The 237,097-nt window shown below is 38.2% G+C and overlaps 9 protein-coding genes across 10 annotated transcripts; 7 read left to right on the top strand and 2 right to left on the bottom strand.

The window, feature by feature from the left end:
* Window positions 1-33,070: 33,070 nt before the first annotated feature.
* On the top strand, window positions 33,071-35,445 carry LOC115628734 (P protein-like). The gene is made up of 2 exons (XM_030524937.1): window positions 33,071-33,226; window positions 33,282-35,445. The coding sequence occupies exons 1-2, from the start codon at window positions 33,116-33,118 to the stop codon at window positions 35,379-35,381; spliced, it is 2,211 nt and encodes a 736-aa protein (XP_030380797.1). The 5' UTR covers window positions 33,071-33,115; the 3' UTR covers window positions 35,382-35,445.
* Window positions 35,446-38,931: 3,486 nt separating this feature from the next.
* Window positions 38,932-59,316, top strand: LOC115628763 (putative cyclin-dependent serine/threonine-protein kinase DDB_G0272797/DDB_G0274007). The gene is made up of 6 exons (XM_030524979.1): window positions 38,932-38,989; window positions 42,580-42,660; window positions 56,407-56,504; window positions 56,921-57,400; window positions 59,127-59,263; window positions 59,310-59,316. The coding sequence occupies exons 1-6, from the start codon at window positions 38,932-38,934 to the stop codon at window positions 59,314-59,316; spliced, it is 861 nt and encodes a 286-aa protein (XP_030380839.1).
* LOC115628770 (voltage-gated potassium channel subunit beta-2) lies at window positions 59,301-138,686 on the top strand. Its single transcript, XM_030524985.1, has 7 exons — window positions 59,301-59,356; window positions 134,226-134,296; window positions 136,652-136,970; window positions 137,029-137,156; window positions 137,841-138,181; window positions 138,295-138,513; window positions 138,585-138,686. Coding segments are annotated over exons 1-7 (1,182 nt in total). The 5' UTR covers window positions 59,301-59,354.
* Window positions 138,687-138,773: 87 nt separating this feature from the next.
* On the top strand, window positions 138,774-141,103 carry LOC115628762 (putative lysozyme-like protein). The gene is made up of 2 exons (XM_030524978.1): window positions 138,774-138,810; window positions 139,081-141,103. Exons 1-2 carry the CDS (start codon window positions 138,774-138,776, stop codon window positions 140,043-140,045), a joined length of 1,002 nt encoding a protein of 333 aa, XP_030380838.1. The 3' UTR covers window positions 140,046-141,103.
* A 4,014-nt stretch (window positions 141,104-145,117) lies between these two features.
* On the top strand, window positions 145,118-148,518 carry LOC115628718. Its single transcript, XM_030524915.1, has 5 exons — window positions 145,118-146,357; window positions 146,427-146,562; window positions 147,289-147,479; window positions 147,549-147,730; window positions 147,809-148,518. The coding sequence occupies exons 1-5, from the start codon at window positions 145,389-145,391 to the stop codon at window positions 147,948-147,950; spliced, it is 1,620 nt and encodes a 539-aa protein (XP_030380775.1). The 5' UTR covers window positions 145,118-145,388; the 3' UTR covers window positions 147,951-148,518.
* A 3,257-nt stretch (window positions 148,519-151,775) lies between these two features.
* On the bottom strand, window positions 151,776-160,682 carry LOC115628725 (dynein regulatory complex subunit 4). The gene is made up of 5 exons (XM_030524925.1): window positions 160,396-160,682; window positions 157,219-157,261; window positions 154,625-154,789; window positions 153,982-154,285; window positions 151,776-153,158 (listed from the first exon to the last, which is right to left on the bottom strand). The coding sequence occupies exons 1-5, from the start codon at window positions 160,396-160,398 to the stop codon at window positions 152,234-152,236; spliced, it is 1,440 nt and encodes a 479-aa protein (XP_030380785.1). The 5' UTR covers window positions 160,399-160,682; the 3' UTR covers window positions 151,776-152,233.
* A 3,567-nt stretch (window positions 160,683-164,249) lies between these two features.
* Window positions 164,250-230,429, bottom strand: LOC115628761 (lachesin). The gene is made up of 10 exons (XM_030524977.1): window positions 230,364-230,429; window positions 210,412-210,521; window positions 209,808-209,993; window positions 205,595-205,695; window positions 201,097-201,188; window positions 200,889-201,017; window positions 184,786-184,905; window positions 181,224-181,394; window positions 180,348-180,980; window positions 164,250-164,572 (listed from the first exon to the last, which is right to left on the bottom strand). The coding sequence occupies exons 1-10, from the start codon at window positions 230,401-230,403 to the stop codon at window positions 164,250-164,252; spliced, it is 1,905 nt and encodes a 634-aa protein (XP_030380837.1). The 5' UTR covers window positions 230,404-230,429.
* Window positions 170,363-186,251, top strand: LOC115628701. 2 transcript variants are annotated; one of them, XM_030524882.1, is made up of 6 exons: window positions 170,363-170,923; window positions 172,010-172,179; window positions 181,850-182,026; window positions 182,094-182,173; window positions 185,152-185,595; window positions 185,650-186,251. In XM_030524882.1, exons 5-6 carry the CDS (start codon window positions 185,193-185,195, stop codon window positions 185,703-185,705), a joined length of 459 nt encoding a protein of 152 aa, XP_030380742.1. In that variant the 5' UTR covers window positions 170,363-170,923; window positions 172,010-172,179; window positions 181,850-182,026; window positions 182,094-182,173; window positions 185,152-185,192; the 3' UTR covers window positions 185,706-186,251. The 2 variants fall into 2 exon arrangements, with proteins under 2 accessions (XP_030380742.1, XP_030380740.1); XM_030524880.1 differs by having other exon boundaries at window positions 170,373-170,923; window positions 185,146-185,595; window positions 185,650-186,095.
* Window positions 187,089-188,576, top strand: LOC115628700 (nucleosomal histone kinase 1-like). Its single transcript, XM_030524879.1, has 3 exons — window positions 187,089-187,100; window positions 187,222-187,385; window positions 187,450-188,576. Exon 3 carries the CDS (start codon window positions 187,450-187,452, stop codon window positions 188,449-188,451), a length of 1,002 nt encoding a protein of 333 aa, XP_030380739.1. The 5' UTR covers window positions 187,089-187,100; window positions 187,222-187,385; the 3' UTR covers window positions 188,452-188,576.
* Window positions 230,430-237,097: the final 6,668 nt, after the last annotated feature.

Raw genomic sequence — 237,097 nt, 5'->3', positions numbered from 1 at the left:
GAAATTCAAACAATTCTCTAGAAATAATTTAAATATTATTGCGATTTTCTGCTCTAACCGATACATTTAAATAAGCGTGGAACAAACTAGCTAAAAAGTTAGCTTCGCCTGAGCTTCACATTCGTATGTACATATGTATATACAGCCTTAACTGTGTTTTAGAAACAGAACTATTTTTCTCCATCATCATTGCCAGAAAACTACAACAACTACTAAGAAAATAGGTGGCTTTAAAAGCTTGAAGAGCGGTGTAGGCTGCTTCAAACAGTCGTTTAAGATAGATTATTATCTTTGCAAATCAGCCTCTACGTTTCACTTCATTATATTTTAAAGATCGTGTTTTTTTTAATTGCTGCTCATTCAGCGACTAAATGAAATAAATAAGATATAGGTAGATATTTTTTATAAGAACAAATTGTGTAATAAAAAGAAATCATAACGAAAGCTTTTAAGATAACAAAATGTCCTCCTTCTAAACGCAACACGAGTTTAAAAAAACACATACATATATGCGCATAAATATATATAATATGTATGTATGGACATGGCACAGGTTTCTTAAAAATCTGTGTTGGCCTTGCAAGTGTTTGTTACTCTCCGCTAGCAACGGTAAATTGTTGCACTTGCTTTTTGAATGCAACGCTTATTTAACGGTTAAAGCTCTCAAGAGTTTCTCACGCAGCCGCTCTCAGCAGCCGGCGCTCTCTGCTGCTCGCATCGCATCGCATTGTTGTTTTTCCTGCTGTTGTAGGCGTCGACGTCGGCGTTAGCGGATTGTCATCGCGCTTCCTTGCGTCCTCTCCTCGTTCTCTTTTACTGCTCTTCTTATTGTTGTTGCTGCTCGTTGGCATTTCAGCCGCCCGCATATCCTCGTTGCCGAAGTCAAGCTATGACAGCGGCTGCGGCCATGGTACAAACAATCCAGAAGGTAACATATTGCGCAGGTCCGTTCTTCGATGGCTCGTGTGACGTCACAAACTGCTACGTGCCGTTGTCATAGGGGGTCCTCGTTGTGCCAACACTTTATAAAAATAATCCGCAAAGGTTTTAAAATACACATGAAGGCGAAAATATTGAATTTATCTATTGATTATATATTTCTTATTAATTCTTTTTTATTTTTTTTAGTATTTATTTTTATTTATTAATATTTATTATAATTTATTTTTATTTATTATAATTTATTTTTATTTTTTATAATTTTTTTTAATTTATTATAATTTATTTTTATTTGTTATTATTTATTGTCGAGAGCTAAACAATTTAATTTGCTGAGAAACCTACAAAGATGTGCAGAGAATGATGGTCTGTTCGTGTGACGTCACAAACTGCTACGTGCCGTTGTCATAGGGGGGTCCTCCTTGTGCCCAAACTTTATAAAAATAATCCGCAAAAGTTTTCAAAATGTATAACAAGGCGAAAATACTTGTATTGAATTATTTATTATTATTTTTGTCGAGAGCTATGAAATTAAATTTTCCGAGTTCAAATGCTGTGCTAGCTTTAGCGCCAGTTCAAAGTCAGGCTTATGTTCTTTTCTGGCTACTTGCAAAACGCTAACACAGTATGTCCTTTTACCCTTTGGGTACAGGAATAGAAATATGTAAACTCGTTTCATATACCAGCAGCGTAACACATTTGTATTTTTCAGATAAAAAGTAGAAGCTCTGAAAGGCTGTTTGTAGTTTTTATACTCTGTACCCGTAGGATAAAAAGGATATATTAGATTTGTGCAAAGTGTGTAAAGTTTATTTTATTTTATTTTTTGGTGTCCTGTTTCCCATATAAGATGTGGTCTGTTTAAATCTGAACAGTTTCTATTAATGTTTATTTATGTATTAATTTATTTAATTATTTATTATCAGTTCGACTGCAGTGTAAAATGTACAGGGCCTTAAACTAGTATTCAATAAAAATAAATAATATTTAAATTCTAAACTTTATTATTCATTATTCATTAACTCATAACTAGGTACAAATTATGTTATAAGGTGTTGAGGGTATTGCTATTATTCAGGTATTGGATTATCATTTCTATATTAGAGGGGTTGAACGGGGCTTATTGTGGGGAATAGAGAAGTTCCTATACGAGTAGGTTGTTTTTAAGGTTTTTAAGTTTGAGGATGTCTGTAATAAATGTGAGTGGGAGGAAAAAAGCATCTTTGATATTTATGCATCATCTATAACTTGCAATTAATATCTGCCGTGTTTTTCAGCCTTCATTTGTTGCTTTACTTTAACAAAATGGAGCTTGAAACAATAATCCTCCTTATTTATTTATTTAATTATGGCAACAAACATTGACTGTCGATATAGGAGGAAAATATATACAAATTTAAAAAATTATTTTTTAAGCTAGAAAAATTTTAGAAGGAGAAATCTAATCAAATTACAATAATATCTAATTAACGCCTCCGAACCGATGGGGGAATATTTTTTGCCACAGCCAAGTGTGGTCAGAGGCGTCAATAGACCTACCGGTATAAAAAAAAAAAGAAAAACTTAACAGAGAGAATAAGCTTAGAATTACTTAAAAGCTAATTTTAAAAAGAACAAAAAATGAAAACAAAATATGTGCCAGTCCGGCAAGCTATGCCCCAGCTCGCAGCCGATCCTGGTCAGAGATTCCGGAGATGGCTGAAAAGAGAGGCTTTTATTAGAGGAAGACGTACCTGCGCAGTGAGCGTAGAAGTGTGGCTGCCATTAATGCGATACCTTCTCTCTTTTAACCGTGGGGCAGTGGCAGCGGCAGCATAAGCAGCAATGAAGAGATAATGCTTGGCTCCAGCTCGCAGGTCAGGCAGCAGCAGCAGCAGAAGCAGAAAAAATTGCAAGTCCTCGGCCGCCGACAGCCTCGCAGACCGAGCATTACGAGAATTGTGAACATTGCGGACAGACAGAGTGCTTTACGCTTTAAACGTGTCTGGTTCTCGTTCTCGTTCTCGATTTCGTTCTCGTACGCGTACGCGTTCTCGTTTCCGGTTCTGCTTTTGGGCACTGGGGCCACTTGCCGCTGCTTCCACACGCGCGTGCCACCACAGCTCCCAAGTGGATATAATGCGGTAACGGGTACGGGTACGTCGGATAACGGTAACGCGGTAGCGCTGCCGCGCCAAATATTTAAACAAATCTCCAGCCAACTCCAATTGCTATGTTTTTTTTTTTTTGTTTTTTTTTTTTTGAAACAAATGTTTTTGTGTTGAATATGTTGTTTTTTTTTTGCTGTTGATAAAAAGTGCACATTAAATCGAACAAATGTGATGTGCTGTGCTGTGCTGTGATGGGGCAAGCTAATTAGTTCAAATGCCAGCTCCGAGCACCGAGCACGGAGCACCGAGTCGATGCTGCCACCATCGCCTCCTCGCGAGACTGCGTGACTCTGTTTTATAAATGAGTGTGCCTCTGTCTGAGTGTGAGTGTGTGTGTGTGTGTGTGTGTGTCGAAGTGGGCGTGTGTGTTAGTTAGTGGGGGCGTTTGGTGGTCGCTTGTCTATTGATAGTATTAGTGTGGGTGTGTTTCTGTGAGTGTCCCTCCCCTCCCTCCCTCCCTCTAGTCAAATTAGTGCGGCCAACCCAGTCCACTATCTATAGTATGTATGTACGAGTAGCTGTGCAAATTTTGATGGCCGGGAGTGCTGCGATACTGTGGCTCGACAGAATTGCAAATCCTTCAATAAATATGCAAATAAATTACAGTTGATCGAATCCCATGGCTGTGCATCCTATTTATGTAGAAAGCGGGTGGCACCTGGCCTGGCCTGGCCTGGCTCCTAAAAGAAATGTGTATTTGGCTTACTACACGACTCTAATCCGCTCCATTAGTTGCCTCAATATTTGCAGAGCATTTCAATAAATGTACTCTCTTGCAGCTTATTAACTCGGGGATTACGATTGCACTCAATTCCATATCTGTTCCAGATGTGGTACGAGTTTCGGAATTTTAAATGTTCATCTCAAAAGCTCTTGCCCTGCACTGACTCAAAGTCAGCAGAGGGGGCACACATTTATAGTCAAGGCATTACAATCAATCATTATTCTGTACCAGCACCAAATGTGGAGTCCTTAGCACTCTCCTCTGCGCTTCTCACTGTCAGCAGCTAAGCAATCCGAAGATACATTTTGAGAGTCTAGATGGGTTTCAAACTATGAGTTCTAATATTTTTAGTGTTCTTTAAAGGTTCTCATAATTTGGTTAGAAGATATAGTATGTTCTTAAGTATGAGATCTAATACTTCTTACTGTTCTTAAAAGGTTCTCATCATTGGTTCTGAGATATAGTATGTTGACATATGTTCTCATCATTGGGAAATATGTTACTTAAGATATTTTGTATGAGTTCCAAAGTATGAGTTCTAAAATTCCTTAGTGTTCTTAAAAGGTTTTCATAATTTGGTTGGGAGATATAGTATGTTGAGATATGTTCTATGAGTTTAACAGTATGAGTTATCATATTTCTTAGTGTTCTTAAAAGGTTCTCATAATTTGGTTAGAAGATATAGTATGTTCTTAAGTATGAGATCTAATACTTCTTACTGTTCTTAAAAGGTTCTCATCATTGGTTGTGAGATGTAGTATGTTGAGATATGTTCTCATCATTGGCAAATATGTTAAGATATTTTGTATGAGTTCCAAAGTATGAGTTCTAAAATTCCTTAGTGTTCTTAAAAGGTTCTCATAATTTGGTTGGGAGATATAGTATAGTATAGTATAGTATAGTATAGTATAGTATAGTATAGAGATATGTTCTATGTATGAGATCCAAGGTATCAGTTCTTATACTTCTTATTATTCTCAATAGGTTCTCATCTTTGGGAGATATGTTAAGCTATGTTCTATACATACGTTCCACAGTAAGACTTCTAATATTTGTGAGATATATTGCCAGCTGGTAGCCCAATTCCAATAGTTATATGAAAGGTGAACTTTTTCATATAATTTTTCTGCAATAACTTCCTTCCAATAATGCTTAAAAGTTCCTAAAAATGTATAATCTTAGGAGTTTTCTCTGCTGGACACCAGCATGTCATTCTTCTTTTTTGTTTTTGCATAAGTTCCGCCTTTTCGAGACATAGACAAATTTTCAAAAGGAACATAATTTATTTTTATTGATTAACTTATTTAATTAAATCTGAAAAGTTCTTCTTTTTCTTATGGAATGCATTAGTAATCTTAATTTGTCGAAGTTTCGTTTCATCTTGTTTTTGTTTCCAAATCTGAATTCTACAAAATATTTTTTTGTTTTTTTTTTGGTTTGCAAAGCTATTTTCGTTTTTATCTAAACGAAATATTTTACGCTCCTCTACATGCTTCTCAAAACATAAGCAGCTGAAATCCCAGATATTTCTTTTGCATTTAGAAATGGCACTTATCCCTGGCTTAATGATAAATAATAGAAATGGCTTTTTAGCTCTCCTCTCCGCTTCTCATAAAAAGTAATTATGTGTTGGAAATTAAATAATTTCCTTGTTAAATCTAAAAGGAGTTTTCAATTTATTAAATGAGGTTTAATGTCTACGATATTGAAATATCATTATTGCTGAATATCTTACTTCAAATTAAAAGATGTTTCGTCTTTCTACAAATGCTTCTAGTTTTCAGGACTGTACCGAACATGTAACATTTTAAACTTGTTTTAGCATTTGAGCTAAATTTTTCGTTCTTAGATTCAAAGCGAGCTTTGACTGTTTGGAAAAGTTCTTCTCCCGTTCATAAGTTATACAAGTAGTATTTGAAATTAAGTATATTTCATCCTGTATCCTATATGATATATTCTTGCATTTGTTTAATATTGCAGAGGTCCTCTTGAGGATATTTTCGGAAGAGTGAATAGAATAATTGTATTATACTTGTATAATGCAAAAAACTATTCTCTTGATTCATACAAATTTTGTTATTCTTCAACTTTGCCTCTTTCTTAGGTTTTAGTTATAGATAAAGGTAGTTTTGTAAAGTTGCTTGTCCTTCGTCGAGCTCATCAAAGTCATAAGCAAAGCACAAGAAGGGAGAATCTTGTGCATGTTGCTTGTTTTTCCACTCTCCTCTAGCAGCTCATCTCTGTTCTAAAACTAAAATTAAAATTTAAATCTGTTGTTAGCCGGATAATCGAGTAATAGGTGTAATAGCTGCAATTACATTTAATATTCCAAGTTAACAAGTTTTTATCATATTTTATTATAAAACTCAGTGGAAATTAACTCATGCAACTTCGAAAGTAAGGTCCTTATCACAGCTTTTCCACTTATGTTTTCCACTCCATTTTATGCATAGTTTAGTTTCAATAAATTTTCTTGTTAAAACAGTATTATGAAGCAGAAAATTTGTTCTGATTTCTATTGAAATTATATATAATTGAGCTGATCATATCAGTATGCATTCAAGGGTCATTTTATCAAAGTTCAGGGACTTCTAATTAAATAAAGAAGCCAATTTTGCCTTTGATTCAGGCTTAAAATATTGGATTAGATTATAATTTACCACAATTTGGGTATAAATGTCTCATCACGTTTTCAAAACATAGTTAATTCAATGTCAGATTGCATATTAAGGGTAAATAATAGTAATGGGGGACATATTTAGGAATTTAAACTAAAAACACAAGTACGAGCATATCGGAATAGAAATATGATTTTCGACATTTGATCAGATCAATTATTTCGTTCGGAAAAATTTGCATTTAATTTTCAAATATTTTCTTAATATTTCGTTAATTATTTGTAAACTGAATTTAAACTGTCATTGAAAAAAGTGTAATAAAAAAGTACTAACATTTCAAAATATCGAAGACCTTATATTTTAAGTTTTAAATCAGATAATGATTTTTTTTTTAGGAAATATACCAATATCCTTCTTTTAGGATTATCTATTCACCATGACCATAAAATTTAAATTTTTATTCGTTCTCACAATATAATGATTCATTTTGAGTTATAGTTTTGATTAATTTTAAGTTACTCAACCAAAATTAATATTTTTTGAAGCAAAAAACTTCAATTTTTAAAATAGATTATTTTTCAAGTTGTAATTTTTGCCTGAAAATATTAAGAATAAAATGTTAGAATAATCCTTATTTTGTATTTTTTTTAAAATAATTCTGAGTTAATTTAATTTTGAGTTATAATTCTGATTACTTTTGAGTTACTCAACCAAAATTAATATTTTTTGGAAGCCAACAAATGCAATTCTTAAAATAATGATTATTTTGCAAGTTTTTTCTTTTTTGTTAAAAAAGTTGAAATTTTGACTGAAAATATTAAGGAAATGAATAAAATGTTGAAATAATAATTATTTTTAAATTTTTTAATAACACTTGCAATGATTATAGTCCCTGTTTAAAAGTGTGCTTCTTTTGTAGAGGCTGCTTGGCATACTCGTGACTTAATTTTAAGTTCGTCTTAAACGCTGATCTAATTGACTTTTGACGATTGAATGTTGCGACTAAACTAAACGGCTTTTGAGCCCAGCAGGCTTATCTCTCCATGAAGCGTTGGCTTTAGGCGATAAGACTGTGTAATCTGTGGGTTAGGACCGACACGCTCCATCTGGTGGGCTAGCCTTTAATTTCGTTACTCGTCTCCTTTTTGGGTCATCTGCATGCGTTATGCCAGAGCTTAGTCCTCTGCCTTCCTGCCTGCCTGCCTGCCTGCCTGCCTGGCTGCGTGGCTGACAAGGTGAAGGATTTTGAATGTTGCAAGAACGCATGCAGAAGGCGCCCGGGCACGTGCGTGTGTGTCGACGTCAGCAGCTGCAACCAGCAACGAGCAGCAACGAGCAGCAACAGCAACAGCAACTGCAGGCGCAATCCGCCAGAGCCGCATGGCATTGACATGGCTCCGTAGGCCACCCCTACCCAGGCCAGCTCTGCTCCCACGCCTTAGCCGAGATGAAGCACAGCAAGCGGTGCGGCTTGCAACCGTTTTGAGTGGCGCCTCTGGCGTTTGCGTTTACGGCTGACAGGTTGGCTCGTTTTTGTCATTTTGTGTCTACAATTTGTTGCGCCTTTGCAATTGACTGACTGCCACATGCACGCGACTATGTAGTATGTGTGTGTGTGTGTGTATAGCTGGGTGTGTGTGTTGCGCTGCATTTTGCATGTAGCCAGCGGCTCTGTGTTTGGCTAACAATGACAACAGAAGCAGCAGTTGTGACAGTAACAGTAACACATAGGCAGTACCTGCCTCCTTGCCATCTGCCACCTGCCCCCTCTCCCCTCCACCAAGCGCCTCACCGAGCCGTGCAGCTCAATTTGTCGTGCAATTTGTTGACACTTTTGCAAATGTGCGTGTGTTGCTGCTTTTAGTGAGCTGCTGACAACGGCTTCCGCTTTGTAGCAGTCGCCTGCCGGTCCCGTTCCCGCTCCCGCTCACGACCCGTCCCGCTCACGCCAGCTGCGTCATCGACGCCCTTGTAGCTTAACTTAAAATGCAGTCGCCGCTCAAGGGGAAAACCGCAGCGCGCTTCATGCTGTCGCTGTTGATTTTTCACATTTACATTCGCTTCAACTTTCCTTTTATTTTCATTGGACTCTTCCTGTATTGTTTGTTGTTGTTGAAATTGCAGTTACACTGATTGTTGTCGCTCTTGTTGTTGCTTTTGCTTTTGTTGTTGCTGTTGCTGTTGTTGCACACTTTTGCAGCCCAACGCAAGTTTTTCATCGCAGATGTGGAGCAAACAAACAAGCAACAAAAGAACGAAACAAGAACAACAAAAAATTGGGGAAAAATAAAATAACAAGCAACCAAAGCACGCAAAATAACAGCACAGTGAGAGCAAAAACAACAATCACGACAACGGCGACGATGACTACAGAGAGAGAGAGGGAGAGAGAGAGAGAGATAGAGATAGAAAGCAAATGAGAGCGTGGAGAGAGAAATAAAAAAATAACGAGCGACAACAGCGGGAGAGCGCCAACACAGTCGTTGGCACTAGAAAATTTATTTGGTGCCAAAACACCAACCGAGGGCCCAACTGCTGCCCAAAACTATCCACAACTACTAACTAAATGGTGGAATTACGCAAAAAGGACTCCCCTAGGTTTCCCTGGAAGCCACCTATTCGACATTCTACTTAAAGAACCTTAAGCAGGCACCTTCAGTTTTATCACAATATTGCGTATACGTCACACATAGTGTAGGTAAATATTTTTATTGGACGGTACAATGGCTAAAAAAAGAGTATTCATAATTAATCTCGGAAGCCAACATTTCAGCCTAGTTAGAAGTTTCCTTAGAAGCCACCTATTCGACATTCTACTTGAAGAACAGACAGACATCTTCAGTTTTATCTCAATATTGCGTATACGTCCCAGCTACTTAGTATAGGCAAATTTTTGTTGGAGTGGGGGACAATTGTTAAATAAAAGAGTCCCCTTAACTAAAATGTGGAATCTCGGAAGCATACATTTCAGCCTAGTTAGAAGTTTCCTTGAAGAACAGGCATTTTTAGTTTTAACACAATATTGCGTATACGTCACACCTACTGTAGGTAAATATTTTTATTGGACGGTACAATGGCTGAACAAAATAGTATCCATAACTAAAAAGTGTATTCGCGGAAGAAAATATCTCAGACTAGTTAGTAGGACCTCTAGTTATCCTTTGGGATATCATACATATATATTTTGTTTTCTTAGAAGCTACTCTTTTACTTCCGATTTTATTTATTTATTTATTTTAGAGTTAACTTAAAAATAATTAAATTATAGGCTAACTTATTTTTTGTTCTAAGCTATGGCGGCCTTTAGCTCAGCTTCCGATTTAATCAACACTAAATAATTATAGTATTTAGGATAGGTGAAAGCTAAAATTTACTCACATTTGCTTAAGAGCTTCAAGAGATCCATAGGAAGTGTGTTTTGCTTGGCATTAGTTATTATTACACATGTTGAAGACATTAAAATATCATATGAATTGTTATATTTTCTCAAAAAACCCTCATTTTAACAAACTTGTTTTTACTGAAATTAAAGCTTCACTTATTTGTTCCTGTGTAAGCTATATGATATGGCCAGTTCGATTGCAGTACACACCTCAATGGTGTTAAAGTTTTGTGTCGAACATTTGACAGGCATAGTTTAACCTTTTCAAACCTGACGTTGCCTTTGGCTTTGGCATCATATTTCATTTCAAAGTATTGTTTATGTGTTTACCAGGCGGTTGGCAGATTTATTTGACTCTCCAGAATTGAAACGTCATACAAATAATACAAATAATCACAATGCAGGACTTTCAACTTAATTTTAATATTTTTAAAAGTTCAATTGTTTATCTAGAAAACCAAAAGTTATAGAACAAATGCCTATAATAAGCAGTTGAAGTATAATCTTTGATGCTTCACTTATTTACCATAAAAAGGGAATTACGAGCCGAAACGCAAGGTTGTAGCGTTGCAGAATTCCTTTAGTACCCAATTCATTCAATATGTATATGGACAAAAGATTTTTAGATACATGATTTGGTGGACATAGATTCAGAAATTGAATTTCGTGAAACGATGTTATGCCAAAACGTTTCAAATTTGAGGACAATTTTGCTTAGAGAGCGATCGCTCCTATTGATCGTCCATTCCTTATGACTGAATCTGATTTTATATGCTCGTATATATACAATATTTCGTATTCTGGCGTGTGTCTAAATCCGCTTTAAGGAAATTATAACAATATCGCATAGCTCGTGAGCCCGTCGTGAGCGCAGGCTTCAGTGACAAGGCGAGCATAGTCGGCGAATGGTTGGAATGGTGACCGGAAAGCGTGGGGCGAGGAGTGGTGAGCGCTGCGTTCTTTCAGGTGCAAGTGCAGCGCAAAAACTGAAGCAATGGCAAAGTTTCGAGTTTGTTTGAGCGAGCCAGCGAGCGGGCGACGATGACAACGACGTCGGCGACAACAACAACTGCGGCTTGCACCGAGCCTCGTTCGGCAATTGCACGAAGATGGCGAGATGCGAGCACGAGTCAAATTGTCGGGATGCTGCCGACCAGAGACGTCAACGTCGGCGGCGACGACAACGACGACGACGACAGCGGAACGCACGGCATGGCGCAAACGGCAGTTGAACTCGACGCGCGATTAACGGCAGCCCTTCTTTGCGCACAATTTGAATTCGAATCAAACCAAACTGTAAACCAAAATTAAAACGAACTTCGAACAAGTTGCAAGTTTAGCCACATTTTCGTTCCCACGCGTCGCATGTGGTCTTTGGGTTTTATTTTGTTCTATTTATTTATTTATTTGCAGTTCTTTTTTTGTTTTTTTTTTTTTTTGTGGAGGTGAAGGCATTTTCACAAATAGATGACGCTGTTTTTCATTCTCCTATATTGTTGTTCTTGTTTATTTTTCTTCCTCTTTTTTTCCGTTTTGTGTGGCCAAGTTTTGTGCTGTGCGTGGTTTGTTGTGTGGCGGAATTTGTGTGTGCTTAGGTGTGTGTGTGTGTGTGTGTGTGTGTGTGTGTGGCGAGCCTGCAAGCCATGTTTCGTTTTTTCGTTGCTATTTGTGTGTGCGTGTGTGTGGTTGAGTGTGTGAGGTTGTGTGTGTGTGTGTGTTCTTTTTAATTTGGAGCCTGCACATGCCAGACGGAAACGGCTGCCGAAAGTTGGCAGTTGTTGGGTTTGGCGAGCGCAAAAAATTGATTAAAAATAAAGTTAGGTGCGGCAAAGTGAAGTCCAAGAACTAGGCCAGCAGCAATCAGCGGCGCCAGGATCTCGACCACAACACACAATATAATACAACACCAGAGACAGAAGACACAGAAAGACGGCGAGAGCGCCAGCAAGAAAACAAAGAAATTGCCAAACAACGAAAATTGCCTGCAGAGATTGCTGCCTATTTTCAAATAAATATGCATACATACATACATGCATACATAGTATATGTATAGTGACTAGAACAATACAAATAATTAAAGAATGCGACGCTAATGCCACACAAGGACGAGACAACGCAATAATACTTGTAAACAACAATTCCAAAAACAATACCAACAAAGTAAATGCAAATTAAGTAATAATTTAATAATAAAATCGTACGAAATCGATTCAAACAATTTTCAACAATTTCCACTTGCAGGCAAATTTCATTAACTGCCCCAACTAAGAACAAAAACAAAAAAGCATCCATCCGCTTCATACACTCTCCGTATATTTATTTACCCCAAATAAATTGATATTCCTATTGAATATTCCAAATGGAAATTGCATTTGCGATTCTAAAGTCCAAATAATTTCTGTTCTTCCGCTAACTTTCTGTTTACACTCCCATTTATTTATGAACAGTATTTAATCCCCCTTTCTGCGAATTACTCAAAACAATATAAAACAATACAAAACACAACTAAACAAATGAATAAGTCCCACAATTCAATCGCATGTACATTCTTCATTCGATAAGAGGCAGCCATAGAGTTGGCCAATTATGCATTTGGGCTGGTTCGGGCGAGGCAAGTGTGTAAAATGTTAGCATATTTAAGCATTAATAGCATAATACGCATACGCCATGTGGTGCCATAAGAAAGAGCAGCAGCAGCAGCAGCAGTAGCAAGAGAAAGAGGCTGTGCAGCAGCAAATCAACAAACCGAAAACCTTTTCAGCTGTAAAACATAAAAAGCTAAGTAAGGCACGACAACAACAACAACACAATAGCAACAGCAGCAACAAGAGCAACATCAGTAGCAACGGCGACAACAACAACAACAACAACAACAGCAGCAGCAGCATAAGCAACAACAACAACGACAAAACAATACTAAACGCATACACGAAACTCGTTTGCTGGTAAGTACTAGATGGCACATATTCGTATCAGCGTGCTTACACACCTAGTTACACACACACACACACACACACATTCACACACATTCACACACACACACAAATAAGTATACGTATAAACATATCGTTACGTAGCAAGTGAAATGCGTGCGACATTCCACAGTGAATGAGAATGTGAATGTGAATCTGAATGCGAAAGCGTGCAGCCTCACGCTGTACACAAAACTGAAGTGTGAACTAGAGATGGGCGCGTGACAACCATTTTTCTGCATACTACTCTCTCGTGCCCATTGAACAAAAAATTTCAACTGAAGCCTCTTACTATGTATAGGGGTCTGGCCTAGCTGAACGAGCCAACAGGAATTCCACAATGTGAGTTCGTTCCTGATTATATGACTCGGTTCAAATCACGGCGCATCGCTTACAGCATGCTTTATAAAATTGCTTGCAGTTTTCAAATCAATTCTGAAATAAAGGTCGCCTATACCTATAAAACTGTCAAACTGTCGTGTTATGGCCAAATGTGCGGGCAGATTCCGCAGAATTATAACAATAATAAAAAAAGTGTCTTATATTATTCAGTTTCCTTGAATAAACGTTCAAAAGCCTATAGTTAAGGCCCAATCGGGTCATAAAAGTTAACCACATAACTTGTTAGCCATCTATTGTTTTTTTTCAATCCATTGCTCTTGTTCTTTACTTTTTCTTCATATTTTAATTCATCGTTTCATCTCATAATTTGATCCCTAAATTAATAGTCATAGGATAGGATAGTCATACAGATACATACCGATTTTTGTAAGAATTTTTGCTACACTCTCTCATAACTTATTTATTGAAATTACAAAGCTACTGCCAAACAACATTTTGTTGAAACTTAGTGGTTATATTGGATTAATTTAAATTGAGTTAATTTTTTTTTTTTAGATTGGTAAGGGCAGCCTTTATAATTACTCGACAATCATTTGATAGTTTATGTAAATTTGGTTGGAAAAGAACGGCTAGAAAATGGTTATCGCTGTCTGTTATCGAAGGAAATGGCTAGAAACACAACTATAATATGTTGGAAAAATTACCTACAACTGACTAAAAACCTAGCTAGAAAATCTGATATAATAGCAAGAAAGTTCACTAAAAAAGGTTAGAAAACTCACTATAAATGGTTCGAAATCGAGCTAAAAATGGAGAAAATATGCTAGAAAATGGAAAGAAACCCACTATAAATAAATAGAAAGGGGCTAGAAATATAGCTAGAAAAACATGTTGAAAATGGCTAAAAAACCGCTATAAATACTTAAAAATCCCGTTAAAACAAGTAGTTGCCAATCCAGATTTCAAGAGCCTCAGAAAACGCAGTTCTATTTCAATTTAAAATATTTCTGGCTAATGGCTAGAAAATCCACTACAAATGAATAGAAAAACCACTCGAAACACTGCTTTAAATACTTATAAAACCCGCTAAAAAGAGGATAAATAACCCGCCATCACCGATAGGTGCCAACTCAGATTTCAAGAGCCTCAGAAAACGCAGTTATATTTCCATTAAAAGTTTCCAAATACCATAAGAAACGGCCTAGAAATAAAGACCTACCAGTCGGGCATAAGTAAGCAGAAGGCGACCTATATATTGGGTATTTTTAAAAAACTCCTGAATGCTTTTAATGCAACCGATTGTGTTCAAGGTTTATGTAGAACAAGATTCTGAACATCTCTTGAGTGAATCCATTAATGCTGGAATTGGGTTAGAGATGCAGATTTGCTTTCCATATCACGATCATGTGGAACGCCCATCTCTGACATGGCCGGGATGTGATTTGCCAGCAGTGGACAAAAGAGCGGGCGTGTGGCGACGAGTCGGGGAGCCCTGGCACGAGTACCAGAGGCATTACCTGCGATACCAGGCCATCATTCCATTCCCATTGTGGGTTGGGCGAGCGTTTGGCATTAAGTATACACATGTGTCTGTTTTAGCGCGTAATGATGCAGAGAGCGGACCGCCAGACAGACAGAGGGACGGACGGACGGGCAGACGGACAGGCGTCGAGAGTACACCTGGAGCTTGTTGCAGGTGCCACAAAGCGAATGGGGGGTGGAGGGTGGAGGTGGGGGCTGGTCGGGTCTGAGTGTAGACGGGAAATAGAAATAAAAACCGCCATGTTGTTATCCCTTTATTGGTGAATGGCTCGCCCCACCTTTGCTTTCACACTCCCTTTATTCGCTGCCAGCCGCATGCATACATTTACAAGTATATTTATATACTGTGTGTGTGTGTGTGTGTGTATGTGTGTGTGTATTTGCATGTCCTGTGCATGTTCTTTATTCCAATGAGACACATTTCGTTTGCGGCTTACATTTTCAGAGCGCTTTTAGAGCGGGCGGGCAAACAGTTTTTTCTTTTCTTCAGTTCTCTTGAATACGGCGTGGATTTTCAGACCTCGTGTCAGGTAAATGCATTAAAATATACGTTTGCTGAATGTGTGTGTGTGTGTGTGTGTGTAACAGCTTAAAAGCTGAACTGACGCTGAGCCGATCGGAGTCGGTGTTGGCCACTAATTGGCAGCAACAGTTGGGCGTGGTAATAAAATTGGGAGTGGAATCGAGATTGAAAACGACGTCTATTAGTGTTAAAGGCGGTCCCTATATGAGAGTGTTAAGTGGGGGGTGGGGGGCATGTCCCCGCATGAATGTGACTCTCATGCATATTTCATTTTATTCATTCACTTGTGGCTCCCACACTTTTATCTTTCAGCACCCCACAATCGATTAAAAATATTCAAATCTCTTTGAATCGCTTTGCATATTTGAATTCACGTTTTGAATCCTTTTTGTTATGCTCTTTGAACAAGTAAGCACAATTTTTGTTTATACGCGAAAATAATCAGCATGTCCTGTTCTAATGACTTCTGCCATTCACTGTTTTGGTGAGTGAAATTTTTACAAAACGCTGATCCGACCATTCATATGGAAAAAAACTAGCAATGTATTCCAAAATTATTAACAGGTTGTGAGTAGGGGGGAGGGGGGGGAGGGGGTATAGCTTGCCAGACTGGCTTATAAACCTTCCTCCATCGGGTCAGTGATTCTCCAGCTTATAGCTTTTAATTACATTTTATCTTTACTATTTACGCATTTTAATTTAGTATTACTTTAATGTTATATTTTTTTGATTCAATATTTTTCTAATTTAATATTATTTCAATTAAATTTAACTAGTTTCATTCCTTTTTTGTTAGATCTAATAACTACTCCGGCTAGCAATTAGATATTTTTGTAATTTATGCAGGCTTTTTTATTCTTTAGTTTTATTTAGTTGAAGTTCTCTTATAGTGTTGATTTTTTTTATATTTTGTTTAAAAAAATTTAAATTTTTTTTATTTTTATTTTATTTTTTTTTTGGTGAGAAGAAGTAGATGAGTGCATAAATAATAGTACAAGTTGCATTGCTTTTTATCAGTCAAATCAAATTTTCATTTAACACACTACTAGACTGGATTCCTGGGCATTGCTTTATCAAAGAAAATTCCAAAATTCCCTCTCACCTATTATTGTAATGTTGTGAACATTAGACTATTTATTTTCTAAAAAAAAAACAATATAATTTATTATTATTATAAATATGCATATATACAAGTATTTACTTCATTGGGTTGGATGTACTTCACACAAACCTAATATACAGGGTTTCAAAATTTTTACAAATGCTAAGTCTGTCAAAATAGAGGATAGATGATAGATAGGGGATGGAATTTGAAAATTTAATTTTTTCAGGCTGCAGCAATATAAAAAAAAAAAACAGATCTATCCGAAAAAGGGCTAAAATGGCAAGACTCCTGTGCATCCACCTTTTAACAACATTTTTTAAAAAAAACATTCCTATAGAAGCTAATGTAGATAGTGAACTGATTTTGATGAAACTTCAGTTTTGTTTCGGAAATTCGTTTTGTTCATTTGCACAGTCAGCGTGGCTTAACCTTTTCTATTTCTCCATTTTGTTCAACTAAGTAGAGAAGGCTAAGCTGCCTGTACTCTTCACTTTAAGAAATTTTTAACTCACTTCTAGATATGTAATGTAATGTTTTGAGAAAAGTTAATAAATTGAAATTGAAAATAGTTTGTTCAGTTGAACAACAACTATGAATGTCTGATGTGCTTTGCATCGTTGTGTTGGGTTCGAATAGATTTTCATCACCACAGTAGCGTCGTGAATATTTCAAGTCAATCATACCGCCCTTGATTTATCCTGCCTAGCTGCGTTTCATTTCTACATCAGAAATTCATGCAAAGTTCCTTTTGGGCTTTTAAACAGCATTTGTTTACTTCATTGCTACTGTTGCTGTTGTTGTTGTTGTTGATTTTGCAATTTTGCGCAATGTCGCTGGAGAAAACGCGAAACAAATGCGCAATTAATGCAGCACATTTCAGTGCAGAATTAATTGCATAAATTAACAAAAGTATAAAGCAAACAAATGGCAAGCATGTTGCTGCCCCGTAGCTGTTATTGTTGCTGCCGCTGTCATGCTCTTTGTGGTCGGTCTCTCTCTCTCTCTATGTGTGTGTGTGTGTGTGTGTGTGTGGGTGTGTGTGGACCGCAATGAACCCGCACATACATAGTTTCCCCACATGATTTGCATACGCTTCCCACCCATACATACATACATAAGTATATGGGGAGCAGAGACTCCATAAACTAGAGCAGCATCCAAAATTGCGTGAAATTCAATTACGTGCGACATTTGTGAAAATGATTTACGTCACACAACTGACGGAGAAGGGGGTGTGTGGAGGGTGTGGGGGGAGGGGGGGGGGTTGGGGATAAAAGGCTGACCAGCGACCAAATGAGAGACGACAAGAGGTCACGAACGAGTGACAGCAACACGTACGACCACGACCGCAACTTTGGCTACGACTAGTTGCGGTCTGGCAACGCCCGCTCACGCCCCTGCCAATGCCCATACTCCAGCCTCCTGCCTCCTGCCTCCAGCCTCCAGCCTCCGTTGCCGCCTCTGCCTCTGCCTCATCAGAGCCACAGTCAAGCCATTTGAAGCCATGCCAAGCCATTCGAAGCCATGCCGCGCCGTGCTCGTTTATTTTGGTTCGCAATAATTTCTGGTTTCCTGGTCAGCTTTTCTTGTTACGCTTTTCATTTTCCTTTTCATTTCCATGCCACGCAGCGTTCTCTCCTTATTCTTGTTTTTTTTTTTTCGGCTTTTATTTTGGTTCCATGCTTGATCAGAGCAGAGACTTGACCTCTTTTTTTTTTTTTTTCTTCAATTAGTGAGCGACTTCTACACTCAGCAAAATTTGTGGCTTGAATTCATGGCGCTTTTTACCTTGGGCTTTTAGTATTTGTCTTTTAAATCTTAATTTTAATGGTGCTAACTGTAAATTTTGTAAATTAAATAGGAAATAGTAAATATATGTGAATTGTGAATATATGTGAATTCATTTCACCCTCAGTTTTTTTTGACTTTAAGATTGTTTTAATAATTTAATTGTTTAATAGTTTATATGCTCTTGATGGGCTGTTTCTGTTCCATTCTGCAATTAAAACACCTCTAAACTGTTTATTGCATCAAACATCTAAACAGGATTCCCCAGAGCTCTTCAATCAAGTTTAAATAAAAACATTTAAATTGGAAAGATAGTTTTAATCTTAATGCAAAAAAAAAATATATTTAGCATACTTATTTTTTAAACTTATTGAAAAACGAAAAAAATATATCTTGAAATCCGTTACAAACAAATTGAAGTGAGACGTTCCTATTTGGAGGACAGGTCTGTACTTGCTAGAATCTCTTCACATAGAGTTCTGGACCCACTCTGTTCACATTTTATTAGACAGACTTTCCGATTCCAGATGTCGATGAGTTTTATGCGCATACTTGCTAAAATGTTAGGGGGTACCTATATAGTTGTTGTACTTCGCAGAATTTCAGCTCAGACGACGCACCCAGAGGTCGACTTTAACTTTTCGATGACATATCGATGGTGTTGCTCACAATTGCCAAGCCGAGTAGAGTATTCTTAAGCAAGTGGTCGGAAGAGCATGCAGGCGATATCTCTTCTAACTCTGTTCAATATCAATTTCCTTAAGTTCCAGTAGCTAGAATTTACGATTTAGTCTTTAAAATAAAATACTGATACCGCAACTAGTTGACCCAATTGTGCCAAAACAATCAATATACTTAATAAACATAAACTTTTAGACAGTAAAGCGATTGCCAATAGATCTGACTAATGATCGCTTTCCTTAATAAATGCATTGTTCCAATAAGCTGCAAATAATTGCTATTAAATGGTACGTTTCTAGAAATAAAATGTAGATTAAATCTTACTCAAAACTGAACAAAGAAGTCTTGATATTCTGCTGGCATTTGTAGCCATGTTTTTTTTAATTTTTTTATTTTAGATCAGATAGACAATTCCTTTGTACTAGAGTTGGTATAATTTTTAAAGAAGAAGAGGAAGTTTTGTTTCCACAGAGCTCTCTGCGATAAACAAGATGAAGCTCTAAATCAAATTTGCCCCGAGTGTTTATACCCTGCACCTAAAAGGTATCAAGAGTACACAGGCAGTAGGACCCCATAAGGCTTACTATATATGTTCTTGATCAGCATTAGCATGTCTGTCTAAAAAAAACAACTTTTTTGTCTCCTTCGATATGGTTAGAGGGGAAGGGGGGAGAGACTGGCGCGAACATAACGCTTTACTCATTTTTGCTGGCTCGTCGCTTGTGGCTGATGGGAAAACCAAACCAAACCAAAGCAGAGGAAAGGAAAGCAAAAAAAAATGGAAGAGGAGGAAAGCAGAAAAAAAAACATATAAAAATGTAAACAAGTTGAACTTTTGCGCTGCCCTTTTGCGGAATGGCAGGCAGTCTGTTGGCCTGTCCGTCTGTCCCTCAGACATGAGGCTGGGCACACACACACACACATGTCCCTTGTGGCATTCACTGCGTATACGCAATGCGCGTATACGCACTCCTTGTTGTTGTTGTTGTTGTTGTTTTGTCATGTTTGTTTTGGCATAAAGCGAAACGAGCCACGGACACGGACACGGCCAGGAGCAGGAGCAGGAGCTGGGGTCGGGGTTGTTGTTGGGGTCTGCAGAGGCTTGACTTTAGTTAAATGTGACACGCATGCAGTGCCTGGCAGTGCAGGGCAGCACGAGCAGCAGCAGACAAAACATAAAATTACGCATACGCCATGGTGCGTGAGCATCGATAGCGCTATGGCTATGGGGGTCGCAAATGGAAAATGGCATTTTGTGTGTGAATTCATTAGGAAGCGCATAATTGTGTATTATCTGTTGGCCAGTGATTAAATGGCCTTGGCATTCTTCACACACACACACAAACAGAGAGAAACACACAGAAATATGTGGCTGCCCCTGAAAGTATGCAACCAAATATTGCAGCTCATTGAATTCTTTGTTGTTGCTTCTAATGCTTCCTTGCCTTGCACCAAATATTTCATGTTCTTTTTTTTTTTTTTTTTTTTTTTTTTGACATGAAATTGTGAAGCGCATAAAGCTGAGAAAAGTTTTAAGAGGGAAAGAGCGAGAGAGTGTGAGAGATAAACAGAGGCAGAGAGAGAGGGAGCGAGAAGTGGACTAAAAGGTGGGGAAGAGCTCACACGAAGCAGCTTGTAGCGCGGCGCTATGTAAGCCGATTTGGCGAGCTAAGTCAACACAAAAAACATACAGAAACACACACACACACACACATACAGACTTTAAACATGTGGAGCGGGAAGAGGCGGAATCTAAGACGAAGGCCCCCCTCCCCTAAACAGTCTCTATCTATAATTTCTTTTCTCTCCCTCGCTGTCCTTTTCACATCATTACAAGTATGCGTGCCTGGGCCTTTGCACAACAGAGTTATGTGCGTGTGTGTGTGTTTCACATTTTTCCCATGAATTTGCTGGGTTTGCTGGCCTTGCATCTGACATCTTGTATCCTGCATCCTGTATCTTGTCTCAGCTAATATATAACACAAGCTATAGATGCTTCATTCCAAGCTACGAGTATATTGTAAAATATTTATGAATGCGAATGCGAATAAGCTGCCGCCCGGGTGGCATGTGGCAGCATGTGAGGCAATTCAATAACTGATATCACTAGAAGCTGAAACTGAAGCTGAATCTGAGACTCAAGCAGTGCATTAACTAGAAACTGATTTTATTAAAACAACAAGCGACTTCTCACATTTTAAACAAACTGCGAATTTCACTTTAGCTGCTTTGCTTAAATGCTCAATTTTTGCTTTCATTAACATCTCTTAATAATTTGTTTGCATTTTAGAAATGTCTTTCTTTGCCTTTCAATATAATTTCCTAATATAATTAGAGTTTGTTCGCGTGATTGGTTTCCTCTTTAAAAATTATAAATTAAATCAAATTAAAGTCGCAGGAAAACTAAATTTAAAATCAATTTGCTTGCATACTTTATTCTAAAATACATTTGTATGTATAAATTAGAGCGAATTTTACATTTTTGACTAATTATTTTTTTATTTATTTGTTTGTTTATTTATTTACTTATTTATTTATAAACTTATCCTAGCTTGGCAAGTACTTGATTACTTTTAAGCTATTGCGCTAGCCAATACATATTACTTCTAATTTAATTCAGTTTCATTTAATTTAATTACAAACTTAGTTTAGTTTTATTTGACGCTGAACATTACGATTATAATTTTTTTGTCTCAATAAGAGTTTTAAATGTAATGCGAGTAGAAATGTGTTTTGTAAAGGCAGCAAAGAAACGTGCCTATTTCCATTCGAGAGGCTGGTTTCAAGCTACATGACCTTTTTTCAAATAATGTGCTGCATTTAAAATTGCTATTGAATCGTCGAATTTAGCTTTAATTATTTTTAGATGTTATTTTTATACGTCTTCCTAATGATTAACCACTTGAAGAACAAAAAGCTTATACAACAAAATATGGAGAGTTAAATTTTACTTAAATTTAATTACTGGCTGTAAAGGTGTAAAGTTTCCAAAATTTGTTTAACTTTATTTTGTGTCGGAAATAGGCGGAAAATAATGGAGAGAGGAATATTGACATATTGTTGACACTATAAACTGAAATTGATGCCTTTTCGTATAGTGTGGGGATTTTATTTGATAAAAAATTTAAAAACCACAAACTTTTTGGCGGAAATATTTGTTGCTTTTGAATGAAAATAATTTATTCATTTCCCCACATTGTTGATGAATTGTTTTCCACTCAAGAAACTGGGGCTATTTCATTTCGTTTGGTTTTCGACTTTATATCTCGGATTGTTTTTGCCTTTTTGATAAGCCTGCTGGATTGGTCCTTCAAGGAAGGACCTTCATTATGGATTTCTTTGAAGTGCGCAGCTAAGTGGAACTTTTGTTTGGTGGCCAAAATCCTTGCAATCCTTCATGGCCTGCCATTTATTTTTTGCAAAGTTTGAGTTTTTTGCTTTTTGCAGCCTTCGCGCCCTGTATAGTCGCATTCAGTATAGAATGGCTATTCGCCGCAATGAAATAATTATGTTGTCTGCACTCGACATGCACTTCTCGCACAATATTCGCCGGCGAAAAGAAAAGTGCCAGAGCCCGAGCCAGAGCCAGAGGCAGGGACGTGCTGCCAAATTCCCGGCCACTGACAGCACGCACGAGCAGCAACGACCTCTGACCTCAGAGCGCACCCTTGTCCCCTGTCCCATGTCCCCTGTCCCATGTCGCTTGTCCCGTGCCGTGCCAGTCGCTGAGCAATGTGAAAATAAATAAAATATAAATGCGCATATAAATAAAACACAAAATTTTCACATTTACGCAAGTGTCATAAAAAAACGATATTTTGTATGTCAGCTGGCAAGGAGCGCGAGGTCCTCGGGTTTGACAGCGAAAGGGTTGGGGGCGCAAGGGTTGGGGGCATGCTTTTGGTTTTGTATTCGGGCTCGTGTTCGTGGCGCGGCAAGTGTGAAATTTTATGACAAGTTGCTGCAACAAAAAACAAAAAAAAAACAAAAAAAAAACAAAAACAAAAAAAAAACAGTGCACAGGATGCAGGCAACGGAAGCGGAAAGAGTCGCAAACACAAACAAACAAACACACACACACACATTTAAGTGTATATGTTGTGCGGTGAGTGGGGGCGGCTTGGTGTGGCATGTGGCATGTGGTGGTGTCATCCCTGAAGCGTAAATTGTTTTCATTGCATTGTGTGTCGCCAACCTTAATGTCATTTATCGATAAGCACTTATCGTTATGCATTTATCGTGTGTGCAAGGCAAGCACCATTTAACAACAACAACAACAACAACAACAACAAGTACAACAACAATAGCTTCCACAAAGGGCAAACAACAAAATGGAAAAGTTTGAAACGAGAACAACGGCAGCTGTTGAAACAACAAAACATTCTAGCGACTGCCCTTTAAATAAAAGCCAAAAACTTTATGACTGCAGTTGCATTGAGTTTTTGCGTTTTTTCGTTTTTCAACCGTGCCCGAGCTCTTTTTAGAGGGGGGTTCGGGCTGCAATTGGTATTGGATGGGCGAGGGGGATGGGGGGAGGGCTGGTTGCCAAGAGACATCATCGCTAGCAGCTCGCTCGCTAAAGCTGTATGGAAAGTTGTTTGGCTTGCGAATCACAAAGCGCTTTACGAAAGTTCTAAGCCGGAGAGCTGGTTGCTTAGCAGCCTGTTGAAATGCATCTTTCTTGTAACAATGAGGCAAACGAATGCTCTGAAATAAAACGAATGCACTATACACTACTTAAAGAATTGCAAAGACAAGTCATATGATAACTGATTGCATATAATTCGTTAATAAATGCAAGGGCTTTTGTTATTGTTTACAGGTTAAAAAAAAAAAAAAACCTCTACTATTTCTAACATAAGTTCTGTTTCTTAATCTCCCAATAATGTAAATAGTAAAGGAATCCCCAGGAACTACATTTCATTTATGCAAAAAAATGTGTTAATATATTTTTGTTTGTATGCCCCGGAATCTGCCTTTACAAAAAATTGTTTGAAGGCCTTTACTGCCCTTACTAGTCTGACACTGAGAGGGGTGAATATTTTATTGAAAAGCAACAATTTATATTTATTTATTTATTTATAAAAAACATACCTTTATTGGGGACGACAGTCTCCATTAATAGCTATCAGAATCGGGTAGCTCCTGAAAAGCAAGTAGCCAACAATTGTGCAAAATAGTTAGAGTACTCTATAAACGATTGTGGTGCGGACAAACTTGCATAAAGCGAAAGTTTTCCCCAGAATTGACCCTGGAGATGTGCTCAGCTCGTGATCGTGATCACTCGTGACAGGCCAGAGAACCTACATTTCAGAGATAATTCTCCAACTTGTTTTCTTTCCCCAAATACCACATTTTCTGCCCATCGAAGCAAGAAACACTTCTTCTCGAAAAATAGATGCACATTGCTTTGCTGGATTTTTACATACATACATGGTGATTGCAGATATACTTATTACTCGCGTGACAGGCCAGAGAATCTAAAACTCTCGAAGATTACGAGTGTTATCCCAGTTATTTTATTTTCCAAGAATGAAGTGTAAAATAGTTGCACATTGCTTTGCTGGATTTTTGCATAAATTTTTGTTTGTCACGCCACCTCATATGTTAGATATTCAAAGCTTGTCACGCACCCATCCCCAATTGCAACACGCTCCTGCACTCGCCGCGTGTGCCTTAAACATGACAATAGTCGGGGTCTTAATTGAAAGCAGAAACTGTTGTAAGCTAAAATTCAAACGGAAAGCGGCTTGTGGACGGGTGGACGAAGGGGGTGGGGGAGGATGATGAGGAGGGGTGGGGGGGGGGGGGTGGGGCAGGGATTGGGCGGCATGGCCAAGAAATATTATGACGCACTCAATTTACACAAGTGGCCATTATTTACCACGAAGGCAGCAGCGACAGCTGAGACTGAGACTGAGACTGCAACCAAGCACCGAACACGGAACACCGTACAGTCGATGCGAGGCGTGGGAGGCTTCGAAGGCGTGGGAGGCGTGGGAGGCCCTGGAAATTTTTGCATAGTCTGCTTAGAGGCGCGTCGGCCATGAATGAAGCATATTTGATTTGCTAGCTAGGCAATGGAGGCAGCGAGTTTTTATTGAAATTGCCAGCAGGCGGCGCGCCTAGCTTTATGCAACACACACAAACACACACACATGCACACCCAATCACACTCATTCACACACACACACACACACACACACACATGCAGGCGAATCTGCGCCTAACACGTTGCCAGTGCAGGCAGCGACGTCGACAGCGGCCCCATAAAAGGCAAACAAACGGAAAGAAAAACGAGGCATGCATACGTGATTTACATATAAAGCGGAACGATCCCCCTCTCCCCCCCCCTCCCCCTCACCACATAGAGGCACAAAAAAAGCACACTTAGAAAAAAAGAAAAACAAAACAAAAAACAGAAATCATCGTTAAACCTGATTCTGAGGCAGCTGGCGTGACAATTTGTATTGCCTTTTGAATTGCGTTCAATGTGTTCTCCCGCTGCATAATTCGCTTACAATTATTCCTATTCAATATATATATCTATATCTATATATCTATGACCTAAGTGGGGCAGAGAGACCGGCAGAAAATTAAATTTTAATTACTTCTACAAGTAATTAAAAGCCATTCTAGCGATGGCTTTAAGTGTTTATTTAGGCTTTGTTTTTGCTTATACTCTGCGCCTTCAAAAATAAATAGTAAAATTATTAATTTTATAATTAATATTGCCATTTAAAATGGATAGAGATACATATTAACTAGGCTATTAGCCAGTGATTGGGACACCACAAATTAGTAGCGTATGCAGCGACATAAAGACTGGATTTTGTCCAATATTTTTGGCGCCTGCAAAAGTTAATACAACAATCCAATCGGTTTTCAAAAAAAATACTACTTTACTATGTTAACGATGGAAAATGAAAACCTATTGAGTGCTTTACAACGAAAATCTTTGTAATAGTTGGTAGTCTATGCTTCCAACCATTACGCAATTATCTGTAGCAAAAAAAAAAAATAATAATAAATAAATAAAATAAAAATAAAAAGGGCTTTTCACTTAATTCTCTGCTTTTTTTCTATGCCTTGATCCTAGTCATAAAACCATAACTTTTTTTGATCACTTATCCTTCGAATAATCCATTTCAGACTATTTCAATTTTCTAGAATCTTTTAAATTTTTTGTATGTTTATTTTTTTTGCGAAGGAAGCAGTTTCTTTGTTAACTATAAATAAATAAATCAAGAAATAAATAAATCAAGAAATAAATAATCAAGTAAGTAAATAAGTGAATAAATAGAGCGTAGATGTCTGATTATATTCATCAGCTACTTAGCTATTACGTAAGATGGAATCGATTTATGGCAAATAAACAGAGTCAGCAATTGAAGAGGGGATTGCTAAGTAAGTTGCTTACAAATTTGAATCATTATCTTTACTGATCGAAGCCAAACAGATAGATCGCTTGAGTTATGAGATAAGCTTACATTTCACATAGAATCAACAGAGGCGGTTAAAACCTTTGACTAGCATATCAGGCAGTGGCTATTAAATCGAATGAATGGGCTATCGAGCTAGCTAGCTATAGAATGTCAAAAAACGGTTTTAGGTGGAATGCACATCTTTGTCAGCTATTGAGCCGACAAAATGGATTTAAACAGGCGGGATAGAATTGAAATTGAATTTCATTGAAAAATTCTTCCAGTTAGTGATTCGAAAAATCCCTCCAGTTACTGATTATGAGTCCGAATGCGAAGTTTCATAATAATAGGCCGACTTAACAGGAAGTTATAGCCATATATGCCCAAGCACGGCCCGCAGTTGTTGTTGTTGTTGTTGCTGCTTTGCACAGGCACACGAGACATAGACAGACAAACATAAACAAGCATAGACATGCATAGACACGCATAGACACGCATAATGTACAGAGTATTTCAAAAAGGGGAGACCCGACTTTAGCTTCTCTACTTATTTTTTTTTGGCTTGGTGTGGGGATATACATAATTATAATTATTCATCGATGAATGTTGGATAATGTAAATTTGGATTGAAAAAAGAAATGGATAGAATATGGTTTTTGTTTTTGGTTATCAGGCTTGAAACCCGTAAGAAGATGATTTTCAATAACCGCTATGAATAGCTACAAAATACGCTAGAAAAGCAATTATAGCTAGCTGGGGAAAGACTAGAATAACCTCTAAAAATTCTACAGAAAATGTGTAGAGAAAACCGCAAACCAAAATCGCTAGAAAGAAGTGCTATTGGTTTCGTCACAGAAAACGTTGCCGACCCAGCATTCACAACCCTTACATAAAAAGTTTCACTTCAAAAACTGATGCCTGACACCTTTTCTAGAGCGAGGTGATGTTTCATTTGAGTCGGCCAGTTCCTGTCCGGCCGCCCATGCTTTCTCTGAGTGCAGACTGTGAAGGCGGGTGTTGGCAACAAATACATATGACTAAATGCACAAAAAATTAAGCGCTAAACAGTGGCGGGTGGAGAGCAAGAGAGCATAAAATATGAATATAGCTTTGTATACAGACAGCGCTGTCGGCGTCGCTGCCACAGTCAGCGTCGGCGTCGACGTGAACGTCAACATCGCCATACTTATAATGCCAATTGACATGCAAAACGAAACTTTTGCCGTCGGCCATTTTTGCAATGGCTGCCGCTCAAGGCCATTGTGCAGCAAAAGGCACAAAAGGCGCAAGAGCCGCGGGCGTCCTCCAAAGTCCACAGCTGTAGGCTTTCCGTTTTCCACAATACCGCACTTTTACGCTAGCTTGATTCATTTTTTACGCCACTTACCTTTCTATTATTATTATTATTTTTATTATTATTTCTCAAAACCGATATTTCACAATGCGACATTATGTCGAACTTTGTTGTGAAGTTGGGAAATGCACGGCGAGGCGGGCTCACAGTCCCATTTGAAACTACAGCGTGTACTTTCCTGTGAGCCGATGGCTCACGGCTTCTATCTCGTCGGCCAGTGGGAGGGGACTGTACTTATGGGTACTACTATACTGAAACACACTAGAGTTTGTATTGAAGGGAAGCCCATCCACTAGAGATCGATGCGAGGATATATATTTTCTTGTTGTTCATGAAAAAATTATAATTGAAAAAAAAAAAAGTTGATGAAGTGGTAATAATTGTTATTTTTCTCGATAGCGCTGCCATTATTTAATTATTATAGTGTTATTATAGGGTGTTAAAAAGAAACTGCTAACTTGGCAAAAAAAACTTAATAAATAAAAAATAAGAAAAAACAAAAAAAAAACTGATTTATTATAAAATGTAGTCAGTAAGTTATCGAAAATACGACTAGTCGATATAAGAGATGAAATAAGTCGATAAAAATTCAAAAGAGGTTGATTGTAAAAGAAGAAAGATGTTAAATATCGGGAATAAAGCCCATTTTTACATAATATAGAAAAGATTTAAAACATTACATGTAATTTAAAAAAAAAAATTTAAATATGAAATAATGAAAAGAGGGGATAGTATTGTAGAGTTAAGTTAGATCTACAATCGAAGGGTACGAAATGCACAAGTTAATCTCAAGGGAACTGTCTGTGAAGGAGGGTGATTCCCGAAAAAACAATAGTTATGTAGTGAAGGTAAGTCTCCCTTCGATTAGCAAACCCAATTTTTGCAAAAAAGGAAAAGTCGCCCGCTGCCAATCTAGTAGTGGTTAATGATTAAAATTGTTTCTTTTTTTTTGTTAAAAAAAATCAATTACAAGCCATGACCCAATAGTATTTGGTTATCAGTCAACTTGTGCGGAACAAAGCAGCAGCAAGAAGCAGACTCCATTATTCAATTAAAATGCAACGAATCGTTGATTTTGAGATATTACTTTTCAATTAATTTCATCAAGGTTTTGGCTGTTTTTATATATATTTTTTTTTAGAAAAAAAAAGTTGCATTTTATAACAAAAAAAAACTATTTTTTTTATTTTTTTTTTATATTTTTATATATTTTTTAAAATATTTGTTATATATTTATTTTAGATATTTTTGTATGTATTTTATTTTTTTATAAACTTTTTATATATTTTTTTAAATATTTTTTTTATATATATTTTTTTTTATATTTTTATATATATTTTTATACATATTTTTATTTTTTCATATTTATTTTATATTTTTTTAATATTATTTTAATATTTTAAAAAAAAAAATATGTTTTTATAATTTTTTATGTATATTTTTTTTATATATTTTTTTATTTTTAAATATTTTTATATATATATATATATGTTTTTTTATAGTTTTGCTCCTTGTTCGATGCTCATAACTCCGCTTCCAGTCGAAATCAAATCTATAGCAAAAGTCGGTACATCCTGTACGAACTATAGATTCCAAAGGTCCTGCTCACCATGTTCTACCCCTTGCATGTAATCGCACGAAGGCACGAAATAGGTAGATAACCGTGTTCCTTCAGTAAAATATTTGTATTTTGAGAGCTTCAGAAAATATTTAGGGACATTACTTGCTGCATTTGTGTTGTTGCCTGCTATCAGGAAAAAACAATTGTAAAGACGTCAAAACATTCCTTTAGTCGATGTAGGGAAGGACGCGTAGAGAGTAGCAGTTGCAAGTCCTTTCGTGCTGGCTGGCGCTTTTAAAAGTGCTGCCGCTGCTCCTTGGTGGCAGTGACAACGAAAATAAATCAAGTGCCCAGTGCTCAGGGCTTCAAGCAAGATAATGGGCGAAATGGTATATCAAGTGTGCGGGTCTGTGTGTGTGAGTGTGTGTGTGAGTCTGATAAACGATTTAGCTGCCAACTTGCCACACACAGACACAGAGACACACACACATTTCTTTTGATTGTCCTTTTCCGTTGCTTTCTTTGTGCTGCCCCGTTCACCCAAAAAGCGTGCTACAGTGTCAACATTGCGACGCTGATAAATGCACAATGTGCTGGAGACTGGAGGTTGCAGCAGCAGCAGTGGAAGTGGCACTGGCAGTGGCAGCAACAGCAGTGGCAACAGCTAATTAAAACGCTCGCCAGCCAACGCCACAGAATGCCACAAAGTGCAGCAGAAAGCAGCGGGTCTAGAGTGGAGAGCAGAGATGGGCCTGGCTCGTGTTTTTGATCGTGGCTTATCGCGTCTGAAGCGCAAAACACACGAGAAAACAGGTAGCCTTGCTACCATTTCCATAAACACAGAACTTTTCCGTAAAATTCTTGCTTCCGCAAACAATTTCCGTTTTCGAAACGCTCAATAATTTGCACCTAAACCTAAAAGTAAATGACTTTTTTCGTGCAAACAGTCAACCCTTTTGAAGTGAAACTTCTTTTGTGGCAGGTTTTGAATGCTGGATCGGCAACCTTTTCTGTGACGAAACCAATAGCACGGTAGTAGATCAGATGGCTGGTTTTTCTAGATATTTTTTGCGGTGCTTCTGGTCATTTTGAAATGATTTTTCTACCAATTTTTAGCGGGTTTCCTAGACATTTTCTGGTGGATTTTCTACTTGTTTTCTACCTACATATAATTGTTTTTCTGGCACTTTGAACCGTTTTTTTTTTTAAAGCTATTTATAGTGAATTTGTAAGCAATTTTCTAGCGGTTTTCTAAGTTGATAGCCGAAAGCGATAACCATTTTCGTTCTTTTCAAGCCGTACATTAGCGATCATTGTTGAATAATTATCATTATAAAAAAAATGTGTATCTTCTATCAATCTTTAATTCTTCTATTGCGTATTGCCCCGACTCACAATTTGTTTTCCTTTTAAACCCAGTGCCGTGGCAGCCTTAAGTGTTTTAAGATACTTGCTATGGTAGAAACGATTTATAATTATAACTGCTTCTAACAACAAATTGCGGTCTTAAATAATATGTAGCTCCTTAGTCGACAATTCTTTGTATCCCTTCACATCTGTAGAATGTTTATGTGCAGAAGTGTGCTTTTAAAGAATCAACAATCGAGTTGAAATTAAAATTGAGATAGAAATTTCTATTAGTTAAATGGGCGAAGAATGGGGGGGGGGGGGGGGGGGGGGGGGGATTGGTGGAATCAAAATAAACTTGTGTTGTGTAAGGATATGAAGAGTCTATAGAGCAAGCGTGGCTAGTGTGGGCTAAGCAGTGTTCACAATCCAGGCGTTCATCCAGACAGACGGACAAACAAGTCTACATCGATTTATCTTGACGTGCTGATTAAGAATATTTGCGAGTAGTATGTACGAGTACATACAGATATACTTCCTTTTGCCCTTTGTTACATAGTTTCTAGAGACGTAATAGTATACCCTTTTTGCTATTTGGGCGGACAATTGTTAGATGCTGGAATTCTGGGAGTGTGTGTGTGTTAGGTTGCTTGTTCGAGTGTTTGTACATTCGTTTGTTTGACTGTCTGTCCGAGGGTCTGTTTGATTTGCTGCTAGTGGCAGCCCCCATAAACACAATTAAATAACTGCAAATAGAAATGCACTACATAAGTTGATTATATCAGAACCAGCACGAACAGAAGCAGTAGAAGAACACAGAGTGGCACAGAAGTGAGTCGGAAAGGTGTGTGCCACACAAACATATTTAGTGCTCGTATATGTATGCACTTACTTGCAACGTTGCTGGCTGGGTGGTTGGCTGGGTGGCTGGGTGGCTGTCTGACTTACTTAGTTGCGAGCCACCGCTACTTATGCGCCATTACAGTGCTTCTAGCCACTCAAAGGACAAGCGTGCCATCGCTGTAATAGCCGCATTGTTGTTGCTGTTGTTGCCGCTAAAAGTCGTGGGAAACGTTTGCGCATGGCTGGGCTACACACACACACACACATAGATACACCTGAGTGGCAGCAACAAAAACTAAAAGAAAAGTATAATGTGAAAAAAAAAAAAATGAAAAAATGTAATCATTCAATTTTGTTGCTTTAAGTTGCATGAAATTGAACTTTATATTCATTATTTTCCTTGCCTTATATTATAAACAAAATACAATTTTTATTGCGATTTAAGGATAACGAAGGACACACTAGAATAGCCAAGGCTATACCAGACTGGAGGGAAATAAATGCGAATGGCAACTTGTAGAAGGGCTCTAAAGAAAAGATTCGAGCCTTTTAGAGGATTGCTTCACATGCATTGTCCTGCCATTGTCACTAAACTAAATTTAATAAATCAAACAAATGAAGTAAAGGCGAAATAAATATATGTACGATATAGCATATCTGTTGTACCCTTAAAGCAATAATCTTACCAATGTTCGGACATTGTTTCCAACAACTTCACAAGCAAAAAAAAAGTCTTTTTTGTTTGTTCTTGAAGTGAAACTTCTTTTGTGGGGGTCTTGAATGCTGAATCGGCAACCTTTTTTGTGACGAAACCAATCGACCAGCTGGTGAAATTGAAATAATAAATGTTAACAAAAATCAGCTGTAATTTATAGTCGTTTTGTATCCATTTTCTAGCATATTCTACACATTTCTAGTGAGTTTTCTAGCCACTTTTGTAAGGGATTTTATAACGGGATTTCTAGCTATTTTGAGCAGTTCTTTTGGCCATTTTCAGGCTAATTTTAGCGATGTTTCTAGCCATTTTTAATGGGTATTTTTATATATTTTTTATATTCCAACAGCGATAACGATTTTGTAGCCATTTTTTTTCTTTTCTTTTTTCTAAAAAATTAACTCAAACTAAATTATTTCAATACTCCCTGACACACAGTTTTTATTTCTGAGCTTTATTTAAAATCTCTTAATATTAAGGTTTTTAATAATACGTTTTAAATATTTATGTTACATTTTTTCTATATAGTTTTTTAAATTATATGAAATAATGGGCTTATTGATGGAAAGAAGGCTCTAATGGGTGAAGTCTCTTTGGTCTTCTGCGTGGCTGTTTGGGAGGTTGAAGAGCCGCTTTGTGTGGGACATCCAGGTGAATTTCCTGTCAAGAGTGGATCTCAGATATTTGGTAACTTCCCCCACTGGAATGGGAGCGGAATTTAAGCTGACTGGGGGATAAAAGACCTTTTTGAAACCGAACCGTTCCCACTACAGCTATTCATTTTAATCCCAACTCAAGTATATAGTATGTTATACGTTAGGTTGAGATATGTTTAGATAGCTGCTTTGAAAACTATTGGTCTGATTCTGCTGGCTTTCTCAAATTCTGCGCTTGAATAGATCTCTTTTCGCTGATTACTTATACAACTCTGTAAAGGGCGCTACAAACACCAGACCCAAATGGAAGAACTTTTTACATGTGTGTGTTGATTTTGAAATCACTGTCAGGTTAGTTGAACGTTCGAACGTTGTTGCTTTTGAAATCACTGTCAGGTTAGTTGAACGTTCAAACGTTGAAACGTTTTCAATTCACTCAAATTTGAGGCATGAAAAGCAGCAATCCCGCATTGCTGGAGCGGTTTGATCGGTCAACCCTAAAACCAGGATCTAATCAACATCGCAATTCTCAAGAACTAGAGAGACAAGGTGACAAACAGGTTAGTTAGTTTTGATTAAAAATTTCGAGTGTCTCCGTCGTATCTTCCTCGTCAGTTAACAGCGAGAAGAGCAATGGACGATTCTCCGGAAGATGGAAAAGAGAGAAGCCACTGGCGACTTGCTTATAATATCGCAAAGATTTGTTTGCTGCTATTGGTTTGGATATACTTTACAGTAAATCTAATTATAAGGCCACCCGAAGAGCTGCAATCCACACTGCTCTCATTGGCTCCGAATGTTCAGATGGAGTGGTCGCCAAAGGAGACGGAATCGCAGCGCGTAGCTATATCGTTGCTGGGTCACATAAACGAGGATTTGACACTTACTACCCGCAAAAGGTCGGAAGCTGGCGATGCGCCGCGTATTGTGGTGTTCATAAATCGTGTCGATAAAGATAGCCGTAAGGTAATCAGCAAAACCGATGATTGGCTTGTGATATTGAAACCGCGCCCCGCGGGCGATCTGAAGAAAGTGAAATCGCATTTCGATGTAAGTGAAGATGAGGAGACACTTAAAAGCAGCGAACTGGTTGTAGATTTGCGTCTACTGCAGTCTCCGGACACTAGAGCCGTAGAAATATCATTCAACTCTCATCCCGTCGACACGCAAAAGGGCACCATCTATGGAGCGATATTGCTGGTGGGCATGTACGTTCTGATTATCTGGGAAGTCACGGACCGCACATTTGCCGCCCTGTTGGCCAGCAGCACCGGCGTCGCGATCCTGACCATGATGGGTGCTCGTCCCACATTGGAGGAAATTGTCGCCTGGATCGATATCGAGACGATGATGCTGCTCTTTGGCATGATGATCCTGGTGGCTGTGCTCTCCGAGACCGGCATCTTCGACTATCTGGCCGTGTTCGCCTATCGCATGGCAAAGGGACATGCCTGGCCCTTGATCTTCTTCCTCTGCATGTTCACGGGCACTCTGTCCGCCTTCCTTGACAACGTGACCATGATGCTGCTCATGACACCGGTCACGATTCGTCTCTGCGAGGTCATGCTGCTGCGCACCAACATGGTCCTCATCTGCGTGGTCATCTACTCGAACATCGGCGGCACCATGACGCCGGTGGGCGATCCGCCCAATGTTATCATAGCGACCAACGAATACGTGCAACGCGCCAACATCGACTTCGTCAACTTCACGTTGCACATGTTCTGGGGAGTGGCGGGCAGCATGGGAATGGTCTTCGTATTCCTCTACTTTACGCTGCGCAAGCGCGTCTACATGACCGAGGAGAGGGCGCTGCGTCAGTCGATAAGAACTTTGGAGAAGCATGCAAACAAATTGCAGCCCCAGACGAAGAATGAGGAGCATCTGAAGGAGGATATATTGATCCGGGTGGATGAGATGAAGAACAAGTATAAGCAGCGGAAGGGGACTACAACCGGAGCGTTCACATTACATCCGGTCAGCAACTACGAGGAGACGCTGGCCGATCTTCAATCCAAGTACAAGATAAGGAATAAGCCGCTGCTTGTCAAGTCCGTGATCGCTTTGATCTTTGCGATGGCCCTCTTCTTCCTCCACTCGTTGCCCTTCATGAAGGGCGTCTCCCTGGCCTGGGCCGCCGTGCTGGCCGCCCTCCTGCTGCTCGTTCTCGCCAATCTGGAGGATATGCAAGTGGTGCTCGCCCAGGTCGAATGGTCCACATTGCTCTTCTTTGCCGCTCTGTTCGTCCTAATGGAGGCCCTGGCCGAGCTCGGCCTAATCGACTGGGTGGGCGATCAGGCCATAGCTGTCATCATGAGTGTGAAGAAGAAGCACCAGCTGGCAGTTGGCATATTGATCATACTTTGGGTGAGCGGAATGACATCAGCCTTTGTGGATAACATACCCATTACGACCATGATGCTGAAGCTGGTAATTAAGCTGGCCAAGAACGAGGAGCTCAATTTGCCGCTCTCCCCCTTGATCTGGGCCCTGGCCTATGGGGCTTGCTTTGGCGGCAATGGGACACTGATTGGGGCCTCGGCCAACGTTGTGACGGCTGGTATGGCCAACCAGCACGGCTATAAAATCACATTCCTGGCCTTCTTCCTCATCGGCTTCCCCGTAATGCTTATCACCATCATCATCGCCTCCATATATCTACTCATCGCACATACTGTATTCACCTGGCACAGTGATTGGATAACTAATACCTAATGTGTACTGCAAATTCTTTTGTGCTCTATCGATATTTTGTAGAATAAATCTGGCACCATTTCAAGTGCACAGTTTTCTGAGGGTTTTTGTAAAAGTTGCTCCTATGTTTGAGCAGCTCTTTAAATGCATAAGCAAGGGCGTAGGCAGGGGGGAAAAAATTTTGCCATATAAAGTCGACCACACGTTCATTATTATGACTATTTCGCCTTAAAATGGTTCTAAGCTGGATTTGTTGAAGTTTTTTCATTATTCCTATGCATAAGATATTTTTTAAATGCATCTTGCATTATTTGATCAAAATATTAATTTTTTGGCCCCCCACCCCCTTTGGTAAAAGCTGCCTACACCCTTGTGCATAAGTTAGAGGAGACTTATGCACTCTACACTCACAAAAAAATGCACGTCTCTTTAAATATTTTCATCCATCGTTTTTTCGAGTTTAATATGAAATTATTAATTTTAAAATGTGGCGATATCAAATCACAAGTGATGATGGGTTTTATTTAAAGGTTACTTTTTTATAATTATAAAATATTTTCCCACTTCTTGTGTCTACTGTCTTACAACAGTATTATTTGTTATATATATTTATTTTATAGAACATTTTTATTAGAAAGTTATTTTTAAATCTAGTTTGTTTTTATCAAAATATTGACGTTTTTATTGATATTTAAAGTGAAGAATAGCTGATATGGCAGGGAGTTAAACTTTCTATTTATGCCACACAGCCGCTGAAAACCGAATTGGGATTCTAGTCAACGTTTGGCTCTATTTTGCATTTGCAAATATTCGAATGAACTTTTAAAAATATGAAAGTGTTCGAATATATGTAAATCAACTACAACAGAACTTCAAATGAAAGTTGAGAAACATATTAAAATTCACTATGAAATATAGTTAATTAAGCTATTTGTTATTTGAAATAATTTAAAACACTTTCATGATAAAGGTTTACACTTTGTCTTGAATATTATTCATATTTAAAACAGTAATTGAATATGTTTCTAGTTAAATTCATGTTGTTTATATTTGATTTAAATGCGAAATATGTTGTCACTATCATTTAATGGAAGAACACTGATTCTATACTTAGCTTCTCAATAGCTTCATATCTACAGTGGAAACTCTCTTGGTCCGAAACTTAATCACCGCCGGCCAACTTTTGTCCGCTTAAGTGAATAATTAGAAATTGTTTTCATTTTTTTGCTGTTGCCTGTTTAATTGTTTTACGGATTTAAATCAAACTGACTTGTATATTATTATATACACATAACAATCAGAGATAAAATTAAAAGAACATCCAAATTTATTGCTTCAAGTTTACCTTTAAAATCAGAGCGCCGTTCAAAAATGTTCTCCAACTATTGTAAATTATTATAAAAGTTTGATTTTTTGGGGGTGAATATTGTTATTTACATTTAATGGTTTTTTTGCGATATTTCGCCAAGCACTATTCAAAATATAGCATAATTGTTAAATAATTAAATAATAACAACAATAATAACACAATTTATAGTCCTCTTGTAGTCAAGAAAGAAATATTTCAAAATAAAAGGAATCTGAAAATAATAATAGTAACTCGCAACTGTACGTTGGTGAATTGACATGTCTATGCATGTCAGCGTCTGTTTCAAAGAGGTTCGCGTCCAGCCAAGAGAAGGCTTATTTGGATTTTTCGAAAAGTAGTGTCCATGTGAGGACAAGAGCCTGTCCACACAAGAGAGGCGAAATTGCTCTTAAAACTAAATTAAAACGAACGTTCTAGACAAAGCGTCCGCCTAAGAAGCCCTCTTTTGATAAAAGAGGTGTCCATTTAGAGAGTTTTCACTGTACAAGTATATACGAGTTCTTTGCATAGAATAGTGGCTAATCGCTTGCAACTCCAGCAGCCGTGTGTTTTTTCCAATGTCTTTATTCAGTCTTGCTTCGACAATTTTCACTAAAAACACAAAAAAAAAGGGAAAAGAAAGGAAAAGAGGAGAAGAAAGGATGCAAATCTGGGCTAGGGAATGTAAAGTGCATTGCAAAGAAAATTTGTGTGCGGGAGCGGAAATGGAATAAAAGAAAATCAATTTTCACAAATTGCGCTTGCAAGAATAACAAAATTTGTGCACAATTTATGTTTATGCTCTGTTGTCAGCAAACGCTATGAGAGGGGGGAGTAGGGGGTTAAGGGGTTGTTTGGTATGTCAGGTGCATATTCCAACTTGCAACACAGAGTTTGCGATTCAACTAGTTCAAGTGAAAATATTTACATTTTAAGCACCAATCCCTACCTACCTCCCTCCCGACCTGTCTTGAGGCTATTTTTTCTGAGCTCTTTAAAATGAACTTTTTCAAATTAAATAACACTGCTGTGGGGTCAGCGATCGTTAAATTGGGCAAACTTTTGCATTATAATGCAGCTGCTTTCTATATATTATTTGCACTTCAATATATAAATTCCTATTGTGCGCTGAAATTGCTGCCAAAATATTGATAGAAAGACAAGAATAGTTGAATTAGGAGGATTCGTATACCCAAATGTTTTGTCAATAATCGAATACGCAGAAAGTAAAGAGATATTGAAAGTTATATTCGATTCGGATGCAATTTATTTCTATTCTCAGCTGTCATACTTTTGGAAAAGTTCGGACTTCATGTCCAATTCAAGCAGTCTACTGATGTAGCTGTGCTGAAATTTATTTCACATGTCGGATGAATAAAATAGATATACTCTTAATCTAGGTAGAGCTCTCAAACAATCGGTGGCACCAACGGGTGGAGTAAAATCCCCATTATCGGGGAATTAGTGGGGGTGCATCAAGAAAATAAAACAAACTCGTAGTGCATACACACATAAGGCATCTGTGTACAACATTTAGTGTCTCTAGGCCTTACAGTCTCTGAGATCCAAGGGTTCATACGGACAGACGGATAAACAGACAGACGAACATGGTCGTCTAAATAAAAAATAAAAATAAAAATAAATAAATAAATAAAAATAAAAAAAACAAAGAATACGTGAACACATTTCTCCGTATTCCAGAATTTGGTGTCTCTAGCTCTTATAGTCTGCGAGATATAGGCGTTACGGAAAATCCTCATTATCGGGGAAATGTGATGCGTAACAAAGACATAAAATAAACTCGTAATGCATACACACATATGGCATCTGTGTACAAAAATGTGTGTTTCTAGGTCCTATAGTCTCTGAGGTCCAGGGGTTCATACAGACGAACAGATAGACAGACACGGTTTCATCGACTCATCTTGTCATTCTTCCTTCTCCTTCTGTGCATTCTAGCATTTTTCACATTCCGCAAACCTTATACCTTTTAGGTACATTGGTATAACCTCTTGTATTTATTTTTTATTTTATTTTTTTAAATTTAATTTCTAAGGACTTTACTACTTCAATCTGCAATTTTCTTACCAATGTAAGTCTCTTTTGGGCTATAGTTCTTGAGTTTCAATTTCGAGAAAGGAATGATATAATGTCAGAATTTATTTGGCGTAAGCTTTCAATAAATAGTTTTCGCTCGCTTTTGGGGGTCTCTCGTTCCGGAAGATGAAGCAACAATCGCGAAAACAACAGGAGGTACTAAATCGGCAACAATGCCCGCCAGGTGAGTGGCAATTTATGTGCCTTATCTGGTGGGGCCTCTCGGAAATTCGCCTGCGGTGGCAAACTTAACTGCCTTATCAGTTGCACAAATCGTCGAAATTTAAGGTCCGGACAATTGCAGCGCTATAATTATCTTTAATCGGCCTGTTGGTGCATGAAAATGCAAACGGGACTGCAAAATTTGAATGGAAATGTGAAAATGTGGAAGTGGATGATGGCCACAGAATTGATGCTACAAGCTGACTGCCCCATATGTGCCCATGCATGTCTGTGCGTGTGTGTGTGTGGGAGTGTGTGTGTGTGTGTGTGTGGGAGTATGTGTGTGTGTTCTACAAGTGCGGAAAATGTAATTCATCAATTCGCGTGCAAATAGCAAATTTTTCGTGGCGTTCAATGCCAACAGCAACCGACAGCGACCGCAGCGCCAATCTGCCACGCCTCCCCTCCCTCCCCCGCCATTGCCCCATCGTCACGCCCCACCTGTCTGATGGCCGGGCGTTGTTTTGTTTTAGCACGCTGCCTGTGTGCCACTGCCACTGCCACAGACGCTGCTTTAATTTTTGGCAACTGGCCAAATATGTTCTATAATAATAATAATGTTGATGTTGGCCACGGGGCGAGAACTTTTGGTTTGCTGTAATGCCAGCTGAATAGCTTAAATACACTACAATGCGATTAAATGTTGCCAACAATATTACAAGAGTTTTCGGTTAAAATTTGAGTTTTTATTATATTTTTATTGCTTTTATTATTTTCACAAAACATTTGAAATTCAAATAATAATGTTGAGAGAACTTTTAGTTTGCTGTAATGCCAGCTGAATAGCTTAACTACACTACAATGGGATTAAATGTTGCTAACAAAAGTATAAGAGTTTTAGTTAATTGTTGAATTTTTATTATATTCTTATTGTTTATATTATTACAATAAATTTGAAGTGGAAATGTGTTCTGTAATAATAATGTTGAGAGAACTTTTGGTTTGCTGTAATGCCAGGTGAATAGCTTAAATACACTACAATGCGATTAAATGTAGCCAACAATATTACAAGAGTTTTCGGTTAAAATTTGAATTTTTATTATATTCTTATTGTTTATATTATTATAATAAATTTGAAATGTAAATACTTGTATGTTCTATAACAATAATGTTGAGAGAACTTTTGGTTTGCTGTAATGCCAGCTGAAGAGCTTAACTACACTACAATGGGATTAAATGTTGCTAACAAAAGTATAAGAGTTTTAGTTAATTGTTGAATTTATATTATATTCTTATTGTTTATATTATTACAATAAATTTGAAGTGGAAATGTGTCCTGAAATAATAATGTTGAGAGAACTTTAGGTTTGCTGTAGTGCCAGGTGAATAGCTTAAATACACTACGATGCGATTAAATGTTGCCAACATTATAAGAGTTTTAGTTAATTGTTGAAATTTTATTATATTCTTATTGCTTATATTATTTTCACAAAATATTTGAAATGCAAATATGTTCTATAACAATAATGTTGAGAGAACTTTTGGTTTGATGTAATGCCCGCTGAATAGCTTAAATACACTACAATGCGATTAAATGTTGCCAACAATATTACAAGAGTTTTCGGTTAAAATTTGAATTTTTATTATATTTTTATTGCTTTTATTATTTTCACAAAACATTTGAAATTCAAATAATAATGTTGAGAGAACTTTTGGTTTGCTGTAATGCCAGCTGAATAGCTTAACTACACTACAATGGGATTAAATGTTGCTAACAAAAGTATAAGAGTTTTAGTTAATTGTTGAATTTATATTATATTCTTATTGTTTATATTATTACAATAAATTTGAAGTGGAAATGTGTTCTGTAATAATAATGTTGAGAGAACTTTTGGTTTGCTGTAATGCCAGCTGAATAGCTTAAATACACTACAATGCGATTAAATGTTGCCAACAATATTACAAGAGTTTTCGGTTAAAATTTGAATTTTTATTATATTTTTATTGCTTTTATTATTTTCACAAAACATTTGAAATTCAAATAATAATGTTGAGAGAACTTTTGGTTTGCTGTAATGCCAGCTGAATAGCTTAACTACACTACAATGGGATTAAATGTTGCTAACAAAAGTATAAGAGTTTTAGTTAATTGTTGAATTTTTATTATATTCTTATTGTTTATATTATTACAATAAATTTGAAGTGGAAATGTGTCCTGAAATAATAATGTTGAGAGAACTTTAGGTTTGCTGTAGTGCCAGGTGAATAGCTTAAATACACTACGATGCGATTAAATGTTGCCAACATTATAAGAGTTTTAGTTAATTGTTGAAATTTTATTATATTCTTATTGCTTATATTATTTTCACAAAATATTTGAAATGCAAATGTGTTCTGTAATAATAATGTTGAGAGAACTATTGGTTTGATGTAATGCCCGCTGAATAGCCTAAATACACTATTAAATGTTGCTAAGAAGATTTTAAGGGTTAGTTCAGTTAATTTTGTTATGTTATTTTCAACAAATTTGAAAAAGAGATATTGACGCCTGAATTTGCCCGCAACTGGGCTGATGGTCACTGATGTCAAGGTATAATTAATTAAAAATTACATGAATTAGGAATTCTTTTGAAAGAAGACTCCTTTCGTGGCACGTGCAAGTGTGTTTTACTTTTGATTACCTCTGTGTGTATATTAAAAAGATTGTTCTAAACCACTTAACTGAGTCAAGATTAGTTCACTCTCTAAGTTTCTATGTTGTTATAAATTTGTTAAATTAATTCAATAATTATTATAAATGCACAGAAAAAAGTCAGCTGCAGAGCGAAAATACTTGTACAAGTATGTCGTTGGTTGACTTGAATCATTTGACAAGAACAGCAACTGTTAACCAGTGCTGCAAATCGTATTTATAATTTATGCTTCTCACACAACAAGCACTTGAGGGGATTCGTTGGCGTCGTTGGCCGACCCATTTGGCATATGGTCGGACTATTTGTTGTCTGTATGATTTTATTTAAAATGAAATAAAATAAAATAAAATTCAAACTGAAAATCAAATTGTTTTGGCTGCAATTTTCATTGTTCTCATCGCTGTTGGCCAACGCTCGACTTTTTGACGCTCCAATAAACGAACACACAGAGGCAGAAAAAAAAAAAAAAAATAGAAAAAAGAAAGCAGAAAACAGAAAATAGAAAACAAAAACTGAAACCGAAACTGAAACGAGGAACCACTTGAGTTCGCCTGTCATGTTCGACGGTGGCAGACATATGGCTGATATTCTCTGCATTGTTTATGCCGTGGCATAACAACAAACGTACTCACATGTACATACATACATATGTGTATTTAGTTTATATACTTGTATATATATAAGTGTTGGTATGTATATGGCGCGCGTTTACATCTATTTTGTGGTGTTTAGGGTGTACAGTTATTCGACTGCGCTCAGGCACGTTGGGTGCGCTCGGCTCGAGATTCGCGTGCATTCCGTGCACCTCATCATCATCGAAAATCACCATAGAAATAATATTAATAATAATAATAACAATCTAGCAATCTAGCTGCAATTCGTACTAATGTGTGTTACTCTATTTCTGCTTTCCAGTAAGCCCAACAATTGGGCCACTCCAAACTGGCACATCAATTCTGGTTCTCCTATCCGCCACCGGGCGCTGGCGGCGGCTCTTCAAGTGAGTTGCGTGCTTGAGATTTGCAGAGCAGTTCTGTTTTTCCGTTTTCCGTTTTTCCTTTTTATAAGTTTTTCTTTTTTTGAATCGCATCGTTTTCGAGTGTGTTTCGAACTTTTCGTTTGTCTCATTTGTTTACGTTTTTTGTTTGTGTTTCTCTCTAACACTCTCTAACTCTTTCTCTCTCTCTCTCTCTCTCACTCTCAATATATTACATCTCTATTACATACATATATATGTATATATATATATACGTATATATATATATATATATATATATATATATATATATATATATATATATATATATATATATATATATATATATATATAACTATATATAACTACATATATATATATATATATATATATATATATATATATATATATATATATATACAAGTATATATTTATGAATATGTATATCTCTGTCTCTCCTTCTACTTAAATATGAAAGACTCTAAGTGTACCCATTCTTCTCGCTCTGTTTGAACTTACGTTTGATTTTTAATGTGTTTCCCCCCTCTTCTTTATTGTGTACTACTCGTATCGTATGACTAAGTAGTCTAAGTAACTGAACCTAAACTCTCGTGAGCTACATACATAATATATAACTACATACTTATATATATATATATATATATCTACATACAATATATAGATCGTATCAATGTGTACTCATACTAAATACTAACTGTTAATATTGTATCTAACTCTTGGTGCGTGTATTAAAGTGTAACTTTGAACGTGTGTACGTAACTACAACAAATTAAATTAGCCTTAGGTCGATGATGATGATGATTATTATTAGTTTTATTTTTATTTTTTTATTTTAGTTTCTCTCCCATCTTTGTCTTCTTCTTATTCTTGTGCTTTAACTTTCGGTTTCTCATCGTTTTGTTGGAATTCGTGTAACTAAAGTTTAGCATTTATCAGGCATAGTTTTAACTTAATTTATGTTATGATTTCAACGACAACAACAACAATAACAACAATAACGGCAACAGCAACAACAACAATAACTAAGCCAGTCGCGCAATATTTGCCTCACGAAGAAGTTTTCGGCAAAGTTTTTATTTTTTGCCTTCTCCGCAATCCCAGGCGCCACTGCAGCAATGGCGAGCGTATTTGACAAAGATAAAGTGAGAGGGGGAGAGAGAGAAAGAGCGGGTGAGCGTGTTGGAGAGAGGGAAAAATTGCGAACGAATGAAGGATGTGTTGCGGTTACTCTTGCTGTTGTTGCTGTTATTACTGTTATAGGTGGCTGGCTGTCTGGCTGGATTGTTGTTGTTGCTGTTGTAGCTTTTTGTAGTTTTAATAGAATTTACCGTTGCCATTGTTCATGGCAAGCAAGTAGTCTAAAGTTTGTTTAGAAAAGTACTACTAAGTATGTATGTATGTATGTACTCCGTATGTATGTATGTATGTATGTAGGTGGGTCTGCAGAGCAGCAGCCATCCATTCATCATGGGACCACACTCGTAACTAGATTAAAGAGCGGCAAACACACTTAAAAGGTAATGCACAGCACAGCACATCACAGATCTAGAGAGCATTAAGTTGAGATAAAAGCAATTGTTTAATTTTTAGTTGCCTAACCTCCATGCCGAAATCTAGGCCATGTACTCGTAGAGACAGCCAGCAGCGAACCACAACACGTTTATTTGTTGCAATCGCTTATTTTCAGTTTCTCAATTAAATATTGAAATTTTTAATGCCATTTTCAGAAAATCAAAAGAAACTTTAAGCATTGAATTGAAGAAAATAATAAACCAAAAAAGTTAGAAAAGATGAGTTTTGATAAGCAAGACAAAATCACTTTTTTTTTATTTAATATAATTTGTACGTTAAGTGTTGTTTCTTTTATGAGAGAACGAATCACAAGACTTTTCGTTGCAATCGTTTATTTTTTGGTTCAATTAAATATTAAATTATTAATTAATGCAATTTTTAGTAAATCAAAATTTAACTTAAAGCATTAAATTGAAGAACATAATAAAAAAAAAAAAAATAGAAAAGCAATTCCCTAATAAAATTTTCAGAACATCAAAAAAATTGTAAGCATTGCAATAAAATAAGAAAAGATAAGTAATTTGCTGTGTTTCACCTTCGTTTTGATTATCAAGACCAAATCACATTAAAAAGTAACTTTCTTTTTTTGTTTAATCAACTATAATTTGTACATAAAATGTTGTTTCTTTTAAGAAATAATGTTCACTTCTTGTTCTGCTCTTTTCATTATCACGTGCTCAACAAAGCAAAAAAATTACATTAGATTTTGAATGAAGAAAATAATTAAAGAAAAAAAGAATTAAATAAAACTATGCAAATTATGAAACAAACGAATCCCATAAAGGTGCATCTCAAAGCAAACAGGACCTTTTTCATGTCGCCACATATTTATGTTTGGTTGCGTTAGTTGGCTACAGAATGTTGGCTCTAGAATGATTCTAGAAGATTTAAATGTCGAAAAAGTGCCCACATTTTTGTTCAAATTAAGGGAAATGGAAGAAAAGCTCCAAATCAACGATTCATGACAATTTAATCGAACAATTTGCTCTGTAGAGTATTCGACAACAACTCCCAATATTCGCCTGAATTGGCTCAAACGGTATTTTCGTTTCGGGAAATTGCATTTAACCATGAAAATACAACGCAACAAGGACATTCAGAAGGCCAAAACAAACCTTCCGAAGGACATGCCTAACACATTCGTTTGAAATGCTCCTTGGCGTTCAAGGCAATTCAATGTATTAAGTCGAAATGAGATTATTTTGAATAAAATAAACTCATTTTGTGTGTTTCTAGTTTGAAAGGATCCTGTTTCGGTATGCATCTCGTATAACTAAACAAAAACATGTTCAAAAGTAGTTTGGTTTCTATTCAATTCATTATAATTTGTTCATTATTAAAAATATTGTTAGCAGCCATACAAATGACTACAAAACTTTTGTCCGTCTTCTTAGAAGATCAAACGAAAATGTAAAATTGAGGAAATACAAGGAAATTATACAAAAACCTTATTAGTTATTAGGTAACACTTTTTTGTGTTTTAAACACTATTACTTTTTAATGACTTTCTCCAGCGTTGGCAGTTGCAGTAGCGAAAACGATTTCTTTGATTCCACACCGCAGGACAGTAATGTATAGCTTTGGCATTCTTATGGCATTTTTATTTATTAAAGGATATTAGTAGTATTGTCTAACTGACATTTAACAACACTCAATTCATACAATGTATTAGATTTTTTCATTTACAACACTCATTTGATTTGGTCGAGATTGTAGCTATTGTAACAAATTCTTTATAATTGTCGTCCAATTCTGTTTGTCGCTGTTATTTAAATGAATTTATTTATTTAATTTGAACATTTACAAAATACTTGTAATTATATATCTGTCATTGTTCATTCTTTTCCCGTCTCTTGAACAAATTCTTTATAACTGTCGTCCAATTCTGTTTGTTTCTGTGATTTTAATGAATACTTAAGACATCAAATTTTTTAAATTTAATTTGAAAATTTACATAAGTTCCTATACTATTGTAGCTATTAGTCTTTCCTTTCTCTTTAACAAATTCTTTATCCTTTTTATCCAATTCTGTTTGCTTCTGTTATTTAAATGAAAACTTAAAACATCCAAAATTGTCAATAATATTTATATCTGCCATTGTAGTTATTCGTCTCTTTCCGTCTCTTTAACAAATTCTTTATAATTTTAGTCCAATTCTGTTTGTTTCTGTTATTTAAATGAATACTCAAGACATTCGATTTCTTAAAATTTAATTTGAAAATTTACAAAAATACTTATATGTATCTACTTGTATATCTAAAAAAATTATGATTTTCTTGGCAATAAGTAACACATTTAATGAAGCTAAACAAATTCAATTTAATCAGATGTATACTTCATTTCTCTAAAACAGCTAACGGCGCCTGATCAAAGATATTTGATATTTTTTGATTTGTATCGGACACGCACTTCCAACACACTTTGTCAGCCACATAAATGCTTTGTTCCCCCAATCATCCGCCAATAATTCGGCCATTAAGGGCTGTTTGTGCAATCTCTGGTATTATTTTTTTAATGTTTATTTTTTCAATTGAACCGCACGCAATAAGCAGCAGGAATAAAACAAATAAACAAACAAACAAACGAACAAACAACAATAAGTGGAATCATAATAAATACATGCCATGAGTTTTCATTGGCATTTTCCCATAAAAATCAAAGCGTAAATAAACAAGAGTTCAAACGGCGCGCAGGCAGAAAAAAAAGAATATTTTCTCACTCAAAGATGATGTGGCAGCCACTCAATTGTGTTTTATTTGCATTTTTCTTGTTTATTTTGTGTGCTTTAATTATCCCAACTATGTACGTGTATATGTGTGTGCGTGTATGTGTGTGTGTGTGTGAGAGTGTGTTTGTGTGTACTGATGATTTGATGTGACCGCTGGGAAAAAGTGTTTCATTTAAATTTTCATGCGAAAAGGCAATGAGAATTTTCAACTAATGTACTAATCATTTACTTTGTGTTCTTTTCTTCTTTTCTTTAATTGTCTCTCGTTTTGCCACCTATTGCTACCCATACACACATCCATATCCACGCCCACTTCCACGTCCACGCCATGCCACGCCCTCGCCCACCATCAGACGTAGCCCTAGCGAGCATTTGTCGTAGCTGTTAACTGTTAACCTCATTGTACGCATCTCAACATAAGAAAGAAGCGGCTTACCACCTAGAGAAACATTTGGCTTAAGAGAGAACGCGACTCGTGCTCGTGCCTCGTGCTTCTCGTGCTCCTCGTGTCCAGCGTCGGTCGACGTTCGTTTATCGTTCGTACGCTTATCTTGTTCGTTCCGTCCACACACACACGTACGCACGCACGCTCGCACACACGCACACACACACGAACGCACGCACGCACACACACGCAACCACCCACTCTCTCTGTCTCTGTCTCTCTCTTTCTCTGTCTGTCTCTCGCTCTCTCTCGCTCTTTGTGCCCTGCACACTATAACTAACACACGAATAATCAATCACACACCTTCTCAAGAAACTATTTGCTGCGATCCTTGCGCGCGTCTTCGTCGTCTTCGTTTTGTCTGCTTCTCGCACGCCAAGTGAAACAAAAAAGAAAAAAACAAACCAAAACAAATTATAATATAATATTCGCACAATTACAACAAGAAAAACAACAACAACAACAACAAAAGCAATAACAATTAATTATTATAACACACAAACGACACAACATCACCGACAACTACAACTACAACAACAACAGACACACTTAGAGGTAAGGAGTAAGTCTCTCACTATAATTCTCTGTCTCTCTCTCTCTCTCTCTCTCTCTCTCACTCTGGTCTCGTAGTGTTGGCTAAAACCAAAATTTTTGTGTTTTTATTTTATTTGAAATTTTTGATTTGAACATTTTGTCGCTTAGTTGGTTGGTTTCTTGTCATTAAGTAATTAATTAATTCGTTCGTTCGTTTGTACGTTCGTTGGTTCGTTTTTTGTGTGTGTGTTATCCGCTTAGTTTTTTTTTTTTTGTTGTTTCAAAATTCCTTTAGTTTAGTATTTTTATTTGTTGTTTATTAGTATGTTCGGTATGACATTTTATTATTTCTTTTGGTTTTGCCTCCGCCTCGGTTTTAGTTTCTGCCTATTATTCTTAGTTTCTTTCTTTCTTTGCACTCGCCTTGTTAGTTCGTTGCCTGTGTCAAGTACTCGTAGTTGTATGTAGTACTTGTTGTTGTACTTGTAGTGCTTTATTCTCGAGTCGCGCTTTGTCTGTAGTTTCTTCTTCTTCGACATACATACACACAGTCGTAGTATTAGCTCATAGCTCATGCATAAGTAGGTTGTCAGCTGATGTCAACAACAACAACAACAACAACAATAACAACAATAACAACAACAGCAACAACAAACAATAACAACAACAAAGTAGCGGGTGTCTGTTCTAGAATTGCTGTAGAATGTAAAATAAGTTCGCATCAAAGGCCACCCCCCTCTAAATGCCCCCAAATAATAGATGTTCTCTTTAGAAATTCATTATTGAATATAATCTTAACTACACACACTACTATTAACTAGAATATCACATGTATTAGAGACGGTCGACAATTTCATTTCAAAACTAACTCAGTAACCCGGTAGTAATACTAATATTTAGAAACTGTATTAGTTCTTTGGTGGAGAAACACATTAAATATACTCGTATACTCGTACGTACTATATGTTTTAAGCTATGGAATGTAGTGGTGTCTGATCGGACCAGTTCCGATATTTAATCTGCTCGTGTAGAAAGAACTTCTTCTGTTTGATATGTATGTATGTATGTAAAGTGGCATCCTTGTGCCATTATCATCAGTTGGCACCCCCGATCAGGCGAAGGTGTAATTAAGAAGAAGTCGTGGGATAGTCGTTTTTCAACAGTCGTAAGCAGCAGTCGTGGCATTCAGTCGTCAGTAGTAAAGTTGTACAGCAGTCACTAAAGTTGGTCAGAAGTTGCAAAAGTCGGCGTCTAAACATATTTTTAAGTCTTATGTTATTATATAATACTATTCTTATTGTTTGTCAAATACTCGATATACTTTATTAAACGATTTATAAACCTAATAAATCTTACATGGGGGCTCAACCGTGTCGAGCAGCCGGACAAATATTCAGAACAGTTCAAAGTTTTTAAGTGAAGCATTCATAAAAAATGATTCTTACATAAGGGCTCAGCCGCATAAATTTTCATACGCAGTCAGTTGAAATAATACATCTAAAAGTTGCAGTGCTTAAAAATGATACGCTCAAGCAGAAAAAATAAAAATGGCGCACCAAGCAAGAAAAATCTGTTGCCGGTGGCGCGCATGGAAAATGGAAAGACATCACAAAGTGTAGACGATCTCGATCTAACGTTTGAAATGGTAGAGGAAAGCAGAGCAGTGGTAAATGATGAACAAAGTGTAAATCATACGTGCGAAAAAGAGATAAATATATACAAGTGCGAACAAGGCACAACGGCAGGAATAAAAGAAAAAGGTGCGAACGTCGAACTACATGATAATTGCGCAGTTGAAAATACCGAGAAAAGAATGTATTCTGAGGAGACACACACATGTATACAAAACCACGATTTGTCAATTTTAATTAAAATGCTGAGTGAAAAGAACGATTCTAACCCAAACAAGAACAGTGTGTCGGTGGAAAGCTTTGCAAAAGTAGTCCCTGATTTCGATGGCATAGCTATACCAGTTAAGCAGTGGGTAAATAATTTCGACGAAAACGCCGAGGCATACGAATTAAGTGAAAAACAAAAGTATGTGAATGCAAGAAATAAAATGGTTGGCACGGCCAAATTATTTGTGGAAACTATTACTGTATCAAATTATGAAATGTTATGTGCAGCCTTAATAGAAGAATTTGATAAACAGCTGAGCAGTGCCGAAGTACATAAAATGTTGCAAAAGCGGAAAAAGCGTGTGTCGGAAAATTTTCATGATTATGTGCTCCAGATGCGAAAAATAGCATCACTTGGACAAGTTGAAGATCAGTCGGTTATAAATTATATAGTTGATGGCTTAGACGTGCGTGACGATCTAAAATTTCCGTTGTACAGTGCGCCCACGTACAAAGAACTTCGAAGTCGGTATGAGCTTACTGAATTAGTGGCAAAGAGCAGTTCGTATAACAAACGTCGCGAAAACGTTGATAAAGTAGGAGACAAACAACAACAACAGCAGCATTGCTACAATTGCGGTTCAACAGAACATAAGCGGGCAGAATGTAAACGAGAAACAAAATGTTTTAAGTGTAACGGTGTCGGTCACATAGCGAAGCAGTGCGTGGCAAGCAAACAAAGCGTTAACATTGTATTAAAGGAAAATCGCGTTAAAGAAATAAAAATCGGGAAAGCAGTTGTATCGTGTTTGATTGACACTGGCGCGGATGTTTCACTTATGCGAAAACAAAAATATGAAAACATTTTCGGTGACCAAAAGTTGCAAAAGAATTTTACTAAACTGTTTGGCTTAGGCAATATTGCCACTGTCGTGTTGGGTGAATTTACAGAAACAGTTGAGGTCGATGGTTTTGTGACAAATCATACATTTCTTGTTGTACCAGATGCAAGTCTAAAAGTTGAAATAATTGTTGGCTATGACTTTTTACAGAAGTTTACTGTCACACTAAATTCCAATGGTTACACGTTCGTACAGGCGCAAACAAAAGCTGATGATGAGCAGTCTGAGTTGAATGTTTTTAACGTGGTAAGTCCAGCAAGCGAGATCGATTTAAATGTTGAATCCCAGTATGCCGAACCAGTCAAACAAATGATCGCCAATTACAAGCCGGTGGACAATGCAGTAGAATGCCCAATAAAAATGACCATCATACCGAATGTTCCAAGCATCGCTTTTCGCGAAAGTCCAAGCCGATTGTCTACAACAGAACGTGAATTTGTACGAAAACAGGTGGATGAATGGCTTCACTGTGGCATTATCAGAGAGTCGTCGTCAAACGTTGCAAGCAAGGTGGTGTTGGCCAAAAAGAAAGATAGGACCTACCGATTATGTGTGGACTATCGTAAGCTGAATACCCTCGTACTTAAGGATAGGTTCCCAGTACCAGTTGTCGAAGAAGTACTCGAGAAGATGCAAAATGCGAAATATTTTACTGTTATGGATTTGCGAAATGGCTTTTTTCATGTGCAGGTAGAGGAGCAAAGTCGAAAGTATACAGCGTTTGTTACCAAGGAAGGGTTGTATGAATTTAATAGGGCACCCTTTGGATTTTGCAACTCCCCAGCAGTGTTCGTACGATACGTTAATTACATATTTCAAACATTGATTAACAAAGGCATAATGGAGATGTATGTTGACGACATAGTTATTTTCGGAGATTCAGCTGGTCAATGTTTGGAAAATATGCGAATTGTACTGAAGCAGGCAGAAATGTATGGGCTTGATATAAAATGGGCCAAGTGTCAGTTCTTAAAGAAGAAAATAAATTTTCTGGGTCATGAAGTAGAAAACGGACGTGTTTGGCCAGGTCAAGAAAAGGTAAAAGCTGTGAAGAATTTTCCTCTTCCCAAAAACATACGGGGAGTACAGGCCTTTCTTGGACTAACGGGGTATTTTCGAAAGTTCGTTAAAGATTATGCATTACTAGCCAGACCGTTGACACAATTGTTGAGAAAAGAAGCCGAATTCAAAATTGAAGGGTTACATGTACAGGCGATAGAACAATTAAAGAATGCTTTGACGAATGAACCAGTATTGAAGATATTTATGCAGAATGCGGCAACACAGTTACATGTTGATGCGTCAAAAGATGGGTTTGGTGCTACTCTTCTCCAGCAGCATGATGGCAAGTGGCATCCTATTCTGTACTGGAGTAAAAAAACGACACCTCAAGAAGAAAAGTTGCATAGCTATTTTTTGGAAGTGAAAGCAGCATATTTAGCAACAAAAAAGCTACGACATTATTTAATGGGCAGTGAATTTGTTCTCGTTACTGATTGCGCAGCGTTTAAGATGACATCAACGAAAAAAGAAATTCCCAGAGAAGTAGTGCAGTGGTTAATGTATCTGCAAGATTTTACGTATACCATAGAACATCGCGCTGGTATAAGGATGAAGCATGTCGACAGCCTCAGTCGATTCCCAGTCATGATCGTAAGCACAGAAGTTCAGGCACAATTTTTAAAGGCCCAACGCAAAGATGAAACCTTAGTTGCAGTTGCAGAAATTTTAAAACTGAAACCATACGCAAACTACAAGGTCAGAAATCAGCTGATTTATAAACAAGTAGATGGTATTGATTTGCTAGCCGTACCGAAATGCATGGAAAAAGAAGTTATCAGGAATGCTCATAACTTTGGTCATATGGGTGTGAAGAAAACCATGCATCACATTCAGCAGGACTATTTTATAGCACACTTAGAGAAAAAAGTTGTGGAATTTATCGCGAATTGCATTGAGTGTATAACACATAACAGAAAGCTGGGTAAACAAGATGATTTTTTGCATTGTATCGACAAAGAAGATCAGCCGCTGAGTACACTCCATGTAGATCATTTGGGATCATTGGACCTGACTGCAAAGAAGTACAAATACATATTCGCTGCTGTTGACGGGTTTTCAAAATACACATGGTTGTATCCAACAAAGTCTACCGATGCGCAAGAAGTTGTTAAACATATCAGCTCGTGGGTAGCTATCTTTGGGAATCCACGGCGTATTATCAGCGACAAAGGAGCAGCATTTATATCGAAGCAGTTTAAAGATTTTTGTGAGGAACACAAAATAGAGCACATCGAGACTACTACAGGGATCCCAAGAGGAAATGGGCAGATAGAGAGAGTCAACCGAGTTATTCTGTCTGTTTTGTCAAAAATGTCTGCAGCCGAGCCGTCAAAATGGTATAAATATACATCACAGGTGCAACGATCTATTAATACACATGTCCACTCATCTACGAAGTACACTCCGTTTGAAATTATGTTCGGCGTCAAAATGCGTAATGAATCTGATCTGGAAGTGGTGAAAATTCTTCAGGACGAGCTACTGGAAGGCTTGCAGGATGAACGCAACCAAATCAGAGCTGATGCCAGAGTACAGATTGAAAAAGCTCAAAGTTGCTACAAGAAGAATTTTGACAAAAAGCGACGTAAGCATAGTGGTTACCAATTAGCAGACTTAGTAGCCATTAAAGTAACACAGTTTGTAAATGGTAAAAAGCTGGCTCCGAAATATATCGGGCCATACGAGGTTACCAAAATAAAACGTAATGGAAGGTTCGACGTGAAGAAAGTTGCAGAGTTCCAGGGTCCGAATCAGACTTCAACTTGTACTGATTCTATGAAACTGTGGCGTTACATGGGTCAAGACGAAGACGATGAAGCTGGAGAATCATCTGAGACAGATGATGAGCAGGATGGCCGAGTGTAAAGTGGCATCCTTGTGCCATTATCATCAGTTGGCACCCCCGATCAGGCGAAGGTGTAATTAAGAAGAAGTCGTGGGATAGTCGTTTTTCAACAGTCGTAAGCAGCAGTCGTGGCATTCAGTCGTCAGTAGTAAAGTTGTACAGCAGTCACTAAAGTTGGTCAGAAGTTGCAAAAGTCGGCGTCTAAACATATTTTTAAGTCTTATGTTATTATATAATACTATTCTTATTGTTTGTCAAATACTCGATATACTTTATTAAACGATTTATAAACCTAATAAATCTTACATGTATGTATACCTACTATATACCTCTTTTCGATTGCTTGAAAAACGAGAGACCCGTACGAATAGATACATATTAGACCGACAGACAGAAGCTATGAACAACGAAATATAAACTATCAAGACAACTCTATAACAATTTTAAAAGAAAAGTATTTAAAAATATAATTCTAAATATAATTCCAAATTAAAAACAAATTACTTTTCTAAAGAGTTTTCATTTTGAGATTCAGAAAGAATATCAAGAGATCTCAGTAACTATTAACAAAAATTCCAATAAATCAAAAAAACAAAAAAAAAATAACGACTGAGAAAAATTATAATTAAAAATAATTCGAAACTAAAATAGTAGTTGGTGAAGGTTTTTTGCTTCTACCCGCAATTCTCCAAGAGCTCACTTGGCCTGTACTACAAACTGTAGTTTTGGGCACATCTCCTGTTATCGATGTACTCGTAGCTAAAAATTGAGAGAAAGTGCGCAAAGAAAATAGTGAACTTTGCTGTTGCCTAATTATGCAAATCAATCATACGACATGTTGTCAAAAGTCAAATGTCAAGGACAGAAAGAAGTAGTACTCGTAGTGGTAGAGAAGAAGCTGCTCGACTAACTGCTGCTCGACGTTGTGTGATAATTGCCTGTAAAAATATTTGAACACGTAATTGACGCGAGTGGCAAGCACGGCGTATCAGAAAACCAACAACCAACCACTGAACCACCCAACAAATCCCCCCCCCCCCCCCACTCCTCCAGAAAACCCAAAACCTACGCCCCTGCTGTCCATGCCACCTGTGCACTTTTCCAAACGCAATTTGTGGCCATTATTGCACTTTGCTTTTCATTTGGCCAGCAACGTCGGCACAGTGTCGATTTGGCTGCTGACTGTGGACATGTCAACGCCCAGGCTGACGAAATATTTGATGGCGGTGCGCGGACGCCGCCAAGCTCCGCAGGAGTGTGAGCGTAAGTAGCGAGTAGTGCGGCTCTTTAATTCTCCACCTATATCTCAACCTAAACTCACCCCACCACCGCCACCACCACCACCACCACCAACAAAAACAACAACACCACCCACAAGAAACCCCCCAAACGCCCGTCCGCCCCACAACCAGCGTTTCGATTCGTTTCGTTTCGATTCAATTCAATTGGATTCGATTCGATCCGATTCGAAGCGTCTCTGACAATGCAGAAGTTAGCGGAAGTTGGCCATTTCCGTTCAATAGACACACAAAGTGTTCTTCACACATAAGGTGTGTATTAGATACAGAAGAAGAAACAGAACTAAACTAAGATAAACAAAAACAAAAGTAAAGTCTGTCGCCAAAGTAAACAGAAGAGATGTTTGTATTTATGGCAAGTTGAAAATTATATTGAAATGTGTGCAGTGCATCGAGTATACTATAGTATATACGTAGTAGCTAGTCAGTCGACTTATGGACACACACCTTATATTGTTTACTGTGACACGGAAATTGAGCATATGGCGGTCTCAAACGGGCGCACATGGCGTATGAGCAATATGTAATAAGGTTGCCGCCTATCAATGCATTTTGCATGCCGGACATCGCGATAATTGCAAGAGCCGTATACACACACACACACACACACGCACACAGACACGCTCGATAAAAGGGCCATACAGTGAAGCAGGGGTATGACGAAGTAAGGCACAGATAGGCAGGTCTCTATAGTACGAATATGTTCGATAGTATGATCCCTCAGATCTTTTGAACGACAAGCGCTAATGCAATGCATGAGCAGTTCGAGCTTAGAGCAGACCTCACTATATGTGTTATAAGACTTTAAAACTTTATTACTAGTACTGTTATTAAATTGTAAGTACTGTTATAAAAAGTAGGCGGGTAATGGTTTGGCATTCGTTACGCAGAGGCTCAACTGCAAAGTAGCTGTAAAGCGCGCATGTTGGCGCATATTTTATGCGAAAATTATGATGCGAACATGCGTCTGTCCAGTTGTTCCAGTTGTTCCATTTGTCCAACTAGATGGCCGCATGGTAATCAATAAATTAGACGAAGGAGGGGGTGGGTGTGGGGCTTGGGGGTGTTTGCTTAAGTCGCGCAGCTAAAGCGGCAGCACGAACCCAGCTGTTTGTTACCAATTGAGGAGGAGGAGGAGGAGGGGGAGGGTGGGGGTTACGGATAGGTGATAGGTGGTAGGTGGGTGAAGGGGATAAACTGAGTTAAGGCAAATGGCATGTTCTTTTTGTCTATGCATTGTTTGTTCTTCCTTAGTGCGTTCCACTTCTTCCAGACATGCATGGATTTTGTTTAATATTCTCATTTATTGATTCCTTGGCATGTTTTCAAATGCTCAGAAGATAAGAAGGAAATGCAAGCGAAAGAGCTCCAATCAAACTAATCAAATGCAAACTACATTCTCTCCCCTCTCTCTCTCTCTCGTTCTTTCTTTCTTTGTATCTCTCTCTCTCTCTCTTTCTGTTTCTCCCAACGTCTCTCTGCCCCCCGCTTTCTTTTGTTTTTTTGTTGACGCTCTCTTTGCAGACAGCAAAACATCGCAAACCGACGAAGAGAAGCAACGCGATCGGCAGCGCAACGAGCGCGAGGCCAAAAAGGAGGAGCAGGACGCCATCAACTATAAGGTGAGTGTGTCAGTGTCCGCGATTGTGTCTGTGTCTGTGTGTCGGTGTGTGCACGAGACAAACGCGTCGGTAGTTTAGTGTCGCGCTCTCTCTCTCTCTCTCTCTCTCTCTGTCTCTGTCTCTCCTATCTCTCTGCCTCTCTTCATCTCTCTGTCTCTTTGTCTTGTACTCTCTGTACTTTATCTCTCACTCTTGATAAATGTGCATCGCGAGTGTCGCGTTTGAAAAAAAAAAAATTAAATTAAATAAAAGAGAACCCATCGCATCTAAAATCGAAATCCAAATCCAAATCTAAATCGAAATCCAATCGAATCCAAATCAAATTACTCGTTTCGCAACTAAGCAAATTAAAAAATGGCAGCCACGCCCACAACCTTATAGTAAAAATGCATTTTGCAACAATTGCATGCAAACAGCGCGACAAGGAGCAACGCGAGGCACGCCTGCTGGACTTTGAGATACGACGCCAGCAGAAGCGCGAGGAGCAGAATCAGCAGCGACAGCAGCAGCAGCAAATACAACAACATCAGCAGCAGCACCAACAACAGCAGCAACAACAACAACAGCAGCAACAGCAACAACAGCAGCAACAACAACAGCAGCAGCAGCAACAAAGCGAAAAAAGTCCACCCACCACTTCGGCTCACTCGCAGCAACAACAGCAGCAGCGGCAACAGTTGCAACTGCAACAACAACAATCCCTGCAGCAGCAGCAGCAACAACAACAACAACTGCCAAGCAGCAGCGGCAGCGGAAGCGGCAACACACCGGCCACGCCCAAGCTACAGACGCCGCCGGATCGCTCTCTACCGCCAGCCTTTCGCAGCCACTCAATCGAGCGTGAGATTCTCTACGAGCGGAAACGTTTCTCGGCGTCCCAAACAGCCGAATTCAAGGTAAGTCGATCCGATGATTTCCGGGCCCCTATGCTTCGACCCAACAGTCAAATAATTTGCACACAAACTCATCTATTTAGGCATCATTCAAGCGACGAGAAAAACTTCCTTATTGCTTTTCCTTCAAAATACCTTAACTTGTAAAAGGGAGCGTGTTTTTGCGCCAATTATTTGCCTGTCTGATCGCAGGCCTTTACCCTTGATAAATTAAACTGGGACTATTTTGACTAAAAGTACTGTTGCATCACTAAATAGTGGAAGATCTTGGCTGGGCAAAGCATAAACTTAGGCCCACCGTAAGGAACTAAGCTTAGCCATGTGACTCAAAGGTAGTGAGAAAACAATTACAGTCAAACCAGAGAATGAGTTTGTCACCTTTTTAGTCGTAACATTCTGTCAGAAAGTAAACAGAAATGCAAAGTAAATTGAACAATCACACTCTGTACATGAAATTTATAAGAGTAGTAGACACGTATCAGGATTGCGGGAAGTGTGAAGTGAAAATGTAATAGGGAGACGGAGGCGACAATTTTCCCAACCCCCACAGAGTATTATATGTATCAGCATCTGGTTATCCGTCTGTCTGTATGAACCCAAGTATCTCCTAACGTATAAAGCTAGGGTCAAAAGAATTGGTATATTCAACATATTGATGTATTTTTAGAATGTGAATTTTGTAAAGTTTAGAAAATAATATTATTTTATAATAAATAATATTATTTTACTAAGAGAGAGGGACTGGTTACAAAACGATATTAATACGCCCATAGAAAACTACAATAGATTTGTACTTTATGCAATAATAAATCAGACAAATTATTTATAATTTATAATTTTTGATTTTTAGATCAAGCTTCATCGTGATAGACCGATTTTAATGTCGAGCCATCCTCTTGTTTCGATCTAATTGAGAGCTCCTACTACTATAACCCAAGCCAACTTATCTACTATTCTTACGCTCTATTTGCAATCTCTATCTTAACTGGCCTCAACTGGCACTGTTTAATGGAAACAAGTTTTACTTAAGCTAGCTAAGCTGTTTACACAAAGTCCAATCCAATCTACCATTATGTAACGAGCGGGATCAATTCTCCTGTGCATATTATATGTGCCCGAAACTATTGTGCCCTTTGGTTACCGGTTATAAAAAGAAGCTAGGAGCATATCCTTGCATTAATCTTAAAATTTTTAATTCAAAAATATGTGTTATATTAATAAGTCTAATATTTAGGAATGTCCATAACATCGATATTTTTATAAAAATCTATCGAAACATCGAATCTAAAAAGATCGAGTTAAAATCGAAAACAATCGCTTACGTTAAAATCGATACATCGATATATCGATGCATATTTACAGCACTACCCTTAACTTAATTCTACCCTGCTGCCATATTTCTTATTCAACCCTCACTTTATATGCATAATCCAGCCGAGCCTTAACTTAGCCCAGTCTTACATAAACGTATCCAAGTCTTACATTACCTAACCCGGCCCATCCCCACTTGACCCCAATTACCCTCACCTAACCTATTGTAGAGCTATGTGCCGAAAAAGGTGGCTGAAAAATGAGTTCTATCTGTCGTTAGCCAACCTCATTTAGGGCGTTGTGCCGAAAAGGGTAACTGAAAACCGAACTTAAGGATCTGTAATGAATCGAAAGGATATGAACATTTTTAATTAATTGTTGATTGCATTTTTTGTTTTTTGTTTTTTTTGTTTTTCAGTTGCCTTGCGGGCTAACCGCGACACCATCGCCTCAAACCCTTGCTGGAGCGCCGGCGCCTGCAGCGCATACGGCGGCATTGGCGGGCCCGCCGGCAACAGCCGCGGCTGCCACAGCTGCGATAATCCCGATATTACCGCTCGGCGTTGCCACGCTGCGCGATGATTCCACGGAATCGGAGCAGTCCGTGACGTGCGCACAGGCCCAGCCAGATGCCTACCATCGCATCATGTGAGTACCAAGCCAATTTTTGTTGACCACTTTTAAGTCATTTGTAAGTGGTGGGGTGGGGGAGGGGATAAAAGGGGAGGGGTTGGGGGATGGGTTTTCAGTCGCTCATTTAAAATGCAATTAGTGTGCTGTGCGCAGAGACATGTGCATTAACTGCCGTCCGGCAATTGCAGTTGCACTCAAGCCAGGAGCTGCCAGGAGCCTCCGGTCGGTCCGCCGAGGCACACACACACACACACACACAGCTGCCGTTTGTCATTCACGCTTCAAGGCTCTGCCCAAATTAACTTTCGGCTGCTGGCGAGCTACATGGCCGAGAGCAAGCGAGCAACAAAGACGAAATACAAGCCTCGAAAGTGCAAGACCGCAGGAAGCTAATTGCGAAGCGACGAAGCTGGAATACTCTACAAGAGTATGTGCAAGGAAGAGATGCAAGGGTCCGCTTTCTACAAATTACAAATAAGAAGCTGTTGCTTCATAAATTTCTTGATAACCGGGTCGATATTATATATAGACATGGAATTATTTTATTGGAGATAAAGATGAAATACTCTATGTGCAAGGAAGAGATGCAAGTGTCCGCTTTCTACAAATTACAAATAAGAAGCTGTTGCTTCATAAATTTCTTGATAACCGGGTCGATATTATATATAGACATGGAATTATTTTATTGGAGATAAAGATGGAATACTCTATGTGCAAGGAAGAGATGCAAGGGTCCGCTTTCTACAAATTACAAATAAGAAGCTGTTGCTTCATAAATTTCTTGATAACCGGGTCGATATTATTTGGTTAGGCCTCACCTATATAGACATGGAATTATTTTATTGGAGATAAAGATGGAATACTCTACTATGTGTGAGCAAAAGATGCGAGCGTCCGCTTTCTGCAAATTACACATAAGACGAACTAGCTTCATAGATCGCTCGATAACCGGAAACTTGGTTGATAATGTTTGGTTAACCCTCACCTATGTACAAGTATATTGATAGAGAATTATTTTATTGGTGGTACAAATTCGGGTTAACCTTTTAGCCAATTTCTCACTCTAGATAACTTGGAGAGAATTGTTTTGCGGACAATTTTTCTGCCTTTATAAATATTTATGTTTATTGTTGCTGATATATAGATGTGAACTATATCTGTGTTTGGAAATCGAGTGCGCGTTTTTATCAGTGCCTCAGATTTTGATCGAACTTTTTCCAATTCCGACTAGTGTCACATTATATTAAAGTTTTTCTTAAAATAATGGCCTGAATTTCTGATATATGAATATTTATTGAATATTTGCAGTATTTTGTACTTGCAGTTCAAAGTTCAGTTGATTTGTTTGTACAATAGATACCAGATGAGATATACGCATATAGCAATAACTTCTTTTAATCACTTTAATTTGGATGTAAAGCTTAGTATTGAAATCATTTTCTTAGGCAGTAGAATATGGTATAGATTGTGTATATCTGTTTGCTTTGAAGCCCCTTTCGTTGTACGATAGATTAGATAGTTTTTTTTTTCATAGAGAGCTATAGAAATCAGTTCTTTGAATCATTTTAGTATGGGTCTATTTTTGAATGCGCTACAAAATATTAATGGAATGTCCTGGAATTCCCTACCCATACAATTATTGTGAATATTTTTTCCCAATATGAATAATATGCTGTATCAGGCAAATTGTCATTGAATTGTGGGTAAACTTTAATAGGCATTGAGTTCGGCAGTAAACATAGTTAATTGTACACAAGGTATACAAACATATCTCAAACTGTCGTGTTATGGCCAAATCTGCCGGCCGATTCCGCAACACAAAATCAAAATCAACATTAAAAAATAAAAAAATGTAGCGTATAGACATGCACACATGTGTTATCGATTTCAATTTCAATAACTTGCCAAACACGAATGCAAAGTCTAATGCTAGCAAGCATATAAAAGCTTGTTAAGTTGAAAAATATGAAAAATATGCGTTGTTAAGCAAATTGTCATGAAATTGTGAGTAAACAGTGAGTTTGTCTGAAAACACAATCAACAAACAAATATTTAGAGTGTAGGCGTGCAAATATGTGTTATCGATTTCAATTTCGATTGCAATGCATGAGCTGGTCGCGGAAAAAGCCAAATAACATGAATATTGCTTTCATTCCCCTTTGAATAATCAAATACCTAATGCTAGCAATTATATATAAGCTTGTCACAGGGCCTACAATCAAAATAATTGCCACTTGTGGCAGCAATTGTGTTGATGGGCGTACTATTGACCATTAATCAAAATTAAGGCCCATTAATAAGCTTCAGCGGTGAGGGGTGAGTGGTGAGGGGGAGGAGTCCAATACCAGTTCTCTAATTGAAATGATTATGTTCACAAGCGTGCGGGTGGTTGGCTTAAAGCTTTAAAGCTGTAACGCAGGGAGGAGGCTTGACCTCTTTCCATAACATTCGTGGCTAACCCTTTTGATTGACTAGCAGGAGTGGCCTTTCGATAGGGTATGGCAAAGGGGCAAATGCGGTCAACAAATGGCTTTGCCTTTCGAGTTGGCCACGGCATGGAGCTCTGGCCAAATTATAATTGTAAACGCCACACACACACACACACACACACACACACAAAAGCAGTCGCCCGCAAGTTGTGAAAAGAAAGCAAATTAAAAATGTAATAGGCACAAAGTGGGGCAATGCAAGCCAAAGCCAAAACTAAAGCTAAAGCCAAAGCTGAAACTAAAGCCGCTGTGGATGGCTGGGTAGATGGCTGGGGATGGATGGTGGGTGGGCGGTGGGGGCGTGGCTCTGCTGGACTTGTTCGCATTATGATGCAGCCACGCTCGTTGCTTGTCGCCTTAGAATGGAAAAAAATAAAATTGTTTTTTAAATAAAAAAAAAAATAAAAAATGAAAAAAAGTTGTTGCAGTGGAAGAAAAAGGTTAATGCGTGTCAAGCATTAAGGTCGCATTGAGATGATGTTGCAGCTGCAGCATCAAATGCAGGCCAAAACTTTTCGCTTCTCGCTTGCCATAAGCTGGAAATTAAAAGAAGTGTCGCCGCCTGTCACGTGGCATTGTCGATGTCTCAGCGGGCGGCCAACACACGGCTTGTTGTCGAGGTCATGCGCCGTGCCCCCCCACCGTTCCTTCACACCCACATCCACATTCACATTCACACTCGCCTTTCAATTTCATGCTGCGAAAATCAGCCCAAGTGCCGTCGTTAACGATTTAAGTGCCACAGTGCAGTCCACAGACACACCAGCTTTTCCTTTTCACTACGATGCGAGCATTTCTTTCGCTCTCCACTCGCTCAGCTTTCCCTCAGCTGTGGCTCTGGCGCAGACGCTGGCTTTCGAGCTTTCGCTGCTGATGACTGATGAGTGCAGCGAGCGCGGCATTCGAAGCATTCGGAGCTTTTGCAGCTGCAGCTTTCCATTTTTGGTGGTGGCGGCCACTGTTGCTGTTGCTGCGGTCGCCACGTGGCGTATACGTAACGTGCTACTTGCCAGAGCTCGGAGATGCGTTCAGACAACGAAACTTATTTCAGAAACTATTTAAACATTTGTGCAACAAATTTAAATATTAATAGACAAATTTCAAAGTTTTTCTTTCAATTTTCCTATCAATTTTTTAGCGGGTTTTATAACTTTTTAGCCATTTTCTAGTGGTTTCTCTACCAATTATTTGTTTGCGGTTTTTAGCCATTTTGTAGGGGTTCCTTTAGCCATTAGCGGATTTTCTGTCATTTTCTAGCATATTCTACCCATTTTTCTCTGGGCTTATAAACATTTGCAGTGAGATTTCCAGTCTTTTTTTTTTTTTAGAGGACTTTCTTGCCATTTCTAACGAATTTTCTAACGAGGTTTCTAGTCATTTTTAGAGGATTTTCTAGCCATTTTCTGCGATAACCGTCAGCTTTAACCATTTTCTAGCCAAATGTACATTAGCCATCAATTAAAAAATTAATTTTAATTAAATTACTCCAATATAACCACTAAGTTTTTTTAAATAAAAGAATGTGGGGATTTGATTAAAGAACAGATTTTTGTTTTATTTCGTATTGCCTCTCTTCTATAGTATTCGATATCGTAGCTAGCATTAATAAAGTTCGCGCTATTGTAAAAGTTTCCTTAATCTATAGTTTTACATCAGCTGATTCACAACATTTCCGGATTATTTCACTTTCACTGTTTCAATAATTGTTGCCACAAGATGTGCCTTAAATATCTAGTCAAAGTTGTAGAAGTATTTGCAAAGCAGTTTAAAGCTAACAATTTTTGTTATTTTATTATTTTATTTATTTGATTGTTTTCACGTAAATTTTGAGCTCGTTTTCACCCACTTTTGAGCTGAATTTCCAAAAAGCACTTAGCACTCTATAAAAGAAGGAGAATTCCATCGAAGTTTGTAAAATATGTTTCATCGTCTGAACAGCGGCCTAAACTGCACTTAGCCGGGACAGGCACCAAACGACACTGCATTTTATTTTAATTGCATTTGAGCTTTCGAAACTCATGCGGTTTTCTCACTATATAGACAAAGTGTGTGAGTTTGCACACACACACACATGTGTGTCCATATAATGTTGTTTGTTAGTTGTTGTGGTTATAGCCAACCAAGTGCCTTCCTCGCTCCAAATCAGAGCAGCTCAGCTGACGAACTGTGAGTTGTTGGCCAACATTTGTGCCATTAGATGTCGTTGGGCCGCAGGGCATGTCGAAAGCCAACATCTGTTGCTCATTAGGCCGCATAACTGTAGTGTGCCAAGACCGCACCACAAATTTTCTAGAAATTGAGTAAATGAGGCAGCGCGCACAAAAAGCAGAAACAAAGACTTCCAATTAGTGAAAATTATCAAGGCAAGCAACTCATAGATCAGACAATGTTGTTGAACTACGAATTTCATAATGACTGCCATTTAAGCTGATTGCTGCATTCAATTATGTTCAAGAGTATTTCAATTATGAACAAATTGAGATTCAGACATGTACATAGGTAGATAGATTTTTAAATGAATTTATTTCATCCAGACATATCGTACAAACACTGTCGTTGGTGAGATGGTTAATTAGTTGATGTCTGATAACAGCAACTGTTTGCAAAAATTATTTTCTATTTAAGAATTTATTTAAAATTGGCAAACCCATTGATTGTAATAAGTCTACCGAAATGTATCTACAAAGTAAATAAATCGTTATGTTGTTAGTGCCTTCAGGTCTTTTCCAAAATAACTATAAAATGCAAATTGAAACTAAATTGCACACAGTACTTAGCTAAACAAATAATGTACTTGTACCTTTAGTCGTCGTTCTCATTACATTTGATATTAAATTTAATAATGTTTATGCTTCTTAATATGCATAGAAGTCTGCACAAGTATGCAAAATAATTCGACAAAAGTGTCCAATACTTGGTTCGGTTATACAAGGCTCCTAACCTATGGCTGTGGTGATTGTTTATTGTTTTAAAATACTTAGGGCTGTTATATAGATAGATGGACAGCGAATTGGCCGGAATTCCCGATCCTGCTCCGAAAGTAGTTTTCATGAACTGAATATTTTTGATACATTTTTGAAAAATTGAAAGTTTGTTGATTTATTTATTTTATTTTCATTATCTTTTTATTTTATTTTGATTTTATTTGTATTTTGTTTTATATGTATTTTATTTTGATTTTATTTTTATGTTATTTTAATTTAATTTTTTATTTGTATTTTAATTTAATTTTATTTTTTTTAATTTTTCTTTTCATTTTATTTTTATTTTGTTTTATTTGTATTTTGTTTTATTTGTATTTTATTTTATTTTGATTTTAATTTAATTTAATGTTTTTTTAATTTTTTATTTGTATTTTAATTTAATTTTTTTTTATATTTATTTTAATATTTTCTTTATTTTATTTTGTTTTATTTTTATTTTATTTTTATTTTATTTTATTTTTATTATACTTTTTTATTTTAATTTTATTTTTATTCAAAGCAATTGAAAGTTAGTTGATTTTTACTTATTATTGTTATTTTTTTAATATTATTTTTATTTTGTTTTTTTATTTATCTTTGATTGTTTCTTAATCGGATAATTGCAGGTATTAAGTTCCTTGAAAGATAAATTTGCAGGCATTTTAAAGGGAATATTATTTTCTTTTCTAGAATGAACAAGCTCCAGCTAGGGTTTGGTGGTTTTAATACATTCTTAGAGAAAAGTGCACTAAAAAATACAAGTATGTGAACTTCACTTAAGGATATTGGGGAAAGCAATTACTTGTGAGTAGCGCATCGTTGTTTCGATGTTGTCCATATTATTGTTAATAATTAATATCAAGAGGAGTCTCTTATGTACAGATACCTGGATACAGATATCTGGGCAGTTATGTAAATCTGAAGGATGGATGGCAAAAAATCACGGACATTATCTTTGTGAGCCATCCTGGGGCTCAGACTGTTTTACTTTCTTGCTGGCCGTTAACTTCGCTGAGTTTTGTGGCTGTGTGTGTGTGTGTGTGTGTGTGTGTGTGTGTGTGTGTGTGTGCGTTTCGGTTTTTATTATTTGCTAATAATGTTGCAAATGTGGTCAAAATGTGGCCATAAACATGACGGACGCCAGCATGAATCGAAGTGTGAAAAATGCAGCGACAGCGTAACAAGCGCCCACAAACACACACACACACACACACACACATACGCACACTCATAAATCTGTTGAACCTTTACGTGGGTAATCAAGAGCAGGCAGGGGCAGGGGCTGAGGCAGAGCAGTGGAGCGAGTAAGTGACTTGGGGCTGTTAGGGGTAGCTACTGGGGGGCTCAATGGGGCAGTCAATAAAAGTGCGCGAGTCGCGCGCCCTGCAGGCGGCAATGTCCTTTCCGGGCACCATTGTCTATTGTCCTGTTCTCCATCTTCTGTTCTGACCATAACGCATTGAGTTGTGAGTTGGCTTGCCTGCATTTGTGTGCGTGTGTGTGCGTGTGTGTGTGTGTGTGTGTGTGTGTGTGTGTGTGTGTGTTTCTGTGGGCACGTGAGTATCACACGAGTCGGTGTACGCTCATGTGTTCATGTGTCCGGGTGTCTGTTTGATTGTCCATTTCACTGTACTCGTGTCCTATGACTGAGCGCCTTGTAGTTGCCCAAGTACCGTGTAGTTATACACGTTCCCACTATTCGACACCGATGCGCACAGTGGGACGAATTGTTATTGTACACGACACTTTTATAGATGCAGCATCTATACGGGCTGTTTTATTTCGAATCTAATATTAATTGTTGCGAAGTTAATTATTCTCTTGAATTCAACAACAAATAAGTACACTTAGAGAAAAAAATCATAAAGTTTGAATCAAGACAGTGTGAAAAGCGACTGCCAGCTTGGAAATATCGAGTTACAAAAATATTGTTTGGGGCCATATCTTTTTGGAAAAATATTCTATTTTACGATCTCATTGCTAAGCTCAGTTTACTTAATACACTATTACACTTGCATTCCTGCAAGAAAATAGTTAACCTGTTCTTATTTGTAATAGAAATATACCCCATTTAGCCACTTCAGTGACAATGGCAAATATCCTGTAGTCGTTTTTGATTCCAAATTGAACTTCGCAATTTTTCTCAGTGGAATTTTGTGCTCAAATGTATATATAAATTGTAAAAAGCTGAGTCAGTTCGCAAGTTCTTATGCCTAAGTCAAACGAGCTCATTTAATTTTCCCCCACTACAGAATTTCGTCAATACTGTAAAGCTACTTAAACCAAACTTTTTATACGCAATTAATACTTATATAATTATTTGCCTGTTTCAAATTCCATTGTCTCTTGTTTTTATTCTTAAAATTCACTTCATTTTATTGAGCCAAAGCCGATCATAGAAGTTACAGATCTTGAGATTTCCTATCATGATTTCTTTCCTTATATTTAACTCTTGGCATTCATTCAAGAAGAATTTTTGTTGTTGAAATGAAGATTTGTTGATTTCGCATTTCAAAATTCCAGTAAGAGTTAAATAAATAAAGCACTTGTAGTCTTGTACCGATATTATTATAAAGTGTAATATTAATATAGTTAATAAAGTGTTCACCAAGATGATCAAAATTTCACAATTCTTAGTCACATGAACTAATACTTTTAGGACAGATTTTAAATTTGTTTTTCTTAAAATTTGTTGTAGAATGAAATGTGTTTTTTTACGTTAAAGTTGGCAACACTAAACAAAATACACCTAACTCTGTTTTTACACGGTAGAGTGGTTCCAGAAGCAACCGTGTAAAGAAAGACATTTTTCATATGAAAAAATAGGTGATTGGTTCCTTCTTTAGAGAAGAATATACTTGTATATAAAATTTTTAAATTTCAAACCGTGTTATATCAGAATCGTGTAAAGAGCAGAATTAGGTGTACTTAAATTACCTCAAATATGTGCAGTGAATGAACAATTTGTACCACTGTGCGGCGTCATCAACGTCGTTCTCATCGTTCCTGTTGTTGCTTGTCTGTTTGCTGCTAGGTCGTCTGCGTCGTCGTCGTTGTCGTTGGCGTCGTTGTCGTTGGCGTCGTCGTGTTATATATACATATGTATATCTGTGTGCGCCCGTGTGTGTGTGTGTGTTATTATCCTTGCAAAACGACACAACGTCGGCATTTGATGTTGGCACGCGCGTCGCAGCAGTTCGGCTACGAATTACAATTTTCCGGGCGAGACTGAAGAACGCTTGTCCGCGTTGTGTCCACAAAAGCGCAATTTTTCGAAAGAGCCGGCCCCCAAATCTCTGGAATTGCGAGTGCGGTGCAAGTGAGTTCCCAAATAGTGCGTAGTGTGTAGTTGTTGCTATTATTATTATTATTGTTACTATTGTTGTTTGTTGCTGGTGCACGCATTTGTCGTTGCTGGTTGGTTGGTTGGTTGGTTGGCATTTGATTGATTTCTTGAAGCGTAAAACATTTTACGCGCCCATTTCCCAAATTCTGTTCCCCTTCAACTTCAAGTTCTATGTACTTCTATTCCTTTACTTTTTTATTTATTTATTTTTTTTTTTGGTGCCTTGGTCGCATAAAAAGAATGCGAAAGCGGCAAAGTGTGTGTTAACATAAAAAGGCAAAAGCTGCTGGCCGAAGCATAAAAATGAAAGTAATGGCCGGCATGTGTGTGTGTGTGTGTGTGTGTGTGTGTGTGTTTGAAAGGATCTTGATATGCAGTAGTAGTTGTTGGCCATTGCTGCTGCTTCTTCTTCTCACATTTTTACAACAGCGCACGCACTTTTCACATCGTAAAAGGACAAAGGAGCAGCAGCTCACGTTTTCAATGACCAGTCTTGGCCACCGACACCAGCACTAGCACCAGCTCGTCCTGCAATTTGTCCTTATTGCGGCAATTTTTTAAGCCTTCATCTGCATCTTGGTGTTGTGCGCCCTTCTCCCCCAACCCCCTCTACATACGGGCATGTACTATTTGCCTTTGTTGTCTTGCTTTATTGCTTTCGCCCTATTTGTTTCCCTTTTCTTTTTAATATTTTTTATTATTGCCTCTTCCTTGCGCTTGTCATTTAATCTACTCTCGCTGCTGTTGTTGCTGTTGTTGTTGTTGTCTCTGCATTCATGTATTTATGACTCTGGCCATCGATTGCACTTTTATTGCCATACTTTGTGTAATTGTATTTGCAGTCATTTCTTGTTGTTGCTGTTGTTGTTGTTGTTGCTACTTGCTGCTGCGGGTCATGTAGCTTGCTGGCGGCATTGCGGTCGGCCAACACACACACACACACACACACACACACACATATATATATGCACAAATAAATCGACATACATATGCCAGCATTTCTATTATTATTAATATTAATATTTGAAATGGCTTTCAGCCATTTGCAGCTGCAAAAGCAAACAAATATATTATTTATACGCGATTTACATGCCGACGACCACCAAACGCAGTCGCTGGCGCAGTCGGCGTCGACGTCGCCGTCGGCGTCGCAACCAGATGGCGTCTATAGATGCGTCAGCTGCGCCAATTCCCAGTCAGCTGACTCTTTGGCTTTGCACTTGATTTCGATGTTGATCACAATCTGCTCTCAGCATGCGAGCGGGGGCGTTACGGTTAGGGCTCGGGATATAGACAATTAGTCCATGAACTTGAGGGAACGTTGATCATCAGAGAGCTCAGGGCTTTAATCAGCTTTCAATGAAACAGTATATTAAAATATGTGCACATAAATAATAATCAAATTATCTCTCGAATACAATCTAGAAAGCAGTACAGAACTGTGATGTATTTTATTTTATTTTCTTTTTTTTTCCATCGACAAACAATGCAGTCGATGTACATAAAAATAAAAATCAATACAATAGAGAACTTAAACTAATTAAAATTAAAGAAACAAAAAAGCCTATACAAATGACAAAAATAAGTACGGGTTATGTACAATATTTTATTCCTTTCTAAGCATATTAATTTTCATTAATGTGTTCACAAAGAAGAAATACAATCAACTTTTAAAAATAATTAGGTAACTATTCATTATCACATTCAAAATCTGTATTTATATAGTAATAATCATTATTTTATGAGTTTTATTTTATTGCTCAAAAATAATGACAACAAATTAAGTTGTAAAGTAAAACTCAATATTATTCATTAAATTTTGAGAGAATGAATAAAAATTAAAATTGTTAAATGATGATCTAAGTGCATAGATTATCCTAAAAAAAGGGCTATTGGAAAATTCCTAGCATCTTCAAAGTTACCTTAAGTGAATGATTTTTTCGTTAAAAATCAAATCATTATTTACGATCTCTTCGCCAACGCTTTTTCCAATACTTTTCATTCCAGGTACTGGACAAGTCTTCAGTACCTTTAATCAGACGGCCTGAATCTGCTCAATCGTGTCCAAACGGTGTCCCTGGGTTAGTCTTTTCAATTTATTTAATAACCGGAAGCGAACGATATGGGATCACAAAGAATGGGTGCAGTGTTGTTGCAACCAATCGGGATCTGACTCTTGACATTGTGTTGATCCATTAGCAGCAGAAGCAATGTGTCTAGTTTTGAATTGATTGATGGATGGGCTTCGCCTGCAGCGCCTTCTCAACTCTGCTTAAACAGCTCATGTCAATCATACGGTAGTGTTTCCTGATTTTAAAAAAATTCCATTCAAAGTTTAAACGAATTTCCTTGTTGAATAATCGGAATCTGAATAGTATGCAAGCAATCAAGAAAATGGAACATTGCTAACGATTTGGTCTCAGCTTGTAGACTCGATTGCATTCTAATATCAATCGTATAAACGATTTGAGGAGCAAAAAGTCGGACATGTTTTATTTATTATTTGAATTATCTGCTATTAGTTTTAATGATGATTGTGCATGGGAACTAAACTGTGAAAGCTAGACTTCAACCCAATGCTATATACGTGGTCTTTAATTGCGAAAATTTAAATATTTGATTAGTTGGTAACTAAAGGGAAACCTTCAGTCGTCGGCTTTCTAAGACTGGACAGCAATTATCTGGCATTTCCTTTGGTGCAATGTTTCAAGGTTTGTTGTGCCGGACTGCATTGTGTGGAATGGTGGTGGGTTTCATCAGCTACTATATACCCATTATCTGGGCTGATTCGTTCATTGCTAATGAAAGGCCAGCTTGCATGATGCAAAGGTATTCCGGAAACTATAGACTGCGAACGAAGCAAATTTAGCACCAAAAGCAGACAAATTTCGTTGTATTTTCACTTTCGATTCAGATAAGGTCAAGAGCTATATAGCAAAGACTTATCAGCTGATTGGAGGATTTGTTCGATTAGTCGCTTGCCAATGCAATAAATTCAATAAATACTTGTATTGTCAATCAATCAAAGCCTCTGGTTCTTCATAAACATATTACGTTGATTTCGCCCCATTTGTATTTTTATACTCTGCAATTATATTAGGTTTGCGGGAGCTGAAAATGTAACAGGCAGAAGGAGGCGTGGCAGACCTCACAAAGTATATATATTCTTGATCAGCATGACGAGACGAGGCGATCTAGCCCTGTCTGTCCGTCTGTCCGACTGTCCGTCTGTCTGTCCGTATGATCACCTAGATCTCAGAGACTATAAGAGCTAGAGACACCAAATTTTGCACAAAGATGCCTTATGTGTGTACGCTATACGAGTTTGTTTTATTTTTTTGATTTCCCCCCCCCCCCCCCCCCACTTCCCCCCGTATGGGGGTTTTCCCGATTTTCCATTCGTATAATCGCCTATATCTCGGAGACTATAAGACCTACGGACACCAAATTTTAGTCCCAGATGCCTTATGTGAATACGCAGAAAATGTGTATTTTGGAATTTCCCTCCCTCCCCCCTCTCCCATGCAAGTCGCGATTTTCTCTAACTCCCGTAATTCTTGGAATTTCGAACTAAATATACCCTCAGTTAGTAATTGTGTCCGTATGCCAAGCTTCACTATGATAGACCGATTTAAGAAGAACTTATAGCCATAAATATATTTGCTGCTGCAGCGCTGCTCAAGCGCTGCCCGCGGCTGTTGTTGATGCTGGTGCTTCGGTTGACTGCGAACATGCTTACACAGACACGAATAGACGCGCATAAACATACATACACTCACATAGACGCAATTGCTTTGTATATGTGCAATTATACACCCTTTACGTGAGTTCGAATACCAAAAGAGGTAAAATCGATCCAAAATTTTTTTGTAATTCTCTTATTTTTTTTTTTATACCCTGTACCCGTAGGGTAAAAAGGGTATATTAGGTTTGTGCAAAGTATGTAACATACAGAAGGAAGCATCTCCGACCCCATAAAGTATATATATTCTTGATCAGCATGACGAGAGAAATCGATCTAGACATGTCCGTCCGTCTGTCCGTCCGTCTGTCCGTCTGTCCGTCCGTCTGTCCGTCTGGATGAACGCGAGGATCTCAGAAACTATAAAAGCTAGAATAACCAAAGTTGGCATCCAGATTCTCCTAGGTCCGAGTAAGGACGAGTTTATTTTTTTTTTTTAATTTTCCCCCCCTTCCCCCGCTGCAGAATTTTGTCAATAGCGTCCACATTTCGAATGCTACCTAAACCAAACTTTGCACACATAATTTATATATAATTGTCTACTGTTGTTCAAAATTTTAATTTTTTTCAATTCGGTCAATTCTGAGAAAGGTTATTAGCAAAACAAATTCTCGCCAGTACAACCTCCCCAAACTGCAGCAACAAGTTCGCTCTTCTTCTTCCTCTTTTTGCTGCTGCTATGGGCGCATATAACTCAGTGACGGAAGTTTACCTGGGTACAGGGTATTACACTGTCGGGCTTGCTCGACTGTAGCGTTCTCACTTGTTAATTTCTATAATTGCTCTAAACATAATAATAATTTTATTTGCCATTTGGCCAGCTATGCCCCGAATCAAGGCCATATGTGGTCGGAGAACATTACAGACCTAACAGGCTAAAAAAAAATAATAAGAAAAGTAATTCTACTTAACAGCTAATTAAGCATAAAGAGAAAGAGTCAAAGGGAAATCTCCAGCCCGGTGGGGGAAAATTTAAATTTGAAACAAACTCTCCCTGCAATCTGCCAACTTAATAATTTCTTTTAATTTAATTTTTCTTTTGTTAAATTTTTGTTTAAATTTGTTATATATTTTATTTTATATATATATTTTTATATTTTTTTTTAAATATCTTTTTATAAATATTTTTTATTATTTAAAATAAATTTTTTTTTATTCTTTTAATATATTTTTTTTTTCAGATACAAAATTTTTTTTTTTTGTTATTATGCTTCGGAATTGGTCTTCAGATTTGGCCATAACATAACAATTTTATTTTTATATATGAGACCAGCGCCCTGATTCGAACCGAAACATATACTCCGGAACGAACTCACTCTGTGGGATTCCCGTTAGCTCTGTATGTTGAGCTATGTAAGCCAGGCCTCTATACTGTTATTGAAGTTTAAATAGAACTGGCACGAGTTGATATATTTTTAAATTTTTTGACTTTAGAATCATGATTAGATATGAGCCATGAGGCGCTGAAAAATAATAGAAGATGCGGTTATAGTTTTGTAATACTTGCCGCAGCTAGCCTGTTTGTTGCTGGCCAGCAATCGATCGTAGCGGAGTCTCAAAATTGAAGACTCATTTGATGTGGAAATTCAACTTTTAAAAAATGTCTTAGGATCGAACGCGAAATAAAGTCGATCAAGTCTATGGAACACAGACTTAACTCTATGAAGTAGAGATTTTACATTCGCAATATCTTTTTCATGCAGTCATTCATACAGGTTGTCATAATTCTAGATCACTTACTACTTATACCACTATATCTATCTACTATATTTATCTACTATATTTATCTACTATATCTATCTACTATATCTATCTACTATATCTATTCAACTTTTGAAAAATGTCTTAAGATCGAACGCGAAATAAAGTCGATCAAGTCTATCTACAAAGTAGAGATTCAACATTCGTAATATCCTTTTCATACAGTTTTTCATAATTCTCGATCACTTACTACTATATATTCTCAAGACTTTTTAAAAAACGCTTTCGTAAGCCAGCATTTTTGCTGTTCTTGTTGTTATTGTTGTTGTATTAATTGCTTCATTAAAGCTCAGCCCGCAATGTCGGGCAGTTTTGTTCATTTGTGCCAGACGACTAATTTCTGTACATGTTGCTTATCAACTGAACCTCACCCCCAACCACCCTCAACCACCCTCAACCACTCGTAACCACTCGCAATCACACACACGCTGACGCACTCTGTTTGCAAAGTTTAGGGCCACGTGTCTCGTGTCTATTTGGTTGGTTCGTTCATTTCAAAATTTGCATAATCATAAAAATCATTAAGCACTTGACAATCGGCTGCCTTGACGCTGCTGCTGGGGGCTGCTAAATCTGGGCGATAGGCCTTAAAGGCTGTGGGCAGGACTGCCTCGTTGCCTGTCAGTCAGTCAGTCCGTCAGTCAGTCCGTCAGTCAGTCAGTAAGTGACACATAAACTCAAAATTGTGTGTTGTTGGCTGCGCAAAAATATAAATTTTGCTCTGCTGAAGTTTTTGCCAAATAAGCACAAAGCCTGGACGGCTAGATGGGGGGTGTGGAGGTGGAGGTGGAGGTGGGGGGGGAGAGGGGGGTGAGGGTATATTTGTTGAGTGCAACGTTTTGTGCATAAAACGAAATTCTATTAGATTAAGTACTCAAATCATTTACGCTCCAATAAATAGCCAACATTGCTTTCAGTGCCTTTTAAGTGCGCAGCAGTTAGGGGCCAAGAGAGTGCCGAGAGTGTACGAGTATCAGGTTACATGGCTTGAATGGCGTCTAGCAGAATGTATCTGACTGCAGTCTAGTGGCAAGAAGTCAAGTGTACTGGCCAAAGATATAATGAACAACGCCTACACTTGGCTGCTGTTGGTATTGCTGTTGCTGTTGTTGTTGGTGTGTGTTTGCAATTCCCGCAAGAATTTTCAATTTTTCTCCTATACTCGCATAGAATATGAATGGCACTTAAGCGGCTTGTTTATTCTTATCAAGTGTAAATAAAAATGTGTGGCCAGAAGCCAAAACCAAAACCAGAAAAAAGCAAAAAAAAAGAAGAGAAAAACGGCAACAGCTGAGCAATGCTCAGTGCTGAGAGCAGAAGGACATTTGTTGGGTTCAGTTTTAGAAAGAGTCGCTGGACTGCTGTTCAACCATTTGGCAAAATGCCTACGAAATTGTTTACAAAGGACATTTTTATCCAGATTTAATTTCACATCCACAAACAAACAAACGAACTAACAAACAAACATGCAACTAAAACATTGAAGCCAGACGAGAAAAGGCGGAAATTTGTGGGCTGTGTCGCCTCGCGCCTCTTGGCGAGGCAATCAAAAAACCCAGCAAAAACAACAAAGCTAATAAATCGTAGAACTTACATTTTTCACTGCACACACACACAAACACACACACAGAGAGAGAGAGAGATCTAAAGCGGAATCAAAACGTTGTGGCCAAAGCAAACGGAAATCGAGAAAGCAGACGCAAGTCGGAAAATTAAACTGAAATATTTAAGCATGCGGCTTCTTGCCTCCTTTTCCATTTGCAAATATTAAACATCGATATTAAAACCAGAATGCAAATACTCGTAGAATATTATCCTGTTCGCTTTACAAACATGAAATACCGATTTCAAAATAAGAGAGTTTAAAACAGTCCAGCAAGGCCGACAGTCAAATACTCTGCAACCAAACTAAAAACTTCCGCCGCAAAATTAAGAAGAAAAGGGGGCGTAATATTTCTTAGCATAAACTGATTTAAATTAGAAAGAAAGGTGGATTTAGGTATAAACTATGTACTTTTTGTTTAGCTCTTGTGGACATGGTAGGCCGTTACTATCGGAAGAGGACGAGGGGAGTAATAAAAAAATAAAATAAACTCGTAACGCCTAGTAACTAGCAAAGCTTTAATACCAAGTCTTGTCTATGCGCGCTTAGCCGTTTCCGAAATCGAGGCGTTCATACAGACAGACGGACATGTCTAAATCGTTTTGTCTCGTTTTGCTGATTATGAATAAATGCATTGTATTTACGTTATAAGAACGTAAATGCTACCGTTTTAGCCTTCGGGTCTAGGGTATAATAAAACAAATACTCGTAAAATAAATGCTATTTCAATACATGAAATATATGCACATTTTGGGTGATTTTGCGAATGGCTTCTCCTGGACGACTTAATTATTTATAGCCATTATTTGCTTCAAATCTAGTGTGGAAACTCTTCACGATTTATTTACTTAAAATAAATGAAGTTCAATTTTCCTCGAATTTTGTTATGGTTTTAGAGGGATACAGGTAGTTCAAATAAACAGAATTATTCTTCATGTTTTCCCCCATAAAATACAATCATTGCAATATTGCTTTTTTGATGGCATCTTTTAAGTTTTAAAGCCCACCAGTAAGTCTCAACGAATCCATTCGATGATCCGTTCCAAATAAGTTTCAAATGTTAAGTGTGAAAAAATAACTTTTCATCCAGATTTCCCTCAGTACGAGAAAAGACAAGCTTCTTCCTTCGCTATTAGTGATTTTCCACTACTCCTAACTATTAGTTAAAATTTGTTGTTGTTTGGCTTTCAGCCATTCATGTGTTAAGCAACAAAATCCCATATTTCTTAAAATTCTATTTTCTAGTCACAAATTATGAGCCTAAAAAAGCTGTTTAATGATTAATTAATTGTTTTCTTCTTGGAAATGAACGAATAATCATCTTTAAGCCGTCAAGTAGTTAGAAAACAAGAAAACAGCTTCGATTCGTTTTATTTTTTTTTATAAATCTTTCAATCTTTATTTTATTATTATTATTCACTTTAATGATAAAGTTATCATTTTTTTATGATCATGCCCCAACAAGGCTCCAGTTTGTTAAATGATTGTTTTACAAAAAGCTCAAGAATGTTAATATTTTGTAATGCTATGTACCTCTGAAAATAATTTGCAAATATTTATTTTCTAAGACCATGTCTTGCTAGCAAATTCTTCGGCTAGGTAGAACAGGACGGTGGCAGGAAAAGAAGCATACTTATAAAATGAGAAAATAATTAAAAGTATAATAATAATAATTATAATGTCGCGCTTGCTGGAAATTTCATTTCTGCCGGGAAAGCTGGCTGGGGGGATGTGAGAAAGGACCTTCTTTGATTAAAGTTCGCACTCGTCTCAGCTGCACGGTCATTCGTTAAGATTCTGTGAAAGAACAAATGAAATTTAGTTTGCAAAAAGGTGGATGGCTGGATGGAGGTGAGGGATGGAGGGATGGAGGGACGAAGGGATGTGGGGAGCTGTCGATGGTACTCCTGTGTGCTGAGCCGAGGGCATTTGCACAAACAAAACCGGGCTAGGTTTTCCTTTGCTATTGCAGCTGCAAACCAATGCAAAGCGGGCTGCGGCATCGCTTTTATTTTTATAACATCTTTTATTTTTATTTTTTTTTGCCTCCACACAGAATGTACATAGATAGATAGATGTATGGTTGGCAACATCTCCAGAAATGAGGAAACTGTGTCTTGTCTCGCTGTTGGCGCCTTTGGGCGCACTCAGAAATATTATAAGAGCGCACAGCGACTGAAAACGGAATGAAGAACACGCGCTACGAACAACAACAACAACAACAACAATACATATATAGACAACAACAAAAAACAGCAATAAGAAACAGACATATAGCTGCTGTCTCAACTTTTCCTCAGTTGGTTGAAAGAAATGCGGAAAAAAGTTTTCGTTTAATGCCATAAAATTATGATTACCCCAAAATTATTTGTAATTTGTTGGGCATACGTCCACTGCCGTCCACTTCGCATATACTAGAGATTATATAGACATTTGAAAGGAGCTATAATCAGATAACAACTTGCCGGCCCACACAAGTCCATATAAGTATTATATATATACATATGTACATATATGTCGTTGGCGGAATTGAGCGAACGTATGAGTAATGCATAAATTAAAAGTTGTTATTACGCATACGCCATGGTGGCCAGCTTATTGTTTGCATTCTAAACAGAGCGCCATAAACATACACACATACAAACAAAACAAATGGCTAATATTTGATTTTTGTTTTTCAACTTTATTGCACATACGTCGTGTTGACATAATTGGATTTTCCGAATGCCACAAATAACTATTTATTCCAACAGCTTTCCAACTGAGTGCACAAAAGTGTGTAAGAGAAAATGTCAACTAATACGAACTGACTTCTCTTTTTTTTTTTTAAATTAATTAATTAATTAATAATTTATTTAATATGTTGACTGAGCATTGCAAAAATGCATTACAGGTGAAGGCTATCATTGAACTTAATTATAGTCCCATTAAGGATATAAGTATCTTAAATATGGGTACAGTGATAAATTATATTGATACTCCTTTCGCCTGCCACGTCCTTCAGCCGTCGAAGTCATTCGTATTTTTAGTTCATTGTGTGGCTTTGAGTATTTTATTTCAATCTCGTTACACAGATACTCAATTACTCACACACACACACACACCGAATCACACATTGTGCGCTATTTTCCAGACATTTGTGGTACGCCCTCTAATTAGCAGTCGTTGCATTGCTTGTGGAAATCAATACAGAGGGCCATAGCCACAGTTTTACACTTTTCCCTCCTCCCTCCATCTCTGTCTCCGTTTTTGTGTCTCTCCCTCGCGCTGTGCTCGTGTGTGTGTGTGTGTGTGTGTGTGTGTGTGTGTGTGTGTGTGTGTGTGTGTGTGTGTGTGTGGCGCGTGTCTCTAGTCTTGTGAATGCACTTCCGGCTACGTGACAGCACCACAGAAATAAGCCAGTGTCAAATGTGGGTGGAGTGGAGGCACTCGCAAGCACTCAAGTGGACTCAAGATTGACAAATATCCGTGTACGGAATGAATATGCGATATGTACTTTGTAGTTTTTCACAAATTTTCCGAGCACTGCGACTCAGCACATGGGCTATTAGAAGAGATAACATTCAGAAATCAAAATTTGTCCAGCAGGGCGACACGCAAAGGAGGATTTTAATTAATTTTGTTTAGTTTGATGAGGGAAAACTTTATAATAATTCATCAATAATTGTCGGCTAATGTAAATTTGGCTTGGACAGAGTGGCTGGAAAATTGTTATCGCTTTCGGTTATCGAGCTAGAAAATGCCTTTAAAACCCGCTTTGAATAGCAAGAAAACCAGCTAGCAAATGGCAAGAAAAGCAATTATAAGTATCTAGAGAAGGGTAGAAAATTTGCTAAAAATTCTCTTGAACACGTCTAGCAAACCCTCTAAAAATGGATAGATAACCGCCAGAAAAGAGCTATAAATAACTCAAGAAACCTGCGAAAAATAGATAGAAAACTTTCCAGCTTTTAAGAGCTTCAGACAACGTTCTATTTCGCATTAAAAATATTTTTCGAAAACCACAAGAAACAGCAGCTCTGAAAAAAAGGTCTATCAGGTAGTCGTAAATAAGCAGAAGGTAAATCAAGTGCTGACGAATTCGTGGTGCTATTGCTTACGTTACGGAAAAGGTTGCCGATCCAGCATTCAAAAACCTCACTTCAATATTGCAATCCATCAGAATGGTTTTAAGTTTCCTATAACGCGTAACTTATCCTTAATACCCACAAAAATTAGAGATTTATTCATCAAATAGTTGAATTAATTAATTTTTATAATTTAATTATTTAAGACACTCTATGAGTGCAAACTTTTTATTTCACAAATTGTGATATTATTATTAAGAAAATGTATTATTATTTTATTTAGTATGCTACTTCATAATGGATAATCAGGTTTGGGAGTGTAAATTGGATTCTTTTAGGTTAATTAATTTATATTATTATTTTTATTGAGAAAATGTATTTTATATGTAATTGACCCTGCTACTTTATAATGGATAATCAGATTTGGGAGTATAAATTGGATTCTTTGAAGTTAATTAAAAAGCAGACAGGAAATATTTATGCGTATTTTATTTAAACTGATTTATTATTATTTATATGCGATTTTTTTAGGGAATATTTTCAGATTAAATGCCAGAATCTTTTAACGTGCATTGAAATGATAGATAGATAGATATATAATTAGATAGATAGATATATATGTATATAGATATATAATTAGATAGATAGATAGACAGTGATGGAGTGTGTGGCTTGTTGGGCCTTCAAAGGTATGATGTAAGTGTACGAGTATGTTAAGTGGCTCTCGAAAATTGACAAGTTTTCTGCTCAAGAGTCTTCCACAAATATTTTTGTATGCAAATTTAAATAAATATGCTTTTCATTGACATGATTTTCTTTTCATGCTTCAACTAAGACAGCAATTAGTGGTGTTGTTGTGCAGGAAATTAAATTAAGTATACGCATGGGTGTACTTGAATTCATTTTGAAAGAATGCATGTGCCGTTGGCGCTGAATGCAGTTGAACAAGTTTTCAAATGCCGGCACACACATTAATTTGAATTTTCGACTTTCGGGTAAGTTTCCAATTGTGGTCAGCTTTTTGCCAACTAGAGGCATAGGCTCGTACGTTTAAAGCCGCCTGTCCGTTATGCAGTTGCGGATGTTGCAGGGTTCGTGTCCACACTAGTGGCACATGCAGCAAAGCTTCCAATTTTGTGCCACAGTTGCATGCAATTCGCAAAAGCTTTCTGAGAGCTGGCTTGTCGATCGCATGCAATGTGGAAGCCATACATACGACGCCGTTTCAATCCTAATCCCCAGCCCCATCCCCACCCATATTCTCGTAGCCAGCCATCCTCATCCTCATCTCGTGCTGTCATGTACAACAATGTGCCATAAATTAACGCAAGAAATGTGTCTTAAATTTCAAATTACATGCCATTATATCAGAAGAGCAAGAGCTATGGTGCCAGTGAAGGCAACGGGACGTATGAGCAATAAATTTTGCGCGCACTTCTTTTGTGTTTGCAGCAGCAGCGTGGCGGCGCCGAGTGGCGCGACTCGGTAAAAGTTCAATAAGGTGGAAAACGGTAGTGGGCGTGGGGCGGGAAATTTTGATGCACAAGAAAAAGTTATGAGTGGCATTCATTTTTCACTTGCGCCTCTTGTGTGAAAAAATCAGGCAACTGACGTTGAGTTGAGTGCAAGAAAAATGACATGTTGGTGTGTATGGGGACGTGTATGTGTGTGTGTGTGCTTATATTGCATATGTGTGCGTGCATATCTCTGCATCTATAACGTTTGCCAATTTGCGCCTGTCATCGTATCGTTGGGCCAAAAAATATCATAGCAATAGATTAAGTCAGTCGTAGTTGCTATCTCTGCTTAAGCAAACATTTACTGTAGGTTCTTCTCCCCGCACAACCTTCTAAGAAAGACAATAACGAACACATTTTTAGCAATATTTGGTTACAGAAAGAACTACACGGTTTTCTATTTCCTTCAAGTTAAAAAATTCTTTATTTATTGATAAAGTAGTAATTGCTCATTCGTTTAGTTGTCTATTTATTATTTTAGTACAAGCGTAAAATATAAACAAGTCAGTCGTAGTTGCTATCTCTGCATAGCAAATCTTTATTATAGATTCTTTTCCCCCCTCAATCTTCTAAGCAAGACAAAAACATACAAACTTTAATTAAATTTCATTAAAAAAGCATTTAATTACACGGTTTTTTATTTCCTTAAAATTTCAAAAACTTTAATTTATTCATAATGGAAAAACACACACTTTCCATTCACTTCATTGCAATAGTTTTTATTTATTAAACATCAAATAAATAATTACAAATATCGGAAGCATTTTAGTTCGTGTTCTAGTCACTATTAGGATGAACTCTTTTCCAAAAGCGATATGTCAGAAATTCTATTAAGTATTATTTTTGAAAACGAAGAATTATTTGCGCACTTTGGCACTCCAAAAAGGATGTGATGGCGATTTTTGATCGGAGCTTGTCGGACTGGCTAATAAATCTCTCCCCATTATTTCACAGACTGTCCAAATTCAATATCTTAACTAGCCTATTTAACTAATTTCTGTATTTATTTACAAATCCAAAAAAATGTTTTAAGTCAGCATTTATTTGTCTGATTTGAAAGCTGAGAACCGCATATAGGACTTGGCTTCTTTTGAATAAAAAACGCAATATTTTATTTGAAATATTTCTACAAGTTCTTTAAACTTTCGTAGTGTCAATTTATTTATATTTATTCAATATTTTTATATTTTTTATTGGCATTTATTTCAACTCAGATGTGAGTGATTTTTATGAGAATAAAAAGTATTATCAGTAAACAAGCTTAGATGCTATTAGAAAATATGTATTTTATTTGAAATAGTTTTGAATAAGTTTTGGAAACTTTTGTTACCCATTTAGTAATGATATTAAATTTTACGCAGACATGAATATTACAAAAAAATGTTGTTCAAATAATAAAAAGCATTGCCATTAAAGAATATGATGATGGAGATTGTCGCAACACATTTACGCCTGGCACTATGCAAAAAAAAAAAGCGCACACACACACAGAGAGACATTTACAAATTTCAGTATTGTCGTATTTGCAATGCAGCCTTACACACACACACACACACCGACACATACATACATATAAATATATATATATATATATATATATATATATATATATATATGTAGGCTGGTAGACGCCAGACACGTGGCTAACAGGCAGGCAGTTTTGGGGCAAACCGCAAGCAGCCAACAGTCAGTTAGCCAATTTTCTGCCATTGCATCAGACGGCAGGAGAAGGCATGGCAGGTGTGGTGTAAAGGGAGGGCTGGACAGAGGGAGTGGTGGGGAGTCTATCTGGCCTATGGTGTGTGGTGTATGGTGTATGGTGTGGCATGCGACAACATTTACTTCGTAAGTGGGACACGTGTGTGATGCCCGAAATTCACCACAAAACATAGTTAGTGCCGAAAAAGCTCTCTCTCTTGCGCGCGCTCTCTGATAGAGTTGCCTTTCCTCAAACTCTCTCTCTCTCTCTCTCTCTCTCTGTTACTCTGCCTTTCTCTTGCTGAGGCTCTCTCAGTCGCATTGAAAGCATGCTGTGTTGATTTGCCTGCGAGCCAAGTGGTCGTGGACGTTGTATCGCTTTTTGTTATTTTTTTTCGATTTTTTTTTGGCAAACACGTGCATTTGACTCAGTTGTTGTTGTTGTTGTCTCTGTTTCGCCTCGTCTTGCCGCGCCTCGCCTGCCTCACCATTTCGCACTTACACTTTGCACTACTGTGTGTGTTTTCGCAAAAACGTTCGTTCGTCGTTTGCCGCTGTCTCTGTCGCTGTCGATGTTGGCGTCGGCGTTGGCGTTTGCGTCGGCATTGGCGTCGGCATCGCTGCCCGCTAACATTCCTCGAGCCAAACGGCCAAGTCAGCCTGCCAGCCAAGTCAGCAGCATTCGCCATTTTCGCTTTGCTGTTTTCGGTTACGGTTTCGGGGCCAACAAAATACAAAAAAAACAAAAAAAAAAAAACAAAAATTATATATAAAATAAAAAAAGAAAACAGAAAATATTGCTTTCGACTTCCACTGCGGTGTTACGTGTTTCGCGTGTCAGACGCCACGACGAGCGATTCGAGCGATACGAGATACTCGAGCGGGTCGAGCGAGGCGCCCGGGCGGCCAGCGAAGCGGGCGAACGACAACAAAACCAGCAGCAGCAACAACAACAAACACCCAAATAAACAAAAAGAATAATAATAATGTAAAGAAGCACATTTACAGTAAAAAGTCACCAATAAAATACGTAATGAACTACAAATAAATAAATGTAAATATATATGTATGTACATATGTCTATAGTACGTACATACATATATATGTTAATGTACATATATGTATGCACAGTTAACAAACACACACACACACGCGACATGTGCAGCGAATTATAGCCACGCATATGGCGGCTATATATCGTCCAGGTTCACGTCGCTAATCAAACGAAATCGCTTCGTGGCTTTAAGTGTTGTCGGCCAATATATATATCACCGAACATTCGATTTGATCTCTTTCTCATCTTCTTCTTCCTCCTTTTTTTAAATGTGTAATTTGCATAAATGTGTGTGATTCAGATACATATAGTTTATATACATAGTTGGTGGTTTTTTTGTCAAACTTTTTTTTCAAGTGCTGCAGCTAATTGAAAATATATTGATGTGTAAATAGTGAGAGCATACTATATGTTGCACCGATTAAGTGTGATAAGTTTTTCCCTAAGTTTTAACTGTGTCTTTAAAGGCGATCGCTTAGATATGTACATTATTGATTGATCAGCTTAATTGCTCCTCATTTGTCCTTAAAATGCTGACCAGATCAGAGTTTTTTCGCCAGCTTGTATACTCGAAGTGGTGTCTGATAAAACTAATTATAATTATATACTTTAAGGGCTAATCAATACTATTCTGTGGTTTCTTAAATCTTACTTATCTTACTTATCTTACTAACTCTTTGATCAATACTCTATATATATTTCATCAAATAGGAGGAGGAATAACATATTGTTATCCTGCCTATCTTCAGTTTAGTTGCTGGCTTTTTCGATTACAGATAATGTTTTTATACCAGAATATCAAGTACTGGATTTATTTTTGGATCTAAGTACTTGGCTTCAAATGATTTCATACATTTTTTAACTCTTTCCATATGCTTAGCCAGCAAATTGTAATTAAAATTTATCAAGGATCGCAAATAGTGAATATATACATAAATATTTTTTTTAGAGTAAAACTTTGAGAAAACGAGGATCATACATATCCTTCATTTGTGATTATTTATGCATATTCACATTCACATTTAATTTTTATACATTCTCTCACAATATAATAATTAATTTTATTATACTTTACAACCAAAACAATAATCACTACTTTTGAGTAACAAATAAAACTCATAAAATAATGATTATTCTTCAATTATTTGTTTTGTTGATCAAAAATAAAATTTAAGATATAATTTTGTCATTTTCGTAGGAAATAAGTATAAAAAAATTAATAAAAATTAAAGCTTAAAATATATATACGTAGATACGTAGTATTTAGTTATTTACTTACGATTTAGCGAGTTGCATTATCAGGCTCTGGTTTTGCCAAAAACATAGCCGTAATTAATTATTCAAGGATGTTTTTTTAGCCCAAAATTATGTTAACGAAAACGCCGCTTTGTTCGTTAAATTTAAAGTTTTAAATTGATTTAATTCCTCAAAACTGTAGCCTTCCATTCGATTCTTATTAACTAAAATGTACAAGTCACTTTTTTTCTAGTGCCTACTTTTGGTCAAGAGGTGGAAGCAGTCGTCCAATGTTTTGAATACTATATATTCTGCTTGACATTATCGTTTGGTTACAATTCAACATGTTTATTAAAATATTTAAACCATGCTGAGATTGAGGCAAGAAGTTGTTAATTTAAGTAAAGTTTTAACGTATTGCGAGCTCTTTCTTTTGTTTTCGTTTACGGTAAAGGGTATTCATAAGCAGGCAAGACAGGCCTCATTTGTTTGTCCGTCTCTTTTTCAGTAAGTAATTAAGGCACAGGACTTAATTTTGTTCGACTCTGTACAGCACACAAAAGCATAGCAACATCGGCAAACCTGCAAGATTATTCCAATGACATATATTGATAACTGTGTGTATAAAAATGGAAGTATATTCAATATAGTCCTGTGGATAATCCTGGCGATTCGTCAAAGCGATCAACCACCGTTTTCTGGCTTTTTTCTGCTCATTTTTTACAGTCAGTCAGTGTCAGTATTTCATTCGTAAATAAATAAAATTGTAAAAAGGAATGCAGAAAAATGCCACTAAAAAGCATCCATTGGTAAAAACACTAGTATATGTGTAAAATGTATAATTCAGTATTTATTTACATATTTGTTTCTTTGTTTTGTTTAAGAATAAATTAAAAATTGTTGTGGATATAGGGTTTTAATTTCTCCCCCTTTCTCTCCCTCTCTATTTCTCTGTTAAGCATTACAATACGAATTTCTGATTCATTTCAAAACTCTAAAAATGCGCACAAAATAAATCTAGAGCCATTCTTAGGCGCCTTAATTTTTGTCTACATGAAAAGAATAGGAACAGAAAAATGTATTTATTTATATTTTATTTGAAAATCGATAAAAAATAGAACAATTACAAACCCCTTTTGTTGCACATAATTTAGAAGTTATAAAAATAGTTTGTAGTGCATTGAAAATTAGCCAATAAAAACCAATAAAAATTTAATTTATTTCATCGACAAACAAAAAGAATGAACCTATACTTTAAAAATCTTAAAGAAATTGCAAAAATAACGAATCCGACTAGGTGGAGGGATGTTGTTTATATCTTGATTTCTGAAGAGAAGAAGAATTGCGATGATTGAATTGTTTGCCCGTCTGATAGATATTTTATGGGTATATATTGGTTGTTCATTATTTCTGTGAGTTTTGTGAATTGCATTCCGTTGTAAAGCATCAGTTTTTGTTGGATGCCCCTACCTAGCTTCTTATTATAGGTATTTCTGTATTTCTGGGCATCATCTCTAAATTGTTGGGAAAATGGAATAAATATTTATTACTGCTGCGGCTTTAATGACTGCAGTCCCTGAAAAATAGTTCATAGTGCATTGAAGATTTGCAATTGATGCCAGTTACTTACATCTAGATCTGTAAAAAGAAGAAGATGCACTTTCATGATTTATTTGTTTGCAAATTATTTGCCTATTTTCAGAGTTCTGTGAATTGCATTCAGTTTGAACGCATCAGTCCACACCTAGATAGCTTCTTAATAAATTTCTAAATTCCTGGACGTCTTTAAATTGTTCAGCTTCCGAAAAGTGACTTCCATCGTTAGTCGCCTCTGTTCTCCATGATGAGGATATACTTAGTGCTCTGCAGCCAAGTCAGCCTCCTCAATAAGCTGGCAACTATCGCAATTATTTACTATAAACTGGCACTTACTATTCAGTCGAACTAAGTGCGGATTAGCATATGGCGCCATTGCAGCTAATTGGCTGCGTTTCCAGGCAACATCCACAACTGCAAGTAGCACGAACATCATTTGCTTTGATGGCTCGGCGAGTGTGCGAATAAGTAGTTGAATCGATTCTGCTTAAGTATTTATAATAAATCGATTAATAAGCCACCCCTCTACCCTGGTTCTTTTCTCGCACTATACTTGTAAATATTCATTTCTGTTTGCCTAACCACTTTTCTCTGCCGACATACATACTTGCCTGCTATTGCAACGCACACATGTGGCAAGTTAATGTGGCATTTTAAAAATGCATTACCATGCACTTACGCACATGCAACACACACGCACACAGATACACTCACATACATATACACAAGCGAGTGCCGCATTCGAAGACCGCAAAAATGTGCGTCGAACGGCTCGACGCGACGCGACGCTACTCGACTCGATTCATTGTCATTATCGTTGTTTGTTGCTATTGTTGTTGTTGTTGAAAAGTCACTGCAGCCGCCTCTGCCACACCCCCCACGGCAGTCGAAACTATGCAAAAAAAATCTTTTTTAAAAAAAAAACAGCAACAACACTGCAACTGAAAAATAGAGAGCAAATAGTGTCTGAGCTATAAAAAGCGTGTGGGATGAAAAAAAAACTAAAAAACAAAAAGCAAATGAAATAAAATGGAAATTGAGAAACAAAAAGAAAAAGCAGAAAAACGAAAATCAATTTAATGTATTTGTTACTGCTACAGCTGTTGTTGTTGTTGTTGTTACTGTTGTTGTTGTATCTCGTTTCTTGGCAAAAGAGGCAAAAAGTATTAATGTTGTTTTCATAGTCGCCATCGCTGTCAGCGCTTATTGTCGCAGATGTGGCCGCCGATTTGCTTCTTCTTCTTCTTGCTCTGTTTTCCGCTCATTCCATATTGTTGTAGTTATTGTTATACGAGCATGTACATACGTGTATGTACTATGTGTGTGTTGTTGTTATTAATTTGGTTGTAGTTGTTGTTGGGGCTGTGGCTGTGCCTGTCGCTATCATTGCCTGCCTCTGACATTTTGCATAGCTGGTCCCGCTTTCTTGTTTTGCCTCGAAATGTGACTGTTGGCTGTTTCTTCTACTGTTACTGCTGCTGTTACTGCTGCTGCTGCTGCTGCTGCTTCTGTTCCTACTGCGACTGCCACTACTGCTGTGGCCCTGCTGTTACAGTGCATATTGGCTAAATGGAACTGTAGTGATGCCCAAGTAGTTTGCTCAGTTGATTACAAAGAGGCATTTTTCATTTATTATTATTTATTTAATTTAGAATATCAACAATAATTCTGTCGATTATATATAGTAATAGAACTTAATATAACAATTTAAACTAAACTTAAAAGATAAGAAAGCCTAACACAAAGCTGTACAATAACGTCTATTAATGCCACGTTGGGGGGACTTTTATTTGCCAGTTGGTCAGCTATGCCCCGATTCACAGTCATATGTGGTCAGAGACATTATACTTGTAGACCTAAAAAACTATACAAAAAGTAAATAGAGGAGCAAAATTAATTCTATTTAAGAAATAATTAGAAAAAGTAAGAAGTATAAAGAAGAAAAAAAGAAAGATGGAAGATAGATAGAGAAACAGGGAAAGAGAAAGGTGGAAAGAGAGAGACGAAAAGAAAAAGAGGGAAGTCTCCAACCCGGTGGGGGAAATTTGAAATGCCAGTCCGGCAAGCTATGCCACAACTCACAGCAGTAAGTGGTCAGAGATTTCCCCGAAGATAATTATAAAAAATAATTTTGATGGAACAGAGAGAGAGAGAGAGAGAGAGTCCTGTCGAAAGTAAATGTGAAAGATCATTATAATGGCTGCACATGACCAATGTCAATAAATAATTTAGTTTTTTAATTGCAATAAATGATCAGTCTCTGGCTAATGCTTATCAGTTATCATATTGGTAAAAATACAGGGTGCGCCATCTTTTATGTCGATATGTAGATATTGAATAACTTTGTCATTAGTGAACCGACTGACTTGAGTAGACCAGTGTTGAAAACCTCAGTTCAAGAAATTGTACAGAACCAAATTAAATAAAAATATCTTATACTTGAAAATCGGTTGTTTATTTTCAAGGATATTCATTGTTTGCATACCGACATAAAAGATGGCGCACCCTGTATCAGTTCAAAAAATCAGTTACACTTAACCATTAATCCTGGGTGAAAGCGCCCATTGTGTCGACAACTTTAAACCATTAAAATCCAATACCTTGTAAAACCAAAAAGTTTTTTTTTTCGTTTTATTGGAAACTAGCGAACTCGGCTTGCGTTGCTGCATCATTAAAAATTGTAGCTTTAGGACTCCTTCCGCTCTCAACACAACTTGGATTTATTCGGTTTTGCATGCATAATTGCATTTTATATATACCTTTACGTTTTATTCCCTAAAAGATATTCTTATTGTTCTATTGCTCTGAACGGAACTTAGTATTTTCATAATGAAATAATAATTGAAAAAAAAAAAAAAAAAATGGAAAATGAATCTAAAAAATGCATTAATGGAGTAATTTGTAGAAAAAACCGAAAACTCTTCCAAAAATTTGAAAATTCTAAAAAATAATTTTGCTTATACAATCGCCACGAAACTTTACACGATCACGGGGCTATTTTTAATATTGCCTCAAAATCAGATCACATCAAAATCGATTGAGCGGTTTTGGGGTCTGTAGGGAAAATACATACATACTTCTATTTTTATATAAGTATATGATGATGATACAGGTAACATAAACAAATAATATCCTAATTTTCATACATTCATCTATTATTCATTCAATTTCTGGTTTCTATAAAACAAAAAACTGGTAGGAATGACTAAGTTTTGCGATTTAAATTCTTTGAAATTTAAAAAACAATTCACATGCAATCGAAATCACACTTATATGCACGAAATTCCAGAATTGATCGGAGAAGTAATTTAAGTACTTAAATAGCAATATTCTGATTACTGTCATTCGTAATCTCAATTTTTCCACTATATCTCTATTCTTCAAATCTTGTTTCTGCTTGAAATGACAATTTTACGTAAATGGTAAATTTCTTGTCCTCAAGCAGGTACAGTGGCAGGGAATGGGTTAAAAGAAATAGAAAAGCGTAAAGCCAATTGTTAATGAATGGTTTTCAACTAACAATATAAAAATGTTTTACTAACTGGGTTCGGTATTGAAACATTAGTGGTATTGGAGATCAGTTGGAGAGCCAGCATCCTTACTGTGATTCGAAAACTCCAGAGGTGCGTTGGGAGATAATTTGTCCGTCTCCTTCCCTCCTCTGTTGAAAAGCACTCTTAGGGAGAGTAGTACTCGAATATCGTTCGTGCTTGTTTAGGATAGCTCTGCTCCCAATAATTGCCCCGATAACTGGGGCTCCAGTACATACGCACCGTTTTCTTGGCAGATGATGGACGGATAATCAATCAACTATAATTAACTGCATTTGGCTTTATGTATGTTTATAAACTAACCATCAAGAGCTTTCGACTTTCTGTCATTATTGTTATTTATTTTATTTATTTAAGAGCTAACTTAATAATAATAAAATTATAGGCTCGCTTTTTTTTCTAAGCTATGGCAACAGAGGCCTTCAGCTCTGTCAGTATTGTTTCTCGATGCATTTAGCCTTAAAATGGAACTGAATTGGATTTATTGAGAAAAACTTCAATAAATCAAGTTTTTTTTTTAATAATCAACATTAATCAACATTTTAATTTGTTGGCCCCCCATTTGAGAAAAGCTTCTTAGTATTTATTGCTTACATACTTAAGACGGAATGAAGTGCCTGCTTAAGCTGGTTAAAGAGCCACAAAGTAGACTTTGGAAAGAAAGAGAAAGAATAGAAAGAAAAGAAAGAAAAGAAAGAAAAGAAAAGAAAAGAAAAGAAAAGAAAAGAAAGAAAGAAGGCAAGAAAGAAAACTACTCTGTTCGTCCCGCTTTCTGAGAGCTCCAGAGTGAGATGAAGTTTTCTAAGAATTTTTCAATCGCAAATAATTAAAGCCCTTCAATAAAGCAGATGTCGCAAAAAGAAAACCAGCAAGGAACAGGAAGCGGTCGAAATCGATTTGAAAGCCATATTCAAAGAAGCTGCTTACACAAGTAGTGGCTTAAGTGGAGTTTAGGTTAAGGTAGGCCTACTGTGTGTTCAACGACATGTGTGTGCGTGTTTGTGGCTGTGGCTGCGGCAGTGTCCCAGCTGTGGCCAACGTGACGCGCTAATGTGTGTGGGAGGAGACTTCCATTTTCATTTTCATTTCGATTCCCATGCCCAGTGCTTGCTGCCCGCATCTCTCTGTGCTGTTACTTTATTTGCAGCATTGTTGCCGTCGCTTGGCCGCGTCGCAATCGCATAATTTTTGGCCCAATTTGAAATGGCAGGGTCGATGCGGCCAGTTGCCTCAAAACCCGTTGCCAGCGCCTTTTTATGGCCACCATTCCAGGTCTCTCCATTACCCATTCTTAGACCGCCTGCCGTTTCGTGCGCGCTTTTTTATTTATACGCATACCTATGTTTGGATGTAAGTGAGTGGTATGCGAGTTTCGTTCGGTAACATGTGGCGTATGATTGATTTTTTTCGTGGCCGCCCAGTGCATTTAAAGGCGGCACCTTCTCATATCAGCCTGCCACTCCATTGCGGCCGACCCGACCCCTCGTCCGCTCCATTGAGCAGCTGTCAGCCGAAAAAAAAGTGCGACCCCCGGACGCACATAGAAGGCAAATATCCATGCATCCTAAACCGCAGTACGGCAAATCGCGGCCAGAGCTGACAGTAGAACTTTAACGAAAGACCAAACATTTCGATTCAATTTCTAAAAAGCTTGAAAACTTTCTAAAATGATTGCAAAAACATTATAATGAACGCATTCTAAGCACAACATGCAACATTCGCCAGCAATATTTTATGAGAAGAATATATTTTATATTCTATATATGCGCTAGAAACCCGTGTAGCTTGAAAGCTAGACCTTTATTCTTACAAGTATTATTAAATTATTGTGTGGCTTGAGTATTTTTTTCAACTTGTCTAAAAAACATTAATGCCTCAATTAGGCTCTGGAATATTGTTGGGGAAAATGTCAAAGTTGAAAGCGATTTAGTAATAATAAGCCATAATAACTTTTTTGAGTTGCTTTCCCTTGCCTAGAAATCACGCTAATCATTAAAATTGTACCTACAAGTATTATTGAGCTGCCGCAGGGGTTCCAATTAGTTCAATTGAACTTTTGGGTTTCTAAGAATATTAAATTTTGATCAAGTGTTGCTATAAGTTGTGGGTGGGTAAAAAAACATAAGGAATGTTGACTGCATTTTGTAACTTGAGTATTTCCGAATGGCCTGAATCTAGACCGCTTCGACACCCGAACAATGCCTTTATAAAAAACTTCATTAAACACCATTTGTTACTTAACTTCATCATCTCAATAGAGAATATAATATCGCACTCATAATTAGTGGAATATTAAAGTATTAGCATGGGCCCGAGTCTGAGTATCAATTGTGAAGCTCTAATTGATTTCTAAATGGATTGAAAAGGAGTGGAATAAATACATAAATTGTAAGAGATCAAGCACGGATATACATATGTAAGTTCTTTATAAAATGTCTGTTCATACCAATCCATAATATATACTATATGCGTTTACATTACGTTACCGTCATGCGAAAGGTTTATTGAGACTGAGAGATATCTTAAATTATATCCAATAAATAAGCCTTACAATCAAACTTTCGATCAGAATATGAAAATATGATGAAAGTATGGAACGATTGAAGAAAGTGATGTAACGAGGAATAGAAAGCATTGATAATGAACGAAGTTCACAAGTCAGGTAAGACAAGCTGAACTTATCATCTAGATAATTTAAAATCAAGAAAGACAGAATGAAGAAAGCAGAGAGTCTGGAAAGGTAGAAGAAAATAATATACCAAGGCATGTGAATTAAGAAGAATTGTCCGTGAAGTCAGACAAGAAGAAGGAAGCAGAAAATAATAATAAAATAATTTAAAATTAAGAAAGACAGATTGAAGAAAGCAGAGAGATTGGAACGGTTGAAGAAAATGATATACCAAGGCAGATGAATTAAGAAGAATTACCCGTGAACGAAGTTCACAAGTCAGGCAAGAAGAACTGCACTTATCATCAAAATAATAAAAAACGAAGAAAGACAGATTGAAGGAAGCAGAAAATAATAGTAAAATAATTAAAAATGAAGAAAGACAGACTGAAGAAAGCAAGTGTATGGAACGGTTGAAGAAAATGATATACCAAGCCAGATGAGTTAAGAAGAATTGTCCGTGAACGAAGTTCACAAGTCAGACAAAAAGAACTGCACTTATCATCAAAATAATAAAAAACGAAGAAAGACAGATTGAAGGAAGCAGAAAATAATAGTAAAATAATTAAAAATGAAGAAAGACAGACTGAAGAAAGCAAGTGTATGGAACGGTTGAAGAACATGATATACCAAGGCAGATGAATTAAGAACAATTACCCGTGAACGAAGTTCACAAGTCAGGCAAGAAGAACTGCACTTATCATCAAATTAATAAAAAACGAAGAAAGACAGATTGAAGGAAGCTGAAAATAATAGTAAAATAATTAAAAATGAAGAAAGACAGATAGAATAAAGCAGAGAGATTGGAACGGTTGAAGAAAATGATATACCAAGCCAGATGAGTTAAGAAGAATTGTCCGTGAACGAAGTTCACAAGTCAGACAAAAAGAACTGCACTTATCATCAAAATAATAAAAAACGAAGAAAGACAGATTGAAGGAAGCAGAAAATAATAGTAAAATAATTAAAAATGAAGAAAGACAGACTGAAGAAAGCAAGTGTATGGAACGGTTGAAGAACATGATATACCAAGGCAGATGAATTAAGAACAATTACCCGTGAACGAAGTTCACAAGTCAGGCAAGAAGAACTGCACTTATCATCAAATTAATAAAAAACGAAGAAAGACAGATTGAAGGAAGTAGAAAATAATAGTAAAATAATTAAAAATGAAGAAAGACAGACTGAAGAAAGCAAGTGTATGGAACGGTTGAAGAAAATGATATACCAAGGCAGATGAATTAAGAAGAATTGTCCGTGATCGAAGTTCACAAGTCAGGCAAGAAGGACTGCACTTATCATCAAAATAATAAAAAACGAAGAAAGACAGATTGAAGGAAGCAGAAAATAATAGTAAAATAATTAAAAATGAAGAAAGACAGATTGAATAAAGCAGAGAGATTGGAACGGTTGAAGAAAATGATATACCAAGGCAGATGAATTAAGAACAATTACCCGTGAACGAAGTTCACAAGTCAGGCAAGAAGAACTGCACTTATCATCAAAATAATAAAAAACGAAGAAAGACAGATTGAAGGAATCAGAAAATAATAGTAAAATAATTAAAAATGAAGAAAGACAGACTGAAGAGGGAAGGCAGTAAGAAACGACCAAGAAGAATTCAAGTTATTATGGAAATATTTAAAAAATATCCAAGTCTTTTAGATCAAAGCCTGTGCATTTGTTCTCCATAGCCAGCTTTCACTGTGAATGGTCGGTCAAAAATGTGCGACAATCTGAATTAGCAAAGAGAGGGGGAGGGGGCGTGATTGGGGCATGATGGCCGCTACGCTACATTGCGCAAATGGCGGTCGCACTTCCGTTGACCATTTTAGGAAGCACACGTGTTCTGGCATTAGTGCTGGTGTCGTTGTTGCTGTTGTTGCTGCTTTCGTTGTTGTTGTTGTTTGTTTGAAAACGTTCTAATTGCTCTCACATTTGTTCAAGTCGCCTTTTGTGCATGCGCTTAAAATAAATTGCCAAGGAGCTGTTCAGGCTCGCTTTTTTCGGGTTCACTTCAACTTAAATCACTTCACACAATATGCCTCGAGTGTTTAATGTGTGTGTTGGTGTGCGTGTTTGTTTTTTTGTTTGTTTGTGTGTATGTGTGTGTGTGTGAGTGTGTTATGCTCGTCAACGCATTACATGTCGCTTACATTTAAATGTGCTTTTAAGTGCGTTGCGTTCAAACACGACAAGCAACCGCTAGAGTCCTCAGCATTCTCGTCGACATTCTTGTTGCCTTCGTCGGCGTCGTCCTCCTCCTTTCGTTATCCTCGTCGCCTTTGTCGTCATGACGGCGCCTCGAGGCTCTTGCCAAAAAGCAACGCCCAGCTCAGCTGCAGCGACAGTTCGCCATGGAATCATGCACACATTGCCAAATGGCTGGCGGTGCAGTTTGCAGCTGCGACAACCCTGTTGGCAACCCTGCTCTGTCGAGCATCGCCCTAAGCGATGCCTGCTTTGATTGAATTGCCAGCGACGATTCAATTCGCTTAATAAGTAAGTGCATGAGTGAGTGAATGAGTTCGCGCTTCTCCTAATAGACTTAACATTCCGCATTTGCGAAACTGATTGAACAGTTGATTGATGGAAGAAATGAATTCAATCAGCACCCACAGGCCTCCACAATTTCATTTGGCCCTTGGACGTTGGGTTGCGACTGAATCGAATTGATGATTGATTATGAGAATGATGAATTGCCATGATTGAATAGTTGAACAAGTATTTAATTGATGAATGCGAACGAATGGTGGAATTATTCAATATTTATTCATTTATGATACCCCAATGCTATGTAAATGCTTGGTTTTTCAATATTATTGAACGGTTTATTGATATTTATAAAAAACAGCCATTATTTCTCTGTGATGATAAGGTATTTGATTGATAGTTGAACAACAACTATAGCAATTCAAAACAAAACTTACACTACAACAATTGCTATTCTGTGCACTAGTTATCTGGACAATATGTTTTATAATTTGTTATCATTTAATGATTGATTGAATTTATTACAGTCTGCAACAAAATGATTTTCTATAGAATAAAATATGTTGATTGATTGAATGTATGGCTTGCAAGAAAGTGTGCTATTTGTCAATAAAATTGGGTTTGATTGGTAGAATAGGAATGTGTTGATTGATTGATTCTGTATGAAGCTTCGTTAAATGATTGCTAGTTAGCTGGTAAATATGTTCAATATTTTTTTATCATTTAATGATTGATTGAAGAATGGAATGAGAAACAATGAACTGAATGAAAAATTCATGCATTTATTACACTCTGCAACAAAATGATTTTCTATAGAATAAAATATGTTGATTGATTGAATGTATAGCTTGCACGAAAAGTGTACTATTTATCAAGCAAATTGGACTTGATTGATGCCAATTGGAATGTGTTGATTGATTGATTCTGTGTATTAGTTATCTGGAAAATATGCTTAAACATTTTTTAATAATTTAATGATTGATTGAAGATTAAGCTGCAAATTTAATAGGCTGCACAAGAACTGTGATGTCAATCTGATTTGCAAGCATTGCTTACATCGAATGGCTTGTTCTCGCGAATTTATGCAATCGGCACAATGGCTATTGCCAAATGATTCCTTAAATGTATTAAGCTGTGATAATCTGCTCGATTAATTTCATTGCCGCTTGCTGATTGCTGATTGGTTGGTTGTTGGTTGCTGTTGTGATGATGAATTGATTGCTGTCCCCATCGAAGGTGGTATGGTTGATGCATAAAACGTGTAATGCATATTAAATGAGTTAATTACTTTATACTGCGACTGCTGTCCGGCTGTCTGGCTGGCTGGCTGGCTGATTCGATTTGATGATTATTTAATGAATTATGTTATCAATTGGCCTACATATTGAATGCATTATGCTGTTGTTTGCCTTTGATTGATGATTGGCCGGCCAGCTTGATTCATTTATCTCAATAAGCTCTCAATTGTGCGCTAGTCGCAGTCGCCTACGCCGTTATATCGAATTGTAGCAATCGGAGCGGCCAAAGCGTAAATGATACGAGCACAGCAAAAAAAAAGGTGAATAGAAAAAAATCATAGCATACAAAAATGCGCCCAACACACATGCACACACACACACACGCACACATTAGTTGGCAAAGTCACGCGACTTTTGGCTCGGAGTTGCCTTTTTTTTTTGTTGCCAGTGTTGGTGTTGACGCGGCCATCGCTTTAGTTGCTTTATGTGCCGTAATGTCTTTTGTGGTTGGGCGAGCTGCCCCCACTATTACACACGAGTACATACCCCTGCCAAATGGTACTGCACCTCCCACTCCCACTCCCACCCACACCCGTGCGCCTTAATAGCCTTGTTGCTTTTTTGTTTTCCCTTTTTTTAGTTTTTTTTTTTTTTTTTTTTTTTTTTTTTTTTTTTTGTTGTGGTGGGCTGTAATTTTTTGTTTTCTGTATAGATGTGAAAATAATATTTGAGTTTAGTTTACTCTCTCTCTTTCGCTTCTGCTTGTTGTTGTTGCTGTTGCTGTTGCATGTGCTCGGTTTTTCTGTTGTTATTGTTTTTTTTTTTTTGTTCTTCTGTGGCAGTTTTTTTGTGGCATGTCGCGGCATCGTGATTTGGCGCTTCGTGGCCGCGCTTTCGATTTCAAACGTAATTACAAAATTACACGCGCGTGTCCTTTGATCATTTTGACATAGAAACACGACAATGGTCCTTCCGTTTGATTGCGCATTATGAAACAATTTACATGACACAACACGAAACGACGACAATCATTCGTCGCGAGCTTTCAAATCAAATCAAATCGAAATCACAATCCAAATCCAAATCATTTCACCTTCAACTTCGGGTGCAACTTTAATCGATTTTCGTCGCGACCAGTCGCCGACTGTGGACTCACTTGACCACGATGCATGAATTCTTGGCTAATTGCTGTGCATTTGGCATTGCAACCAAAATCATTTACTCGACCAATTCCAGTTGCAGGGTCGACTAAAAAGCGAACATCAGCATAGCTTGTCTGTCACATTTGTCAGAGCCAAAAGAAAATCAAGCATATTTATAAGCCACTCACAAACACACACACACACACACACAAACACACAAACACATATATACATACAGATAGATGACCCTCACTCGCAACCACAACCTCGGGCTACACTGTCCACTGAGCACCACTGCAAACCACATCGTTAACGTTCAAGTGTGCAAATAAATTGCAAAATTTGGTTACTCATACGCCTCGTTGCACGTAATCAAGTTAATTTGTGGCCAAGAGCAGAAAAAAGCCCACAAAAAAAAAACACGTAAAAGTAAAAAGAAACGATAAATGCGGACGAGCAGAAATGGAAATGGTACGAGCAGGAAGCTCTCTTGGCATTAGTTGGGGAAACTCGCCTAAAAATTATATGCTTTCAGATATGTACGTATGGGGGCGAAGCAGCCTCACATACCAAATGGCCGACATGTTTGGCCTCCGTGTTAAAAAAAAAACTAAAAAAAGAGAAATTCCTGCCGCAGCTCTAATGGCCAGCCAGGTGTGCTGATTACGTCGCCAGACTCAGCACGGCCGTCGCACGCGGGGCTCAAGGGGCGTATTAGTGATGCAGATGCATCTTCAATGCAGCAGCGTACTCGAAACGTTAAGGCCACAAAACTCTATCGTAATTGAACTTGGTAGCGACTTAAAATAGGTTTCCTAGAAAACAACTTTTGTGTCATTTCGGGTTCATAGAACTCGTCGATACGCTAGGCTGTTAATAGCTGCGGATTGTTGTCATACCCAGTAAAAGGTATATTAGGTTTGTGCATACATATACAAAAGCTATGATTTATAATATCACATAATATTATAAAATAAAATAAAGACATTTAAAATAAAGATTTTAAAGATATTTAAGCCAGAAGGACCCGACCCATAAAATATATTCCATATATATTCCTAATCAGCATGCAGAGACGAATCGATTTAGACATGTGCGTCCGCCTTTACGTCTGTCTGTCTGTATGAACACCCATAACTTTCAAGCCAAACTGGCTAACGATCCAAAACTTAGTGTATAGCCTAAACCCATCCATATGCAAATAAATTTTATTACAAATCATATATAGCTTCATTATCTTAAATGGCTGCCATAGGACTAATTAGTCGAAGAAATTGTTTTTTTTATAAAGATATCTTGAAGAAGTCTAGTATTAATGAATTTTCCCCATGATATTCCAATGTTCCAACAATATTGGTGGACTATGTCATATAGCTGCCATAGGAATCTATATACAATTATTTACTTTTGTTAAAAATTCTTAATTTAAAAAAGTAATTAGCGTAAAAATGTTACTCCAGTACTACGCCCACAAACTGCATCATCTGTCTCTTTTTCCCCATCTTTTTGCTTCTGCTAGAGGCGCATATAACTCAGTGTCGGAAGTTATTCTGGGTAGAGGGTATTTCACAGTCGGGCTTGCTCTACTGTAGAGTTCTTTCTTGTTGTCATTTTTTTCAAAGGAAAGATTCACATGATTGTATGACACATGGCTTGCTTGTCTTTTACTGACTGATTTCATATAATCCTTAAGAACTATTTGAAATTATAGAAATTATTTTAATTATAATTCTACTCAGAAACAAAGAGAGCGAGAGAGCTTGGCTTTAAGGCTTATCGCTGTTCTCGTGCTATCTTAAGGGCTTTAATTATAACTAGCAGGTCTTGTCCGTCTAAAGACTTTTACTTACAAATAGAAGTTTATTTGCCAGAAGAAGGCCCCAATAAACCGAGTTTTGTTTGTATTTGTTAATTGAATTTCAAAGCCAAGTTTGAAGTCGATGGGTTGAAAACGCAAATTTTTCAAACAAATGTTGGAACCTGTTTTCTCCAATTGCTAGAATACTGGCATAAAATATTGTTTTTTTTTTTTTAAATTTTTCAAAAAAAAAGATTGAATAATAGGAAATAAAATAAGGTATCCAAGTCGCATAGTTAATAATTTTTTTTAAACAAAATATTGCTTTATGCTGGCGTCGTACTAAGTGCTCTTGAAATGCACACTAAATTTTGTTGAAACAGTTAAGTTATTAGAACAAAAACTAAATTTGGGGTAATTATCTAAAAATTTCGAATTTATGCCAAAGCTCGCATTTCGAATTTCCTTCACTATGAAAGCATACTTGAGTCCAAATTTCAGCTTCCCAAGTCTTACAAACTGTAAGATCCCCAATCAGTCACCCTTTCAGTCAACAGTTCAACGGATCGCAACTATCTTCACATCAGTTTAGTTAAGTACTTGTGCGAAATTAAAAGAGAAAAAATGCAAAGTTAATAAATGTTGCCTTCTAAATTCTTAGCTAAACTTATATTAGCAGAAGACTGAAATATCTGCAAATATACTTGTATATATATACTTATTGCCCGATGTCAATAAATGCCTTAAAGCTTAGATATATGAAAACTTGGCATGGTTTTCAAACTTTTATTTTTAGACTTTTTTTTAGCGATTTAAATTTCTTGCACACTTTTTTTTCTTCCTCTTCCTGAAAAACCCCTCTTCTAATGCTATTACATTATTATCGGTATATGTCGGTGTAAGTTAGACCTTTACAGAAAGGCAATTAAGTTTTCTTCAACACTTTGTTTTGAAGCTTTTGAAACATGTTTTAAATGCAACCAAATAGCTGCCGAAACATTTTAATTCTTCACTTTGTGGCTGGCACCTTTTAGTTCTATGGCTTGCGTCAAGTGGAAGCTGCAGCTAGGGGCCAGAGATTGGTTCAACAAATTGCCGAATTGGTTGTCTATTTTTAGGCTGCCACTGAGCTGCTCTTCCACCATTTTCCGCTCGCTTGCATGTGTGTGTGTGTGTGTGTGTGTGGCCATTTATTATTGAAGCGAACTTAATATGGTTCCTGTTGCTGTTGCTGCCACCGCTGTCGTTTTTGTTGCTGCTGCTGTTGATGTTGTAGGGGGGTGGGGGGAAGGGAAAGGACTAACCATGCAACGATGGGGCAGGCATTTTAAGCGCCGCTTTGTGCGATGTTTTATTCACATACACATGGCGCAGGAAGCCAGAAGAAGGGCCAAAAGGGTGAAGCGCTCTCAGCCCAAAGATAAAGTCACTGGGTCATGGCAAGCAGCAGGCAGCAGGCAGCACCAGCACCAGCACCAGCAATAGCCCCGGCAATAGCACCAGCAATGGCAACATCAATAGCACCAGCACCAGCAGCAGCAGCAGCAGCAACGACAACGGCTGGCAGTAAAAAGCCAACAAGCACAAAGGCCAACCAACCGCCGCACTAAGAATGCGGCATATCGACCGAATCTGTGCCTCTCTCTTCATGCCACTTGCCACTTGCTGGCGGCCGCTGCAGAACAAGCAGCAGAAGAAGTGGAAGCAGAAGCATAAGCTCTAGCCTTCCACATACTACTACTACATACTACTTGTATATATACTTATATTACATATTTATTTTATTATATATTTACACTTTCGGCCTCTGTAAGAGACCAGCAAAAAAAAAAAAAAAAACACATATACTATGAAAAGAAAACAGAAGAAAAGCCGGAGAACGGCGACAGCAGCAGCGCAGAAAGCGCAGAAAGCGCAGTCATCGCCTTCGACGCCTCGAACGAAACGTGCGCAGCGTTTTCATTTCATTTGCACTCGACTTTGGCCATAAGTATGCCGTTAGGAGCGCATAATATTTACTCAATGCCTGCTTGCTGCCGCTTCTGCTGCTGCCGCTTTATGCTGCAGTCAAGGCTTCCTCCTCCGACGACTCTGGCATCTGAAGTGCATGAAATTTCATTTTTATGCTGCCCACAAATCTGTTGGCCACAGCAGAGTCTGAGTCAGAATCGTGACTAACACGGCTAGTGGTCCTGCCCCTCCCCCCTCCTTTCTTCTATATCCAAATTTGCCGCATCACCGCACAGTGTGAACATTGAAAATCGCTTGGGGCAGAAAACTAAATAGGAAATATTTATTTATTTATTTATGTCAACAAACAATGAGTGTCGACATAGGAGGTAAATATATAAAAATTATACGCATCTTATACGCTAGAAAAGCCTAAGAAGGAGAAATCTAATCAAATTACAATAATATCTAATTAACGCCTCCGACCCGGTGGGGGAATATTATTTGCCCTTCGGCTAACTGCTCGTACTATACGTTCTTTTTAGATCAAGATCTAATCAAACTATTCCATGCTATTCTTGCAGCTCTGAAGGGATCTGCAAATATTTGAGGTGTTTTTCAAAAGAAGAAAAAAAAAAAACATTCAAATAAAAATTGTAAATATAATCAACAATGGGAATTACCATTAAGTTACAAGCAAACGTTTAAATCAAACCAAAGTTTATATTCAACAAAAAGATTTCAGAATTAAGAGTTAAAGATTCGAATTACGAATAGCATTTAATAACATTTTTATTCGTCCGCCTTCAATAAAAGAAAACCTTCCTTTAAAAACTAGAATACCAAAAATATCTGATCTTTGAAATTACTTTGCAAATTGTCTCACATATTACACCATTTAGATAAAATTTTCGTTTGAATAAAGCAACAATTTGATGGCCAAAAAATGAATCGCCATATTTGATGTCCTGCCAGAATTGGTTTGGTTTTTTCTTTACTGTTATACCAAATGACCTGTTTACAAAAAAAAGGGGCAGAGTTGTGGTCACATCGTAACCGTTTAGGTATGGAAGGTTTATCGACATTTGCGAAAAAGTTAGAAAACCTCGCACAACAATTTAAGCAACAATTAATGAATATTAAAATGACGACTTGATACAAAATAAAGGTGCGAAAGAAAAACTGTCTTCCGCAACCAAACGTGCTTAAGTACTTTCCTAAATATTTTTTTTAAATTATACTGTTATATTTATAACTTTAATACAACTTATAGTTAAATACAAATACAACTCAAACTAGGTGTTCAGTCTTAATTACAAATTAACATTTATAATTTTATAAATCTGTTTGCTAAATATAGATGCACGTTATCGGTTGATTATTCATATCTATTCATATTCTAATAGACTGCATATAAAAAGCCTCCATTCTAAACACGTTGCTAGACTTACTTTTCCACTGTTCCACCATTGCCAGCATTGCCTCCGATTGCTTATGTAAGCGGTACGCCATGTAATGAGCTTATGAACGGCTTAGAGGCTTGGCCTTCCCATGGCTGCTGCTGCTGCTGGTGCTGGTGCTGCTGGCACTGCCACTGGTTTTGCTGCTTTTGGCGCTTTTTGCTGCTCTGGCTGCCATTCAAGTCCATTTAACGCAAACTGTTGCGAAAGAAACAAACACAAAAAATCTGAAGAGTGAAAAACACACACCGCCTGCGCATTTCGCGATTCCCTCGCACTTTGTGTCAAGGCTGTGCCAAAAGCCAAACAGCAACAACAACATTAACAGCCGCAGTAGCGGCCAACAGATAATCGCCTATGATGCAATTTTAGTGCAGCCACCCGCATGACACACACACCAACACACCAACACACATACACACCAACACACACATGTGCAATTCATATACACACACTCGTAAATAGAATGTGTGGAGAGACGGCTGTCTTGTCAATGTTTTTGTTTTCTTGCAGCTGTTTTCCTACTCGCTTTCCGCATCGTCCTTCCATTTTTCTTGGGCTGCATGCGTGCGCCTCGCAAGTCGCGGCCAGATGTCATGCACACGACCGCAGTACTCACCCGATAAGAAGCACGCATTTAATGTGAGGAAGAGCATATTCGCTCTCTTTTTCATACATTTTTGTCGACTTGTGGAAAAAAATCTCATTGGTTTTAAACTTAAAGAAAAACCCATATCAGACCTACAATAATATTTGATCTATTTAAGTCGTTAACTTTTACGGAACAGGCAGGTTTATACACGTTGGGGGGAATTCGTTTTTCCACTGCTAAGTTGGCTCGGCCCTGATTGGACCTAACAGTTCAACAAGCTTCTGATACTTGTATAAATAAATAAAAAAAAGTAAGTTAATACTTTAAATTTAACAAGAAAATTTGAATAAACTAGAAATGAAAAATACCCAGACCCAATCCCACGAACAAAACTAATATTAAATATTTTAAAAATTACTTCTAATTTATGGCTATAACTTTACATTTGGAGTATAATGATGAACTAACAAAAGAAAATTACCAAACTTGCGTAACTGCAAGAATCACGGGAGTTATGGGAAATCACTAATAGTGGGGGTGTGGGAGGGGTGCATCAGAAAAAGAAAATTTAGGAGAATCTGTACATCAATGTTGGTTATTCTAGCATTTTTACTTTCTGAGATCTTTGCGGTCATACAGACAGACAGAAGGACAGACAGTCATACTGATCACGAATATATATACTTATAGCGCTCTGCCACTCCTCCTTCTGTGTGTTACATGTACACTCGCACACAACTAATGTTCCCTTTTATCCTTTTGGTACAGGGCATAAAAATATATTTAAAAAGATAAAGAAAAATGAATATACATACAGTCTTAGCTCTTTGCAATCGCATATTTAAACTTCATGGTTAAAACAAATAAAAGTAAGGTCGTCTAAGTATTTACAAAAAGATTGCTCGCTTTAAGTTAAGTCCTATTATTAATATTGCTCTGATAGTTGCAACTCATTCAGCACCGTATTATTGGAAGCACATAATTTATATCGAGCACATACTGTCTATGTTTATTCAATATCCCTTGTGTGAACGACGAGCCAGCTGTACACCTGCTTGCCACGAATATGGTGCCAATAAGAAAGAGTCAAGGAAACCACGCGATGCTTTCCCTTTCAGTGCAGTTGTTGCCATTTTTTCTGGCCGCGATTTTGTTGCATTGCAGTTAAACAGCCAGCATTGCATTTTTGAAAAACACGAAGCCCTCAGCAGCTGAGCCTGTTTGTCAATTAAACTGACTTTAGTCGAGCGACCTTGACCCTTGGAATTGCAATTTCTAAAAATACAAAAAGCGACCAGAAGACAGAGATTATTTCTGATTCGATTGTGTGACTCGATTGGTTGTTTCACAATCTAATTTTAGATAATTACTTGTATAGTATACCTTCATGTTACCTTAATGATGATTATGGCTTGAGAATCAAGACAGTATTGCAAATATGAACAAATTTATTTGCATCCTACCTGGGGAATAAAGAATCATGAATTTTAGCAACATAATGTAATTCGGCGCGTCTGCAGCGCTCTCTTGCTGTAATTAACATTGTGATTTGTCAGCGCTTTCTCTCGCTCTTATTGCAGCAGCTGATCTGAAAATGAAACTCCTTTCGTACACTATTAACTATTTTTACATAAATCTTATATTAAATAGTGCAGGGCTGTAAGTATTTCCTTGGCGCAGCAACAGCAAAGTCAATAGAATTAATATTTGCCTTTTGTAACGTAAACCCATAACGCATTATTGTTTGCCATATTCATAAAAAATCTCTGTAACACAACATAATGTAATGCTTGCTGTAATTAACAGCGCTCCGGCTTTCATTGCAGTGGCTGATCTGCAAATGAGCTGCACTATTAGGGCCGTGCCTTCGTCACCGCTAGTCTCGAATTAACATTTTTTTTATATTCTTATGCAGAGTAGTGCCTTAAATTTGTAACGTAAATCCATAAAGCATTATTGTTTGCTGTTTCCATACAAAATCTCTGTAACACAACAAAATGTTAATCGGCTGCTTGTGCAGAGCTCTCTTGCTGTAATTAACATTGTGATGTAACAGCGGTGATCTGACTTATCTGCAAATGAAGCTGCGCTGTTAGGGCTGGTTTCGAATAGCTATTTGCCTTCAATTTGTACCGTAAACTCATAACGCATTAATGTTTGTCGTTTCCATAAAAAATCTCTGTAACACAACATAATGTAATGCGGCTGCTTGCTATAATTAACAGCGCTCCGGCTCTCATTGCAGTAACTGGTCTGTAAATGAAGCTGCAGTGAAGCAAGCTAGTCTCGAATTGTTGGCCGCCTGAGCAGTTCAGTACTTTAGTATATGAATTATTCGATCTCGCCATAATATATAGTAATAGTACAGTAATAGTTGCCAGTGGAGACTAACAAAAAAAATAATTATAACGTTGTTGTTGACAGTCAACTTTTTTTTGTTTGTGATAAGCAAGTTTTGGTTATACTTTGTTTTCAAAACAGCTGTCAAAAAATATTGGCAGCTCAACAGAATTGTTATATGGATATCGCGAAGCCCTCTTTGATTTCTACTTCGTTAACTTATTGGCTTCATTCCTGGGCCGATCTCATTGGCATGCAATGCGGCCAGTCGGAGGAAAGTCAACTGTCCTTCGGAGCCGGCGACCAGTATTGGTCAATGTTTGACAGTTTGGCTCATATTGTATGCAGGAGATGAATTTTCCGAGAATTCGATCAATTCCTCAAACAGTTGCTGGCCACAAGGGCAACAAAGACAGGCAGACAGACAGACAGGCAGGCAGGCAGGCAGGCAGGTCGACTGAGCGAATGGCCACAGAAGCCACAGCAAACAGCGGTGCATTAAATGGCCATCAATTGTGTTTTCCCACCACCCGGCCCCCCACTCCTACGCCCTTAGCAATTATTTGGCCATAATTTAAGCTGTGGTCGCATCAGCTGTAGTGGCGGTGTGTGGGGTTGGGGTTGGGGGGTTGTGGCATGAGCTACGTGCTACGTGGCAGACAAAGAGGCGGCTACATTTCAATTAGTTTGATTAAAGTCGTTGGCGAGTTGGCGGCGCTGTGCGGAAGCCACGGCGCGTAAATCTCAGCTTAACGGAAATTGCAGAAGCCAAAGCAGATACACACACACACAGACACGCACAGACACGCACACTTGCATACAAAATACCAATAGACACGACACTGCAGCGAGTTTTAATTAAATGCAGCAAACAGCCGAGCACAATGCAAAAAGCCCAAGCAAATATTTGCCATCCTTACGCTTCCTTCCATTCACCTTTTGTCTCCCCATCTCTCTCTGTCGCTCTCTCTCTCTCTCTCTATCTCAGTTACCGCTGTCCGTGTCTTCATTGTGTTTAAATAACATTCAACTAATGCCCTGCCGCTTAGCCCCACACACACCTCCACACCTCCATACCTCCACACACCAACGCGCAGACACAGGTTAACAGAATTTGGCCCAAAGGGCAAAAAGTGGCATCAAAGTCCAACTAAATGCGCGTTACAGGCAACAGTAACTGAAAAACAACAGCGGAGTGGGGTAAAGGATGTTTTGTGCGTATCCTCTGTCTCTGTGTCTGTCCATCTACCTGCCTGCCTACTCCCTACCTACCTCCCTCTAATAGCCCACGAGCTTGGCACACGGCCGTGTTTTGGTTTGTTTTGTTTGATTTATTGACTGCAGCTTTTGGGCGCCGTCAATAACTCAATGTGAGTCGGACATGCCAGCAAAAATAACAAAAACAACACCAACAATAACAGCCTTCTAACCATTTAAAAACGTTCAATATGGTTTCTATGAATGCTCTGTTTGCCATTTGATCTTGAAGTATTCGACATGAAAGCATTTCCCATGCCCTTCCGCCCTCCATCTCATCATAATGAATTGGAAACATTTTCTCAACGAATTATTTAAGTAAAGCCTGCGAAAAGCGCTTTATGAGGAATAGGAAAAGAATTTAATTAGCTGCAGTGGAGATTCTCAAAAAACACAACCAACAGTCGGCAGGTCGTGATCGGAATAAATCAATTATTATATATGTATAGTTGTGTAGTTTTGCAAACAGTCCCACAGATGTACATATGCCCTATGCCTAATAAACAAACATTTTAAATAACATGCCTCAGTGTTAAATGAGTTGCAAAAGAAAGTATTTCTCTCCTTTTTTCATTTCTCACTTTTTTTTGGCAGGCAAAAGACTTGAAAAAATTGTTTTGTTTATTCATGCGACGTTTTGGGCAACAGTCGACTGGTTGTATTAGATTTACTTGATTTTGTTGTGACAGCCACTGAGAGCTCCCCAGTGGGGAAGAAATTATTACGCAAGCGAATTAAGTGTGATATGGCAATCAAAGCGACACTGAAATTGATAGATACAAGTAGACTTGCGTGTAATTTCCAAACCCTCAGCTTATCAGTCACAACAATTTTATACAACCTGCTTGATTGGATTAAACAAATTTGCTTCTTTGGACCCAAAACTCTAGTCAAGATATTATTGTTATAACAGCAAGCTTTTCTCAATTTAAAGCTTAGGCGAAATAAAATATGAAATGAAAATATGCATCAGAAGAGGCTAAGCATATACCTGACTAGTCAGTACAGAAAACTGCAAGTCCAGCTTAACCGAACGATAGGCTGAGCGCTGGGGATTGGGTTCGGGTTGGTCGCTTTATTGATCCGTTAATGCGCCACTGGGCCGGGCACATATGTATGGCAACAGCGGGTGGTGTGGAATGAAGGGCATCTGATGTGCCATGTAATGGGCATTCAGCAGACGGGTGGCAATTTGAAGCACCTGTGTGTTGGGCTCCAAAACATAAATAACAATTCAAACAATTGCAATTTATTGCTGCCTGTGATTTAAATTAAAAGCCGTGTAATGTGTGCGTGACAACAACAAAAAATTATAAATAATATAATAAATAAAATCAAAATAAGCAACAAACCGCAAAGTGCCGTTATAGTTTAATAAATAATTCAGTTACACTTTGAAAGAGTTAGTAAGAACAGTAGCTTTAAAGCTAAGAAACATTTTTTGAATTTAGTTACATTATTAATAAATTATACCTAGAAAGGTGCTACGCAGCTAATAGAATCTATATATTAATCTCATTAATCTCAACTTCAGAATAAAAACGCCTCAAAATTGTTGAAGGAATCTTAATGGAAATTTTAATTCCGTCATGAAAATTTTAATTGCAGTTGCTACAGCAATATTTATAGTAGCAGATGTAAAAGAAGCACGAATATCGAATATATTGCTAATATTGCATAAATAAATAAATAAACCAAAAGTTTCCTTTTTACCTGATGCGTGACTCTAATAATATGAGAAATTATTCCAAAGCCAGATAAAACTAAAAACAACTTCTTTCTGGATGTCCAAAAAATCAAAATAATTGTTTATACAAAACTGGAGGGTCAAAAAATTATGTATTTATATGTCCGCCTGTTAATAATTAGCTTAAGGAAGGGAAGAAATCTTTGTCTGCATACCTATAATGACGAATAGCCAGGTAGTCCGATTTCAAGTTTGGAAATGGAAAGCTTTTTGTGATCCTTAGGCAGCATTGATTGCATTCTTTTTTGGAAAACAATAGCATCTGGGAAGCCGCTTCTTTTCAATTTTTAAGTCAGTCAGACATATAGTCGACCTATATTGACCTGCCATTTTCAAAATATTATCATCAAATAAGCACTTATCCGTGCGAGTGGCCTAAGAAATCGTTGGCAAGCGTCATTAGAATTGAATGTCTGCAGTATTTTGTAGATGTGTAGTCTAGGATACTTTTGCATGTCCAGCACTCCTGGACTCCATGTTGTCGATTCGATTCGATTCGATTGAATTGGACTTGCCTGCAATTTCGTCGCAGCTGATGTCCAGATTTGGCAGCGTCCTCAACTGCCAGCCACGCACAAATGTATGCAACACTTGCTTCACTTTGTTTTCTTGTTTTTTGAGGCAAGCGTCATGGGCGGGCAGCACATGGGTCGTCCGTCCATCGCTTCATTTGGGGGCACTGCTGCCATACGTACGTATCAATAAATAATTTGGTATAATTTTGTGCTGTTGGCAGCAATATATCTGATGGGAAAAATACAGAAACAACTGCCACCCTCCCCCACTCCCTGTTTCGGTCTGTGTGTCGCATTTGCTGGGCAAATAAATTCTTCATCGAAGGTCAGGCCGAGCGGCTTAGGCAAAGTCAATGTTCAATGTTGCGCCAGCGAGTCGAGTCAGCGAGCGAAAGTAATTTGCATTTTTCTTGTTTCGCTTTCCTCGTTTGTTCTGCTGCGTGACCGGGCCAGCAACAACAACAACAACAACAGCAACATCAACAGCCGTAACAATAATAATATTAAATGGATGGCAGAGTTGAGGGGTCCCCCATTATTGTTTGGCCTTTCCAGTCACGTGATTCGTTTGGCCCTCAAGTCACATTTTGGACTCAGGCGCTCACTTTCTTGTGCCCGTAACTGTCTGCATATTGGGCCAAAACTATTGACTCACTGATGGACTGATGGCATCAGGAGTGATGAGCTATTGACTAAATAAATCATGCAGCACACGTTACCTGTTCGTTATGCTACTTAGCCATGACACCTTTCCATATCGCTTGCTAATTACACTAATGCAATTAATGTGTCAAGCCTAATTATTCGCACTTGGTTGGCCATCAAACGATGAAGGGAAACAAAAGACAGCCGCAAACATCAGAGTTTACAGTTTATAGTTTAAAAGCAAAAGATATGTGTGTGCGTGTGTGTGTGTGTGTGTGTGTGTGTGCGTGTGTGTGTGTGTGCGTGTGTGTGTGTGTGTCAGGGCGACGCGGTTGAAGTGAAACTTAATGCTTGGAATTGGAATCATTTGATTTGATTTATATTTTGCTTAGAGGAGAGTTGGTGAGGAGAGTCTTTTTAATTATTTATCAACGATTGTTGGCGAATTTAAGCTAGAAAAATATAAATAGATAGAAAAACCCACTAAAAAATAGATAGAAAAACAGCCGTCACCGAAAAGGTTGCCAATCCAGCTATTAAGAGCCACTGAAAACACAGTTCTATTTCCTTCACAAATACTTGTATTCCTGGAATACCCAGAAAACCACAAGAAACGGCGACTCTTAGAACTCATAACTCAACTCATTTCATCACGTCGCTTGGTATACTTGCTGTTCCTTGATGTGCGCCTGCTACCATGCTATTGATTTCGTTACCGAAAAGGTTGCGGATCCAGCGTTTAAAACCCTCACATAAGAAGTTTCACTTCAAAAACGAACGCCTGTTAATTGAAAGATTTGCATTCATCGATTTGTTGTTGTTGCTGGCACGTGTTCGGAAGTCTCTCTTTAGTTTGCTGCTTGAACTTTGACCCCATTACTTTGATGTTGGCTTTGCCGCACTACCTGGCTGGATGGCTGGCTGGCTGGCTGGCTGGCAGACTTTTTGATTCATGCCTGGGATTTGGCTGCACTTGCCGCTTTGATTGATTAAGTGCAGCAACCACTTCTCTTTGGCTGTTTGCTGTTTGGCTTTTTGGCTTTTTGGTTTTGCCTGCCACGCATGCAGCAAACGTTGTTTATTTATTAAAGCCTTCTGTTCCAACCCGGCTGCAACTGGCGAGCTTCAAAATCGTGGCCGGACGTGACGCGATGCGATGCGCTGTGACGCTGAGCATATTTTAATGTTGGTTTCGCAAAAATATGTTGCATACACCCAGGGGCATGTCAGGATTTCAAACCGCGCGCTCTACTCGTACACTCAAAATGCATTAGCTGCCCCGCCGCTCATTACATATGGCCCCTGACCACGAGCATGTTCCGACACGCACCCAGCGCACAACAGTTAATTGATACATAGATGGACTGAGCTTTATGGAAAGGTCAGACGGCTTCAAAATATATCAATAGTTGACAGACAAATGGGAATCAAAAATGGCTAATCAAGTAACTAGGCTGCATACACTAGATATTAGTCCTTCACAGCCCTATTTGCGACCGATTTATAAACTTATTGTATTTATTTTGTTGAGTAAATTAAGTGAATACAATTTACAATGCTTTATAATTTCTCGTTAAATTCAAATAATTATGCGTCCTTCTCTTATTCTTATCTGCTATCGGTTACTATCGATTATTGATCGCTGTTGATTATTAGTCAGTACATAGCTATTCGATCACTATTTGGTCACTCTCTTACATAATTATTAGCTAATTGGGTGTTTCTTCAGTCACGCCCTCGTACAAGTTATTTATATTTTATTTATTTATTATTTTTTTTTTTATTTATTTATTTACTTATAAATTTATGCCATTATTTATTTAAATATTTATTAACTTATATATTTATTTATTTACTTATTTATTTATTTATTTATGTATTTATTTACTTGTATATTTATTTATTTATCTTTTTATTTATTTTATATTTAAAATTTGTATTTATTTTTTATATAATTTTATATCCACAATTGCTGTCGACATAAGGACACAATATAAAAGCTATAAACAAATCCTTATAAGCTGGGAAAACCTAAGTAGGAGAATTCTAGTCACTGAAAAGAGAGGTTTTTCTCAAGGTCTTTCCAGGTGAAAATCTTCTTTGTAAATTAAGCATAAAACCCGAAAAGGATTGTGCGATGCATAATTAATTAATAGTTGTACATCTGTCAAGGAAGAGGGGAAGACAATTTCTTGTTCTTTTGCGAGGCACTGATAAATTAAAGGACCTTAAAGGCAGATTTCAGTTCACCACTCCAAGGACAGTCCTCCGATTGGTTAGTGAGTGGAAGTCTGCTTGGGAAGTGTGTCCAACGAAGATTGGAATCCCAATTTAAACCACGCTTGAATGATACCTCTTCATCATTTATGAATATTTAGGTGCTATTAGTTTCGTCACAGAAAAGATTGCCGATCCATAACTTAAGAAGTTTCACTTCAAAAATAGCCAACATCACGGCACAAATTTCTGAAAAAGATTTGGCTACGATCTATATTTTGTTCTCCTTCACTGAAAAGTGTTGCGTATGCAGAAAGCTCCCAAATTTTAAATAAACCAGTGATTATTCGATTTATTGATGTGAGACGGTGCAGCATTATGTGTATGCGAGTATGTATATGGCTTGGTGCATGCATCCGTGCAGCTGTGCAGCTGGACCGACTCATAACAGGACAGCCAGCCAGCCAGCCAGCCAGCCAGCAAGCCAGCCAGCAAGCAAGCCTCTGGCCAGCCACAACATAAGCCACTCATACACATACGAGTACTGCTGGAGTACACATGGATGGCTGTCATTGTTAGCTGGTTTGCTTACTTGGCCTAAGCCAATGGCTTATTGCGTGCTACACACGTTCTACACACGCTCTGGAGCACGATGAGGCAAATTTTGGGGACACTTTGTGGCGTGGACACGCAGATGGCAACGTAGCTGGAAACTTGCACATGACACATATAGTTAGTTATTATATGAATGCATATCTCTGACAACAATCAGCATAATCAACAATGACGACAACGACAACAACAAGGGACGGACGGACAGACAGACAGACAGTCAGACAGACGGGGAACGAGAATGCGTGTGGCAACATTGAAGAGGCAAATGGAAAGATGGCGCAGCGGTGGCGACGATGGCAATGTTGACAACGACAAGCTGACAACTGTAGCGTTGCAAAAACCACAACAACAGCAGCACCGGCAGTGGCAGTGCCAGTGCCAGTGGCAGCAACAACAATTGCCGTTGCTCAGGGTCGGTTTTGGGTGCCACAGTGCGTATGTGTAATAAATTGCACAAACTCTGCACAATCGACGTCGACGTAGCATGCCACAGAAAATGTAAATGTAAATGTAAAAGTGAGTTAGCTCGACATTAAAGTCTGCAGAGCAGCTCTCGATGCTCCTTTGCTCCTTTGAGTTGTTGCCTAATGGAATTAGTGGTCGACAATTGCTCGCCCCCTTCAAAGGCAAGGCACTCACACACACTACTTATCTCGAGCATGCATTTAAAGTTTGCCATGAAATTTCTTCTTTTTTTTTTTGAATTTTAAAATAGCTTCTACAGCAGCTGATTTGGTCATTTTTCTTATAAATGGATACTCTAGTTTCGTAATTTCTGCAAAAGACTTAAGACTCACAATTTAAACAAGTGCCGTTCCAACTCTCTTTGAAAGTCAGTTGCCCATTGCTAAGCAGATAAAGATAGTCTTTAAGAATGTCTTATACTTACAGCACTTATTTGTGCCTTTAGTTAATTGTTTGTTGCAAGTTCTTAGATTTTTCTATGCGACTTTATTTTAAGCTCAATGCTTGTGAGCAAATAAGACATCTTCCCTCCGCCTGAAGGCTCAGAAGCATTCATTGAAAGCATCTACTTTAAAGGAGAATGCTAGATGTTGTATCTTTAACTAAAACAGAGATAAAGAGTGGAAACCTTCTGAAAATGCGCTCATTTTTTAGTTCTAAATCGAACTTACGCCAAGAAGATATTGTGATGCCAACTCGCTGGCTAGAGAGTGTTTTCACTGCAGTTCCGAGCGTTTTAAATCGTAAGGTAACTTCTGAAAATACCTATAAAAACTATTTAGCTATTTACTTACTTTGATGACCCCAACTTAGAAGAGGTTTACCAAAAAAATGAGTGGGTTGGAGTGACACGCGATTGAAGTGAAATATAATGATTGTATTGGACCGATTTAATTTGAGTTAATTTGGATTGGTGAGGAGAGCATTTATTTGTTGGCTAATGTACATTTAATTTCAAAAGAATGGCTTTAAAATGATTATCGCAGTCTGTTATAAAAAAAATAGCTAGAAACACAACTATATGTGTGTTAGCACATGGCCATAACATCCTTTAAAAGTTATTAGAAACCTCGTTAGAAAAGCCGATATAAATTGCAAGAAAGACCACTAAACATGGCTAAAAAACTCATTAAAAATGGTTAGAAACCCAGCTAAAAATGTGTAGAAAATGCTAGAAAAGAATACAAAACCGCTGTAAATAGATAGAGAGCCCGCTAATGGCTAGAAGAACCGCTAACGAATGGCTAGAAAATGCACAAAAATTTGATTTAAAAAAACGCTGGAAAATGGCTAGAAACACCGCTATAAATAGTTATAAAGACAGGTAAAAAAATTAATAGAAAACCCGATACTTGCTGATCCAGCTTTCAAGAGACTCAGACAACGCACTTATAATTTGGAATTTGGAATTCAGAAATGACGACTTTTTCAAATCAAGACCTTCCAGGTCAGCAGAAGGCAACTAAACTGCTATTAGTTTCGTTACAGAAAAGGTTGCCGATCCAGCATTCAGTTTCACTTCAAAAAAAACTAAAGAGAGAGAGAGAAGAAGAGAGAGAGAGAAGGAGAGAGAGAGAGAAGGAGAGAGAGAGAGAGAAGGAGAGAGAGAGAGGAGGAGAGAGAGAGAGAGAAGGAGAAACAGTGGGAAACTGTAGCTTACTATTTGCTTCGAAACAAATGTAGAAATGTGACACCGACTTGGTCTCAGAATAGTCCCTGAAGTTGAAGGACATCAGTTTACTTGAAAGCAGACTTGCGGATGAAAAAGGCATATAAATCGTCTGAATAGCTTAATGAACAGCAAGCACTTGCAATTCGATTATAAATTATGCCATCATTCGCATTTAATTCTGAATAGATTCGGAAAAGAAGCTGTCTGCTGCAGACATTCAAGGCATAATAATTTTGTATAAGTTTTCACAGGATTTCTTCGAATAAACTGAATAAATTACGGTGTGTTGTGTGCTCCATGAAATATTGTTGTGCATCTAATCCACCTGGGGTTACATGTGAGCGACATGAATTCATTTAAGCCATCTGCTGTGGCAGGCAGGCAGGGAGGCAGGCAGGGAGTATGCAAAGCCCTCTCCTCCAAATTTTCTCCATACATTTTGCAACAGTCGTTGCCGTCCATACGAATTGTAGCTGTTATAGTTGTAATGCTCAAGTGATATGTGCCACAAACAAACAAACCGACAGGCGGACGGACAGTCGGACAGACAGACGGACAGACATACAAAGATATAGACGAACATGCTCGTGCGAATGCAATGACAGTTTTATGTACATACACGCATATGTATGTGTGTAACAGCTGCCTGGTAAAAATACAGTGAAAACTCCCTTAATGGACGCCTCTTTTATCCGGACAACCCTCTTAGACGGACCCTTTTTCTGAACATTCGTTTTGGTGAACTTTTTAGAGCCCTGTGCGGGCGCCCTATTTTTTGGAAAAAAAAATCTAACTAAAGCCTCTCCTGACTGGACGCGAACCTCTTGAAAACGGATGCCGACATGCAAGGAACCGTCCAGTTTTAAGTAAAACCTCTCTTGGCAGGACGCGTATATCTTGTTAATGGGCATGCCAAATAATTGTAGTGATGTCCTTCAGGAATTATTTTTATACCCTGTACCCGTAAGGTAAAAAGGGTATATTAGGTTTGTGCAAAGTATGTAACATGCAGAAGGAAGCATCTCCGACCCCATAATCGATCTAGACATGTCCGTCCGTCCGTCTGTCCGTCCGTCTGTCCGTCCGTCTGGATGAACGCAAGGATCTCAGAAACTATAAAAGCTAGAATAACCAAAGTTGGCATCCAGATTCTCCTAGGTCCGAGAAAGGACGAGTTTATTTTATTTTTTTGAATTTCCCCCCCTTCCCCCGCTACGTCAATAGCGTCCACATTTCAAATGCTACTTAAACCACACATCATATATATATAATTATCTACTGTTGTTCGAAATTTTATTCAATTATTATTATTATTATTTTATGGGCGCATTTACCTCAGTGTCGGAAGTTTACCTCGGTACAGGGTACTTGTATTTCACTGTCGGGCTTGCTCGACTGTAGCGTTCTCTCTTGTTTTAATTATTTCGCACAATTATGCTCGGCTTTAAGCGGTCAAAATAATTGTAGTGCTTGGAATGGTTGCAAAGGGAAAGTACTGTTATTGTATAATAATTCGAAATAGTAAGTGAATATCAGTGTTTTTTCTGCCATGACTGCACTCCGGAATGGCGCGCATTTACTAAGAATTTTGCATATGTATGTATTACGTTTAGCTAATTAATGAATTCGCATCTCGCTTTTTATTTTTGATTGTTATATGCAATTACATAGATGGACCATAACTGATTGTTTGTATTGAACAAAGTAAATTTATTTTAATCGCCTAAATAGAATAACAATTAACAAAATGAAATGAATATCTATGTATCCTCTTAACCACTTCCCTTGGCCGAACAAAAGTTGGCCGAGAGAGGTTTCACTGTACCGCGGAGCCTCCGAACCATCCCCGTCTGTCAAGTGGCCGTGTCTATTCCTTCATGTCTCCCTCCACCTGTGTGTGTGTGTGCGTGTGTGTGTTGGGGATAACAAGTTCATAAATGCATATAAAACCTACTAAAAAATTCATTTTGTTGACATTTTATGCCAAAAACAAAACAGCACAAGAATTTTCCATTGAACGATTTTCTTTCTCATCGTTCGCATTGTTTTTGTTTAGCGCCTGCTCGTCTTGCTTTTCTTATTTTGCTGCCAAAATTGTGGTTGTTTTTGTTATTCTTGCTGCTACTGCTGACTGGCAATTCGTCGTTGACTGCCAAATGGAGCTGCAATCAAATGCCTAACTAATTAACACGCTCGAGAGAACAGGTGCAGCATGGGGAATATTTATTCCATTGAACAATTTGTTGTGGATGGCAATGCAATCAAATATTCAGGCAGAGGCATTTTTGAATTTAAAGCGACAGCAGCTATTCGAGGGAAGGTATTTAAAAGGATTCAACAGCGTGGCATTTCTCAGGACTACTTAATCAACACCATAGTGACGGGCATATCAAGGTTTTCATTTTAGTTTTAATTCAACGCTAGAATTGTTTGCTTAAAATGCATATACTCGGCTGATTGAATACAACAGCATTCTTCAGCTGAAAATGTAACTCTGTAGCTTTAATGGATTTTTCTTTAGTTTTGTAATATCTGTACACGTATATATAAAACAGTTTGTCCTGACTGACTCACTGACTGATTGGTTGGTGATCAACGCACAGCCCAAACGGTGTTAGCTTGGAAGCTGGGCGATAAGAAGGGGTTTTTGAGCTCCAAAAGGGGGGAAACAGGCTCCATAGTTTGTCTGAGAAATCCGAATTTTTCAAACAATCAACGTAGTTTGTATACTCTCAGAAAAGTTCCAAGAAAGCTGCATACTTGGTTTCTTTTTGTAATTTTTCCCAAGGCCTGAAGCTGAAATGTAGACTCAAGTATCGCGTCATAGTGAAGTTGGGCAATAAGAAGCGGTTTTTGAGCTCCAAGTGGGGGAAAACAGGCTCCATTGTTTGAATGAAAAATCTGAATTGTTCACACAATCGACTTAGTTTGCATACTTTTAGAAAAGTTCCAAGAATGCTGCATACTTGGTTTTTTGATCTGAAGTATGGGGATTTTCTTAGGGTTTTCAAACTAATGAAATAAGCACTCGTTGGGCGCTTCCAGATAGCCTCTATTAGAAAATAGTAGTTCAGCAGGTCCCTTTCTAAAGACTGTACAGTGGAAGACTATGCTTCGGTGTCTGATATGTTCCTTATAATGCTCCTCAAGTGTTCTATATTTTCATCAGTTTATGGCACTATCCTCCCTAAATTTTAAAGCGTGGAAAACAGCATAACCGAGTTATTGTTTGTGATATTTGTTTTCTCTTTTTTTTTTGTAAATCTGTAATCTTTATTGAAGATCTGTCCCAGGCTGGACAACTATTACATTTTATGATAATTTAAATATTTTTTAATCATGCTTCTGTCATTTGATTGTGGTATTCCTGCTAGGTCGTTGAGCTAGTCTCTTTTATTCCCACAATTCCATCTGCAACACGAAGCTAAATAATTTTGTGTGTCCCAAATCCTCGGACATTATCGCTTTTATTATTTACAATTGAGACAAATTGGGAATATTGTATAATTCATTGGCAAACGCGATTATCACGCCATCGCAACATCGTAACTATTCCTATCAGATGGCAGGACTGGAGGTGTCCTTCAAATGCAGAGCCACTCAACAGGCACTGCACATACATATTACAAGCGCGTGTGGAAATTGAAAACAAATATTGAAACACTCGTCGCATTATACACGTACTATATCGTATGCATATATGCATATATCTCTATATTTGTGTTCACTTGGTTTTTTTTATTTTTTTTTTGGAAAGTTGTTTTCATTGTTGGGCGATTTTCTTTGCATTCGTTTTCCGCTCGCTTTGTCATGCGCAAATTTATGTTGCATATTTTGCGGCTGGCGGCTATTGAGGCGACAAAAATATATATGTATGTACTCGTATGTGTGTGCGGGTGTGCGGGTGTGTGTGTGTCTGATGCGCACATGCGGGCGCTGAATTTTTTCATTTATTTGCATTGTGCACCACTTTTCTGTGTATTCAAATTTGAAAATTGCTTTTTGCGCACGCTTTTAGGCAACAACAAGAACAACAGCAACAACAACATTGCTACACAACGGTCAACAATGGCGGCAACAACAACAAAAACAATGCATACTCGTACAATCATTCTAGTTGCGTTTAAAACTGTTTAAAGTTCGTCTGCCACCCAGAGAAGCCGGGCCTGCAATTTGCATTGACCTCATTCGCAATTTTAATTTTCGCATGCACGCGGGCTTATTCTAGTTGTTCTTGCCATTGTTGTTGTTGTTGTCGTTGTTGTTGTTGTTGTTGTTCTTGTTGTTGCCAATGCTGGGCATTGTTGACTGTATTTTAATGCCGTCTGAGCTGCTGCCGCTGCTGCTGCCAAAAAAGAAACAACAATACTTGTACAAAAAAATTAAACGAAAAAACGTAGACAACGTCGCCCATTGGGATACTTGCCTACAGGCTTTACATAATTGAGCCGTGTATCCTGTCGCTCGTATTGCTTCGATGTCCGCATTATTGTTGTTGTTGCTGCTGCCATGTCCCTCTGCCTATACAGTGGTCGAAAATGCGATAGATCTGAGATATGCTAGCCTTTTAAGAATCTTAATCTTGCATTCATTCTCTCATTTCTCTAAATGAAAAATAGTTTGTGATGGAAACATTTAGAGAAATGACCAAATTTTCTTCGTTTATTCCCACTTTTGTTTAAATTTTATAAGATTTGTGAACATTTAGATTGCAAAAAACCCAGGAACCGCAAATACGGTTTTTTTTTGTAGACGAAGAAATCATTTAGAATAGCTTTGAAAAAACCAGGATTATAAAACAAAAACATACTTAAAAAAAGCTTTGAGAAAACCAGGATTATAAAAAAAACGTACTTAAAAAATATTTACTTATAACAGCTTTGAGAAAACCAGGATTATAATAAAATAAAAAAAACATACTTTAAAAATTATTTCCAGGCACAATGACAGCTTGAGTTTTATATTTGATCAAAATAATTAAAACTTAAAAACTAATCATTACTTTATGAGTTGAATTTTTATGCAAAAAAATAATGATTTTATTTTAATCATGATTCAAAATTAATTATAATATTGTGAGAGAAAGAAAAAAAATGGAAAAATAATCATTATTTTGTAATTTGGGGTTAATACTAATATTTAGTAGCACCCCGGCGATCCATAAATTCCTACAAATTTTGCACAAATTAATCAGAATACCATTCGGTCTGCACTTTTTGCCATAAATCGTCTCTGATTTTGGACTTATAGTAAGTCCAGACATTTTCATGGGCCATTCCATCAAAAATAGTAATACTTGTATACCTTAATTGATTGCAATATAGAGCAGGTTTAATGACTTTAATAAATGCCAGTACAACCGATAAGTAAGCGTTTTAGTACTTGCCTCCAAAGGGCCATTACTGTAGCAGCTAATGAGGTCCTTGAAATATAAGCCATTTATCACATTTATCCATAGGCGGGGCAACTATCGAGGCTCTTAACACTTTAAACGGAAAGTATAATGGCTGGATTTTTAGAGTCTAAAGTTTTTAAAGCTCAACATTGAATTAGTGGTGACCTGCTTTGGTGACGGATTACTAACTTATGTTTAACCAAGCACCAAGACTACATGCAGTTCAGCCAATTTGGCTTTCTTCCCGTCAAATTTGGCTGTTTTTGAAATCATATTGCGCGGAAAAAAGAACGAAATGCGCAAATACCATTTAAAATGTTCACCAAGGTGATAAAAAAAAACATAACAAATTTTTATTTGTATCACAATTTTTTGTAAAAAGAAATGTATCCCTTTTTGTAAAATTATTTATTTCACTCGCTAAAAACAGCTTCTTTCCCTTTTTTAAAAATTGGCAACAATGTTGCAGCTACATTGTAGGGAGTCGTTGGTCGTCATCAGCCAAGAGTGCTGATGTGACAAAGGAGAGGTGGGACTGGAATGAAAGGATTTGTCAAGCAAAGTGCTGCTCTTATTTTCACTCATGTCTATAAATTTTCACAGTCCTGTAACATAAATTATTTGTGCCACTGTGCACGACGATTGTTGCTGCTGTTGTTGTTGTTGTTGTTGTTACTGATGCTGATGCTGCCTGGTCTGACAATTGGGTTAGTCACAGACTCGCTGCCATTGTAGTAGTTACCTGGCCGACTGTTCCACTGGCTGACACAGCAATTAACAAAGCAGCTCTCAAGTAGTGTTCCCTTGTCGTGCGCTTCTTCTTCTTCTTCTTGCACCCTCCACCCTGCTCCCCATCCATCCTCCCCAGCCTACAATAGCAATAAAAGCGACAAGAACAAGCGCTCCACTCTGTCGCCCCCACTTGCATTCCGTTTTTGTGTTTTGCTTTCAAGTGCACTTCACGCAGCGGCGTTGGCCCCCGCTCTCGATTCCCCTTCCCCCTTCACTCTCCCGCCACTCTCCTCCTCCACCTGCCATCTTCGCTTTACTTGCATTTCACGGTCGTTGCATAAACGTTGACGGCGCCAAGGTGTCGCCTCAGCGAGCCGCCTCTTCCTGTGCCTGTCGCCGTTTTAGATTTATGGCGTTTTCTTAAACACAAAAAAAAAAATGAGGAAAACAAAAAAATGTTTGCCTACTTTTGGGCTGCTGCGCGCCAAAAACAGCCAACAGACAGAGAGAGAGAGAGAGGGAGAGAGGGAGAGCATAAAACAGAGAAAAGACACAGAAAGCAGATAACAAGCGTGGCCGAAATTGTCGCCGTTGCCTCCAAATTGCCGGCATGGTGAAAAGCTAGCCCTATGGTGTCTCTCTCGCGTCTGCCTGCTCTCTTGCTCTGGCTCTTGCTCTTGATGGCCACGCTCTCGCACGCGCTCCCCCTTTTGTCTCTGTCAATCGAAATGTGTGTTTTTACCGTTTGTTGTCGTCGCTTTGTTGATTTCTTTTTGCAATTTTAATCGCAAAATGTGCCAGTTTTTGCGCAACACATGCCCCGCACAGCTCTCTCCCTTCCGCTCTCTTGCTTGCGCTCTCTCCCTTCCGCTTTCTCTTGCTCTTACTCATGCTCTAAACGAGAACGGTCTGTAATGGCAGTGGCTGTTGTTGTTGTTGTTGTTGCGGTTCCTATTTTTTTTTGGCACTCAGCAAGCGGCCGCCACTGCTGCTGTCATAAAAAACTATTTGTTTGGCTTGCTGCCTAATGTCTGCCACGCCTCCTCCCTCCTCCCCCTCTCGCTCTCCGCCTTCGGTTCGCACTCCACCAGACAGCCATAAATCGGTGGCCTCCAACGTTGCGTATGCGTTATAAACAAAAGTGTGCAGCGGACTTCCATAAATCGCATTCAAATATCTATTGTGGGATAACACGAAGGGGGACTGATTTCTCGACGCGACAATTATGCAAACATATCTAAGAATATATATTGATATATATGTACTCGCACTTGAAACCATCATAGTTCCCAAAATTGAATGCTCTTTAAAAATAGAATCCAAGTCAAGCCATATTTAATTTTAAGCAACGTTTTATATTATTCCACAAATAAACTTTTCAGGAGTGGGAATACTTTTTTGTGAATTATTTAGGGACAGCAGCTTGTTTGTTTATCCCATACCCTTTAGTCTGTTTGTTAAGGATTAATGTCTTTTTTTAAATTGGAAGTTTTCTCAAAATCATTTTCAATTTATTCACTTTTCTTAAAGCAATATGTATTTACAAAAGTAAACTCTGAGAGTATGTACAGTCAGCTTAGTTGGAAGAAACATAAAAGATTAAACAACAATTGGCAAATTATGCACAAATAAAGCTTAAAACTAACATGAAACTACATTTCTTATTATTTATACTTTAAATTGGAAATTATCTAAACAAATAAAGTGTAGCCTGTGATCGATTCATCCATCAGAGGCATAATTTTCAAAACCAATTTCAATACCAGATTTAACAAGTACATAGTAATGGTTGTTTACTATAATTTTTAAAAAATGAATTGGTAGCTAGTTTGCTGCAAATCAGATCTCTACAGCAGAGCTGATTGATTTACTTTTTGATTCTACTACAAATGTCTATAATTCCCAAGACTTGAGTAACTTGTGCAAAAAAAAAAAGAAACGTTGTGACTACATTTTTGATTAAATTAAGTGACATCTTGGCGACTAAACTAGACTTTATTTTAACAAATATATATTAAGCATTAAATTACAATTATGATACGGATGGTAATAGAGGGTACGAGTAGGTTTGCTTGAAAACTAGCAGCCTGTACAGTAGAGCCTGTAAGAACATCGATGTTTTGTTGTTCACCAAAAAACCAAAACTATCTATGTATTCAAATAAATTATTTTTAATTTACCTTCATTTCTGAGCTTAATATTTTTCTCCAAAAATATGAACTTACTAAAAAAAAATACAGACGAATTGATCACATTTCCCTCTTCTGATGTCGTTTAATAAGCTCCTACGTTGTGTTATAATTTGGCGTTCAGAGGTATACGAGTTGGATTTGAATGATTCGCCACTGCTTGCCTAAAATAAAAAAATAAGATGATTTAGAATAATTAGCTTCTCGATTAGTCCTCGATAGTAAACTGATTTAAACAAATATGTTTAAAAATACAAATAAAGGTTTAAATTAAACAGCAAACTAAAATTGAACAAAGAAAAAGTAATATTTCGTTGTTATTAATGTAGAAAATATGGAATCATAATTATATACACATTTTGATATAAGCCATGGGTTCTTATTTGAAAAGAGCAACAAATTCATATATTCCCAAGCTTCAACGAACAAGCGTTCGGTTTGAATTTGGTGGATTGGGATCTGTTACTACTATTGCACTGATTCAGTTGCAGGACTATTTAGTCTACAAATTCGAGATGTTTTCGACACATTCGACCAAATTAAACGTTACAGCTATAACATTTAAAAACAATTTGAACTCAAATGTAATTAATCAATTTAATGAATTTATTCACTTTTCCGCATACATATATTTTACAGTAAATATTAAAAAATTGTTTTAAAAAGTTTAATAGTTTTTTGCCAGTTGTTGGTAAAGCTTTTAAAAGAAAAACCATCTAAAACCTTCGATAGTGCACGACTACCTTCGATGGTAGTTCGATAGTGCCCCACCATCGATAGTGCGGATAGTGCCATCGATAGTTCTCCACCTCTAATGAGAATCGTTCTTGCATTCTTTAAAGTGCTGCCAAACAAGAGATGGCTCCTTTCTCCTCTTGGGATTACCATTTTTCCCCTTCTTTCTTCACATAGTTGTCCTTCGTTGTATCTTTAATAAGGGAAACATTTAGGGAAGTTTTCATTTCGCTAAATTCATAGCAATTCACCAGCACTAACTAAACGATATTTTTTCCAGCTCTACAGTGTACAGGATATTTTATAGTAAGAATAATAAATAAATAGTCGATAACTAGTTAGTCCCAATCATATATTAGTTCGTTCTAGAGCGGCTCTACTGTAAAAGAGCGAAGCTTAGCACTAGTAGCATATTCATAATTTTCATTTAATTCCACGAGCACCCACACAGACACACACACACACCCGCACACAGACACGCATACACACACATGGACAGCTCATAGGGGACGTGTAAGCCGCTTAGCCCAGGGCAAATAAACGAGGCCACATGTTCGCGCTATCGACGCCATCGACACCATCGACAAGACAAGTTATTAGCATCGTAAATACAAAATAACTTTATTTCATTTGTCTCGCTGTTTGGCGCTGGTTCAGGCTTTTTCTAGTCTCGATGGTGGAGGGATGGGGTGGGGAGGGGGTGGGGGGGGGGGGGCTGCTTTGACAATCGATAGACATCGTCGGCATTGTCGACATTGTCGTCGTTCTTGCCATCTTCTCTGTCAGTGCTGTCAATGTATCGCTGGCATTGTGTGGCAGCTGTAGAAAGTACAAATAGCTAGCAACAAAAATGTCAAGTGCCAATTGTTGTTGTTGTTGTTGTGGCACAGCTGCAGCCAGCCAAGTTGTAGGAAAGTAAATCGTTGGATAAGACCAAGAGGCACTTGACAGGCGGCTGTTGGTCATTGTAGCTGCCTCTGTTGCTGTTACCGATAAAGATAATGATGAGGATGATGATGATGATGATGACGATAATGATATTGATGCTGATAGTCCCAAGTGTGTGTGTGTGTGTGTGTGTGTGGGCTGAGAAGTGTTTATATTATTTATGCATTGAATTGCTCAGCTGATCAATCTAATGTGGACGACAGAATATTGAGAGACACTGAACACTTGACGAGCTAATGCCTAATGCCCTACAAATATTTTGGATAATCATCTGCTGGCCATCAATTCATGCTTTCATGATTACGAACAGTCCCGCCTCAATTATAACCAACAAACCGAAACTGCAAACGCATTCTATTATTGATAAAATCGCATTTGAATACTCATGCGCTTAAGTTGGCTTAACTTCATTTTCGTTCACAAAGTTGTCAATTATATATGCAAGCAGCTGCCCAGCTCGGATAAATTAGTGCTTTAGTATGAGCGAAGGAATTGGTTGGCAGCCAGCAGCTTGACTGTCAGCCGACCTAGATACATACATACTTGTATGTTTGGAAATATCCATCGCCACTAATTTTAAATGAGAGTGTAACGAGTGCGTTGAAACACATTCACACAACAAAACAACAATAATTCAAAATCAACTTGAATATGTTAATTTTTTCAAATCTTTTAACTTTTTTTGAGACAATTGTTAAATATTGTGATAACTTTGAAATCTCAATCCTGCTTCTGTTATGAGAGTTGCGAGTTTCCTCCTCAGAAACAAGCTCAGCTTTTGGGATTCCTGATGTAATTTATTGAGCTTAAGAAACTGTAAATTATTACCAGACCTATTTCAATTTTTTTCAATTTTTTTTAATTAATTTGCAATTAAATATTAATGAACAAATTTACAATGAACAATTACTAACTTTACTTAAAATATGTTGTGAGAAAAGTGCATAAAAGTTTCATGATGGAGAACTATCTTAATGCCCTTTTAAGGACAGGCTTAGAATTCCTCTCTCATAAAACCTCTTCTCCTTGGTGCTGAAAAGAACGGCCAACTGACTCGCATTTTTTGTCGCCCAGAAAATGTTGAAATTACCAAATTAAATAAAATAAAATAAAATAAAAAAAACTGATAACACTTGAAGGTTGATTGTTCCCAATTTTAGCTGCCTAGGGGAATACCACATTTTCAATACCTTGGAACTGTAACATGTTTAGCAAAATGTAGTTTCTTCAATTTCTTGTTTCCCAACCCAATATTTAAAAATTTGGGGTTTTTTTTTATCTTTAATCTTCGTGTAGGAACTGTCCTGTTGGGCAATCATTACATTTTTATTATAAATTGAAATTCTTGTATCATGCTTCTCCAAAATCAACAACAGCGAACAATTTGAAGACGGAAAAGAATCAATCAATGAGTTAAGCAAGCAACATTTTCAAACTGAAGCATATAAAACAATGTTATTTAAGTAACTTATGTAGTTCTTTATAAAGCAATTTTAAATGAATTGAATATAAATTAATATACAGATATATACTATATACTGTGTGTATGGGAATAAGCAAAAAAAAGTTTGCATCCATCATGAAACTAAACTTTTGAAATTCCTATTAATTTTACGCAAAGTGAGTTCCCACTGATTTGAGTTAATTAAACAGAAATTTGTTTGAAAACTAATGCCATGAGTATTATGCACAGATCAATTGGCGAATGTTTTTCTAATCCCTAAACCCTCCTCTCGTAACGCCACACTCCGTATGTCCATACTCAGAGGCGTCCAAACAAATTAAGAGCAAATCTATAATTATCGGTCATTAAATTCAAATCAAATGTTGGCAGCGCTATAAAGACCACAAAGTCAAAGCCATGACGACGGCAACTACTCGTAGTTGGCCAGCAGAGTGTGTGAGGGGGTGGTGGGGAGGTGGGGGGGACTGGCGTGTTTGCCAGCATGTGGGCGTTTATTTGGTCGACCGGCGAGTGTGTGCGTGTGTGGGTGTGTGTGTGTGAGCTAAAATTAACAGCAGGCGACAGAGAGCGTTCCAATTTGGGGAATTGCTTTAGTTTATTTCATTGCGCGACCATTTTTTCATTGTTTTTCTTCCTCTCCACTTGGTCCGACCCGACTCGACTCGACTCGACTCGACTCTGTTTTGCTTTGTTGGGCAACGCACGCAATGTGCGCCATAACATGAAATAATAATAAGCACGCACACACTCACACACACACACACACACACACACACACACACACACACACACACACACACACCACTTTCCCCAGCAGTTGCTGCCAGGTGGGGTGAAGGGGAGGGCTTAGGAGAAGTCGCGAGCCTCGCAAACCCTATGGGGAGTCATTCATTGTTTTGTTTTTGTTCTTTTGAGCCGCTTCGGACACCCAATAGTCAGTCGAATGGAATGCAAAGTGTGTCGCCGCAATTAGCGCGGGCACCCCCCCACCCCCCACTCCCTCCAGTCCCCTCCCCACTGCCATGTGTCAGCTACAAGGGAGATTTTGCATAAATAATGAATTTTCATATTTATCCTTCACCTCTTAATGCGCCGCCAGGCAATCGCTTGCTATGCTATGATGGCCCAAGGCACTCGCACTCGCACTCTTACTCGTGCTTGCTGCAGTTTTGAATAAAGCTTTGAGAGCGCCCGCTTGCCGGCACGCTGCTGTGGTGAAAAGCTCCACAGCAGATGGACAGAGAGAGAGAAAGAGAGAGGCACCATTCATTCATGCATTGAATGCCGACAAACTTTTGCCGCATAATGTTTGCATTCCTTTGGCCTTTTGTTTCCCACCACATTTGTTTTGCTTAACCGAACATTATCGCCCCTCCTCTCCTCTCCTCTTCCCACCTTCACACACACACACACACACACATGTATATATTGCTATTGTCTGGCATAGTTTGTGGCTTCTGTTTGGCGCTGCAACTTCGTTGCCTGATTAGTTTGTCGCGCTTAACTCTTGCCGCTTGATTGCTCATGTGTTGGTCCTCCCCTGCGCTCTCCACTCCTCTCCTCTCCTCTCCTCCCCCGTCATCCGTCTCCCATCTGCCGTCTCCCAGTTGTGGTTGCAATCAGCTGGGCAAACATGTCCTTGTCCTCGCACTCCACTATCCAACATTCTGCTCCTTAGGTTGCGGTTGGGATTGGGATTGGAGCTGGGGCTGGGGCTGGGCCGGAGGCTGAGCTTCCATTTCAGCTTCAGCCGCCACTAAGCGGCTTAACTTTTGCGCTTTTATGTGATTTTTCGCTTTTGCGCTTCATTATGCAGCGATGGAGATGCATATGCGAGCACAGTGGCTTAATGTGCTTAGACGCTTGTGGATTATGCCGGTAACAACAACAACAACTAAAACAACAATAATAAAAGTGTTACACAGACTTAGAAAGCATTCAAGCCATTATATGCGTGCACGCATATGCTCAAATGGTTATTCGTCGAAAGAAAGTGTAAAATGCAGGGAGCAGCTTTGTTAACAGGACTTTTACATTTATTGCGCATACGTCCTGTAGGCCCGAACTCTCCAAGCCCGTAGATCGAGAGGATTAGTTAAAGCAGACGGGAGTACTACTTGTAAACATAATTTAGTTCTAACTGATGGAACCAATTGTTGTAGCTCGGCTGTTAACGAATTTTAGACACACTTAATTATATTATAATAATTGTATTTAAATAAATATTCTTACAAATGAAGACAAGAAGAGCTGACAAGTCTTAATTACATTATAATAATTGTATTTTATATACATACATACATACATAAATATTTTTAACAATTAACACAAGAAGAGTTGTCAAGTCTTAATTACATTATTAATTGTATATAAATAAATATTCTTAAAAATGAACACAAGAAGAGCTGACAAGTCTTTGCACTGTAAACATTGTTATTAAGAATTTAAAGTGCCAACCATTTAAAAGCCAACCACTGCTGGCGGTTCTGGTTTGAAACCCAACACCAGTCCTATGATCAATGCAGAAATCGAATAAACCTATTTAAGCTGCAACTGCGATCGGGATACTCTGGATTATATAACATGTAACAACTTTACAACAGACTTGTCACATTTTGAAGAACAATTGCTTGAAAACTGAATCCCAAAAAGTCTCCATAGATTGAGATTTCTTTTGACTTAAGTAGAAGACTGAAGATACTGATTGAAGATGTGTATACTCGGGATACTCTAGAGTATATAACATGTAAGAACTTTACAATAGATTAGTAGAATTTTGAAAGAAAAATTCGTGAAAACATACAGATTGATTATTTCTTTAAACTGCAGCAGAAGATAAATTTTTTTGTTTTGTCGAATTCTACTTGAATAACTTAAATTAAACCTAATGAAAAATATACAATTACAGCTCAAGCTAGGAGTTTGTAAATGTTATCGTGTCACGATGTTTGTCCTCATTGGACTACTGAACCGATTAAAATCAATTTTTTGTAATTTGGTCTAATTTAAAAGATTCTATCTATATTAATCAATATGTTTCAAAAGTAAGACTGACAACAACTTCAGACTGAAATAGAGTGTCGAGCAAGTGCTAGTTAGTTCCGGTAGTAAGTAGTATTCAATTATGATTCTAAAACGGCTGATAAAATATTAATTCATACATTCGTTCGAAACTACTGAAGTTACACTTGTAGTTATTTATAGGGTCGCATACAAGCAGCACTATTTAAGAGAAAATAGGATGATTCGTCCCCAAGTAGAAAATTATATTTTGAAATGTGAAATGTTCATTGAAGTCTTCATCTTCAGATTTCTGTTTCCTGTAGTTCCGCCTTTTTCGCGTGGAATTCTTAAGATTTAAATATGATTTTGTTTTATTTTAATTGCTGCTTTATTTAAGATCTGTCCCAAAAGGACAATTATCAAATTAGTTCACATGGCTGAAGTAGTAACATCTAAAATTCACGATTAAATGGGGCTTCAAAGATTAAAATGAAAAGTTATTTGGAAGGTGAAGGGGGCGCAATGTTTTGAGACGTCTGTGATTTCAAATTAAAGTGAAATTAAATGTAAATATGTGTGCAAACAATTTGTGTGTGTAACCATAGAGTATGGAAATAGTTGCCATTCATGTTGTGATATAGCATGATACTCTTCCATATGGCTCTTGTCTTTTGTCCTTGGAGCCCTCATTATTCTCTGAAACTGATATTAAATCTGCTGCTGTTCATTTTACATTCAATCTAGCTGGCAGCAATCTTTTTCAATCTTTTTCAATCTTTTTCAATCTTTTCAATGTGCTGTCAACACTTTTGGCTTTATCAGCACTGTGTGGCAGAAATAATTTGATTTGCCCCGCCCTCTGAGGCCGTGTGTGGCAGTGCGTGAATAGGTGGTGATGGGTGGTGATGGGTGGTGGTGCGGTGGCGGCTTTCATGCTAAATAGCTGCCAGTTTGTTGGTTTTGTGGCCGCGCATTTGTAATGTTTATGATGATGTTGTTGTTATTGTTGTCGTTGCCGCGAGTCTCGTGGCGGGCAAAAACTAATCAAAATTATTGCGTATGCGCCATGAGGGCCACGTGTCGGCGCAATTGTCAAATTGCTAGCTGTGTGTGTGTGTGCGATGGGTTGTGTGACTATGTATATGTATGTGTGTGTGTGTGTTGCCCTCGAAAGTATGCAACAGACTGTGTTCGCCTGCTCCTCCGGCGACTATTTATGAGACGCTTCTTCTTCTTGTCATGCATACACATGTGCACATTTAAATAAAAAAGCAGCTGCAGCACATGAATAATTAGACAAATATACTAAAGCCAACAAATGTGACAGTGAGCATAAAATGAGAAAGGAATAAATAATGGAAACAACACTCGAACAGCAATTCATTTCTCTTTCCATACTTATCTGTGAAGTAGAGCTGAATTGAACGCGAACTGCCTTAAACAAACTTCAACTTTAAACTACTTGTAAAACGAAAACGAAACAAAACAAAATATAAATAAATTACAAATATAAAAAGAAAACCGAACCAACTGCTTTATCGACCAAGAAACCAACAACACAAACAAAATGGCGTCCATTAACGCATAACTTTAGGCCATAAAGAGAAACAAAAACTGCAACACTGAAGCGAAGGCAAACTTCCAGCATGTCCATGGCGCTGTGCAATTTAAACGGCGGCATCGGAGGCGGCGGCGGCGGCGGCGGCGATGAGAACGCGCCTCCCTCAGTGGCCAGCACGGCCGCTGGTGTGGTCATCGAGGTGGCGAGCGAAGCCGCTGCTGCTCAGGAGAGCGCCGCCGAGGCAGCCAATGCAAGCACGCCCCTTCTGCTCGGCCACGAGCAGCCCCCAATGGTGGCTCCAGCTACAGGCACAGCCACCGGCACGGCCACCGCCTCCATCTCGACCCTCAACTCTGCGAATGCAGCGGCCGCTGCGGCCCTCCTCAATGGCAGCCATGCCTTGAACCACCATGCCAGTGTCGTCGGCATGACGCTGCCGGGCAGCCTGAATTTTGTGACGGGTGCCGCTGTTAGCGCCGGCAGCGGCGGCGGCGTCGGCGTTGGTGCCAGTGTCGGAGCTGTGGCTCCAGGCTCTGCCAACGACAACAACAACAACATGGACAATGCAAGCGACGACTCGAATGCGGTGACCATTTACAGGTAATGATGAATACCGCCCGGGGCTGATCAAGAAAGGCTGCACCCTCCTCCCGATACTCCGACCATTTGACATTCTCATACTAAATAATAATAATGGAGGACATATCTAGGAAATTAACGCTAAAATCACAAGTATATCGGAATAGATAGATCAATTATTTCGTTCGAAAAATATTCATTTATTTAAGTCTTTCTCGACTTAATACAAGTATGTGCTTCGTTAGTTCTTCTAAAAATAATATAATAATTTCATTTTTATTTCGTATAATTTTCATACATTTATTTTAGTTTAATTTAAAATAATCTAAAATCCACTAGATAGAATCGTCCATTAAGTGAAAAACTTACAGAACTTAGAGAAAATCAAAAGAAGCCTTTCTTGAGATATCAAGATTTTGTAGCCAGTCCAGTCCTAGCCAAAATCTCTAAAGATTTCTGTATAATTTTCTGAAATATTTATGAACTGAATTTAAAGAAAAATTGCTATACTTTCAAAATATCGAATATTTTTGTTTTTATCAAGAAAAATATGTTAATGACCAGAGGTATTTCGCAAACCTCATGCTACTATTATATTTGACATTATAATACTTTCTCAGATCCCGAACAGAGGCTGTAAGGGCGATATGTACAAAATTAAATATAATTTTTTCGTTGCAAGTAAATATAAATGTCGGTGGCTTAAAAGGCAATAAAATATTTGAACAGTCGCATATATAGTTTTATGATTTCCTCCGATGACTAACTTAAGCGCTAATTATGAATGTGAAGTCTTGCTTTAAAGATACATTTCTTTGCTGACAGATTTCTGAACTGTTAATTTGTCAAAATTATCTAGCCATACAAGTTATTGGCGAAGTTTTGGCGTCTGTCCGTATAAACCCCTAGATCTCAGAGACTATAAGAGCTAGAGACGCAACATTTTGCACAAAGATGTCTTATGTGTATACGCTGTGCAAGTTTGTTTTATTTCTTTGATTCCTCCCCCACTTCCCCCCTATGGGGTTTTCCCGATTTTCCATACGAGACTTTAACAACTAAGGACACCAAATTTTAGTCCCACATGCCTTTTGTGAATACGCAGAAATCTTGTATTCTGGAATTTCTCTCCCCCCTCTCCCCTACAATCACTGATTTTCCATAACTTTCTTGGAATTTTGCACTAATGCCACGCCACTAAGGTATTGCAGAGCATTTTTTTTTTTTGCTGAGCATTAAATATTTTATCAACTTCTTTTTATTCTTAGTTGTAGATAACGAAAATTCGATTTGAATTTGGCTTAGAATATGTCGTGGCTTCGTCTATCAAAGAAATTTTAGTCAAGAGGCTATGGTGTTTTAGACTTCAGTTAGACTTCGACCAAGCTTCTAGTTTAAAATTTTTATTATTTTCATTTCTTTATATTTTGAATTTGCAGTTTTTGATTTTGAAATATTTTGTATTTTTTAATATATTTTTTTTTGTTTAACCGTTTTTTTTTATCTATGAGACCACTCTTACAGAAATTCTTAAAAACTGCAAGTAATTTTTTAAATGTCGGTAGCGCCGTGACAAAACCGAGTCATGCACTCAAGAACGAACTCAAACTGTGGGAGTCCCTTTGGCTCGTTGAGCTATGCCAGGCCTCAAGTTTCTAGTAACATTAGTATTGAACTTTTCAGCATTTAATGTGCAATGTGGTTGCTAAATATTTTCAATCCCCACAGTTCCTTAGAAATTGCTCAAAAAGTGGTAAAAAAAATAAAATAAAAAATAAAAATTAAATTCCTTAGACTTTTTGCAATGAGGACAAATATAGAACAACGTCCTGTTCCGTCTCTTCCACTCCAAGCACTGGCGATGTCAGCGAAACTTTTGTCAGAGCTGTGGGCGTCATAAAACCAGATTGGCACGCAGTTGCTTCAATATGCAAATGAGATTGCCACACCGACAAACAGGCAGAAATAGGGCCATGACAGAGTGAGAGAGAGAGAGAGAGAGGTGGGGGGGGGGGGGGGGCGAACTGAAGTTAACGCCTATCGCATGGCCACTCTAATTACGCCGCATAATGGTAATTGCCAGCGACATACTTACGCCTCTGAGAAGCTACGCCACGTTCTGCGTTCGCTCGAGTGCTGCAATTAGCCAGTTATCCGATTCAAAAAGCAAGCGTCAATATTTACTTAGCTCAGCTGCCTGGTTGTCCGCAACCTTAGCAAAGCCAACTCTGTCCTATCCTGTCCTGTCCACGTGGCCTTGTCATCTTCAGCACCTGTGAGGTCTTTATCGCCAAATTCTGTGGACGCGCGCACATGCTGAGACGTCATAAAAACAAAATACTCCGATAATCATAAAACAATTTTGAACAAAATATAAATTAAATTAATTACATATATGTATGTATATGAAATGCAATATTTTTCAATGTCTTGTCGCCGGCCAACCTATTTATTACTAATTTATTACTAGTAAAATATCCATTCTTTACTAAAAAGAAATGTAAGATTTTTTAAAACATAAACAAAATTACTTATTATTATGCGTAATTAAAAATAGATGTAATTAAAACAAAAAGTTTTTCTGTGCTTGCTATAATACTTGTATATTTGTTATGACGGCCGGATCGATCAGATATCTTACGAACTATATACTATACATATGTGGGTCGACATTTCTACGAATTTCTTTGGATGTTTGTAATTAATTAATTTTAAGCTACAAGTATTAACTACTAAGCCCTCCTCCACGTTCTTTCTGACGAGTTCTGGAGCACTGAGCTTAGTGTCAGGCCAATTAATTTCCTTGCACGATTTCTCAACACTGTTCCTTTTTCTTGCAGGTGCCGGGCCCCAATCGCTTCACTCGACTGCATGGAGGAGTTCAGTGGTACGGGCGGTCATCTTGATTTCGGTATCGAATTTCTCACTATCAAAATGGGTTTTTATCAGTTATTTGTTGTTGTTACTGTTGTTGTCATTATTATTAACATAGAAACATTTGCATGCATACTAGCGATGGGCGTGCGAAACAACTGTTTGAGTCACGCACATTCTGATTATCACGACGTGATCACAATCATGACAGTTGACATTATTGATATACATATGTATACTTAGTATGATCAGGCCATCAAAAATGTACACAAAATATTGTCAAGATTAAACCGTAAATGGTTGTTCTTGTTAAACGTTCTCTGAGGTTGTTCTTCGTCGAAACGATTATGGCCGATTTTAAATTCTTACTGTTTGTTCTCTAGGCTTCCTAAGCTTTTAAAATCCTTTTTATTTTAATTATTACGAAATTTAATTAGAATTCAATTCTTGGGACCTTAAAATTATACAAGAAATCAGCATATAACGTCTTCATATATTGCGACCGAGCTTCAAGTATTTATCTTTGAAATCAGACTTTAGTGAACTTTTCTTAACATTATTTTGTATTTTGTTAAAAAAGTTACTTTTTACCAAAGTTGTTCTTCGTGGAATCGAATCCGATCTGCACTTTTCAAACGCTTGGTGCGACCAGAGCTGCAACGAAAATAAGCACAAATCAAAAATCGTTCATATTCAAAAAAAGAAAAGCATTTTTTTAATTTTCGTCGTGGATTTGACGAAGTGTTTCGTATAAAAGTATTTCGCAAATAAAATACCACTCTGTACAAAAACAATTAAACAATTTTGTGCCAAAATAATGTTGTCTGCTTTAAAAAACAATTCCTGGTTATATTTTATTTATTTGTTTAAAGTTTGTAGCTTAGAATTAACCCTTAAATCACAAAATTTGCAGGCTGTCTTTGTTTTATTTTCCAATCAAGTTTCGAGTGTTTGTGCAAATTATTTGCATGTTCGATCATAGGAGGAATATGTTTAAATGCAGTGATTGCTCACGACTCACGACTCACGCTTAAGGTTCTTTGTTGTTGCGCTTCGAAAAGTTATGTACAGTCGACTCTCGTTTATTCGAAACTCGAGAGCTCTTACAATATTACGAATTAGCGAGAGTTTGAATTATCAAACGGTACGAAATTTGTGAGAGAAAATAAATAAAACGTCGAATTATGAAGCCTTGATCAATAATTATTTACAAGTATTAACTGCTATTCTATAACAATGTCAAAAGAGTAACAGTAACTGAATGATAACTAAACAAAGCAATTCCTGTGAAGTGCGTGTCAAATAGCCAAACTAATCATAACAAAAATAGTTACCGGGACGGATCTTCATTGATGACCGTTAGAAGTCAATTTTTGGATCTGCTTGGCAACGGGCGGGACTAGCATCTGCACGTTGATACATGTTTGAACTTGTCGCAAAATGTACATAAATGCAATATTTCCGCCTCTTTGAATTCTCGAGTGCTGGACGCCGCTGAGTTCCAATTAACGCGTCGTTTTGTTATATAGCAATGATTGCTTCCTTCGAATTACCAAGTGCATAAAAATTTATGGAGTTAGTTGGAAATATAAAGAGATTTTGAGAGATTTTTAGAGAGTTTCGAATTATCGCAGGATTTAATTAAGCAGAGTCGACTGTATCGAGCTCTCGTTCAAAACTGCTGCCCATCTCTAGTGTTTTCAATTGGTGCTTGACTTGTTGAAGTCGGTTCGCCGCCATTCGAATCAAATATGCGCAAATGATATTTTGGTTTTTACTTTTTTTTTTTGTTTTTTTCTTTCTTTCTTTTATTTTTGTTCTCGGCCATATGGGCTGGCCGTCAGAAATGCGTGCGTTTGCTTGAGTAATGTACAATTAACGTGACCATTTATTTATGCACAACGAGCGAGCAACTCACACACACACACACACAAATATATATGTATATATGTATGTACATAGCTATATACATATTTAAATATTGCTCTGTTGTTTGCACGCACAAAGCTCACGCACTTTTTTTACTGTTACCTTTCTTTTTAGTGCAAGTGCCTTGTTTTTTGTTGTTATTTATTTTTTGGCTGCCTGGTCTTTTTTATTACGTTTGGCCATGTTGCTATTGTTGTTGTTGTTGCCCCTTTTTGCACGTTCTGTTTGTTGTTGGGTGTATTTATTCTCCTTTGTGGCGAAAGGGCCGAAAAGGGTTTTCACTAAAAGACGCAAATTTTCACTGAACATTTTCACGCTGCTCGTCAACGACGCACAACGACGACAAAATTCGACATCGCCGACTTGTCATTGGATGGGACTGGGACTGGGACTGGTCTTGGATCTTGAATCTTGATGATGTACTTGGCCATACCGCTGGACACTCGAATGGGCGGTTCTGCAGGCCGTTCCATAAGCTTGGGCTCCAATCCGGCGCTGCCGCTGCGTCATGGCTCGACGCCGACGCCGGGCTTGCGATACAAGAATCTGGGCAAGAGCGGGTTGCGTGTCTCGAATGTGGGTCTGGGAACCTGGCCAGTCTTCTCACCCGGGGTCAGTGACGAGCAGGCCGAAGCCATATTGAAGCTGGCCATTGAGAGCGGCATTAATCTGTTCGATATCAGCGAGGCGCACTCGGAAACGGAGATCGGCAAGATACTGCAGCGTACGGGCTGGAAGCGAACGGCCTATGTCATCACGACGAAGGTTTATTGGAGCACCAAGTGAGTAGAATCGTTTTAGAATCCCCCTGTACGTCTGTTTCATGTTTGATTCCGCTAGGTCCGAGGAACGTGGTCTGTCGCGCAAGCACATCATCGAGTGCGTCCGGGCCAGTCTGCAACGACTGCAGCTCCAATACATTGATATTGTGATCATACACAAGGCAGACCCCATGTGCCCCATGGAGGGTAAGTACAAGGCATCAGGTCATCACTATGACTCACTTTTTTCGCAGCTCTAGGCTGGAAACTATAAACGTCACAGCTACATATATATGCTGCCAGATTATTACAAGTCAGATAATCTGAGCGTCAGATGCTTGGGCATTCGTTGTCTGGACGCCAGATATCTAGTCTACAGATAAAAACACTCAAGAAATGTGTGTGTCAGATGTCTACACATCAGATTTCTGAACGACAGATTTTGAACGTCAGATTTCTGAACGACAGATTTTTGAACGTCAGATTTCTGAACGTCAGATATCTATGTATATGTGCTACGCGTGCAACAAAGTTTATAAATAATATAGACTTATTGCAGATCCTATTAAATTCCCTTAGGTAGCACTAAACAAAGAACGAGCACAAAATTTGCGGATTTTTACTCTGAACAATAATGTTCTAGATTTTCCGTCTGCTTACTGATCACTGAAGATGTGTATTTTCTTGATGAACTTGAAAATATGATTTGATATGGAGACATAGCCATAAGGGGGCTCCCCTCAATAGAAAACCGAGTCTGTGTTACGATAAATATAGTATAGTATAGTTCCCTCAGAGATCATTCATATACAATTCTAAAATGCATAATATGGAGTGTGGTGGAGTAGCTTAGTGGGTAACTAACTCTCTGTCCCATCCAATCTCACGCAGAAGTGGTGCGCGCCATGAGCTACATTATACAACAAGGCTGGGCTATGTACTGGGGAACGGCGCGTTGGTCCCAAGTGGAGATTATGGAGGCGTACACCAACTGTCGGCAGTTCAACTGCATAACGCCGATTGTGGAGCAGTCCGAGTACCATATGTTTTGTCGCGAGAAGTGCGAGCTGTATCTGCCGGAGATGTACAACAAGATTGGTGTGGGGCTGATGGCCTGGGGACCTCTGTCGATGGCGCTGAGCGACACCCAGAATGGGGACAAGCTTTTTCTGCCAAAGGGCTCATTTAAGACGAAAAGCTTCTCCTGGACCGAGGATGAGATTAACCGGAACGTAAGTGGACTTTGTAAAATCTTCCCGCTTTACCCACTCACTCTCCCTTTCTCTCTCTCTCTCTCTCTCTCTCTCTCTCTCTCTCTCTTTTTGTGTTTTTCCCTCTTGTACAGGCTGCGTTGTCGCCTCAGGGCAGCTGGGGCAAGGATCGCATTGAGGAGGGACGGCGCCACTGCGATCGTTTGCGGGATCTGGCCGCTCTGGCCGAAAAGCTGGGCTGCAGTCCCACGCAGCTCTCGATTGCCTGGTCGCTGAAGCACGAGCCTGTGCAGTGCCTACTTTTGGGCGCCACCTCGGCGGAGCAACTGCATCAGAGCCTGCAATCGCTGCAGGTAAGTAGATAGCTGGATGCTTTGTAAAGAGAGCATCGAAGAGACCTAACGCATCGGTATTTGGATTGCAGTTACTGCCACGGCTGTCGTCGAGCGTGATGCTGGAATTGGAGCGGATACTGGAGAATAAACCGGTGCGACCGCCAATGATATCGACGCTGGCGCTTCGGTGACAATCAGCTTGCCCGCAGGGTCCGCTGAGCCTGAGCGGCGGCGGTCCCTGCGGCGCCGACTCGCCCAAGCATGAGGAGGAGGCCTTCATGGAGGAGGCGGATGCGAAGGACGCTGCCAAGCAGGGTTTCTGTGTTATTCAGTGACGAAAGGAGTCCTTAGATAATGATAATAAATTTTTGAAAGTGATTAGCAGTAAAACTAGCTTAAGTAGCAATACCATGACGACAACAATAAGCAAGCACGAGCTACAGCAGCAGCAGCAGCAGCAGCAACAGCAGCAGCAGCAACTCTCGCAGTTACAACACCAGCAACAGTTGCAGTCGACAACAACAACAACAACAACAACCACTATAACTACAGCTACAACAACAACAGTGAAGACAGTGCAGAGCGATGCATTAAATAATAATAATAACAACAACAACAATAGCAACAACAAGAACCACAACAACAAGAGCAACAACAATAGCAGCAGCAACAACAGCAGCAACAGCAGCAGCAACGGCAAGAACTCGCCCGAATCACCGGACGGCCAACCAAGACGTTCGCAAAAGCGTCGCTCGCTGCTCAACTTCAAGTCCTTGGACCTGCACATCAAGTCCCTCTACACTGGTATACGTGCCTCTCAGAAGACAGCCTCCCAATCGCGCTCCTCATCATTGGGCGGCGGCAACAATGCAACGCGAGCAGCAACAGCCGCGGCCTCAGCACCACCTGCCGGCCGCACACCCCCCTCCCTCACGGTCGAGACTGTCAATGGCGATGGCGATGGGACTGGGGCTGCAGATGGGGATGGGGAGGAGACCTCCAATCTACTGCTGGACTATCCGCAATCGCCGTACTCGTCGCGTCGCAACTCATCGCACGACGACCATCGCTCCAGCTCCCAGTTGCTGCACATGAGTCGTTACGAATACAGCACCCGCTCTCAAGCGAGCTCGCCGGCGCCCTACGCCCCGCCTTCGCCCTACTTTCTATCGCCCTATGTGGCAGCGGGCACCTCGACTGGACTGCTGACGCCATCGTCGGCGGAGACTGCCAACATTCGTCGCTCCTCTACCTCAGACATTGCTTCGTGCCGCAGAGGAGGGGTAAGTGCTGCTGGTGGTGGTGGCGGTGGCGGTGGTGGTGGTGCGGGGGGGTCGGGCGGTTCGGGCACTTCCAGCGACAGCCGGCGACCCAGCACTTCGGATCTGCTGCGTCGGGCGCGTGAGCGTCGTGGAAGCGAGGCACGCATGGGCCGCAGCGTCTCGCATAGCGGACTGACGAGGGGCGGCTTTAGAGGTGGTGGTGGTGGTGGGGGCGGACCTGGTGGTGGTAGTGGCATGGGCGGACGGCGTACAAGTATGGCCTTCTAGATACCCTCAACAATTTTCAATCCCCTACCAATCCCAACCGTACAAGCTACACTAAACTAGACTGCAGACTAAAAGATTCTTGATCAAGAAAGAGAAAAAAACTGAGGGTTTCTAGCGGATCGAGTTCAAAACATCTTGTGGCTTTGGGATGAATCGTACGTCTATCAAATGAGATGCTATGTTTCAAGGAGCCTTTAGTTGATAGCTCCCCATGTGCCATTGTCAATTGCAAAATACTAGACTTGTGGCCTTGGGTTGGGCTCCAATTGTTCAATTGTTCAGCCCTCACCTTTTATCGGAACTTTGAAAAGCCTTTATATACGACCTAAATAAGATGCTGCAGAAAGTTATCGATGTCCCCTCTAAGATCGCTGCAATATGTTTGAACAATCCTGAATGCTATATGCTGCCTGCTACTTCGTTCTCTGCACATCTCTATCTCTCTTTCTCGACAAGACATGTTTGAACTCACTTGAGAAAATAAATTGTTTTTTAAATAATAGCAACGCTCAGACTTAATATGCCCTTAAAAAAAATAGGAGGAAAGAAAAAATGCCTCAAAAGAAAAAAGAAAAAAATAGTACAACAAACACTTAGGCTCTCACTATCGTCTCCCAGCCTCTCTGGTGCTTGCGCTTTCAATTTTAAAACGGCCCTGACTTTGATGACAATATTAGATCCTAACTATTGTAGAACGACAGTCAAGTTGCGCTCCTCTTATCACTCACTACTAACTACTTCGTTCCCAGTCCTTTCTCTCCGACCACCCGCTCTCTCTCTCTCTCTGTCTCTCTCTCTACACAGCCACATACATAAAGGTTATGTGAACGCTCATATCAAGTTAGAAATGGAAACGGAAATGAAAGATATAAATACATACATAAAGAGAAACCCTAAGCGTAAATTGAATTAAGCAATTAATGAACTTAAAAAAGATGTTTAACAAAATTTACAAGTATATTCGAGTATATATACATACATATATACATACATATATGTATATATGTACATACTATGTGTGTATGTGAAGAAATGAAATAAACTTAACTAAGCATATAATGAACAAACTTTAATCAAATCTTATTATAGTTATTAGCATTAGATAACAAAAATTTAATACTAAAGTCAAGCAAATTTTTTTTAGCAAATGCAAAATGCAAAACCGAAAAAATTTAAGCAAAATGCCTTTCTCAAAAAATGTTTATATATGAATAGATATATAAATATATATATATATATATATATATATACATATACAAAAATTGAAGAGAATTGAATAAATATCTGTAAATATATGCAGAGGCGTAGCCATGAAAGGGCAGAAGTGGAACACACACTATCCGTTTATATACTTGCAGAACTGTACTGCCATATGTATTTCGATTCGTTTGCTAATATCTGAGCAACAAAAAAAAAAAACCCCCTTAGCTAAGCAGGTCAGAACTCGGGATGATAGAAATATAAATTATTGTGTTTTTTTAAAAGCCAAAAATCATTCACTAACACTTTGAGAAAACGAGAATTATACCAAAATCCTTCTTTCAGGATTATCTATGCATATTCACCAGAAATTACAAATTTTAATGTTTATTCATTCTCTTGCAATATAATGATTAATTTTGAGTTATGCTTTGCAACTCAAACAGTAATCATTATTTTTGAATAAAACTCGCAAAACCATGACTAGTCTTTGTTTTATTTTTTCGATCAAAAATAAAACTTGAAACCCTTTTAATGGAGAATAAGGACAAAACTCCTCAAACAATGACAAAAAATTAATAAAAAATAAAAATTTTAAGTATATTTAAGTGGATGTGTGATAGTTATTAAATATTTACTTACGTTTTAGCGAGTTGCAACATCAAGCTCTGGTTTCGGCAATCACAACTGTAATTAATTTTTTGCAATGAATATTTTTTTTAAAGGATTATTTTTTCACCCCAAAACTGTACTATCGGAGCTCGCTTCGGTGGCTATCGGCTATCGGTTTTATTTTTATTAAAAAAAAAATGATTATTGGTAAGGTTGTAAAGTATAACTCAAACATAATGATTATATTATAAGAGAATAAAAAAATCAAATTAAATGAATTGAAATTGGAAAATATACTGGTGAATAACTTGGCTATAAAAAAAAATTAAAAATAATAAAAAAATAAAAAAAAGACTGGTGTCGAGTTTGAGTTTTTTCGTAAAACATTCGGAATTTAGGCATTTTGTGACTTGTCCCTAAATTCTTCAAGTAACCGACCTAGTAAATAAAAACGTAATAGCAACCCACAATTTTTTTTATTTTTTTTGGCAATTGCGTTCTATTTTATAAACATATTTGTGCTTTCCTGGCTACACTGCTGCGTATTAAAAAGAAAAAAAAACAAAAATATGCAATAACATGAAACGGTTATTATTGCAATAAAGAAAATAATAATGGGGCTGCATGCATTTAAAGTGCTGGCAGGCCTCCTCACACACACACACAAACACACACACACACAAACACACACACACACAAACCTTCACATACACACATACTCGTGCACACAGCGCCCAGACATATGCAACAGCTTTCAACAATTACTCACAATTTTTTATCGCTTCGGCAAAAACAGAAAAGCTGATACACATATAACATACATACATACATATAAACATATATATATTTTGACATTCAAGTACATACATAAAGTCTTTCTCACATACGGACTGTGATTTCATGTAAAATAAAAAGAAATATATATATATACACACACATATATATATATATATAAATAAATTATATAAAATGTATAATTAAATGAATTAATGTTAAACATTCAGTTTGGTCAGATACATGCAGAACAAATATATACATACATACACTGCTGCATTAAAAATAGGCAAGTCGTCAAGCATTAGCATAAAACTGAGCTCCAACATTTGTAGGCTAGTCGACAAAAAAAAAAAACGAAAAACAAAAAGAAACCAAACGAATTCTTGAGCTAAACATAATTATAGGCAAGTTGCTAAAAAGAATTGACAAAACAAAAAGAAAAATAGAAACAAATTAAGATCAAGCATTTGTTGGCCTTCAAGAAACAAAAACTTAAGAAAAAAATACAAAGAATTAGTAATTAAGGCGGCATTTTCTTCAGCTGCTATTTCGCAGATCGCGCCTAATATCCACAAACTCACTGCTCAACAAAAACAAAAACAAAACGAAACGAAACGAAATCGCGCACTTTTTCATTCACAAACAAAACACAAAACATTTAAAGGATTGCGTTTTTTGTAGTTTAAATCCGTCCTCACCAAATGGCGATTGGCATGTGTTGCAAATTGGCAACAGGGCATGGGGGAGAGGGGCTATTGCTGAGCCAGGCGAGGAAAACGAAAACGTTTGCCAACCACATGGAAACCCCAAACATATGTATGTATGCAATGGAAAGCAATAAAAATCGGTACTGAAAAGTAATACTAGAGAAGCGATACCAAACAAATTTATAGAATTATACTCGTAAAGGAAACAAAATAAGAAACAAATTTTCGCTCGAACATAACATTTTTCTTGTTTTTTTTTTTTGTTAGTTAATGTACTTGATACTAGCTAGATAATTGTAAAAGAGATATAATATTAAAGCAATTAATACTGATACCAAATATAAAATGCCAACTATAGCGATCAAAGAAGAATGAAGAGGCGCAGGAGAAGCTATATAGAGCGCAGATGTGGTGCGAGCAATCTAGTCTACAAATTTACTTTATGTAAGAAAGTTATTTAAATGATTATGAAAATAAACACAACAATAATACTATTACTATAATATTGTAAACACAATAACAAGCTGACGAGCATTAATTGAACAAGTTGAGAGAAAAAGTATAATAAAGTAAAGGACAAGTAACCAGAATACAAAAGGAATATGCATAAGAAAACGCATAATGTCTTAAAATATTTTCTTATCGAAACTGGCAATAATAATTGTAGTTATATACATACATATTTGCAAAAGAAAACAAAACCAAAAACAAAGTACGATCCGGGGTGGTGACATTTAATAAATATAACTAACAATTAATTAAACAACTAATTATTAATGAAACGTATTTATTACAGCCAATTTTAAAACAAAACAAACATTTTTACAATTTAAACAAAAATACGAAATTATAAACTAGCAATGTGAAAAATTGAAAATTGAAAATTGACGAACGGCACACGATCCGCAACTGAAATTAGGAGTGGCTAGTCAATAGAAATCGAAGCAAAGGCATATTAAACACAATTTAAAGAGCAAACGCTATAATATTTTCAGCATGAACGCAAACTCAAAATAAAATCAAACAGTAAATACTTAATTAAACACATTTACAAGCATATACGCAATGCAAGTCACATACGAGTATAATGAATTTCTCATAAATATGCATAAGAACAAAATGAAAATGAAAATGAATATTTAATGTTGCTTTAAGCTGCAGCCTAACAGCCTAACAGCCTAAAAGATACAAGCAAGACACGAATAAATTTTTGCTCAGTAATCACTTAAGCTACTTATATATACATACCCTACATACATACTTACAGATATAATTTCGATGCCCTACAGCAGTAAATGAAAGAAGACGAACGATAGTTGATTTACTAATATATTTTAGTTGATTTGTTGTTTTGTTTTTTAAATCTAATAGCTAAAATCTATCAAAGAACAACAGCAAATTTGTTTAACACCTTAAAACTTCATTCAAATAATTCAGCAAACTAAATGGTTATAACAACAACAACAACAGCAACAACTACTCAGCTAACAATACTGAAAACTTATATAAAAATAAAACTCTTATCTTTCACTTAAAAAGTAAACATTATAACAACAAACACCCAACGGTCTTTTTAATTATTCTGAAACGTTACTTCCATCGTCTTGGCATCACTTTTCCACCGTTTGGCAGCACTTAGCCACCATAGCGTTTCGATTGCTCTGCTGTCTATCGGTGGTATCATCATTCTAGCGTTTACAACGCGCTAGCTGGCAACGCCAATTGCTGCTGACGGGAAGGGTCCGCAAAACAATTTTATTATTGCTTATAGTGCGTATTTTTATGTTTTTAACATCGGATCGGCACAACTGGGAGTGCATTAGTGGAAGAGCGGCGTGGCTGAGGGTGTAGACAATTAATTCTTTCGTGTGCGTGCGATTTTAAGGCGTGCAGGTGTTGGCCGAAGGAACCAAATACCTTGTGGGCTGTTATTTTTTTTTTGTTGTTTTTTTTTTCTCTGTGCGAAGTATTTGAGAGGCCGAGACACGGAGCGCACATTCCTGGGCGCAGGGCGTGGTGCTCCAGATTTGTTTACATTGCGAGCACCATGGACCACAACGACAAGGCACCGCTCACTGTTATTGACAAGTTGCGCCGTTTTTGTTACATCGGCAAGCACGACGAGCCCGTCTATGTGCCCACAACTTTTGATCTCACCGCGAAGTTCATTTACGAGGGGCTGCACAGCCTGTGTCGTGAGGCTAGCGGGTCCGAGATGCTGGACTGCTTGAGCAGCGTGCTGGCCGCGTCCAATGCTGAGCATTTGCCGCGCACCGATGAGTCGATGCTCGTCCTGGCCGTCTATCTGTCAAGTAAGAAGGATGAAAAGGAGCGCACCCTTGTGCGCGCCCATTTCCCGAGTCTGGTGCGCGCTGACCATGATCTGTTCCTGTTCGTGAAGCTTACAAAGGAAATACAGAAGCTGCGCAATCTTCGCTCTCCCCTCAGTCACACCGTCTGCAAGGCTGTCATCGCTTGGTACAGGGAGCAGCCGCTCGATCGTCTGCTGCACATGTGGTCTGTGGCCAGCGAAGCGGTCCGCGAGGAGCATCGCAGTTTGCTATATCGCTGCCACTACACAGACAAGGAGTTCGATGCACAAATTAAGGCGGCACTGAGTCTGTTCTTTACACGCCCAGCGGACATTCTCAAATGGCCCACCGCTCTGAGTCCTGTGATGTCCTGCAAAAGCATCATTATGGGCATTGCGAAAGTGCGTCTTGTAAACAGTGCAAAGGACGCACTTCCTTTAATAAGCGAACATTCTCTAAGTTACGAGCATGTACCCAGAAATGTGGTCAAAAGCTCTGAACTGGTCACCGCTCTGCTGCCTACAATGAGCTACGAACACCTGTTCCATAGCTTTCCGAAATTTAGGCGTTTTTACATGCCTCATAAGTTCACGAATTCGGACTACGTGCGCCAGTTGTTCGATGAGGCCAAACTGCGTGCCAGCAATATGCAGCCCATTCGCTTTCTGCTGAAGGGAAAACGCGAGGCTAATGCCAAATGGCTGGTGAGTGCACATAGTTATATATACCATATAATTTGATTGTTCATAAAGGCTTATCTCCTCGCTTCTCAGCGTGGTGTAAACAGGCCGCCCTGCTCCAGGACACACAACCTAATGCAGAGTCTATTAAAAAAATCGTTTGGGCTCAACAAACCGCTTGGCCTGCGCATCCATGTGACGCTCAATCTGGAGTCTACCTATTTAAGAAGTGAGTATAATTAGTCTGGCTACCACTAGCCTATCTCTTATCTGATGGAGGCCGTTGAGGAGCTCTAATAAGAGCTATCAATTATTTATTTATTTACTACAGTCAACATATGTATAAAAACAAAGTAAATGCTAACTAGAAATTGATTAGATCTCTCTGTATGTACAGGATAATGAGTCCTACATTTATAAAAATATTTAGTCAATAACTTAATTTATAATGTGTACCTAATGAAGGTCGAAGGGAATTCTAGTGAATTGAATTTGAGTTCAGTATGTCGAAAATTATCTTTGCATAACATCTTATCGAGATTTACAAGTTGGTACCATTTGAGGTTGGAGGACTTAATTCAATGCCTTTTAATATGTTGAAGTCTTTAATATAATTTTTAATGTCCCTTGAGTTGAAGTTCGTCGTTTATATCCACGGCTAGATGTATAACTCTTTTAGCTCTCATTGTCAGCAAGTTTGTAACGCTTAATGTTTAGATGGTTTGGTATTCACATTTGCTTAAACTTACGGCACTTCAGGCCCTGCGTCGATGTTGAACGATAATTAGAAAGCCTAGAAGAGGCTTGTAGGGAATTGCACGTTCTTAGAAAAAGTATTTTCTTGTTGTTGTGAATAGAAATTCCCGATCTGGTTGATAAGAAACTGCTGTAACTTTGAAAGAGATATGCGAACTGACTAATTTATACATATATACTATATTTTCTGCTTTTACAGAATCTCTTAATGGACGCTGGCGCTCCATTGGCTATCTCGATACTATCGTTGCACTGTCCTTTGGCTACTACAAGTCCGAGGAGCAAGTGGATGTTCACTACTGGGCTAACAAAGAAGGGCAACTCAAAAAGTTAAACTGGACCAAGGAGATGTCTATGGACGAGGCCAAAGACGATTGTGAGGCAGTGGAGGTGCGAGGAACGAAATTATCACAATTAGAAGCCAAGTTTTTGCTAATTGCCAGCGTTCATGTCTTGCAGGTTTCTAAATCGAAGCAGTCGCTACTGAGCATCCTGGATAGTGCGTTGATGGATAAGAACAACACTTACGATTTATTTCTTGTGCTTGTGCCGGCTGCCACACGCGGTAATCCGCACAATAGTGCGAACGAGCTGGTGGATAAGCTAGATAAGTATCGCGATGTGTTCCATGTGGATTCGAAGTGAGTGTTTACTTCCTTTTTTGCTATTGGCTCTCTCTCTATCTCTCTCTTTCTCTCTCTCTCTTTCTCTCTTGGCAGGTTTGTTATTGTGAGCCTACGTCAGCAGCATGGTTCCATGAAATACGGAAATAAAAGGAGGGAAAACATATTAGAGCTGTGCAACCTCAGCGAATTGACGCCAAATATTATAAACGCGTTTGCACTCGGCAAATTTCAGTAAAAAAGAAAAAGGGGAGCCTTTAACAACCCTAAGGGCGACAACAAACCAGTGTCAGGTACACATCTTAAATACTATGCAGGCACATCTTTCGTGTATTCATCCATCCATCCATCCATCTCCCACAATCATTTCACGCATCTCATCCTCATCGCGTTAGCATATTTTTCTATATTTTTGTCTGAACGTTAGAATAACGTTTGTTGCTCTCCCCTTCCCAAAGTTTTGAATACCTACACGCTGGTTGTTACTAGCTACTCTAGCCTTTTAAGTATTTGACAGCATGAGCTGCAATTTAAATAAGACGCGGCCGCTGCTCTTAAAACAATTCCAAAAAAAAAAAAATTGAATTAACTCTAACATAAACGTTTCTAGTTTATAAGCTGATTAGCGGAGAACCATAAACAGCAATCAGACACACACACATACACACACACACATACACACACTATATACACAGAATCTAAAGACGCTCACAATCATAATACACATTGAAATATTTACAAACGCTCATTTTGTAAAGATTTGTACTCTGTGTGTAAATTGTATTCTCAATTGTATTTGTATTAGTCGTGCTAAATGGTTTTATTTTTTTAAATCAAACGAACTGAACTGAATCTAAATTAAATTTGGATTAAAAACAATGTAAAAGAATCAGAAAAAGCAAAGCGATAAACAAAAAACAAAAATGCCTTACAACAAATTGTTAGTAAAAAAGATAAACAAAACAAGAAAACTTTAATTTTAGCAAAAGAAACAAACAAACAAACAAACAAATGAAAAAAAAATGTAAACGAAAACAAAAAAAAAGAGGAGAGAAACTTGTAACGAGGAATTTCGACAAAAGTACTGAGAAACGAAACAAAAACAACAAACAATGGGAAAACACAGCATTTAGATGAAATATTTAAACGAAACAAATAAAAATAGTTCAAGCAAACAATAAGATTACCGAAACAATACAAATAATTGACGAAATGAAAGCGAAGCATTGTTAAAAAAACCCCCTACGTTTTGTGTTATTGTTTAAATATATGTACATGAATACTGCCTAAATCTGTGACATTCGGTGTAATCTAAAGTTAGAGCTAAACTAAAAACAAATTCAAAATGGACAGTCAGTCAACAATGTCCAATAAATAGTCTCAAGCGTACAATAAAAAGCAACTTAAACATTCGAAACAGCAAGCAACTCCCAATGTGCCATTCAACCCACACACACACACACACACATTTACAGCCACAACTTCTCACACAACACCTATACATACATAGATAAATGTATGTATAACACTAAATAGCCGAATATTAAGCAGCAACAAATTTGAAAACACGAAAAAAAAACAAGCAAAATTAGTTAAGAGGAATTATAATTAGAAGTGAAATTGTATACAAAAAATCGAAGAAACAAAACTAAACTAATATGATTAATGACAATTCGATTGAAAAACGAAACAAAACTATATAGCAAAAAAGAGAGACAAAAACAAAAGATGGTAAACAAAAATATTTGTACGGACATTTTTCAAAAATGTTTCCAGACGAATCTGTGAAATAAACCGTTGTGATCGCCTTTAATTTTTTATTTCAAAACGAAATCAAAAACGTAACGAAACACAATTAATGCAATTGATTTCTAGTGGAAATTCAAGCAAACTGAGAAATATGGACAAACAAATTTCAAGTACCTATACACAAAAGAAAAAAAAGAAAACATAAACGAAAACGAAAACTATGGAAGCAGCAATCGAAAGACGTAACATCAGAAACCAAAATTCTAGAATTTATTACTAATCACACACAAACATACAAACCCAATTCATACACACACACGCACACACAACATATAGTTGATATATGTGTGTATGTAAATCAATCAATCAATCGTATATTAATGTAAATTAAAAGCATTGTTTAAGTCTTTATTGTTTTCAAACAAAAAGGAGGAAAATTAAGATGAAGAAGGAAATAAATTAGAGTACAATATGTGTGGAAGGCAACAAAGCAACAGCAACACAAACACAAACTGCAACAAAATTAGCAAAATTGTAAAAGGATACGAATGTATCCGCAGAAGCAGCAGCAGCAACAACAACAACAACAACAAGAAAAACTTTATGTGATATCTATTTCAAAAATAAGCGAATTACAAAAAAAGATAAAACGAAACTAAGACAAAAAGAAAATAAAATACAAACAAACAAAAGAAAAAAAAACGCAAAACCTAATGAAAATAAAACCAACTACATAGTAAAATTCAAGAAATTAAGCGCATAATCCTACAGCAACAACAATAAATTGTAAACCGATAAAAACCAAAACAGAAACAAAGAACAACTTTCAATTGTCATGAACGAAATGAAATGTCATACGAAACGAATTGAAGCTAAAAAAAAAAAAAAATTCATTTTGCTTTTGTCGTTATCTGTTACTTAAATTATAATTTCTTTATGAAATTGAAGAACATTTTTATACCCTGTACCCAAAAGGGTACAAGGGTATATTAGTTTTGTGCGAGTGCACATGGAACACACAGAAGGAGGCTTGGTAGACCCCACAAAGTATATATATTCTTGATCAGCATGACAAGCCGAGTCGATATAGCCATGTCCGTCTGTCCGTCTGTCCGTCTGTCTGTCCGTCTGTCCGTCTGTCTGTCTGTATGAACGCAAGGATCTCCGAAAGTATAAGAGCTAGAATAACCAAACTTGGTATACAGATTCTCCTGAGACCGAGAAAGGACGAGTTTGTTCATTTTTTCTGATCCACCCCCCCACTCCCCCCCTATTAACGATTTTCTATAACTTCCGTAATTCTTGGAATTTTGAACTAAAATTTGGTAGTCACATTAGGTTAGTTATTATATAACCGTATACCAAGTCTCATTATGATAGAATGATCGGAAAGAAAGTTATAGCCATATAACCAGGCCCAATGCACACATACATACATATGTACAAGTACACAAACACGCATAAGGCACGATTCTGATGTAAATGTAAATGTATGTATGCATGCATGGAATATTTTATATTTAATTTAGTTAATTAATTAAATTAATTTAGTTAATTAATTAAATTTAATTAATTAATTAATTTAATTACTTTTTTGTGGGGTGGTACAGGGTATTTAAGAGTTGAGCCTGCTCGACTTTAGCATTCCTTTCTTGTTTGATATATTTTGTAAGTTTTCAATGCTCGAGGGTTAACTGATAATTTCCAAAATCTTGAATATATTTAATAATAATAATAATAATAATGTAGTTCATAGCTAATGTTACAAAGAATGCGAATGAATCGAAGCACATTTCATAAACATATGCATACATATTAGTATATATGCTAAACGTAGTATTAGATGACATACACATATATGCGTGTATCTATAAGTTGAGCCAATTTTTAGCATAATGGAAAACACACACACACACTTATACACACACCCACACACACCCACACACACTCAACTCAACTGAACTCAATCGAATCATAATGTTAGGAAATGAATTTATATGAGAGCGCAGGGCTTTGAATTTGTTTTGCAACCCAAAATGAAATCCGATACGTTGTACGTAATTTGATTTTTTTGAATTGAAATTAGCGCTACACATAGCACGACTGCACGACTGTCTATGAAGATTTAATGTTTCAAAAACAAAATAGAAATAATTTATGGAGTGTGCCTAAAAAACTATAAAAAACGTTTACAGTTTTCTCTCTCTCTCTCTCTCAATCTCGCTATCTCTATATGATATATTCTTCTTGTAAAATCGTGTGATTTCCATGACAGAGTTAGTCGCCGGCACACTCTCCAGTTCCAGTTATACTATATTGATAGCGATAATGATAATGATACTGATAATATTTAGAATTAGAGAATCGGTCTCGACTCTGTGGCTAACCACCAAACGAATAGAATATCGAAATGACAGCAATATGCTATATAGGCGCATTTGATTGATATAGTATTAAACATTATTCAAAACATTTTGTGCATTGCATATAGTTTGCATCGTGTCAGATTCCTTTTTACTTTTCCAAACATTTTTTATACATATACATTATACACATATATACATATATATATAGATATATATATATATATATACATATATGATATGGAATACTTATACATATATACACGATGAATATATAAAAGTTAAATAAATTCAAAGCGAACGCGCATGCGCAACTCGTCTGGCATGTCAACCCGATCGAATAGCCGACTATTCATTGTTTTGGTATCTCTCTTCAGCTTCTAGGATGGGTGAACGGGTGGATAATGGCTTATGCGTTATCGGTGAGTACGCCTGCTGGGCCGCACAGATAGCGCACCGGATCCTCGCGATCGACGAAACATTCGAAGCCGAGCTCGGCTACGGGAATGCCGTGAGCCTTGAGCTTGCCCTCGTACAGCTCATACATTTCGGCATTCTTCTTGCTTAGCTTGGCCAACTGGAAACGTAAATCGTTAATGATTTTGTTCTTCTTGTCGACGACAGTGCGTATGTGATGATCGATGGGGCCCATCTGGGGCTTTAGGTTGGGCGGACACTTCTCGAGCGTCTCCTCGACAATAATTGCGCGCTTCTCGTCCTCGTGCATCAAAGCCGTCAGCTTGCGCTCGAGCAGGACGTTCTTGAGGCCAGCCCTTTGCTGTATCTCGACAATGAGCTCGTTGAAGCGCAATTTCAACTCCTTGCGCTCCTTGGCCAGCCCCTCGTTACGCAGAATGAGCGCCTCCGCCTCCCAAGTGAGCTCCTTGATGCGCTTATCGAGCTTCTCGTTGCGCACCTTCAGACGCGCCATCTGTATCTTGTCGCGCTCATAGAACTCCAGCTTGCGCTTCAAGTCGGCCAGCTGGGTCTTGGCCCGCTCCAGCGGCTCCTTCAGCTTTCGATTCTCGATGGTCATCTCGTGGGCGATGCGATCGCTGCGCTCCGCCTGCCTACGCAGATACTCCAACTGTTCCTTCATGCTGCCGATCAGCGCCAGATTGTTCAGTGTGATGTCATTATAATAATTCTTCATGTCTGTGAACGCCTGATCGTGGTGCTGTTGCAGATTCTTGATCTGCTGGTTCTTGCGCTCCTCCTCCTCGAACATCTGTATGCCGTAGAACAGCTCTAACTGCTTCTTCTGCTCCAGCATTCGCTCCTCGTGCAGCATCTCGTTGTCCTTGCGCTCATGCTCGAAGAACAATCGCTGGTCGCTGCCAAAGGAAATTAGAAGATCATTAATGAAGATACTGGTGGTACGCGACTATCTTAAAGTTCGGGTAAGTCTGACGACATTCGTATTTCCATAACAAGCAATTTTTATTTTTACGCCCTAAGATGCTTCTTCTCTATAACAATGAACCGAAAAATGTACAAGGTTGTACTAGTTCAGTGCGTACTTGTATGTCTATAACACACAGAAGGAGGTGTGTATATATTCTTGATCAAGATGAGAAATCGCGTCGATATAGCGATGCCCGTCTGTCTGTATGATCGCAAAGATCTCAGAAAGTATAAGAAGCAGTCAAGCCAAGTCTGAGAAGCAGCAAGTTTTATTTGTTTTTCCTGATACTCCCCCCACTCTCCCGCTATAGGTAATTCCCATAGCTCTAGTAATTCTTGTACAGGGTACATAGGAGTTGAGCCTGCATAGCCCTAGCTTGTTTTGAATAGGTTTTGGCAGACCCTATTAAGACATTTTTGAACAGAATAATAAGACGAGTCGATATAGCGATGTCCGCCTGTCTGTCTGTATGAACGCAAAGATCTCAGAAAGTATGAGAGCTAGAGTAACCAATCTTGGTATCCAAATTCTCCCAAGTCTGAGACACAACAAGTTTGAGTTTTTTTTTTCTGATACTTCCCCCACTCTCTCGCTATAAGTAATTCCCATAACTCTAGTAATTCTTGTACAGGGTATATATACGAGTTGGGCCCACTTCAAATTGCTTTTATTTTAATACTATGTATTACGTAATTTTAATTTGGGAGAATAAGCTTCGTTGATTTTTGGATCGGGCGGTATCTGGTACTCACAGCATCTTCTCGTTGAAATACGCCTCCATTTGGCGCATCTGCATCTCGGCTATCTCCATGCGCTCGCGGAGAATGCGTCTCATCGAACGCTTGTCCCGCAACAGCTCCCTCTCCTGCATGCGATGGTGATCCTGGGCCAGCTTTAGCTGCGTCATGGCCTCGATGCGTTGCTCGCCCAAATGGTTGTTGTTCTCGAAGGCCAGATGCTTCATCCGCTGCTGGAGGTACTTCATATCGACATCAGCCAGCTCCTGTGCTGTCTCGATTTCCTTCTCCTTCTGCTGCAACTCATACTTCACCTCCTCTGCGAAAGAACATTGGAGCATTAGGCCCTATTCTGAGGCAAATGTGCTTTGACAAATCGAGGCTAAAATGCAATCTAGTATCGGGACGGTAAAGCGCTACATTTGGGATCCATTTCTTGAGTGAAAGCTATGTTTTTCGAAAAAGATGATAAATTCTACTTTTTAAATAATGTCTTAAGTTCAAAATATTGGACTTCTTCTGAGCAGGGAAAGTGGCTTTGAAAGGACTACTTGGCGTAGTTTTTCAGTTGAAATTGTGAATTTTTTTTTATGAAAGCTCAATGACGGGTCAAAATACATATGTCGATTAGTGTAATTGTGGATATTTTTCTACTCACCCAACTGTGTGCGTGTGATGTCCCAGAAGGTGCGTATTTTGTCGCGCTCCAATTGGAAATAGTTGCGCTCCTCGCGCTCCCGATCCATTTCCGCCTTGAGGCGCAGCGCAAACGCCTCAAGTTGATCGCGCGTCATGGAGGACGTGTCCACACCGTCGATGAGAACTGCGGGGGGCAAGTCGGGGAATGCGAAAATTAGAACTCGCGCCTTTAACTCGCTACTGATGCTGCTGCTGCTTCTGCTTCTAATTTAATGAGCCTAGGTCGGACCTGCCGCATATGCGTGGCGGTCCATCTCGTAATTGTTTTGTGTAATTGCCCTTGCTGGGCAACTGCTGCAATGCCCCGCGTCTCTTTCCCCCCTCTCGGGCCACTGCAATTGCCTGCTTCAGTGTGTTGTGTTTAGTGCAATTCTGTGCGGCAATAGAAACAATTATGTGTGCGTTGGACCAGGACCAGGGCGCTTGAATTTGCTCACTCGTGCAAATTAAGTGGACAGTTCTTTTTCCCCCACTCTTGCCCCTGCCCCCGCCCCGTTCCCCCAAAATAAAGTCGCTTGCATGTGCGTGAGAGCAATTAAATTGCATTGAGCATGTGGCCTGCATGGCATGCCATTTGCCATTTTCCACTACCACTGTCAGCGTCTCTACTGCCTCCACAAACTCTAACCACGACTCTGAGACTGACACTGGCCAGCGGCCGTCAGAGATGAGCACGTGACACGACTATGAGTGTGAGAAACTCATGAAGCACGCCATTTCACATTTGAAGGTGAAATGGAGACTTAGAAGATGCCACCATATACTTGTAGACTAAGTTTACAAATTCGAGCAGTGACTCATTTAAAGTAGTTCTTTTTTTTGGGAATTAAGTTCGGTTCTATATCTCTCACAAATGGCAAATATTTGTCTCCTTATCATTAGTATATTAGAAGCTCTTTCAATATAAATTACATTAAGTTTGAAGCCAGTAATACCTTTAAGCTAAAAGAATTCCACAAAACCTACAATCACTCCTAAAAAGTTAATGTTATCTTCTCTCACCTAAAGATATATCTTATCTTCTCTATCATCTTGTCTGTCTTTAGCTTATATCATCTTTCCCAATATTATCTGTACTTGTCCTATGGGCCATTTCCCAACTTATTTGCCTTTACATATATTATCTTGTATTATTTTGTTGTATCTATCTTATCTGTCTTTTTCTTAAACTATCTTCCCTTGTATTATCTGCTCCTGTCTTATCTGCCCTTAAGATGATCTTAAATTATGTGCCTCTACATATATTATCTCATATTATCTTGTGATGTCTACCGTTATCTTATCTTATATTATATTATCTGCCGTTTTCTTATCTTATCTTTATCTTTTACTGTCTTTGCTTGTCCACGTCTTATCTGCACTTTCTCTTCTTAAATTATTTGCCTTTACATATATTATCTCATATTATCTTGTGCTATTTACCGTTATCTTATCTCATCTTATATTATCTGCCGTTTTCTTATCTTATCTTATCTTGTACTACCTTGGCTTGTCCACGCCTTATCTGCACTTTCTCTTCTTAAATTATTTGCCTTTACATATATTATCTCATAATATCTTGTGATGTCTACCGTTATCTTATCTCATATTATATTATCTGCCGTTTTCTTATATTATATTATATTATCTTATCTTTATCTTTGCTTGTCCATGTTTTATCTTGTGCTATCTACCGTTATCTCATCTCATGTACCTTAATAGTATCGGATTATCTTATCTTATATCTTATCCTATCTGAATTTATCTACTCTTATCTTACCTTACTTTATATTTTCTTATGCCATTTTTAATTAATTTAATTGCTCAATTAATTTCAAGTTTCCACAATTCATTCCGATACTAGTGCTAGAATTTAAACTCTGATATTGTGGACAATTTCCTGGGCATATGTTTCACTCTTTCTCTTATGGATAGACTTGCGGGAATTGTGATAATTTAGTGATTCAATTAGCAGCAATTGTCAACACGCGCCCATCTCTAGCGGCCACACTTTGCCTTGTGCTGGGCCACAGATTATCATTATTTGCTTATTGTTTTGCTTGGCTTTTTTATGCTGCACTCACATATGTGCAGGCAGGCGGTCGTCGACCCCCCGCCTCACCTTCGAGCACCGAGCACCCAGCACACCATTAATGTAGCAAAATTAATTGCCTGCCTGCCAGCCCGTTTGGACGCACTCTAAAGGCACCACCATCGGCGTATCCTTGTGCAGCGGCCATTCAAGCAGGAGCTGGCGTTTGTCGCGACTGTCAAAAAAGCGCAACGACCGAGGCGCCTATAAATTAGCCCCCCAATGCAGCAGAGCCCCCTTTACCCCGTTGCCCTTCTCCGATTTCCACTTGGAAAGCTGCAGCCCGCATTGACATCTTTGGCTACTCAATAGACGGAAGTGCCTGCCGCCCTTAGTTGTATTTTTTTTTTTTTTTGTAATTTTTTTTCTGTTCATACATCTGAGTTTTCCCGTTTGAGTTCGTTGACCCCTTTGCTTCGCTTTTGTTGCTTTTGTTAGCGAGTGCCTGTAATAGAAAAATGTCTTTGTTCGTTTCAACTTACCCGGCATTTTTTTGCCCTTCTTCCCCTTTTTCCCCTTTGGCGGCTGTAAATAGAAAAAAAGACACAATTACAAATGTAATTCTCGAGCTTAGCAAAGGCTTTCCAATAAATAGAATTCAAATTGCATTTCAAAGAATTTACAAATATCTAGCCTATCTATCTGTAGATCTGGCCTAGAAGCTGGGCCAGAAGCTTCCCCAATCGAGACTCATTCAAGTCTCGGATCTGATAGCCACAGCCTTGCTTCTACGGCTCTTTAAGAGCCTTAATTTATTTTATTGATCCCCTTCCCTTCCCGGGAAGCTGCTCTCAAATGGGCGCATGCAAATATTTGCACAACACTCATGTCGATTGGGGGAAGACCCTGACAATGGAGTGCCCGAAAAAAAGGAATTGAGCAACAATTGCTGTCCCTTTTTGGCCCTTTGGCGGTCGGCGTTGCCTACTTTCAGGCTACACGCCTTGTTTATTGGCCACGTTGCGCTTTAAATCCTTTAACAACGTTTAATTTGATTTCGCGTATTTTCGCTGCTTAAACAACAACAACAACAAGAACACCAAAAGCAACAACAACAACAGCAACAACTACAAGGACAGCAGCGTGCAGTTCTTTTTTCGCATCCTCGAAGGGCGCCACTGCTGGCTGATCTGGAAGTGGAGAAGTGCTGCTGGGTAGCGGGAGAGGGATAGAAGGGGAAGTGGAGAGGCTGGCAGAGACAGTTGCCGCGGTTATTGTTGTTGTTGTTGTTCGGTACTGGCCAGGAAGCCAACGAGTCGCTGCCGCGGCTGCCGTTTTAAATAATGTGATGGCGCGGCTTTCAAAACAATTTCGCAACAGCTGTTGGCTTATTGCATATTTTATGACTGCAAATTATTCAAAAATTTTCGATGCCGCCGCCGTCGCCGCTGCTGCCGCTCCTGCCGCTCCTGCTGCTGCTGCTGCTGCTGCGATGGCGGCCAACAGCAACAGCAACAACAACGGCAGCGTCGGCGTCGGCGTCCAGTGTCACGGCAAAGGCGTAAAATTTTCATAAATAATAATAGTATATAAGTATGGATGATGAAGAACAGTGAGCACCTGTAGAGCTGAAATTCGGCGCTCAAATCGGAAACCAACAGCAGCCACCAGTATTGCGGGGATTCCCCGCCACATACAGACACGCTCAGATGCTAAGTTTAACTTAACTCTTCAGGCAGTTGAAACGCTTCCCAAACAATTAATTCGAAAGCATATTACTCTTATATCTATAGTTTGCGATTACAAGTTAGGTATTGCTTGTAAAATCAAAATTAAATACCTGCTAGTGACGAGGAGAGAAAGAGGAAGATTGATTGGAAAGACCAAATACCGTCTTGGTGCGATAGAAGTTTCAGAAGCTAAGGGCCACTCGTCACCAGCGTTGCTTTTTCCCTTCAAATCTGCTCGGTTTTGAAAGCTCATTGTGGGAAAAAATTCGAGACTGCGGAAAGCGGGAATTCCGGCATTTTTAAAATACATTTAGCTTTTTTCCGCTTTTTGTAATTTTAATTCAAAAATAAATAAGAAAGGTGCCCAAGAAACCAAAAAAGTCAGTCAGAAGAAAGGCAGGACCTACGCCGAATTACAGGCGAGGAACATATAGACTGATTTTGAGATCTCAATCAATAGTGGAAATTTGACTGATAATGGGGCATATAATAAACCCTGAAATAGTAACGATAGTACATATTTTAAAAATGCAAGCAATTAAACTAAAGTTCCACTCCCTCTGAGAGTATGAACTGAAGAAACCAAATAAGTCTGTCAGAGCAATGACAGGACTTACGCCCAATTACAGGCGAGGAACATATAGACTGATTTTGTGATCTCAATCAATAGTGGAAATTTGACTGATAATGGGGCATATAGGGTCTGTTATACATATTAGACATGGTAATTATAATAAAGTTCAACTCCCTCTGAGAGTATGAACCGAAATTTTCAATCGGCCTAATAAGGATAAGTGGGGGCGAAATAAGGTTGGAAACTGAATAGACTACAGCATAGAGCTATTGCTGGAAAAAATTGCTAAGAATTGCTCTGGGTATGTCTTGGTCTCAAAAGGCTTTACACCTAATTCTGTTTTTACACGGTCTGTTTTTACACGATTTTGATATAACACGGTTTGAAAATTAAAAATTTCATATATACTATTTCTTTAGATATCAGGAATAAGGAACCAATCACCTATTTTTGCATATGATCAAAGTCTTTTTTTGCACGGTTGTTTCTGGAACCAATCTACCGTGTAAAAACAGAATTATGTGTATTTATTTATTTATAAAAGAAAGGGTTAACAATTAATTCTTAAACTACTTAAAGTCTGGAGCACTAGCAGGCAGGGCTTTCAGCTCAAATGGCTTCATTATTTGATCGATTACTTTTTAAACACCTTTTTAGTTCTCCCGAACCAATTCAGCGATATTATTATTTGCGTATTTATTATTTTATTATTATCTGATTAGAATTTCCAATTCTCCACTTCCTCTCTGGTTCTTTCTTGATACTGCACCGGCGCCTTTTTAGTTTGACTTGCATTGTTCAAGTTGTGAATAGTATCTTGCCACAGCTAAGCTTGCCTTACTGTACACTCGGCACTTACATACAAATATGTAGGTGGGTGTACGAGTATTGGGCAATAACAACAACAACAACACGAAGAACAACAAGAGCAGCAGCAGCCTGCAATGTTGCAACAGCGCCCCAATGCGGTGCGCAACAAATGCGAATGGCGCTGAGATTTTACGCGCTGCACATTTCTTTCGTACATTTTACGACAGGCACACACACACAAACACACAAACACACATAGCCATCTATAACGTATATATATTTTGTATGTGTCTGCGGCACAACAGACCGGCTTGGCATGAAAAATTGCATGGGCCGCGAATGCAATAGAAACAGAGATGGGGCTGGGGAAGCGAAAATTTGGTGTTGCCACCAAAAAGTGGGCGAGGCAGCGGAGGAGGAGGGGGAGGGGGAGAAGGAGGGCAGTAATGGGGCCATCATCAGGCGAATGGGAGATGGAAATGGAGATGTCTTTAGGCTTCAAAAGCTGAACAGCTGCTGGTTAGTAATTTGTTGTGTTTCGGGACTCTCAATGGGCCATCAATAGAATCGAAAATCAGGCTAAAGAAGTTGAAGGATTGACTCACCATTTTGTAATCCTTTTGTTGCTCAGTTCTTGCTGCTCGGAATAATAATAAATTTCATGTGCAATTTGTATTATTAATGGAAAATATATAGATGAATATCTTATATATGTATATAATTTTTGTCGAATATCTTTTTGGTTGTGCTCCGAACTTTGTTGACAAACGACGACGACTGACGACGCGGTTGCCAGGCGGCCACGAATCGAGTGCGAAAAATGCGGAAAAATGCTGCTGCCCCGGTTCGAAACAAATTTTGTTTGTATTTCTCTCATGTATTTTGTGTATTGTTCGGGGTTTTGTTATTTTGTTGTCAAGGTGGCGGCCGAACAGAACGAAATGAATGAAGCAAGGGGCAGGGCCTGCCCCATTGCATTGCAGTGGAGTGAGGGGTGTTGGTGGGGAGGGGTATAGAGGGCTCTTATCGCCACTTCCCGATACTCGCTCGCAACAGGGACTATCATAGCAGCTGTGGCCCGTCGTCCTCTGCATATCATCATCAACAACAATCAACAAGGCAGCTGAGTGGTTGGAATGCCATTTCCCTCCCACACTCACACACACATCTATATATATAAATACATACATACTTATATAGCCGCCACATAAATTTTGCACAATGCAGCGCACAGTCAAAACGAAGGCAACGAAATTGAAATAGAAGCAGTTAACGATGTCGGGCAGATACTCGTAGAATTGCCAGAAACTGCAACGCCAGTCGCACAGCTAGCACAACAACAACTGGTTCTATTTAAAAAGGAACCAGTTCCGAAACACCAATGCACTCGAAATAGCACTGACAGCATAGTCCTCTGATGCTTCGGGGTTACCAAATATTAATGGTAGTAACGATCGTTGAGTACAGACGGTTTTCAGAGTGAATTCTCGGTCAGGGAGTTTTTCGAACAAGGCATCCAATTGGCAATGCGATTCGCTGACAGTTTAAGCTGCAGCTTAAATCCTTGAAAATGGAAACATTAACAGGCCGCTGGAAGTCTTCTCCTAACCTTAACATATTCTGGAGATATTTAAAGCATACCGAACTGATCACATTAGACTATAAGTATAGCCTACACATAAAGAAGATAAGTGAAATGCTTTTTCTTCAACTCTTATTTAAACGATTTCCAAAAAGGGGGAGGTTATCAATTCGTCGGTATTTTTTGTAGAACAACAATTATTTTATGTCGATAATACTGAGAAGCATGTTTAATATATATTTTGTATTTGTAAAAATGCATTTTAGTTGGATTTAGCAGTTTATTATGAAATCTGAGAATGGCTATTGGTGTTCTAGGCTTATCTGCTCCGACTTAGTTTCTCGCTTAAAAAGTAATTTAATGGCTCCTTTTTTAATTCTTTTCGAGTTTTATGCTTTAATTATCTCTCTCCTTCTCTCTCTTCCTTGTCAAAAGCTTTTATTTCCAGCTATCTTAAGAAAATTCTCGGGCCAGCGACATAGCTTTCAAACTATCTAATAAATCTTCTCCCACCACGTTATTCCTTAATCTTAGTCTTAAATAATTGTTGACTCAAGTTTCTAAGTTTTCCTATATTCCATAGTTAGCTGGGAATCGGACTGGATTGTGTCCGAGGCGTTATTAAATAGTGGGATTGTTTCAATTTATAGGCATATATTAAGTCTCTATTTATGTTTGTCATTTAACCAAATGACAGCTGGGCACGATTCCATTTAAAGTAAGGATCGATGAAAACATGCGGGATCAGGACGCATCACATGAGTAGTTCACTTATAGAAAGCGAAACTTTAAAAACAGTTTCGAATTGTAGAATACAGTGGACCTCGATATAGTACAGAACAGTAATATTGTTTCCGTCGACTTATTGGAAAGTAGATGATTAGTGGTCTGCCATTAATGGTGTTTGAGAGTCCTGTAAATGAGGCAAAGAACGTAGACTCAAGCTGGGTACAAACCTCAAATGACTTTTTCATTGAAGTGCAGCAAACGTTAATATGCAAGAGAATTGAAAAATACAAACAAAAGCTCCCGAATGAGTGCGTTAAAAAGCACTCTTCTTTAAGATGTTCGCAATTACACTTAAGAATATACCTTGGTTAAAGAAATAGGTCGAGAAATGAAGTAAAATTTCCGCTCGCTTAGTTTCAAGAAAGGTTTATAACTAAACTCAAAAAACGTAATAACAAATGTCAAAATGACGCCAAATGAGGCAACAATTTGAAAACCCGCTCCTATTTATTATAAATGAAGATCGAACAATTTCTAAAGAATATAGTCTGAATATACAAGTATGTTTGATATTTTGTGGAATAAAGTGTGCATTTGTTAAGAATATAACTTGGTTATCCAAATAAGTTGCAATATAAAGTGATATTTTTGATTCGCTTGCGACTACTAGTATTTAGGTTTCAGGGTAAGTTTATAATTAAACTCAAAAAACGTAAAAAACAAATATGAAAATGCAGTCATTGAGACAACAATTTGAAACCATTTCCTTTGTTAACACTCCAGTTTATTTTGAACATAAATCTGACGCTTTTTAAAGAGTAAAGTCGGAATATTTGTTTTATGGTCTGTGGAATAAAGTGTGCATTTGTTTTTTTTTAAATTTAATGGACTTACAATATTCTCGATCCCTGAAACTATGCATTCTGCAGCTCACAGACTCGAACTGATTTTGTAGCACAGCTCTAATCAGGACTCGCAGCAGCAGCAGCAGTTGCCCTTGTCGTCCTTGTCGTCATCATCGCAATCAGTTTCAAGTCAGTTGCTGCTGCCTGCTGCTGCTGTTGTTGTTGTTATTGTTGTTGTTGTTGTTGCTTCTGCCGTCTGCAGCTTAAATGGCTCTTTGGGCCACTCGACCCCTCGCGCGCGCCCCCTTCTTCCGCCCATGGGCCACGCCTCGTTGCGCAGCTGTTTGTGGCCTTTAAAATTGCTTTTGCATTGCAGCCAAAAATGAGAATAAAAACAAGAAAATAGAAAAAGAAATTAGAGAACAGAGGAAAAGTTGCTGCAAAGTCGGCATCAACATCAACATCAGCATCAGCATCAACATTCAGCATCAGAGCCAGTTTCGGCTTCATCTCCAGCTCCAGCTCCAGCTCCAGAAGCAACATCATTTTTGACTGCTGACTGCATTTGCTGTCATTTTTGTTGGACTTGTTGTTGTTGTTGTTGTTGTTGCTGTTGCTGTTGCTTTGCTCTTTGTTGCTGTGCCGGCTAATTTGTTGATTTCATAAAATTTGTTATCATTATTAAGGATGATTAGTGCGGGCCTTTGTCTCCTGGCCGCCGGCCAGCTCAACTTTGCTTGCATTTTCTTTTTTTAATTTCCACCAACTTTTCTTTTCTTTGCTTTTTTTTTGCTGCCCCTCCCACAGGGCCATGCTTTGCTTCACTTAAGCCAGCTTAATTAACTAGATCAAGGCACTGCCTATTAGCAGCCACTTAGCAGCAGCTCTAATCAAATTCCTTGCCAGCTAATACAAGTATTTGATTAGTTCGACTGCCCCTCTCCCTCTCCCTCCCCCTCCCCCTCAACCAACACCCTCACATAGATACAAAAAAGAGCAACAAAAAAGAAAAAAGTGGAAGCAATGGGTATTTCTCACGCCCTAATTTATGCGTCGATGGTGCGAGGCCTGACTCGAAATTATACGCCACTTGCCCGACGCCTGTGTAAACAAAAAGGGACCTCAAGTCGAGGGCTCGGGGGCTCGGGGGCTCGAGGCGGCGGGCCCGCAGTTGGAGCTAGCTGGTTAAACGCTTTAATTGAAATTAATAACCACAGTCGGTGGATGTCAGTGGTTGTCCGTGGTTGTCCGTGGTTGTCGGTGGTTGTCAGTGGGGCAGTCGGCGTTCCTTCAATTGTTTTCATTAAAAGTCAATTTTTTGCTTTCTGGCCAACGGCGCTTCTTCGGCTGCCGCCGCCGCTGCCGCGCCAGCCTCAGTTTCAACTTCAACCCTTGCTGAGGAGGCAAGCTCGAGGCTGCCGCATTTTGAGGCGCGTAAATGTAAACGATGTTCGGCCGCATAATTTTGTTTTGGCAACTGTTGTGGTCCTGCACCCTTCTCCTTCTTGTGGCCAACGACTTGGGCTGACGACTTGAGCTGGGGGGCGGGACCGAGGCAGAGGCGGAGACGCAGACGCAGACGTTCGGTGGCAGAAGCGTGAACGTGAAGCGTGGAACGTGCAACGGCTGCCAAGGGTCACGCGGCTTGCGCTGATTGAAAGAGAAAGTGCCTACAAATATGATTATATTAAATTTTTGGTAACAGGCCAACTCTTTAAGTGTTGCATCGAAAGCGCAACAAAATGTAGACTTTTGCGAATTTAAAAAGCAGCACAAATAATTATTAGAAAAGGCTTCACACATGAACGGCACTTTTTCTTCAACAATATTTAACAACAAACATTTAATTCAATCAAATAAATTAAATATGAAGGTGAATTTAAATTCGTAGCAAGCAAAAACGAATCAATTTTGATCAGAAATTTAAGAGCAACCATAATACTTCGTGTGAGAATTAAATATCCATTTAAGAACAACTCGAGAGGTTTCGTGCTAAGATAACAAGCTAAAGCAAGATTAGTTTTAAGCAGTATTGTTGGTTTTGTTTTGTTGAACTCTTTCCTATGCTTCCTTTGCACATTTAAATGCACTTTTCAAAAAGAAACAAGGAACTAACATAATTGTGTTTCAATAAACTTGTTTGCGCTTGTTTAAAAAGGAAGCGGCAGGATAAGAATGTATAAGACTTTTAAGCTATGTACGAACGAGTATGTAGCTGTGTTCGAGGTACAACTTTTGTAAAAGAAATATAACGCGTAGTAATCATTTGAAATAAAGAATGTTCTGTACGGACCGCCCCTTCGAGTTCCAATTTATACACTTGTTCTTTTTCAAAATCTTTTTTTGCGTTGAAACATTTTTTTTTTTAATTATTAGTATTTATTTGAACCTTTCCAAATTTTTTAAATTTCAATATTTATTTTACACATATGTATGTACAGAGTATTTCGAAGTCGGGACATCAGGCTTTAGCTTTTCCACTTGCTTTTACATTTATTATTATTTTTTGGCGGCACATATTCTTTTAGTTTTTTGTGTTGAAACCATTTTGTAAATAATTATTAATAGTTATTATATTTTTTTAACCCTTTTTTGTGTTGAAACAATTTTTTGAAACAAATTATTAATATTTAATTGACAGCTGGAGGAATCTCAAACGTAGCTGAAACTTATTAAATTTGTAAATTGTATACATCTTGAGAATAAGGAAATATTCTGCTCTGGCTCTTAGAGCTGTTTTCAACTTTAAAAAGTGGAAAAGTCGAGCCCTTTATCATAAATAACCCATGCTAGGCAACTCAGCTTCCAAGACAAGCATTAACAGCCATTTATACTGCACTACAAAAGTCGCTAATTCTTGTTTAGTTCTAACTATAAGGCTTTTAATTAATTGAAATAGAAAGCAGATCACCGTTTGAGAAGCGCAGATGTGACTTATCCTCTACAAGTACTTTCCCTTCAACCATTGCTAGCCGATAAAAAAGGCGAAGGAGACACTCATCCTGATGTCCATCTAGTCTTATCAGTGCCTGATTTAAATGGGATGTGCGGCATTATAATGAGCCAATTCTGGCCTATAACCGATCCATTACTATTGCCAGAATGATGTTAGCCCTCTTTGGGAAGGGTAGAAAAATGTGGCATGCGGTCGCTGACGTCACAAAAAATGCAACTGAAACTATTTTAATGAAGTGAAGCGCAAATTTGGCTACACACACACACACACACACACACACACACACACACACACACACACACACACACACACACACACAAGCACATAGACACACGCACACTAACACACACAATTTGGCCGCTCATTGTAAGGCTAAAACAAATACAAAATAGATGGGGGATAGCGAACTGGCTGGACGCCTGAAAGCTCCAGCGCCGCTCAACCGCAAAACTTTTCACACGCACACACATTTATATGTATTTGTATGCATATATGATGTATGTACGTATGTGTGTGTGTGTGTGTATGTGTGTGTGTGTGGGCACAATGCGGTGTCAAAAAGGAACACAAATGAAGTGGCATTGTTGGGCTACAGCAAGCTTAGTGGCTGCTCCTGCCGGTACTGCTGCTTAGTGGATAGACATGGGGGGGTGGGGAAGGGGGTGAAGATGTGGGAATAACCACTACTAGTATGGGGCGGGGGGCATGGGGGGGGGGGCTTGTGGACTACAACGGTTGGATGGGATGGGTGTGGAATGGGTTTTGCGTGAACGCGCAGCCAGCATTCCAACATTATTACGAAATTACGATAAATGTCATCGAGTTGTCACTTTTGTAGCGCTATTCACACACACTCGCCACACTCACACGCGCACACACACACGCACACACTGACACTGACACTAATACAGATGCGTGTTAAGTACATAACTCTTGGCATCGTCCTCGCCGCTGCTAAGCCAAGCACTAGAACTGAAGCGATAGTTTTTTGTTTTGGCTAAAACTACTCACATAGCAGCTGGCACAGTGCAGGCCATTTAAGTAGAAGCACGAAGAGGTAATGCAATGAGAGAATGATGTTGAAATCGAGAACTCATTCTAGATTTCGTTTCGACATCTTAACAACATTTCATGCAAAGAGGGCAGCATTTTTAATCGTGCACCTTAAGAGACAGAAGTATAATATTAAATATATCATTGTAGGAATGTATATACTTTTGCTATCCTGTATGAGCAAAATGTATGTTTGAAATTACTTTGCACATTGTCTTACGCCATTTAGCTATGGTTTGTAATAATGTATTTGTTAGGACTTATAACTCCGTCAAAGGAAAATCCAAGCTGGCCGACTATTGTGCCTAATTTGTTCAAGCAAGCTTTAGTTAATATTTTCTGTACATAATTATATTAAAGGTCTACTTTTTTTTAAGTGCTTTGCATTCTGATTGATTGGTAAATTATATTCTTGCTATCCGTTTTGGCAAAGCATAAACATACTGAGTTGGGGAAAGGCAACCCATTTCCTTTCAGTTATATTGCTGGCATAGTAATATTTGACAATGTTTTGCTTTGGTTGAAACGCTGTGGTGGGGAAGGGTGAGTACAGAGTATTCAAAAGTCGGTCGGGCACGATTTTAACGTTCTACACAATAGTGTAACTCAATAGTTTTTTGGTTTTGGCTTTCAACAACAACTTTAAAATTGTAATTTACAAACTTCGTATAACGGTGCGGCTTTCATCAACTGCTTTTGCAGCGAGATCGAATTAGCAGTGTGTGTGAAGAGCACAAAGGGAGTGTCGACTAAAAACTCAAAGCTCAAGATCAGCCGCTGCAAGAGAGAGCAAGAGAGCGCTACCAATTTACATTGTGTTGATGAGAGCCAGAGAGCTCTGCAGACGCAGCCAAATTACATAATGTTATATTTAGTTATGTTATGTTATATTTAGTTATGTTATGTTACAGCGCGATGTGTTGATACAAATAGCAAACAAATTTACACAAATTTAAGGCAAACAATAATTGGTTTAATTATGGCTGTGTGTGTGTGTGTGCGCTTCATCGAGCTATTCCTAAATAAAATTTGCAATTAATACTCACCTCATGTACTTACATATCTCTAGTTTGGTAGCTACAGTTATATGAGCAGCACTGTAAATAAGCAGGTATGTGTGTGGCTGGCTGTACTGGTGGAGAGAGAGACGCTCTCCCACTGCCATATCACCATACACCCATGGCCATGGCAGGCCAGCCCAGCCCAGGCCAGGCCAGGCCAGGCCAGGCCAGGCGAGCATGCTCATTGCGGTTGGGAAAGTTATTTGCTGTGTTATTTTCACAACAGTTTCCGCAACTTGCGCAGGAACGGATTTCCGTCTGAGCTTGAGAGCCAAATTTGCGCATCTGCTGGCACTGGCACTGGCACTGGTTGATGAAGCAAGGGGCGTCGACATGGGAAGAAGGCAAGAGGGGGAGGAGTGTAGAAACGATCTCTGGACAGACGCACTCAGCTGCCAAAGTGTTGTCTTGTCTCTGCTGCTGTTGCATTCTCAGCTCCTTCTTCAGCCCCTCCTCCTCCTCCACCTCCTCGTGCGGTCCAATTGAAACTGTAACATTTGCATTTAAGGTCCCCAGTCGCTGTCTGTTTTCCACATTTCCCATACAGCACAAAAGATTTAGTTTCTTATTAATAATAAATATATTTGTCCTTTATTTTTGTAGAATTCTTTATCCATGTGTTTTGCCATATATACATATATATGTATATATAAACATATATACGTATATATATATATATTTTATTTATTTATATATAACTATATATTTATATATATACATATACATATATATAGATATTTTTTATTTTGATATAATATATATATGCATATATAAGATTGGTTTTGCTCTTTATGCTTCACTTACAGCTTACAGACAAGTATATATATACACATATATATGTATATATATATTTATATATATGTATACTTGATTTATATGCTATATAGACGTCATTATGTTCGCCACGTAATTAGGTATGTGTTTAGTTTTATTGTAATTAACATTTAACTTGCAAGTTTCAACTTAAAACCATTTAGCGTTTTAGTTCGTTTAGTTTAGTTTTATTTTAAGATTAATATAGTACATTTACTTATCGAATGAAATGTATACAATGAGTTATATATATTTATATATATATATATATATTTTTTTTTTTAAATATGTAATATTCTTGCACATTACAAACTGCTTGCTATATTTCGAATTGGTATTATACTTTAGTTTCTTTCAGTGTATTTATATAATTTTCGTTTGCTATATACAAAGTTCGCTTTGATTAGGTGTTGAAAGTGGTCGTTCCTCTATATCTGGCTTATCTCGATCTGACATGAAACTGAAACTCTTCGTTTTTATGCAATTCTGAAACATTGGAATTCTGAAAAGCTGTATAGTCTGTATATTCAGATGAGATAAGTTCTTTAGATTTCAAATGCGTGGCAGCTCATATTAATTTTCAATTCGAGATATCAAATATTCTCGTGTCTTGATTGCTTTCCTTTTAAAAAGGCAGTTTAAGAAAAGGGGAGAAACAAGTGGCAGTGATGGTAGAAAAGGGCAAGCCAACCAATCCCTTGGCTTGATTACTCAATTGCAGAGCCTGTGAACCCCAAAATCAAGAGCTGTTGCTCTGCACAAACGTAAACCCTATGACTAGTCAATCATGAAGTGAAACAGAAATGAGCTCTGGAAATTGTTAGGCTCCGAAAAGGTATTTATAAGAGGGTCGATTGAACCACTTTCTTGCCTTATATCTGAGCCGCTCTACATATACTTATATATTCATTTATACTCGTATGTATATATGGTGTATACCTAGGCATATATTGAATATATATTCAGGTTCTGTTTGCCTTACACACAAACATATCCATCGGCAATTATTTGTTTTCTGATTTCTTCTATTTCTTTATTATTTGTAATTGCAACTCGTTAAACAGTACTATATTCCTCCTCATCTCTTCGGCTAGATGCAACATGAATTATTCATTTTAGGGTTAATTTTATTTTATTATTAGAACTCTCGCAAGAATACTCGTACTTTTTAGTTTGTAGTTTTTGCTAATAATGGCACATAATATTATTGTTTTGCAACTTTTTGAAGTTCTCGTCCATATACTTGTACGTGTATATATATAGGTATTAATATATATATATATATATTTCATTTAAAAAAAAAAACACTCGAAGCTCTACACCATTTACCCGAAGACAAAAAAAAAAAAACCGCTTAACACTTTTAACAACCATTTCTTAATAGTACTTTAATTAATTTATATATTTTTTCTTATTCTTTTTTTTACAATTTTTGTCATCTTATTGTACATGCGAATCTATAGAGTTGCCGCAACGCCTCGAAGTATGCAACGATGTGTGTAGTATGTGGCATGTGGTGTGGCAGGTGGCAGGTGTCAGGTGTCAGCACTGATTGCAACAACTCAACTCAGATGAGGATGCAAAATAATACACTAAACGCAAACCCAGTTGCCCAGTAATTTGGCAGGCCGAACTAAGTAAGTGGACAAAGAAGTTTTTAATTAAAGTGCAACAATGGCAGCAACAGCAACAGCAGCAGCAAGCAAATAAATAACCAGAATAATCGAATGGCCGACCGGCCAGACCCAAAACTGCCAGCAATCGAGACAGACATGTCAAAGCAATTTGAGTGGACAGCCAACCACACACACACACACTCACACACGCACAGACACACTTAATGGCAGACACAGACACATTGCAAGTTGCGGGCCATCCCACATCTGACTATATAGTAAATAGCTCAAATCAGAATTCAAATTAAATTAAAATAAATACACGCCACAAAGTACCCAAGACGAATTGAAGACATCATAATTGAATTTCGACCAGCCCCGAAATGGAGTCCAGCGGGTTGCATCCTGCATGTCTACAGTAAACTCTCCAGTGCGCGACTGCAACCAAACCAACTAGATTGAGTGTAATTCGAAACTGGTAAGTGATCTTTGAAGTACTAAGGATATTAGATTAAAGCAGAAATATATGTTTGCTACAGCAAGGGCTCGGAAGGTGTAGCCCATGTCTGAATAGTGACAGGACTACTACTCATTATATACGATTACTTGAATCAGGCCCCTAAATAATGCTACGTTTAAGCAACCACCAATACAAAATTTAATAAACAAAATAATTTATTATATAATAATTAATTAATTAATTCAACTCTTGGAAATTATTTAAAACTTTAGTTAGTCCATTAGCGATTAGCTCTGAATCGCATGGGATTGGAAATAAAAAATTAAATATAAATAAATTGAAGAGATTTATGTTAAACTAAGAAACCGAAAAATATGAACAGTAATTAATTTTTTAATCTTAAATCGTTTGAATTTTGTTCATCAATTTGAGATGTTTTTGTGATCATTTCGTTTTAAGGCAGATATTAAGAGCAGAAATGGCAAATTTTTAATTTGGGAATCAGAATTGTGAAAGTTAGGTTCTTGAATTATCGAATGTATTTGAGAGATATAGAACTTTGTTTTGTAGAGAATTTTAGGAAAATAATTTGAGGGATGGCAGTTTCTGAGAAACTGCATTTTGAAGTCTCCAAATTATATATTTTGAAAACAAATCTCCACACGAACATTGTTCGATCGTAAGTCTTCGCAGAAGGATTAAAAAAATCATCTAAAAAGAACTTGATGCACGATTTTAAAATACAAATTCTTCTCCTAAGCTTTAGAAGTCTTACATGAAGATGTTTTTTTTTTTTTTTTTTTTTTTTTTGTGGAAACAATTATGGAATGTCGACAATAATAGTCGCTGGAGTTTAATGAAAGTGCTTGAGTAGCATGTCAGCTTTTTTAATAAGAAGAGGTACTAGCTTAATAAATTCAAGTGTTGAGAAATCAACATTTATTTCCACAAAAGGCTTCTCAAGGCTTTAAAAGTGAATTTCAAGTGTTGCAGAGAATTAAGAGTGCTGGGAAATGATGTACATTATAACGTTATTTAATATTTGGTACACACTGTACTTGTATTCATATTTGTATTTATTTAATTTGGATTTTCACTTTTCAGCACTTGGAACTTAAGAACTGAAGAAATGAGATTACTGCAAGTGGCAGCTGTTGCTTTGACTCGGCTGCCAGGCATTTGAGAGATTACAAAAGCGAGCCAACTAGCACACGTCACAACAACAGCAACAACAACAACATACACCACCCACTCATCCACACAAACACACACATGTATGTACACATTGCAGCAACATATTTTATTGTTATTAAATCAAAAAACTTGAGTAAGTTTCGGAAATACAAAACGCAAAATGGCAGTTCACTGAATTGCAAGGGGGGGTCTGATGTGAAGGAGGGGATGAAGGGGAGGGGGGATGGTCATACGTAGCTTGTGTAACAACAATTCGAGTTGATTGCCATTTGTTTTTGGGGAGAGTGTTGTGGGGCAAATGTTTCAAATGCGGCTGCGTCCAAGTTGTGTGTTGCAAGTAACAACAAGCGGCCAAACACACAGGAACAAGTAAAGCACAACACCAACAACACCAACACCAACAACAGCAACAGCAACAGCAACAAGGAGAACAAAAACAAGAGCAACAAGAAGTAGCAACATCAGCACCAACAAGCGGCGCATTCAATTAAACTTCCGCCAAACATGAAGCTTGACGCCTTTCCCTTTCCCCTCGCCTTCCCTTTGTCCGTCGTCTTCATCATCCTTCGTCCTGCTGACATGCCTCTTCAGCCCATTCAGCTCGCACACTGCCATTCATTCGCCTTGAGGTTATAAAATAAACATGTTGCCACACACAAAATTTAAATAGATACAAGTTTTGCAGCGCATAAAACAATAAACCGCAGTAATTTAACAAAAAAAAAGAAGAAACAAAAAAACAAAAACCAAGAAGAAACAGGAAGGAAAGCATGACAGCTTGGCAGCCAGGCAGCCGGGCAGCCAGACAGAAAGAGATAGTGGGAAAGTGAAAAGAAATGGCAGAGAAAAAGTTGAAGAAAAGGCATAAATGGCTCTCTCTGTGTGTGGGTGTGTGGATGTGTATGTGTGTGTGTTGTGCGTTTTGTGTGTTGTTTGTGGCAGGAAAATAAGAAATTAAAATACAATTTAAAAGTACGCAACAGAGCAATTAAGCGGCCTTTCTTTTTACACACAAGCGCACTTCATTACAAGCGGCGCAACAACTCGAATAGCAACAGAAACAGCAACAAATTCAACAACTTGAGCCACAATCATAAGTACAACAACAACAACAACAACAACAAATAATAATAATAATGTACACACATGTGAACAAAACACAGGCAACAGCCATTGGAGATGGCCGTGTCATGTGTTTGGGATTAGTTTGATTACCATTTTTGGCTTCGGTTACATTTTCAGAAGGCCTTTAAAAAATATTGTTTATTTATTCAGGTTGTAAAAAACATGTGAAGCGAACTGTTAAGGAATATTCTATTAACAAGAAAATAACTTGCATGTTTTCTGTGCAGGAAACTAAAATTTTAAGCTTCTCAATTTCTCTATTTGTATTTCCTTGTTTTCATTCAATTTTTAAAGAGTTATGGGAAAGCTTAAAAATGAAATTATTCTGTTGTTCTTTTTTTTATCAGAAAGGTTGTTCATTTTTATAGATTTATGTTTCGCAATATTTTAAATTCTCAACTCTCTGTGGGAGAACTAAATGCAATTAATTCTTTGTTGGGAAAATGTTGTAGGGGGCTTTTCAGGTTAGTATTTGTTTGTTTTTTCTTTTTTCAATTTTTAAAAAGATATGTAGGTAAGCTTAAAAAAATGAAATTATTTTGTTGTTCTTCTTGTTATAGCCTGTACCCAAAGGGTGAAAGGCTATACTTACTTTTTAAAAAAATTTTTTTTTTTTTAATTTTTTCCTTTTTGTGGAGAGTACAGGCTATTTTACTGTCGGGCTTGCTCGACTGTAGCGTTCTATCTTGTTTTTTATTAGAAAAGTTGTCCATTTTTATAGATTTATGTTTTGCAAAATTTTCAATTCTCAATTCTCAACAGCACAGAGCTGTGTTCTCAAATGTGGGAGAACTAGATGCAATTAGTTCTTTGTTACGAAAATGTTGTAAGGGGGCTTCTCAGGTTAGTATTTGTTTGGTTTTTTTTCAGTTTTTAAAATATGTGGAAGAGTTTAAAAAAATTAAATTATTGCGTTCTTTTTTTTATCAGAAATTATGTAAATTTGTATACATAGATTTATGTTTCGCAAAATTTTCAATTCTCAACTCTCTGTGCTGTGTTTTGTGGGAGAACGTGGGAAAACTAAATGCAATTAATTTATAATTACAAAATTGTTTAGAAATTCGTCGTCTTAGCACATATTTGGAAACATTTTTTATGATTGAAATAAATGGTTTGTTGTGGAAACTGATTCCATTCCACCATGAAATTGATTCTGCTATTTATAAGTATATGAGTACATATTTTCTAATTGCGAAAATAACAGTTGTACGTTTTTAAAATGGGAAAAAGTTAAAAAAAAAAAACAGCCTTAAACAAATTAAATTCAATTGCAAGCCAATTGATTATATTGACAATTGACAAAGCGCCCTTTAAATAGTGTTGTTGCATTTAATTTTCAATAAATGATGGGTTTAAAGCGCTGTTGAAAAACACAAAACAAAGTCAAATGTATTTTTTGCTCAGCAATTTTCTTTCTAAAAAGTTGAAGAAATTTGTAATTCTAAAAGATTCTTTGAAGATTTTAACTTTGAGCCGTTTGATTAACCAATGCTTATCAGCTCTTAATTCGCAATTAATCTTTCTCTAATTAATTTGAAAGGATCTCCCCCCAGTAATTTGAAAATAATGCAAATAATTTGTATTACATAGATTTAAGTGCAATCCTATAGATATATCCTGTGGACAATTGTAATATTCCCCTCTAATGTACATGCAACTGAAAAAGCCTGCTACATTAGTTGGCAATACAATATTTTAATACAAAAAAAAGAGAAAAATACTAATTAATTCAAATTTTTAACAAATTGTTTCTCACTCAGCATCATTAGTTATTTGTATAGTTCATTGATAAGGTTTAGTGGGAGTTTTTTTAAGACGAGTACATTTAATTCTGTTTTTACACGGTCTTTTTTTACACGACTTTGATGTAACACGGTTTGAAAATTAAAAAAATGCATATATATTTCTTTAGAGATAAGGAACCGATCAACTATTTTTGCATATTTTTTACACGGTTGTTTCTGGGACCAATCTAGCGTGTAAAAACAGAATTACTTGTAGGTGTACTCTACACAATCACGCACCCATCCCTAGTTCTGCATGTGGCAAGGAGACAACACAAGATGCGCGCGTTTACAGCCCAGAAAGTGTTGCATGCTGTTGGGCAGTGGGTGTGGGAAAATGTTTTAGTTAGTGCTGTTGTTGTTGTTGTTGTTAGTGCTGCCAGTGTGGCCATGTAATTTGAAACACTTGTGTCAACGCGCTGCCAGAAGCAAGAACAGACCCGCACGCTGCCATTGTTGTTGTTGTTGCTGTTGTTGTTGCTGTTGCTGTCAGCGTCTTATTATCATCATCAGTGGCAGCTTTTGGCGGTTTTGTATATTTGTTGGGCTCCTTGCCTGCCAAATGACAGAAACACTACAAAGAGGTGGTGTTGGGGATGGGGATGGGGGTGTTGGTGGGGGTTGGTGGCAAGGGTGGAGGTCGATGACGATGACGATGACGACGTCAGCAGGGGTTTAGTGCAAGTTGTTGTTGCTGTTCGTGCTATTGTTGGGCCGCCGTACAGTGAAATTCACTTTGCCAAAAAGTTTTCATTTCATTAAAAAAGTGCCAGTGTGCGTGTGTGTGTGCGCGTGTGTGTGTGGTTTACTGGCAGGCGAGTAATTCATCAAACCAAATCCAAGAAAACTAGCGAACGGGCGAAGCTTTTTGCCTGCAACAGCAAGAGGAACAGCAACAACTGCAGCTGCTGAAAGGAAGTTGGCAAAGTCGCCAGTGTGCGGCAACGCTCGAGTTGCCTTTGGCCTTATCTTGCAAGTTGGCGCAACAAAAGCTGGCAAAAGATGTTGCACAGACATCGTAACAGAGCCGTCCGGGAGGAGATTGGAATGGGGGAAAAGGGGGGATAAGGCGCACATCGGAGCGTTGAGACGTTGGCCGGGTAAAGTTTTTAACCTTTTGCATATGCATGACTCGAGCGGCGAGCAGGAAGCCCAGCGAGCTGGCGGGGAGCAGAGTGCAGTGGAGAAGGTGGAGTCCACACTGTTTGGAAGTTGATGAAACGTGGCGTCTGCTGCCAGGCCATAAGCACTCCAAATATACAAACACACACGCACACACACACACACACACACACCTACACACACATGATTGTTGTGAGAGCTCAGGGAACTGGTTCGGAATGCAAAGTTCAAATATTTGTAAAGCTATGCGTATTTAGAAAAAATCTTATTTAACTTCAATATTGTAGTTGACTTTAATAAGATCCTCCGGTCTATTTAAGTTGTGGATCAAAGTGCCAGCCCATTTTTGTTTTAATTTGATTTAAATACAAATCTATTTATGATGACAAAGCACGGTTGTCTTGCAGCCAAAGAAAAAAGGGACAAGGAAGTTAGCTGAGATGGAGCGAACTCTGGTTTTCATTGCAAATAGCACAGATGAATGAAGTATTAACTGCACACAAGACGAGCCTTCAAAAGTCCTCTTAAGTCACCGATTTTTTTAATTTTTTTTTGTATTTTTTATTTTTTTGAATATCCTGAGATCACTTTTGATTTTAATTGAAAATGTGTAATGGGTGAATGGTCACATTAAAAGAAGAAGTAGAAAGTAGGGATGTAAGTCGAAGGGAATATATCGATGCATATGTCCAGCGATGTGTCTTTAGAAAAAACTATGCATCGCAAAAAAATCCTTGCATCGATGTTTTAAAAAACTTTCCTTAGAAAAAGCTGCTCATATTAGGGAGAAAATCAACAGAGATGTTTCAAAACAAACACTTTTTTTTTAAATCCAAAGATGCTGTCATAGTATTTTACTTAATGTTCTTAACCAATAAAGTAGTCGTAATCCTGACTTTTCATGAATTTGTTTATGGTTCTCTTGGAAATAGTCTCATCATATACAGTTTTAAAAACAAATCCATCCTACATTTTAGGCATATTAAGTGCGACATTACCAACAAATCAAAATAAAGATCAAATGTGCTCAACCATCTAAAATATATAACAAAAAAAATACAGACGAATTGATAAACTCCTCCTTTTTGAAGATACATATTTCAATGAAAACATAAAAAAATACAAATATACCTTCTAAAGTAATGTGACCGGCCAACAAAACATGAACAATGTTCGATGTTTGCACAAATATCAATGGATCGGCGCTGCAAGACATCGGAAAACATCGATGCATCTTGTTAAGAACATCGTCGATGCGCGATACAACGATGTTTTTTAAGTCCCTAGGAGAAAGGGACAAACTGTGAGGGAAAATAAAATAGCAAAATAATGAAGCAATCTGAAATCTGAAATAGAATTTAAAAACGACACCCAGCTTAGATACTTTAAAATGTATATTCACTTTCGAAGACTTAAGAGCCTTAGGGTCGATGAAGTAAAACATTTCAGAAAGGAACAAGCAGCTGCGCTATAAACTATATGTTTAATGATAATTAATTCGAATTAGTTGGCAGCTGTTGTGGAGAAGACTTGCTGCTAGGTAGTTCTCAGAGCTGTGCAACTCATGCGTTTAAAGCGACACAGCTCTGTGGCAAACACACACACACACACACACACAGAGACACACACACAGACACACACACTCGAACATGCTTGCATATACTTGTATGTTTGCCAACTGATTGTTGCGCCTTCACTTGCCTGCTGGCTGTCAGCTTGGCTGAAAAATGTGTTGCAGCCGGCCAGGCGCGTTAACGTTGCCGTTGTACACACATATACATATACATATATATACTTGTATGCATATATATGTAGATAGGCACACACACGCGAAATGCTTGTACACAAGTGCTTGTGCTCGCTTGTTTTGCATTGGAATGTCAAATTGAATGACAAGTGTGTGTGCTGCGCAAAATGTAGCATTTAATTTGCATAAATTATGTGTACTTACTTAATTTTTGGCATTTGCTGGCGGCGCAACTTTCGATGTGAACTGCACAAAAAGTAAAATAAAATAAATCATACGCCATGGCGGTTGACAAGACGAATCTCATTTGGGCGCAGATGATGACAACCGAGTTACTCAGTTACTCAGTTACCCAACCACCCCCAGCCCAATGCCTTCACCTTCTCACACCTAACGAGAAAATAAACCTCGCATAAACCTTGCCACTGATTAATGTCAACCAAAGTCAACAGAGCAGAAAGGGGCTAAGAAATTTTTGACCAGGCCGGGGATTGGCGTTTTTATTAATTGATCTTTTTTCTATCTTGGAGGGGCAGCGCTCAAACGAAAGAAAACAATAATTAATTGATTGAGGAAATTGGTTTTATAATTAAAAACCTGATACCAAAAAAAAAGGTGCCATCATTTTAATGAGTGTTGCCTTCAAGTCCTTGCTGGCTTCAAAGCCACAATTGAAACAGAAACAGAAACAGAAACTGAAATTGTGCAACAAACTAAATGAAGAAGAAGCAAGCTGCCAACAATTTGAGTGTAGAGTGTGCAAATTGTTACTAAATAGCAGGCTAACGAGTGAGTGGCTGCCTAATCCCATTTGGGATCAAAGACTAAATGCTGGCCGGTGCAAAGAAATTGTGGCATACATTTGATTTCCGAATTGAGAAATTTCAAATGAAATCCATGGCTTCTTGATAGCAACAAGCAACAAAGTCGCAAATGAATCGCTTTAAAATAAAACACAACACTGTGCAGCTTAAAAAGTTAATGCTTTCGAAGCGTAGCAAAATAAATATATTGAAATATTTTATATTTCTTCGAAATATGTACTAAGCAATCATCAGGAATTAAACATTTAGAAAATATGACTATTCTTTATTGTAGTCACTCCATCCTTTCTGGTTTATTTAAATGCTACTGTACTTTTTTCTTTGATTTGCAAAATAAAGTAATGAAAAATTGAATTTGAAAAATTGTCAGTTGCGAGGCAGTGGGACCGCAAACTGTTGGCATTTAGTCGCATCGAAATGCATTTAAATTCAATTGTTGTCTCGAATACTCACACACACACGCACGCACGCAAGCACATAGATACACACACACACACACAAGCACACACACATACTAGATGGGCTAAAATTAAACCTTAAGTGCCTGAAACGCTTACAATCGCACTAAACTAACTGTAAATGGGAGACCATAAGTACACACACAAGTTAAATATAAATATTTATCAATGTGTATATATATACATATATATATATACTTTGTAGGTATGTAGATATGAATACTCAATACTCACACTGCAATTTTATGGCGCGCCCGAAAGTAGCAGCGCATCCTTTGCTCTGTGTGGCTGTGTATAGTGTGTGTGTGTGTGTGTGTGTGTGTGTGTGTGTGTGTGTGTGTGTGTGTGTGTGTGTGTGTGTGTGTGTGTGTGTATAATTTGTTATAAACAATTCAACATTTGCAACTACAACATGTGACTGTGTCGGGTGCAATGTTTATGCGTGGCCTGAAAATTGTGGGTTTCGATTCAAAAAAGTTCCTAATTGCGACTCTGAATTGTGATTTTTTTCAATCAGCTGGGAATATTTTTTTCAAAATGCTTTTAAGGTTAGACTCTCTAATAAACTGAACTGAAAAAGTTAAGTCTGTAAGTTCGAAATTGTACTTGAATAGAAGAGAGAAGAGAAAAGTAGGGGGACATGGGACGGGAATACCATTTCATCATTTTATTTGAAGAATCTAAATAAATTCAACATATATAGGGCAAGGAGAGAAATAGGGGGAAATGGATAGGAAATAGATGCGCCACCATTTCTTCATTTTATTTCGGTATCTTAATAAATTTATCATAAATAGAGAGAGGAGAAGAAGGAGGGAAAGAGCGCTACCTTTTCATCACTTCATTTTAAGAATCAAAAAATGATTTGAACATAAATAGAGAGAAGAGAGAAATACTTTGCAATAGGAGGGGAATACCTTTTCCATCATTTTATTTGAAGAATCAGAAAACTAAATTGAACATTTCACAATCGCTCACGATTTTCGGACAACGCATAAACATAGCCTGTGTTTCTTCTTTTTTTTTTGTTGTTTTTTTTTGTTTTTTACTCGACCCGGTCCTGGACCCGGGGTGTGAACGCCTGCGCCCCAAGCTGAAGCTGAAGCCGAAGCGCGTATTATAACAGAGTGAGGACTGCCAGTGCTGTGCACAAAGTTGCCGCTAAGCCCGGCCAGAGCGACAAACCCATTAAGAGAGAATGTCGCAGCCAGCGATGGTGTCGCTGATAGTGGCCTAGGGCCCAAGCCCAGGGCCAGGGCCGTAGCGTCGTTGCGCCATTGGAGCCGAGCTCGTTGTTGTCCATGGCGCCGCGCACTTCCGTCTTTCCGGCCCCATTGGGGCCGCCCCCATTGCTGAGGCCACCGCCGGCCCCATAATAGGGCGGCTTACGTGTGATGCCTGAGCCTCCGGCACCACCCGAAACACTGCCGATGCCATTGCCGAAATCCAAATCGATGCCGCTGCCTCCATTGCCACCGCCGTGTGTCTGCTGGTGATGATGATTGTGATGGTGGTGCTGTTGTTGGTGCTGGTGGCCGCCACCACCGCCACCACCACCTCCGCTGCCCGGCTTATGGGTGGGTGGCTTATTCCCGTTGTTGCCGGTGTAGTAAACATGCGGCGATAAGGCAAAGTCGCCCTCCTCGAAATCCTCCGCCGAGCCGTACAGTTCCTCATCCTCCGGCTGGTAGGTGACTTTGACTTGTTGTTTTAGCTTTAAAATGTCATTGGCATCCGCATCGCTGCCAGGGCCTGTGCCGCCAGCGCCGCCGCCCGCTTTCCCAGACGTGGGATTTTTACGATTCGGACCGGGTATTTCTGTCATATGCGGAGAGAAAAACAGATACAGAGAGTGAGAGAGAGAGCATGTAACGGCCAGGATGTTAACGGTAACTGTGCCGGCAACGGTAATTGAAACAAAGGTGCGAACGCAAAATCCACACTCCCATTTTGCAGAATGCCAGAGCATATCCGCCATGTGTCGTCGACGCGTCGCGTTTATTGTTAAAAAAAAAAAAGTAGCGTGGGGCGGGGGCGCCCAACATGGGGCCAACAACTTACCGTACAACCGTATGCTGCTGTCAACCTCTCCAAGTGAGTTCTTCGCTATGCAACGATACGAGCCCACATCATCCTTCTGGAATTTGCGAACAATCATTGTCATTTTGGTCTCGTACATGGATTTCGACGCCTCCTGCACATGGTATTTGCCCGAGGAGACAATCATTTCACCTGTTGATGGTGCGAGAATAAGAAAAGGAGCAGCAGCAGCAGCAACAAATTGGTATTAGCAGATAGTATATTGTAGCTTGTGTAAGATAACAATGGATATAAGTATATTGGAGATATTTGCATTTTCAAAAACCTACATAAAGAGCTCATGTCAAATCACTTGAGTCTGGTGTGTCTTAGTCTGTGAAACACTGGGGACTTTTTGGGTTTTGCGTTGTGCCATAACTTCTTTGATGGTCCGATGACAGATTATTAGCTTAAAGCACTGGAAAACGAAAGACACACTACCTGGCCTAGTCGAATTTTGTCTTATTTCTTTGTTTAAGATCTGTCCTAGGTAGGACAAGTATTAAGTAGTACAAGTATTATAACCTTGAAACTGGTCTTTCTTAAGAAAGCAATTGTCTGCTACGACCTTTAAGATTTCATGCCATTTCATTTCCATTTGTTTTTAGATCTCAGCGCACCTTGAAATTACATTCAATGACAGCCATCGGGAACTCTCATTTCTATTCAGTCTTTTGTACATTCAACAACAATTTTTCACCCCGGAATATATTTTTGTACGCTTTCTGCAAAACTTCTACAAAAAGGTCCATAAAATAGGACCAAAAATAAAGCAAACAATAGAGGTAAGTGGAGCACACAACGATGCCAATATAGAAGAGGCGTATCAGATGAGCAACGCATTCCTTTCAGTACCGATTTATAGCGCTTGGAAGACCGGAGGAAACTATTTGCCATTCTATCAACTGGACAAGACTGCCTTGCCCGCTCTGGTGAGTTAATTAACTATTCTAAATCATGGCATAATGCCACCGATTTCGTTCGTTGGAGCGAAAGAGCGTACTTGTGTTGTGAATTGGGATCGGAATTAGGATTAGAATTGGTTTAGGCAGTGATTGGGTAATAGTTTAAGTTATGGGTAGAGTCGAACAGGATGTTTGCCAAATGCCAAGATTAAATGTCAAATGTGCGTAATGCAGTTAGAGAAGGCGACTAAGGACTACAGACAACAACAACAACAACAATAACAACAATTGATGTGACAAGGTGGGAATGCAGACGAGGACAACTCGTAGTAGGACGAAGGTTATGGCTTGTTTGCAAAGGGGTGGTGGTAGTGCTGTGAGGGGGGTGGGGGGATGGTTGATGCCTACTTATGGTCATGTAATACATTTGCTGCTTAATGATTGAGAAAACAACAACATCAAGAATAACAACAGGCATCCAGCCAAGCAGGCGAGCAAACAAGCGGCCAGGCAGGCAGGCAGAGAGGCGGGGGAGGAGGAGGAGGTGGGCGAGCAGGCGTTGAAACAGATACTAAACTTGCTGTCTGCAGAAGCGACACACACACATGCATTTCACTTCATGAACTCACACACACACACACACACATAGAGAGATGTTCATTGAAGCATTAGAGTGGCAAATGAAAACTAAACATTGAGACATTAGTGCATGAGACGACCGAATTTATGCTTTGTGGCAAATTTATAACGCGCTCTTCATGCTCATCAACAACCAGCATAGAGAGATGCCAGTCCTTGCTGCCATTGCTGTTGTTGTTGTTGTCGTCCTTTTAATGTGTGTTGACATTTATTTTCATCTGTTTGCCAACAACAAAACCTACTACGATCTCGCTCGCTAAAAGGGAAATACATGGCACTATATTTTCTAGAAAAAAACCCCAAAAATTCCAAAATTTCTTTAGTAGTCCTGCAAGCTACAGGCTAGTTAGTTGAGTGGAATGTGCAGGATTTAATCTGTTCCCTGAGTGACAGCTACTAAGAAGTTAGGTTCTAGACATTTTCTGAATAGCACTGTAGAGCCAAAGACAGAACGAAGAGCGCTAAAAGGGAACTAAATTTCAGTACATTTTCTAAAAAAAACTCAAAATTTTGTTAGTAGTCCTGCAAGCTTATACAAGTAAAAACTATAATCTAGTTAGTTGAGTGCAATGTCCTTAGTAGCTAGACTAAGAGCTTAGCACTTAGCCAGCCATTTTCTCAATAGTATCGTAGAGCTAAGACACCCTCACAGAAAGGGAAATAAATTTGTTACTCCAACTTGTTAAAAAGGCTCTCCATCTAATTGAAGGTTCTTCTTTCCAGCTCTCATTTACAGTCCTATCTTGTTAATGGTATTGTTAAGTATACTTAGCTTTCTGCTAGATCGATCCTACGTCTTGTACGATATGACAATCCTTTAGAGATTCAAATGCGGCTTTTCGGACTAATTCATTAATTCATAAATTTTTGAAGTAAAACTTCTCACCTGAGTGAGGTTTTCGAAAGCTAGATCGGCAACCATCTGTGGATGGATTTTTGACTGATTTTCTACGCTTTCTTCTCTAGCTACTTATAATTGTTTTTGCAGCCATTTTCTAGCAGGTTTTCTATTTTTTGTTAGCTTAAGCGGTTGTCTAGCGCAATAGCCGAAAGCGATAGGCATTTCGTAGCCTTTTTTTTCAAGTGAAACTTACATTAGTAAGTCAATCTCAATCACCAATCTCAAACAAAAATGAACTAAAATTAACCATTAAGTTATACAACATCTTGACACATATTCCCATGCAGGACTTTTTACACACATATTTACATAATTAGCTCTGCTGCCTTTGCCCATGGACTGGGAGTCGAACGATAAGATAGAGTCTAATTACTTGTAGCTTGGAAGGCACAATTTTTTCTAACCATAGCTTAAAACAGATTTAAAATCATAACTTTCGACAAATTGGAGCTTAAAATAGCGCCAATAAGATGGAGAGTCGGCTCTTCTTGTGCCTCTGCTGCCACTATGGCTGTGGCTAATTGAAAAGTTGCCGCAACAACATTCTTGTCTGACTTTAATAATAATTGCATGTTGTTGCATACGCACAGGCGCGCACACATGAACGGGCCAGTTGCAGCCGAGGTGGTAGAGCAGCAGCAGAGCTGTTGGCAAGACGGGCAGGACAGAGGGGGGACAGGCAGGCAGGCAGGCTGGCTGGCTGGCAGGCATCAACAAATCACTGCAACTGTTGTTGGTCAGTGGCACGTCTATGTAAATTATTTTTAGTAGCATACTTTACGGCGCAAAAGTTCAACGAGCAGCCGAGACCAGTAGTGGCCACTGGGCTCGGACAAACGTGCCGCTCTGACAACTGACTAATGACAACGGCAGCGTCGCCTGCGATGACGTCGTCGTCGTGGCTATGGACGAGGACGAGAATGAGGATGGGAATGGAAATGAGGACGATGGTCGCACATGCTGCCAACGTCCATAAAATGCCAAAGTAATGATGCGATGCGCTTGCCCCAAAACGGACGACAGCTGCACATACACAGATACACTCCAATACACACACACACACACACACACGGAGAGATACACGCACATATGAACTTACCCGTATCCTTAATCCAGTAGTTAATTGATTTGGGCGAGGCCTCAACGTGACACTCGATTTGAACATCAGTGCCAAGCGGTGCGCCAACTAATTGATTCGGCACTTGTATGACAGGATGAACTATATATATAAGGAAAGAGAGAGGGAGAGAGAGGCAGAGAGATAGAATATACATACATGTAGATAGATGTGTATGCGATTATCAAAATTATTTTCAAACTCATACATATTACAACTTATGTACATAGCTATTCCTTAGTTGTCAGTCTAAAGACACGTCATCCAACGATTTGTACAACACATACTCCTTCAAAAAATAGTGCTTTCCTCTTCAATTTCTAATCAAACTTTGAATCCCAGCTGCAGTTCAGAAGGAGACTACAACCAACCATCTAATCCATATCAAAATGCTGGCATACACCAAGTTGCTGGCCGACATGGGCCAACAGCTGAGCTTGAGCGCCCGTACTGGCATACTGCCCGCCGGCTTCCGTCCCACACGCAACACCTTGATCTGTGCCGGCGCTACGGCAGCCGCTTGTGTAGCCCTTGGAGCTGCAGTCAAGGCTCTGCGCCGTCGCAGCGATGGTACCCTGAAGTCCATAACCAGCTCCAAGCTGGCCGAAGAGCTACCAAAGTCGAAAAGCTCAGCAGCTGCTGCTGCTGCTGCCACTGCTGGAGGTGCTGGTGGTGCTGGTGGTGCTGGGGAGCCGGATCCGGCTTTTGTCAACTGGCGCCGTGTGGAGGACACCTCCGATTGTGACTCTGATATCGATTGTGATGTGCAGCCGAATCCGAATGCCAACGCTCGTGAGTTAATTGAGAAGAGCATTGAATTACAACTCAAATAATGCCTCCCGCCAGGTGTTAAGAAGGCATACTATATACTCCCCGGATCGACCCAGTCAGAGCCACAGTAATGCGGGCATAGGCCTTGGAGTCCTTGCAGTCGCTCTCAAGTAATATATTTTTAATCCGTTCCCCGTTATATGTCGTTGTGCCTGCTGCCGATCACAAATTTCAAAAGTTATTTCCGGTCTATTCTACATCTAAATTTCTTACGCTTGTTTTGGTTTTGGGAGTATCCTTAACACTATCCTATACTTTGACGCCTTGGAGGCCCTTCAGTCAAGCCCATACATATCCAAAGCACTTTTCGGCCGCCACGGCACAGCGATTTTCTTTCAAGATTTCGTTCAAGTTCGCACAAATTTCTTCGTTAACAAGCAACATAAAGAAAATGGAGCTCCATCAATAATACCTACCTATAATATGCGTCCAATAAAAATATATAACATTCGTGCTTTGAACTGGTTGCTTAAATATTTGTAAGCCTCCCCCCTCCCCCCAGGCGAATGGGAAATAGAAACGTGGAATTTTCAAAATAGCTTCGCGAGATAAAGCATATACGACTGTATATAACTGTATTGTTGTTAAAATAAAATAAATCAGAGCTCCACATCATATATGCGATAATGTTGTGTGCGTTTAAAAGACTTTGGAAGAACAATTGTGTACAAGCATTAATTAGCTTAGGTCCAGTAAAAACTTATTCCATTTAGTAAGTTTTTTCTTTGTATGCACATGCTATATGAAGTATTGAAGGATTCCTTTATGGCATTCAAAATGTCCTTTCCACGCATTGCGAGCTATAGATCGTTGTGATGAGGGACCACAAATTTTCCATTTTATTTTGGCAGTAAATAGTTTTCAGCAGATATTTCAAATTAGTGTTGTTTGCAAAAATTTAACAATTAGTCAATTATATGTTTAAAGTTCTCATGGACTTTTTGTTCCTGTGAACAAACAAACTAACAAACTAACTGGTAGAATATTTCTACTCTGCATCTTTGAACTTGACATCGACTCTTCTGGTCGTTTTGTGTCAGCTTTCGAGCACTCCAATTACTAATTCATTGGGTTTTACATCATTGTGTTCTGAGAGTTATCCAAAGCTACAATAAAAAATTTACGTAATTTGTGCTTCTTGTTGTGTTTTAAAAATAATTGATATTGCGGTTTCTTTGATTTTGTCCAAAAGTTTTGTTGTACAAACGTTTTCGAAACTGCACTTGTTTTCGACTGCGATTCAATCGTTTCGGAGTTTTGTTTTTTATTTTTTCAAATTTATTTTTTTTTTTATTAATTTGTTTCTGTTTTTTTTTTCCTTGATTTGACTCGGACTCGGATACTCGGCTTACGGATTTGTGATTGTTTTGGACTTTGACTTGGATTTCTGATTTCGGATTCTTGGATTCGGCATCTAGCCACATTTCGCAGCTGCGATTGATTTCTTGGTGTCCTGGATTTTGCGTGTACGTATATTTTTTCAAGATCTCTTTAGTCTTTTCTAATGGTTTTAAGTTGTTATTGTATTTGCATTTTTTTGAACTTGATTTGACTTCGACGTACGTTGCGGACCTACGAAATTATCAGATTGTGTTCCACCTGGATTCTGATTGCTTTTGGACTCCGACTTGGACTATTCCATTGCGCATATATTAGTTTTGAATAATTATTTGAAGTTTCAGAAGAGCATTCTTCGATTTTCAAACTTCATTGTGCAACATCTTGGGGGTGAAAAGTTCGTAACTTTCCAGGTAGGTATTTCGTGGAGCTATCCAGGGCTTACTTATAATGTTGTCTCTTTAATTCGTACTACAGATGACTAACGATTGGACAAATTTAAAATACCGCAGCGTGCTGACCGATGACGACGGCGATGAGTGGACCGTCGGCTTTCCGATCGGCAAAGGGGGGTTTGGACACATATATGCGACTCGACGCTTGGGGAAGCGGATTTTCGATGCAGTCGTCAAATGTGAACCACACACCAATACGACGCTGAGCACTGAGATCGATTTCTATGCCGAGAATGCCAAGATCGAGGACATAGAACGTTACGAAGAGGAGCATGGCATAGAAACTCTGGGCATGTCTTACATGCTGGGCCACGGCTCTAAGGTTATTAATAATCAGAAGATTCGATTCCTGGTTATGCCATTGCTAGGAACAGATCTGAATATTATGTGCAGATCAATAGACACTTGGATTCCAAGGGGAACAGTGTACCGCATTGCAGTGCAAATACTGCACGTCTGCGAGTATATACATGGCAGGGGCTATATACACGGCGATCTGAAAGAGGCAAACATTATTGTGGGCACAGCCGATGCTGGCCAAGCATATTTGGTAGACTTCGGCCTGTCCACCAAATTGGTAACTGGTGCCTACGTGGAAAGGTTCGAGTATATGCACAGGGGAACCGAGCCATACACGTCGCGAGACGCTCACAGAGGGGTCTCAACGAAGCGATCAGATCTAGAAATGCTTGGGCTTTGCCTAATGCATTTGCTGGGCGCCCATTTCCCATGGGAGGCCAGCCAGCTGAGACCCAATGAGATCCGCGACTGCAAGGTGCAAACAATGTCCGATATGTCTAAGGGACTGAAGACATTTTTCCCAAATGGCGCACCTCTGCCTATAGCGAAGTTTATGGAATACGTTAACGGGCTGACTCATCTCCAGACACCAGATTACGAGAAATGCCGTAAAATGTTCCTCACCGAACTCAAGAGGTTGAAAATACCAAACACCGGAGCATTGAAGTTTCCATCGCCCAAGAAGAGAGGCAGGAAGAGGAAGAGAGAAGACGATACTAACTAATGGGTGGTTCCTCTGCCAGCAATATAAAAATATAATCTTCTATATAATATTTGTATTCTCATTATGCTATCGGGGTCATCAAACGATAATGAGCTGCTCGAAGCTAAGCTCCTATATATTTTATATAAAATTCATGTGTTAATGCTGACTTCGTTTGAAATATATGTATATAATTAACTATTTGATCAACAAAATATTAGGCAGCTTAGCTGTTCTTATACTACAAGTATACACTGCACACGAAAGGTTAAAAGGGCATATTAGGTTTGTGGAAAGCATGTAACGGAAATAAGAAAGCATCTCTTAATCAGCACATGCCGAGAGAAAACGGTCTAGACATGTCTGTCTGCCCGTCCGTCTGTTCGTTTGTCTGGATTTTTGAAAAGGCTGAGCCCGCATTGCCCAAACCTGGTATGTAGACTATTATTATGCCCAGACAGCACGAGTTTATTTAATTTCTTTATATTTTTCGCCTGCTACAGAATTTTGTTGCTACTGCCCATTTCTCTGAAGCTACATAAACCCAACTTTGTACACGTAAGTAATATTTTATTCTTTTCTATTGTAGATAATAGAGAATCAAGTTCACTCCACTCTGTACATGAAATGTACAAAAATATATGAAATTTGCGGGCAATTAAAAATGTAACAGTCAGAGGGAGAGCGTGGCAGACCCCACAAAGTGTAATTCTTAATAAGTATGACAAGACGAGTCGATCTAGCCCTGCCTGTCTGTCCGTCCGTCTGTTCGTTTGTTCGTCTGTATGAGCACCTGGATCATAGAGACTATAATAGCTAGAGGCATCAAATTTTGTACACATATGTCTTTTGTGTGTACGCAGTACGAGTTTGTTTTATTATACTCTGTACATGAAATATACAAGAGTATATTAGGTTTGCGGGAGCTGAAAATGTAACAGGCAGAAGGAGGCGTGGCAGACCCCACAAAGTATATATATTCTTGATCAGCATGACGAGACGAGTCGATCTAGCCCTGTCTGTCTGTCCGTCTGTCCGTCTGTCCGTATGAACACCTGGATCTCAGCGACACAAAGATGCGTTATATGTGTACGCTGTGCAAGTTTGTTTTATTTTTTTGATTTCCCCCCCACTTCCCCCCTATGGGGGTTTTCCCGATTTTCCATTCATATAATCCTATATCTCGGAGACTATAAGATCTACGGGCATCAAATTTTAGTCACAGATGCCAGATGGAATATCCCTCCCTCCCCCCTCTCCCCCGCAAATCGCGATTTTCTCTAACTCCCGTAATTCTTGGAATTTCGAACTAATTTTGGAAATACCCCCAGTTAGTAATTATGTGTCCGTATGCCAAGTTTCACCAATCGATCAAAAATTTTTTTGTAATTCTCTTATTTTTTTAAATTTATATAATTGTTCTAAACATATGTACAGAGTATTTCAAAGTCGGGTCACCCGACTTTAGCCTTTTTTCTTGTTTTTTTATGAGCCCCACACTTGCCCTCTCCCTCCTTTTGGGGACTGTCCGTTTCGTTCGTATGCCAAGTTTCATCATGATAGGTCAATATTAAAGGAAGCTACAGTTGTGTATTAGCCCTAACATCACATTTAACGTGCATAGTGTAGGATACCAAAGTTTAAGGTTTAATGAGCTGAAATGTTGCTATAATGTTAGAGCCCCTCCATGGTCAGCAAGATTGTTGAGCAGCGCGCCTAAAAGAGAGAGCTATACTCGCACGTACGAGTTCTCGTACTCGTACTCGTTCGTACGAACCGTTTAATGAGGATGTGGATGGGGATGTGGGGATGTGGGGTGCGTGATTGGATGGGGCCCCATCTCTAAGGGCGACAATGACGCTGATGCATCCTGACCGAGCTATGACCAAAATTTGTGGTTTGTAAAACTGCCAAAGCTGTAGCTGGAGTTCATGCAAGTTTAGAGATTGCATTGTCCGTCTGTGTATTGGTGTGCGTGTGTGTGTGCGAGACATTTGTGGCCATGTGCAGCAGGTTGCACGTTGCAGGTTGCAACAATGTCAGCCTCATCGTGTGTGTGTGCTTGTGTGTGTGTGTGTGTGTGTGTGTGTGTGGATGGCATGTCAGTCGACAGTTTTGTAAGTTTGAACGATTTTAATTGATTTCCATGGACGACTGCATCTGTCTTATCTATCAACTATCTATTTGTGGACAAGGACAATGTCTAGAAGTACCTTCTTCCTGTCGATGCGCGTGTCTGTCTGCATGTACATGTGTGTGTGAGTGTGTGTGTGAGTGTGTGTGTGTGGATGATTTAATTGAAATTCTGAAGGGCCATGCCCAGCTGTCAATTTGTAACACTTTAAGCTGCCAGCCCCGATCACTGATCAGACTAGGGCCTCACAAATATTGCGCATACGCCATGTTGGCCACAAGACGCAAGGACAAACTCGAGGCTCGAGCTGAGGGCAGTAAAGGCAGCAAGACACAACTAGCGCCTGCGGTCATTGCGAAAATTGACATATTGCTCACGCACATGCCTAAAGTGTTGAAGTCAGTCAGTACAGTCAAGCCTCGGTATGAATTCCACACTTTGCATCTTTTTTTTTTTAAATTTCTTTAAATTTTCTATTTTTCTATTTAGCGCATGTATCATTTTAATATTCATTTTATTAGAATGCACAGTCAAGCCTCGATATGTGCAAATTTCCAGTCTTTGCAGTTTTTATGCCCTTTTTTAAATTACCTTATATTTTTCATTTATTTACATCAAATTTATATTTTTATTATTCAATTTATGATAGAATACAACAGATTTAAAAACAGTCCATTAAGATTGCAGTTTGCTTTAAGATTTCTTTTCAATTAGGCAAATAATTCCAAACTATCCGAAACGTAGTCATTTCTGCAGTGGGGATCTGTTTGTGACCAATATTCATAACACAACTTTATCAAAAATTCAGTCAGTTGGGGTTCATTTATTTATAAATTGAGACAAGATCGTAACTTGAATGACATTAGCGTTCGAAAATCAAATTTCGAGTATTGCTAAGTACCTGAACGATTGTTTATGTAGAAATAGAATAGTATAGGGGGGTTTGAAAACGATTTTAAAAAGTATTTTCAAGACTGCTTTCACTTTCGAAAATACATTTGAATATATTTTTTCGAAAACGTTTTTAAAAAGTGCTTCCAAGACTGTTTTCAAATTGATTGATTGTTTATGTATAGAGGTTCGAAAACTGTACCCAAAGGGTACAAGGGTATATTAGTTTTGTGCGAGTGTACATGAAACACACAGAAGGAGGCGTGGCAGACCCCACAAAGTATATATATTCTTGATCAGCATGACAAGCCGAGTCGATATAGCCATGTCCGTCTGTCCGTCTGTCTGTCCGTCTCTCTGTATGAACGCAAGGATCTCAGAAAGTATAAGAGCTAGAATAACCAAACTTGGTATACAGATTCCCCTGAGCCCGAGAAAGGGCGAGCTTGTTCATTTTTTCTTTTTAATCATTTTTTTTTTTTTTGTGGGGTGGTACAGGGTATTTAAGAGTTGAGCCTGCTCGACTTTAGCATTCCTTTCTTGTTTAAACAATGTTTTTAGCACTGCTCTGAAAGTATTTTTTTTTTTCAAATAATTTCGTTTGGTCATTGATCATTTGTTTTTATGAAAATAATAAGTAGGCAGTAATTTAATTGATCGAAAAAGTTGTCTTGAAATATTTCACAATACGAAAGGTTCTGAATTGGAGGACTACTTTGTGGTTGAATTCCTTTGTGCTTCTATATTTGTTTATTGCTAAGGAAAATTATAAAGTGATATGCATATTACAAGTATGAAGCTTTCTTGTGCCAAGTTTTCTTCAATGCAGTTTTCCGAATAAATTAGGGATGCTTGACTGTATTTGGTGGGCTTATGTCAGAGATGCAGCTGGCTGCGAAAAAGGAGCAGCAGCAATGAATCAAGCGCCTGGTTGCTTTGTCCGTCCGTCTGTCTGTCCGTGTGGCCGTGTGTCTGCCGGCTGGTCCGTCGGTGCGTCGTTCATGTGGTTGCTGGCTGCTTGACCATGCATGAGTGCTGGTTGACTGCGTCTACTTTTAATCCACACAACAGCAGACCAACGCACACACACTAGACTGAATCCTGGCTACATTTGTACACTTTGCATTATGGCCGCTCCAGATCCCGCTCCTCCTCCAATAGCCCTACTGGCAAACACTTTCGCTTGCGATTTGCAATTTTGCCATGATTATTCCGAGCATGTTTCTCCAGCTCCAGCTCCAGTTCAAGCCTTAGCCCGGCCACTGCAACTGCCACTGCCACCATTGCCACTGCTGCCACTACTGACACTACTGCTGCTGGCTCAGTTGCGGCAAACAAAGCCACAAATATGCACTAATGACGTCGTCGTCGTCGTCGTAGTCCTGCAACTCTGGAAGTCTGAAGAGCCACCGCTCCACCGCTGGACGCAGACAGGCAACTAGCACAATGCACACGCACCTTGCCATTGTGTGTCGATGTGAAAGGTGACAGCATTGGGGCTACAGTTGCCACAGAGCCCAGTGACGTGTGTTTTTCAGCTCATTGGCAGCGCAAATAGAGCGACAAGCAACCGAGCAACCGACTGACTGCCTGACTGCCTGACTGGCTGACTGACCCGCCCACCCAATGACTGGCCATAGTTAAGCCTTGCTATACCCTCGCCAACGAGTCGCATGCAATTTTCACGAAGCATGCGACTTCAAAAAATTAACGCACGCCCTTTGTTTGTTACTTCGCTTCATAAGTAATCAGTAAAGTTCGATTATTTTTGCACCAATAATCTATAAATAAAGAAGTTTATTTGATTTGAAAATGAAAGTATTTACATTCACAACCAAATTGGTTAAAGTATACTGAATTTCCTAAACTCAGAAATCAGTACAGTTCGCTTCATAAATAATCAGTTAAGTTCAATTATTTTAGCACCAATAAGAAGATTATTTGATTTGAAGCTGTTAAGTATTTACATTCACATCCAAATTGGTTAAAGTATACTGAATTTCCCAAACTCAGAAATCAGACAGTTCTCTTCATAAATAATCAGTGGTTAGATTTTTTTGCACCAATAAAAAATGTCGGACTTTTTAATTAAATTTAGTTGCACTTTAAAATCTTTACTATTTTAAAGAATAATTGTAATTTTATTTGTTCATTGTTTTTCTCTTTTTAAAACCTGAATGAATATTTTGTATGCTTCCATGTCTTCAAATTGACAGTGCTTTGTCACATAAATAAATGAAAATAAAATATATAAATTCAAAGCCCATATTAGTGAATGTAAAAAAGAAATAATTACATTTAACATCGGTTGTTAAATAGAGTATACCCATGTACTTAAGTACATCCGATTTCAAAATGATAAAGTTAATTGCTTTTAAAAAAGTTTCGAATTGGAACAATGTGTATCTTCATAAGAAATCCCAATAGTTGGAAGAGAAATGTTCTCAAGGGACCTATTCATAAAAAAGGTTTTTTTTTAAAAAAATATTTCTATTTGCATATATTAAACATCTTCTCATTTTCTCACTCAGAAAAACGTAGATTATAGTGAAAACATATGCATATGTGTGGGCCGGCCCTAAACATTATGAATATGCTGAGAGCTTAGATGCTTTTTGGCTTCTGAAAACGTCTCCTAGTCTTACTAGCTTGGGTATTGCTATAGAATCTTTTTTAAAAGCAATTAACTTTATCATTTTGAAATCGGATGTACTTAAGTACATGGGTATACTCTATTTAACAACCGATGTTAAATGTAATTATTTCTTTTTTACATTCACTAATATGGGCTTTGAATTTATATATTTTATTTTCATTTATTTATGTGACAAAGCACTGTCAATTTGAAGACATGGAAGCATACAAAATATTCATTCAGGTTTTAAAAAGAGAAAAACAATGAACAAATAAAATTACAATTATTCTTTAAAATAGTAAAGATTTTAAAGTGCAATCTATGGCATAGATCAAGCAAAATTCGAATCAAGACAAGTAAAATGAACTAGAAACAGAGAACAATCGATTTCAATTCAATTCAGGGCTGACCACTCGCTTGCAGACATTTCCGAATGCAACCATGCGTTTTAATGTGTTGCTGGTAGTTAATTGGAACTGAAGAAGAAGAGAACACAGCATTCGATAATAAAAATATAAAATTCACTAAGATAGAAATAAAATAAAAATGGTGCAAAGACCAAATATAATTAATTGTGATATCGCAAATGCTAGTCTAAAAAAATACTATGAGTATAATTAGGAAACATGGAATAAAATATAACAATAGTTTGTTTTTGAGGAAGACGAGTGGCATTAGCATGATGAGCAATTTTAAAGGAATGAATGAAGCTTTGTTGAAAAATGGATCGACTTGGGTTGGGTAGAAGAGTATCCAAGTTTCGATTTGTTGATAATATACAGTTTTTCCAGTTCGTTGCTAACTCTCTTTTCATCTCTATATCTGCTCATTCGCCACCCACAAACGCACACCCTCACACACACACACCCTCACCCACACTCACATCTTCATCCAAATCTGCACCCACATCGAAAACCCACTCGAGCCGAGCTCGGCTGCGGAGCGAACGTTTCAATTTGATGTGCTGAGTGTGTCTTCCATTTGGGGCACTCCACACTCAGTTTGTTAACCGTAAGCTTTGCATATTACGCACCTTGTCTATTAATTTGCCCCAGTCGGGCAGTTTTGGGCAGCTTGGAGGGAGGGGGAAGGCGGTTGGCGGCTGGCAGGGAGCTGGGAGTTGGGAGTTGGGGAGAGCTGCCGTCATTGTCAGGAGTTTGTCGCATAATGCAATGGAAGCTGCTTAAAATGCAGACGCATGTGACAACAACAACAACAGCAGCTGCAGCTGCATTTAAGGCTCTGCCCCCCACGTGGTCAGCACTGCGGTGACTTGGAGTGGGTTGCTGGCCAAAACCCTGCCCATCCACAGCTGGGAGCTACCTTCTTTTTGGCGTACGTGATTTTTCGCGTTTTGTCGCATTTATTTGCCTTCGATTTGCGCATGAAAATGACAATTTTTAGCAATGCCATGTGCCCCGGCTTCAACATAGCTGGGGTCAGATACTGCCCCTGGGGTGGGGGTGTGTGGGGAGGGGAGGGGAGGAGGAGGGGCGGAGGGTCAAACGTGCCATTTAACGAGTTAGTTGCAGGCAAATGGACTGCAGGCAGCTTAGCGTCCCCGATACAGTTAAATAATTAAATATTCCAATTGTTTCGATGACATTTTTATTTAAGTCAGAAACTTAAATGTTAAACAAATATTAATATTTAAATTTGATTTAATTTAATATTTTATAATTGTGCAACGAGATAAAAAAAAAAAACTAATCCGATTCAGGAATTAAATATTCCAATTGTTTCGATGACATTTTTATTTAAGTCAGAAACTTAAATGTTAAACAAATATTAATATTTAAATTTGATTTAATTTAATATTTTATAATTGTGCAACGAGATAAAAAAAAAACTAATCCGATTCAGGAATTAAATATTCCAATTGTTTCGATGACATTTTTATTTAAGTCAGAAACTTAAATGTTAAACAAATATTAATATTTAAATTTGATTTAATTAAATATTTTATAATTGTGCAACGAGATCAAAAAAAAAAAACTAATTCGATACAGGAATTAAATATTCCAATAGTTTCCATGACATTTTTATTTAAGTCAGAAACTTAAATGTTAAACAAATATTAATATTTAATATTTAAATTTGATTTAATTTAATATTTTATAATTGTGCAACGAGATCAAAAAAAAAAACTAATTCGATACAGGAATTAAATATTCCAATAGTTTCGATGACATTTTTAAGTCAGAAACATAAATGTTAAACAAATATTAATATTTAAATTTGATTTAATTTAATATTTTATAAAAAAAAACTAATCCGATGCTTGTCAAGTTTCGAATCCTTGAGCTCTCATACTTATAGTTGAACTTAAAGCTACTCGTACACCCTGAAATAGCTTCTCTGCCCAGCTCTAGACTAGGAGCTTGACATTTTCCTTGATCAGACCACGTATGTATATGAGAAGACTGATTGATAGTACATACTTGCAGGATTGTGTGTCTGTATGAACACCGACAATTTTCAAATGATAACATCTAGCAACACGCAAACTTGTAAAACAGACTTGTCTTATCTACATGCAGATCGAGTTTATTTTGGACCATATATTATTTTATTATTTTATATAGCTGTCGTAGGATCGGTCGGTGCAACAAGCACTCTCTATAGAATTACTTATTTGCTTGTAAAGATGCCTCATCATGTTCAATATCGGTTTGCTGCATCATATGGTTTCCATGGGAAATATTGATACAACAACTTTTTAGTAGAGCCTCTTGAAATCCTAATGTTTCATAATAATCGTAGGAATGATTGGAGCTTCAAACACGATATTAGTTGAATGGCTATTGCGGGCTAAACTGCGGATGCAGGGTATTCAAAAGAATTATTTAACAGCTAAGCAAATTTTTTAAAACAAATTATAATTGAAGTATTCTCATATTTTCTCTACGCTGCCCACAAAAGTTGAATCTGCACGCTTTCTCTGAATTAGAAATACAAGTATATGGCGTGGCAGAGGCAGGACAGGAGCTGCAGACTTTGCTTTGTTTTAAGAAAAATTTCTCTTTTATATATATACAAGTATAGTATATATATGCTTCTAAGTCTAGGTCAGATTCTAGGACCTTTGTAGGGATTAGGCAGAGAATGCTGCATTCAGTAAACTAATCATTTATAAATTAGTACCGCCATTTATATGCAATGCTGTTAAGGATAACAAGTCTCTTAACCCTCCTTTAGAGGATCAACTGTCTCTTAATCTATGGCTTCGAGGTCTTGGCTTGAAGTGAAAGATGCGCTCATGTGGCGGACAAAAGCATTGGACTTGTAATATAACTGAGAAAGCTACACTATTATTTAAATATGAAATATTTATGCCAGTAGTGTGTTGGTCGAACCTTGGAAGCTTCCAACCTTTGCATTAATAATTGTTCCTCTTTAAGGACCCTTAGAGAACTATGCTCTTCATTTAAGAATCCCAGAAGAATAGTGCAAGGCAGATTGCAAGTAGCGTTCGCTTTTAAATACTTTAAGCTGTTCATATAGTACAGCTGTCATCCCCCTGCTGCTTAACTGGCCGATTCTGGTGCCGATATTTTGGATATTATATACGAGTATTGTTGTTGTTGTTGTTGGCAGGCAGGCAGGCAGGGAAACTCTTAGACAGTCGGCTAATGAGAGCTGCCTGGCTTGCCGGTTGCGTATCCTGCACGCACCTTTGCCGTCCCGCCTAATTGGCCGCCCGCCTCGGCAGGAAACGGGGCAAATGGCACGGAAGACGTGTGCACGGCGGAAACACGAAGGGGAAATGCAACCGGCGCATCTTGGAAGCGACACCGCTTTATCAGCCAACAACTGAGGCATGTGGCAGGCAAAAGGTTCACAAAGTGGCGGCAAGGCTGGGGCTGCAGCGGATGGACGCCTTCTGCAAAACTTTGTTTTCACTTTTCCGCAACGCGGTCGCTCGTGAGAGGAAAGGGAGGGGGGCAGGGGGGGGGGGGGCAACAACATTTGCCAAACAAATTGTGAGCAAGTTGTTGCAATATGGCAACACAGGAAACGTAAACGCAACGTCGCTTGTTATAATTTGCAACAACGTGCAACAAGGAGTGGGGGGAGGAGGGGCAGGAAGTGGGGCTTATGTAGTGAAGTGCCAAGTTGATCAAAAACTTTTCCCAAGGTAAGGCAGGCAATAGCTGGCATCTCAAGATAGCGACCAACGAACCTTTAAACAATCTAAGGGGGGTTGGAAAAGGAAAAAATAAACAACAACAACAACAACATCAGTAGAGTATTGTCGCCACGTTGCATGGCCAAACACTTGCAGTGGGCCACATTAACACAATGTCAGAATGTTAAAAAGCGTGATTTCGGCAACTGTGCAGTGGCACGAGGACTGCCACCAGCAGCAGCAGAGGCGCCACAGCAAACAAGCGCAGTTTCTGGCACTGCTGTGCTGCTCTTGCTATTTCTGCCCTGATGATTGAGTGAACTGTGGAGCTGTGGCTCGAGGGGAGCAGCGGGCAGGGGGCAGGAGGCAGGGCTGGCAAATGTCTAGGACGTCGCACGTGCGGCAGACAGCTTGACAAAAAACTGTGGCACCCGCACCAAGAGGCAAGCCACATACTATACAATGCATGCCAGCACCAAGAGGCAAGCAGGGGAGACGGACGAGATAGGGGGGAGTGGCGTCGACGAGCAGGTAATGCCCGACATCAGTGACAGGATTTAAACGGATTACAACAACGACGAGCACGATGACGATGACGACAATCGAGTTAGCAGCAGCAAGCTGCTTGGGTTTCCGTTTCATTTTGCTTCTTTTTTTTATTTTTTAAACATACAGCTCAGAGCGTTCGTCTGCATGTGTCTACACTGGGAAAAATTATGTCACAAAATGGTGCAATAATACTATAATAATCCCATCAAAAGACAACTATAAAATACTTGTTAGGTTTCTTAAAAAATCGAATCTAATTCGTAAATTATAGTTCTATTACAATTCCATAAAATCTTCATTAATGCACCCATCAACTTTTGTATAGAATACTATACTATTTCATTATAATAAATCATATTATTTTTAAGTTAAGCTTAAAGCCACGGCGCCATAGCCTAGACCACCATAGCTTATCTGTAATTTTAATTACCTTTAAGCTGTATATAAAAATAAAAAATTAATTACTTTATCACGCAAGTTGGATGAAAAGGAAATCCTGCCTTGAATCTCTCTCCCTAACAATAATTGCGATATGTTTTAATAAAAATATTTTGGAAAACAATACTCAGCATTTTATGAAAAAAAATATTCTTAGAACTAAAAGCGAATATTTTTGCTATTAACATATGATTATATCAATGATTACAAATTTCAAAAAACTAACAACATTTGACAAACAACTACTTTTACTATAAATGCTAAGTATTTGTTATCATTTTACAGTTAGTTTTTGAAGTAAAACTTCTTGTGTGAGGGTTTTGAAGGCTGTATCGGCAACCTTTTTTGTAACGAAACCAACAGCACGTAACTGCTTTTTTCTGAGGCTCTTGAAAGCCTGTTCGGCAACAATCGGTGTCGGCGGGTTTTCTATATTTTTTGAAGCGAGTCCTATAGCTATTTATAGCGGTGTTTTTGGCCATTTTCTAGCGTTCTTTTTATATATTTATAGTGGGTTTTTTATACATTTTTAAGCGGATCTTCTACCCTTTCTCTAGCTACTTCTAATTCTTTTGTTGCTATTTTCTATCAGGTTTTCTAACTATTCCTAGCGGTTTTTAAAGTCATTTTCTAGCTGCTCTCTAGCTTAGTAACTATTATTTTTTATTCATTATTTATTTTTCTTTAATGTCATTAAAAACAAATTAACTTTTCTTTTTTTTTATTATTTTTTGTCTCAACTTTCAATACAAACGCATTAATAACTTTAAGCTTTAACATACTTATAAATAACTCCACTTGTTGCACTAGGAAGTAATTACCAATAAATAAAATAAAAATAAAGCGATAACCATTTCTTCGCCAGTCTTTTCAAGCCAAATTTACATTAGCCAACAATCATTGATGAATAAAAAAAGAGGCTGTCCTCAAGAATGGTTAAAAAAACATTATCGCAAATTAAATCATTTCAATACAACCATTAAATTTCACTTCTCGTTTATAGATCGTGTAGTGTTGTAGTGTAGAGCAAAAAGGGCATTATATGAAGAAGTTTCAAAGCTAAAATTACTTTTAAATAATGCTATTACTTGATTATTATTTACTTCTCAGCCCAGACATTCGCAATTTTTTAAATCGATAGTATTACAAGTGTTTTAGGATGAAGCTTAGAATCCAGTTTTTCGCTGCGTGTATGTTCGAATGAGTATGTGTCCGTGTGTGTCTGTGATTGTGTTTGTATGGGTGTGTGTGTGTGTGTGTGTGTGTGAGAGAGCAGTTGATAAGTGTGGCCAGGCACGGGGCACTAAACATTAGATAAACACAAGCACGACGCTGATGATGGCGACACCATGGCCGTTGCCGTTGCCATTGCCATTGCCGATGACGTTAAAGCTGCTGGCTACTCTGACTACGGACTGTGGACTGTGGAGTAAGGACTGTGAACAGGGGACAGGGGACTGCGGAGTACGGACTGCTTCAAACTACTACGGCCAGCTGACTGATGATGTGCTGCGTCAGAGACCAAAAGAGTTGACCACATGCTGTCGCTTCTTCTGCTGCAGCTGCGGTTGCTCTCTAATTAATGAGGCACTGCAGCGCCCGCTTATGCTGGTTTACTTAGCTGGCCTTTGCCTTTAAGGCCCCCCTCCCATCCCAGGATACCCTTATCACTTGCTACTTACAGTGTATGCTTAGCGAGATGCGCTTCGAAACCGATGGCGGCACACCATTCGAGGCAATGCACAGATATGAGCCCATCTCGTTGCGTGAGATTTTCGTCAGCTTCAGGACCTCACCGCGAAACGAAGTAACTGCAAAGTGTGAGCAAATGGTAGGCATTAGACGGATCCATTACCCAACAGCCACACCCACAGCTGCACCCACACCTACCCAATGTCTTTGTGCCCATGTTGTCCTTCAGCACGATTTCGTTGCCATCCTCGCGACGCCAGGTGACAATGGGTTCCGGATAGCCACGGGCCCTGCAAATGGGAGAAACAAGCATTTTAATGTCAATTTATTAAATCAACGCAAACACACCAATCATGTTATTTTAAAGCATGTCCTTGACACTGCAGAAGGGAACAATGAACATTTCTTTTCATTCATTTAACACAAAATACTCGCATTGGACCAAAACATTTGCTCATTTAAAGTTCAAGTGCTCTGAAATTCATTTGTTTATACTTACTATTAATACTAAGTATATTAGTAGTATGTGATAGTTCCAAGGTTGTGAAGGAACTTGCAATAAATGAAGTGATCCGACTTTAGAGAGAAACCGAGTGCCTTAGTTGGCTAAGACCAAGCACTTCTTTCAAAGGCAAATAAAACAAATTGGACCCAGTCTTGAGGAAGACTTTCATTTCATTCATTTCAAGCAACAACTGTTTCCACTCACAAACGACCTTCTTGCAGGACACTGAAGACTAAGAAAAATTTTACGCAATTTGAAAAATGTAGACTTTGCTGAAATTTCAGGGAATATCACTGGAGGGTTTTCCGATTTCTTAAAGCAGTCAGTAATTAGTAAATTTTCCCAAAAGTTCGAAAAAGTATTGGGGATGGGGAAAATGAATCCATTTTTTGTTCCCCATAATCAAATTGTATTTAATAAGGATTGCATTGTTGAGGATAGCCTATTAATTGCTCTTTCAGAAAAGCTCCTTGGTGCCCAATCATTTGTTCATTACTGCAATGAATCAATATTAAATCTAACTATATAGTTTGATTTATTCTTATATATCTGGCGGGGCTACAGAAGAACTACAAATTGAGTTAAAAAATTTGGAATTTTCATATCAAATCAGACTATATCCCATTCTTTCTTACATCTTGCATCTAAAGAGAGACTAAAATTTGTTTAAATTAAAAATTCTTCCTATATTTTATTAAACAGGTGTACTGCAGCCTAATGTGGCAGCTTAATCCAGTTGTACCTTATTTAAGAGTTTATAAGTTTTGAAATTTAAAGCTAAGATTTTATTTCAAGGACTTTAAAGTAATTGGCGTCTGCCACTTATAAGGCAGTTTGTCTATATCTTTAGTTGATATTGATAGTGTTTGCCTCCGCCTGCTATAAGATTCCAATTAAATCATGGTAGTTGAGCTGCGCAAGTTAAGGTGCAGACGGGTCATTAAATGACCTCCAAAGTGTGTCTCGATAATTACAAGCAATTTGATTTCAATTGGTTTCTCATCAGCACAGTCAGGAAGGTTAAGTGGCCTGTGTTGTGTGTTGAATGAATTGGGATTGTGATGTCGCTGTTGCTGTTGCTGTTGCCGTTGCTGTCGCAGTTGTGCTTGTGATTTCAATCAACTTGAGTTGAGTTGAGTTGAAAATTGCGCGGCACAGCGCCTAAAAATGGGCAATGGAAATTTTCAAGTTCAGTTGCCTATTAAATTTATGATGATGATACTGCTATTAGCATGCGGCCGGTCCCATTGTGTTGTGTTGTTGTCGGCCAGCAGAGCAGAGCCGAGGCACAGGCACAAAGTTCTTGTAATGTACATGGCCGTTAAGCGCCAGCCGCCGTCTGTGGGAATCTGAACGCGATTGTGGATGTGGATGCGAATGTGGGGCAGAAATGCATGTTGGAACAGCAGTTGAACAACAGTTGAAGCTGTTGGAGCAGACACGGGTGTGGTAAATTTTTATGATGCCGCAAACAGATGCAAAATGGCTGGCTGAAAAGAAAAGGCACACACACACACACACAGATACACTCCCGAGCAAACTGGCAGGCAGGCAGGCAGGCAGCCCGAGATATAAGAAGCCAACACAATGGACGGCCAGTCAGGAGCAGTTGCTTAGCTAAGACTAAACGACTTGGCGGGCTGTCTTCCTTCAATCTATGCTTGTATGTGTGCGGGTGTGTGTGTGTGTGTGTGTGTGTGTGTCTGTGTGTGCATATATAGTGCTGTCTTGTGCCATGTTTATGCATGCAAAAGCAACAGCCAAGCGCAAAAACTCTATACAAGCCAAAGACAACTTTTGGCTTGTGTGGCCAGGAGCCAGAAACCAGAACCAGCTATCATTGAAACAGCAGGCGCAGCGATCGTCACAATGGGCCTAACTACACTCTCCAGCAGTCAGAATTCAATTTGAATTTCATTTAAAAGCATCTCCAATGTTCTTTTAAACTAAATGAAAAACGAACCAACTTATGGGTCAGTTATGAGCGATCAAGTCAATGGATTATTTTAAATATAATAATTCATAAGCAGGATACTCAACAATTTCACAATTTTCCACTGATCTATGAGCTAGTCTCAAACATTTTATTAAAAACTGTGAGAGGACACTAACTATTGATGGAGCTGAGCAAGTTTGTAGTTCAGATTAGAGACAATAGGTTTATTCTATTTAATATTAATTTTTTTATATTTCAGATTAGGGACGTTAAGTTCTTTGTAATTAAATTTTAATTTTTTATATTTTTAAATTTGTTCTATTCCTTGACTAGTGAGTGAGTTTCAAAAAATTTTATAAGCATCGAAAACGATATCGTATTCTATGAATTATGGGAATTTTTACGCTTTCGAATAAACTAATAATTTAAAAATTGATGCTTATTCTTCTTTTTTTTAGTTTTTAAAAATAAACCACACGTAAAAAGGCAATGGCAGGATTGATTGTGCTCCAGCAAGTCCAAGCACTATACAAATTTCTTATTGGAAATCAGGTATGTAAGTTAAATAGAGATTATTCAAATCGGTGTGGGTGATATCTTTAGCTGTAAATATTTATATATTCCTTTGAATTGTTTTGCCTTTTCTGATACTACTACTCGTATGAGACCATTTATCATGATGCGCTTACTCTATTGGTAAAAAGTGTTTAAAGACCCCTTTCCAAAGCATTTTTACGTACAACTTTTCGGGCTTAAGCACCTACTCGTATGTACACCTATGCCCCAAATTAAGCAGGAATGTCCGAATGGAAGCACCCCGAGGAGCCACAGCCAAGACAAATCTTTGAAAGTAGACAAAAGTGAAGCCAATGTTATATTGTTTCTACGATTCGTGGGCAATCATTTATGGGGAATTTGTATATATATTTGTTATATTTTCATTATCCCTTTTTAATTATTTAATATGTGGATGTATTTTATGACTTTTTTGGAAGATTTTGTTACCCAGTATGAAAGAAAACTTGAAAAAATTAGCAAATTGAAAACATTTTAGCCCAGATTGTTAATGGTATTTAGATATTTGAGAAATCTTTATCAATATTCTAGTACTATACATTGGACACTTGTAGAATGTAGCACGTTAACTAAATTATTGATTTCATTAACAGAGTTTTAATTGTTGGTGTATTTTCTGACTAATATGAAAGATTTTTTTACGCATTATGAAAGAAAACTTTCAAAATAACAAAATTAAAAGAGCACAGATTACTAATAGTATTTAAAAACGCGGGAAATCTCTTTCCCACTCTTCTAAATTTTTATTCTAAAAGAAAAATGAATTACGTTAACTAAATTAATGATTTCATAGTATTAGTTATTAATAATTGCAAATAATTAAATGACGATTGAGATCTGTTTCTACGCATTTGTACAAGTATTTCAAATAATGACATTTTTAAGTGCATTTTTTGGAAATTCCTCGATTGTGCGCCACCCACGTCCATGGAATTGGCGAGCAGCAACAACTTTCAACTTCTCACTGCAATTGCAGCAAAGTTTTGTGCCGTTAAAAGCATAAAACCCACGACGAGTCCTGCCATCGTCTCTGTGTCCTCGTCTACCGTCGACCGTCTGGTCAACTTTTTTGCTCAGTCCTTTTAATTTGGATGCGCCTGCGCCACGCCTGCTTAAAGTTGAATTCATTTTACGGGATTTGCGCTAAGACGCATTAACTTGCGAAAAACGCAGCAACCACTCGGGGTCACTAATAGCTTTTCACACACAAGCTCGCACGCACACACACACACCCACAGATAGAGAGAGAGAGAGAGAGAGAGAAAAGCAGGCAATGAGCTTATCGCCGTCATTCCATCATTTTGCGGTTAAATCGTTAAAAATACTTGCTGGTCAGGTTCATAAATCAGTGGCGGCTAAATGCGAGACGATGGCGGCGATAAAGACAGGCGACAAGGATATGGGGGACGCGAAGGACGCTGGGGAAGGGCAACACAGTTAGTTAAAATGAGGAACCGCAGAAAAACAAAAAGCGTCGAGTCGCTAAATCAAGAGAAATGAAGTGTCGCTTAATTTGTTGACATTATTATGGTGAGTGTGAGTGTGTGAGTGGCTGCTGGAGCTTGCAGCTTGGATTTGGCAGCATTTCAAAACTCTACCAGCACCACACACTTCACTTGTTGTTGTTGTTGTTGTTGTTTCAGGTTTCATTCTCGTTTTCATTTTCTTTCCGCACTCACCGACATGTTAAACGCACCGAACTGCCTTCGGGCACTATGACATCCGAGGAGGTATCCTCGCTTATAAAATCTGGCGGTATAACAACGTCCAAGAAGCCAATCTGCAAGAAATATTATTAAAGCAACATTAAAAACTTTTCAATCAACGCATTGCTTTAAAGCACATAGCTAGGTGTGAGTTAATTTACTTTGAAGAAACTGCTTTATTTGAGTTTAGTTTCTTTTAAGAGAAGCTGCACATTTTTCAAGAAGTTCAGCTTAGAAATATAAATGTAAGCTTCTTCAAAATACTATACAACAAACAATTCGCTAAAAAGAATATTTAAGAAATTAAAGTTAATAAATTAGAGCTAAATTGTCATTAAAAAAAATATAACATTTCTAACAGATGCATAACTTTTTTTTTCATTGAAAGAATCAACAAATTGTTGGGTTACTTATTTAAAACAATGTACTATTCTTTTTAGTGATAAAATCGTCTTAATGATTTTTCTGACAACAAGAAGGAATTTTACTTAAACTTAATTTATTTGGAATAGTTTCTTAACATTGGAAGCAAACAATAATTACACTCTTCATTGTTCATAGAGCTAAATTGTCATTAAATTTCTGAGAACGATAAAGATTCGTTAGTTCATTAAAGGTACATCACTGTTTTTTACATTAAAAGAAACAAGAAATTAAAATAATTTGTGACTAGTATATTAATTTATAAGAAATTTTCTTGTCGTACTAGGAACTAATAAACAAATAAACAAACAAGGAGAGGGTAAACCGAAAAAAAATGTCCCCTTTGCTTTTTATAATATTTTAAATACTATCAATATGAATTTTCTGCCAGCAATAAGGACCGCAAGTAATGTTTTTTTTTAAAGCGCAAAAATCATTCATTTACAGTAGCTTTGATCAAAAATAAAACTGAAGTTTAGCTGAAAATTAATCATTATATTGTAAGAGAATAAATTAAATTATAAAATAATCATTATTTTGCAATTTTTAAAATAACATTTACAATAATTACAGTTTTTTGACATGGTTTCGTAAAGTGGAAAGGAAACAATAATTACATTCTGCATTATTTTTAAGTGTGTATTACATACAAGTATATATGCGAGTATACAAAAAGGGCAACTTAAAACAATTACATTTCGAAAAGAAAGATAGATTTTTTTATTTTGCTGCATTTTGTTTTGTTATCCTAGTATTCAGATCTGTGAATATTTGCTAAAGAAATGAATCAACTGTTTTGTGGACAGAAACAGAGATCCCTTTATTTCTTCTTATACAGTTTGATATTTTAACAGAGTTTTTCAAGACTGCAAGTAATTTAAATCATGATTATGCAATGATGGTAGCGACGTGATTGGAATCGAGTACCCCTACTCAGGAACGAACTCCTAAATTCGTTTTGTTAGATCGGTTGTAAAAATTCTATACTCTTGATAGGCTACAGCTGCAAGCAGACCGCAGTTGAATGATATTTGCATGGCGTGTCGATATTTTGAGCTAAAAAATTGCCCAAGCTGAAAAAGTTGTATCTAAATATATTAAATATATAATATAAACACTGATTAGCTAATGCAGCTTAGTGGCTAGCTACGGAAAGTGACAAAACTCTCGAATACAAGTTGCCCCCAGTAGCGTGAGGCGCGTAGATGTCGGCCTCCAGGCAGAGTATACATATGTACATATGTATGTACACACAGACACCATTAATCGGGACAATAAAGTGTGCGTCTAGCAGCGGCAAAGACAAATGCTTGGAGCAATGACCACAGTGCGTATGAGTAATAAACAAACAAACACACATACGCACTCAGGTGAGACGAAACTAAAACTTGTTAAATGAAAATGACATTTAGATAAACAGCTAGAGGTGTGTCCAGGAGTTGGATGGAGTGAGGGGGAGGGGAGGGGAGGGGAGAGAAAATTTACTACGCACACAGCGAAAATTTGCTGATTATGCCGAGACGCGGTCATAAAGCGAGGAAGACGAACAGGGCCAAAGATTTTATGCGCAAGGAAAGCAACAAAGACAAAGACAAAGGCAGAAACAAAGCAAATGAGGTTGAAATAGTTGAGGAGGCGTACAGAGGAATACATTCTTCCTGCTGGGCAATGGACTTTGGACGTGGACACTTAGCAGAAAAGAACACAATTCATACGCATTTCGCTTTCGTGTGCAGCTCAATGCACCTCCCCCCCCCCCTTCCACCCACTCTCCACCAATCACACCCCAACACTGCCCTTGTTGTTGTTGTTGTTGTTGTTTTTGTGCAAAGCGTTAAAGTAAAAATAAAAATTAAGGAAGCATGAAATACATTTTATTGGCGCCATAAACTTCACTTGGCTGGACACATGAGTGTACGTGTGAGCGACCAAACACACACACACACACACACACACACACACACACACGTACCTCGCATACATAAACATGATGCTGGAATTTATATGCTGCGTGCGCCTTTGTCTATGTGTTAGTGTGTGTGTGCGAGAGAGCGTTGTTTGTTCATAGTTTTCGCTTTCGATTTGCTGCGCTTTCTTTCATTCTATCCTACACTTTCGGCTGACTCGCTGAGCTACAACAACAATAACAAGAATAAAAACAACAAGAACAATAACAACAACAACAACTGTCTGCTACAACAACAACTACTCAGCGCATTCCGTTTCAGTTTGCGCTTCAATGCCGCAAGAAATTTGCTCAAACACTTTGGAAAATTGCTTTCAAGCAGTCGCCCTTCAAAAGGGAGAGAACAAAAATATATACACACGTTGTTCTATAGATACTATACTATATGTATTTGTATAGTTCAAACAAACTAAACGCGAGAGTTCTTGCTGCCTGAGGAGCTGTCCGCATGCAAAATAAGCCAGACATTGAAGAAAATATTGAAAAATTATTTCTGCAGACTGTCTTTCGTTTCAATTTCGACTTAATAAAACAATCAACAAAATAAATAAAACAATTCAAATAACATTAACAAGCATTGGAAAATAAAGATCATCTACATATTGATTTACTTTTTGAATGCCAATAAGTCACAATTAAGACTAAAGGACTTAATTCTGAATCAAACTGAATCGCTGCTGATATTCCTTAGTTCTAATTTTTCGATATTAACGGAGCAGAACATATTTAGAATTGATGAAATGCTATTCAGGTAAGCAACTAATACTAGATTTTAGTTAATGCAGTCTTCCAACATATGTGGACAAAATATAATTTTTCGCAATTTTCCTCTTATTAAAGGTAAAGAGCAAAGGATAGAAATAAAAACCATGTTGCATGTTTAAAATACTTAGAAGACATAATTTATTTATACACTCGAACTTACGAGCTGAGTTTGCTTTAAGCAGAGAATATTTGTTTTCAAAGTTTTCAAAAGCTCCACTAGAAAATGGTTATTCGAAGAGGTTGAATGGTTGCCACGACTTAAGGCATCCGTATAAGCATGTCCGTCTGTATGAACATCGAGAACTTTTGAGCCATAAAGGCTAGGCCCCATGTTCGGTACAGGGTGTGTAAGCTTGTCTTAGATAAATGCAGAGCAAGTTCATTACAGATCGTGCTTAACACTTATCGGTGGATAAATCACTCCAAGTCGATTAACATTAAGCAAACCTGGCCATAAACTAAAGAGAGCTTCATTAAATAGCTGCGATCAGCCTAGTACTCGCAACTTTTTTGCTTAGGCACATAGATGTATCTAAAGCAAGGTTGGTATAAATGAGTTTGAAATAATGCTTTACCATCTAAAGTTGTATCATGAAGCTGCTATACTAGGAATGATTAGTTGAAGGGCTGTACGGAAGAAAAGGATTTGGGGTTGGAAGAATTGAACGTTGCTAGTTTTTATTCTTAGCGACAAATACTAATGTGATATATATACTAAAGTTTATAGAACAGACAAATTTACAAATGTTTAATTATTTTGATTGGAAAAACTACAAGTATTCAAATGAATAACAATTTGTCATTACCAACAGAAAAATATGCATTATCTGGAGTATTTAGAATTGCTTTGGCGAAGAAATAAATACTCTATAAAGTTTAGAAAATATAAACGTTTTATAATGAAACCATGCATAGAGATCTTGGAACATTTATTCATGACTTTCTTTTGCCAATCCCTGTCATCTTCTCTCAAATACAAGTACGTATATTAGAGAGATCTCAGGCAGAGACTACTAAAGAGTTTGGACTCACCTGACTCTTCATGGGATCCGTATTTAGTTGACACATATAGCCGCCGCGATCCTCCTCGGAGACGGCCTTGATGTGCAGATTCCACGTGTTCTGGTCCAGGTGGCTGACAGTTACGCGCGGGTTGTGGGTGATGACGTTTTCGTGTATGGCCTGGATGGCCTTGGTGTCTGCCTTCAGCCAGCCCACCTGTGGAGGCAGACGCAGAGGCAAGGGGTTAAGCACATATTGAAGTGTGTGTGTGTGTGTGTGTGTGTGTGTGTATTGGACCCCTCTTTATGTCTTGCAGGCGACGCTTTAAATGAGTGGGCGGGCATGGACATGGGTGTGGGTGTGGATGTGGATGTGTTGTTCAAATAGTGTTTGTGGTTATTTGTTATTGCTGTTGTTGTTGTTGTTGTTGTTGTGGTTGTAGTGGTTCCCCAATGTTTGCAGGCTTGCCTCAAGTGCATGAGTGTGCGAGTGTTTGAATGTGTGAATATATATATATGTGTGTGTGTGTGTGTGTGTGTGTGTGTATGTGTGATTAATTAAGCTTTAAAGTGCGCCATGTGGCCGTTGTTAATGCTGTTGCTGTTGCTGATTCTGTTGTTGTTGTTTTACTTACGCGATAGCCGCCCAAACGTCGCACGTGACACGTGAAGGTTGCGTCGCGTCCCACAGCGACGGACACATTCGAAATGCTCTCCACAAATTCGGGCTGAAAGGCGCCAATCGCTGCAAATGCAAGTGTAACAGAATGAAGTGAGCGGTGAGTAGTGAACAGGGAACAGAGAGTGCAGTTATAAGAGAGATGCTAAGCGGCCAGATTAGGGAAGCAGTGGAGGGGCGCTCTGTGTGCGAGTATGTAGTTGTGGTTTCTGCGCGTATGTGTGTGTGTGTCTGTATGTCTGTGTGTGTGCAGCCAGTTAATGATATCGGCGGGCAACCTTGGCAAGTGGCTGTGCCAGCCAAAAAGTCAGTGATTTATCGCCTTTAAATGTGAGCGGAGCCAAGCAAGGGGAAGGACACAGCAGCGGCGAGAGCAGAGGCAGCAAAAGTTAACTTCATCTGAGACAGATTTGTTTAAACATTTGCTTAAAAACTACCATTCTCTTATAATATTTAAATAGAAATTATAATGAAATGAGATGCATGTTTGTTATAAAAAAGGGGCTAAAAAAATATCTTATCTTCGTACAAGGCAAGAAGTAAAGGCAACTTCTATAACTGAACCCATCATAAAAGCCAAGACTATATAAATAGGTGAGCAAGTGAAACATTTCCCTGAATTTGTAAATAATAATGGAATTAAAATATTACAATAATAAACATAAAAAGCAATAAAAACTATATTGAATTAAATATAATTTAAAGTAATAGGAAAATGCTAAAAACACATTACTATAATTCGTGGATTCGGAGATCAGTTGACAATCAAAATATTAGACAGACATCGGAGAGATCTTAAACAGCAAGATAATACAAATAGGGAAAAGGGATAAAAAAAGGAAGAACAGAAAACAAAAAGTGAACATAGAATTAGATATGGCGTAAGAGTTCCTGAGCTAAAAGCATCCAGATGCAGTGCAGCTGCAGGATAGATAAGGAAAAGGCTTCGAATATATGAACCACATATTTTGAAAATAAAATCAGAATGAATTAGAAATTTTAAGCATTAGTTTGTTTGTTCCTTTTGTTCCCACAGTTGTCTGCGCTGATTACAAGGTGCAACAATTGGCGATAAATATAAATCAATCAGCAAACAGCTATACCATTTATAGTATTATAGCTATGTCTTACGCATCTCTGAATCGCCTAGTATGCTTCAGGATTCGGTTTATAAATGCATTAAAGTGATAAATGAGTCAGCTGCTGGGTATTTGCTTCCAAGGCGCCATAAAGGACTAATTGAAGCTCAATATATTCGCATGTTCTCGTACACTCGTATAATACGAGCCGCCATATGGCAATGGAATCGGGATTAAATGGAGGAATGTGTGAGGCTGTGGCATACGCAAATATAAATAATTTATTGAATCATTGAAAATCAAACATTTCATTTGCAAGTGCTGCAAAAAACTTTTAACAGAACAAAAAAGCAGCGCATGGCATGAAAAAAAGAAGGGCTGGCTGCCGGGCGAGGCTGGGAGGAGGAGGGCGATTGGGTATTCGGCTGAATGAGTGACTGTGACCACGTGGAGCACAAAAGTGGCAGACAGCGGCAACGATGCACGATTGCTGCTGCCACTTTGCTCGTCGTTGTCGGTGTCGGAGTCGCCGCCGACGTCGTCGCCGACGCCGTAATGTATGCAAAAAAGTTTTTGCCAAACTTGAAATTTAAATATTTATAGACACTGCCGTTGGCAGCGGCAGGCGATAGGACGAGCGGCCAGACCGGGAAACGCACGGTACGGCACGGCACGACCAAGCACGGCACGGCACGGCACGAAGCGCAACGACGTCGTTTGTATTGTGTAGAAAAATGTGCTGAATTGACGCAATTGACCAAAAGCATGATTTATTGGATACTTTTTGGCCATAACATAGACACCACCAAGTGGGGGGTGGGGGATTGGAAATGGTGGATGCCGGCGTGCGTGGCAAGCGGAGGGGTCGGACGGATACGCTCAAATCAAAGTTATGAACTGCTAAGTGCCGCGACGATTGAATTTTTAGAGCGAATATGAGGAGGCTGTGTAGAACTAGAGTAGAGTAGTGAGTAAGTACTTTTAGTTTGGCATATTGCGAGAATGATAGCATGTCTAGACTGACAATATGATTGGCACAACATACACACATGCATACTCGTACATACATTCAATAGAAATACCATATTTAAATCGGATGGGATAAGCGATGGTTCCGAAAGGTACCAACAATAATTAAAGCTAGAAATCACATTGCTTCCGAAACTAATTTAATTTTCATTTCAAATGCATTTCCATGCCATCGAATAACGGTAAACATTGTCGAAGTGCTCCTTTAATTATTGAATTACAAAGCTCTTATTGATTGCACATGTGGCTAATATACTAATAGCACAGTAGAGCAGTGCTAATATAAATTTTGTTTATTCAGATGTTTATGTATTATTGTAGTAGGATCAGAACGTATGCAGAAGCTATGGCAACCCTGTTAGTAACGTCCCAGCTCTCGCCCTAACTCGCCACCCCCGCAATTCGCTCGCGATCTTTAGTCTGTTTCGAGTGCGAGAGGAATGAGAACGTAGATTTGTGGCTTTGTGGCTGTGCGTCATGTTTTATTTACCGGAACATTTGCCTTTCACATTGTTATTAATTAATATTAGTTACATCGTAAGTTGAAAGCGCAATAAACCAAGTAACGCTCATATTAGACGCCCACTCCAAACATCTAACGTTTGCAACAAAATACAAAAGAAATGCATTCGAACACAGCAGACGAGTTGTGCAAAGAAAAGCAACAACACGCAATATGCGAGATCAAGTGCAATGGAAAGGAGGGGGAGAAGTGCAGCCACATATACATACATACATAAATACACACATAGGCACGAAATTACTGAGCACAAAGAAGATGGAAATAACAGCACTGGCACAGCAAACAACAACAACTGGCCATGCAGCTGATGTTGGGTGAGTAACCTAGTATAAGAGCTATTGAGAGAGGAAGAGAGAACAAGACAGACTAGAGAGCACACAAATACAGTAAGCCATAAAGAGAGCATATCTAGGCGCAGCACTCACAACGAATAGACAAAAATGAAATTCAAAAACCAATAATACGGCAAACGGACAAAAGTAAACAAAATTGCAATAAAGATGTAGGACCCATGACGACACTGTAGCAAAAGCACTAATAATGGGAAAGGATATATGTATGTATATAAGTATTTATGTACATGTATGTACATACTGTTCACTATTTACATGATTCGATGTACTGGGACTGCCAGCCATTAACATATTTTAAATCCAGTAAATCCAAAATGTCACAAATCTGCGCTTTACTTATACAAGTATTTTCCTATTTTTAGATACAAAATTTAAGAATAGAGAAACAGCTTTTTATTGCAATATTGAATCGTTATTTCAGCAAAATTTGGGCATTTGCAATTACTTTCAAATTTTAGTATTGATTTCTATTCCTTCGTTCCTCTTTCAATGCATGTTAACGCGTTGAGCACAATTATCGAAAAAATCTTACTTTTCTTTGGATAAATCTTATGGTTTCGCCATGAGTCAGTACTCGTACTACTTGAATGAAATAAAATCTACCAGTGCTACCTTTCCATTTTCAATTATCGAACGTTACGTAAACAGGCAAAGGCTGTGCATGTGGAATGCAAAATTCTATGAGTCTGGGCGCCAAGGATATTTCAAACTCTGCACTGCACGAGCTTCGGCCCCGGAATTCCCCTGCATGCTCGCATATTTGACTTTGGAAAATTTCTCTGTGTCTAGTAGTTTTCACTTTTACAACCATTCGAAACGAACGCCGCAAATCCAAAGCCAATTTGTGTCGACAAACCAACTGCTGGACAGAGAGCATACCAATCCATACTGGACCAGACTGGACCAGAGAGAATCATTGTAGACAGGAGCATAGTGGTTGGGACTAACCAAGCAGCACTTAGTTGTTCCATGCTTTCATTTCACAGTTCATTTTTAAGTTGCAAATAAAATTGTACAACGCTTGTTGGTTTATTTGCATAGAATTTTGGTTTGGTTTTTACACATAGACTCAGTATCAACAACAACTCAGAACAACAACAACAACAACAGCAGCATGACTGAGTTTTTCATTAACTTGCTGTGGGTGCGAGCTGAGAGGTGAGCTGCCGAGTTAAAGATAAAGACCGATTCCGTATCGTAAAATCAACAACAGCAAAAGTTCATGCAGCAACAATTCTTAGCAGTAAGGAGAGGACGAGCTGTCAGGGACCACACAAAGGCACACACACACACAGTCACACAAATATGCACACACACAGAGGCCAAATAAACTGCACTCAAATGTGGTTCCTCAACAGCTGCTATTGCGGCTGCATTTGCAACTGCACTGAGAAAAAAGTATAGGCACTGGTAAAAAGATGAGGAGACGCGCAGCAGAAGAGCAGAAGGAGAATAACAGTAGAACAACAGCGGAGTTACAGAGGAGCTACAGAAGAACAAAAGAGAAGAGAACAACAGAGGGGACAGAGAAAAGTAACAGAAGAACAACAGACGAACAACATAGGTGCTGCAGAAGAGCAACAGAAGAACAACAGAAAAGCAACAGAAGAACAACAGAAGAGCAACAGAAGAGCAACAGAAAAGAAACAGAGAAATAACAGAACACTGAAGAAATATAGGATGAAAATCTACTTAAGAACAAAGAACTGAAGAACTGCAAAAATAATTCCATATCAACATGAGTACAAATAGAAAATAAACTGACCACCAGCAGAGAACAAATGAAAGGAAGTGCAGTGCTGCAAAAATAATTGCAAATCAAAAAGAGCCCAAATCGAAAATAAACTGACCACCAGCAGAGAACAATTGGAAGAACAGTAAAGAAACCGGAAACCACAAGCCGTAGCTCTACAAAAAAACATACAATTGACAAAAAGCACAAACCAAAAAGGGCAGAAGAGAAAACAGACTGTGGTGATCTCCTTGGATGGGCTTCAAATACAACGAAGATACAGAACAAGAACAATAGGAGATGTAAGTAATTGTTTTATATTGTTCAGTTAAGCCTTTATTACATACTACTTATACGACGTGGGACTATTGGCTTTGATAACATTTTTATTCAGTTAATTATTGATATTTCAAATGATATTTGAATGATAATTTGTTGATTCCATATCTGTGGGACTCAAATTTAAATAGCATTAGCACTTATTTAGGAAGCATTAGCTATGGCTTTTAGCGGTTGAGCGACTTTTAACGTTTATATTATATTAGGGATTAACTCGATTTAAATCTCCATAGCTTTTCATTGATTCAGAAAAAATGTGCAGATCAATTTAATATTTTTTGCGGTGTGCTCAGCTGCTGTTGGAGATGTTGCTGGTGCTTCTGTGGCTTGTTTGTCAATCTGTTTAGCTGCATGCTGCCAAAAGATGCCCCAATGAACCTGCTGCCCTGCAGTTGCCCCCCGCATCGCCACACCCCCTGGGCGCAGTGTCAACATGAACTGCTTTGCATGTTCAAGTCGCTGCCAAGTCCTGTGCGCAGGAGAAGTCAATTAAGTCATGCCAGAGGCAACTACTACTGGCTCCTTTCTGTTCCACTTTTCGTTTTGCTTCTTTTTTTGTGTTTTCTTTGCCTTTTCGCACATTGTCATAAATTTGGCGCATTGTCAGCGGCCATTGGGACAACATTGGCGGTGGCGGTGGCAGCTTCATTTCAATTTCGTTAGCCACTTTAATAGACTGTGCGCATTTTGGCGGCCTGTCAATTTGGCAGGGCTTTGGACTTGGGCGACAACGACAACTACAAATACAACAACAACGAGGACGAGCGGCGAGGGGACAGAGACGAGGACGAGGACGAGGATGACAACGTTGGCGACGACGATGGGCCCAAAAGTTTAAATCACAAAACGACAACGAGGATTTACCAAAGCAAATTTATGGTTAAGGGCATTGGCAACTGCGGCAAAAGTTAAGCGTGTGTCTGTGTCTGTGCGTGTGACTTTGGGCATGCATGTGTGTGTGCGAGTGTGTGTGTGTGTTAATAAAATGCCTTGTGAGGCAGCAAAATATATGGCGCCACATATTCAGGTAGCCACGCAAAGGAGGAGCAAAGCAAAAAACGATACGAGATACAAAGATACAAATCTGCATGGCACCTTTTTTTATGGCCCTCTCAAAGCTGCCGTAGTGCTCTCGAATGCCGAGCACCAACAAAGTAGCAATGATATGTGATAATGGCAAATTTGCGACAGCTCGCTGAAGCAAAGCAGAGGCAAAAAAACAACCAAAAAAACTGCTGCCTACTTATGGGCGTCCGGACAAGAATTAAAGTGCGACAGCAACGCAAATTAAACTAACCGAATGCGAGGCATAAAAACTAAGGCGAAATACTTAACTACGATTACGACCACGACCAAATCAGAGAGTCGAGTCGAGTAGAGTCGAGTCAAGTCGAGTGCAAGCTGCGCCAAATGGACGAGCACACAGCCTGGTGCTGACTTAACAATCTGAATGCTTACAAATCGTCGCCAGACCAGCCAAAGTCCGAATGCACTATGCAGGCAATTCAATTTGCGCCAAGGGCAGAACAGGAACACAAATGCAGAGAATGAACTCTTAGGGACAAACTATAATGGAAATACTCTTTCCAATCACTTGTCATACAATTTACATTCAAATTGTAAGGATAAAGCTGATCTGAAAACTAATGATTATCATACAGGTCCGCTTCAGTTTATAGCAAATACATAATTTTTTAATACCACAAATACTAGAAAATTCGATTGGATACGTAAGCGAAGCATTTTACATGTATTTATTTATTTTCTTATTTATTTATATATTAAAATCCGTTCGATATCTGATTGTTTTGATTCGAAATTACAATATCGCCGACAGCATATTGGACTTTTAAAAGAAATATTTAAAATAACAAATTTTGGAGTCTCTATGGAAACATCAGAGACCGATATTTTGAAAATCTCTTTATTTTTGAGCCTCAATTAAATGTTTGAAAGGCAAATGAATGTTCTGTTCCCTACGCAGCAGCCATGTCAAAGACTTTTGTTTTTAAAAAATAAAAAAAGCATATTAAGTAAAGGTTTCTTTTAAAATTCTTTGAAATGATGACAAATTATTTGAAGTGAATAATTTAGCACATAGTGTTATGAAAAGTTACAGCCTGGGACAAATTATTTTGTTAATTTGTGTATGTGTGTACATACTTGTACATATATACGATTATTAATGAAACAATTGTATTTCTTTTCTGCATAGGTCATGTGTTTATCAAAGTATATTTACACCACAAATTGTATTCAGATGAAAAGCTTACAACATGTAAGTGTTGTGCTCTGTTACTGTTATGTTAAGTTACTGTTAAATTACATTTCTGTTAAATGACTACATTTTCAAAGAGCTATATAAAATGTAACATATTTTTTGAACACTTGAAATTTTATTAGAGAATTCGGGAAATTGATGCCTGCATTATATGGAAGTGACACAAAATTTAAATCGACATGATTTCTGTAAGCAGTGCAAACCTTCTCAACAAATCCCCATGCCCCGATTCCGTTAATGTATGCAGAGGGACGGGGGGTGGGAGAAAAAACAGCAAGAAACAAGGAAAAAAATTATTCAATTTGATTTCTTTTTGCGACGGCTTTAACAAATGTCTTGCAATTAATTTGCTTGTGATTTTTTGTTTTACACTTTGACACGTCGACACTGAAAAGGGTTCGGGTTCCAGTTCGAGTTCGAGATCGAGCTGTAGTTGAAGTCCTGCATATCCCGTATCCCGCCCGCGTATCTGCCCTAGGCCGCACTCCGTTGAAGTGGTTTTGGCAATATGCGTGGTGTTTGAGTCGTTCGCATTTAATTGCCAAACTTTTTGCGTTGCTGCAATTTTCTGAGTTATCTGCGCATTTAATTAATGACATTTTTGTAGCCATCTAAACTTGTACACACACACACACACACACACATACACATGACTGCAAACGCGTAGAGTTTTTTGTTTTTGGTCGGACCGTGGACCGAGGATTCGGCTGCGGTTGTTGCGGCCGTGCGCGCTAAAAGCTGCGAAACTCGCAGTAACTACTTTTTTCTACACTTTTTACTTTGTTTGTGTACATTATTTTTTATTTTGTATCAATTAAGCGGCCGCCGACGCCTCCAGGGACAACTGTGACGACAACAAATGCAACACTCAATGAACATTTAATGTAGCATAGATTTAGGCGAACGAATGTGTCTCCGCCTGTGTGTGTGTGTCCATGTGTGTGTAATAGTGCACGTTAGCGATGACAATTTAGCCATTTTTTTACAATTTCGACTATTTCGTTGCTCAAAGCTCTAGTGAATTTGTGAGCAACTTTAAGACCCAAGCTCCGCATTTTATTTTACAGTAAAACCTGCGTCTGAATTACTTTTAAGAGTGGTACGTGCAATGATTTAACCCACACTCAATAGAAATAATAAAAGCAATGCTTATGCCTGTAAGTCTTTTTGGGAAAAGCCAATCAGACAGACTTGAAACTATCCTATTAAATAGTTTTTCTTTGCGATGTTTGGAATTTCTGGTTTTAGAGAGAGATTTTTTGAAACAATTAGATATCATTTATTAATTGCTTATTATATATTTATGTCGACATAAGCTGGGAAAGACTAAGTAGGAGAAATCTTTACCTTTCGGCTAGAAAATTGTTATGGTTCTAAAACATAAACATACATACAATTAATAGATATCAGCCTTGCTTCACATTGAACAAAACTGTGAACTCTACGGGATCTGTCATATCTTCTTATAAGTAGGTTCCGTTTTTTTTATTTTTATTTTTTTTTTATATTCTTTAACACGTGGCACAAGCAATACTTGAATTCGATAATTTATTAACGATTTCAAATGATTTTTTTTTTTTAAAGAACCTGCCCAACAGTAAGCAATCGAAATAAAGTTCAATTCGAGCTGTCAAAAGTGAAAAAGGCTCCTGTCATTATAATTGATATTACTAGAGAAAGGCACTCACAAAATTTTGCTTGTACGACTTTTAAAGAAAGTAACCACAGGTGATGGAGAACGTCGGCAAATCAGAGCAGACTTTAAAGGAGGACGTCGCCGACCCGCAGATGACCTTTCAAGAGTTGGAAGAGCATATTCGCGTGTGCCATGTGGAGCTCGAGGAAATGCAGAAGGTCTTCTTGCAACAATCCGGCCAAGTGACGCAAAGGCAGCAACAAGCAAGCGAGCTCAACGATGCCATCCAGAAAGCTAAAAACGACCAGGATGTGCTGGAGGAAGAGGTCGCCCTTATTGACAAGCAGATTCAACAAATTGGGGAAGCTCTCGTGCCAATGGAGAAGAAATATGAAATTGTGCCTTATTCGTGTGAGGACACAGAACGCTATCAGAGCTATATTATGCTTGATAATTTGGACATGGAGCTGGAGCGCGTAGCTGAGGACTTTAAAGAGATTGTCGGGGTTCTAAATCGGGTCAATAAAGAGCAGATAAATGCATATCCTGGCACATCTCTTTCTGAATTACTCAGCATTATTATTGAATGGCTACAGTGGATCGATGTGCAAACAAAGGTCCTCAGCAAGAAGCTAGATCAGATTGAGAAGGATTTCAAGTTAAAGAACCAGCATCAACTCAGTTAATTCCACATACAATGTAATAGTTGAAAACATTCTGCAACTTTTCAACCATGAACTGATCAGTTTTTTATGCAATTAATGCAATTAAATGAGAAATTATGAGTTTGTCTTAACAAATATTTATATTTTTCAATTATACTATAAATTGAGTTTAAAGGTAATAGGCTGAGATCGGATTTCCGACTGGCTTGAGTCGAAGAAGTTATGTGTTTCCGGGTTCTGTGCACTAAAGTATTGGGTTATGGGGAAGTACTATTTTCATAATATGATTGTCCATTTACGTTCATCTAATAGCAGCGAGGGAGTAAACAAGCTTTGGCCAGGCAATCTTATCCTCAGAAGTGCTTGCCAGAAAATGAGACTACATTTGGTCCATTTCAGATCCTTCTCCGCTGCTCGCTTTCGTTCTGGGGCTCTATTCATTGCTAACAATTCTTGCTATTTGTCTAAAGACCACAATTTCGATTAAGCTGTGTAGAGTTTGACGCTTCTGGCGCTTCCTTGACTCCGTATAAATCATATCTAAGCAATATGGTGGCGTTGTTTTTTATAACATTTACATTGTCATTGCCAAAATCCTTTCAAAAGAGTTGATTTATTTGTGGATTTAATCTTACATTAATATTGGTTTACTAACGAAAGAAGAGAAGTGCCTGCAATGGCATCAAGAAAATAAACAGAATTTTTTAAAGCAAAAAATAAAAATCTTGTGAACTTAGCAAAAACGTGGATTAAACCAATCATGATTTAAAAATTTGAATGTTTATTCATTCTCTCAGAATATAATGATTAATTTTAAGTTATACTTACAACTCAACTCAGAATATTATTGTATGAGTCCTATTGTTTTGCTCAAGAATAATGATTATTGACTATTAAAATTAACCATTATATTGTGAAAGAATGAATAAAATTATTTTGTAATTTTTATAGTAATATTTATAATATTACAGTCCCCGAAAATAAATAGATTATAGACAACACCTTGTCCTTAACATAAATTCATAAATTCCAGGCACATAAATGAAAAACAAAATTCAAAACTCGCACTTCACCCTTCAATATTTTCAAAATGTCCTGAACTATTCGACGCGGCCATCACTGCTGCAAGTGTGTGTATGCATGTGTGTGTGTGCGTGTGTGTGTGTGTGTGTTTGTGTGTGTGTGCCATATTGCGGTGTAGCTTACATTTAATAATGCGCTTTGAATGTGCACTCGAAATGCGTTGCATAACGGGAGTCGCACAGTTGTCGTTTTATCGCCACATTTGCAGTTGTTGCTGTCTGTGCTGCCCAAATGCTGAGGCAATTAATTTGCATTTCATTGATATGCACACACACACACACGCACACACACACACACACAAAGGAGAGCTGTGGCCAGTTGGCGGCGCTCACACGAGCGCTTGTCTCATTTACAATATTTGTTTAGGATTATTATCCGTTATTAATGTCGCTGTAATTGAAAATTATTTTCACTTTTATGTTTATCATTATCATCGGCGGCCGTTACAGGATCCGTGACACCCCACAGTCCTGGGGCCCATGCCTGCACCCGCCTCCCTGTCCTTTCGGCCTCTCTGCCTTTCTGCCCGCCTCCTGTCTTTACTGCCATTTCGGCCTGTGCGCAATTATCACTGGGGAATTATTGTTTGCCGCGATTTAAGTGCTTTTCATATTTAATATTTATGCCGTTTTTATGCTGCTTTACAATCCGGGAATAAAGCTAAAGCCCCCGTTGCTGCTAGTTTTCACTTTTTATTTTTATTTTCGAAAGCTCCATTGACAAAACTTGCCGGCCATTGATGAACGATTAAGTAGGATATGGCGTGAAGGGAGCCAACAAATTTTCCACCCACCCAAAACAAGCTTCACAAAAGGAGTTGAAAAGGCAGCTACAGAGAGTAGTATAGTAAAGGATTTAAATAAATATTCAAAATACAAATATGGCATTTCTACGGGTAGTACAAAGAATTTCGAAAATTCTCGTCAATGCGAATTTTTATACTCTGTACATTTGCCCACATAGTGGGGCTTTTGGGCAAGAAGCGAGTTCTGGGTTCCCAGAGGATCAGGTCTCTCACAAAGCACACGCGGTTCCTATTACTTTTGGAACTCTACAGGGGAAGCAGCGGCTTTGGAAATGAACAGAAAATTAATAATAAAGCCTTGTAAATTATTGTTAGCTAGATACTCTAAAAAAAACCTATTTTCATTAATTGGGTTGCAGATGAGGTCGCTGGCACTAAATACAACCCAATTCTGAGGATAAATATAAATTTACATATTCTAGATTCGTCGCTTTATAAATATAAAAATATAAAAAACAATATGAAATGCATTAATAAATGAAATGGCACTAAAATGTGGCGAACAAATAAGCAAGCGTGGCATTTTCGGTTAGTGCGAACAGGAAAGGACAACTAGGCACAACTTCTCGCTCGCACACACGCGTTCAGTGCTGCCAATCTGCGAGTTCCAAGTGTTGGGAAGAAATTGTAAAATAGTGTTGGTAGTGTTATTTCGCTGATGCCAAATCATAAAATGTTCAGTCGTGTGTGGCTCGCGCAGGCGAACACATCGCACCAAGACTCATATAAATTTTATTTTTAAACTTTTCAATTTTATTTTATTTATAACTACAAGTAGAATGAGTTTTGGGCTTTACATCTTCGCTGAACTAAAGTTGATGGTTTTTCTAATTTATTTATTTAAAATATATAGTTTTGTTTTGCTATGGACTTTAATTCCACCGATCACTGTTACAGTTCTGTTTTTTTTTTAATTTGGATCATACATTATCATTGATTTGGTTGAGAAACTCTTTTTACTTTATTTTTTTCGAATCATTTTTTAAATATTTTATTTTAAAAATCCTCGTTTGTTTTTGTTAGTATTTTCAACAAATTTTCGCTTTGATAACTGAAGAAAATTAAGCTACAGACAAACGACTTTTTCTCTTGGCTGTTCTCTGTGTTTTCAACGAACAAAATAGTCAAAAATATTGTCAAGCGTATCATTTTCAAGAATATTTTGAATACAATTCATTTTTAGTCACTTTCACAAATGTATAAGGAAATAAATACATTAAACGTGTGTGGAAAAATGTGAAAAACAATCGCTAATGTAAAGATGCTTTTGATTCGGAAATACAGTACATATGTACATACGTATGTTGTTATTACTCGATAGCTTCCATTTATTATTAATTTTCCAGAATAAAAACCAAAGACGGCTCTTATGAATCAAATTCAACTAAAAAAACAATAAAATAAAAACAGATTAGGCAAGCTTTCTAGGTTCGAATACTAACACCAATTCGCCAGGACTTATCTTGTTTTGAACAGAAAATTGAGTTTGTGCCTTGCTGCAAATACGTTTTCTGATTATACAAATGTCCATGAAATTAGGAAAATGTTCCACTACTTATTAGGAAATACTTTTCTTATCTTAAGAAAATATACCTCTAGTTCCAATTAGAAGTTATTTTCTGAACTTTAGAAAACGGTCAAAGGGCTATACATTTCTGATCAAATTTGAGATGATTGGCACAAATGTAGTTTTATAACTTTTTTCCCTCATTGGAGCTCCTGATCCCTAATTTAATAATTAGAGCAGGAAACCCAAGATATGATGAGTAATAATACATATCTATATGCATTTAAAATAATAAATCTTGTGTTGAAAATTCAAAATTAACTTCGACAGACACTGGTATTTAAATAATATATTTTTTGTTTAAATAAAACATATATTGGGTTCTGCCGTAAATTCAAGCCAGTAACCGAAAACTTGCTCAAAAGTTGGGCAGATACCTTTAGTTGTATTTTAGAAGCCATTTCAGTAATTTTTTTTTTTCATGGGTCTGAGCTGAGAGTTGGATCAATCGCACCTAAATAGTTATGTCCAGTCGTCACTTGTGGTCTAATTCCTTTTTTGAAAATTTGCAATACATCAATGCCAAAGAAAACTTAGAAAGGGTATACCCTCCCCGCAGGTCGATCGGAATGCTGGCATAGTTGCTAGTAAGTCGAAACCAACATCAACCGGCTACTAAAAGGACCTTATCTAACTCAATAGGTATACACGAGCATATGTTTTGAGGGAAAAGAATTAAGTACAAAATTCATTCCAAATATTTCCTCTTAGGAACTTCATATTCAGTCTTTTATTCCGAACACTTACAATAGGCACTATATTTCGAAACCTTCTATATTTTATTTACTCTACTTGCAAAGAGAGAACTTTAAAGAGTTTAAAAAAAAACTCAATGGCAGAATATGGTGGTGCGCTTCGCTAAAAATATCCGAGGACCTTAGTAGAGTAAACAAAATAAAATATTGTAAATACAAAAAAAAATAAAATTGGAAATTAAGAAAAATGTGAAAACAGCAAAAAGTATAAGAACTAAGCGTAAGTCTCGAACTTAAATGCTAGAATTCATTTATTGGAGAGATAATTGAAAAGTTGATCCTTCATTTGGAATTTTTCAAGCCTTAATCAATTACCAATTTAGAATAGTTCGAAGCCATTACCGCAATTTTAATCAAATGCTCGGCCAATGCATAATTCAACAATCAATGCCGTCAATTTACCATAGAAATGGTTACACTTCGATGGCCATATAAACAACTAGACTGGATACATTTAAGCCAATTTCATTTAGCAAATTTAATTGCGAAATTAAATGCGTTACTGGGCGGGGAAGAAAAAAAACAAACAAATAAATGTGTGACCGAAATCGCCGTTTAATATATTTACAAAATTAATCAATGTAAAAATGATCACCGCTGCCAATTTGGCACTTAATTTTTTATGATTACCTGGCAGCGGAAAAGCCCAAAATGCATAAATGACAAAAGGTGGAAAGCCCGTCATGTCATTGAGCGAATCGTTAATGCCCTACAAGCTTCAGAAGGAATTGGAAAACAACAACTAATGTTGACAAATAATTGAATGAATGAATATTTTATAAAAAGTAATCTTAATGTCTTATCAAAAAATTAGTTATTCCTCAATGGGTTTGTTGAATATTTTAAAGTATAAAGGTATATATGCATATCTGTTTTCAATTTACCAGGGACTGTAATCGTTATTAGAAAAATTGCAAAACATTGATTATTTTTTTGATTGGCATACTGTTTAAGAATATATATACTTAGTATACATTTTGTCCAAAAAAATTAAAATATTTTTTTTATCAAAAATAAAACTCAAAGAATAATCATTATTTTCTAAAACTTGAAATGTTTAAATCATGGTGCAAAAGTAGTCCCAAAAGCTACTATAAAGGAATGGTTTTTTATGAATGAATACTTGGAATAACAGAGATTCTGCAAATTGTAAGCAAAACCGACAAAGCTTCAAAATCTTCAATCAGGTACATAACTTCAGAAACCAAGCATTAAAGTACATATATATTTTCCGATATTAGATAAAGGCTTTAGAACTGCTTAGAATAGTAAAAAGTGGTTGCCGAATTTTAAACTGAATTAGCATAGTTTCGACACCGAAACAGCTTGGAATATGGAATATGTATATTCCGATATTAAAGGAATACTTCAAATAATCAATTACTAATCATAACCCCTTGGTTTCGATATCCTGCATATATTGAACATACCGTGCCTAGCTAATCCAATAGCTTTTGAAAAAGTATGTGCCCTACAAAGAGTTAATATGCTCCATTAGCTTCGATTTGTGTGGACAATGCATTGCAAAATCAGGTGAAAACATAATTTTTGCACAATTAAAATCGAGTGATAGCGCAGCCATATCCACAGCTTCCCCCCTCTCCCCATCTCTCTCTCCTCCCTCCCTCTCGCTCTACCGAACACACACACATGCACAAAGTGCAGTCTGATAATTGTTTTGTGTAATTCCCGACGGCCGTTCAACTTCAGCGCTGAATGCACAGTGGTACCAAATGCAGATTTCTATATTGATATAAGAATGGCCAATTTGATAATGGACTTTAACTCTGATTTATACATAACAAGCCATACTGAAAATGAAAACAATTTAAATGAGTTTACTGAACAAAATATTCCAAATTGTATAATGGACGGTTGTATAGAGTTTTACAAATAATTGTTCCTTTAAGTGCGAAGCACAAAATAAAAACTAAATAATTATAAAAGAAAGATTGAAACTTTCTTACGAGTGGAGAAAAGCTGGCATCTAATTAACTGATTCATTTAAAAACAAATACTTGATGTGAAGTAACGCCATTGGCGACCACAATTACAAGAAAAGATGAAAGGAGTGGGTTCCTCAATGTCTAAAGCAATGCAATAGTTTGCAAGGAAATAATTTTTGTAATGATTCATTTATTTAAGACTCGAAATAGGCTTGTTACTCAAAGAAAGCGCTCTTATCTGTTCTTGCACCTATATTGCTCATATCGACATGAAGAGAAGCTGTAAAATATATTGCTGAACATTTGGGAACTACAAGTATTGTGGCACTTCTTATGCAAATATATACTTGTACGATTAATCAGCTATTATTATAATAACAATTTGCAAGTACACTCCCACAACTGACTCTTAGTTTTGAAACAAATTACAATTGCCATTGAAATACATTTCGCACCACTGTGCAGAAAGTCAATTAAACTGCTATCGAATATTGTAGTTGCTGTTGTCGTGCTTTGTTTGTTTTTGTTTTTGCAATTCATTTATTTTATTTATTTATTTCCATTGTGTATTTATATCGCACTTTCAATGCAATGGAAACAATGCCCAAAACAACAGCAACAGCAACAACAAAAACAAAAACAAAAACAAGAGAGCCATGACAATACAGCCATGACAATGCATTAAACAGCTCAACGAATAGCACGAACAACCAGCCGACCAACCAGCCAGCAAACCAGCCAGCCAACCAGCCAACAACCAACAACCAACCAACAAGCAACAACCAACGACATAAAACATTTGGCCCATTGGTTAATTAACGCACATTGCCGTGCAAAAATTATTAAGTTGGTCGACGTTTAATTGCCTTCATTGAGACAGCGGACAACTGGACGAAGGCGAACCGATCCACAGACTAGTGATGCAAATCCACATCGATTAATTGAGAAGATATTGCAGCACTATTTTCCGAACGATATTATAAGATTGTTGTGTTGCATTGTCTCCTCCTAGCCAGCTCACTAACTAAAGTGCTTGCAACGATTAGTAAGCAGCAATTTATTTTCTTAGAAACTGCACAAACATCGATTTTGAAGTCGAACTATCAAAAAAACATCAATTACTAACTATCTTTAGCGGTTATATCACGCAAAAGCCTAACCCAACAACTGTTTTATTTTTTACTTACTTATTTCTGACAAAGAACTGTCAACTGGAAACATGAAAAAATAATGTTCCAATATATTAATTCAAAAATTTAAAAAAGAAAAAGAAAACAGCACAAAACTAAAATTGCAAAAATTGCAATAATTTTTATAATAATTTTTATTTTTTTTTAAGAAGAAGAGATTAAAATATTTCAAATATTTTATCCTGATCTTAAGAAATAATGTATGCTGGATCTAATCAAATTAATAGAGCTCTCAGGGCCAAAATGAATTATTAAATTAATTGTAATTGTTGCAAAGAACTCGAAACGATTTTGCAAAGCATATGTTGCTAGTGATACAACGATTTAAACTTAAGGGTGTAAAAGATCTTTTGAAGGCCTTTAAGAAACAGCAAAGATAGTGGGAAAGTCGGAAAGTCGGCTCTACTCCAAACAAAGGAAATTGTTGTTGAAAAGGCAAAGAGCCGTATAAAGAATTAGAGTTGTGTGGGGGTCTTCAAATTTAAGAAAGCCTAGATTTAAATATCCACCTATGGTCCAGCTTTTAGCAGGCTCAGGTTAACTGCCTTTGGGCAACTCTTCCTTAACAATCACACTGATACCGCAAATCTGGAGATTTTTAAATATAAGTAGCTTGGTTCATTAGCTGCTCTCGGTGGTCGAAGGTCGAAGGGTATTTAATGGCATTATAATAGCCAATCAACCATCTGTATGCAACTCTTTTAATGAACTGATAAATATTGGAAAGTAATTTTCATTTTTTTGCAATTGTTGTAAAATGTTCATGAATTGATGGTTCGATTTTGTAAAGAATTGCGAATTGTTGAGGTCGTTCGTTAACAAGTTTTCTTAAGTTCCTTAATTGAACTTCGATTTGAGCTCATAATATAACAATCATAATTGTTTATAGTAATCTGGTCTCTTGTAAGATGCCACTTCTCAATGCACAAGACACTGATTTAATAATTGCCCTTTGAGGACAAATTTCAAATAAAGCAACAATTAAAAAAAAAGTATAGATAACAATCATCTTAGGAGAATGACAGCTTTATAAATGGAAAATAAAAGCTACAGAGCAGGATCTGTGGGAATGAGAAATCTGAAGACACTTAACACATCAATTCAATTAACTTAAGTTAGAGAACTCCTCACAACAGGCTAAAATGAAATTAAAAACAAGTCCGAACACGTTCAGGCTACCACAGAATCTGATTGACAGACACCTCAACCCAACTACTACCCAGCTCTTCAACATAGTAGCAATGTGCATAATTAGTTACATTTCAATTAAAATATTAATGCATCGATGCGTCTATTCGATGCATGGCCTTGACGATGATTTCCAATCGAATAGCATCACTACAAGCGACCCAACGACCCATCGATCCAACGACCCGCCGAACTGTCAGACAGAAATAAAACAGCGTAAAAGTTAAATAATGAAAATAATAAAGACGAGAAACAAAAATGCAGATACAAACACGGGATAACACGGCGTATTCGTAATGCCGCTTAACGGCCGCTTAACTGGAACTGAGTTCTGCATTTATGGGATCGTTGCAGCATTAGTAGTTGCTGGCCACTTACTGGTGTCATTGTAATTCAAATGCCCCCCAATTGAATGAAAGCGAATGCTCGCTGGCGTTATTTTTATATTCCACTTCACTTCGGATTATGCTACTTATTAATAAAACAACAACAGTTCGCATTCATTGGACAGTCATTTCATTGAAAGTTTACGGCAATAGAGTGGCAGCAGCAGTGGATACTAATTATTTATCAACTCTGACAGCTTGGAAAAATTATTTATATTTTCCAACAACTAAGCTGTTGAGTGTATTTTAAGTGAACTTGATTTTTTGGGCAAATTGCTAACAATATTTGAGAAATGCCATTATTTATTTATGCCAGATAGCCTTGCACTTTTAAAATGCACGCAGAAGCATAAAATACAAATTTGAGGAAATTTAAGAAATCTTCAGACAAAACCTCCCATGAGTGAACATTAAATTCAGTTGAAAATAATAATCATATGACAGAGGGAGGCTTATTGTTCCATTAAAGCTGTCTTCGACTTCTTAAACAAATAGTTAAACATTTTATTGAGTAAAATAAACATTTTTGTAGTCGAAATTCCAATTTGAAAAATTTAACACCACGCTGACTTTCTCACAAATGGCATTTAATAATGCATTTTTTTAAATATTATTAACAAGACTTTCAAAAATGTTTAAGAAGATGTTTAGATAAAATCTCTCTTCTTAGAGAGAGTTTTTTTCATTAAAGCTGTCTTTAAACAAATAGTTAAACATTCTTATACTCAATATTTAACACCACACTAAGCACTTTTCAACAAATGGTATTAAAGAATGTCTTTGCTTTTTTTAAAATTTATTTGAAAGATTTTAAAAATATCAAAGATCTGAAGAAAATTTTCAAAGCAATATTTCAGCTGCCATTAAATTAAAAAATTATATATAATGATTTATTTCAAAGCATTAAGGGATTAAAAACTGCACCTGCCATCGAATTTTTAAAATTCATTTAAATAAATAACTGAAATAGTGACACTTAATGGAAGTTCTTTATAAACGCTGCAAGGTTGAAAAAGTCCCACCAATCGCACTATGAACATACTATACAAGTATATTTATAGGACTGTAATGATATCAACAATTGAGCGATCCATCTTTCTGTTTGGTTTTCAAAATATTTTCGAGTTTTTCACAAGCGTTGAGGCTACTTTTTAAAATAATAAAAATAATTGTTTGTTTTTATAAATAATTTCGGGTTTAAAAATACGCATTTGAGGTTTTGAGTTTCTCACAAGAGTTGGGGCTGCTTTTAAAAATAAAACTGATGTGTTTTTAAAAATAATTTCGGGCTTAGAAAAACACGTTTCGGGTTTGGAGCTTTTTCACAAGAGTTGGGGCTGCTTTGCTTTACCTTCGATAATCGCCACGATCAGCAGGAATAGGACTAGCATTTTGTCATTGCGATCGACAAGGCGGCCCAGCAGCTGTCCATGATATTGAAAGCGATGGCGGCGATGACAGCACAGATTTATATTTGAAACCAAGTGCATTTTCTATATACACATATACACGTATATATATTTATATATATATATATATGTATGTATAGGATGTGTTGTATATATTTTCTATTTTCTTTCTAAATCGTGAATTCTCCACACAAGTCGTTACTTAAGCGTGCGCGTAGCGCTTGCGGCTTGAAAACTGGCCAAGTCAGTTGGCATTTGACTTGACATCTCACTCAAATGGGCACAAATACTTAATAGATTCGATGGTGAACCAAAAAAAAATATAGACGTATATAAGGTGGATGCATCACACGCGTTCTGCCACTCCGACCACTCAGATACTGGGATAATGTTTATGGGGAATACGCGATTTTTTGAATTTCTACCGACGCGCGCGTAAATTGCCTCGAGAGCCGCGAGAAAAGTGGAGTTCCCGGAGCGAGTACTCGTATAGCTGACAACCAGCCGACAGCGACGACGTTGATCAACTGAAAAGCCTGAAAAGGCTGAAAAGGCATCGCAGCATCCTAGCACACAGCACACAGGACACAACAGGACACAGAGCGACAGTGGCAGTAGCTGGAGCCGAAGGACAAATGCCGAACGTTAAGCGGCAAACGTCAAGGGCCGAACATTCGTTCGGCGCCTCCACGAAGCTTTCGTCAAGTACCGTTGGATGCTGTCGCAGCCGAAGGCGCCAGCCGAGCAACTCCAGACTCGAGCTGTCCTTGCCAATTGTCGAAGTGGATTTTCGAACTAAATGGCATCCACCATGTGTCCATTGGCATCCACAAGTGGTGCACGTGGTGGATTCCAAAACTTGTCAGCCCTGACGGGCGTTGGGGACGCAGGCAACGGGTGCGGCACATGCGCAGCGCGACGCGAGGGAGGAGTGTCCTGAACGCTTCTGACAAATGGTATGACAATTGCTACAAGCTGTGGTGGCGTTGGCATTTTGGCGGCCTGGGTTTGTGGCCAGCGAGGCCGCGGTTGGGCGACACGCTAAGCGACTTGCGTGGGTTGTCAGTTCGGCTTTCTGTTTTTTTTTTCCCCCCTTAACCCCCCCAATTCATGTGTGTGTGTTTTCATTTCTTTTTTTCGCATTCTTCTGCGCTTGGCCTAATCATCATCATCAGCTGAAGTTGGACGCGTGCCATTTAGTGGTTGATTAACTGCCTGCAAGTGGAGAACTGACCTGAGCTCCAAGCTGGCCAAAATTTGAAAATGCGTCAATCAAGCAACAGACGCCCACCAATTCGTCCAACCGTCCACCCGTCCATTTGGCCATTTGTCCATTTGTCCATTTGTCCGCCACCAGCCCGCTCTTGACATGAAAGTTTTTTGCGCGCACAAGTTGGCAAAAAGTTTTTCGTGATGCGAATTGCATTTTGCAATCAATGGACAAAACGACGGGCACATCAACATCATAATTTTCAATTTCTCAATGTCTGCGGTAGATAAACCGCCACTGACAACAACTACAACAACAACAACAAGAACAACGAAAGCAGCAGCAGCGGCAGCGGCAGGAACAACAACAATGGCAGTCTGCCTGGCAAGGACAACAATAAGGAAACTCAAATTGAGGCGTCGAATTTAATTGAACTTTAAATGTTGTCCTCGTTCTGCTCGGCCCCTGCCCCCGTCCGCGTTGTCAACGAACTTCTCGTCATCGCCGTACTTGTCCTTAGTCCCAGTCTCAGGCGCACCCCTCCCCCCAACTACCCCTTCCCCCATCCTTCCTCCTTGTTGCTGACAATGAAGCTAGAACTTGTGGACCATGTTGGTTTTGCCAAAATCTAAACTTGTCTTCAAAATGAAATTGAGCGCAATGCGCTGATGCTTTGAGGCGTACCCCCCAGTGAATGGGTGTGCGTGTGGGTGTCAATATGAGAGGGGTACGGGGTGGTAGGGTGGGTAGGAGGGGAGGGGCGATAACAGCCGCTGACAGGCCAAAGTAAGGCTGTCAAACCTGCCGCAAAGTGGCTTTAATTATCCAATAAATGGCATCAAGATTTCGTCGCAGGGTAGCCCCTGACACTCTGACGCTGGCATATTAAGCTTGTCAGTCATATTAAATAGTAGTAGTACCAGTTGTTGTTGTTGTTGTTTACATTGTTTCAGCATATTTAAAGCGAACAGACTACTTGTAGACAAACTGACCGTCAACAAAAATGTTGAAAAGAACGCATATATTTTTTTAGATACGAAAAGAATTCCTTGCATTTTAAAATCGTTCCAGTCGCCAAAAACAATAAATAGCTCTTGATATGCAGATCTGTTCATTCGTCTGTCTGTATGAACGCTAGAATTTGCGAACTTAAAACAGCTAGAATGATAACAAAAATTGGTGGAAAGATTCATCTAAGCCTAAGAAAGCGTGAAAGTGAAACTTTCTTTGCGAGGGTTTTGAATACTCGATCGGCAACCTTTTCTGTAACGAAACCAATAGCACGGTAGCAGGCACACATAAATGAGCAATAGCTGACAAAATTGAAATTATGAATGAAAACAAAAATGTTCTAGCCATTCTCTAGCGATTATTCTATTTTCTATCTATTTATAGCGGGTTTGTAGCCATTTTCTAGCATATTCTACCCATTATTAGCTGGGTTTTTAACAAGTTATACAAATTTCTAGCTTTTTTGGGTGGACTTTTTTTTTTGTTATTTATAGCGGTTTTTTTTAGAGGATTTTCTAGCCATTTGTGGAGGATTATCCAGTCATTTTCTACCATTTATAGTTGTGTTTCTAACCACTTTCTTCGATAATCTACAGCGAGAACCATTTTCTAGCCATTCTTTTCAAGCCAAAGTACCTTTTGCCATCAAACATTGTAGAGTAATAAATACAACCAATGCAACCACTTCTATCACGTGTCGTCCTGACACACAATTTTCTGTTTGTTCAAATTTTAAACAAAGATCGAAGAATCAAGTACTATTTATATTTCGAAAAGACTGATTTTTTATTTCAAATATATGCAGCTCTTCACTAACTCCGCCTTTTCTCGTGCTTTATTTTCATTTATGGAATCAAGTAAGCTCCCTAATTCGATTACTTCAAAATACAATTAGTCAGAATGCATAATACGAGTGTTATTAAGTTTTTGAAAAGGGGGGGAGGTACGACTGCAACATAATTATCAAATTAGCGCGCGAATTGTGCCAAATGAAATGCAAGAAATCAAGCTCAGAAACTTAGACGACTTACAAATAGATGCAATTATATCTGGCAGCGACAAAGATGTTGCCGAGATTGAAGGCAATATACTCGTATGTAAGTGCAAACGTATGTAGATAGGATGGGGCTTGATTTGTGGGGAAGGGGGTTACTTGACAAACACACTCGTAAGACAACTGCGCATATGCTAGAGCTGTAAAAAAAAGCAACAGCTACAACAACAAAAAGAACAGCGATGACAACAATGCGAACAACAAAGAAACCAAAAACTTTTGTTTCTAAAACTCATGTTCAAATCTGCAGAGCACACACACACACGCACCTACCGAATTACGTGAGATTAAGGCGGAGGGGTGGAATGGTGTGGGGTAGAGTGGGGTGGGGTGGGGTGGTTTTGGAATGCATGCGAATTTTGAGTTTGAAAAGGTGTTGGTGTGCCGAAAAGCAGGAACAGCAACGGCAACAATAACAATAACAGAAACAACATCCACAAGCCGGTTAGCGAGACACAAACACCTGCTGGAGCAATAATAAGCAGCGGCGAGAAGAAGAAGAAGAAGAGGAAGAAGCACAGCCAAAAGGACGATGGGACTGTGAGGTGCAAAGTGCAGAAAGTGCGGGAAATAGAGTTGGATAGATGGAGAGCGGTGGCACGTACACTCGGAACTGCAACCGTGGCAACAATTTAGTAACAACATCAAGGACAGACGCAGCTAAGGAACAGACACAGGTTGGTCCTTAGTGTTGCCTGGTAGTGTGGATCAGTTGGAGAGCTCCTTTTTGACATAAGAAGACGCCAGCGTTCAGTGAGACAAGCCAATGGCATCTCCTATGTTCCAGCATTGCGACCGCCTCTGGTTCTTTGCATATCCTGCAACTATTATCCAGTCTAATGCCCAGTTGCGAGCAGCAGGAAGAGGAGCTTCTTATGTGAGGGTTTTGAAAGCGAGATCGGCAACCTTTTATGTAACGAAACCAATAGCACAGAAACAGGCGCACATAACTGCTTCTGCTTATTTATAGTGATGTTTCTAGCCATTTTCTAATGGTTTTCCTATATATTTTTAGTGGGTTTTGCGGACATTTTCTGGCGGATTTTTAGCTGCTTTTTAACCCTTTCTCTAGCTGCTTGTAATTGTTTTTCTTGTCATTTTCTAACGAACTTGAGTTTAGTTGAATGGCTGCAGCGGGCAAAAGAAAGGTCCCTAGTGAGACTACCTCGACTTCCATGCAAGTCGAAAGCATAAGTTCTGTATTATTCAAATATAATATCTGTATAAATTATGTTTATATTTTGGGCACTACAGTGAAAACTCTCCTGGCCGGACACTCACGTTCGGCAAATTTTTGTCCGCTTAAGGGGATACTTAAATAGTTTATACAACGATCGAATTTTTTTGAAAAACTGTCCGTCGAAGAGAGTGTCCATTAAGGAAATTTTCACTGTATATTCTATATAAGAAAGGGTACTTATCAGGTGATGGCTTCAAATAACAGCAGATTTATCGATTGTCTTACGGATTGGGGTTAGTGGGGATCGAACAGCTTTATACACCACTGTGCGTAGATATCGGCGGCGTCAGCTGTTGGTTGTTGTTAGGTGTTAAAGCAGGCGGAAGTTAGTGGCCATGTAGGCAAGCCAGGACATGTGTGTGTGGCTGTGTGTGTGTGTGTGGGTGTGAGTTTCTGCACGTGTGTGTTTTATTTGGCTGGCTGGCTGGCTCTATGTACGTGTACCAAACAGTTGGCAACAACAATGTGAATTGTAAAATGTGAAATGTGAATGGGAATGTGATGTGTGCATATGTGTGTGTGTGTGTGTGTATGTGTATGTGTGAGTAGCCCATTTCAATTTGCATGTGCGGCACTAGCAGAGTGTAAGGGTGTGGGCGGACATCTGTGTGTGTGTGTGTGCTGGCAACAAACTTTTGATGAGTGTTACTCGCATTACACACAGCCAAACAGAAGTACGCACACACACACACATGCACATACAATTGAGACTTATTGTCAAACAAGAAAATCTACACACACACACCCATACTCTCACACACACACACATCAATAACTAGAATGCATATTGCCACAGCTACTTTGAGTCGTCACTACGTGCCGCAAACAAAAGGCAAACTGCACCAAGACACACACCCACACACGTACAGCCACAAACACAGACACACGCACATGCACAGGCACAGGCACCAACACATGTGCAGCTAATAGCGCAATGTCACGTCAACAATAATTTGCTAAGGCAAAGGCGCTTTACTTGTAGTCGTTTTTTATTTCGGCTTCGTATTCCATGCTGCTCTTCTAACAGCCAAACAGGCACTTCAAGTGTTATCAACAGATATGAAAACAGCCAAGTACTACAAATGAGAATCAGTCCAGCAACTTTGTGCAGAGCCCTGTTTTGAAGCCTAAAACTACTTGTATTTGTATTATTGTTTAGTAGACATGTTCGTCTCTTCGTCCATCCGGCTGTCCGTCTGTATGAACGCAAGGATCTCAGCAAGTACAAGAACTAGAGTAACCGAACTTGGTATCTAGGTTCCTCTAAGTCCTAGGCAGGTCAAGTTTGTTCTCACATTCTCTTACACTCCCACTTCCCCGCTAATTGTGATTTTCGAAAACTCCCTTAGTTTTGTTTAAGTTTTCAGCAATTTTCTGTTTGGACACGACAGACTGTCAACAATATCGGTCTGTCTCAGAGACTTATTTCTCACACCCTATAGAAGCGAAAACATATCTTTACAAAAAGTTTTTATTATGAATATTTTGAATTATTATTTATTACTCAGCTACTGTGGAGAGTAATTGTGTCTTACCATACACCAATATTTCTCTTTAATAAAACTTATCAGATTATAATGAGACACTATGAGGTACGATATGCTCTTAAAATGATGATAATAATTAATGAGCAAAAGAGTTATCAAACTAGGAATAATTTTTCTAAGAGTCGACTCTATGCCAGCTATATAAAATAATGAGGCTACATATAGTAGGGATTGGACATGATATAAAAGCAAATTTTGCGTCACTAGCTTTAATAGTTCAAAAGTTCTCAATGTTCATACAGTCGAACAGACGAACATGTCTCTTAAAGCTGATCATATATGTGCCTAAAATCTAATCTCCTGCCTGTTACACTCTTTTGGGGCTTAGACTTTCTAGTATATTGGTGCACACTGCAGACATAGGGTATACAAATAAATAGGCCCGCTCAAGTGGGTCTTAGGTAGAAAGTAACAACAAATAGTATTTACAATAAAGGTAAAGTTCTCAACTCGATCTAAATGGAGCAGCAGCGTCAACGGATTATGGCACGGCAACAATGCTGGGGCGTCATTTGGCACGATTATCTCGCCATCTAATGTCACACGACTTGACACGCCCACACTTGCGCCCACCACCTGCACGAATTGCGAGCTGACAAGTTGACGGCACACAA

The sequence above is a fragment of the Scaptodrosophila lebanonensis genome, unplaced genomic scaffold (assembly GCF_003285725.1).
Source record: "Scaptodrosophila lebanonensis strain 11010-0011.00,11010-0021.00 unplaced genomic scaffold, SlebRS2 tig00000123-arrow-arrow-pilon, whole genome shotgun sequence".
Lineage (NCBI taxonomy): Eukaryota > Metazoa > Arthropoda > Insecta > Diptera > Drosophilidae > Scaptodrosophila > Scaptodrosophila lebanonensis.
This window is presented reverse-complemented; position numbering and strand designations above follow the sequence as displayed.

Excerpts from the sequence above, each read along its gene's own strand:
- LOC115628770 (XM_030524985.1), top strand. Across the intron at positions 136,971-137,028 it reads AAGGTTTATTGGAGCACCAA|GTCCGAGGAACGTGGTCTGT; the intron begins GTGAGTAGAATC and ends TGATTCCGCTAG. Across the intron at positions 137,157-137,840 it reads CCCCATGTGCCCCATGGAGG|AAGTGGTGCGCGCCATGAGC; the intron begins GTAAGTACAAGG and ends AATCTCACGCAG.
- LOC115628761 (XM_030524977.1), bottom strand. The coding sequence starts at position 230,403 with ATGCTAGTCCTATTCCTGCTGATCGTGGCGATTATCGAAG. Across the intron at positions 184,906-200,888 it reads CATCTCGCTAAGCATACACT|TTCATCCTGTCATACAAGTG; the intron begins GTAAGTAGCAAG and ends TTATATATATAG. Across the intron at positions 181,395-184,785 it reads CTACTGGATTAAGGATACGG|GTGAAATGATTGTCTCCTCG; the intron begins GTAAGTTCATAT and ends CACCATCAACAG.
- LOC115628763 (XM_030524979.1), top strand. The coding sequence starts at position 38,932 with ATGAAGCAACAATCGCGAAAACAACAGGAGGTACTAAATCGGCAACAA. Across the intron at positions 38,990-42,579 it reads TCGGCAACAATGCCCGCCAG|CCCAACAATTGGGCCACTCC; the intron begins GTGAGTGGCAAT and ends CTTTCCAGTAAG. Across the intron at positions 57,401-59,126 it reads CCCAAACAGCCGAATTCAAG|TTGCCTTGCGGGCTAACCGC; the intron begins GTAAGTCGATCC and ends TTTGTTTTTCAG.
- LOC115628762 (XM_030524978.1), top strand. The coding sequence starts at position 138,774 with ATGGAGGAGGCGGATGCGAAGGACGCTGCCAAGCAGG. Across the intron at positions 138,811-139,080 it reads GAAGGACGCTGCCAAGCAGG|ATGCATTAAATAATAATAAT; the intron begins GTTTCTGTGTTA and ends CAGTGCAGAGCG.
- LOC115628700 (XM_030524879.1), top strand. The coding sequence starts at position 187,450 with ATGACTAACGATTGGACAAATTTAAAATACCGCAGCGTGCTGACCGAT.
- LOC115628725 (XM_030524925.1), bottom strand. Across the intron at positions 154,286-154,624 it reads CATCACACGCACACAGTTGG|AGGAGGTGAAGTATGAGTTG; the intron begins GTGAGTAGAAAA and ends GTTCTTTCGCAG. Across the intron at positions 153,159-153,981 it reads TATTTCAACGAGAAGATGCT|CGACCAGCGATTGTTCTTCG; the intron begins GTGAGTACCAGA and ends TTCCTTTGGCAG.
- LOC115628734 (XM_030524937.1), top strand. The coding sequence starts at position 33,116 with ATGAAAAGCAGCAATCCCGCATTGCTGGAGCGGTTTGATCGGTCAACC. Across the intron at positions 33,227-33,281 it reads AGAGACAAGGTGACAAACAG|TTAACAGCGAGAAGAGCAAT; the intron begins GTTAGTTAGTTT and ends CTTCCTCGTCAG.
- LOC115628701 (XM_030524882.1), top strand. The coding sequence starts at position 185,193 with ATGCTGGCATACACCAAGTTGCTGGCCGACATGGGCCAACAGCTGAGC. Across the intron at positions 185,596-185,649 it reads GAATCCGAATGCCAACGCTC|GTGTTAAGAAGGCATACTAT; the intron begins GTGAGTTAATTG and ends GCCTCCCGCCAG.
- LOC115628718 (XM_030524915.1), top strand. The coding sequence starts at position 145,389 with ATGGACCACAACGACAAGGCACCGCTCACTGTTATTGACAAGTTGCGC. Across the intron at positions 146,358-146,426 it reads AGGCTAATGCCAAATGGCTG|CGTGGTGTAAACAGGCCGCC; the intron begins GTGAGTGCACAT and ends CTCGCTTCTCAG. Across the intron at positions 147,731-147,808 it reads GTGTTCCATGTGGATTCGAA|GTTTGTTATTGTGAGCCTAC; the intron begins GTGAGTGTTTAC and ends CTCTCTTGGCAG.